General features: G+C 35.7%; 6 protein-coding genes and 1 pseudogene across 19 annotated transcripts; all 7 read right to left on the reverse strand.

Moving 5' to 3' along the window:
• Window positions 1–24,346: 24,346 nt before the first annotated feature.
• LOC127813134 (disease resistance protein RPV1-like) lies at window positions 24,347–234,973 on the reverse strand. Of its 10 annotated transcripts, none has more exons than XM_052353921.1 (8): window positions 234,177–234,973; window positions 232,231–233,332; window positions 231,872–232,140; window positions 155,331–155,448; window positions 155,156–155,226; window positions 104,614–104,665; window positions 25,146–25,937; window positions 24,347–25,044 (listed from the first exon to the last, which is right to left on the reverse strand). In XM_052353921.1, the coding sequence occupies exons 1-8, from the start codon at window positions 234,746–234,748 to the stop codon at window positions 24,370–24,372; spliced, it is 3,651 nt and encodes a 1,216-aa protein (XP_052209881.1). In that variant the 5' UTR covers window positions 234,749–234,973; the 3' UTR covers window positions 24,347–24,369. The 10 variants fall into 10 exon arrangements, with proteins under 10 accessions (XP_052209881.1, XP_052209878.1, XP_052209880.1 ...); XM_052353918.1 differs by lacking the exons at window positions 231,872–232,140; window positions 232,231–233,332 and adding exons at window positions 155,814–156,912; window positions 157,743–157,855 and having other exon boundaries at window positions 155,331–155,723; window positions 234,290–234,969; XM_052353927.1 differs by lacking the exons at window positions 24,347–25,044; window positions 25,146–25,937; window positions 231,872–232,140; window positions 232,231–233,332 and adding exons at window positions 102,843–103,745; window positions 103,822–103,892; window positions 155,814–156,912; window positions 157,743–157,855 and having other exon boundaries at window positions 104,004–104,665; window positions 155,331–155,723; window positions 234,290–234,969.
• Window positions 26,408–29,338, reverse strand: LOC127813138 (disease resistance protein RUN1-like). The gene is made up of 3 exons (XM_052353931.1): window positions 28,514–29,338; window positions 26,645–27,749; window positions 26,408–26,554 (listed from the first exon to the last, which is right to left on the reverse strand). The coding sequence occupies exons 1-2, from the start codon at window positions 29,077–29,079 to the stop codon at window positions 26,651–26,653; spliced, it is 1,665 nt and encodes a 554-aa protein (XP_052209891.1). The 5' UTR covers window positions 29,080–29,338; the 3' UTR covers window positions 26,408–26,554; window positions 26,645–26,650.
• Window positions 104,673–158,687, reverse strand: LOC127813137 (disease resistance protein RUN1-like). The gene is made up of 4 exons (XM_052353929.1): window positions 157,922–158,687; window positions 107,122–107,294; window positions 105,201–106,302; window positions 104,673–105,110 (listed from the first exon to the last, which is right to left on the reverse strand). Exons 1-4 carry the CDS (start codon window positions 158,309–158,311, stop codon window positions 104,793–104,795), a joined length of 1,983 nt encoding a protein of 660 aa, XP_052209889.1. The 5' UTR covers window positions 158,312–158,687; the 3' UTR covers window positions 104,673–104,792.
• Window positions 114,711–119,274, reverse strand: LOC127813142 (vacuolar protein sorting-associated protein 25-like). 5 transcript variants are annotated; one of them, XM_052353937.1, is made up of 6 exons: window positions 118,752–119,274; window positions 117,725–117,822; window positions 116,609–116,748; window positions 115,433–115,486; window positions 115,254–115,342; window positions 114,711–114,916 (listed from the first exon to the last, which is right to left on the reverse strand). In XM_052353937.1, the coding sequence occupies exons 2-6, from the start codon at window positions 117,781–117,783 to the stop codon at window positions 114,881–114,883; spliced, it is 378 nt and encodes a 125-aa protein (XP_052209897.1). In that variant the 5' UTR covers window positions 117,784–117,822; window positions 118,752–119,274; the 3' UTR covers window positions 114,711–114,880. The 5 variants fall into 5 exon arrangements, with proteins under 5 accessions (XP_052209897.1, XP_052209895.1, XP_052209899.1 ...); XM_052353935.1 differs by lacking the exon at window positions 118,752–119,274 and adding an exon at window positions 118,324–118,476; XM_052353939.1 differs by lacking the exon at window positions 118,752–119,274 and adding an exon at window positions 118,289–118,349.
• Window positions 170,469–186,358, reverse strand: LOC127813141 (vacuolar protein sorting-associated protein 25-like; annotated as a pseudogene).
• Window positions 230,022–230,919, reverse strand: LOC127813139 (uncharacterized). Its single transcript, XM_052353932.1, has 2 exons — window positions 230,760–230,919; window positions 230,022–230,685 (listed from the first exon to the last, which is right to left on the reverse strand). The coding sequence occupies exons 1-2, from the start codon at window positions 230,772–230,774 to the stop codon at window positions 230,053–230,055; spliced, it is 648 nt and encodes a 215-aa protein (XP_052209892.1). The 5' UTR covers window positions 230,775–230,919; the 3' UTR covers window positions 230,022–230,052.
• Window positions 234,974–256,869: 21,896 nt separating the features above from the next.
• Window positions 256,870–262,064, reverse strand: LOC127813136 (disease resistance protein RPV1-like). The gene is made up of 6 exons (XM_052353928.1): window positions 261,484–262,064; window positions 260,400–260,658; window positions 259,560–259,664; window positions 259,077–259,469; window positions 258,079–258,972; window positions 256,870–257,990 (listed from the first exon to the last, which is right to left on the reverse strand). The coding sequence occupies exons 1-6, from the start codon at window positions 262,062–262,064 to the stop codon at window positions 257,325–257,327; spliced, it is 2,898 nt and encodes a 965-aa protein (XP_052209888.1). The 3' UTR covers window positions 256,870–257,324.
• Window positions 262,065–268,145: the final 6,081 nt, after the last annotated feature.

A 268,145-nucleotide genomic window follows, 5' to 3' on the forward strand; every position in this document is an offset into this window, starting at 1 on the left:
ATGAGTTTGCATCTGTCTTAAATTTTTGTCACACACTTGCATGTGGTGGTCACTTTGGTCCCCAACGTACAGCTAGGAAAGTCCTAGATTCTGGATTATATTGGCCTTCACTCTTTAACGATTCATATGAGTTCTGTAAGAATTGCACACGTTGCCAACACACAGGCACTATATCACGTAGGAATGAAATGCCTCAACAACCCTTATTGTTTTATGAAATCTTTGATGTTTGGGGCATTGACTTCATGGGTCCATTTCCTGTGTCATTTGGTTATGTGTACATTCTGTTAGCTGTGGATTATGTTTCTAAGTGGGTGGAAGCTAAAGCCACCAGGACTGATGATGCTTCTGTGGTTGCAGATTTTGTTCGTTCTCACATCTTTTGCAGGTTTGGCATGCCCAGGGCCATCATCAGTGACCAAGGATCCCACTTTTGCAATAGAAAGATGGACACCCTACTTCGTAAGTATGGGGTAATACACAAAGTGGCGACTCCTTATCATCCACAGACTAATGGGCAAGCTGAAGTCTCAAATAGGGAGATCAAGCAGATTTTGGAGAAGACTGTCCAGCCCAATAGGAAAGACTGGAGCAAGAGATAAGAAGATGCGCTATGGGCCTACCGCACTGCCTACAAAACCCCCATCGGCATGTCCCCCTACAGGTTGGTTTTTGAAAAAGCGTGTCACTTGCCGGTGGAAGTGGAGCATAAGGCATATTGGGCGGTGAAGCAATGCAATATGGACATCAGTCAAGCGGGGTCCCAAAGAAAGCTCCAACTTCAAGAGCTTGAGGAGATTAGGATGGACGCATATGAGAACTCACGCATCTACAAGGAGAAGACCAAGGCTGTGCATGACAAGATTATTGTGAGGAAGACATCCGAAGTTGGCCAGAAAGTTCTGCTATACAATTCCCGTCTCAAGTTGATGCCCGGTAAGTTACGTTCCCGTTGGACTGGTCCTTTCATAGTTATTCATGTTTTTCCCTTTGGTGCAGTTGCAATCAAGGACGAGTCCAATGCCAAGCAATTCACAGTGAACGGGCAACGACTTAAGCCATTCTACGAGAGCTTTCAGGAGCATATTGTGGAGGAGCTGCATCTCCTCAACGCCACCTCCATTTGATACATCAGGCTGTTTCTCTCTCCCTAACATTTTACATTTACTTGTCCTATTCTTGATTGGAATTGCATGTTTACATTGAGGGCAATGTAAAGTCTAAGTGTGGGGGGGGCAGCATTCTTATTTTAGCAGCATTTTCTTTATCTTTTCATATTTCTTTTTCCTTGGGTCTAGTTGAGTCTGTTTTGCGTGGAAATGCAAGTTAAGCAATTAAGTCTAAAAGAACCCAGCATGATTAGAACTTCAATCTTATCTTCCTTGATTTCAAGTGACTTGGCAATGAGTTTGATTTGATAGATTGATTGGGTAGTCTACAGCCGTGAGGATTTTGAGCCTATTGTCTTTCTTGTGTGTGCATTCACCTATCATGATCTCCACTCTAGAACTTGTTTTGATTCTTGGTTGAGGCTATATTTGTTCATGCATGACTCAAACATGATTAAGGCATTCTTTCTTGTCCGCGTTTGGCCATTTGGTTTAAAAAAAAAAAAAATCAATCAATCCCTTTCGCTTGCCACTTAGAGCCATCATTCTTACCCTTCATTTTCATACACCTTTTTGGACCTTCCAACCTTAGGAAGAGGAATAGTAAGTGCATTCTAGAGAGGGAGATTGAATTCATCAAGCAAGTCATAAGGCCAAAGGCCATTTGCATCCATGAAAAAGAAAAAGAAAAGCAAGCAAAGGATAAAATGGTGAGAAGGAGCGTAAAACGCACTCATCTCTTTCCAAAAAAAAAAAAAAGAAGAAAGCAAAGTTGAGACAGAGCGTAAAACGCACTCAACCGAATAAAGATGCCATGTTTTTCATAATGCTTGGAAATTCTATCTCTTGATCTTGGAGTTGCATGAAGTGTTTTCTTGACCTAAGGCATGTTTTCCTTCATTGTTGTCTTTCCATTTCTTTCTTCCCCACATTACAACCCTGAATAAGCCCTTTTGATTTGTGGCATGCATGTGACATGGATAGTGGAGATTGAGAAGATAAGCAAGCTTATGGTAGTGGAATTGTGATTGGGTGAATTTGAGCGAAACAGTCACCACCACCTCTTGAGAGATTTTTGAGCATACACTTGTCCTGTGAGAGGCTTCTACTTTTGATTTGTCTTATTGAATGAATTGCCATGTCACTTGTTTTCTTGGAAGTAAAGGAAAGATGATCTTTGAATGATGAATTCTCGAAGACTTACCTTGCATCTGATTTGTGTTTTTCCACATTTTTATTCTTGAGTCATAGAGTCTAGTGTTTTGCCCAGGAGTGCAAAAGTCTAAGTATGGGGGAGTTGATAGCATGCATATTTATGCTATATTTTGGCATTTCACCTCAGTCTTATTACGCCATTTGAAGTAATTTTTGCTGATCTTTCATTGTTTCTATTTTATTATACTTCAAATCGTCCTTACACTATTTTCTATCTTACTTCTATGGATCCAAGCTTGTTTAGCTTTAGGGAATATTGGATGGGCTAGAGAAGCAGCTAGAAAAGACTTGAAGTGGCTCATTTCGGACTTCATGAGGGTAGGCCGGCCTTGGGCAATTGTGGGACTCATCTAAAAGAGCTTGGGCTCACTTTCAAGGAGCAGATTTGGGCTGCTCGATTTTGCTGTTTTGGGCTCACTTATCTCTCTTCTGTTTTATTTCTTTTCTGTTGGGCTAGGCCCAACCCTAGCCTTCCTAGCTCTTCCTTTCTTAGCCATGTATTTAAGGCCTCTTAGCATTTATTTCCAGGGGGATTTGGAGAGGAGAAAAGAGAGGAGATTCTGGCCGTTTTTCTTGTTGTTAGCATTTTTCTGTTTTATTCATTTTGTCCCCATTTTGTCTTCCTTGCTGTAATGAAAGGCTAGAGCTATTGTAACTGGTTGTGTATCTTGAACTCGTGTGGAATCTGAGTCCCGGATGAGCTGCAAAAACCTGGTTTGTTTGTTTTAATCTTATTCATTTCCATTTGGTTTAGTTTGAGCAGATTTTCGAATGCATGGAGTTCATGGCAGGTTTGTGTGAATTTGCATGGATTCATTTTCTGCTAAATGCTTAAGAGAACAGAGTGTTGTAGCCGGTTGGTATAACATCTCGGAAATGAATATAATGTGCTTGAATGGTTGTTCTTGCATAGCTCCGGATGGGTTGAATAGAGAGTGAATGGTTGCATTTTGTTTATAAGAGATTTCTATATTCATTTTGTTGTTCCAATCATTCTAATCCTTGGACGGTTGTTGGGGATGCTTTAAGTTTGATATCTGGAGATTAAAAACATCTAACAAGCCAAGATTTATAGGTTGGACGAGAAAGATTTCACAGAGGGGACAAATACACAGCTGGTTGCATTTCATTTACTGATTTTCATCTATCCTTGTCTTTCTGTTTTGTTACTCAGTTTTCTGTCAAAACCCCCCCTAAACAAACTGTTGTTTATATTGATTCTCCTTGTTAGTAGAAGAAAGTGAGGCTCCTTGTGAGAGACGACCTAGGGTGCACTTTGCTGCAAACTAGAGAAGAGATACATAGATATTTAATTCTGGAGTGGTTCGACAGCCGCTAGTCAGTAAGCTTGAAGGTAGTGGAGTAGGCAAGTGCCGAACTACTATAAATCTTGTGTGTACTTGATTTCTCGTTCCTACTTGTTGTTATCCTTATTTATGTTCTTAAAAGAATCCTTTTTTGAAAATCTAAAGAAGTTTTGTTATTTGCAAATCAGAGAGTAATATTTCGAAACATATCTTAGTAGGTTTCGAAACTTACCTGACAGTAAGGTTGATTTCGAAACATACCTTAGTAGGTTTCGAAACATCTCTGTCAGTAAGCTTGATTTCGAAACATACTCATCTATATTTCGAAACATACTTAACAGAAAGGTTAATTTCGAAACATGCATCCTCAATTTTCGAAACATAATATCCTGCTTGCCAAAGTTTTCAAGTTATTTAAAAAATATACCTATATCCCAATTCACCCCCCCTCTTGGTATATACTTGCCATTATATAGAACTAACTATTGGTATCAGAGCGCAAGGTTTCTAAGTGTTTTGTAGGTTTAACCACCAAAGAGTAAAGATCCAAATGGCACTCAACACCGACTTCAAGTTGGAAGGACAAAACACCTCAAGACCACCCTATTTTGACGGTTCAAACTACACCTACTGGAAAACAAGAATGAGGTATTTCTTGATGCAAAATACTGAACTATACACATGCATATCTAGTACGGTTACACTTCTGGAACCTCCTACGGAAACTTGGAATGAACAACAAAAACAAACAAATGAGTTAAATGCTAGAGCTGTAAATATATTACATTGTGCATTAAGTCCAGCTGAGTTTAATAGAATAATTTCATGTACTACGGAAAAAGAAATTTGGGATCACTTAGAAGTTACACATGAAGGAACCAAGAAAGTGAAAAGCACTAAAATTGCAATTCTTACTAGTGAATACCAAAATTTTGTAATGAATACTAGTGAATCCATTAAGGAGATGTTCACAAGATTTAATAACATTGTAACTAACTTGCAAGCTCTAGGAAAAACAATCACCATAGAAGAAAAGGTTCAAAAGATCTTAGGAAGTCTACCATCTATTTGGGAACCTAAAGTCACGGCCATAGAAGAAGCTAGAGACACATCTACACTTACAATGGATGATTTACTAGGCTCACTATTGACTCATGAGATTAAACTAAACAGAAAAGAATCAAATGAGCTCAAAATGAAATCATTAGCATTCAAGACAAAAGAAGAAGATGAAAGTGAAACAAGTGATGAAGATGAAGAACTTACACTTCTCACAAAACGTTTTAATAAGTTTATGAGAAAAGGAAAATTTCCTAAGAGAAAACCATATGAAAACAAGAAATTCTCTAAGGATACTCCCTATGAATTAAAATGTTTTGAGTGTAAGAAACCAGGACATATCAAGGAAGATTGTCCTCAATACAAAAAGCTGAAAAGAAACAAGAAGAAGAAGTCACTAGCTACATTGAATGAAGAAGATTCCCTCTCCTCTGATTCAAGTCAACAAGAAGAAGCTGCAAATTTTTGTCTTATGGCACAAGAAGAAAATGAGGTAACTTCATGCTCATCTAGTAGCAACTCTTTTTCATTCAACTCCTTACAAGATGAATACAACTTACTGTTAGAAACATATAACAAAATGTTGGCTAAAAACAAAGTTCTGAAAAATATCTCAATAATCAAAGAAAGAGAATGTAATGATCTTAAGATTGCATATGATGACTTAGAACAAATATTTGAACAAAAGAATAATGAAAATGCAAACTTAAAGATCAAACTTTCAGAATTAGAAAAGAAGAACAATAATCTATTAGATTCATTTGAAAAATTATTAGAAGGAAAGAAAAAGCTGGAAATAATTTTGGGAAATCAAAAACCATTTGGGGATAAAAGAGGTCTTGGATACATAGATGATATGCCATTTACCTCAACAACTATATTTGTTAAAGAAAAATCTTCTAACAAATCCCATTCATATAGAAAACATGTTGTCCAACAAAATCAAGATCCTTATAAAAGAACAAGTTTAACTTGTCATTATTGTAACAAAAAGGGACACCATATCAAGCAATGTTTTTATAGAAAAAATACTCATAGATTAAATTTGAAATGGATTCCAAAAATTAACAATGATATGTTTACTAACATTGATGGACCCAAAAGGACTTGGGTACCAAAAATACCAATATGATATGTTTTTTGTAGGTAAGCTTGGCATCCAAAGAAGGAAAGAAGAAGTGGTATTTTGATAGTGGATGTACCAAGCACATGACGGGAGACAAGGATCAATTCATCTCTCTCACCTATAAAGAAGGAGGTAATGTTGTCTATGGAGACAACTCTAAAGGTAAAATTCTTGGCTATGGCACTGTTGGTTTATGTAAAACAAAAATTGAAAATGTATGCCTAGTTGAAGGTTTAAAACACAACTTGCTGAGTATAAGCCAATTATGTGATAAAGGACATAGAGTCACTTTTAAATCAAGCAAATGCAAAGTCTATAATTTGAAATCAAATGAACTTATTTTTTCCGAAAATAGACATGGTAATGTATATGTTATTTGGCTTGATGATGTTGTGCTAAAACATGAAAATTGTCTTATTGCATCAAATTCAAACTTAACTTGGTTATGGCATAAGAAATTAGGACATGCAAGTATAAGCTTAATTGACAAATTAGCCAGAAAACAACTAGTTAGAGGTTTACCCAACATCAACTTTAAAAATGATCATGTATGTGATATGTGTATGAAAGGGAAACAAACTAGACCCTCATTTAAACCTATAAATTCAATTAGCACAGCTAGACCTTTAGAATTGCTTCACCTAGATCTGTTTGGTCCTATGAGAACTCAAAGTTTAGGAGGAAAATCCTATACCTTAGTTATAGTTGATGATTTCTCAAGGTTTACATGAGTGTTATTTTTAGGAAATAAAAGTGATGCTTTTAAAACATTCTCTAGATTATGCAAAAGAATTCAAAACGAACAAGAATTAAAGATAAAACAAATAAGGAGTGATCATGGTGGAGAATTTGAAAATCAAGAATTTAAATCCTTTTGTGAAGAAAATGGAATTCATCATAACTTCTCGGTCTCTAGAACTCCTCAACAAAATGGTGTCGTTGAAAGAAAGAATAGATCTCTTATAGAAATGTCTAGAACAATGTTGCTAGAAAGTAGCTTGCCAAAATATTTTTGGGCTGAAGCCGTAAATACAGCCTACTATGTTCTAAATAGAGTATCAATAAGACCTATCATCAAAAGAACCCCATATGAACTTTTCAAACACAATAAACCCAATATTTCATATTTTCATCCTTTTGGATGCAAGTGTTTCATTCTAAACAATGGAAAAGATCAACTAGGGAAGTTTGATGCTAAAAGCGATGAAGGCATATTCATAGGATATTCATCTCAAAGCAAAGCTTATCGAGTTTTTAACAAAAGAACACTAGTCGTAGAAAAATCAATTCATATAGTGTTTGATGAAAATTCAAAACTAGTCAATAATGATGATGATCTAGAAGTCATTTCAAATAAAGTAAATCAGATTCAAAATAATGAAAAAGAAGATCATTCTATTATCCAAGCTTCTAATATTCAAAAAGAAGTTTCATTTCCAAGAGAAAGAAACTATGTTAAAGAAAATGAAATTCTAGGAGATCCTAGTAAAGGAGTATCAACTAGATCTTCCCTTAGATTAAACACATATCTAGTTCTAATCTCTCAAATAGAACCAAAAAATGTTCCAGAAGCTTTAAATGATGATGAATGGGTTAAAGCTATGCAAGATGAGCTAGACCAATTCGAAAAGAATGAAGTTTGGTGTCTTGTACCTGAACCTCCAGATCATCCTATCATTGGAACAAAATGGGTATTTAGAAACAAGCTTGACGAAAGTGGCAACATCATTAGAAATAAAGCTAGATTAGTTGCTCAAGGTTATAGTCAAGAAGAAGGCATAGATTATGATGAAACCTATGCTCCGGTAGCAAGATTGGAAGCTATAAGAATCCTGTTATCTTTCTCATGCTTCAAGAACTTCACTTTATATCAAATGGATGTTAAAAGTGCATTCTTAAATGGTCTCATTTCGGAGCAAGTGTTTGTAAAACAACCACCCGGTTTTGAAGATCCAAAATATCCAAATCATGTATATAAGCTTACTAAAGCCCTATACGGTTTAAAACAAGCTCCTAGAGCTTGGTATGAAAGGCTAAGTAAGTTTCTTACTGAAAATGGATTTCAAAGAGGTAAGGTTGATACAACACTTTTCATTAAAAAGAAAAGAAATGATATGTTGCTTGCCCAAATTTATGTAGATGATATTATTTTTGGATCCTCAAATCTTAAGTTATGTGAAGAGTTTGCCTCGATAATGCAAAATGAATTTGAAATGAGCATGATGGGAGAATTAACATACTTCCTAGGTCTTCAAATTAGGCAAACACCTCAAGGAACTTATTTAAGCCAAGCTAAGTATGTAAAAGAAATTCTAGCAAAGTTTGGTATGAAAGATTGTAAACCCATATCAACCCCTATGAGTGCATCTAGTGTCATTGATAAAGATGAGAAAGGAAAAGCAGTGGATCAAAAGCTATATAGAGGAATCATTGGCTCTTTGCTATATTTAACGGTTTCTAGGCCTGATATTGTATTTAGTGTTGGTATATGTGCTAGATACCAAGCCGATCCAAAGGAATCTCACTTGAAAGCCACTAAAAGAATTTTGAGATATATCAAAGGATCTAAAAACCTAGGTCTATTCTATACAAAATCAAAAGATTTCAAGCTAAATGCTTATACTGATGCCGACTATGGAGGATGTAAGATTGATAGAAAGAGTACAAGTGGAATATGCCACTTTCTAGGAAACTCTTTAGTGTCTTGGGGTAGCAAGAAACAAAATACCGTTGCCATATCCTCAACCGAAGCTGAATATGTAGCAGCTAGCCTATGTTGCACACAAGTCCTTTGGATTAAGCATCAACTAGAAGATTATGACATCTTCTTAGAAAAAATACCAATCAAGTGTGATAACACTAGTACAATAGCTTTATCCGAAAATCTGGTATTCCATGCAAGAACCAAGCATATTGAAATCAAACATCATTTATTAAGGGATCATGTTCAAAAAGAGGATATTACATTGGAATTTGTAGACACAAATAATCAAGTCGCTGATATCTTCACTAAACCATTGGATAACAAAAAGTTTGAACACTTTAGATCGTGCCTTAACTTGCTAGAAATCAAGTTCTAGATTTAGTTTATCAATTTTTTTTAAAAAAAAAAATGTTTCTGCTTAAGGAAGTTTCGAAACATCTCTTCTATGTTTCGAAACATGTGTTGTATCGAGTAAATCGTGTTTTGAAATTCCATGCTATCCCATTTCGAAACATAATTTCCAAAGAGTGTTATTTCGAAACATACTTGATCAATGTTTCGAAACATAATTTCCAGAGAGTGTTATTTCGAAACATACTTGATCCATGTTTCGAAACCTATTTTCCAAAGAGTGTTATTTCGAAACATATTTGATCCATGTTTCGAAACCTGTTTTCCAGAGAGGAATGTTTCAAAACATGTTAGTCATGTTTCGAAACCTAATGTCGGGATTATAAATACCCGAACGATTTCAAATCTTCATTTCATCGGAAATCTTCTCTCTATTTTGAAACCCTAGCCTCCGAAACCTCTTTTCCCTTCACTCTTTCTCTAAATCTCTCTCAATCTCACTCTCCTATCTTGCAAATCAATCATGGTTAGGTCGAAGAGATCCGCCGGAAAGCGTAAATGCACTCATGTCTCACCGTCTCCTCCTTAAGAGTTCAATGACGACTTTCCTACTTCTCAAGCCTACCAATCCTTCAAGTTGCTATTTGAAAAACGTGAGGTAAATCCCGGTCGCCCATTTGATGTTAATGTTTTAGGAAAAGCAAACTTCTCCTACCTACCTTTGTTAAGAGATAGAAACTGGTTGTGACTTTTAAAATTTAGATCCCCAGTTTTTCTAGACTATGTTCGAATCCTCTACTCAAATGCTCAAACACACTTTCATGGGCATGAATATATTGATCGTTTTCGCACTTTTCTTCAAAACACTGAATTCGAAATTAGCCCTAATTCAATAGCTAAATTTTTGAGCATTCCTGCTGAAGGAGACATCTACATTCCCTATACCTTCAAGTCCCTAGATGCTTATCGAAAAATCTCTGGAAACCCTCATCTCAAAAAGGTTTTCACCAATATAAATGCCTTGTCATTTGACTTCCGTATTCTTCACATTATTATCTGTCAAGTCCTACATCCTAGAAAGGGAAACTATGCTAAGCTTTATCCTAAGGACCTATGGTTCATGGAAAAGCTAATGGACAACACACCGATCAATCTTCCCTCAATCATGTGTAATAAGATGGTAAATGCTCACGCTCATCATAAGCAATCACTTCCCTACGGTTGCTTACTATCAGCATTTCTTAAAACCAAGTTCCCATCTATCCAATCTTCATCTATTCTTCCGATATCCAAGCTCTCTATTTTCGATCATACATCCCTAACAAAAATGGGATACAGATATGATGATGTGAACAAAAGGTATACTAAAATTTTCCATCACCATCAAAGATTTAGTTTTGAAATGGACGCACAAGCTGAAGAACAAGCAGCAAAAGAAGCTGAGGAAGAAGAAGACGAAGAAGAGGATGAAGACGCACCAGTCCCCTCCGATGCTGGACCATCGACTCGAGTCACGCCGGATATGCTCGCATCACTTCAGTCCACCATGGCTGAAGGTTTTGCCTCTATGACTCGGAAATTTGATGACGTCTTAGCCATTCAAGCCACTTTTGGGACTCAGTTACAAGCGTTAAATGACAAAGTCAATGACAATCACCGCCAAACGAAAGACTACCTTGACAGTCTTAGGGATCAACTAGGAAACCTAGAAGAGTTGGTCGCGAGTCACCCAAGTCCTAGTGCTCCTACCTCCCCATCTCCCTAATTTATTTTTGTCTGTTGAATTCTATGTTTTTTTTATAACTCGTATTGGATTCTGTTTTTGCAAAGTATTGGATGTTTGTTTTTTAAATGCATTCCTATTCACTTACTCTTATTCCTTTGCTTGTGTTCATGAATGCTTTATTTTGATTACCATATTTTTTGTTTATGATAAAAAGGGGGAGAAAAATGGTATAAATGAAAAATGTAATGTATGTGTGAAATGGTTGCTTACTCAAGTTAATATCAAACACTCGTTTTTAAGCATAAGTTGAAACACTAACTCTTGGTATCAAGGAAATTTCTATGTTATGTAGTTTAAAATCAAAAGCAAAAGAGGATGGGCTACTTAAAGGTTGAATTTCTAACATCAATGTATGTTTATGGGGGAGTTATGTAAATTTTGAATGCATATTGATTTTTCAAAGGGTTTTTCATCATTATCAAAAAATAGGGGGAGAATTGATGTGTCATATTTTTTGGTTTATGAGGAAAAGAGTTTTGATGCAAATTCCCTCTTGAAAAAATCATGTTTCAAAATGGGTTTTCATGTTTCGAAACAATGCATTAGTAGTTGTTAGGCGCGTTAGCTTAAATGTTTGAAAGATTCCAAATGCATAAATAATGTTTCGAAACCCAATGTCTATGTTTCGAAACACTGGTCTTATATGTTTTTATATATGTTTCGAAATGGTCTTGGTCTAGGTCTCATTGTGTGCTAAATCTGCATATCATATTTCGAAACCTATATTGATTTAAGAAGTATGTTTCGAAACCTACCCTATCATGTTTCGAAACTTATGTTTCTGTCTGCAAAAGCATTCAAGCGTTTGTGTTGAGTTGCATATGTTTTGAAAGAAGTTTTCGAAGTATGTTTCGAAACCTCATATCTATGTTTCGAAACCTCTGACTCTGTGTCAGCAAAATATCTTTAAAACAAAGTAGCATGGGAGCTGAATGTTTGTTTAATCAAAAACATTTAAATATATTTTTTTAATCTACCCATACCCTGATGTTCAAATTTTCAGATATGTTTTAGTGGAGAATAAAACCAAATCATTTTGTTTTTAAAGTAAAGTCTTCCACTCATTTTTTTCTCCTGGTGCATATCTAGCTGTAGAGGCTGTATGTTTCGAAACATACTATGTGTGTTTCGAAAGCTCTGTGTAAAAATGAGTTGTTTCGAAACCTGATAAGTATATATCGAAACCTACTTTCTTATTTTGTCTCTAACGGTTATAATTAGCCAAAAGTGTATCCTTTTGATATTTATATCAGCCCTTTGAAGACAATGAGACTCTCTCTCAAGCATATACAATTCTTACACAACTACAAGAGATTTTTTGCCACAAGTACAAGTGAACAAAGCCCTTCTAGTGAACTCTCAAAGAAGTTCCTTTCAATCATTCCTTGACATGTATTGTGGTACTAACAGGAGAAGCAAGTTAAATCCAAAGCTCTCATTCTTTCAAGCTCTCCTCATTCCATACCACTAGGTTTGCTATAACTATTTGGTAAGGTGTTTTAAATTGCTTTCAAATTGTTGAATTGTATAAGATAAGTGTTATTTATCTTGTTGTAAGGTTTGAGTTGAACCCGTAAAAACTCCGTGTGTAAGGTTTTAGGGTGAACCGTGGTAAAACCCTTAGTGTCATTGATCGCTAGTAAAAGTGATTGTGGTTTGCAAATCCTTCAAGTGGGTAAGCTTGAAGGTAGTGGAGTAGGCAAGTGCCGAACCACTATAAATCTTGTGTGTACTTGATTTCTCGTTCCTACTTGTTGTTATCCTTGTTTATGTTCTTAAAAGAATCCTTTTTTGTAAATCTAAAGAAGTTTTGTTATTTGCAAATCAGAGAGTAATATTTCGAAACATATCTTAGTAGGTTTCGAAACTTACCTAACAGTAAGGTTGATTTCGAAACATACCTTAGTAGGTTTCGAAACATCTCTGTCAGTAAACTTGATTTCGAAACATACTCATCTATATTTCGAAACATACTTAACAGAAAGGTTAATTTCGAAACATACATCCTCAAGTTTCGAAACATAATATCCTACTTGCCAAAGTTTTCAAGTTATTTAAAAAATATACCTATATCCCAATTCACCCCCCATCTTGGTATATACTTGCCATTATATAGAACTAACAGCATAGTGACACGCTCGGTCAGAAAAATCGGGGTGTTACAGGAGTTCCTTGAATCGCTCCCATGTGACGTAGGGTGCCCTAGCTCGAGGGGTCATTGCCCTCTTGACTCCTTTCCACCATCTATCTACCTCATCTTGTAGCATGAAGGTGACACAGTTGACTTTCTCTTCCTCTCCGCAATGTAGGTGGTCTAGCAGCTTTTCTGTTTGCTCGATCCAGAATTCCCCTTCACTGGGGTCTGCGCCAAGTTTCCCTTGAAAGGTGGGAGGGTTCTGTCGACGGTAAAGGTCGAGCATGTTGACCGTATGGCTGTCTCGGGAGTGAGTCCCTTGCATGAATCCCACCATGCTCCCGAGTATTCGTTCCATTTGATCCAGTCGACTACTCCAGGTCTCTTAGCTAGAATCGCCTTCCGGGTGCCCACTTATGTTTCCTTCTGTATTGCCAGCTTGTTGGTTGGGCGTCCTAGGTCCTACTGCTAACCTCCTTTGAGTATTCACCATCTGAAAAGAAAGTAGCATTCTGGATTAGATAACAGAGTCTTGCCATCTGATAAGGTAAATCCTTCATTATTTCTATAGATATTATACATTCAGCTGCAAAATGTCATAGGTACTACATAAGTCACATAGATCTTAGACATCACACTACACAAGTCACGTAGATAGTTAGAATATTTCCAGTTAGATCTACTTTGGTCCCGATGACCTCCAAATCCAAACGTTCTTCTCATCCTCAGACTCGTATAGTGGTGCCTCGGGATCGTCCATCACTTCTTCAATCTCTTCCTCATCCTCTGAGTTCGTGTCCTCGAACTCGAGAAGGTCATCTCCGGCCCAGAATATGGGTATGTTGTCTTCTTCTTCTGCTTCAATCGGATCTGCCATCTCTCCTGCTTCTCCTGGCTCGATCGGGTTTTCCATATCTTCTTCCTCTTCCTCCTCGAGCGGGTCTTCCATCTCTTCGTCAGGCTCATCCGCTAGCACCGGCTCGTACAGCTCTACTAGTAGCTCACGAATCCATGCGCAGTAAAGATGGAATTCAGGGAACTGCTCTCCTTGTCGAACCCAATCTGCGAAGTCCTGTAGGTCACCCTCCAAAACACCGACCATCATGTCTATCTGGAGCTGGACTAGATTAGGCCAGAGTCAATAACTCGGGGGTACGTCGTCAAGGATTTCTTCCATTTGAACTATGTGTTCCATGATACCCTCGTTTGGCTCCAGGATCCGATTCTCCAGACAATGGGCCCAATGATCGACCAAGACCTGCTCCGAGAAGTTTCCAGCCATCCTGTCATCACAACTTCCGTTAGTATCCCTAACTGTCTTCAAGTTGGCGCTTCCAACCTGCTAAGATCAGTCTAAGTTTTCTTTCGTAGGTACTCTACTGAGTTGAGCTCTGATACCAACTGTAACAGCCCACCTCTTCAGGGCGTGTTATATCTTAGGAAATTTAGGTCTTATATATATATATATATATATTTTTTTTTTTTTAAGCTCTCGAAATTTCTTAAGACCTATCTAGTGCTAAACAAGATATTTACACTAGAAAATGAATACAAAGCGGAAGCTGAATCGAACCTGCTCATGGCAATACATACATGAATAACTGAACATAGCATTTATTACAAAGTTATTACATAAGCTTCTGAAAATAAAACAAATGTACTTAATTCTTAAACTATTCATATTACAACATAACATGGCACATTTCCTCATTTCTTGACGTCTCGCGTCACTACAAATCTTCAACCTCGGTATCATCACTGCAAGTCCCGACTAGAACGTTAAATGTTCCAGGGGCGAACCCAAGTTAGATGATGAACCATCTAAGTAAGGTACATAATGTTATGTCATGTGTGTATGCAATGTCTTTCATCGTAGGTGTCAACTGCACCCCTCATGCTACCTACCATTTTTGCGGCCACCTCTTTCAAAGCCGGAGTGTATGGGTGCACCCTTAGTAAGGCAGCGGTGCCAGTTCGTACTCCCTACGGCCTCAAATACATGTGATCAATGATATCAACGTGTATTTATGCATTTCATATCATGGATGCAGTCTACGTGTTGGGTACATATCATAGTATGTCAATATGATAAAAGCATTCTCGAAGATAAACATTCATAACCAGACTAAGCTTGAAACGGTACACTTACAGCTAAGTTGCCTCGAAAAACGTGTCAGCCTCGAAAATCGTGCCGAGCGGCTATTTCTTAACCTTCTCGCCCTCAAGGATTCCTAAAACATTAAACTTATTTTTAGAATATCATTTTACTATTTTTTCATAATTTCTATAATTTTTCTTTATTTCTAAGCCTTATTTCTTCAAAAATTGCATAAAAATTATCTAGACTTTCATAAAATCTAATTTCTCCTTACTAATATTCGTTAAATAATATTTCTAACATTCTGGAATTTTCTTGAAATTTTTTGAATTAAATTCCTATTTTTCCTTATTTCCATAATAGAACTACTTAAATAAATGGCTAATTTAACATTTTCCAGAAATATTTTTCACAAAATATGACATAAACAAAATTCCAGATTTAATAAAATTTTTTGCAAAATTTTATTTCTTTTATTTTTATTTTTTCTTTATTTCTTTTATTTTCTTTTCTTTTCTTTTCTTTTCTTTTATTTTCTTATTTTCTTTTTTTTTATTTTCTGTCGGGCGCGTGAAGGCCGCGCCTTCTTCCTACGGGCGGGCGCGTGGCTACACGCGCCCGATTGGGGGCGTCTTCTCCGGCAGTCACTTCGCCGCCGGCGACGCCTCGGCTGTTCCGAGCTTCAAAAAAAACTCCTCTCCCCCTTATTTTCGACCCTCTGATTCCAAAAACAGACTTAAAAACAAGAAAAAAGCATAAAAAATACCTCGATTCGTCAATTGAAGGCGCGGCTCCGATGAGTTGCGCGTTTTCCGGCGAGCTCGATTCCTCCTTATTCACTGCTCCGTTAGCCACCAAAATTACCAGAAATGTTGCCCACGAAGCAAGGACTAAAACCCTTCAAACCTCTCAAACACTTACCCAAACGCTCGATCTAAGCCACGAAATTTTCGGATGAATGGGGCATGCGCGAACTCGGCTATTTATAGTCAAAGCTCCGCCGCGAACGTCCCATCGAGACACCCACGTGGCTGGTAAGCCACTCCGATGGTCACCTCGGCATTAAATGTCCCCCTCTCCTTGATGTCCGATTGTAGGCACGGCCATGCTCTGGCCGCGCGTCTGCTCTGATACAATCCAGATTTTCTGGATTTCTTTTGTTTTTTTTTTTTTTTTGTATACATATATACATATACATATACCTACATATACCTATACATTTATACTTCTTTACATACATATACATATAACAGCAACATGCATACTATATAATAAGCGTATACCATATGATTTAATTACATACAACTAAAAATAAATTTAAACATCACAAACATTTAAAATTCCAATAATTTCTTTAGGGTCACATACCTTATACATACTCACTAAAATTTTAATAATTTTTCTAGGGCCTAAAATCAAGATTTTTACGGTATCTCAGGGTATTACAGTCGCTTATCGCGCAGTGGACTTGCCACCCCTGCATCGCGACCTTCTATTTTCCTCCTACAACGCGTCTGTTTGTCTTCTCTAGTCACCGCCCATGCCTTTATTGTTGCCTATGCCTCAGCTGATGGTCATTGCCTACGTCTTTTCCAGTCACCACCCATGCTTTCACCGTTGCCTATGTTCTCCAAGTCGTCGATGGCCGCCGTTGCAAGTCGCTGCTACTCACTTGTAACGATCCGTTAATGGCTCTAGGGTTTACTAATATTTTATTTATGGGAATTGAAAATTTTTCCCTATTAGAATAAATGTGGAAAATATTTTTTTTTATGTGTCAAAATGTATGTATTTAAATTAATGGATTGGGTTGCCCATTTGGGCCTAAGTCCATGTAATAGTGGGTTATGTTTTAATTAAATGGGAAGAATTTTGATAGGGCCTAAGCCACATGTTTTGTTATGTGTTTAAATTAAATGAAAGTGGGCTTGGGCCAAGTGTTTAAGGCCAATGAAAGTGATGAGTTTAGAGAAATCTCATGGGCCTAAAATGAATTGGGCTTTTGACTGGGTTTGGGCCATTAGTAAAGTGGGCCTTGGCATTATATATATATATATATATATATATGTGCATTATTTTGTGTGTGCAAAATTTATGAATATAGAAAAAGAGATAAGAAAATGAAATAAAGCCAAAAGTCAAAAATGGGCATGCTTTATGAATAAAGGTGAGGGCAAAGATGGGATTTGCATAATTGGGTTGATAAAGAAAAGATAAAAAAAAATGAAAATGTTGCAAAATGCCCAAATGGGCCCTGGATATTTTGTGTAGTATGTGTTGTGTGGAGGGGCAAAATATGAAGATGAGGTGGGGGTAGATGGAGTTGGCGTGAAGGCCACTCCTCCCCCATTCTTCTTCTTCTTCTTCTTCCTCCTCTATTTCCTTGGTTCTCTCAGCAAATTTTTTCATCTTCTTCTTCTTTTTTTTCTTCCATTAAGTGTGGTAGAATCAAGCTCAAGGTGGAGAGATTTAAAGCTTTTGGAATGCTTTTCTTCCCTTGGTTTTTCATAAAAAAGGCAAGCATCCATCTTCTCTTTTTCTATCTTTTAATGCAAGATTATATCCTCATGTGTAACCAAGTTGATATTTTCAAATCTCCAAGTGGTGTTTTTAAAGCTTGAGTTGAGTGGATTGTTTCCAACTTTTTTCTAAAAATGTGAGTTTCCTTCAAGAGGTCATGGAGTCTTATTTTTGGTCTCCATGGGGCTTGTTCTTCCCCATCTTTCAATCATGGAATGGAAACTTGGGGGTTAGGGGATTAGCCATGGGTGGTTTTGAGTGTTTTGTATTCATTTTGTGCATTTCGGGTTGTGCTGAGTCAACTTGTTGGTGGGTTAAGTCGACTCAGCCGAAGCTGCTTTCTTTTGGCCTTTTTTCCCCGTTTTCGGCCAAGTCGACTCGTCAAGGAGATCAAGTCGACTCAGTTTCGGGCGAGTCGACTCGGCTCAAGTCTACTTGGATTTCCCTCAAGTCGACTCGGCCGCAACTTGACTATACTGCGCATGCTTTGTTGTTTCAGCCATAACTTTTGATATAGAACTCAGAATTGTGATCCGTTTGAAGAGTCATAAACTAGACTTCTAGGGCTTCGATTTGATATATAATATCATATATTTTGGTTATGATTTGAGTTGGTTAAGACTTTTCTTAATCCAAATCCAGTAACTTTGTTAAAGTAAATTATTTTTAAATGCTTCCTTTAATATCCCTCAATCTTCTAAAATGATAAGATGTGTTTGAATACATATATATGTAAATTCATGGGATTCATGAGTTAAAAATATAATTGACTTGCATGAAGAAGTATAATAATAATAATTGAGAGGTTGTTAAGAAATATTCTTGGTTGGTATGTCCATAGAGTCTCATGGGTGATGCATGGCTAGCATTATATGGATAATTGCCCTTAAATGATGGGGTTTCCATAAATGGATGTGAATGAAGTCATGTGCATGATCATGATGTAATGTGGTAGGTGATTTTAGGCCTGTTATTGTGAAGTTGTGAGGATGCTTAAATGTGTATGCATATGTATGTGTATATATATATATATATTACCTTAGCGCACCTATTATTTTGCGCGGAAGAAAGTAAGTGGATATCCCCAAGGCATGCCATGGCAAGAAAGGCGATTCGTCCGCAAGGAAAGAAATGTGAAAAAAGGGCAGTTTATCCATAAGAAAGAAAAGGGAATATCCTACCAAGGCAGCTCGCCTGCATTTGTTTTTAGTATGTGCATCATGTACTTTCTTATGCTATGGAGTATGTTGATTAAGTGTGTTGCACTATGGCTTCAAGTGTATGAATGTTACTTGTTGTAATTGTGCTTGCGGTTGTGTTGCATTGCATTGCGTAATCATATTACAAAAGGCTGTGTGTTCGCAAAATGGCGGTGTGTTCGCATTATTTTTGTGCTATAAGCTATGTTGATAAAATGGCTTTGTGCTATGGTCTAAGGGGGTGAATGTTATCTCCCATGGTAAAGTGTGCAAATTTTTGGTAAGAAAAGAAAGCATGGCATATATAAATTGAATCATGGTTAATAAAGAAGGCATGGATTAGTGTGTCATTTATGCTTGATGCTCGGGGTAAGTCTGGTCATATCCAGTTTTCATTGTTTTTATACATTTGTCGAGCCTTATGGCTCACTTTAAAAAATGTGTTTTGATGAAATGTAATGAACTATAATTTCTTGGGAGATGATGTTGTTAAGTGTGGAAAGCATGAACTCAATTAAGGTTTAGTAATCAGGTAGTAAGTTTTCTCTTGGCTCTTTGTTATTTATGCCTTCGCATATTGATCTTGTCATAATTTCCTTTTGATATATGCTTGCTGAGCCTTGTAGCTCACCCTTGCTTCTTTTGTCATTCTAGGGTAAAAGAAAAATAATTATTTTGAGGCGAGTTCTGGATAGATGTGTACAGAGATGTCCCAGCCTCAAAGATCCATTGGTGTAGTTTGAGGGCATGATTAAAGAGTTTCATTTTGTATTTAAAGCCTTGATGCCCTTTTATTTTTAAAAGTAGGGGTTGTAAACCCAAGTTTATGATGTAAAGAATGATATATAATATTTATTATGGCTCCTATTGATAGTAAGAAAATATGAAAATTGTCGACATTCAGAATTAGTCGATCGTGATTCGAAACCCGCAATGAGGATATAAGCCCAAAATGCAAGGAGGAGGAATGGAATAGAATGTACACATGAAGTTTTTACGTGGTTCGGACAGAACGGTGCCTACTCCACGACTGTCCTCTGGTCATTCCAGCAGAGTAACAGTATGTTATTGTGGTTGTCTTTCTCTCTACAAAGGTATTTTTACCCCCTATTTATAGTGAGGGGTGTTTACAATTGCATAAAATACAAAAGGGTAAAGATGATATCATGGGGACAAAATGTCCTTATCAATTCCATAAAATCGGGAGTGGGTTCTGTATTATCAGGGATCTGGTTTGCATCAGATAAAGTAGGTGGGTCCCTACTTCCGGTTATTCAGCAACAATGTTGTTATGCGAGATGAATAGTTTGACCAACGAGCTGAATGGTTGGGCCAGCGAGTTACAGGCATCGCTGGGAGCTCGTTGGGTGTATTGCTGAGAACTCGCTGGCAGCATTACTAAGAGTTCACTTGGTTCCGCAATCTAAGCTCGGGTTTCAGTGATGTGTGACCTTATTCTGACAAGCTTGGGCCTATTAGGCTTCAAGCGATTGGGTTGGCCTGCTGGGTTGAGTCCAACCCATAAGGAGAAGTCTGAAAAATACCCACAACAGAAATGAAAAGAAATTTTTGTAAATTTTGAATGAGTTTCTATCTATATCCATCTTAAATGGATCTTCTCTCAGATTTCCTATGCTAGCAAGTAATCCGAGAGCAGGCCCTGACATCACTGCTCGTCGATGGCCGTTGCAACTGTCAGATTTGGTCGATCCTTCTCTTTTCTTCTCCGTTGATAAGCAGTGGTGGAAAGGGAATGCCAGTTATGTGGTCGATGGGTTTTTCCATTTCCATGGAAAATTGCATCTACCCTTCCCCCCCCCCCCCCAATGAGAAAACCAATTCCAACAAAAAGTAGAAAAATAGCATCACGTGACCACAAGTAAGAAAATATTTTTCATGAAAAATTTGGTCAACCAAACACCTTAAAAGTTGAAATTTGGGTAAAAAATAATCATTTTTCATAAAAAAAAAAAATGGTCAATCAAATAGACTCTTAAGGTGTAGAGCATACATTAACAGAAAGTCGAACTAAGTTATATAATGATAACAAGACAACCATATTTTAGCTAAGAATCTATTTCATCATGAGATATTGAAACATATTGATACTTAGTTCTATTTTATTTGAGAGTTGATCAAGATTAAAGAAATTGAGTTGGTGCATGTAAAGGCAATTCACCAAGTTGGAGATATATTCACTAAGCCATTAAAGATTGAAGCATTCTGGCATCTTTATGATAAGCTTGAAATTGAAAGTGAAAGCTTAGGGGGGAGAATGTTAGATATTAAACTTGCACGTATTTTCAAGAGACAAAGGGGAGAATTTGGTGTACGGAAGAAGTCAAGGAAGTGATAAAAATGGATTTAATGGAAGACAAAAAAACAAGAATGTCTCTTGGAATCTCTATGGGATCTTTGTTGATTTTCAAGGAAAGACTTCTACAATTCCCTATAAAACTTAGGGCCTGTTTGATTGCACTCATTTTCTATGGAAAATGAGTATTTTCCATCTAAGTTCTAACTTTGGCAGTGTTTGATTGCACTTATTTTCTATGGAAATTAAGTTCCCATTTTCGGTCACGTGATGCTCTTTTCTAGCTTTTGCGGGAAATGATTTTCCTAGGGGGGGCTTGTTTTCCATTTCCAGGCAATTCAATCACCGCGCGCACAACACAATCACTTCTGTCCACCTCGATTTCTCTAGTTCCTCTCCCATTCGAGCCGGCTTCGTCCCCTTCCTCTTCGTCGCCATCCATCGCCAAAGTCGAGCCCCGACTCGGGCTTCGTCGCCATCTCCGACTTCCTATGAGTCGCCATCCACCGCCGAAGACGAGCTCCGTATTGGGCTTCGTCGCCATCTCCACAGAAGAGAGAGAGAGACTCACAGTGACGGCGGCAACATTGCAGCTGACCCAGATGGCGACGATGGGGTTGGAGGAGCCGATGGCGAGGATCTGGTTGTTGGCCATGGTCGCGGGAGATTGACGCTGACCTAGAAGATCGACGATGGGGTTGTCGGCCCGATCTTTTGCACCTTCAGAAATGCCTAGCAACGGCGATGGCGGGAGGGAGACACGGGAGGGAGACAGAGAGAGTGAGAGAAGGTGAGATCGTGGGTTTTTTAATTTTTTAGTGTATTTTTATTTTATTTTATTTTATTACTATATTTCATCACAAATTAATAAATGGAGAGTGTTTATTATTATTTTTAATTTTTTGTGATAAATAAAATGTTTAGAAATGAAAAATAAAAATTATCAAATTCTATAGAAAATATTACTAATCAAACAGCAGAAGATGGAAAATAACATCATTTTCTAGGTAAAAAATTATACCAATCAAACAGCTTAAACTTCTAATTTCCAGGAATTCATTTTCCCTGCAATTCAATTCTCTGGAATTCATTTTCTTTCTACCCAAATTCTACCCTTGCAATCAAACGCACCCTTAGATTCATGAGGTAGAATTTAATTTCTATGATCAATAGTGTTTATCTTTTACCTATAAAAGGATTTTGTACTCAATCATTCTATAAGGTGAAGAATTACAAGAAGTTCTTTTTCTATACAATTCTTCTCTCTATATTATACTCATAAGTGAGAGTGAGATGGAGAGAAAAGAATAACGATATACTCCAACAAGTTAAAGCATGGATTCGATTGGCGAACATGGAGTGATTTCCCTGGTGTCCTTAACTTGGTGTCCTAATGCCATCTCCAATGATTTATGTCTAGCTTTAACTTTTTAGGCATTGATTCTATTTTCCCCAAATGAAATTTAAAGAAATGTTATCATGATAATATATTAAGAATAGAAGGATGATGCCCCCACGGACATGGTGCAATGGTAAAACACTTGAAGTTTTATATAAAATATCAGGATTCGAATCAATGCGGCGACTTAGAAGGCAGAATTATTACTAGAAGACAACATTTAGCTGGAAGGTAGCAGTAAGACTAGAAAACAAGTCTCACATGGACTGCGTCGAATGTCCAGCTCTAAGTGTATATAGACTGTGTTCGCATCCAGATTTATCCGGTAGGTGTATCAAGGAGTAAAGTTACTTGCCCATGTGGCTTAGTTGAGCGAAGCTCGAACACCCCAGGTGAATAAAAAAAAAAAAAAAGGACAAGGATGATTAACAATATGAATGTAGCAATTGCAACTATAATACAAATTACCCACTCATAGTATTAGATTAAATTTAGAATTCCCTTAGTTGCCTTTTCGCTGGGTCGCACCACATGTGGGATGAACGTGAAAAATAAAGTGAGATGAATATAATTCTAACGCTGAACTTTTAAAAAAATTAGTTGGGTTTTAATGGAACATGAGAATTAAATTTTACCAATAAATTTGAATTTTTAAAAATAATTTGCTCGATTTGAAATAAAATTGGGCTTGGTCCAAATTAAGTTTGTTTTAATTACTAAATTAAAATAGGAATTGGTTAACCATTGAATTTGGCTAACCAAGAATAATATACATCTATTTAGGAAGTCAATAAAATAGGAATATTATAGGATAATCCAAATAAATTGAGGATTGGACAAAGCGGAATATCATAAGCTAGCCTTAATATTCTTCACATATAAACTTCCTCTAATTTTCAATCTCACAGTCACACCTCTAAGGCCATTCACTTAAATTTATAAATTCTTTTTTTAAGTTATAGGGTTATTTAGTTAAAAAAAACATTTTCCAGTTTTGTATCTCAAGTTTTTCTTTTTCACAAAAAAAAATGGAGAATGCATTTAATTATTGAATATCAAAAAGTGTTTTCTTATATTGGAAAGTTAAAATACATTTTCCAAATAGTTGTGTAGAACATGTTTTCAATTGTTATAAAATACAATATACTAATATTAATAATATTATTATAACATTATGGAGATTGATGCAACGATTATATTAATACCATATCCTATCTAATATATTAGTAAACTAAGATTAAAAATGATAATGAAAATTAATTCAAAAATTTAATCGTTACTTGACACGATCTAATAGTCATTAGGATGACATTTTCAAAATATGTTTTTTAACAATATAAAAAATTATTAAAATTCCATATATAATTCAAAAATATTTACCAAAATATTAAAAAAATTGCCAGATCTATGACATAAGCATTGAGGTTGAAATTTTTGTATTTTGTTCTCTCTTTATTACTGAGTTAATGAATGTGCATGATTTTTTACGCTAAGGAGTGTGAGGGGTACCTTATGCCAACAATTAAGTGATGGAGTGAAGAGATTTATAAGTCGATGGATCTTGGTGACAAGAATAAACCGAGAAGTAACCGTGCCAAAACTGTTCCATAAACATGCATGCTAACAAACTGAATAGGATGGGGGATTCACATAACCAAGGGACTGGTTGAATCGTGAAGCAACCCGTGTCACACTAAAGAAGCAGACACGTGGAATCCCAACATATATAGTTAAATGCAAATGCAACGAATGTAGTGGCAGCATTAACAGAATGCCAACATACAATCCTAATAACTTCCTTTCTGTTACAGGTTTTGCAAAAAGTGGCGGAGTCTTCTCATTATAAAAATATTTGAGTTGTACAGATATCAAGCATCACTACCTTCCAATCTCTCATTATTTGGTTGGTCCCATAGAATAATTCCATCAATGGTAGTTTCATCTTAAACTAAACGGACATGAAATAGCATTTAAAAAAAAAATGCATGATGCCCTAAACATTTTTTTACCGTGATGCCCTCTTCAGATCTCCGGCCCAAAAAAGCCGATCAATGATAGATACACATATATGGCAAAATATAATTTCCACCATCCATGCCGATTTTCCACATGGCCAAGGGGTAATAAAACCGATCAGCAGGAATAATGACTCTAGTGCTTGCTGGATTTGCAAGCACTGAAAACTTCTTGCAGTCCTTGCAATCCTCGTTACAAAAACTAGGAACTACATTCCCATAGGGATGAATTTGTTGGGGAACTTCTAAACTAAGAGATTGTGTGCTCTTCTTTTCTTCTGCCTCCTCCTTATACACAATATGAACCCCAACCTCCTTCACTTCATAACAATCACTTGTAACTGAAATATTCACTTCATCTCCACCTTCCAACTGATCCTCTAACTTCCAATAACTTAACCACATCATGCCCTTATCTCCTGGAATGGCATGAAATTCTGGGCAATAGCTCCATTTCACTTGCTTGGTTGCATTACTGATAATTGTGCGTAAGTACTCTTCTCCAAACCGAACATCATTAGATGAAGCATCGGAAGTCGCGGGGTTGCCAGATGCATGAACAGAACAAACAGACAACCCTTGGGTTCTGAAATTAGCATCGGAAGGCATGGTAAAAGATATTGAGGATCCTACATTCTTAAGATTGAATCTGATAGGCATCTTGCTTCCATGCACATAAATGCAAAATGTACAAGGCTGGTGTAATCCCTATATATAAAAAAACAACATAAGTTAAATAGTAATATACAGCCCCCCCGAGAGAGAGAGAGAGAGAGAGAGGGGGGGGGGGGGGGAGAGAGAGAGCGCACTAGGGGAGGAGACATCCACGTTTTACGTGATGCAGAGATTGATGAAAACTCTATATATGATTTTTCCAAGCCTTCAAAGTCACATAAGCCCAAATTGCTAATTAGCTCCGCATCAGCACTTCCTAAGGGTTTTACCTTGAATAAGCCCGAAATCTCAACTAGCCTCGGGCAACCTTCATGATATAAGGTCTTTCCAGTTAAATCTACTGAGTCAAAGCTTATTTTTTCCAACAATTCACAGCAAACAACAAGCAAGTCAGTTAAACTTTGAGGCAGCCCGTGAAGTGTCAAAAGCCTTGGGCATGACATTAACTCTAGCGTCTTGAGCCCAGAAAGATCCCCAATGCAATTTGGGAGGCTACAAATTGGATTCTCGCTCAAATCCAACTTCCGCAATGAGGATAGGCTGCTAAATTCCATAGGGAAACTGTCATCAGACAGATTGCAATTTCCAAGACTTAAATCTACCAAAGACTGTGGAAAAGAAACCCATGAAAATTCTGGCCGACTTCTTGGATTCAGTGGCCAAGGCCATGCAGACAAAAGCCATGCTTTCACCTTCCGAGTGATAGAGAATAATGGATTTATTGCAGTTCCATCTGGTAGAAGCACTGCCAAAGAATTCATATTACCCAGCTCTGCTGAAAATTTTCCAAGATTAAAGCAACCGCTAAGGTCAAGTGTTGCCAGAGATTTTAGCTTATAAAAGGTTTGTGGAAGCTCCCTCAAGCTTTGACAATTTCTCAAGTTTAAGAAAACAAGTCTTTCTAGGCATCCAATCGATTCATCAACCTTAACCAACTTAGTACAATTTTTAAGTATAAGTCTCTCGAGATTCGGTAACCTTAAGAAATCAGGAGTCTCAAAAAGATAATGGGAATGGCTTAGATTAAGGATTTTTAGTAATACGAGGCACTGCAAAACAATAAGAGAGAACGAATGTTAATAATTTGATTAAAAATCTAATGAAAATACAAATTAATAGAAGAAATAAAAAGAAAAGGAAATAAGAAACAAACCTTGACTCCATTCAAAACCTTTTTCAAGCAACTATAAGGCATTTCAAGAGCAACCAGCTTGTCCAAAGGAAAATCATTGGGTATCCTTTGTAAAGGGAAATGAGACCAATGCAACCACCTCAATCCTTTGGGGAAATCTTCATAGTTTCCAAATAATTGTACATGACTAATCTGCAGAAGTTGTAGATTGGACATCCCTGAAAATGCATCACCTTCCAAAGCTACATTTGAATTTTTTGTAGTAATGCCCATAGGGAAATCAGAGAAGATACTAAAGGGAAACCTCTTCCGCTTTTTAGAGCAGCTGTTGGGCCCAAACCTGTTCCACTCAGACTCATCTTCCTTCAAGAAATGTATGTCAAGAATGAGGCCTCTGATTTTTCTTGTGCCCTGACAAAGAAGGGAAGCAGGGAGCATTGATAAATAAATAGCATCTTTTCACAAATATGTACAAAATAAATAAGTATAGTTAATTCATACATTTTTTCAATTTAAGACACTAAAGGAATCCTTGTGATTCCAGAGCCTGTTGCGTTCTCTTAACTCTTTGGGTGATTCTTGCCGGACAATTTCCCTTCCCATTTCCTGAATCAATTGATGCATCACCAGCTTGTTAGCTTCATCAATGGTTAACATATTTCTGTCAATAAGATTTTGAATCCCAACCAATGCGTAATAATCACATCCCTCTTGGATTGTAATTGTGGTGTCTTTGTCCCCTCCAACAAAGAAGCAAGCAATATCAAGGAATAAATTTTTGTCGTGGTCATCTTGTAAAGAATCATAACTTAGTTTGAGTTTTTCAAGAATTTCATTGTCAGGAATTGCCTTCAACTTTTGTAGTTGACTTTTCCACACATCTAAACTTTTGCCAGATAGGGAAGAACCCAAAATTTTAACAGCTAATGGAAGCCCGCTGCAATAATCTACTGCCCTTTTTGAGTCTATCAAATAACCATCAATAGGATGGGTTTGTCCAAAGGCATACCAACTGAAAAGCTGTAGGGATTCGTAGTGATCCAACTCCTCTACCTTGTGTAGTTTCCAACACTCATGAGCTTTTAGTAATCGCTCATGTCTAGTAGTTATGATCAATTTACTACCTGGAGAAAGCCAATCCTTCATTCCAAGGATTGTGTCTAATTGTTCCCGTTTATCTACATCATCAAGAACTATAAAAACTCTTTTAAAACCAATAACTTCTTTAATCTTAAGAATTCCTTCATCAACATTGCGTATTTCTTCATCTTTCCTTCTCAGAATATCTGAAAGAAGTTGGCTTTGTAAACGAATTAAACCGTTTTGTTGTCCAAAAATTTCTTTTATATTTGCTATGAAGCTGCTACCTTCAAAATTTGAGAAGTTTGAGTTGTACACAAATTTGGCAATGGTTGTCTTGCCAATTCCACCCATCCCACAAATGGCAATAATTCCAACATCAACCCCTCCATCTTGTAACCACAAATTAATGTTTTTGGCTCGGAAATCTAGTCCAATGGGGTAAAGTGCAACATTCAAGACTCTTGGACGCCTTATCTTGTCTTCAACCACCTTGACAATTTTCTGGATAAACTTTGACTCGCGCCTATGGTTTGCAATCCATACAAAAACTAATAACTCATCAATCGCTAAACACTTGACAACTTAAATAAATTAAAATTTTCTCTGCAAAAAACTAAAACTTATTGTGAAAATTATCATGGTCCACGAAAAATTTGCACCCGTTTGAACTTACAATTAATACCATTAGGATGAAGCCAAAAATATGAAAAGAACAATGAAAACATAAAAGATAAATCATAGAAATCGAATGGCAAAAGAACTCTATTTAATGACAAGGAATTTTATTTTTCAAAAATATGATACGTTTTATTATCTTTTAGAAAGTTGATGGACTCTATTTCTAATATAATATGTCTTTTGGAAAGACATTGCATCACAAGCAGTGTCCGCGCAGGGGTGGTATATCATGTAACGATGGAACAAATTAGCTGATGGATTCTATTTCTAATTAATACTCCATTTATGATATTGCTGGTAATATAATTTTATATCGCTAAATTATAATTATGATCTAATTAATTTGGTAATATTATAACATAAAAACTACCAAAATTATATTTAATACTACAATTTTAATGAGATTGATCTTAAATTTTAAAATTTAAAAAAAGAAAGAAATTTTACAATGGCAAATTGTATCTATTAATATTTTTACTATTATGATTAGTCAAATTTACTTCTTTTTAATACATTTTTACTTCTTAGAATATTTAATTAATATTGTAATTAAATTACAGTCCACTCACAGCTATAGCTATGGACAAAGTAGCGGATGAAAAAGATTACCTATCGCCTCCATCGGGTAAAGGCATTCCTGCTAAACCAGCAACTTCCTCCAGCGCTTCCCTCCACCCCTTCAATTTCTCCTTCCACTCTGCTGCTGCTTCACCCTCTCCCACCTCGAACTTGAATCGCTCTTCATGCCTCGCAAGTGCCTCCGCATAATCTCCCTTTTGTTTCCTGACATCCGACGGATCCACGTGGTAGAACACCGGCAGAACCTCATGGCCAGAGTCCCCCCTCCGTCGTCTTCCGAGGATCATCGCAAGCTCATCGAGACACCAGCTCGAAGACGCGTAGTCTCTGGACAAGACAACAATTGAAGCCCTCGACTCTTCGGTTGCCCTCCACAGCTCAACCTTGATGCTTTCTCCTCTTTGGATTTCATCGTCGTCCCTGAAGGTGCGAAATCCGGCGTCTGTAAGAGCCGTGTAGAGGTGGTCGACGAAGGTGCAGCGAGTGTCCTCGCCTCTGAAGCTTAAGAACACGTCATAGCAGCCGCTCCATCGAGAAGCGGAAGGGGAGGAGGAGGAGGAGGAGGCGGGCTCTTTGGCTCTTGTAGTAGTAGTCATTGAACAGAGGTAGCAGAGAAGAACGGATCTGTTGGAGAAAACTGGAGATCAATCAAAGTCTACCTCTTTGATTTATCATCAGAATGATCGGGTAGAGACTATAGATCATCGTGAACTCTGAGGTCAAAAAGCAATGCAAATTATTGAATGGGCACTTTCTAGGAAACCGACCAAAGCAAAGAAAATTAGGGGAGTGCGAGAGAGAGAGGGAGAGAGAGAGCATTGGTCAAAAAGCACGTATTGATGGGCAACTGGTAGGAAACCGAGTCGAAATTTAATGGGGAAAATGTCAGAAAAAGTACAGCAGCATGGGCGAAATTATTTAATGGGAGAAAATGTCAGAAAAAGTAGGGCGAAATTATTGAATGGGCAACTGTTAGGAAAGCGGGGCGAAATTTCGCGCGAATAAAAAAAATCAGAAAAAGTACAGCACCATGGGCGAAATTACGCAACGAATGTTAGAGTAAATGCACTGATTGAGTTAAAATAGAATATTAAATAAACATAAATTGATAGTCAATTCCCTCCATAAAAACTGCTTTAACGTTAAATAAATTCTCAATGCATGCATCAACAAAAATAATAGTAAAATGAGTAAAAGTTAAATTAGTTAATAAATATTAAGTTGGGAATATCTGGCTGAAGTGCCGAGATGGGTCCGGAAGAAAATGGATAGGAATGGTAGGAAACTAAAACAGGGAGACCCTCTCTCGCCAACAGGCTTTTCAAGAAAGTAACTAATTTGGAGGTCTTTAAGGGTGGGTGTTGGTGTGGGTAGCAATTGAATAGAAATTACTCACCTTCAATTTGCTGATGACGCTTTTGTGTTTTGCCTAGGAAATATGCAATTTTTAAGAACCATCGAGAGTATCCTCAAATGCTTTCATTTAATTTTTGGGTTGAAAGTAAATTTTCAAAAAAAGTAAGTTGATCGATTTGAACACGGGCCATGAGTGGATCTTCTCAGTAGCTAACGAGCTAAGATATAATCATGAGCAGTTCCCCCCATTAAGTATCTAGGGTTTCCTCTAGGTGTAACCGTGTAAGCTTGAGACGTCGCTACACTTGGATAGACTTGGTGGCAAAATTTGAGAAGAAACTAGCCCTGTAGAAACAAAAATACAATGCTTTTGTTTAAATGGGTTTGGAGATTTATTAATAAATGAAATCTTTGATACTCCCTGCCAAGAAACTTGGGCAATATATTCCGAAGGATATATTGATTATAGGAAAGGGAAATTCTGAGCTAAGAAGACTGATGAAAGAGGGGTTGGTATTTTGTATTGGGAGAGGCGATACAATTATATTCAATTATATTTTGGGAAAATATTTAGATTAGGAATAAACTATTAAAATTTATGCCATCCTAGGATGTTTGTACCATGTATTTTTGGATACATTTTTTTAACTTGATTTTTACTTGTTTTAAGTTTTGCTTAGTTTATCTTAATTTTTTATTCAAATAATACACTTATTAACTGTCGACGTTCAATTTCAGCCGACCGTGATTCGTTTTGGGTCGCGGTGAATAAATTCAAAATACCAAGAAGAAGAAAAGAACCCAAATTCCAAACGTGAGCCAACACTAGAATTTTTACGTGATTCGGCCAGAACGATGTCTAGTCCACGACCGCACTCTGATTATTCTCTCAGAATGGCGGTATCTGATTATTCTCTATGTCCTCTCCCCTCATGATATCTTTGTCTCTTCTTTATATTGAGGGGTTTTTACAATTCAAATAACATATAAAAATACAGTGATTGTGTAACGGGGGACAAACAGCCCTTATCGCCTTCACAAGACCGGGAGTGGGATCCTCATTACGAGGGGCATGGGCTGTTACAGATAAAGTGAACGGACCCTACCTCTGACTTCTCAGCAGCTTTGCCACTCATGCGAGCTGGAGGTTTTAGGCAAGCGATCTGGAGGATATTTCCGGGAGCTCGTTAGTCGATTGTTGGGAGCTCGTTGGGAGCTTATCGGGAGCTCGCCGGATGCTCGCTTTACGAGTTCCGAATTTTCGGTGGAGGCTGGACTTTCCTTGACGAGGTCGTCTGGGCCTTCTTGCCCTTGGGTGATTGGGCCGGTCCATCTGTAACGCCCGTATATGGTAAATTAAATTAATTTTTGGGGTAATTTAAATTAAAAGAAATAGTAAAATAATTGGTTGTGAGTAAATAAAATTAAATTTTGTGATTTTAAGGAAATAAGAAATTTAGATAATTAATTTTGTAATTTTAGGAATTTCTGGAAAAAGAAAAAAATTAAAATAAATCAGATTGTGTAATTTTTTGGAAGTTCAGGGTGTTAGTGTAATTAAAATAGGGGTGTGTGAGTAATTTAAGGAAGTTCGGGGTGGCTGGTGCGAATTGCGGAAAGGCCAAAAAGTCACCTTAAATATAAGTTAAATCCTATATTGGTTGAGAAAGCCTGCGGGCGCGAGCGGTCGCGCGCGGGCAAGGGCAATCGGCAGGTCGCGGGATCGAATCTGCGGGCAGGCGCGCGAGGCTGGGGAATTTTGGCTGATTTTAATCAGTCACTGGACGTCCGAAACGACGTCGTTTCGGTGAGGCGGTGGCCTCCCCAGTGGCTGGCCGCGCGCTGCCACGTGGCGCCCCTTCCCTTGCTTACTTTTGGCCGAATTTTAAGCCAATTTCGACATCCTTTTTGCGTGCGAACAGTAAGGAAAATTGCAGAAAGAAACAGCAGCTCGCGAGGGAAATCTGAGAATTTTGGGGCTTCAAAAATCGGATTAAACTCCATTTAATCCCTGATTTAATTATCCAGGTGTGTAATTAATTTAGTAATTAATAATCTCTGCGGTTGAAATTTCATTTGGGGCCCAATTTTATTAATTTTGTCAATAATTGGAATATTGCAGTTTGTATAGCTTTGACCGTGTTTGGTCAAATTGAGCTTAAGACTATCTCCGGAAAGGCAAGTTCTTTATACCCTCATTATCGATTCTTTCAATGTCAATTTATTTGACCTCCCTTCGTTAGATTTGGCTGTTAATAAATTATGGAATTTAAACGGTGTGTTTAATAATTTAATTTATTAACCTTGTTTCGAGGGTATTAATCATTGGTTGCCTACGGGGGTTTGTATCACCCCCAAGCCTATCGAAATGATGTCGTACTCACCCGGGGCTAGGTTCTTAGCTGTCGGGTATTATTATTAGATTTTCGGTTATTTATTGGCTAGAGTGGTTGGGCAGTGGGGGCGAGGGTTAGCTGTTCGGTGACGGTGTAACCGTTGTACAGTCTATTTTAGGCTGTCAAATGGTCTCTCCTGGTCACTGACCGCTGACCGGTGTCAGGCACTGCGGACCTACTCTACCGTTATGTGATTATAGCATGCCTGATTATTTTATTTTTGTTGCATGGTTTGGTATGCACATGGGTACGGGCTGCATGATGGGATCATCATGATTTGGTTATGCTTGATCACGGATATTTTAGATTGGTCAGATTGCATCTGGCACGGGCATATGCATCGCGTGTGATTTACTACGTGGGCGGAGCACGGCCTGATGCCTGGATGTATGGGCGCCTTGTATCATGTTGATGCTCATTACGCCTTGCATTTTATATGCATTGCATGGTTACTGATAGTTATTAGTTCTCGGACGGGAGTACCGTTTCGAGGGAGCTTATGGCTCGGCTGTCGGGAGTACCGGCAGGGATACGGGTGACGGGAGTATCGCCTCGGGACAGTGCGCACAGGTTTGCTGGAGGTATTTGTTACCGTCCAGGGCAGCGGCAGGTTGGTATGGGACTTGGGTGCCAGGTGTTTTATGTGGGCCCCGAGGACCGGTATGTGTTTTATATTGTGCACTGTTGCGTTGTGTCACATGGCTTGTGTGTACATATGGGTTTATATTTGGGGTGATATCTTCTTCTATTTCATTTACCGCCTTCCTTTTTATATAAACTTGCTGAGTCTTGCGACTCACCTTGCTTTCCATCATTCCAGGTAAGGGTAAGGCTAAAGTCGAGGGTGAGGACCGTGCCACCTAACAGCCAGCCGTGTCGGTAGGGTGTACAGTTAGCTGCCCCCGTTTTCTCTGATGTTTTGTTAGGAGTTCTGACTCTCATTTTTTACTGTGCCCGGTTGTTCCTTGTATCATTTATCGTTGGCACAGGTGTCTGTATATTTTTATATACTCCTTGACTGCTGTTCCAGCAGGGTACTTGTAGGCGTGCATGTTTATTGTTTTGCTTCCGCTGTTGTATTTTTCATATGTATGCATGCCAAGGTATTTTTGTCTTGTGTTTGTTTCTCTTCTCTTATGTAGGCGTTCTTGTTCGGATTGACCGGGCGATTGGGATATCCGGGCGGGGGTGCTTACAATGTTGGTATCAGAGCATCATTGAGTCAATTTGGGGGACAAGTAACTGTACACCAAGGCTGTTAGGTCGAGTTAGAGTGTTAGGTCGTGTCCTTAATTTCGAAATGCGTTCTAATTGATTTTGGTTATGTAGGACTTATGGACGGACGGCGTGGACGAGGTCGTGGTAGACCACCGATGCGAGGTAGAGGGCACCTTGTTCCTACTCCTGAGGTACAGGCGACAGATACAGGAGATGAGAGACAGCCAGGGCCTCCGAACATGCAGGAGACATTGGCAGGTCTTCTACGGGCTGTAGACGTACTGGCGGCATCTCAGTTACGTTAGGAGCGCAGTCGTGATGGTAGGACCGCTACGGCCCAGGCGTCACATTCAGGTGCACTGGGAGCAGGGGACAGTTCTAGTGCCACATTACTTAAAGACTTTATGGCCCTACGTCCACCAGAGTTTAGTGGAGGCGCCGACACGACAGAGGCCAAGGATTGGCTATTGGCTATAGAGAAGCATCTACGATCTATAGGCTGTGTAGAGGCCCATAGAGTTCGACTGGGGACCTTCCTGTTGCGAGGAGATGCCGAGCGATGGTGGGAGACCACCAGACAGCGATATGGTGATGGAGGCCCGACATGGGCACAGTTTGTCGCGGCGTTCAATGAGACTTATATACCGGCTTGGGTCAGAGAAGAGAAGGTGTTCGAGTTTGTTGACTTACAGCAAGGAAACAAGACAGTCACACAGTACGAGACTGATTTTGTGGCGTTATCTCGTTATGCTCCAGAGTTAGTAACCCCTGAGTCTCGCAGAGTCAGCAAGTTTCAGAGGGGGCTACGACTAGAGATTCGTCACGCCATGGCTGGTATCGAGGCACCCGACTTTCCTACGGCTGTACAGCGGGCCCACGCAGTGGAGCGAGACCGATTGGAGGCTCGATCAGATCAATCAGTCATGAAGAGTGCTGGGAGTAGTAGTAAGAAGAGGAAGTGGGATGCGGGCAGTAAGAGTTTTGGGCTTCCACAGTGCCGGCAGTACGGGCAGAGACACCAGGGTCAGTGCCGGAATGTTCGTCGGGACGTGTGTTATCGCTGTGGTCAGCCGGGACATTTGAAGAGAGACTGTCCACAGGGGCCCAGACCAGTTACATCGGCCCCACCAGCTACACCGGCCACAGGGCAGGATGTCATTTGCTTTCGTTGTGGACAAAGGGGTCATCGTTCGAACGTGTGCACCCAGCCACCACAGATTGGAGGGCCATGGATGGGAGGTGTGGGACCCAGACCAGTTCAGAGACAGTTTACACCTAGGGCACTGGGTCTAGGAGCACCACTACCCCTACCAGCAGCACAGCGCCCAGGGCCCACAGAGAGAGTACAGATGCAGGGGAAAGCGTTTGCAGTGACAGCCGCCGAGGCAACTGAGGGCAGTGATACGGTACAAGGTATACTTTCTCTTCATGGTCACGATGTACGTGCTTTATTTGATACAGGTTCTACCCACTCTTTCATAGCACCCCATTTGTTGCATAAGATCCCGATCTCGTGTACCCCCTTACCTTATGATTTATCTGTTTCGACACCGGGAGGGACGGTATTGTTGGGGAGTGAGATAATCAGGGATTGCGAGATAGGGATTCATGACCAGGTATTTTTAGGGGATCTTATTGTTTTGGCGATCCAGGATTTTGATTTACTGTTGGGTATGGATTGGCTCTCACGGCACTATGCTCGAGTTGATTGTCATCGGAAGGTAATTTCATTTGAGCACCCGGAGAGACCAATTGTTACATACCGGGGTGTAAAGCCTGTGGTGACTACGCCGATGATATCGGTTATGCACGCCGAGAGGCTTATACGACGTGGGTGTGAAGCCTATTTTGCGTTTGTGACTGTGATAGCTGGGGAGAAGAAAGAGTTGGCTGCCTATCCTGTGGTGCGAGACTTTCCAGATGTGTTCCCAGATGAGTTGCCGGGACTACCACTGCACCGGGAGATTGATTTTGCAGTCGATCTGTTGCCAGGTACGCAACCTATTTCCAAGACTCCTTACCGTATGGCTGCTAATGAATTGAAAGAACTTAAGGTGCAGTTGCAAGATCTTTTGGAGAAAGGATTTATTCGACCGAGCACATCGCCATGGGGGGCTCCAGTATTATTTGTGCGTAAGAAAGAAGGGTCTATGCGACTATGTATAGACTACCGGCAGCTTAATCAGGTAACAATTAAGAATAAGTACCCTTTACCTCGTGTGGATGATTTACTGGATCAATTGCGTGGTGCATCGGTGTTTTCCAAAATAGATTTACGGTCAGGTTATCATCAGGTGCGAGTCAGAGATGAGGATATTGCGAAGACCGCATTTCGTACACGTTACGGCCATTACGAGTTTGTGGTCATGCCATTTGGGCTGACCAATGCACCTGCAATATTTATGGATCTGATGAACAGAGTATTCAAGGAATACTTGGACTCTTTTGTCATAGTTTTCATTGACGACATCTTGATTTACTCACCGAGCCCTGAGATACATGAGGCATATCTGAGCGTGGTTTTGCAAAAGCTCAGAGAGGAGCAGTTATATGCCAAGTTTTCGAAATGTGAGTTTTGGCAGACCCGAGTGGTATTTTTGGGTCACGTGGTCTCAGGTGAGGGTATCTCGGTAGACCCAGAAAAGACTAGAGCCGTGATGGATTGGCCGAGACCGATGACAGTGACGGAGACTCGGAGTTTTCTTGGCCTTGCCGGGTACTATCGACGATGTATGGGCGCTTTGTATCATGTTGATGCTCATTACGCCTTGCATTTTATATGCATTGCATGGTTACTGATAGTTATTAGTTCTCGGACGGGAGTACCGTTCCGAGGGAGCTTATGGCTCGGCTGTCGGGAGTACCGGCAGGGATACGGGTGACGGAAGTATCGCCCCGGGACAGTGCGCACAGGTTTGCTGGAGGTATTTGTTACCGTCTAGGGCAGCGGCAGGTTGGTATGGGACTTGGGTGCCAGGTGTTTTATGTGGGCCCCGAGGACCGGTATGTGTTTTATATTGTGCACTGTTGCGTTGTGTCACATGGCTTGTGTGTACATGTGGGTTTATATTTGGGGTGATATCTTCTTCTGTTTCATTTACCGCCTTCCTTTTCATATAAACTTGCTGAGTTTTGCGACTCACCTTGCTTTCCATCATTCCAGGTAAGGGTAAGGCTAAAGTCGAGGGTGAGGACCGTGCCACCTAGCAGCCAGCCGTGTCGGTAGGGTGTACAGTTAGCTACCCCCGTTTTCTCTAATGTTTTGTTAGGAGTTCTGACTCTCATTTTTGACTGTACCCGGTTGTTCCTTGTATCATTTATCGTTGGCACAGGTGTCTGTATATTTTTATATACTCCTTGACTGTTGTTCCAGTAGAGTACTTGTAGGCGTGCATGTCTATTGTTTTGCTTCCGCTGTTGTATTTTTCATATGTATGCATGCTAGGGTATTTTTGTCTTGTATTTGTTTCTCTTCTCTTATGTAGGCGTTCTTGTTCGGTTTGACCAGGCGATTGGGATATCCGGGCGGGGGTGCTTACACCATCGGACCGAGTCTGGCCCATGCGGGGTGATGCGAGAAATACATATAACATTAACAAAGGAGTTGTTTCAGTTATTTTAAAAAAGTATAAAAAATAATTCAATAAAAAATAAAGTATAATAAATGTTTCAATTAAAAAACTAAAATTTAAAAAATACACCATCAATTTATTCTAATATAATTCATACGGGTGTGTGGATCAAGTCAACAAGAAATTATGTCAAGTCTAAAAGGAAATTAGAGGTGAAATTTACAAGAAAGTGATGGGTTTGATTTAATAATTATAGCAACATGGGAAGGGAGTGAGATGTGAGGACTATATAAATACTAGATAATGTTTAATTTGTAAAATTAATAATACTGACAACGTCAATGACAATTGAATTTTAAGAAACAAATAGTCTTTCTAATGGAGTGAGTAAGCATGAAAAGGAAATGGAGCAAAATTTACAGCAATTAGTGCTGCACCTTCATTAATTTAATGTTATGATTATAACTAATACGAGATAATGTTTAATTAGTAAAATAATATTAGAAACGACAATGATAAGTAAATTAAAGAGTGGTTAGGATGTTACCTTATCATTTATAAATCTTTTATATAATATTTTTTATTAGTATAATTCTTACTAAAAATTAGAAAGGATGAAAAGAAGTAATCTCATATTAGCACTCGTTTATAAATTTATGATATATAAACTTAATTTTATCTAATGATTTTGGAATAATGTAAATTTTTTTTAAGAAAAAAGAGTATATATGAATGGACAAAAATGTAAAATCACCCCACAAAACCTAGCAATTTATTTTATAGTAACTCAAGTATGTTATTGGAAACAATAATAACAATAATATTATTACTCCCTCTAATATTTCATTAATGTTAATCGAATTCTATACACAAATCTTATACTAATAATGACTAATTAACCGTATAAGTAACCACAATGATTGGTAACAATTGTTGATTTGTTGTCACCTGTTTCTCATAGTAAATTTTGGTCAATTACTTTTATAATTAAGTAAGATATTAGTCGTTTTATTATCACTTTCACGACCATTTTTTTCCATTATCACAAATGAAGAACAAGATGATTGGATTGATTGACATGTCTTTCCTTCAACCTATTAATTCGCTTCTTAATTAACTTATTTAACAAGTTATCTATTTATATATGGAAGGGAATATAGATCCTTAGCCATTGTCAATTGAATTTATAAAGCAAATGGACTTTATAACATTATTACAAGCACTATACTCTTGGGATTAAGAAGTCTTGTGGTCCTTAGCCATTATCAATTGAATTTATAAAGAAAATATACTTTATAGCAACATTATCAAAACCTAAGTAGAAAACTAATTAATCTCTTGAATAACATCTTGATTATCTTGTGCTATTACTTCTGACTTATCCTGCAAAATGAAATATCTCACCTTAACCCCTTTCATCAAGCACAAGAAAAAACAAAAAATCATTTACATATGATATGTCCCCTTCATTTTCTTAGCAAAAAACCAAGTACAAGCAAACAAAATATTTTTCAACAATATTCACCACATTTTCTTCCCTCTTCCTTTCCTCATTGGCTCCCACTAACGAACAGATTATTGAATTTAAGTAATTGATAAACTAACAGATTATAATTAAGAAATTATCTCCATCTCTAGTCAACTAAGCAGATTCTTTTTAATCACCCCGTAGCTTAAGATATCATTAATTTTTATACTATAGAATACAAAGTTGTTTGCATGACAAGTAGTTCTATATTACCATCCTCCCTTGCTCCTGCTTGGCTTATATGTAGCATTTTTGTGAAAGGTTAGTAAATATATATTTTGGTCACCATAATATTTTAATAAATATTTTTTTATTGTAATAAATTAGTAAAAAAAATTCAGCAAAGAGGATATTGAAGTGAAATTTACTAGTGCAATGAGAAAAAAAATAAAAATATACAAGAATGCACAGGTTCATTGATTATTTGTGTTTATGTTAGAGAATATCTAATTAGGAAAATAAGATAAACTCGAAAATGACAATATAATTAAAAAAATCGTTATGTCGAAACCCACTTGGAATGGTTAGGGTGTCACCTTGTTGTTCATGAATCTTTTATAAAATAATTTTATAAGATAAATTTTGTTAGTGATATGTCTTAATGATAGATTTAGATAAGATCTAAATGGACATTTTGATGTGTTCTTGTATTTAATAAATGTCAATTTATCCTCATTTAGGACTCTCAAGTTTGTATGAGTCTCTATATTTCTTGTTAGAAATCTCATTCTTAAGTTATTAACATATGATGACGAGACTTTTTAAGAAGTCTTAAATTATTCCTACTCCTTATCTTTCTTAAATGGGAATTTTAATCAAACGAGTACAAATTAGCACAAAAGTTTATTACTTTGATTAGTATGAGATACTAACAATAAAGGGTGGTCAGTCACATGTCACAAAGCATGAGATGCTTATAGTAAACACGTGAGTAGTTATTAATTGAAAAATACATCAAACATGATGTTGATATATAACAAATAACATAGCTAAAAGTATTAATGATTTGTTATTGCAATTGTATAACTAATCCTCTAACCTTGAAACAACATAGTTGTTTTATGTATTGGTGTGTGAAATTTGTTGGTGGTGATGCGAACTCATCCAATTGCAAGGTGGCAATGTTCATTGAGTGCTCTCATTTGGCTAATACATGAAGCTAGGTGTTTGCTAGTTAGGATTCATTACCTATGTAACAAGGTAAGTCCTTATGAATAATTGAAAATGAGTTTTTAATGTATTTTCTTTTCACACAGACCAAGATTTGTTGCATAGTACCAAGTTAGTGAGTTTGACTAGTTTATGGCTCTCACTCGGTTAAAACATTAGTAATGGAAGGATCGAATTGTATGGGAATTGTCAACGAAATGGATTCACCATGACTTGACTTCATTGTCATTTAGATTATTTTGATATGTTACTAGATGTCACTTATGATTATCAATAAATTTTGAGAAGATAGAAAAATTCTCATAATAGATCGAAAAGTTCGATTGACATCAAAGGAGTTTGATATTTCCTGATTATTACTTGGCGATGAACATCAGAAGTCACACAACCAAAAGCGAAGAAATCAAAATAAGAATATAATTGTGATGCTTGTATGATGTTCTCGAAGCCATTAAAAGTTAAAGAAGCATCTAATTGTCATTAAGAGTTAATGACAGATTTGTATGCAATTAAGGAAGGATCTTGCAACAACAAACACCAAAATGTAGACCCCTTTCATGAATGGTCAACAGTTTTTCAAAATTAAAAATTGTTAATTGCTCGATGAATACTGTCGACAATTTCTATTCGACAATTGTGTGTAGAAGTTTCAAGAGTCAATAGATTATCTACCAATTTCCATACCACTTGTCAATCCTTGAAGCTCCATGATTTTGTGGAAGATTATATCACAATCCACTAATTAATCATTCACTTATTTTTGTTCATCTGTTTTTCTTTTCTCAATTGCTCAAGGTGTTAAGCTGACAAACCTGTATTTCTCCTGTAACTCTTAGCTAACACAAAGGGGTACTCCAAGAGCTCCAATTATCCTAATATAATTTATAGGGTTGCATTGATAAGTCAAAAGAAAATATGTAAAACCTAGGTCGGGATGCTAAAAGGAAATTAGAGGTGAAATTTACAAAAAAAAAATGATAGGTTTGATTTAGTAATTATAGCAACATGGGAAGGGAGTGTGACGTGAGGATTATATTAATACTAAAAAATGTTTAATTAGTAAAATAAGACTACCAACGTCAATGACAATTGAATTTGAAGAAACAAATAGTCTTTATAATGGAGTGAGTAGGTAGGGTGTCACAATCATCATTTTTGAGTCTTTTTTTGTGATGACAAAATTTTTAAGAAGACAACAAAATGTAAGCATGAAAAGGAAATGGAGCCAAATTTACAGCAATTAATGCCGCACCTTCATTAATTTAATGTTATGATTATAATTAATACAAAATAATGTTTAATTAGTAAAATAATATTAGAAACGACAATGTTAACTAAATTCAAAAAATAAAATTAAAGAGTGGTTAGGATGTTACTCTTATAATTTATCAATCTTTTACATAGTATTTTTTATTAGTGTAGTTTTTACTAGAAATTAAAAGGACGGGAAGAACTAATCTCATATTAGCACTTGTTTATATATAAATTTAATTTTATTTAATGATTTTGGAATAATGTAAATTTTTTTAAGAAAAAATTATATATGAAAGGATTAAAATGTAAAATCACCCCATAAAACCTAGCAATTTATTTTGTAATAACTTGAGTATGTTGTTGGAAACTATAATAGTAATAATAATATTATTACTCCCTCTAATATTTTCTTAATGTTAATCAAATTCTGTACACAAATCTTATACTAATAATGATTAATTAACCGGTAAGCAATGATGATGATTGGTAGCAATTGTTGATTTGTTGTCACCTGTTTCTTATAGTAAACTTTAGTCAATTACTTTATAGTTAATTATTATAGTCTTCGTTTTATTATCACTTTCACATTCACTTTTTATCATTATCTAGGAGCGGATCCAGTCCATAGGCAGGGTATGCTCCATTTTTTTTAAATGAATTTTTTAGCCCAAAAAATAAAATATTATCAATTGACTATATAGTTTTTATCAATAGAATCTTATCAATCTTTTTAGGAGAAGAAATTTTTTTAAAATTAAAATTAATAAAATTTTATTTATGTTTAACTATATCATGAGAAAACTTAAGTAATTTGGTTATATTATTAATTGAAAAATATTTATTTTTTCAATTAAAATATAAAAATTTAATTAGTAATTTTATATTTAAAAAAATAAAAAAATATTTTTTTAATTATTTTTTAGAAGACCCCTAAATTAATAATCGTCTAATCCCTTGAGCCGGCCCTCGCGGTGGGAGAGGTTTGGGAAGGGGGGTTGGAGTCCAAAAGGAGAGGTGAGAGAATTTGGTGGAAAAAGAAGGACATGCTGCAGCGGCAATTCGGATTTTAAAAAGGTTACAGAGGTAGATGGGGGTGGGCTAGCTGGGGCACGGAATTGTCTGGACCGAGACGGAGATGGGTGTGGCGGTGGAGATAGTGGCGGAAAAAAAAAATTATTTTTAAATTAATAAATTAATTTAAAATATGCATATAAAATATATTAAAATTTTATTTTTATCTTTATATTTTTTTATTAGTAAACTCCACGATATGAAAAAAAATTTGAAGCCTCCCAAAATAAAAAATCATAGATCCACCCTTACCATTATTACAAACAAAAAGAAGGATGATTGGATTAATTGACAAATCGTCCTTTTAGTCTATTCATTCGCTTGTTAATTAATTTGTTTAACAAATTATCTATTTATATATGGAGTTTGTAAATTTTTTTATATATTTAAAAATTAATAATACATTTATAAGAAATTAGTGATTTTTTTTTACAAAATAAATAACTAATTTTTGAATATTATATATATTTCTATGGCATAAAAATATTTATAACTTTTTAAATATATATATACATGAACACTTTACATGGTAAAAATAGTTATAATTTCTGAAAATGAATTAATAATTTTATAAAAAAATATTTATAATTAATTATATAATATCACACATCAAACGATAGGAAAGTTCCGGACAATTTACCCTAATGGATTTACGTGAACTTTCCAGGAGTCATTTATTCTTGAGTTTCCCTAGCTCAAGCATATATAATTCGGGAGTTCTTTGTTTGCATTCAGTCCAAAAAGTATCTAATTAGTGTTGTTTTTTTCTTTACTTATTCTCGATATATACTACCCTTCTTCGCGATCTCGAAATATTACATATTAAATATATAAAAGATATATAAATTTTGTGTACAAATAACATGACCGCTGATTCTGTGCTTGGCCATGGCCAATCTTTGATTAATGTGACAATTTTTGTGGTATTTTGATAAATGTTTTGAAATTATAACATTTTAACAATATTTTAAAAATGATAAAATAGTAAAGGTTATAGAGTTTGAGAATATTTTAATATAACAATGGTATCATATTATTGTGTTGATATAGTATCATAATCCAATAATAACATATTCATGATCTCTTTGCATTATCTTGTGTAGCTTTAAAATATTTTAAAATTCAAAATAATCTTACTAACTATCATCAATAAAGAAATCATGAACACATGATTTGTTATTCTTAAATAATTTTAAATAAATAAATTATCCAATGAAAAAATCATTGAAACATTAGAACCACCAATTAGAGAACATCTAATAACAAGATTTGAAGAAAAATATAAAGTATTTGCCTCACCCTATAAACAGACATCAAAAGGCCCAACAATTGTAGCTACTAAAGGAGATATTGATAAAATTATCAAACAATACAATTTTTTCAAATAAATATTTAATTCACTTAAAAAAAAATATTAGGTATAACATATACAAATGAAGAATCTTCTAGCAACACATAAATTTACAATAGAAAATAAGACAATACTATTTGTCAAAGCATTAACAAAAGATCCTTAATATAGAAGTAGACAAAAAATCAGATAATGACTAGATTTTCAAGTAAAATCTTTAATATAGAAAAACAATTTTAGTGAACAATTACAAGTCGAAGACCCATTAGACCCTATTACAATAGGTCATATCTCATAGATATAAACTTAGACCAATCCGTTCCCATACTAATCCACTATGAAGTAGATTCCATTTATGAGTGGAATATAGATTCACTCTCACAATATTATACCCTTCAAATGGTCAACAAAATGGAAAATATAGCCAATCTGTATAAGTCAACAGGACAAACAAAAGCCATCAGGGGACACAATAAACTGTGATTTACGGACATATATATGGAGAATTAGTTAACATAATCACTAACACTAACACTAGATTACAATTATGCAACGACACAAAATTAGCAAATCAACTGAAAAAATAAGCCTCTGCCTCTGCCAGTAAAAAGGAAATAGGAAATTGGGGTGAATAATTTGGTTATCTAAAAATTAGAACCCCTTACAGGAAACACAAATAACATTATCAAGAAAAAAAGATATAACCATGAAAGTCCGAAAAAATAAGAAAATATTACAAAAAGGAATATCACAAAAAGAAAGAAAAATATCCCAAAAAGCAAACCCATAAGAAAATAGTCACATGTTACAAATGTAGAAAAAAGGGACACATAGCCCCATACTACAAATTAATTAATTAAACGAATTTCAAATAGACGAAGAAGAAAAACATAAAATACTTTAGTTGTCTTTATGAATCAGAATCCTCATGCAATACATCTGAAAATGAATTAATAGAACAAATACGAAAGCTGAGAATCAGAAGGAGAAGCAACACCCTCTTGCTGTATCAAACAAGCATATATGTTATTGCGACAAAAAATTATGCCCTCTACAAAATGATCAAAATATAGCTCATGTTAGGAATGATGGACAAAATAGAACACACAAATCTTAACAACAATTCCTAATTCAAATACAAACCTATAAATAAAACAACAAATAAATCAAGAATTACAAGATATTCGAGAAAATATACATAGACTAGATCAACAAATACTTATTACAAATATTAAAGAAAAATTTGAATTTTTTCAACCAGAGCCCAATGCCCAAATAATAAAAGAAGAACCTAACGAAGACAATAAGGAAGAAGATCATTCTCTCTTCCTTAATATCCTCAATAGGGTAACTTATGAAAAATGATATGTCAATATAAATGTAAGAATAAAAACATTTAAATTAGAAAGTATTGCCTTATTAGACTCATCATCAAACATGGATTGTATCCAAGAAGGATTAGTTAGTCCCCACAAAATACTTTGAAAAAATAAAAGGAGGACTAACAACCGCTAATAATGATCAACTCAAAATAAAATATAAAATTCCTATAGCACATATATATGCAATCAGGGAGTTTTTTTTGCCACATCATTCCTTTTAGTTAAAAATGTAACTACTCCCATCATCTTAGGAACACCATTTTTACAACTCCCTATACCCAGTGAAAGTAACAGAAGATGGAATAAAAGCAAAATTTCTCAAGTAATCAATATAATATTCAATTTTGCATATCCCATTAAGACGATGGATATAAACTTATTAAAAGATATTTCCATACATCAAAAAATCCAACTCCGTAGTTGAAAAAGAAATCAAATCAATTTCCTTAAAGAATAAATCAATTTCAAACATATCGAACAACAAATCATGCAACCAAACTTCCAAAAACAAATCCAACCATTTCAAGTACACCTTGAAAAAGAATTTAGTATGGGTTATTCTATTTCTCGTAGAACCTTAGGCTTATTGAATATAATCATAGAGATTGAATTGGAAGACCTGATCATTAAAAGTACTACGTACGAGATATATGTTATATTTTAAAGGAACTTCTTTCACATGGTCTTCAAAAAAGTAGTCTATCATTGTTTTGTCTACTTGTAAAGTTGAATACATTACAACCGTTTCATGTACATGTCATGCAGTTTAACCATAAAGGTTGTTAAAGGACTTGAAATTGGAGCATAAAGTCCAACTAAGTTATATGTTGATAACAAGACAACCATATTTTGACTAAGAATCCAGTTTATTAGGAGATATCGAAACATATTAATACTTAAGGTGTGTTTGATTGTACACTTTTTCCATGAACAATGGTCAAATTTCACCCAAATTCTAGCTTTTGTAGTGTTTGATTAGTCAATTTTTCCAAAAAAAATAGTTTCCCACTTTGGTTCACGTGACTATTTTTTCCCACTTTTGCTTAAAATCATTTTACCATGGGGGGCTGAAATAGATTTTACAGGGAAATGGAAAATCAACTCAAGGAGAGATGCATTGATCTGGCAGAGGAGAAGAAGAGTCGTCGACGAACCTGAGGAAGAGGAGAAATGCGGTTGGCGGTCGCGAGGATGAAAGGAAGCTCGGCTGGAGGTCTGAGCGAGAGAGAGGGCGATCGAACAAGAGGGCGAGTCAGAGGCAATGACCGAGGAGTGAACGACAATGGTGACAGGGGAAGCTCAGCAGCGACAGCCAATGACTGTGGCGATGGATTGAGCGAGTGAGAGTGGCGCCAATTGCAGCCAGTGACGGCGACGGCGGGGGACGACGACGGCGATGACATCCTCAAGTTGTATGTATATTTGTGTATATATATTTGATTTTTTAAATATTTTATGTAGTATATTTGATTTATTTTTAGACAATTATTTGGAATTCAATTAAGCCAATCAAACACCTTCAATTAAGTTGGTATATGTAAAGACAATTGACCAAGTTGGAGAAATATTGCCCCCAGGGCGTAGCACGGTTGGTTGTGGGATGGTAGATTGGTACCCAAGGAGCCAGGTTCGAGTCTGGCCAGCCGCAGTGTGGGATTTCTGCTCCTCAGGGGTGGGGTCCTTGTGGGCAGCCAGCACTGGGCCTCCCATTGACCATGGCCGCCGTGTACCTGATTTACCTCCTCTCTCGTGGCGTGGGGCAGTCAGAGAGGGGCCCCCGGGGTGAGGGATTTCACCTTTTGGTACCCAAGTTGGAGAAATATTTACTAATCCATGCATTGAAGATTGAAGCATTCTGACATCCTCGTGGTAAGCTTGAAATTGAAAGTGAAAGTTTAAGGAGAAGAATGTTGGATGATTTCCAAGAGACAAAGGGAAGAATTGAAAGTGGCAGACCTTGGCAAGTGGCCGGGACCCATGATGCACTTAACATGAAGAATTCAGCTTGCAAGGAAGAGCCCATTAGGAGTGCTGGTTGCATGGAGAGAGGTTAATGGCAGGCATGTGCGGCTGGATGCGAGGGAAGGGAAGGTGAAGCCCGCGTGGTTCCGGGGGAAAATTGGGAAATTTGGTCTTCCCGTAGGAAATTTGAGCCTTCCGGGAGCAGTTAATTTTGTTGTTTTAGCCGCCCGAACAAGATCCTTTACTATCCATAAAAAATTGAAGCTCACTGTTTAAATAAAGTAAGAGATGAAGAACTCAAAATATTCATCCCTGTTCTTGTGGATTGCAATCAGAAGTCCTTCAATTATAATTAATTAGGTAGAGTCCGTCAATGACCGTTTGCCAGTTTTGAAACTAAATCAAAGTTATCTACCAAGTTGGAAGCCTGATCTCAATCTGTTACCCTGTTACAAGTACTCCTTGTTATTCTCAGCATTTATTTTTTGCACATTGGATCCACAATAGATTGTGAAGGATATGGATCAAAAAGGCATTTTTAAAGATCGAAGTTTAGGCTAAGTTCTTTTTATTTTATAATTTTCGTTTTTAAATTTTAAATTTATTTTCAATTTTCTATTTTAATAGTTTATTTTTAGAAAATTAAAAACGCATTTTCTTTATCATTTTGAAAAATTATTTTTTAAAATAGAAAGTTAAAAAATGCGTGCTTTTTGAAATTTTAAAAATATTTTTTAAATAATATTTTATTCAATAAATTTGATTATTCAATAAATTAAAAATATTTAATATTAATATATTATTAAAATATATATATACATTTTAAAGTTCATAAATTTTGTAATATTTTTTCTCATTACAATAATAAAATATGAATAAATAAATAAATAAATATATTTTGAATTTAGAGTTTATTTTAAATGAAAATACTCAAAACAACTTTTTATTGTTTTGTGTTTTCTTTATAATTTTTTTTATTTTTAAAAATAATAAAGAGAATGCGTTTTTATTATTTTTAAAATTAAAAATTAAAAATAACTTGAAAATAACAAGGAGAACGCAACCTTTTCGACTTTCTCAACTGCTAATACAGTATCTCCCAAGCCATTTATCTTTCACCTAATCAAACGTGTAAATAATCATAATCATAATCATAACCAAAGCAAGGACGCATTGGTACTAAATTTCCTCAACGGGGCAAGAATGAGGGAAATACCAAGCAATCTTCTGTAACTGATTTTATGTATATATTGATGACTTCTAGTTGCTCCCTCCAATGTAGTGAAGCAGAGAGCTTATGTCTATGTCCTCTCCCATCAACAAAAAGTAACAAATGTTAATAATTCAATCAAGTTGTGCACTACCAAATTAATTCATGTAAGTATCAAGATCAATTTACGAGTGTTTATAATTCAATTTGCTTCTAAATTTAGCATTGTTTGTACCAGACGAAGAGCAGATATTGATATGTGTTGGATGAAGAAGGAAGGAGATCTAGTTATAACATAGCTGCACAGAGATAAAATTTACAGCACTAATCCCATGAAGTACTATTGGTTTCTCTTGGAAATAAATGAGCATGAAACAAACAAAATATAAAATCCAATCCATCATAAGCAACTAACTGCCTCCAAATGTTTTAACCTATATCACGATCGCCCAGTGCTTTACCAAATAACCGTCGGGACAACCTTGGCAATTCGCAGTATGTGTGCCAACAACAATGACTCTGCTGCTTTCCAGATTTGTAGGCATGGGATAGTTCTTACACCTCTCGCAATCCTCATTGCAGCAACCAGGAATTGCCTTTCCATAAGAGTGATAGAACTGCCGCCAATCCTCATCTGAACTGGTAGCTTGGCTGCTCTTCTCTTCTTTTGCCTCCTCCTTATACACAACACGAACGCCAACCTCCTTTACTTGAAAAGCTTCAGTTGAAGGAACTGAAATGTTCAACACATCGCCGCCTTCTAGCTGATTATCCTCAAACTTCCAATAACTAAACCATAACAAGTCCTCATCAACTCTTGCAATGCTACGGCCATCCGGGTAGTAGCTCCATTTCAAATACTTGGTTTCATTACTAACAATAGTGTGTAAGCCCCAGTTGTCCCGCCCGAAAGATGGAACTATTAGGGCATCAAAAGGATTGGAAAATGCAAAAACGAAACACACCGACAAGCCTTGAATTCTTAAATAACCATCAGAGGGCATAATAGCAAAAGAAATTGAGGATCCTATATTCTTAAGATTGAAACTTGAAGGAATTTTGCTTCCCCGGATCAAAGTGGATAGCATATAAGGTTCGTGCAATACCTACGCCGCAAAAATTTACAATTTTAAATGTTAAAAATGTAAACACACACATGAAGATAGACACGTATATATACATCTATATATAAAGAGAGGGGTGGGGGGAGGAGAAGGGAGCACCTGGTGACGAAACATCTTCGTTTTTCTACCTGCAACATCTGGGAGAAGCTCTACAGGTGATTTCTCCACAGCTTCAGAGACACATAAGCCCAAATTGTTAATTAGCTCTGCATCAGCACTTTCTAAGGGTTCCAACTTGAATAGGCCCTCAACCTCAATTAGACTCCAGCAACTTTGAAAGCCTATATTTGGCCAGGGTGTTTCAAAGGTTATTTTTTCTAGCAACTTACTTCCATCAGTCCGCAAGTGGTTTATATTTTGCGGTAAACAATCAATGTTCTTAAGCCTTGGGCATGATAGCAAAAACAAATCTTTTAGTCTAGAAAGACCCCTGATGCTATTCGGGAGGCTATACATTGCATTATTGCTCAAATTTAATGTGCGCAACGAAGATAGGTTGGCAAATTCAAGAGGGAAACCATCATCAGATAAATTGCAATCTACTAGACTTAAATGTACCAATGACTGGAAAAGAAGCCCAGAAGTTTCTGGACAACTTCTTAGACTTGATTGCCAAGGCCATAGAGACAAAGGCCACGCTTTGACCTCCTGAGTGACACAGAATAATTGACTTATTCTAGTTCCATCTGCATGGAGCACTGTCAAACAATCCATATTGCCCAACATTGCTGAAATATTTTCAAGATTTATGCAACCAGAAATGTCAAGTGTTGCTAGAGATTTTAGCTTATAAATGATTTTAGGAAGCTTCCTCAAGTTCTGACAATCCCTCAAGCTTAAGAAAATAAGTCTTTCTAGGTGTCCAATCGATTCATGAACCTTAACCAACCTTGCACAGTTCTCAAGTATAAGTCTCTCAAGATTGGGCAGCATCAAGAAATTAGGAGTCTCAGAAAGATGGGAATGACTTAGATTAAGAATTTTCAATAATACAAGATGCTGTAAAACAACAAAAGAGAGACAACGTTAATAACTTAATTAAAAATATTAAAATATAGAAAAAAAACAAAAAATAGGGGGATGGAAATAAGAGACAAACCTTCGCTCCGTTCCAAACCTTTTTCAAGCAACTATAAGGCATTTCAAGAGCAACTAGCCTGTCCAAAGGGAAATCATCGGGCATCATTTGTAATGGGAAACCTGACCAATACAACCATCTCAATCCTCTGGGAATTTTTTCATAATTTCCACATGGTTGTACATTGCTAATTTGCAAAAGTTGTAGGTTGGACATCCCTGCAAATGCATCAACTTCTAGTACTATTTCATTTGAAGTTTTTGTAGCAATGCCTACAGAGAGACTAGAGAAGAAGGCAAAGGGATATCTCTTGCGCTTGCTAGAGCAATTTTCTCCATGGGGCCCAAAGTCATTCCATTTAGCTCTATCTTCCTTGAAGAAATGGGTATCAAGAGTGAGGCCTCTGATTTTTCTTGTGCCCTGAAAAAGAAGGGAGGACAGAAAGCATTGATACATAATTAGAAAGTATTCATTCACAAATATGTACAAATATAAATGAGTATCGTTAATTCTTACAATTTTTTCCCTCAAGACATTAAGGGAATCCTCGTGATTCCATAGCCTGCTGCGTTCTCCTAATGCCTTGGGTGATTCTTGCCGAACAATTTCCCTTCCCATTTCTTGAATCATTTGATGCATTACCAACTTGTTATCTGTGTCAACTGCTAACAGATTTCTATCAATGAGGTTGCGAATTCCAATCAATGTGTAATAATCACACCCATCTAGGATTGTAATTGCATAGTCTTTGTCTTTTCCCACGAAGAAGCAAGCAATATCAAGGAATAAATCTTTGTCATGGTCATCTTCTAAAGAGTCATAACTTGGTCTTAGCTTTCCGAAAATTTCACTGTCAGGAATTGCTTTCAATTTTTGAAGTTGACTTTTCCACACTTCTAAACTTTTCCCCGACATTGAAGAACCCAAAGTTTTAAGAGCTAGAGGTAGCCCATTACAATACTCTACTGCCCTCTTTGAGTGCACCAAATAACCATCAATAGGATGGCTTTGTCCAAAGGCATACCAACTGAAAAGCTCTAAGGATTCACGAGGATTCAACTCGTCTACCTTGTGTATTTTGCAATGTTCACGAGTTCTTAGTAAGTGTTCTCGTCTAGTGGTTATGATCATTTTGCTACCTGGAGAAAGCGAATCTTGCATTCCAATAACTGCATCTAATTGTTCCCGTTTATCCACGTTATCAAGAACTATAAGAACTCTTTTAGAACCTACAACTTGTTTAATCTTAACAAGCCCATCATCAACATTGTTTATTTTTTTCTCCTTTCTTCCCCTTAGAATATTTGAAAGAAGCTTCCTTTGTAATTGAATTAAGCCATTTTGTTGTCTTGAAACTTGTCTTATATCTGCTATGAAACTACTACCTTCAAATTTGGAGAAGTTTAAGCTGTACAAAAATTTCGCAATGGTTGTCTTGCCAATTCCACCAATCCCGCATATGACAACAATTCCAACATCACTTCTTTCATCTCCTAACCGCAAATTAATCATTCTGGCACAAGAATGTAGTCCAACGAGGTATGGGGCAACATACAAGATTGTTGGCCTTAGCTTGTCATCAATTGCTTTGACAATTTTTTGAATAAACTTTGACTCATACCTATAATTTGCAATTAAGACAAACTGTAATATTTGTATATTCACTAGGCATGTCATAACTTGAATATGTTAGAAATTTATTTACACATAACAAACAACAAATCAAAGTTATTATTATCATAGTACCCTGAATGCTTGTATCGATCAATTGAAAGTTAAAATTAATAGCATTGAGAATATGTTAGAAAATAAAAAAGTAAAATGAAAAATAACATAAATCTTAGAAAATACGATGGTATAGCAACCATGTCTAATGACACTGAAATCTCATTTCTCAAAAAAATAGGATTCATTCTTCATACTAGAAGTTTCTCTTGTTTCCCATCTACTCGTCCTAATTGAGTTTTACAATCTTCTTGCTAGATAATGAGTTGGCTTGTGAAAATCCAGTCAATTTAGATGTAACACTCTGAGAGCCCAGAGAAGTTAGTATATATCGAGGATAGTGTAAGAAAGGAAACAACACCAGCTGGATACTTTTTGGGCTGAATGTTGGCAAAGAACTCCCAAGTTAAGCGTACTTGACTTGGGGTAATCCAGGGATGGGTGACCCCCCTAGGAAGTTTGTGTAGGCCCATTAGGATAAGTTGTTCCGGATCTTCCTATCGCTCGAACGGGATGTTACAAATGGTATCAGAGCCGACCCCCGAGCCTCTGAGCGCGGTGGTGGGGCAAACCTCAGCGAGGAGGCTGAGTCCCGAGGGGGGCGTGAGGCCCCTATGGGGGGTGCGTGTAGGCACCTTAGGCGAATCCCACATCGGCCATGCAAGGGGGGAGAGATCTGGGACCAGTTGTAAGGTCGCATGACGGGGACGTCATGTGCTTAAGGGGGGGAGAATGTAATACCCTGAGAGCTCAGAGAAGTTAGTATATATCGAGGATAGTGTAAGAAAGGAAACAACACCAGCTGGATACCTTTTGGGCTGAATGTTGGCAAAGAACTCCCAAGTTAAGTGTGCTTGACTTGGGGTAATCCAGGGATGGGTGACCCCCCTGGGAAGTTTGTGTAGGCCCATTAGGATAAGTTATTCCGGATTTTCCTATCGCTCGAACGGGATGTTACATTAGAGGTCTAATATATATAGATAGAAGAATAACCAAATCTGACCAGTTGATTATAATTGAGTTAGATTTAGAACAAGTAAATCGTTTTAGGTATTAAAACATGTTCATTTTATAAATGCCTTACCACAAAAACATTCTCCTAGCCACTAATTATTTGCAAAAGATAAAATAAAATAAAGTCTCAATTGTCTAAATCCTAATCTAATATTCAATTTCACATATTATTTTTAAAATATTTTATTCTCATTAAATATTACACTCACGTTTTTTATTTACCTTTTCTTTTGAAAACAATATTTCTACAGCATGGTTAAATATAAAATTCACAAAAATATTATGAAAATAACATTTTTCAATATAGTTTAATTCAGTGAGTTTTCATTGTGAATGTATGGATATGAATGTCATATAATCTTAAATAAAGATTTTGTCTGTGTAGCACAATTTTTCCCCTGAAACTTTCTAGTAAAATGCTACACTTACATCTCAGTACTTGGATAAACAAAAGAAAGTAAAATATTTTGATTAGTCCAATGTTTTTATTTTTTTTTGTTTATTTTACTTTTTAGACATTTAGAATGAGTTGATGTCAATTATTTATCATTTTGCTGAAGCATGGGTTATTTTTTTTTCAATGCTTAGAAAACTGGGCCAAGACATTGATCTACAAAGAAGAGAAGTTCATAGTTTAGGCCCCATATTGCATTTTAGCTTTTGAGTTTGGATGTTATTTAAGTTTGAGTTCATGGTCGAACATAATAATAAATAAGGTATTTGGTGAACTTCAAATTTAATTAAACTCAACTCACTTTAGGTGACTTAGAGCTTAGAAAACCCAAATTCAACTTGAATATTTTGATGTATTTAATAAATTCAAGTATTTTATCAAATAATCATAACAAGTTAATCAATTTACTAAAATAAATACTTATATTAATTAAAATATAATATAAAAGTAAAATTGAAATTTTATCACATAATCAAAATATAAACAATAAATAAAAAAACCTCATCGTTCTATATATATTTAAAATTTATATATAAAATAATAAAATATTCAAATATGTTTAAAAACTCCATCATTGCACTGTGCATGCTGTTACGTGTTTCTTTATATAAAGTTATAAATTATATGATAGGATAATAATAATGGCTACAAAATGGGATGCCCAATGCATGTTGCCAGACAAGATATTCTCTCTTTTGTCGCATCTTGCTCGTGCATAATACTATTTAATCTTATTTTATAGTTTAGGTAGCAATTTTATTATCTAAAATATTTAAAATATTCTTGTATTAATTAATTTTAATCACTAAAAGAATTTACACATTTCATATCATCAACAAAATTATCATTTAAGTTAGTTATTTATAAGATTTAAAATAAATTTAATTAAAAAAGATAGAGATAAATTTATATGAACACTGGTAAGTATCCTTTTACCATGAAATCTCAAATATATGTCCAAAATCTCTGCATAAAAAATAAACACATTTCAAGATTTGGCCACTTTTTCACCTCTGCCTTCTGTTACTCTCTCTCTCTCTCTCTCTCTCTCTCTTGAAGCTTGTAATTTTTTTATTAAGAGTAAAAATAATAATATATAAATATTAAATTAAATTTTTATTTAATAATTTAGAATTTTGAATGATTTTGTTCTCTTAGACTCCAGCTCTCTAGGTCATTCTAATTCTCTTGCTTTTGATTTATTTTTCTATCAAAATTTTTATTTTATTCTTCTTCAATTAATCGGCAAAGATAAAGATCCTCGAAATTAAGATTCCATGACATCATGGAGTAACCAGCAATCTCAAATTTTGTTCTCTTCGCCTATATTGAATCAAATTATACGGATCCATCTTAAAAATATTTGAAGATAAAGACGCCTTTGTCAATATGATTGGGTTTTTGGGCCAATGAAACTAAAGCCAAATGCTAAGCAAAGACCTAACTCCAAAAGGTTTCTAACCCAACACGAAAGCCGAAACCTCATTGACAATTTGACATGGTGAATTGTTTTAAAAATTAAATTTAAGCTTGTTTTGTGATTTTGATCAAATTTAGATTAATGCTTGTGATATTATGAGATTATTGTTCAGATTAGATGATAGACCCGTTTGATTGAAGGTGGTTTGATCATAAATTGGCATCAATCATAGATTGTGTGATGTAAAACTTACAGACTTACTACTATACATCTCCTAAGAGAGCCCCACAATCCTTTATTAGAAGGTAGTACCTGTCACAGCCCCACTTGAGAATAGATTTCAAAGCAAGTTAAAATTTGATTTCAAAGCTAAAAGCACGTTCATGACTAAAAAGCATGTTAAGAATGGATTTCAAAGCTATGAACTATGAACTATGATAAGAAGTGGAAGAGAGCGTTAATTTACCCATCTGCTTGATTATGTAAAGCCATCCCTGCCAAATTAGCTACTTCCTCCAATGCTTCTCTCCACCTTTTCAATTTCTCCGTCCATTTCCTTGCTTCACACTTTTCTCCTTTGAATTGCGCTTCGTGTCTCACGAATGCCTCAGCATAATCTCCCTCTTGTTTCCTAACCTCTGATGGATCCACGCCATAGAACACAAGCAAAACCATGTGACGAAAATCCCCCCTCTTTCCTCTTTCGAGGATCATCACCAGCTCATCAAGGCACCAACTGGAAGATGCATAATTTTTGGAGAAGACAATTATTGAAACCTTAGACTCATTAATTGCCCTCTCCAACTCAAACTTGATGCTTTCTCCTATCTCTATCCCATCGTTGTCTCTAAAAGTATGAAATTCGGCATTCACCAAAGCTGTGTACAAGTGATCTGCGAATGTCCAACGAGTGTCCTCGTCTCTAAAGCTCAAAAACACATCATAGCTACTTCGAGAAGTAGAAGAATAGGTTTTGTGAACTCTTGTTCTAGTCATTTAGCAGAACTAAAAATCGAAAGACTAACTAAGAATCAATCTTATAACGGATTGTGGAGAAAACTTGAGACCAAGTGTGCCTCTTCTGATTCCACAATGTTGGGTAGAGCACCATCAACTCTAAAAGAAATTTTGAAGGATGGAAGAAAGGATAAATAGGTAGGAAAACTTATTTATCAAGAGAGAGAGAAGCAGAGGACGCGCACCACAAAAGTTATATTTATAGCAGAATGGGAACTGATTGATATTGTCAAGGGAGAGAGAAGCAGAGGACGCGCACCACAAAAGTTATATTTATAGCAGAATGGGAACTAATTGATATTGTCAAGGGAGAGAGAAGCAAAGGACGCGCACCACAAAAGTTATACTTGCAGCAGAATGGGAACTGATTGATATTGTCAAGGGAGAGAGAAGCAGAGGACGCGCACCACAAAAGTTATACTTGCAGCAGAATGGGAACTGATTGATATTGTCAAGGGAGAGAGAAGTAGAGGACGCGCACCACAAAAGTTATATTTATAGCAGAATGGGAACTGATTGATATTGTCAAGGGGGAGAGAAGCAGAGGACGCGCACCACAAAAATTATATTTATAGCAGAATGGGAACTGATTGATATTGTCAAGGGAGAGAGAAGCAGAGGACGCGCACCACAAAAGTTATACTTGCAGCAGAATGGGAACTGATTGATATTGTCAAGGGAGAGAGAAGCAGAGGACGCGCACCACAAAAGTTATATTTATAGCAAAATGGGAACTGATTGATATTGTCAAGGGAGAGAGAAGCAGAGGACGCGCACCACAAAAATTATACTTGCAGCAGAATGGGAACTGATTGATATTGTCAAGGGAGAGAGAAGCAGAGGACGCGCACCACAAAAGTTATACTTGCAGCAAAATGGGAACTGATTGATATTGTCAAGGGAGAGAGAAGCAGAGGACGCGCACCACAAAAGTTATATTATAGCAGAATGGGAACTGATTGATATTGTCAAGGGAGAGAGAAGCAGAGGACGCGCACCACAAAAATTATACTTGCAGCAGAATGGGAACTGATTGATATTGTCAAGGGAGAGAGAAGCAGAGGACGCGCACCACAAAAGTTATATTTATAGCAGAATGGGAACTGATTGATATTGTCAAGGGAGAGAGAAGCAGAGGACGCGCACCACAAAAGTTATACTTGCAGTAGAATGGGAACTGATTGATATTGTCAAGGGAGAGAGAAGCAGAGGACGCGCACCACAAAAGTTATATTTATAGCAGAATAGGAACTGATTGATATTGTCAAGGGAGAGAGAAGCAGAGGACGCGCACCACAAAAGTTATATTTATAGCAGAATGGGAACTGATTGATATTGTCAAGGGAGAGAGAAGCAGAGGACGCGCACCACAAAAGTTATACTTGCAGCAGAATGGGAACTGATTGATATTGTCAAGGGAGAGAGAAGCAGAGGACGCGCACCACAAAAGTTATATTTATAGCAGAATGGGAACTGATTGATATTGTCAAGGGAGAGAGAAGCAGAGGACGCCCACCACAAAAGTTATACTTGCAGCAGAATGGGAACTGATTGATATTGTCAAGGGAGAGAGAAGCAGAGGACGTGCACCACAAAAGTTATATTTATAGCAGAATGGGAACTGATTGATATTGTCAAGGGAGAGAGAAGCAGAGGACGCGCACCACAAAAGTTATATTTATAGCAGAATGGGAACTGATTGATATTGTCAAGGGAGAGAGAAGCAGAGGACGCGCACCACAAAAATTATACTTGTAGCAGAATGGGAACTGATTGATATTGTCAAGGGAGAGAGAAGCAGAGGATGCGCACCACAAAAGTTATATTTATAGCAGAATGGGAACTGATTGATATTGTCAAGGGAGAGAGAAGCAGAGGACGCGCACTACAAAAGTTATACTAGCAGCAGAATGGGAACTGATTGATATTGTCAAGGGAGAGAGAAGCAGAGGACGCGCACCACAAAAATTATACTTGCAGCAGAATGGGAACTGATTGATATTGTCAAGGGAGAGAGAAGCAGAGGATGCGCACCACAAAAGTTATATTTATAGCAGAATGGGAACTGATTGATATTGTCAAGGGAGAGAGAAGCAAAGGACGTGCACCACGCGGTGTTGTTGGGTTGGAATGATCTCAATCAATACCCATGCATAGAGTTATAGACTTGAGATCCTATTCTTGATTGGGTTGGGTTGGGATGGTAATCACATTCCTAATTAGTTTCGGTGTTCTTCTACTGTAAAATCACAATCATGCAGCGAGTAATATTTATGATTATTTTATTTAAAATTACATAAATGCTATGTATTTTTTTAGATAAGATGAATGCTATGTAGCCAAAAAAATTACTAAATAGATATACATTTAGCAAAATGCTTATTTATAACTAAATAAAATTAAACTAATTTAATCTAATTAAATTTAGATTGACTCTTGATTCTAAAGTCTTCAAAATTATAACAAAATAATTTAAAATCTGTAACGTGTTCAAAATATATTAACATAAATTCTAACTACTGTAACTAACAATTAACCACTTACACAAAGTAAACATATTTGACCGACCAAATAGAAGTTAAAAAACAAAGCCAATTTGGGGAGATAAAACCCTTAATTATGTTATAAGTAGGGTCAGGTCAAATTTATAGACCAAATGATCTTATTTGATCTAAAATTGAATTAAATTAAAAAAATTAATAAGAAAAAAAATTCAATTACACTAATTCGATATAATTTTCTAGTTTATTCAAAAAATAAACACCGTGTAACCTCATGGACCATGGCGTATTTATGTTATCCTGACTAATCCATAGCACTAGCACATTCCATTGCATAAGAGACGGACAGGAAGACAAAAGACCAAAACAGAGAGGCTTTGGAAGAGCTTGGAGACTAACAGACCCAACCAGAGATAGGCTTTGATAATGTTATGTTGAAGAATAAGTTTAGAAATAAAAGTTTCAATCACACTTCAACATAAAAGATTTTTATATGAAAATTTTTTTAAAAAAAATCCCAGGAAAAAATATTTTTATGTAATAAAATTTATAACCACAAATCTCAATAGTCTCTCTAAACTCAAATCTTAATTACACCCAATTCCTATCTTTCACTAATCTCTCATAAGTAATTTACACAACTTAATTAGCAAGTCAAACATCATATTTATAGACTAGTTTCTTTGTTCATCAAAACTAATATTTCTTTGCCTAACAACAATTTGCAACTGACTAGTAAATAAAATCATACACTAATCAGGAAACCAATATTAGGAATATGGAATAATCTTCAAGATTAATTAAGATTTCTTGTTAAAAATCCCAACAAACCACCACCTCAACAAGAATTCCTGAAAAACATTTGTCCATTCTTCGACGACGACAACCATGACTATCTATTACCGATAATCACCATGATCATAATCACCATACTCCATAATAAAAGGTACAACCACTTAGGCATATATCACCCTAAGATTTTTATGGCACAATATCAAAAAGTACTTTACTGGAAAACTATGGTGCAACTCCTATGCTTGGCTTCCTTAGGAACTCTTCAGCCATTGACATCTTTTCCACCACACACCTTGTATCATCGTCAAACTAATGCCCATGTGTAAACTTGTGGATTCGTTAGAAGTATCACATTCTCTTTTATGGCAACTTTGGTAGTATAGTGGCATGCCATGAGAATATATCCATCTTTTTAGAGGACATCTTCATCTCCCACAAAATTGAAAGACGAACTTCTAGCATCACAATCTTTTGGAGCCCTTTGCCAGATTTGCTCTATCAACGCGATAATCCATTTTTTCATGACCAAATTATTTGCACTTCCAGTATATCACTTTATCAGATTTTTCAAACCCTTCAGGAGTTGGTTTCCTTCAACACCTTGTGTAAATCCATATTGGATCAAGGTATCCTTGACTTGCCAGAAGCCAAAATTGATTTTCCAATTCAACTTTTCAAAATCAAACTTTATCATGCTTGATATATCTTTTGCGTGCTGGGCGACCGATAACCAAAACTTTGATACTACTTGTTAAAGAATAAGATAAGAAATAAAAGATCCAATCACATTCGAATACAAGAGGATTTTACGCGAAAAATCCTAAAAAGAAAAAATCACGACCGTCATGATGACAAAAGAAAAATATCACTATATAGTAAAGTTTACAACTACAAATCTCAATATTCTCTCTATAAATTCAAATCCCAATTACACCCAATTTTTATCTCTCACTAGTTTCTCATAAATAATTTACACATCTTGAATAGCAAGTGGAGCATCCTATTTATAGACTAGTTTTTTTGTTCACTGGAACTAATGTTTCCTTGCCTAACTCTAATTAATAATTTACTAGTAAATAAGATTATATATTAAATAAGAAATTAATATTAAAAATAAAATATAATTTTTAAAATTAATTAAAAATCTTCGTTGAAAATCCCAACATATTAATTGTTATTTTAAGGTTAATGCCATTTTCCACCTATTGGCTAACACTGGCGCGCCCCGCTTCTGTTGCTCTCTTTCTCTTTGGTTAATTACTTTATAATTAATTATTGCTTTCACGGCCATTTTTTACCATCATCACAATCACAAATGAAGACCAAGCGTTCCTAATCCTAGCTAGCTTCCAAGTCACCAAACTATCGAAGGAGACCACACAGGATGATTGGATTAATTGACTCGTTTTTCTTTTACCCTATTAATTCGCTTCTTAATTAACTTATTTAATAAGTTATTTATTTAAAAATTAATAATACTTTTATAAGAAATTAATAATTTTTCTTTATAAAGTATTCATCTAATTTTTGAAAATTATAAATACTTTTATGGCATAAAAGTTCTTATAATTTAAAAAATATATACGGACACTTTACATAGTAAAAGTAGTTATAATTTCTGAAAATTTTAAAAAAGATATATAAATTATGTGTACAAATAACATCCCGGCTGATACTGTGCTTGGCCATGGCCAATCTTTCACTAATGTGACAATTTTTTTGGTATTTTGATAAATTTGTTGAAATTGTAGCGTTTTAACAACATTTTAAAAATGATAAATTAATAAAAGTTCCAGAGTTTGAGAATAGGTCCCCAACTTGTTGAGAAAATGTTTTAACAGAAAAATGGTATTGTATTATTGTGATAATACAGTATCATAATAGAATAATAATAATAGCATGTTATATATATATATATATATTCATGAGTTTTGACTGCCAAGCTGTTTATGTGTCTGTTGAATGTGAAAAACTGAAAAATGCATGTTGGGCTAGCTGGAAAGAGGGATTTGGTTCGGTACTTCGGTTATTTTCCTTAAAACCGCAATTATGGGCTTTTTTGACAATATGTTGAAGAGAAGATGGGTTCAATAAGTTCCATTGCAATTTTATACATGATGGATATGAATTCAAATGGTCTTTTGGGTACGAGCAGAAAACCAAATAGAGCAGAAAAGAATCCGAGATGTGAGTAGCTTTTCCGGTACGATAGGGACTAGGGAGGAGGAGGAGGGCATGTGATGTGACATTCATTGATGGAAGAAGTGGGTGTCCCACCATGATTGGATTTCTACAAAACGAAATATGATTTTTTTCAATTTACAAATATATTCTCTTAATAATTATTTTTGTTAATTTTTTTAAAAATTAAATTTTAACTAACACTTTTTGAGTAAATTGGGTTATACTATATAATGATTAGGCCAAATTTAAATTTTTACCATTCTATTTTATTTTTTTTCGTACGACGATTCGAATTTTTTTATTATTTGAATTATATTTTTATATTTATATTTTTAAATTAATTTAATCTCAATAAATAACTAAATTTTTTTATTATTTTAATTACAACCCTTTATTTATATTTTTAAATTAATTTAACTTTTATATTTTTAACATGCAAAAAAATAAGCTAAATTTACTCATCTCACTTTTCTTTAATTTTTATACATTAAAGTACAGAGATTAAATTAACTTAAAATTGAAGTATAGGGTGTAATTGAAATAACAAAAAATTTAATTTAATATAAAAATTTAAAATATAAAAATAAATTGATTTAAAAATATAAATTTAAAATAAAATAAAATAAAATGGACGCACAGAAAATGTAAAAGGGGATGAACAAAAATGTGTATCTGATTACGACGTATATAGATGAAAGAAAGAAGAGAAAAAGAAGTGAGGTGGACCAGACTCCCTGCATAATAAATATCTCTCAAACTTGTGGATCCATGGGATCGGCACTTCCAAAATTGGTCCTCCTTATAGCGACAAAACTTGTGCCCCGTTGATTCTTGCCTGGATGCATGGTACGTATATATTATACCACATCTCCACCCCCACCTTCTTAATTTCTCTCTGTCCCTCCATCCAGACAAATATAACATATATACATACATACATACATATATATGAATAAAATTGTAATCATTAGACCACATATATGGATTGGATGATGCCTTGATAGATTGTGTGGTTGGTGCATGCAGTTTGGCCACTCTATGTTGCTGCTGCTTCTTGGATCTGTGTTGTTACCCGTATGCATGCTTTGCCTACTTTTGACTACTCATCATCGGACGATATGTATATGTACAACATCAGACTCCTACCAAAATAGGGGCCAAAAACATCAGTCTCATTTGATCAATGCACATATATATTTACCTTTGATCCAAAAACATCGATCAGACTCCTATCTCTGTGTTTTGGGATGTTGTGAATCGTGAGGTACATAGTCTTCAGGGTTAAAAGGACAATATATTTACCCCCTGGCCTTGTCTTATTTAGCTTCTACTATCAATTAATTAGCAATGTAAAATGGCTTATTTGATTTCTATTTTTGTGTCTGAATGACGAAGAAAAACGAGAAAAAAAAAAAAAAAGCATTCTTCCAACAAAAATATTTACATATAACTGTTGATAGTTATTTACCAAAATAACCTTACCAAATATTGGGCGAGAGTGATGTTTTCAGAATTGGATCGAATTGAACCCATAAAAAATATTGCAGTGAAATAATAAATTAGTTTGTTTAACTGGCTGAATTAATTAACGTGTTCTTTATTTTACATTTTATTTCATTTTGAAATGTTAAAAGTATACCAATTTGAGAATTTTTAAAAGGAGGTGATCTATTATAAAAGTATCATCTATCATTTTGTTAATAAATGTGTATTTGTTTTTTAATTTTTGATCTTTAGTTTTATTATATTTATATCGAAATTTGTGTTAATATTGTCCTATAAATTTTATCTACTTGAAGGATAATGTAATTTAATATAATTTTAAATCTATTAAGTATTATGTGATGAATTTTGTGTGTTAAAATTTTTATATCATAGTTATTGTTAATAAATATTTATTTAATTTATAAAAATATATCTCAATTTGATCTCGAATCATTTATTGAACTACGAACATGCCCCGTTTGTAATTTGATACTTGGGTCTAATTTCTTAAACGAGGACAAAGGCAAGCATATTAAATCAAATTTGGGTATAATTCAGTATCAAACTAATTAAATTAACCAATCCAACCAAAACTTGGGTATGATTGAATTGACTTGGGTCTCTATGTATGACAGCAAAAGCATTAAGAAATATTTGTCATAAACCATAAATTAACATATCTAAAACTTTTGTCAAATCTAATCAAGTATTTCAAATCAAAATTATGTCCTATAACAGCTAAGGGTAAACTGGTCATATAATTTTTAATTAAGATACTTAAACTTTATATTTTATCAAATAGGTCCCCAAACCATTTTAAATTCGCCACAAAACCCTGTAATGATATTAAATAAATTGATTGTACGCCTCCAATATTGTGTGTATTTGGCTTAGTCATTTTTTAAATTTTAGTTTTTGTCAAATTGGTTGAACTTTTCAAAAATAACTAGATCACTTTCTTTGTGAGAAATGAAGTTAATTGGATTAATCTCTATTTAATTTAGTTAAATTAGTGTTGTCTTTTATGGATGGGATGTTTTTGCTATTTAGAAAAGTTTAGGTACCGACTTAACAAAAAATAAAATTTAGGGAGTGTTTAGATCAAAGGCCTAAACTTCAGCAGGAGTATGGTCAACTTAATTAATGTCATTAGTAATAAAAAGATTGTCATGAGTAATTTAAAAAAAAAAATAAGGACTTAGTTGGCTAAATATAAAGTTTAAAGGGTGTTTGGATAAAAGATCTAAGATTTTAAGGGGTGATAGGATCAATTTATCCATTAATAAATAAAATGAGGTTTTAGGGATCACATAAATTGTTGAGTAGTGCTATTCATCTCTAGTAGAGATGAATAACAATCCATGTAGTTGCCACATGACAGTATTTGATTGGTATTACAATAAAATCTATTGATTATTCTTTTATCTTTTCTAATAAAACACTATCATATGAATTATTGTTCATCTTTACTCGAAATTAATAGCGTTACTCTAAATTTTTAGTCTTTTACAGAGGGGTTAACTTTTTTAGTCTTGATTTTTTTGACTGAAGAGTTTAATCTAAACCCTAATCAATAGTTAGTTTCACAGATCTAAATATATATTTTTTTAAATCAAGTTAAATTCACCTAATCAAATTTGATTTGGTTTAATTTTTTATTTTTTTTTATTGAATTGTGTATCCCTAAATTATGTGTGGATTGTAGGGTTCAAATGGAGCATACTTTTGAAGAAAGGACTCTCCACTTTTATGCTCTGCCCGGGAGAGGGATTCTCCTTGGAATTCAGAAACCTTGGAACAAAGAGTCAAAGACTACCTAAATTTATTTAATTATTTATGTTTTTCCTACCATAGCTAATTAAGCGAGGATTATCCAATTTTATTTAATAAATTTTGTCCACGAATATTGAGTGTAAAGACAGTCTATTGCTTTAGATATATTCTTTTAATACAAAATTCTTTCCCAAACATTTACTCAAAAATAAGAAAAGAATATTTTATAATCTAGAATCCATCACATTTCATAGTGGAACGCATCTACCTATGTTATGTCGAGTTTTTTTATTTTTATTTTGAATATTTTATAATTATATATGTTTATATTTATACATTTATAAATATAATAGTTTATATATATAGTTTGATATATATATATATATATACACGCACACACACATATGTATTAATTAAACATAAATTTAATATTTTATTAATTAAATATCAAAATCATTCACTTAATGCATGGCTTAAAACTATTTTAATAGTATCATTAACTTTTCCAGTTAATTTCTAAATTATATATATTAAAATTATCAGATATCAATATTAAATTGTAGTCCACTCAACTCAAATACAAAGAATCACTTAATCACAAAAAGCCACACCCCGCAAAGTCAATCTTGGTTGAGGTAAAAATGTCCTATTTAGTGGGGGACTAATCGTATATTTAGTTGAGAGTGTATAATTTTACAATTGTATCTGATTTATCAAGAAATCGAATTAAGGGGGAAAATCGGTCTTTTCCAAAATTAAGCAGCAAAGGCAAAGACCAGACATGTAGGTCATAAAAAAAAAAAAAAAAAGAATATTGCAAATTGATGAAAATCAGAACCCACAATAAGCTTACACGGAGAAAAGCATTGGGCAAGAGAAAAACTCAATTAGTACTTACAAGAGGGTGGTCTTACAAATAAGTCCCTCAATTCTGAGGAGGGTCTGTCCATGAGAAGCCTGACCTCAATCATATGCATTTTATGGCTGGGTTATTTTTAAGAGGGTCTCTTTAATTTTGAAAATTGTATTTTAATTAATATTTAAAATTAATTTGAAAGACATATGTCATTACTGACGTGACAAGTAATTTATCATTAAAAAAAATATAAAAATGAAACTCACATGTATAATTTTATTTTTTATTTTTTTCAAATGTGTATATGTAAATCCCCCTCGTATATATATATTATACATGACAAGTGAATGTCATATCGATAATGACATATGTCTCTGAAATTGATTTTAAGTGTTAGATAAAATTACACCAAATTGAGTCAATTGAGATAAAATTATAAAAATTGTAACATTCAGATAAATTTATAAATTTACAAAAAGGTTTGAATTTATTTATTTTTACTATTTGCTCTAACATAAACCAAAATTCTGGCATCCTTAGCAACCCGTGCAAGGATTTATAACCACAAGCATAAAATACATGAAAGATGTGAATGTAGGGACTGCTTGATTGCTGAAGCAACTCGTGTCACACTGATAGAGTAGACATTAAATTTCAAAAACTTTTAAATCAGAATAATGCTAATAGTGATGACTAAGGATTGATGACGATTAATGCTAATCAGTTATATAACACATTCTTATTAAATGAGATTAAAGAGATCTTTACCTAACACTGCCTTCAATAAAAATGCAACACTTGGCTAATGAGACTCTTTAAGATTAATCTTACATAAAATAAGAGGACAAGAGGAGAGGAAATGACGAGACAGCTTACTTAATCTTACATAAAATAAGAGGACAAGAGGAGAGGCAATGACGAGACAGCTTACTTCTTGTATTCCTTTCTAAGATTGGATAATTCTCCTCTCTTCCTTTTCCCTCTGCATTAATGACATTGCTTCTGGGGTGTTAGATCTCTAGCAGGCAGCCCTTACCTTATCTAGGATTTTAAAGTAGTATTAGGGCTGATCCCAAAAAGATATTCACCTGTCAGGACTAGATTGTTTTTGAGGGACTGCACTAGTCCACAGTAGGACATTCAATCTAAACAGGGCAGTAAAGAAGAGAAGAACTTTATTATACATAACCGGCAAAAGAAAAGAGAAACAGAGAATTTTATTATACATAACAAGCATCCAAGGCCCCACATTCTGAATGTATCCTATCCCATCCTTCCGGCTAAATATTGTGTTTCTATGATTTGGTTAGAAAGATTAATTCCATTAATGGTAGTCTCATTTTCAAATAAATGGACATGAATCGGCATTAAAAAAAAACCAATCTCGCGATTTATTTAGTGTCCATCACAATCAACTGGCTCTAAAATTTTTCTCTTGACATGTCTTCACTCAAAAATCACGCCTTAAGAACATGGACAAATGGGGTCCTTGTATACCTTTTGCATGCATGGCGGAAATCCAAATAACCCTCAGGACAACCTGCGCAATCTTCAGGATGGGCGCCAAGAACAATGAGTAGTGCTTGTCGGATCCGCAGGCACTGGGAAATCCTTGCACTCCTTGCAATATCCCCATTACAAAAACCAGGAACTAGCTTTCCGTAGGGATGAATCTAAACTAGTAGATTGGGTGCTCTTTTCTTCTGCCTCCTTGTACACAAGGTGAACCCGAACCTCCTTCACTTGATAAACATTACTTGTAACTGAAACATTCAGTTCATCGCCACCTTCCAACTGATCCTCAAATTTCCAATAACTTGACCACTTCATATCCTCACCAGCTCTTGGAATGCCAAGAACATCTGGGTAATAGCTCCATTTCAAATGCTTGGTTGCAACACTGATAATTGGGTGTAAGCGCTAGCTTCTCCGCTCAACTTCGGATGAAGCATTGGATGTAGCAGGGATGGGAAATGCACAAACAGAGCAGACAGACAAGTCTTGAATTCTAAAATTAGCCTAGGAAGGCAAAGTCCTATGGAGTAAGTGGCAACATTCAAGATTGTTCGCCTTAGCTTACCTTCAACCACCTTGACATTTTTGGATGAACTTTGACTCGCGCCTATGATTTGTTATCAATGTAGAAAGTAATCGCTCATCAATCCCTAAGCATCTCACAGCTTAAATAAATTATTATCTTTTTTTTTTTTGAAAAACTAAAATATTAAGAAAATTATCGTGGTCCGCCAATAAACTGCATCAGTTTGAAATTAAAATTAACCATTAGAACGATGCCAAAAATATAAAAAGAACAATGAAAAAATAAGATAAATCATAGAGATCGAATGCAAAAGAACTCTGTTTAATGAAAAGGAATTTAATTTTTCGAAAATAACATCCGTTTTCACACGTGAAGTTGCTTGAATTTATTATTTTTTATAAAGTTAATGAACTCTACTCCTAATAAAATATGTAAAATATGTCTTCTTGCAAATACATTGCATCAAAAGCATTCTCCATATGGGTATCCTGTAACATTGAAATTGTTAGAATTGCGATTATATTGAGATAAATTTTCTAATGATAAAATAAAAATTATAAATTTAAATTTGTTTCAAATTCATTAGCATTTGAATTTTAACAATATAATGGGATAAGTAATTAGAATTTAAATTAGATTCAAATTTCTAAAGAGATATGTCAATTTATATATTTTTTATACCTATAAATAGGCGTAGAGACTAATGAAAAAAATAACAACAATCAGAATCAATTTTTGATAGCTCATATACTATCTCCGGCATCACCATTTGAGTCTCGGGCGAACAAGGGATGGACGTATAAGAAAGCTTTTATAGTTTTCTTCCACGGAGGTCGTTAGACAAATCACATTCGATTATTCCGCTACGATCTAGGTATCTTACATACCATTTGTAATTTGTTTAAAAAATTTTCAATGGTATCAAAGTCAAATTTATTTATTTACACTGTTGTGATTGACCATTCGTAAACACGATTTTAATAACTCGATATTTTCTGTGTGAAATAATTTTTGGTCTTTTTATTTGCTGCGATACAGTCACGTTTTATTTTGCAGCTTGTGATATTTTTACACGAATATTATTTTTGGTCTTTGATTCAGCCATGGCTACGATCCAGTCCGAAGACAGTATTTGTCACAGTCGTTGGGTTTGCTGCTCGTTGGTCTTCTCCATGGGTTTTATGTGAAATTTCCAACGTGTTGGACGGCCGAATATGACGCGGTTCATGGGCGATGTTTTGGTGTCGAAGCCGGAGAGGCATGAAGCGAGGGTTGTCCTCGTGGTGGCTGAAGCTGTCCCCGATAGTCGCGTACGTAGCGATTAGTGGGAGGTTCGTCACCAGAGGCTGAAATCGGCCATCACCGTGGGTGGCCATGGATGATGACGCCATGGCCAATGGTCGGTCGTTTTCGCACGTTGAGGCGACCTCCATGGTCGCGGCCAGTGGGAGGTCCAATCAGAGTGGCTGATTTTTCATGGGTCTCACCATGACTGGTCACCATGGAGTGGCCATGGCCGAAGGTTCGTCGTGGCTAGCCATGGAGTGGTCATGGCCGTGGTCGTGAGCTGCTGTGACCGCCTTTGCCTCGTCAGTTCGCTGTGACTGTAGCTGGTGACGCCATGGCCGATCGGTTGGATTGCTTCTTCTCGGCCATGGCGTTCGTCTCCTCCCCATTTTCTTTCGAACATCAGCCTTTGTGGCTGCTGATTAGGAAGAAAGTCGGCGGCTAGGGTCGGCGCGTTGATGGGTGAGGAAGGAGATGGGGCGATCGGCAGCGGTGAAGGAAGAAGGTAGCGGTGGTGGCAGTGCGTGGATGCCTAGCAAACCCTATGTGTTGGGGAATAAAAAGACCCACTTGAGTGATGGGTTAACCCACTGGGTTAAATCCGAATTGGGTCAGACCCGATCCATTTGAAGATCCATGAACAAATCTGGAGAAGGAGATCTAGGCCAATGTATTGGACTGGGCTTGGGCTTGGACATATACTTGGACTATTGTTTTAAAATAAGACCAATTTTTGATTTAAAATCATTTGGGCTTGATTTTATATTGGGCCATGTTGTTGGGTTTTTTTTTTTTTTAATTTCTTAGATTATACTTTTGGGGCATTAATTAATTAGTTTAATTTTATGCCTAAAATTATAAATTAAATAATAAATCCATTTTGAGATTAAAAAATGGAAATCAGAATTATTTTAGGAATATTTAATTATGGAATATAAATTTTTGTAATTAGTAAAATTATTTTCATGACTTTTATTATGTGTTTTAATATTGTCATGATACTTGTTTGAATTATTCTTTTAGATCATAAATTAATAAGTTTAATTTTTAGTCTAAAATTATAAATAGATTTGATGTGGCATATTTTTGCTCAAAAGAAATTAACTTAATTAATTATCTATTGTCTGCAAATATTTAATTTTATTTGCTTATTGATAATTAATTTTGATTTAGTATCGATCTAAGGCCTTGTGTGGATCCTAATATATTATTAGATATTGTGGATTAGTTCCACATAAACAATTGAGTCATAACATTTTAATTGTGCATTAAGGATGATGACTTTGAAGCCTGACGATTTGTTGATCCCGAAGTGCATAGTTAAATATTTGATTTAATTGTTCGTCTTGAATATGTGCATTGAATATATTTTTGTTGTCCCTGATTCAGTGATCAATGGCCACCAGTTCAGTTGCTGGAGGCATGATTAGGATAGATAAGTTGGATGGGTCCAACTACTCCACATGAGAGAAGCAAATTCAGTATCTATTTCAGATGGAGAAAGTATGAGACATTTTGGAGACTTCACATCTCGTGCCGCAAGGGGAAAATGTTTCCTTGGCGACACAGTGGGCCTATGACAAATGGCTTGAGAGAAATCGTTATGCTCGTCTTGTGATGCTTGTTAGCATGCGGGCTGATCTCATGGGCAAGTTTGAGTCTTACCAGACTGCCATGGAAATGTGGCAAAAGTTGGAGATCACTTTTGGTCAGACATCTGCAATAAAGTTTTGTGCTTTGTAATTAAAATTTTAACAGTATCTCAAAGACCCAAGGCACAGTATGGATGAGCATTTGAGAGTGATGGGTTCACTTATCAGAGATCTTCAAAGTGCGAGAATAGCGCTTACTGATGAGCAGCAACTCTGAGAGGTGATTAGATCCTTGCCTGACCCTAAGTGGTCTCAGATGAAGCTCCTTATGACACATAGTGAAAATATCAAAACTTTTGATGATATTTCACATCACTTAGAGCTTGAGGCGGAGCGCATTGAAGCAAACCGTGTAGTGACTTTTGTAGCCAAGGTCGACAGACGTGAGGGCTTTGGGCCCAAACGCAAGAGACAAGAATCGAAGGTATCGGGGCCTAAACCTAAGATTGGCAAGAGCAAGAAGGCCAAAAGAGGGGCACGTGAAAAAAAAAGACTTGTCCAAACTGAAATGATATAATTGTAAGAAGAATGGTCACTTCGCTCCTCGGGATTGTCTAGAGCCGAAAAAGATATATTTCTCTTCTTATTCCCCTTTGATTCATGTTTGCTCTCATGCATTAGTTGCATTCTCACGTCCTGAGTGGATTGTGGATACATGAGCAACACAACACATAAGTGTTGAGAAAGAAGGGTTTGTGGATTACCACCAGGTGCCAACGGGAACTCAGTATGTCACGCTTGGGAATGGCACACAAGAAGAAGTTCTTGGAGTTGGTTCGTTCCTGCTCAAGTTGAAGAATAGCAAGATTCTACTCTTGAAGGACGTTATGTATGCTCCTGGAGTCTAGTATAATCTATTATCAATATCATGTTTATTAGGACAAGGTTATTCTTTTCTTTTCAGCGATACTGGTGTGAATATCTATTTGGATGATATAATCTTTGGTGGTGGTTTCTTAGTGGATGGGTTTTTCAAACTTAATTTGGATCATGTTTATGATAACCATTCTATTGCTTTAGTTTCTTCTACTTATTATATCGTAAATGTTGATTGTGATTTATGGCACAAAAAATTTGGCCATGTGGGTCAAGAAAGAATGATAAGACTGGCGAGAGAAGGTCTATTAAGATCTCTCAGTAAAGTGAGACTCACCGTATGTGAGCCTTGCTTAGCCAGTAAAGACAGTATATTGCTTTAGATATATTCTTTTAATAAAAAATTCTTTCCCAAACATTTACTCATTTATTGTTTATGATCTGTCTATTCTTCTTTGCCCTCACTCCTTCGATCTTCATTTCAGGTTTTATTAGATTCGATTTCAAAAGTTAATGAAAAGGAGACAGATTAATCAAGCCACAATTGTTGTTAATTGAAGGTAGCAAAGCTGCTGGTCAGTTCTTCTCCTATGAATTTAAATTTATTTCTTGCTTCTTGCTTTAGTCAATTGGTTAGAACCACTCCACTGTACATCGTGAGAAAACCCATTTCAATCACCTCCAAAACACTAATTATATAACCCAATTGCAGTTGCAGACCTGCTTTTGATTGTTTGGGGATGAAAGTCTAAACTAGTTGGAAGCCACCTACAGATTGCTATTTGGCAATTACAATGTGTAAGAAGATAGACTCAATTTGAAGGACCCAATTAGAAGCAACTGTAGAAGAGCGTGGAATGGCTGTGTACACTAAAGGGTATTTTTGAAAAATAATTGTTGCAACTATAGAAGATGACTGTGAAGAGCAAAGGAAGATAAGTGCAAATAGAATTTTTTTAAACTTTGACTTGCGACTATGGTTTGCAATCAAGAAAAAAAGTAATAGGTCAAAATATGGAGAACGTGTCACAATATTTGGTAGGTATGTGACAAATTATAAAAGTTGTCATAGCCCTTTAAAAAACTATAATGATTCAAATTTAAAACTAATACAATTACGATGATGCTAAAAACAGGAAAGAAAAATGGAGAATAACATAAATATTAGGAATTGAATGATAAGTGGACTTTATTTAATGAGAAAAAAAATCTCATTTTTCATAAATACTATATGTTCTTTCACATATGAAATTCCTCTAATTTTCAATCTCACACAATCACACTTCCAATGCCATTCACTTAAATTTATAAAATAAAAAAAATCAGTTATAAGGTTATTTAGTTAAAAAAAAACATTTTCCAGTTTTAAATCTCAAGTTTTTCTTTTCCACAAAAAAAAATGGAAAATGCATTCAATTATTTAGTATCAAAAAGTATTTTCTTATATTGGAAAGTTAAAATAAGTTTTTCAAATGGTTATGTAGAACGTCACTACAAGAATTTTAGGATTTAGTGACGGAATATTTCCGTCGCTAAATCCAAAAATCTATCGCTAAATAAATTTAGCGACGGATTAACGACGGAAAATGTCCATCGCTAAACTCTTCGTTGCAAAAATATTTTTGCGACGGATCCGTCGCCAAATGAGCAACAGAATAGCGACGGAAATTTTTCCGTAGCTAAATGTATTTTTCAAAAAAAATTGCGACGGAATATTTCAATCGCAATTTAGAAAAAAAATTAAAATATTTTTTAAATTTTAAAAAATATTGCGACGGAATTTCGGTCGCTATTATTTTAAAATTTTTTTATTAGATTAATTTTAGCGACGGAAGTTTCCGTCGCTATTAGTTTTAGAATTTTTTATTAAATTAATTATAGCAACGGAATTTTTCGTCGCTATTAGTTTTCAAATTTTTTATTAAATTAATTTTAGCAACGAAATTTTCTGTCGCTATTAGTTTACAATTTTTTTTAAATTAATTATAGCGACGGAATTGTCCGTCGCTAAATTAAATTAAAAAATTTTAAAAAATTAAATTTATTTATTGCGACAGAATTATTCCGTCACATTTCATTAAATTTTTCTCGTCGCTAAAATTAATATATTTTTTAATTTAATTTTAATTTGTAAATTTATTTATAATTAATTATTAAACAAATTATATAAAAATTCTAAAATTTATATTTTATAATATAGCTAAAATTAATATATTTTTAAATTTAAATTTAATTTATTATTTAATTTTTAAATTTATTTATAATTAATTACTAAACAAATTATATAAAAATTCTAAAATTTATATTTATAATATAGAAATTAACATTCAAACAAAATACTAATAATTGTCTGTTACATACTAATCATCTAAATCATCACCAGTATTAGGTGAGTCAAGTTGAGGAGTCGATTGTGGCTGAGAAGAAAAAGAAGAATGAACCATGCCGCGAGTAGATGCAGTAAGTTGTTCAATTAAAAATCGCATCTCGGACATCTGTCGTCGAACGTCGTTCAGCTCATGAGCCTATGAATTTATCTGTTCCGCCTGTGAATTTAATTTCTCTGTCATTTCTTCTATAATCGGGTTTCCATTAACACCAGATGAAACAGAAGATGAGCTGCCAACGTCAAAAAATTTTGATTGGGATAAGGATCCCGTGCCGTAAATCCTTTTCTTTTTGTTTTTCCCCCCGGCAACCTGGATGAATATTTGATCGCAATCTGGCTACTGAGGCTCTTCAGACCCCTCATTTGGTTGAGTTGCTTGCTCTAGCAACTGTCCGTATGTTTCCTACAATAATTTAATGAAGAAAATAGAATAAATCAATTATGAATATTAAACTTTATGTTAATTATAAAAATAATATTATTTACAATTAAAAAACTTACAACGACACTCGAAGAACGTCTGTCGACATACACCATCTGTCATTCCTCAGTTTTTTTAGAATGAGTCCGTTCAAACAGTTCAATCAATGTAGGCTTTCTCCCAAACTCTTGTGTCTAAAAAAAAAGTGATATAAAATTAATCATTTTAATAATAATTTTTTTTAAATATTAACAAATTAAATAAATTAAATCTCTTACAATTTGTCTTTTATGCTCCGTTGAAGATATAGAACCCCCAGTATGGCAGGAAGGACCAGCGCCAGGGTCACCTGTCTCACTCAAACGGTTCAGCGATGCTTGTGCAGACCATTTCTTGAAAGCTTCATCTTGTTCCCATTTCTGCGTCCAACTATCCCAAACATCATCTGGCACAAAGATCGGTTTTCCATTGGCATGCCACTTACGAATGTTGTCGATATATCGCTTAGCTGTTTTTTGTGCCCACTCTCTTCTCACTAATGCATCAATTGCAGGATCCCACTGAAAAATTTTCTGTAAAAAAAATAAGATTAAATAGTTTAAACATTTCTACATTAATAGCTAAAATATATATATTATTAATTTGAATTTAATACCGCAAATTCATCCCAATACAAGCCCTTTATCTCCGAAGGCACTTCTTTCCAAACATAACCTTCCTTATGAAAACGTTTCTTGAAGATCGTCGATATAATATGGGAGATGTTCATTGTACGACAAAAGATGCTCCTGCATACAAATAATAATAATTAGTATAAAAACTAACACGTGTCATAATGTAAAAAAAAATAAATTAAAGTTACCCATCGCCATCTTGCTTTATAATATGCAGTGATTCGGATGTAAAATGACTAGCAGTCGAGTGAGATAATTGATGTACTGGTGACTTTGTAGGAAAGGTTGATGTAGAAGCAACTGTAGGGGCAGCAACAGGAGATGCTAATGGGAGGGAGGCCAGTGAAACATCCCCCAAAATATGCGGTGCTGTAGTAGATAAGGTGGAAGCAGCAGTGGACTCAGAAGAGTTAGGTCTAGAACCACTGCATCCTGCATGATATCGTCCTCTAACACCTGTCATACATATAATAAATAAATCAATTAGCAAAATCAAAATAATTAATAATTAAACATAAGTATTTAAGTCATAAAATTTACCTCTAATCACTATCATATAAGTCTACATCTGTGTCATTAGATTTTAAGTCATCATCAGAATCTAATTGAAGAACTTGTTCATCCTCTGATTCAAAATCATATTCAGAGTCTGATCGCAAGACTTGCTCATCATACGATTCAGACTTATCTTTAGAATCAGATCTCAAAACTTGCTCATCATTCAACTCTGGGGCTTCATCAAATTCTGATTCCATAACTAGCTCATCATTTAAATCAGCGTGGTCACCATCATTCACTGTCTCAGGGATTTAGACATCATCAACTGCAATATCATGTAGTTCCACGTCATCCTCTTGGTAAGGCAGCGCTTCACGTGGAAGGGTCGCCTCTTGATTATTAAAAGATTGTGGAACCTCTACTATGAACCTTGGTTTGACTTTTGTTACAACCAACCAATCGCTTTTGTTATACCTCAAGCTTGGATATTCGCAAAAATATACTTGAATCGCTTGAGAAGCTAATACAAATTGCTCGTTTGTATTCCATTTCTTCTTTTCATTGACCTCGATGATCTTATATGTATGATGAATCTTCACCCCCTCGTTCAAAGTTGGAATAAACCAATCGCCCTTGAACAATACAACTTTCTTGAATGACGATACTGAAGGATACTCGAGCTCGACAATCTCTGTTATCCGACCATAGTAGTCCTTCTCGGGATCATCGTAGTTGGATCTTTTAACGCACATGCCACTATTCATAGTGCCTTTATTCGAACCATGGCTAATCGTGTGAAATTTAAATCCATTAACAAAGCAGCCAGGGTACGTTGTAACAGTGTTAAAAGGTCCTTTTGCGAGATCCCTTATGTATGAATTGGTCACATTGTTCGTAGGATCGCGAGCCTATTAAATAAGACAGATATATAAGAAATAATTATATAAGAAATTGAGTGGAATTAATATTTTAATTAATCAACTCACATAGCTATTGAACCAAGAAGGGAATTCCTTATTTGTTAATTGTTCAATGATGTGGTCGCTAATGCCGAGATTACGTTGCCTTAGCTCAGCATCGTAAATTCTTGAAAAATTAAAAAGAAAAATGAAAATAACTACATTAGACTATTCAATTTAAATATAATTTAGAAATTAACAACAGTTAATTAGCAAAATCTTACTACAGATACGGTTCAACTTCTGGACAATTTATCAAAATATATTTGTGTGCAATATCATATTCTTCACCGAATAACATTCGTGACTTTTTACATCCAAATGGTCGACAAGGATGCTTGAAAATTGATAACTTCCCCTCCTGGTCATCCCCTTCATTTACAACACCAGCATCGTTGCGCGGCACTCGTGTATGCCTTGTAACAACATAGTTCTCAAAGTAATGAGAACACAATAATGACGCTTCTTCCATAATGTATGAATTAGAAATAGAGCCTTCCACTCGAGCTTTATTTCTAATTGTTTTCTTCAACTTTCCAAGGTAGCTATATAAAATGTGTATAGTAATTAGATAAGTGAACTATAAAATGAATATGTTTCTTATAAAATAGAAAAAAAAAATTATCAATCTAATAAATAGTACCTTTCAAACGGATACATCCATCGATATTAAATTGGACCTGCTATCCTTGCTTCATAAGCCAAATGGACTGGAAGATGCTCCATAGAGTAAAAGAAGCTTGGAGGGAATATGAGCTCCAACTTACACAAAGTGATGGGGATGTCGTTCTCTAATTTCATCATGTGCTCACTTTTAACAATGGTCGATGTCAAATCTTTGAAGAAAAGACTCAACTCAGTCAATGCCTCCCATACTTTTTGAGGTAGTAATTCCCGAAATGCAACGGGCACCAACCTTTGCATGAACACATGACAGTCGTGGGTTTTCATCCCAAACAACTTAAGCTTCTTTGTGTCAACACATCTAGCCATGTTCGACACATACCCATCAGGAAATTTCAGATTTTTTACCCACGCACACAAGACAGCTTTTTCTTTCTTGTTCAGAGTAAACGTTGGTTGAGTAATGCGGCGACAATATTGATTCAACTCTTCTCTCGACTTCACCGTGTCCTTAGTTTTTCCCGGTACATTCATCACTGTATTGAACACATTTTCGAACACGTTTTTCTCTATATGCATAACATCCAAGTTGTGTCGAATAAGTTGAGTTTTCCAATAAAGCAAATCCCAAAAAATGCTCTTACTCTTCCAACCACTATCATGATTGTTATCCGCATTAGTCTGTGCAACATTGGGTTCTGTCGCCTTCACTAAACCCAACTCGTCCAAGGAAGCAAGTATCTCAGGTCTAGACAATACAGGAGGTGGTGTTTTTTTTACCAAAGTATTTTTGCCAAATCCATACCTATTCCGTCGATACGGATGATCTCGATGCAAGAATTTTCGATGGTTGTCAAACCATGAAATCTTTCGATTCTTTGACAAGTAAAATGCGTCCGAGTGAATCATGCAATAAGGACATGCCAGCTTTCCTGCCGTGCTATACCCCGAGTGCATTGAATATGCAGGAAAATCACTAATGGTCCACATCAAAGCCGCTCTCAGTTGGAAATTTTGTTTCAATGAGATATCATATGCATGCACACCAACATCCCACAAATGTTTCAACTTTGCAATAAGGGGTTGTAAGAAAACATCAAGTTTTGCCTTAAGATTCTCTGGTCCTGGCACTAGCACCGTTAAGAACATTGTTGTATCCTTCATACACATTCAGGGTGGTAAATTATACACCGTGACAATGATAGGCCAACAAGAATATTGCTTCACAGATTGACCAAACGGCTGAAACCCATCAATACAAAGACCAAGTCTGACATTCCTTTTCTCGGCAGCAAATTCCCTATGAGTCTCGTTAAAATGAATCCACGCAGGGGAATCCGACGGATGACGCATGACGCCATCTTTGACCACATGATCTGCGTGCCACCTCATTTTTGCTGATGTTGAATTGGATGCATACAATCTCAGAAGCCGAGGAGTTAAAGGAAAATAATGCATCTTCTTATGAGGAACACAAGTTTTTTGTCATTTGCTACTGTCAGCTCGATCAACTTGCTTGTACCGATTCTCATGACAAAACTTGCAGACTGTTAAATCACTGTCATCACCCCAAAAAATCATACAGTTGTTTCTACAACAATCAATTTTCTCAACAGGAAGGCCCAACCCTCGAACCAGTTTTTTAGTACGATAAAAATTATCAATCACCGTATTAGGTTCAGGAAGAACCTCCTTAAGTAATTCACAGAGTTGATTAAATCCCCTCTCAGATAGATGATGCTTTGACTTAAAGCTAAGCAATCTAGCAACAAGCGACAACTGCGTATGCTTTCGACAACCAGGATATAACTCTTTTTTTGCAGCACTAAGCATGTCATAGAATGCTTGAGCTTCCAAATTTGGAGGTTCCTTCTCCATATTCAGATTGAAATCAGGCTCGGCAGCATCCATTACCATAGTCTCAAATAAGTTGCTTGGCTCTGCTTCAAGAATTGATGTTGAGTAAGACATATCGACCGAATCTACCGTAGCAATAACTTCCCCATTAAGTGTCCACTCGTAATACCCCGGTACGAAACCTTTGGTAAGCAAGTGACTTGTCACGGTTTCCTGGTCACGAAAAGCCGTGTTCCTACACTTTGGTTGATTACAAGGACATTTAATCTTATTCCCACCCATCCACTCTGGTTGGCTCTTAGCAAAATTAACAAACTTCTCAACACCCTTGATAAATTCCGTAGAAACATAACCATCCTCCTTACGCCTGATATACATCCACTGACAATCTGATCTCATTCTTTTCCTGTGGTAATTAAATAACAAAAAATTACTAAATTATAATTATAATATTTTTTTATTTGAGTTGTTTTAATATTATTCCATTGAACCACTCTTTATAACTCCTCCTTAAAATTTGAAGGTTAGGACCTATCCCATTCGGAAATGAATCGTGATATGACCACTAGCGGACGCATTTACTCACGATACGAAATTTCGGCAGCATTTCAGCACAGTTCTCCAGATGCATGATAAAGATTATGTGTTGATTCATACAAGTTAAACTCAATTTGAGTCAATTACATGAATGAAAACATATTCCTATATGCAACCGGAGAACAACATGAAATGCTACTAAATTTTCGTACCATGCATGAGTAAATTAATGCGTATTCGCTGGGCACACAACACGACACCAAATTTCCAGACTGTCCAACTAGACAATTCAGTGATATCCTCGCTCCATCAAGGAAGTCACCGAACGGGAATCTAAGGTTAAGTTCCAACAAATTTAATTAAATAGCTAAAAAATATTTAATTAATTATATTTTTTATTTAATATAATTTTTGGAGAAAATTCGACAAAATCTCTCTTATAAATAGACTACACCCTATAGGATACACATAATCAAATGCACATAATGAATAATCAAATACTGTAAGGCCCGCTTCCGAATACTCGAAAGAAGGTCCTTACATGGATGATATAAAACAAAACTGGACTCAACTCATTACATTTTTAGCAACGAAAATTTAATAAGATTTAATTACATTCTCAATATCTCATAACTCTAGGCTCGATGGACATACAAAATAATATGAGGCTCAAATGCCATAACATAATAAATTCTCACTATTACAAACCTCACCAAATCACTAACTAGGATCTTTAAAGGTAGGACGCGTCTCCGTACATCACTATCTCTGGGCTGCAGTCCTATTGGACTTGCCCCCAATAACCGTCTTTCCTTTACCTGGAATGGCAAAGAAGATCAAGTGAGCCACAAGGCTCAGCAAGTTCGAGAAATAATGAACAATATATAGGATCCAAGAACACGATGACACCAAGAAGAGTAATCAAGGACTCCACAATTATATACAAGATTCATAATTCGTGAATTATCAATTCAACTCAATATATCATGTCACCATGTATCCCTATGCAAATGTGCATAAAATTTCAATGTCATTATTAATTCTCACAGGCTCGCAAGCCATCAATCAATACATGCAAGAGTGCATCATTTCATTATCAATATCAATTTTCCCGGCTCTCAAGCCATAAATCAATACATGCAAAAGTGCATCATTTCATTATCAATATCAATTTCCCCGGCTCTCAAGTCATAAATCAATGCATGCAAAAGTGCATAAGTTTCATAGAACCTCACAAATAAATATGGAGCCAACCTGTCGGGCTATGGCCACCTTGTCCCGTGCCAAGTGCTCTAGGGTACCCTTTCTCCCTCCGCGCAAAATAATAAGTGCGCAAAACATATATATATGTAACATGTACATGTATGCATCATGTATGCATTTGCCAACCACATGTATTTAAATTCTTATTTCCGCGATATTCATACTCTCAACATTACTTACCCATATCGGGTATTTTTCCATCATCAGATAAATTCAACATATCTTACTTCATAACGTTTACCACATTCAAGGTATAATTTATGCCACAAAAATGCTTGATGTAATTCATATCACAAGAGTACTTCTTTGAGAGATGCTATTTAATATTAAATATCGATTCACTAGCTGAGGAGTATTATAAATTTAATAAATATTCTTCCCATCATATGATTGTTGTGATTTCATTTAACCAGTGATAGTATGCATTTACTTGCATTCGTGCTCATAGCTCAAATTCATTATTCGACCCCATGCAATCAAATGACCACACCACGTGAAATTGCTGACCAAACATAATCCTGAAATTTTTCTAAGGTAATGGACCAAATAGAACATATCTTGAAAATGTCTTTATTTTGAAAAACTAACTCCCGGTAATTTGATAACTAGCATTCATTGTTGTAAAAATGATTTTTAATGAATTTTTCAAGAAACGGAAACAATGTATTTCGATGGTGGTAAAATTGCAAATTCGTGGATTTGTACTAAAACCAAAATTCTAACTTTTTATTTTTATGGATTTTGATTTTTTTGATATTTTTATTGAATCTAAATAGGGGGTACTTTCTTATTTACATTTATGTATTAAAGTAAAGGAAAGTAAAATATAAATTAAGGAAAATGCAAACATTTACTTAAGTAAAATATAAATTAAGGAAAATGCAAAATAAATAGGGTGAGAGCTGATAGCTCCATTCAAAGGCATATGGGACGAGCTCGGGAACAGCTCCAGATCTTGAGGTCGCAGCTTACGGAGAGAGCTCAAGAGAGCCAGCGGAAAGGAAAGCGAACGAGCTCGCGGTCAAGGGGTTGAGCAAGAGCTCGTTGGACAAGCTTGAGATCAGGCGCGCGGCAAGAGCTCGCGGCCAAGAGCTTGAGAGATGGGCTCGCGAGGACGAGCTCGCGATTAAGCTTATGGTCAGGGAGCATATAGGTGTGAGCTCGCAGCAAAGAGCTGGAACGAGCTCGCGGAAAGAACTGGAACGAGCTCGCTAGAACATCAATGAAGCTGAACGTGAATATATATATATATATATATATAACTGGGTTTGCAGAATAGAGCAGGGGCAATCGAACAACTGTTAAGCATAAGTATATGGTGGATTAGCTAGGCAGGGTATGCTCTAATAAGCTTTACAAATCTCTGAGGGGTATCAGCTCGTTACGCATGTTGTAGATATGCATTTACAAGTGGGTCTCATATATGGGTGAACAGTACATATTTATTTCCAGTACAGCTTTTGCTGTTTGATGCGAGACCTCCGAATACCTCAATAAAATCATTCGAATGGACTGAGCATTTTACATTCAAACATAGCACATATACATATAAGAAGCATTTGGATCAGCGAGCTCATTCAGAGGTGATATACACACAGATATATATATATATATATACATTGAACACTGCTTCTTTGGATGCAGAACGAACAGAGGTTCTCATCCTCACCTAGCTATATAAAATGCCATTCATGAAGAAAGCTTGGGGTGAAAACAAACCCCATTTTGAGACCTCAAGAAGACTCCAACAGATACCCAAATTCGAAGACTCAATGAACTCTAGCAGAGAGTGAACCATACGCAGCAACAAGCGTATAAATATATTTTATACATGTCTATATATATATAACCCCTCACAGTGAGTAAAATGAAAAGACTAACAGGGGAACTTGCACGAGAAAATAAATAACATGGGAGCTCGCACTGAAAATTTAGAGAGAGAGTGCAAGAAGAACTTGCCTGATGAAGATGAAATCCAAGAAGAACATCACCAGCCTCTTCCACTTAACTTACTCCGCCACAGTAATGAAGGAACAACAACGTAGCAGAAGTGAATGAACAAGGAAGAAGAAGAAGAATGCTGGTTAAGAAGTAGTTTCAGATGGGAAATGAGAGTACGCACAGGAGAAAGGTCACCAGTGCAGGTGTAGCACGAAGAAGGAAAATGCATAGTCTGCACTTGCCACTTGGTCGAAATGACCTGACTGCCCTTCACCTTTACAATGGTCAAAAGGAAGACCAAGGGCACTATTGACATTTGGTGGCCAATTTATTTTATTATGATTTTCTTTTAAAGATTTCAAGTTTCATTTCTCAATTGGACTCAGCCCATGCTATGGGCCATTCCATGGCCCAACTTGCTAACCCAAAAATAAATTTTCATCATCCAAACCCATTAATAATATAATTAAAATTCCAAACACATCTTAATAGCCTAATCTATTTGGACTTTCCCCACATTTTTGGTTCCCATTTAAATAGGCTACAAAACTCTTATTTCCACTTACTCTTTATTCCAATAAACAAGGAAAAATATTTTCAACCCTCAATTAATTAAAACAAAAATTTTTGAACCCAAAATAAAATATTTGAAAACGTCTAGACCCCCTAACGGGTCGTTACAAATACACAATTAGATACACACATATACATAATCAAATACACTAAACTAACACACATATCTGTATACATAAACTAAACTAAATTAAATTAACACTAAATTAATTTACACTAAACTAAATTAAATTAACACTAAATAAATTTACACTAAACTAAATTAACACACATATCTGTATACATAATCAAATAACACACATAATCAAATATACATTAACACACACGCGCGTGTATATCTATATAATACACTAAATTAATAATTTTATAATATCAAATGTACACAAAACATAAAACACTATAAAAATACACAAAATAATAGGATACACATAATCAAATGTACATAATGAATAATCAAATACACAATTAGATACACACATAAACATAATCAAATACACTAAATTAACACACATATCTGTATACATAAACTAAACTAAATTAAATTAACACTAAATTAATTTACACTAAACTAACACTAAATTAACACACATATCTGTATACATAATCAAATAACACACATAATCAAATAAACATAATCAAATATACATTAACACACGCGCGCGTGTATATCTATATAATACACTAAATTAATAATTTTATAATATCAAATGTACACAAAACATAAAACACTATAAAAATACACAAAATAATAGGATACACATAATCAAATGTACATAATGAATAATCAAATACACAATTAGATACACACATAAACATAATCAAATACACTAAATTAACACACATATCTGTATACATAAACTAAACTAAATTAAATTAACACTAAATTAATTTACACTAAACTAACACTAAACTAAATTAAATTAACACTAAATTAATTTACACTAAACTAAATTAACACACATAATCAAATAAACATAATCAAATATACATTAACACACACGCGCGTGTATATCTATATAATACACTAAATTAATAATTTTAAAATATCAAATGTACACAAAACATAAAACACTATAAAAAATACACAAAATAATAGGATACACATAATCAAATGTACATAATGAATAATCAAATACACAATTAGATACACACATAAACATAATCAAATACACTAAATTAACACACATATCTATATACATAAACTAAACTAAATTAAATTAACACTAAATTAAATTAACACCAAATACAGAAATGAAGCAAATACACGTGTAAATCTATATATATATATATATATAGAGAGAGAGAGAGAGAGAGGACCTTCTAGAAGTGGGTGGTGGCGACGGCGGTGCGCAACAGGGGCGGCGATGCAGGGACGCGGCGGGCGATGTAGAAGTGGCGACGATGGCCTGGGTGGGTTACGCGGCAGCGAGAGAGGGAGAGAGACAGAGAGAAGTGTAATACCCCATGTTCGTATAAGGTTGCCACGTAATTTCGATGAGTTTAGGATATCGAAAAATTGGATTGATAGCAGTTATAAGTACCGATTCAACTGCAGGGAATGCCTCATAGTGAAATTGTCTAAGGAAAATTATATAGACTCGACGAGCGTATCGAGATAGGATTTATGGTATCGAAAGAAATTGAATCAGGAACAATTTTTGGTACAGCTAAAATACAGCTGCCATTTAGGCTGAAAAACCGAATCGTTGTAGGAGGCTTCCGAAAAATCAACGGAGCTCTAGGGGGCTCCGGTTTTGCATAACGAGCAACCTTCAGTGGTTTCAGGAGGAAACAATAGCCCGGTGAGGACACTGGGGTGAAATCGGCATTATCGAGTAACCTTAAAGTTATTAATTTTGTGTTTTTTGTATCGTAATGTCAATTAATTTTGTGTTTGAGGATATTATTATAATTAGAGAATTATTCTAAAGAATTTAAGATAAAATTTGGGGTTAATACATAATTTTTATATTTATTAAATGTAATATATAATATATATAGTATATATATATATATGTGGGTGTGGCTGTGTGTGCGTGAATGGCAGCCTCCGTGAGATTTTGATGGCCAAGATTGGAAGCTAGATTTGAGGAATAATCCTGCAAGAGAAAAGATTTGAATGCATTAAATGTGTAATAAATTAGTATAATATATAATTATATATATATATATTAATATGTATGTACGTAGGCGCCTCTGCAAAAAAAAAAAATAAAATTTGCAAATCTCCTTCATGCCTTGTAACTTTCTCCATGCCCTGCAACCAGCCGCGCCTATGCAAAATCGGCCGAGATTTACACAAGAATAGGAGATTATGCCAGCGGGATTTGAGGAATTAAATGCGAGGCGTATATATATCAGTGTGCGTGGGTGCCATGCCCTGCAACTTGATAGCCAAATTTCTTTGACAAGTGAGTTGCCAGAGGGATGGGCAAGACAGCGGAGATGGCTATAAAAGGAGAGAAATGGGAGCAATTGGAGAATAGAGGAAGAAGCATGAGAGAGTGAAGGAGAAAAGGCCGAATTCGGCCATGGCCGCAAGCTGGCCAAGAGTTCGTGAAGCAGAGGCTGAGTTGAGAGAGAGATCGAGATCGCGAGAGAGCTGGGATCGTGATGGTTGGCCGGAGAGCATCAAGCAGCTGCCATAGCCGCAAGTCCAAGCTTTCAGCAAGTGCGGCCATGGCAGCCCGCTGCAACGCGCAAGGAGGCTGTCGCGATGATGGTGGTTCGTGGCGAGGCTGGGTGACGCTCGACAAGCATTGAAGGCAACCGGCGAGGTGGCCGATGGTGGCGGTAGCCACAAAGGCGGGTGGCGAAGCTGGAACCGCGGCCATGGCAGCCGCAAAGTTGCATTGCAGCAGCTGGGCCGCAACGCAGCCAGCGTCGGGGGCGGTGTGGCAGCCTCCGAGAAGGCCAAGAAAGGCCAACGAGGGCGGCCGCGGCCGGAGAAGGTGGCGGAAGGGCTGGCAACGAGGCGGTGCGGCGGCTGGGCGAAGCTTGCCGTGCGTCCATGGCGGAAGAAGAAGAAGCAGATGAGGGAGCAAAAGAAGAAGAGAAGGAGAAGAGAAAAAGAAAAAAAAAAAAAAAAAAGGAAAAGAAAAGAAAGAAAAAGAAGAAAAAATAGGGAAAAATTTTAGGAAATTTCCAAAAAAAAAATTGGATTTGGATATTTATTAATATTCCGAAGATTTTGGGCTAGAAATCAGTTCGAGCACGCATTTCGAGAATATGGCACGCATATCGAGGAAATCGAAGATGCTAAGTTAAGGTGAGTAAAATTTTCTAGAAAATTCCAGAAATTCAAGAATATTATTTTATAAATTTTCGTAGAAGAATATTTGAGAAAATATTTTAGAAATATTTAATTTGGATTTATTGAGGAAAATTAGGAAGAAATAAAGAGAAAATTATAGAAAATGCCAGAAATTATGCAAAATAAGGTTTTAATGTTTATTTAAATAATTATGGTGATTATGATACTTTGAGGCTGAAGTTGAAGAGACTCGAGCAAATTTTGAGGTTAGCACTCAAATCGAGGCAAGGCACGGATATCGAGGTAGCCCGATAAGCTTGAGAAGGTAAGTGATACTCTCCAATTAAAATTAGTTTTATGGAAAATGTTTGGTTTATGTTTCCTCGAAAATGTTTACATCATATTGACATGCTATGATATGTACCCCACACGTAGACTGCATCCATGACATGATTATGAAATGCATAAATACACGTCGATGTCATTAATCACTCGCATATGAGGCCGTAGGGAGTACGAACTGTCACCGTTGCCTTACCAAGGGTGCACCCATACACCTCGGCTTCGAAAGAAAGGGGCCGCTAAAATGGTAGGTAGCATAAGGGGTGCAGTTGACACCTACGAGGTAAGACATTGCATACACACATGACATAGCATTATGTACCCTTACTTAGATGATTCATCATCTAATTTGGGCTTTGCCCCTGGAATATTTAAATGTTCCAGATGGAGATTGTAGCAAATACTGAGGCATGAAATGGCACTTATCAGAGTGCATGAAGAATGGAATGTATGCTACGTAGCCCCTGTATTTAAGTTCTGCTACTTTAAATTCTGAACGTTTTGAGGAATGTTGATGTATACCCTTGTGGTTAATGAAGATGTAAGAATTGATTTATGATCAATGTTAAGATATCAGGTTTCGATCTTTGCTTCCGCATTTGATGTGTATATGATTCTCTTTCGAGATTAATGTATGGGAATTCTGGGATGGATTCGAGGTATGATGTGATTTAGAATTAAGTTTGAAAGAAAAAAAATTTTGTCCCGGAATTGTCCCAATTTATAACGCGCCCGGAAAAGTGGGGCATTACAGAAGGGGGTGGGCGAGGGGCGGCGACGATGGGGTGGGTGGGTCGGCCGCGAGTGAGAGAAAGAAAGAGAGAGGGAGAGCGAGAGGCAGTGTGGGAAAGAGGGAGAGACAGTGAGCGAGGGCGAGAACGAGTGCGAGAGATCAAGGGTGAGTGCGAGAGATCGAACGAGAGAGAGGGAGAAGGGGTACGCGCGTAGAGATGGCGATGCAGAGAAGGGAGAAGAAGCAAAGAGGGAGAGAGGGGGGCGGGGCAGGGTTTTACGGGGGAAGGGAAAGAGGGGGAGGGAAAGATGGGGGGTTTACGGGGGGGAGTGAAAGAGATGGGGAGATTCCCCGCCTCTTTCATTAAGAATAATAATTATTATTTAATTAATAAAATTTATATTAATGTAAAATTATAATAATGAATAAAATTATTAAAATTATGATAATTATTAAATAATTTTATTAATAATTTATTATAATAATTTAAAATATCATAATAAAATAATTTAAATCATTGCATTTTAAATTAATATTAATTTAAAAAAATACTTATATTATAAATCTAATAATTATAATAAATTAATTTGATATGTTATAAATACTATTTTAATAAAAAATTTATAAAAGATAAAAAAAATTCAAAAATATTGTAACAATATTCTTAATATATTTTGGATGTTGAGTAGTCTTTAATTTTTAAAAAAAAAAATTGATTATTTTCTCTTTTATATATAAAGAGTTTCCCTCATTATTAGGGGTACGTAAACAATCGGTTCAATTATCAAATTAATCAAAAATTAGTAAATTAAATTGAGAAATTAAACTAAATTGACTTGACCGATTAAACCCAATAAACTAAATTAACTAACAATAGAAAAAACTAAATATAAACTACATAAACTAAACAGATTCAATAAACTGAATAAACACATAAAAAATTAATTAAAATTGAATTAGCCGATAAACCAAATAAGCTAAAAAATTGTGTGATAGGCCAAAAACGACGTCATTTTATTACCATAAAAACATCATTGTCTTAAAATCCAATCGATTCGATTATTTTTAACTAAAAAATATAATCGAAAACAAAAAACTCATTTTTTAAAAAACATTAATTGAATAGAAGCAAATTTAAAAAAAAAAATTGATAATTTTTATTAATTTGATTCAATTAATTCGATTATATCGAATTTTAATTAATTTGATTCAATAAAGTAGTAAAAACCAAAAATAAAATTAGAAATTAAAAAAATAATACATTTTAAAAACTAATGATATATTGTCATACAAACAAAGAGGTTATATCGAATTTTAATTAATTTGATTCAATAAAGTAGTAAACAACAAAAATAAAATTAAAAATTTTAAAAATCATAAATATTTAAAACTAATGATATACTGTCATACAAACAAAAAGGTCAAACGATGATCAACAAAACAACGAAGATATAATATTTAATAACATGAGATATAATTTGTTGCGACACCAACTAATGGTGCGAGGAAAAAGATAATGGTGATGACGACAAGTGATCGATAGTTGGTTGTTGACAAATAATAGTTAATGGTTAACAAATACTGCCAAATAAGAGAGAGATATGGATTAGAATTTTTAAATTTATATAAAAATATATTTATTTTTTTCTTGTTCAACATTAATGTTTTATACATAACACTTAAACTTCAAAAATAAAAAATTAACCCCTATAGTTTTTTTATAGTATAACTATTAAGGGAGAAAACCATTATTCAATATCTAAGTCTGAAAACTATTTCGGACTTATCTTCATACTCACTTATCCTGCTCATTTTAACAAGCGCTACATAAATATATTAAATAAATATTTTATTATATATTTTATTTTTTATTATTTATTGTGAATGACTTAATTATACATTTAATTGTTTCATTTTTATATAATACTCCTAATTATAGAGAATAAGACATTGATAAGATAGCTCATAAACTCTTTTCTATATAATGTAATCGTTCGATATTGTTTTATTTTTATTTTTATGCACATGAAATATATTAATTAATGTATTTAGAATTTAGTAATATTATGATTTTTAAATTTAATATATTTATCTAAATTTATAAATTTTTTTAATTAAATATACATTAATATATTAAATTTCTTATAGAATTTAATATTTATATATTTAAATATTTATAAATTAATTAAATAAATAAATAAAAATTAAGTTTAGTGACAGATTGAAAGTTCCGTCTATATATCAGCGATGAACTCGGATAATCCGTCACTAAATTTATTTATTTATTTTTTGTTATTTGATTCCATATTAAATTTTAATTTTTTATTTTTAAATTTTGCCACGAAAAAAACTTTCCGTCTCTATATTTGAAAAGCAAAAAAATTACAATTAAAATTTAATTTTTTAGCAACGAAAATATTTTTGCGTCGCTAAAAGTAGTGACAGAATATTAAATCTGTTGCAAAATTTAATTTATTATTTTTTTAATTTAAACTAATATTTTTTTTTATTTTAAACTTTAGGGACAGAATTTATTTTCGTCTCTAATATTTGCGACGAAAGATAAATTCCATCGCTAAAATTAAAGATAGAAAATAAATTCCGTCTTTATCTAAAAATGTTTTTTTTTATTTTTTTATTATTAAAACTATTATTAAAATAAATTCCCGTCTCTTGAATTTATTTATTTTTAATATTTTAATTATATAAAAAATAATATAACTTATAAAAATAATATTAATAATTATTTAATTGATAAAAATAATGTATTTTAAATAAAAATTTATTATTAAATAATTTAAATAAAATCTTACTATAATTATCTAAAATGTGATAATAAAATAATTTAAATTATTGTATTTTAAATTAATATTTATTTAAAAATTAATTTGATATATTGAATTATTTATTAATAGTTTGTTATATTAAAAAATTAATTTTTCTATAAATAAAAATTATATTAAATGAAATCTACATAACATTTATAAATTTTTAGGGTAATTTTCGAGTTTCATAAAAAAATTAAAAAATTAAAAATTAAAAACATTCACCGAACTTAGGATTCTCAATTATAGAATAGAACAATACTAATGGCAGAACCCATCTGATGAACACAGTAGGTTTCAAATTGTTGAATTTCATCTATAACTCAGAGACAAAATTAGAGAGGACAAATGATAAAGAGATATATTTATTTTTTTCTTGATCAACATTAATGTTTTATATATAACACTTATATTAGATAGTAACATATGATATTGTTATCAAGTATAAGATACAATGTCGTCCATATATTGGCCATGTTTGTTGCAACTTTATTTAAAGAAATTATAATTTATTACTTCTTAGATTATAACTTTTAAAACTTAAAATAAGTTGTGAACTTGTTTGTTGCAACTTCTCAGAAAGATGTAGAAGCTGGGGTACTCCAACTTTGAAAAAACCAGCTTCTACCATTTCTAAAAGCTAGTATAAGGTATAAGTTATAATTCTACAAGTTAAAACAAACAATACATTACCACTTTTTTGAAGCTAAAAGTTAAAAATTATAGCTTTTAAGCTATAAAAAACAGGCCCATTATGGTTTTTAAACTTTTTACCTTAGTAAAAAATTCTCATATTTATAAAGAGAAAGAGATTGACAAGATAACTCCTAGACTCCTTTCTATATAATGTAATCTCTCAATATTTTTTCATTTTTATGATTTCTAAAATTTAAAATAAAGAAAATTTCAATAATATTATGATTTTTAAACTTTTTATTTATTTTTCAAATATAATGTTTGTTTACATTTTGTACATAGTTAATAAATATTACAAATAATTAATTATTATACATTTAATTGATATAGTTAGAATTTAGCAATATTATGATTTTTAATATTAATATATTTATTTAAATTTTATAAATTAATTTTTTAATATTCATCTCATGGTTAAATGTATATTTAAATATTCATTCCAATTTTAAATATTTATAAATTAATTAAATAAAACAAATAAAAATTAAAAATTAATGGTAGCGACGGAATATTCAATCCGTTACTAAATCAACCACGGATTTGGATAATCCATCGCTAATTTTAATTTTTTTTTAATTTAAAATAATTTTAATTTTAATTTTTTATTATTAAAATTTAGGGACAAAAATATATTTTCGTCGCTAAATGTTAATAATAAAAAAATTAAATTTAAAGTTTTATTTTAATTATTTAAACTAATATTAAAATTAATTTTTTATTTTAAAATATTGCGACGGCATTTGTTTCCGTCTAATAATAGCGATAGAAAGAAATTCCGTCACTATATAAAAATTTATTTTTTATTTTTTTATTATTATTAAAATTTAATGATGAAAAATCATGTCCGTCCCTATTTTTAGTGACGGAATGATATTTCCATCACTAAATTTTAATAATAAAAAAATTAAATTTAAAATTTTATTTTAATTATTTAAACTAATATTAAAATTAATTTTTTATTTTAAAATGTTGCGATGGGAAAAATATTCCGTCGCTAAAATAGCGACAAAAATAAATTTCGTCGCTATATAAAAATTTAATTTTTATTTTTTTATTATTATTAAAATTTAATGACTGAAAATTATGTCCGTCGCTATTTTTAGCGAAGGATTATTTTTTCCGTCTCAAAAAAATTAATTTTTTTATTTTTTTTGCAACGAAATTTGTTCTGTAGCTAAAATCCGTTGCTAATTCTCAAAAAAAAAAAATTCGTAATCCGTCGCAATTCCGTCGCTAAATCCCGAATTTCTTGTAGTGCGTGATTTCAATTTTTATATAATACAATATATTGATATCGATAATATTATTATAATATTAAAATAATAAAATTAAAACTATCAAAATGATATTTATGATATTGTTAATAATAAACCTTTAATGAAAATAATTAATTCATAATATTGCAAATTTGAAAGGATGGAAGAAAGGATAAACTGGTGGAAAAATTTAGGAGATGTTCTCTTCGTGTTTCAGTTTTCAATTTTGTGTTTTGATTATCTATTTTGAAATATTGAAAGACCATTCTTTTTGTTTGTAGCGTTTTTCGCATTTTAAAAATTTTGAGCGTGTTTGTAATAAAAGCAGTCAAAATAATTTTTTATTATTTTAAGTTTTCTTTACAAAGGTTTTTATTGTTTTAAAAAATACGTTTTTAAAAATATGAAAGTAAATACGTTTTCACTATTTTTGAAAACTGAAAAATGAAAACGGCTTAAAAACAGCAAAGAGAATAGGACCAAATATTTTTAAGTCAAATTCAAGTGAAATTTATGACAATGGTAGGGTTTCACATATTTATAGAAAAATGGAGATTGATGCAACCATTATATTAATAGCATATCATGTCTAATATTGTCACCATCTAATAGTCATTACTTGACACCATCTAATAGTCATTAGGATGACACTTTCAAAATAAGTTTTTTTAACAATATAAAAAATTATTAAAATTCCATAGTTCAAAAATATTTACCAAAATGTTAAAAAAGTTACCATATCATACTCCACACCAAAAATGTGGCAGCATGGCAGAAGAAACCATCAAATCGCTTGTGAACAAGTGATTGTATTTCTAAAAATATAAAACTGATTACAAGCAAATAAATAAAGTCCATAGAGAATGGGAGATCATTCTTTTAGAATAGTCAAGATTGGGATAGTTTTAAGTTTTTACTGTGCAAAAAGGTACGTTTATTGGGAGGATTTTGTAATTTATCCTTGCAAAATTATTGAGTTAGTCAATTATTTACTTGTAATTGGATCTATGACATAAGTATTGAGGTTGAAATTTTGTATTTTGTTTTCTCTTTATTTATATGTATGAATAATGCACATGATTTTTTATCCTAATTAAGAAAGGGGTTTCAAGGGTACCTTATGCCAACAATTTGGTGAGGAGTGTATTTTTCATAAGTTAGTTAGAGCTTTAGTTAATGATGGTTGGCTTGGTAGTTATCCAAAGAGTAAGGCTCATTTCCTTCAACTAGGGATCTCGAATCATAACCCTGCTATGGTGTTTCTATCGGGAAATATTCGAAATAAGGGGAATCCTTTCAGGTTCCTTAACCATCTTATCGATCATCCCCTATTCTTGGATAGGGTGGCTGCTAGCTGGAGTAGGTGGGTTCCTGGGGCTCCTATGTTTCGAGTAGCTCAGAAGCTTAAAGTTGTTAAAGAGGCTATGAAGACCCACAATAGTGCTAGTGGCCATGTCTCTGAGCTCGTTGCATCTCTTCACGATAGATTGTGTAATATTCAACAAGAGCTGCATGATAACCCTCATAACCCTACTCTTCGTCAGCAGGAGCTTGATTTGAATAAGGATTATTTGGTGGCTATTGCTCAAGAATCTGATTATTATCGCATTCGAGCTCGGATTCGGTGGTCTGCAGAGAGGGATCGGTGTTCTCGTTTTTTCTTCCGACCAATGCTGGCCTGACAAAACAACAATCGTATCATCAACCTCCAGAGAGAGGACGGCACGATTGCGGACTCTAAGGAGGAGGTGACGAGCATCATGGTGTCTTATTTCCAAAATCTTTTAGGTCAAAGTGCTCGTCTTACACCTTTGCGTTTAGAGGACATTGCCTCGTTTATTTTTAGGCGTTTGGAGAGGGATCAGTGGAAAGGGCTCTTTGCTAAGGTTTTGGATGAGGATATTAAGAACGCTCTCTTTAGTATGGATGATGACAAGGCCCCTAGGCGGGATGGGTCCACTGTTAAGTTCTTTAAGAAGGCCTGGGATTTTGTAGGTCCTGATGTTGTGGAGGCAATGCGTAGCTTCTTTTCCTTTGGTTGCCTTATGGGGAAAACTAATGCGGCCATTATCAGTCTCATTCCTAAGATTCTCCACCCTGAGGTGTTGTCCCAATTTAGACTTATTTCTTGTTGTAACGTCTTGTATAAAGTCATAACCAAGATTTTGGCTAATAGGGTCAAACCGTTGCTCTCTAACTTCGTGGATGGTTCTCAAGCTACCTTTGTGCCAAGCCGTTTGATCGGGGATAATGTGTTGTTGGCCCCAAGAGTTGGTTTTCCAATATCATCTCCATAAGGGCCCTCCCCAATGTGCTCTTAAAGTGAATATAGCAAAAGCTTATGACTTAATGGAGTGGGATTTCCTCATGATGGTGCTTCAATTAATGAATTTCCCTCCACAATTTTGTAGCTGAATCCACGAGTGTATTATGACACCTTGTTATTCTATTAATATTAACGGGCAGTTAAATGGCTTCTTCCCTGGGGGTCGAGATTTGAGGCAAGGGGACCCCCTGTCCCCTTATCTCTTTGTTCTAGTGATGCAAATCTTGCATGGTATTGTGAGCTTCTACTCAAGGTCCCCGGATTTTCAGTTCCACTGGAAATGCGAGCAGACTCAGATGGTGATGCTCATGTTCACGGATGATCTTCTCATGTTCTCCTATGGTGACCCTGCTTCAGTTAACATCTTAAAATCCTTCTTGGAGAGATTCGCTTCTTTATCTGTCCTCAAGGCCAATCCTCTTAAGAGTGATTGCTTCGTCTCTTTTAGTGATGAATCCTTGAGAGAGAATATTCTTAATGCTTCTAATTTTCGTAAGGTGATTTGCCTATGAGATATCTAGGGGTGCCTTTTCTATCTACCAAGCTGTCTTACAGGGTTTGCCAGCCCATCATTGATAAAGTCAGGAATAGGATTTATAGTTGGCGTAGTAGGTTGCTCTCCTTTAGGGGGCATCTGCAATTGGCTCAGTCTATTTTATCCACCATTTGATGTGAATTAGGTTGCTAAAGCCTCACAAGATCTGTTGAGCATTCATGGAGGCCCAATAACAAGATTACAAGATTTGGGGTTGATAGATTGAATGATTGATTGATTGAGAAGATTTGCAAGATTGCAAGATTTGGGGTTGATTGATTGATTGGTTGATTGGTTGATTGATTGACAAGATTGCAAGATTTGGGGTTGATTGATTGATAAGATCTAGGCGTATAAAAAGGAATGGTTGAATATTTGACTACTTCCCTTATTTCCTACTTTGTTTTTAAATCTTTTCTATTTTAGATAATTCTTGTTTCTTTATTATCAGACTATGTTATTTCCTTCTTGTAATCAATTCCTACTATGTCTAGGATTTGATTTATTTCCTTCTAGTTTAGGATTGGTGTTCGGCTATACAAGCCAATGTTCTCTTATGGTGTTCGGTTCTTCAACGAACTACTTTGAACTTATCAAGATTTCATCTTGTGGCGTTCATCCTTGACTTATCACTCACAACTCTTCTTTTCTATCTTGAGTGTGGCGTCAACCCTAACCTTCTTATACCTCTGGTTCTTATCTCTTTATAGATAACGGGTCAATGTCATTTGTTTTGTTTATTACGAATCTGTTTTAGAACGATCCTTGGCAAAGGAACCATTTTTTGATCGTCGGGTCTCACCTTCCTTTGTGGGGTACACATCATTTGCTATCAAAGCTTTGGCTCTAAATCAAGTTTGAACTATCCTTATTTTTGCTTTCATTGTTTATTATTTCTCTTTATTCTCTCACTATTATTTGTTCTTCGAGTCTGCAACTTTGCCTATTTCTTCATCTTGGTTTGTTCAAGTTTTGTTACTTATCATTATATATATATATATATATATATATATATATATAAAGTGGGAAGTTAGTAATTCCAAAAAAAAAAACAAAGGAAAGTTGGAAATTCAAAAAAAAAAAAAAAAGTGGAAAGTTGGAAGTTTGAAAAGAAAAAGAAAGTGCAAAATTGAAAATTCAAAAAAAAAAAGTATAGAAAATTCAAAAATCAATTGAATCTGAATTAGTTGAAGTGTTACTTGTCATCCAAGTTTTGATTGCATAAAATGTGTATTCTGTCTATTTAGAGCAGTTCGACCCTTGTTGCATCAAAATTCGTATCTCATTTTCCTGTCTTTCTTATTCATTGTTTCATTATAACTCTGTCTTTTTGACTTCTTAAATTCTACCTATTTTTTTTCGTCCTTTGCGAATTAACCCATTCTCATTCTTGATAATTTGATTGGTTGAGTTTAGATTGTTGCAAGGAAAATTTTGATTGAGTTCATTTGAGTTCAATAAAGAACTAAAAGAGGAGGCTAAAGAGTGGAAAAAGGCAAGAGAGTGTGAGCTCATAAGAGGGTAAAAGCCAAGTTTGAGAATACACAAGTATGAGTGCTATCAATCTTGAGAGGAAACATGTGAGGGAGTGTTTGTGAGGTTTCCTAACTTTGTTTTTGTAGGGTATTAAACATGTCTCGAGAGAATGAAGCACAGGAAAATATAGATTTCAAACTCTTCTTTCAGTCCTTAGAAAAAAAATTTGAACGAATAGAGATGAGGTTTGATGAGATAAATGAGAGAATAGATAAAGTTGAATCTAGTTCACAAAGGGGGCAACCACCTAGAGCTCCTACTGTGCAACAAAGAGAAAGGCATCCACCTAGGTATGATTATGAAGATGGCTATGGGGATGACCTAGATGATGATGATCGTGCCTCTAATATCAGTATAGGCCGATTTAGACATGGGAATAGAGATAGAGGAGTTAGACATGGAGAAAAAATTGATAACAACTTCGACAACATTAAGATACAGATTCCATCTTTCCAAGGCAAAAACGATCCAGAAGTTTATTTGGAGTGGGAGACAAAGGTGGAAATGGTGTTTGATTGTTACAACTACTCTAAATTGAAAAAAGTAAAATTGGCCACCGTAGAATTTACTGATTATGCTATTATTTAGTGGGATCAACTTATTTTGAACAGGAGAAGGAATCGTGAAAGATCCATTGAGACATGGGAAGGAATGAAGGCTATTATGAGGAGGCAATTCATTCCAAGTCACTACTATAGGGACTTATTTCAGAAGTTGCAATGCCTTACTCAAGGTTCCAAAAGTGTTGAGGACTACCACAAGGAGATGGAAATAGCCATGATTTGAGCCAATGTGGAGGAAGACAGAGAAACTACCATGGCCAGGTTCCTAGTTGGACTGAACCGCGATATTGTAGATGTGGTAGAACTACAACATTACGTTGAGTTAGATGACATGGTGCACATGACCATCAAAGTAGAGCGACAATTGAAGAGAAAGGGGTCCACACGAATTGGGTAGAATTCAGGCTCTTCTTCAACATGGGAATCGAATTGGAGTGGAAAGGATGAATGGCCTAATTCCAAGCCTAAGGCTGAAACCTCGAAAAATAACAAAGATGGAGAAGCACCAAATAAGGTAAAATCTAATGCTCCACCTTCTAGAAATAGAGATATCAAATGCTTTAAGTGTTTGGGGAGAGACCATATCGCATCACAATGCCCAAACAAAAGAGTGATGATTTTGAAAGATGATGGTGATATTGAGACAGAAGATGAGTTCGATAATGAGTCCATGCCACATTTGGAGGATGCAAGTGGCATTGTGTACCCGATAGATGGGGAGCTCTTGGTGGCAAGGAGAGCTCTTAATGTGCAAGTCAAAATGGATGTGAAAGAGCAACGTGAGAACATTTTTCATACTAGATGCCATGTCAATGATAAGGTATGTAGTATGATTATTGATGGGGGGAGCAGTACTAATGTGGTTAGTACTAGCTTAATGGAAAAATTGAATTTGATGACTTTGAAGCATCCTCGGCCGTATAAGCTACAATGGCTAAATGATTGTGGAGAATTTAAAGTAACTAAACAAGTGTTTGTTTCATTCTCAATTGAAAAGTATACAGATGAAGTTTTGTGTGATGTGGTGCCAATGCATGCGGGCCATATTCTTTTGGGGCGACCATGACAGTTTGATAGGTGTGCAATTCATAATGGTTATACCAATAGATTCTCTTTTGTACTTAATGAAAAATCAATTACTCTTGTACCCCTATCCCCAAGACAAGTGTATGAAGATCAAGTGAGGTTAAAAAAGAGAGTGATAAGAAAAATGAGAGTGAGAGTTCAAGAGTAAGAGAAACTGAGATGAAAAAGGAGAGTGAGAGTTCAAAAATAAGAGAAATTGAGACCAAACAAAGAGAAAATGAGAGCAAAAAAGGAAAAAGAGTTTTAGTTAGTGAGGAAAGAAAAGACAGAAAACAAGTAAACTACTATGTAAGAGAGAGTGAGTTCAAAAAAACTTTATTTTTAAATCATACTGTGATTGTACCTTTGTACAAAGAGATTTGTTTTAGTACTACTAACCTTAACCCCTCTTTGCCTAGTGTTGTTGCTTCTTTTTTGCAGAAATTTGATGATGTGTTCCCTGAAAAGATACCTAATGGTTTCAAGAAAGTTGTATTTGATCCCAGTGATTGGGTTTGGTGGCATATAAGGAAGGAACGATTTCCTGTTCAAAGGCGTTCAAAACAACTTTCAAGGGGAGATGATCCATTTCAAGTGCTTGAAATGATCTATAAGTTTGACCTTCCAGGTGAGTATACTACAAATGCAACCTTTAATATTGTTGATTTCTCTCCTTTTGATGTAGGTGATGATTTGAGGATAAATCTTTCTTAAGAGAAGAGGAATGATGTGAATTAGGTTACTAAAGCCTCACAAGATTTGTTAAGCATTCATGGAGGCCCAATAACAAGATTACAAGATTTGGGGTTGATAGATTGAATGATTGATTGATTGAGAAGATTTGCGAGATTGTAAGATTTAGGGTTGATTGATTGACAAGATTGCAAGATTTGGGGTTGACTGATTGATTGGTTGATTGATTGACAAGATTGCAAGATTTGGGGTTGATTGATTGATTGACAAGATTTGCAAGATTTGCGGATGATTGATTGATAAGATCCAGGCGCATAAAAAGGAATGGTTGTATATTTAACCACTTCCCTTATTTTCTACTTTGTTTTTAAATCTTTTCTATTTTAGATAATTCTTGTTTCTTTATTATCAGATTATGTTATTTCCTTCTTGTAATCAATTCCTACTATGCCTATGATTTGATTTATTTCCTTCTAGTTTAGGATTGGTTTTCGGTTATATAAGCCAATGTAACCTGAGAGGAATTTAGTTTTTTGGATAATATTAATAGTGAGAGTTTTCTCTTCGATTCTTCAACGAACTGCTTTGAACTTATCAAGATTTCATCTTGTGGCATTCATTCTTGACTTATCACTCACAACTCTTCTCTTCTATCTTGAGTGTGGCGTCAACCCTAACCTTCTTATACCTTTGCTTCTTATCTCTTTATAGATAACAGGTCAAGGTCTTTTGTTTTGTTTATTACGAATCTGTTTTAGAACGATTCTTGGCAAAGGAACCATTTTTTGATCATCGGGTCTCACCTTCCTTCGCAGGGTACATATCACCATCTATGTGTATTGGGCATCTGTGTTCATCCTCCCGAAAAGGGTGATCTATGAGATTGAGAAAATTATTCATAATTTCCTTTGGAACGGCAATGAGGTGAACCCCCATAGAGCCAAGGTTATCTGGCATGAGATTTGTTGCCCTAAGAAGTAGGGGGGCTTGGGTCTTAAGCCTCTTTATGTTTGGAATCAAGCTTTGGTTACCAAGCTTATTTGGAGTTTGCTTGTTAGGGATAGGGAGTCCTTGTGGGTGAAATGGGTGCATAATTATAGGGTAAAAGGGGAGTGTTTTTGGCTTCTTAGAGTTCTTTATGCCTGCCCGTGGTACTAGCGAAAACTACTCTTGTTAAGGGGGGCTTTAAGATCCCATTTTGGGTGGAGGATTGGGGATGGTCGGAGCACGTTCCTTTGGCATGATTAGTGGCACCCTTTGGGTGTGCTCATTGATCGCTTCTCTCACTAGTTGCCTCGACAATTAGGCATTTCTGTAATGGCTAAGGTCTCAGATTTTGTTGAGGATGGTTCTTGGATTTGGCTGAAGGCTTCTCTGTCTTCTGACCTTATTCGGAATCACCTTCCTAGCCTTCGTTGTCTTCAACATTGTGATGAGCGTTATTGGCTTCCAGCCTCGAACGGGGTTTTTTTTTGTTAGGGCTGATTTCCAGGACTTTCAAGGTCAGCGTCCTTAAGTTCCTTGGTATCGGTTAGTTTGGTCGTTTGTGGGTATTACAGCCTATTCGTTCATTCTCTGGTTAGCAATTCAGGAACGTTTATCTACTCTAGATCGTATTAACCTGTTTTTGTCTTTTCTGAATATATGTTTTCTTTGTAGGGCGGATGTAGAAAAAACATAGCCACCTATTTTTTGAGTGCCCTTATTCCCGTGAGGTGTTGTCTTTCTTTCGAAGATCGAAGAAATTTAGCTGGCCTTAGCGTCAATGGAATACTGGTGTGTAATGGACAGCTGCAAGATGGAGTGGCAATAGCCCTTGGTAGATGGCAAATAGGTTGGCGCTTCACGCTTTGGTGTATTTCATCCGAAGGGCGCGTAACAACAGATGCTTTCAAGATCAAGAGAGATCTGCTCTCCAGTTAGCTAGCCAGATTCAGTTTGATGTGTGGGCCCGTTTGACGTCTGTCCATTTCAAGTCATCTCTCCAGAGTCATGCTCTTCGTCATGTCTGTCGGCTTCTAAGAGACTAGACTGTTTCTCCCCATTGAGCGTTCGCTTGTTTGCTTCTGGATGTTGGTTATTGTATTCCTCGAGTCTCATGTTGGTTTATGCTTTTTTGTCTAGATGCTGATTTTGTTTTTTCTGATCACTGATGTATATATCTTCTGTCTTTTTCTTCTTCTTTTGTTGTTATTTTGTCTTGGCCCAGGGGGTGATGGTTGTTCTACCTTAGCCCGAGGCTTGCCTTAGCCTTAATTTGTAGTCTTTCTAGCATTGTTCTTGTTTTATTTATTCTTATTTACATAAAAAAAAATAATTAGGTGACAGAGAGAAAAAGGGGATTTATAAGTCATGGGTTTTGGTAATAAGAATAAACCCACCGATGGATTCCTTCTAGCAGCCAGCAAGTGTTTTTAATTTTGATTTTTCTAATTTTTGTTCAATCAATTTTAGCTGAAATGTTGCTATAACAACTCAGGGTTGAGCCAATGTATCCTTCAACCAAAATCTGTTGACACAGATATGTATAAAGCAAAGAGAAAACTGCAAAATGTGACCTCCACGTTCTCATCCTTAAATTCTAACTCTGTCAATGGTCGGTGAGCTATTGTATATGACCAACTCTTCGCTAGTTTTGGAAGCAAACGGAAGTTGTTTGACCAATTTGGCCATTACACGTTGAATTTTTTATGCAAGGACTCTTTATTTCCAAGAGGATTCTTTCTTTTCTTTTTTTCCTTTTGGTCGAAAAGATACTTGCTGTATCAATATATTGCAAATTACACTTAAATGAAATGTGAAGTACATTGGTTTTCAAGAGGCTTTTTCAGGGGTCAGAGATAGTTTGCCTATCTTCCAAACTATTATCTTCCACCTAATCAAATATGTAAAATATCATAATTAAAGCAAGGACACGTCACTGGTACTAAATGAATATCCTCTGCTGCCATTGCACTATATTCCTAAAGACAAACAATGAAGCAGAGAGCATATGCCCCTCTCCCATCAACAAGAAGTAATTAATGTTGAGGGAAGGTAAATTTGAAAAGAGAGAGTTGAAGAAATTTCTAAAAATTACATTGTATTGACTGCTATAGGAGAAGCCTAAACCAAATAAAGTTAATCCAGACAGTAAAATGTCATTGACCAAATCCATGGAGGTAATGACTTGCAAAGCACATTAAGCAAAGGAGAAAGGAAACCCTTCCACTGCAATATGAAAACCAATGACATGTTCATGAATGGTACCTGGATGAATTTTTAAGTTTAACATGATTATGCAGAAACAAAGACCATAATGCAGTTACCTATATGCGTACGGTCGTTCTACAAGATAAGATTTATTGACTTCTTGTAAGTATTTCCAGAAAAGCTGTTGAGAAGCTGATAAATTGTTCTGTAATCAACGGATTATTTGCAGAAACAAGTAGAGAAATAGAGTTCATAACACATTCTCTAACTAGAAAAAATGAAGATCCTCCAATTGCATTCTTTCGTATAGTTGAAACGCCTGTTGATGAAACAACTGGCTATTTCTGGAAAAAAAAAAAACTGAAAGATACAATTTAAATAAAATCAATTAGGTGCAAAAGTGCAATAATACTAGGAATAGCAGCATGTTGATATAATTGAATACACATCAAGATTTTAAATATAATTAGGTTTGAGCAAAAACACTACCCAATGAAGAACAGATATACATTGATCACAACTCCATAAACCAGAATAGTATTGACAATTTTTCAAAGTAAACAGAGAAGTAACCGTGCCAAAACTGTTCCATAAACATGCTAACAAACTGAATAGGATAGGGATCCACATAACTAAGGGACTCGTTGAATTGTGAAGCAACCCATGTCACACTAAAGGAGCAAACACATTAAGTCCCAACATAGTTAAATGCAATGGATGCAGTGGCAATATTAACAGAATGTCAACATGCAATCCTAATAACTTCCTTTCAATTACAGGTTTTGCAAAAAGTGGCAAGTCTTCTCAATGTTCAAATATAAAAATCTTCGAGTTGTACAAATATCAAGCATCATTACCTTCAAATTTCCAAAGAAAGAAAGAAAGAGGGTAGAGCAGTGAAAAACCACTAGCAAAAGAAAAGAGAAACAGAGAACTTTATATACATAAGCAGCATGCAAGGCCCACATGCTCCCATCCTTTCCTCTCAAAATTCAAGTTCTATTCATGGTTGGATAGAATAATTCCATCAATAGTAGTTTCATCTTAAACTAAATGGACATGAAATAGCATAAAAAAAAAACTCATGATTTATTTAGGGGGCCCATCACAATCAACAAGCTCTAAACATTTTTTACAGTGATGCCTTCATTCCACAACTGGCACCTTAAGAATAGAGAGAAATGGGGCGAAACCGATCTTTACACCACCCATGGTGATATTCCAAATAACCGTCAGGACAACCTGTGCAACCAGCAGGATGGGTGCCAAGAACAATGACTCTAGTGCTTGCTGGATCTGCAGGCACTGGAAAATTCTCGCAGTACTCACAATCCCCATTACAAAAACCAGGAACGACATTTCCATAGGGATGAGTGCTCTTCTTTTCTTCTGCCTCCTTGTACACAAGGTGAATCCCAACCTCCTTCACTTGATAACGATCACTTGCAACTGAAATATTCACTTCATTGCCACCTTCCAACTGATCCTCAAACTTCCAATAACTTAACCACATCAAGTCCTCACCAGCTCTTGGAATGCCATGAACTTCTGGGCAATAGCTCCATTTCAAATGCTTGGTTGCATTACTGATAATTGTGTGTAAGTGCCAGCCTCCCGTCCCATCATAATCAGATGAAGCATTGGAAATCCCAGGGTTGGGAAGTGCATAAACAGAACATATAGACAAACCTTGAGTTCTGAAATTAGCATCAGAAGGCATTGTAAAAGATATTGAGGATCCTACGTTCTTAAGACTGAATTTGTTAGGCATCTTGCTTCCAAGCACATAAGTGCAAAATGTATAAGACTCGTGCAATCCCTATACAAAAAAACAACATAAGTTAAACAGTAATATACAACCCCCTGTGAGGGAGAGAAAGAGAGAGAGAGCGCACCAGGGGAGGAGATATCCGGGTTTTATGTGATGCATTGATTGATAAAAACTTCATAAGTGATTTTTCCATGCCTTCAAAGTCACATAAGCCCAAATTGTTAATTAGCTCCACATCAACACATTCTAAGGGTTCTAATTTGAATAAGCCGAAAATCTCAACTAGACTTGTGCAAGAATAATAACCTAAGGATTTTACAGTTAAATCTACTGAGGCAAAGCTTATTTTTTCCAACAATTCACTGTCTTCAGTCTGCAATTCTTCTAAACTTTCCTGCAGCCCGTCAAGTGTCAAAAGCCTTGGGCATGATTTTAACCATAGCTTCTTGAGCCCAAAAAGATCCTTAATGCAATTTGGGAGGATACAAATTGGATTCCTGCTCAAATCCAATATCTGCAATGAGGATAGGCCGCTAAATTCCCTAGGGAAACTGTCATAAGACAGATTGCAATTTGCAAGACTTAAATGTACCAAAGACTTCGGAAAAGGAACCCATGAAAATTCTGGCTGACTTCTTAGATTTAGTGGACAAGGCAATGCAGATAAATGCCATGCTTTCACCTTCCCATTGATAGAGAATAATCGATTTATTGCAGTTCGATCTGCTAGAAGCACTGCCAAAGAATTCATATTACCCAGCTCAGCTGAAAAATTTTCAAGCTTTAAGCAACCGCTAATGTTGAGTGTTGCCAGAGATTTTAGCCTATAAAAGGTTTGTGGAAGCTCCCTCAAGCTTTGACAATTGCTCAAGTTTAAGAAAACAAGTCTTTCTAGGCATCCAATCGATTCATCAACCTTAACCAACCCAGTACAATTTTCAAGTATAAGTCTCTCAAGATTCGGCAACCTTGAGAAATCAGGAGTCTCAAAAAGATAACAGGAATGACTTAGATTAAGGATTTTTAGTAATTCGAGGCACTGTAAAACAACAAGAGAGAACGAATGTTAATAATTTGGTTAAAAATCTAATGAAATTACAAATTGATAGAAGAAATAAAAAGAAAGGGAAATAGGAAACAAACCTTGGTTCCATTTAAAACCTTTTTCAAGCAACTATAAGGCATTTCAAGAGCAACCAGCATGTCCAAAGGAAAATCCTTGTGTATCCTTTCTAAAGGGAAATGAGACCAATGCAACCACTTCAATCCTTTGGGGAAAATTTCATAGTTTCCAAATAATTCTGCATGACTAATCTGTAGAAGTTGGAGATTGGACATCCCAGAAAATGCATCACCTTCCAATGGTACATTTGAGCACATGTCAAGAACGAGGCCTCTGATTTTTCCTGTGCCCTGACAAAGAAGGGGAAGGGGGAGCAATGATAAATAAATAGCATCTTTTCACAAATATGTACAAAATAAATAAGTATAGTTAATTCATACAATTTTTCCCTTCAAGACACTAAAGGAATCCTTGTGATTCCAGAGCCTGCTACGTCCTCCTAACTCTTTGGGTGATTCTTGCCGGACAATTTCCCTTCCCATTTCCTGAATCAATTGATGCATCACAAGCTTGTTACCTTCAATGGTTAACATATTTCTGTCAATAAGATTTTGAATCCCAACCACTGTGAAATAATTACATCCCTCTAGGATTGTAGTTGTGGTGTCTTTGTCCCCTCCAACAAAGAAGCAAGCAATATCAAGGAATAAATCTTTGTCATGGTCATCTTGTAAAGAGTCGTAACTTAGTTTGAGTTTCTCAAGGATTTTATTGTCTGGAATTGCCTTCAATTTTTGTAGTTGACTTTTCCACACATCTAAACTTCTACCAGATAGGGAAGAACCCAAAATTTTAACAGCTAATGGAAGCCCGCTGCAATAATCTACTGCCCTTTTTGAGTCTATCAAATAACCATCAATAGGATGGCTTTGTCCAAAGGCATGCCAACTGAAAAGCTGTAGGGATTCGTCGTGATTCAACTCCTCTACCCTGTGTACTTTCCAACACTCATGAGCTCTTAGTAAGTCCTCGTGCCTAGTAGTTATGATCAATTTACTACCTGGTGAATGCCAATCCTTCATTCCAAGGACTACATCTAATTGTTCTTGTTTATCCACATCATCAAGAACTATAAGAACTCTTTTAAAACCAATAGCTTCTTTAATCTTAAGAATCCCTTCATCAACATGGCGTATTTCTTCCTCTCTTCCACGCAGAATATCTGAAAGAAGTTGGCTTTGTAAACGAATTAAACCGTTTTGTTGTCCAGAAATTTCTCTTATATTTGCCAGGAAGCTGCTACCTTCAAATTTTGAGAAGTTTGAGTTGTACACAAATTTAGCAATGGTTGTCTTGCCAATTCCACCCATCCCACAAATGGCAATAATTCCAACATCAACCCCCCCATCTTGTAACCACAAATTAATGCTTTTGGCACGGGAATCTAGTCCAATGGGGTAAGTGGCAACATTCAAGACTCTTGGTCGGCTTAGCTTGTCTTCAACCACCTTGACAATTTTTTGGATAAGCTTTGACTCGTACCTATAGTTTGCAATCCATGCAGAAAGTAATAGTTCATCAATCACTAAGCATTTAACAACTTAAATAAATTAAAATTTTCTCTACGAAAAACTAGCATATTATGAAAATTATCATGGTCCACAAAAAAATTGCATCCGTTTGAACTTAAAATTAATACCCATTAGGATGAAGCCAAAAATATGAAAAGAACAATGGTAAAATAAGATAAATCATAGAAATCAATGGCAAAAGAACTCTATTTAATGACAAGGAATTTTGTTTCCCAAAAATAAGATACGTTTTCACACGTGAAGTTCCTCTAGTCTACCAATCTCTCCCCCCGCCCAAGCTACTTGAATCTATTATCTTTTAGAAAGTTAATGGACTCTATTTCCAATAGAATGTCTACTTGCAAAAACATTGCATCACAAGCAGTGTTTTAGGGGTATTTTGTAACTGTGAAACAAATTAGCTATATTATAATTACAATATAATTAATACACCATTATTTATGATATTGCTGGTAATATAATTCTATATTGCTATATTATAATTACGATCTAATTAATTTGATAATATTACAATATAAAAACAACCAAAATTATATTCATGACATTGTAATATTACAATTTTAATGATATTGATCTTAAATTTTAAATTTTTTTTAAAAAAATAGAAATTTTACAATGGCAAATTGTTTCAATTAATATTTTTACTATTATGATTAGTCAAATTTACTTTTTTGATACATTGTTGCTCCTTAGAATATTTAATTAATATTGTAATTAAATTACAGTCCATTCACAACTATGGACAAAGAAGTAGGACGCAAACAGTTACCTATCAACTCCATCTGGCATTCCTGCTAAACCAGCAACTTCCTCCAGCGCTTTTCTCCACCCTTTCAATTTCTCCTTCCACTCCTTTGCTGCTTCACCCTCTCCCACCTCGAACTTGAATCGCTCTTCATGCCTCGCAAATGCCTCCGCATAAACTCCCTTTTGTTTCCTGACCTCCCACGGATCCACGCCGTAGAACACCGGCAGAACCACGTGGCCGGAGTCCCCCCTCCGTAGTCTTCCGAGGATCATCGCAAGCTCATCGAGGCACCAGCTCGAAGACGCGTAGTTTCTGGACAAGAGAACAATTGAAACCCTCGACTCTTGGATTGCCCTTTGCAGCTCAACCTTGATGCTTTCTCCTCTTTGGATTTCATCGTCGTCCCTGAAGGTGCGAAATCCGGCGTTCGTAAGAGCCGTGTAGAGGTGGTCGGCGAAGGTCCAGCGAGTGTCCTCGCCTCTGAAGCTCAAGAACACGTGATAGCTACCGCTGCTCCGAGAAGCGGAAGAGGAGGAAGAGGAGGCGGGCTCTTTGGCTCTTCTAGTAGTAGTCATTGAACAGAGGGAGCAGAGAAGAATGGATGTGTTGGAGAAAACTGGAGATCAATCAAAGTCTACCTCTATAATTTGATTTATCATCAGAATGATCGGGTAAAGAGTAGAGAGCATCGTCAACTATGAAGTCAAAAAACAAATCAAATTATTGAATGGGCACCTTCGAGGAAACCGACCAAAGCAAAGCCAATTCAGGGGGAGAGAGAGAGCGCGCCCAAAGCAAAGCATTGGTCAAAAAGCACATATTGAATGCGCAACAGAATCATGGGCGAAATTATTGAATGGGAAACTGCTAGGAAATAGGGCAAAATTTCGCTGGGAAAAAAAGTCCCAAAAAGTAGCGAAATTATTGCTAATACGATAATTTGATTTGTCTCCAACTAATTATTGCTAATAATGCGAGGAAGTAACGAAATGTTACAGTAAATGCACTGACCGAGTTAAAATAGAATATTAGAAAAACATAAATTGATAGTTAATTCCCTTCTTAAAATCTGCTGTAACATTAAATAAATTCTCAATGCATCGACAAAAATAATAAACAGAGAAGAGAAGAGAATAGATGAATCGGTCAGATAAGAGAAGAATCGGTTAGATTTGACGATTGCAGCGACTATCAACGAGCAGTGAACAGCGACAAGTTACAACATTAGCCATCGATAACTTATAGAACATAGACGATAGTGAAGGCGTGGGTGATGACCGAAGAAAATGTAAGCAATGGCCATCAGCTATGGCATAGGCAACGACGAAGGCGTGGGTGGTGATTGGAGAAGATGCACAGACACATTGTAAGAGGAAGATGAAAGGTCACAATGTAGGGATGGCAATTCCATGGCGCGGTAGGCGGGGACAATGAGTAGTGACTCGATCGGCAGCGACGATGGCAACGGCGGCTATGGCTGGGCGACGATGGCAGTTGTGGCTGAATTTGCTGGGCAACTAGTGACCCACTGTCTCATTATTTAATTATTTTATATATGTATATTTAATTTATTTTTTGAATATGCATATTTGATTATTTTATATAGTTGATTATTGATTATTTGTATGTGTATGTAATTATTTTCATGAAAAATAATTGCAATCAAATATTAAAAGTTGAAAAAATATAACAATTTTTAGGTAAAAAATTAAGCCAATCAAATACCTTTGGGACCAAAAAGGTGAAATCCCTCACCCTAGGGGCTCCCGCAACTCAGCCCCAAAATTAACATTTTCTCCGAAATTTAATTCTAGATAATTTAATTGTCTAAAAAATATTTTCTTTTCATGCAAATTCTATACTTGCAATCAAATACACCCTAACATCTTTGAATCAGGGTTGTTACATCTAGAAAATGGGGTTCTAGGATGGGATGACTTGGGTTTGAAACTTGAAATGAAGAAAACTGCTGACAGAATGAGAATTGCAGTCTTTGGATGAGCTTGCAGAGTTAATTTTTAAATGGGTGCATCAAGAAAGTAATCCCAGACATAATTATTTAGAAGTTTAACATTTTGTACATATATTATGTTAAATCTATATGTCTTCAAATGGAACTATTAGAAGGTTGTGCTTGGAACGTAATGTGTCTCTTTTGTATTGCAAGTGTTTAGTTCCTCATAAAGTTGAAATTTTTACATAATTAGTTTTGATGTCTCATAGAAAAAAGCCCATTAAAAGGAAAAATCCAAATACACTTTTTGATTAAAAATTTAAAATAATAAACGAAATTGTATATGCTCCCATAGTCTCCCAAACATCTCCGAGAGATAGTCTGTCAAAGACCTACACAAAGCAAACAAAAAGGAGACGACAGTACTAGTAGTAGGTGGCAGTGAAGCAAACGTGTGGCATACATGGCCCCCAATAGGCATACGACATGTGTGGCCCCAGTAGATATGCAATAGGCCTTTCACACCTCTTGCAAAATCCACTTTGTCAAAAAGGTGTTTTAACTGTTTAATTAAGGATACAATGAGCCTTCAAGCACATCTCCAGGAGATATGGACTCTTAGATAATTGACAGGTCTTCACGAGACCGTCTCATAGACTATAACAAACTTTGAGGGATTGTAAATTTTCATGTAAATTTTTCCATAATCAGGGGCCCACAATGTACAAAATAGATAACTCTGATATCTGAAAATCCCTTGAAAAGTCCTACAAAAAGAATAAATATTATCTATAAAGAATTATAATTCTACTGGAATATCAGAATAAATGTTATCTATAAGAATCCTAATTCTAGTGAATTTCAAAATGTCAAAATAGACATTATCTGTAAGAATTATAATTCTAGAGATTTTAGTAAAGCTCCATGTTTCTCTATAAATAAACAGGTTCTCATTTTAAAAAATGTACTTCTCTGACACTGGTGTTAATATGGTCTTCAAATTTCATTATTTTTAGTGTCTGATTTGAGTATTGAAGTATTTGAGCAATGACTTCTATGCACCAACATTTATAGTCACTAAATTTATTATTGTGTTCAAGCGATAATAAATTGTGATGGATTGTTTGAATATAAAAGAAAAACTGTGCAAAATAGGTATCCTTCCATATTCTAAAAGTTCTTGGGTTTTCTGCAATGTTCAAATGGAATCAACATAATGCCTTTTCTTATATTGTCGGGTCATTTGGTCTTTGTAGAGTAGAATTTTTAGCTAGTGGGGTTAGTGTTGGGTATGCCTAGGATCTTTGAACCCTTTGATTGATGAATGGTTTCTCTTTGCCCATGGTAAATGCAATCACGGACATAGCTAACAATGTTATTTAGTGGAACGTAGACAATTTGATTGAAAAGAAACATGACTATTTTTGGCTAAGGTTCTTCAACTTAAATTGACATTTTCGTTATATCCATTAAAAAGATGGGTTTTTGGCTTTAAACGTCGGACTTTTCCCTTCCATATGGGACAACTAGCTTGTTTCCAGGGGTGTACAATCAATTATAATCGAGCTCAACTGACAAAAAATTAATAACCGAATCGAATCAAATCGAGGTGAACCAAATCGACTGAATTATCTAAACTAATCGAACTAACTAAATTTTGAGCCGTTATAACCAAATCAAAAATCGAATCGAAATTCTTACCAAAAAAATCGAATCGAACCTAATAAAAGAGGATTGGGTTGTCAGTTCAGTTCAGTTTTTCGGTTAATAATACCAAAAAAATTGAACTAAATAACCGAAATTCTTGAGAGAAATAGCTGAACCGAACTAAATAACCGAAAATCTTGAGGCAAATAATCGAACCGAACCGCTACTGGTGAAAAACCAAGCCAAACCAATCGAACTTATCGATTTAATTCAGTTTACTCAAATTCTTGCTCACCCCTACTTGTTTCATTCCGCTTTTCCACTTAAGCATTGATGAATAACTCCATGTTCAACCTTGTGACTCATTAGGAAACCCTAGTTTGTTTGGGATTGAGGGCGTTCTTAGAAAATTTAGTGGCATTTTTTTGTTGGAGTCAAGAATGAGAAGGAAGTAATTGGAAGAAGATGAGAAGGAGATTGGAAATTTCTGGGTTAAAAATTCCCTTTATTTATCCAACAAACTTGTTAATATAGTCTCTTCTAATAACAGACCATACTGAGAGAGTATCTCTCATACAATGAGGGAGCATCTCCCATACAAATAAGAAAAAACGTGGCTGTCACACCAGCCTTAACAAGAAATAAATTAGGAATAAAATAGGAACCCACTAACTAGAAGCTACTACTCGTGCGCTTCAGTTATTGACCAAGTCATCTTAATACTAATAAAAACAGTGAGAACTGCCATTGCCCTACATTGCATAACATTTTTTCTTACATTTTTCATGTCCTACAAGAATTAAGGAGTCAAATAAGGTGGAGTTGTTAGCTTAAAAGCCCTAGAGTTATCTTTGGAAAAAGATGATTTTCAATCAATTTCGTGGATAATTGAATTAGATTCGAGCAACGCAATCAATTCAGCTTCCAATCTACTCTCTTGTGAGAATCCTTGAAAATTATGAGACCATCTAAAAGGGTTGGATGGGTGGTCTAAAAGTTTTAGCTTAGTCACTTTTGTTCATGTGCTATGAAATGCTAATATACAGTGACAAATTCTCTAGCTAAAGAACCAACCTCTCAACAGAGAGTGTTTGTTTCCTGGATATAGGAGCTTTGTGAAGATGCAAGGGATACAAACTTTTTGATCCTTATTCGATAATGTTAGATGTAACTAATATTTGCAAGTGATCTTTTATACATATGAAGGCTTTGTTTCTTGATTTCTCTTTGTAGCTGATGGGCAAATGTTTATTGTCCTTATTAACTCCTCAACAATGATAGTGTTTTTGTCGATGTTTATCAGGAGTTAATGTTTTATCCAAATGCTCATTTGACGAATAAACAATTGACTTCTTTGTTTTGCTCAAATCCTTGTGTGAATGTGAAGTTTTGTCTTGCAAATAGTCACTTTTTACTGATCATCTACTTCTAAAAAAGGAGCTATACTTTTGTTGAGTTTATCCATGTTGAGGTTTCTAATAAAGTGAGTGTTGTGTTGATGTTTTTGTTGGGCAATTATATTGCAGGAGTAACTCTCTCTCTCTCTTTTATTCAACTTTGGACTGAGTTTTGACTTCTTTGTTTGTATCAAGAAGGTGCATTTATTTAAATTAATAAATTCTCTCATCCTTTATCAAATAGAAAGATTAAAAATATATGAAAAACACATGTACTCTCAACTCAAACTCAATTCAATAAACTCATCTCACTCTAATAATTTAATCATTTACCAAATACCCATTTTAATAATGTATTACCTCCCAACTAACCTCAACTTGCTTTGAACTCAACACATCAAATACTTTTATATAATCAAATTCACATTACTCACCTACATCATGAGCTGATAATGACAACATGAATTGTGCAAGGTGCATGGAGTAACAAATGAGAATTTTTATAGTTAATAGAAAAATTTTCTATACCAAATTTAGGAAAATATCAAATTTAAGATAAATAAATTAAACTAATAACAGTGTTCTAAAACACGCTAGGCGCTAGTCGGGCGCCAGGTTGAGACCTAGCGCCTAGGCGAGACCTAGAAAAATTGCTATTTTTTAAATTAAAATTCATATTATTCTAAATGTACATACAAATTAAAATTCATATTATCCCAAATATACGTATAAATTAGATAAAGATTATGAAATATTAATATAGATTATTAAATTTAGAGTTTAGACTTTGTGAAACACAATTTATAGGCATTAAAAATAATATAATCAAATAAAGACATAATAACAAAATACAACAATAACAAAATACAACACTTGGTGGAGGAAGAACAACTCAACAAAATACAAGCAACAAATTACAACCAGCAGCAACAGCAAGCAGCTGCAACAAAACACTCGGCGGAGGAAGAAGATCAAGAACCAGCAACGCAAGAGATGGTGGCAGCGTGCAAGCACGAGAGAGGTTGCTACTGCTTGCTTATTGCTTACCAGAGGAGGCGCAGGGTGAGTGAGGAAGATGTGTGAGCAAGCACAAGAGAGGCGACGGCGACGGTGTGCGAGCACGAGACGGCGACGACAGCAACTCTGCAACTGCAAGAGACGGTGGCCGCGTGCAAGCACGAGAGAGGCGACGGTGACGAGGACTCGACAACAGATTGACGGTGGCGATGCGCGCAAGAGAGAAGGGGAAATCGACGAGAGAGAAAGGGTAACGAGTAAGGGGAAACAAAACTCTAATAAATTTATACTAATCCATTCATTAGGCCGATTAGGCCATAATCGACCGGGCGGTTCACGAGACTAAGCGTCCGCCTTGGCCGCCTAAGCGCTGCCCGGTACCAATTAGCCGGGCTAGCGCCTAAGGTGGTCGATTTGGCCATAATCGCGACGGCCAACAGCCGCCTAGCGCCTTGCTCCACCTAGGCCGCGTTTTAGTTCACTGACCAATAATACAGTTCCATCTCGTGGGAATAGGCTAATAACATACCAAAAAGACAACAAAAAAGGAAAGCACGATATAGGAAATTTGGCGCCTTCAAAATCATTTGAAGCCCCCTTGAAGATGGTAAGCTTCTCCTTGTGTAGCGAGAGGGGAGTTTGTAGATTTTTTATTAATAGCAGCAACTTCAATTTCATACCCAGGGATGAGGCAATTCCCAATTGCTTAGCGAAGTGGGCAAAGCAACATGCATTTGCAAAAAGGGAATTGAGGAATTTTGCAATTCCCTCTTTTGATGGCTCTTTCTTGAGAGCTTTCCAAACAAAGAGAGATAAAGGTTGGCCACCCCAGAGCAAAAACAAAAGCAAAGTCATCTCCAAGTCAAAAAGCAAAAGCAGAGCTTATGGCCCGCCCCATAGCAAAAGCAAAGGCAAAGTAAGTCAGTGTAAAGCTTGATGCCTCATTTTACAGCTATAGGTCTCTAAAACCCAAAAAGTTTACCAAATGCGTCTCTTCCAAAATTATGATTAGAATACCACTTTTCAATGTCACTGTTGCCACTATTATGACATTTCTTGTGACAAAAAATGCCTCTAAGTTGTACTTGATTGGCTAAGTCGAATTCATAAGTTAAAACACCTTGATCTTCGTCTCAAATTTAAGACAAATAAATTAAAGCAACAACACAACTCGCATATTCATTAGAAAAGACCCGTCATTAACCAAACAAATAAGGCACAAAAGGGAAAAACACTAAATAGAGAATTTGATGCCTTCATCATCAGTTAAAGCTCCTAAATTGTAAGCTTCCCCTTGTGTTCTAGTAGCTTTAGCGCTCGCATTAGGACTGTTCGCTCCACACCATGAAGCTCTATATACGTAGCATCCAACAAACATACAATGAACAATAGTACAATAAAATTAAATAAAGCACAACAAAAAACTATAATTTTTACAAAGATCCTTCACTTCTTCCTCCTACTCCTGCCAACAAACTGGTATCAAGAGGTATTTTTAGGAATCATGGTTTACTTGTTCCCTAAGATTCAGTCCCTGATCGGATCTCCTTTACTGTCATTACACTATCTTCCAAGCCATTATCTTTCACCTAACCAAACATACAACAACAACATGTCCAGCCGTTATCCCACTATGTGGGGTTGGCTACATGAATTCTAGATTTCTATGTGGGTTACATTCCAACAGATAGTTTGTCTAGAATTCATATTTGGATCCGACTAAGTTTTACGCTGGTTGTCGGCTACCTAACGCAACCCTCCTCCTTTATCCGGGCTTGGGACTGGCAGTGAATAATATCCCCTGTCGGAGTAATAATGAGATGAAATGAAGTGAAATTTCAACACCATCTTCATATGGAAAAGTTTCATGAGATGGTGGTGAATGAAGATAATTGATATAGTTGTGTTCCATCATGTTAAAGGAAAAAAATATATTCAAAACTAAAGCAAGGGGACAACATTAGTACTAAATGAATATCCTCAAACTGATTACTATTTCACAAGGGACCATCCTTCACCTAATCAAACATGTTGATGTAACACATAACAAAAGAACAAGATGTTTTGAACATAACAGATCAAGCAAGCTCACATGATCAACAAGTAGGTTCTTATTAAGAGATGAGATAACTACTTACGAATCCAAAAATCGAGTCAGCCCAATCTTGGATGCGGTGCCAGAGGATAAGGCATTTTCTGTGTCCCTTATCCATCCATTCTGCACGGCCTGTTTAGTAGAAAACTAACCCCTAAATTTACATGCAAGTGCTTAAAAAAGGGGGAAAGAATATAAGAAATATTAAGGACCTTGACAAACCTTCAGAAACTAAGGATGACAGGAATACCTCCCTAGCTTCATGACTTAGAGACCCTACATCAAGCGCAACAAGAAAAAATGCAGACATACTAGTTTTTGAAAATAAAAAGGGCATCACCAATGTACAAGGCTTACTTTTCTCAGCTAATGTAGAGAGAGAGAGAGAGAGAGAACAGAATACAAACAGATGCATTCATATTAACATTATCCCAAAAACTCTTGCCATTTATATCACAAAATCCACTAAGTGGATACACTTCTGTTTTAGATTGATATGATTAAAGGACACAAAACAACGGCCAATAAAACTATGCACGACAGCAAGAAAAGATTGATTCATTGAAGAAGAAGAAGAAGAAGAAGAAGAAGAAGAAGAGAAGAAATTGGGGAAGAATCCAAGTGGGAAAGAAGGGGGAGGAAAAAATTTCAGCATAGGAAATCTCATAAAATTGAATTTCAATTCAATAATCACATCCATTCACATAGCAAAATAGAAAAAGGGGAACCATGTAGCTGCTCCACCTCCCTGGATAGAAACTCATAGTTGACTTTATCTAAATCCTACTACTTTTTTTTTTTTTAAAGAAAAAATCACACTCAAGAGGGAATTGCAGGATAAAGTTTGAGAACCAGTCATGAAGACATTATATCTGTTATTTGAACAAATCAACTGAACCCACAATATCCAAAAATTTTAAACTCGGTGTGACAGTTAGGATCCTATCATGGCATAAGGAATTCCACTTAAAAGGCCCTACATGGGTCTCAAAAGATTGGTGACACTTCTGTTGGACAAACATTTTAACAAAGGACTGAAACTCATCAAGGTGTGTTGTTCTGAGTAAAAAATAAATTCAAGTTTTTTGAAAATATTTTTGAATAAATAAAGGGACTGATATATCCCTTAAGCAATCCATTTGACACGTAAAAAACAGACATGTTAAGTCCCAAAAAATCTACAAAGTACATAGTAGATTAAACTATAAAAATACAAGTACAACATCTAAGAAATATCTATTTCCAACTTTGCCAATCCTTTGAAATCCCTTACATAGCAGCCATCCAAGCATTCAATTAGACCCCAGAACTCACATAGTTTCAGAGAGAAAAAAATAAACATGCAGCTGTTACAGAAAATAAGAGAACAAGAAAGAAGGTAATGAAGAGATAGCTTACTTTCAATTACAGGATTTGGGAACAGAGGAAAGTCATTTTCGAGTTCAATTATAAAAATATTTTGAGCTCTACAGAAATCAAGTACTAGTTCCTTCCAAAGTTGTATCTGCTTTTCCCTAGTGTCCTTAACTGGCTGCAAGCTAAACAGAAGAATGCGTTCAAAGTGAGCACCAAAATTTTAATCAGGTAAAGGCTTGGGAGTGAATAGCTTAAATAAGCATGCTTGACATTATAACTATTTGAATATGTGGGAATCTTTGGAGTAAAGATGAAAATAAATATCCAACCATGCATGCAAAGTTTGGAAATAACTATATTGGATATAAATCTGAAAATTAAAGCACTGGTAAAATTGACATGCAGGTTAGTCATTTATTTTTATATCAATACCACACATCTGAAAACCATAGAGGCTGGAATATAGCAGTTCTATACCAAAAAACTTTTTTCATTGTTTAAGATCCTAAGGGAACCTATTTCGTAGGTTAGAAAATTGCAAAAGAAACATATGGCATCACTCATTTTGTATCCAAATCGTAGGTTCAGTTTACTATGTTCTGCAGCATCAATTTGGAAATATCAAAATAGTATGGTATGAACCCAGACAAAAACAAAATAGTGTGGTATTGAAGGAAATGATAGAATCCGAGGAGAAGGGTGAGTGAATCTAATGGCATATACATGACCAGAAAAAAAGGAAACCAGGTAGATGCTACTGATGTTCTGAAAGTTTCATGGAGGGTGGATCACTTTATTATTAAAGGGAATATTGTAGCCCATCCACTCAAACTATACTCATGGAACCGTATAGTTTCTTTGCAAGGCAACAGGAAATGCGAAGAGTTTTTTTTTTTTTCTTTAAAAAAATACATGATTGTTAAGAACAATGATACTGCATAAGAATGGCAATTTCAATTTTTTTATTGATTTGTTAAAATGTGCCAAGTCAAGGCCTACTTCAAAAAGCACGCCATTGAACATATAGGCTCTTAACAAATCTCTCCAGCTTGAGAAGTACTAAAAAAAAAGATATTTTTTAAAACAAAGGAAAGCAAACTTTTTTCATTTTTCTTTTATAGGTAACCAGTCAAAAGCATCAAAAGCACAAGCTATTACGTGAAGTAAGGTGGATAATTGAAGAAGTGGGGCAGCTTGAAATCTCCCAATTTCTGCATCCTTCTACCTTATTACTTTATGATCTGCATGAAGTGAATCTGTTTAACAGAAAACAGTTAGGATAAAGCAGTTAGCAAACAAAGATATAGCGACATCAATCATTGCATGATGCAGTATAAGCAAAAAATTCAAAACTATTTCCATTTTCCCATCGAACTTAACATTTGGTATAAATATCACATCCATAATTGAACATATTTATAGACTTGGATATCCAAAGAAAATGGGATCTGTAAAGGCACACATACATGAATATAATATATATTGATAAATTATTTGCAGATAACATAGATAGATACAAAGAATCATTCAGACAACTTACCAAATAAGTGGAGGTCATCAAACAAAACAATGGGCACTTGCATGGAATCAAAAAACCAACAACAACAACAATAACAAGCCTGAATCCCATTAGGTAGGGTCAGTTACATGAATTCTAGATCTCCAACCATCTCTATCCAGGAAAAAAACAAACCTTAAGATTAATACTAGTTATGAGCAAACCTGCCAACTGAGATTTGTCAGTGTAAATCACCTACCTAGAGAAGAGTCCAAGATGGTGAGAGAGACAGAAAAGGGGGGGGGGGGGGGGGGGGGGGGGCGCTAGAGAGAGAGAGGACCCCTTGTGGGGGGGAGGGAGAGTAGCAAGAAGGTGCAAGGAAATTTCACATAATTATTGTGTATTCAAGTTCAGACGTCAAGAAAAGGATTGGCAGAAAACTGGTGGTTGTGGTTGCTTTAAAGACAGCTGCATCCCAAATTGATATCATAATTAAAAAATGCACAAGCAAGAGACTAAGTGAACTAGTCTACTTGGAAGACATCTGGCAAACAAACAAGCAAAACTAACATAAAACAGAGTTATCAAGGATTAATCAACTCAAATGAAACTAAATTAATGCTGGACCAACCTTGTTACAAAGAGATTGAATTCCTTGGACGGTAAACAAAAATAGAAAACACTCACTTGTCCGGACTTGAATTGAGCTGTTTTACTTGTTGTCTGTCTAAAGCGCCAAAAAATGGATAAAAAAGAATATGGAAAAGAAGATAGAATCCGGCTGGGGTGAAATTGAAATTTACAACCAAAGAAAGGATGCCCTCAGTACTTGACTCCAAGCTCTTTGATTGTGATTTCGACAGGGAGTATGTTAGGCCGGTTACTAGTTTCCCTCATCAGCCAATTCAAGTTTTGGAAACCTTCACAAATTGTTTGAATGGAATGGTGCACTGATTGAACATTAATTCACCACTCTCAAAAACCAAATCTCACATGCTTTCAGGCTTCAGCTCGTTTCCATTTCTCTTCTACAAATTCCAAATGGCATAAGGAAGGAGGCATGAAAACTTCATTGCTAAAACCGACAAATGGACACGTCCAAGTGTGAAAACCCATTAAAGTCGCACGATTGAAGTCAACAGTCAATCTTGTTACAATAATGCAGTGATCAAAGACGAACCTCCTCAGAATGCTTGGTCCCACTGCTACCGCCGTTGGATGTACAATTGTTGACGAGAGGCTTTCACCGAACTTTGTGGCGGGACTCTATTTTGCCGCCACTTTCAATTCTCTCCCCCTAGGGTCAGGGCCATACCTGAGATTTTGTGAAATGTAATGTACATTTAAATTTTATTTTTTTATAATAAAACATCAAATAAATAAATAAATATTCATATCATATCAAAAATAAAATAAAAAATTTAACAATTTTAGCATGGACAACTCAAATATTCAATCACAATTATCACATCTCAGCCACATCAATTCCTAACTAAATGAAGTAGTCAAATAACAATTAGCAAAAAACCTAAAGTCATAATTCCTAAACTCATTATGGGTGTTAAATTAGCCAAAATAAAATAGAAATACACATTAAATAGAACATAATCAAGTAAATTAACTTACCTCTAGTCTCTTGGTCTCTAGAGTATGGAGGGATGCCCACTAGCCACTGGCCACTGCTTGCCTGCCTGCCAAGAACAAGAACACAACACCAAAAATTGAACCAAAAGATTTTTCTGTCACTGGTATTGAATTTGAACCCGAACAGAACACAACACCAAAGATTGAACCAAACCTCAAAAGATTGAACCAAAGTGTCCCAATGGCAATACAGAGAGGCGAGCGACCCAGTCCCCCACGAGAGCAAGAGTTAGAGAGCCAGATCCAGTAGCCACAGATGCGACCTCCCCAGCTACCGACCGAGAGGCGAGGGCGAGCCGCGAGCGAGAGAGCGAGCAAGCGAGAGGTGAGGGCGAGAGGCTAGAGCAAAGGCGAGGGCGAGCCGCAAGCGAGAGCGAGCAAGTGACAGGCGAGAGCGAGGGCGAGGGTGAGGGGGAGCCGCGAGCGAGAGCGAGAAAGCGAGCAAGCGAGAGCGAGCAAGAGAGCCAGAGAGGGATAAGGGTTTGCAGAAGGCACTGATTGGGGGTGGGCTTGGAAAAAATTAATGGGCCCCAAAAATGACAAAATTTATGGGCCTGAGACAACAGCCTCTTGGGGCTCACTATTGGTCCGGCCCTGCATAGGGTGGTTTGGCAATGAAAGGATCACAGGACACCCAGCTTCCACTTTGCACCTCTCCTCCCAGGGAAAATGTATTTGAAGCTTGTCAGCTATCATGTCAGAATTTCTCAAATATATAGTTATCCGTTGAAAATAATGATATAAATATATTTATAAGTTTACCTCATCACAAAAATATTTTATTTTATGATTGATTTTTAATTTATCCTTCTATTTACTAGATATTTAGAAAGAATGAATTATACTATATTCATGTCTCATTCTACAAATTAGATGGACTTTCTTTTTATTCAAATGTTAAAAAATTCATTAAGTATATGTAATCTAGATTTAAGAGCATTGATAATTTTATATAATTTTTAAACATTACATAGAATTAATTAATGTAATTTACAAAGAGTGAAGTGTAGTATTGTATTTTTACTACTCCTCGTGTACAATTTATTTTATCTGGTTAGAACATATAAACTTTCTTATAAACTAAATTTGTTTTCAATAAATTAAAATAGAATGAATTGTAAAAAACATTTATAATGACTTTTGTCCAACGGGCGATGAATTTATCTAGGTTTATTGCACACAAAATTCATTGCCAATATATGATGAACACACAGAAAAAGAAAAAAAATAAAAAAAATAAGAGTTCGACAAGAACGTGCTTAGGTTCCATCAAACCCAAAACATAGAGAAAGAAGAAGAAGAGGAAGAGTTTGATGGAACCCAAGTTTTCATTACATTAAACCCAAAACATAGAGAAAAATAATCCAAAAAAAAAAAGAGGGGTTCTAAGTGGAAGAAGGGTTGTGATTGAATCCAAGAAGAAGAAAATGAAGGAGGAGGAGGAGGGGAGAAGGAAAGAGAGAGAGACTTATCCCCTACAAGTGATTGCTATTGTCTTGGCCATCACATTTTCTTACTATTTGGAGAGATAAACAAATCGATAAGAGATCTGAGAAGGCAGATAAATATAAATAAAAAAAAGATTTGAGGTTAATTAATTATAAGAGAGAAATTACACCATTATATTAAACTGCAAGGATACTTTATATTTTTTTCAAACAGTAAAAATATTTTTTTACAATTATCCTAAACTTCATACATATTAGATAGAAGTTTTCCTTAAAAATAATATAAAAACAAAAAAATACAAAAGAATCTTGGGATGATTGTCCCTTTGTCAGGGCATCCCTAGAGCTTGCCCAACTAAGTTTTGGATTAGGTGGATTAGTCCTACCTTAGTAGCGGAAAACCAAAACACCATGCGGTCTCACCCTTACACCAAATAATGTATTAAAAGAATGATTGCTCATATGCCTTCACGATCGTGGTATAATGATAATATACTTAAAAATTTATATGGAGTATAGGAGTTTAAATTTGTGCGACGACTTGAAAGATTAAGTTATTGTTGGAAGACATCATTTAGGTAGAAGACAGTAGTAACATTGGAAAACAAGTTTTATATATGGATTGCACCGAATGTTCGATTTTAAGTGTGTATAAATTGTGTTTGTATCCAATTTATCTGGGAGATGCATTAGGGGAAAAGGTTACTCAACTTTAAAAATTAATTGGACAAAACTCAAACACCCCAAATAAAAAAAAATTGATTGCTCATCTAACTTTATTGTTCCATGCAATATTCAGGACTTGAGAGGTCTCATATTCAAACAATAGCTATTCTATGTAAGGAGTCATCAAATTGCACAGATATAAGCCGCCAACTCACCTAGAAATTTTTGTATAAATTTAGTTTATTTAATAAATGTAGACTCAACCAATCAAAACTATTCATGATGTTTTCATTTGAGTTAGACAATCTTAAATTTTAACATTTTTTATTGATTCAATCTATCATTAAATTAAGTTTATACAAGAATTTTTCTTTAGTAAATAACATAATTGCCCAATTAAGAGGGAAAGTGTAATGATTTTTAAAAAATTTGCCATGCCATTTTGCCTAACCATACACAAAATATAATCATCTTTTCTATATTATTATGTATGTATTTGACACCATGCTTTTGCCATAGGATCACATGAGATAATTGTTCAACACTCTAATTGTAAGGTCCCGTAAATGGTAAATTAATTTAATTTTGGGATATTTTGATTTTAAAAAAATTAAGATAATTAATTTTGTTATTTAAGAATTTTTGAAATTAAAAAAAAATTGAAATCAATTTAATTATGTGATTTTTAGAAGTTTCGAGCATTACTGTAATTATTATATGGGGGTGAGAGTGTAATTAATGGAAAGTTAGGGGTGCTGGCGTGAATCGCGGAAAAGGGAAAAAAGTCACTTCAAATATAATTTAAGTTACATATAGGTTATGTAACAGCCCGTCTTCTTGGGCATGTTATGCCTTAAGAAATTTGGTCTATTTTTTTTTTTTTTTGTTACATTATTCCCAAAATTCCCTAAGACCTTATCTAGTGCTTGACGAGAAGTTTACACTAGAATTTAAATACAAGCGGAAGCTAAATCGAACCTGCTCATGGTAATGCATAATTTAATAATTGTACATGGCATTTAATACAAATTAATACATAAGGCGTTTGATGATGGAACAATGTACATAAATCTTAAACTAATCATATTATAACATAGTACATTTACTCGCATCTTGATGTCTCGTGTCACTACACATCACCACTCTCTGAATCATCTCTGCAAGTCTCGGCTGGAACGTTGAATGTTCCAGGGGCGAACCCATGTTAGATGATGAATCATCTAAGTAAAAATACCAAATGCAATGTTATGAGTGTATGCAATGTCTTTCATCGTAGGCGTCAACTACACCCCTCATGCTGTCTATCATTTTAGCGGCCACCTCTTCGAAGCCGGGGTGTATGGGTGCACCCTTGATAGGCCAGCGGTGTCAGTTCGTACTCCCTACGGCCTCATATGCATGTGATTAACAGTATCATTGTGCATGTATGCATTTCATAGTATGTCATTGATGCAGTCTACATGATGGTTTCATATCACAGCATGCCAATATGATAAAGCATTACATTTATAACTGCATTAATTTCAGGCAGCATACTTACGGCTAATTTGTCTCGAATTACGTGCCAAGCGGCTATCCCTTAATCTCCTTGCTCACAAGGACCCCTACAGCAGAGATTTATTTTTTTAGAATACCATTTGCTAATTTTTCATAATTTCTTCCATTTTTTTTATTATTATTCCTAAGCTTTATCTCTTCCAAAATTACATAATAATTATCTAGACTTCATAAAAATTTACTTTCTTTTTACCAATATTCTTTAAATAATATTCTTAGTATTCTGGAATTTTCTTGTAATTTTCTAACTTTAATTCCTAGTTTCCCTTATTTCATAATAGCTAAATATGTAATTATTATATAATAACTACCTAATCTTTCAATTTATTAAATTTCTCTTCACTAATATTTCTTAAATAACACTTATAACATTCTGAAATTTTTCTTGAAATTTTCAGAATTAAAATACTATTTTTCTTTATAGAAAAATCTTCTTAAATTACATAATAATTACCTAATATTTCATTTTATTCAATTTATTTTCACTAGTATTTCTTAAATAACACCTATAACATTCTGAAATTTTTCTTGAAATTTTCAGAATTAAAATCCTATTTTTCTTTATTTCTATAATAGAAAAATATACTTAAATTACATAATAATTACCTAATATTTCATTTTATTCAATTTATTTTCACTAGTATTTCTTAAATAACACTTATAACATTCTGAAATTTTTCTTGAAATTTTCAGAATTAAAATCCTATTTTTCTTTATTTCTATAATAGAAAAATCTACTTAAATTACATAATTTTGGCATTTTCAGAAAATTGCTTTACCAATATACCATAAACAACATTTCAAATTTAATAAAAAAAATTTCAAAATTTTACTCTTTTTTTTTTTTTTTTAATTTCCTGACGGCGCGCGTGAGCCGCACGCGCCTTCTTCCCACTCGCGGGCGCGTGTAGCTCACGCGCCCGACTGGTTCTTCTTCTCTAGCGAGAGCTTCGCCGCCGGCCGGCCATTTGATCTCTAAACTCGATTTTTCTACTCCTAATCTCTAGATCTCGACATTACGAACACATTGATACAAAAATTACACAAAAATAGGATCGAACTTATCTCGAATCGACCGAATATCTCTCGGCTCCGGTGAGTCGCGCGTTTTCCGGCGAAGCTTCGATTCGCCTTCTCCTCTGCTCCGTTGGCCTCCAAATTCTCCAGAAACGAAGCCCACGACTTGAAGATCAGAACCCTACTCTCAAATCTCTCAAACCCTCTCCCAATCGACCGATCTAAGCTTTGCAATTTTTGGATGGGTTGGCTTGTGCGAACTGGGCTATTTATAGCCGAAAAAGCACGCCGCTCATGTCAATTCGAAGCCCACGTGGCCGGGAAGGCCATACCACCGATCAATCGCCATTAAAAACCCCCCCAGCCTTATTAGTTCCCGGTTGTAGGCGGCCATGCGCGCTGCCTGCAACTTCCGGATTTTCTGGATTTTTCTTGATTTTTTTTTTTACATACATACATACGAATTTATTACATATTTATATTTATTTCTATTTATATAGCTATACATACATATTTATATTTATATTTATATTTTACATATTCAATTACATGTTTTATATAAAATAAATATACTTAAACTAAATAAGCTAATCATTTAAACCGAATTAATAAACTTAATTTTATAAAATGCAACTTAGGGTATTACATTCTCTCCTCCTTACAAAAATTTCGTCCTCGAAATTTGATCATTCCTCACTCATTCTAACTATAGGGTCTTTAAACAGGTATGGATAGTTGAGTTTCATATCTTCTTCTCGTTCCCAAGTTATTTCTTCGCTTACGGGGTTTCTCCACAAAACTTGTACCAGAGGAATTGATTTGTTCCTTAGGACTTGATTCCTACGATCCAAAATACTGACCGATTTTTCTACATACGAGAGATTTTCTTGAATCTCGATAGCTTCAACTGGCATTATCTGGGAAGAATCTGGCTTATGCTTTCGCAGTTGCGATACGTGAAACACGTCATGAATGTTTGATAGAGCTAAGGGTAGAGCGAGTCGATAAGCGACTGGTCCAATTCTTTCCACTATATCGTATGGCCCTATATATCGAGGGTTTAACTTGCCCTTTTTCTTGTTGCTTCTAGTCACCATCCTTAGTGGAGATATCTTCAGGTATACTTTGTCGCCTACTTGAAACTCTAATTTCCTTCTTCTTGTATTTGCGTAGGACTTCTGGCGATTCTGAGCTTCCTTAATTCTTTCTTGAATGATTTTTATCTTTTCTGTCATTTTCTGAACTATCTCGGGTCCTAAGATTTGTCGTTCGCCTACTTCAATCCAGCATACCGGGGATCTACATTTCCGGCCATACAAGGCTTCATAGGGAGCCATTCCAATGCTGTTGTGGTAGCTGTTATTGTAAGCGAATTCTACTAATGATAAATGCTCTTCCCAGCTACCAGGAAAATCAATCGCGCAAGCTCGCAGCATATCTTCTAAGGTTTGAATGGTCCTTTCTGATTGACCATCTGTCTGGGGATGATAGGCTGTACTTAGCCTAAGCTGAGTACCCAAACTCTCTTGCAGACTTCCCCAAAACCTAGAAGTGAATCTTGGGTCACGGTCTGATACAATGCTTACTGGCACTCCGTGTAATCTGACAATCTCATTTACATACTGTTGAGCTAATTTGCTGATTGGTTGACTTACCCTTATGGCCAAGAAATGAGCAGACTTAGATAGTCTGTCGACTATCACCCAAATAGCATCGTTTCCCTTAGGACTCCTTGGCAGTCCAGTCACGAAATCCATCGTGATGTGCTCCCACTTCCACTCTGGAACTTCCAATGGTTGCAAGTTCCCACCAGGCTTTTGGTGCTCAATCTTAATTATTTGGCAGGTGTCACATTGACTAACGTACCTTGCCACGCTTTTCTTCATTCCTGGCCACCAATACACAGCCTTCAAGTCTTGGTACATCTTGGTGGCTCCGGGGTGGATCGAGTATCTGGATCGATGGGCTTCTCCCAAAATTGTTTGTCGCAATTCCCTCACACGAGGCACATATATTCTTCCTTGAAACCGAAGGATATTTTCTCTTACCTCAAATTCTGGTTTCTTTGCTTGCCTATACTCATCAACCCATTTTTTAATTTGGGAGTCTTCGGGGTAGGCTTGCCGTATTTGATCCATTAACTCTGGCTGTACTGTAAGACTAGCTACGTAGGCTGAGTTTCCTCGGGAAACTACTCCTACTGTCATCAGGCTAAATGCTTCAACTAGCTTTCATTCTGCCACCATCATTTCAGCCACACAAGCAGTTTCTTTCCTGCTTAGGGCATCTGCCACAATGTTAGCTTTACCAGGATGGTATTGAATAGTACAGTCGTAATCTTTTAACGGCTCCATCCATCTCCGTTGCCTCATGTTTAATTCTTTCTGTGAGAAGACGTACTGTAGGCTCTTATGATCAGTAAAAATTTCGAACTTCTCACCATACAAATAATGTCTCCAAATCTTTAGAGCAAATACCACTGCAGCCAATTCCAAATCATGGGTCGGGTAGTTTCTTTCATGGTTCTTTAGCTGTCGAGATCCATAAGCAATGACTCTCCTGTGCTGCATCAGCACACACCCTAAACTGTTTCTCGAGGCGTCAGTGTAGACCATAAAACCTCCTGATCCGTTTGGCATAGCCAGAACTAGAGCGGTTGTCAACTTAGCCTTAAGTTTCTAAAAACTTTCTTCGCACCGTTCGTTCCAGTCGAACTTTACCCCTTTCTGGGTTAACTTGGTGAGGGGTGTTGCAATCTTGTAGAATCCTTCCACGAACTTCCTATAGTATTCGGCTAATCCCAAGAAACTCTTAACCTCAGTAACTGATTGGGGTTGCTTCCAATTCATCACAGCTGCGATCTTGACTGGGTCGACCGATATTCCTTCGGCCGATATCACATGTCCCAAAAATGCCACCTGGTATAACCAAAATTCACATTTTGAGAACTTGGCATACAACTTATGTTCTCGCAACGTTTGCAATATTATCCTTAAATGTGATTCATGTTCTTCTTCCGAGGGAGAATATATCAGTATGTCGTCTATAAACACGATCACGAACTTGTCCAGGAATGGCCTGAAGACTCGATTCATAGTGTCCATAAAAGCTGCTGGGGCATTGGTTAGTCTGAACGGCATCACCAAAAATTCATAGTGCCCATATCGAGAACGAAACGCTGTCTTAGGCACATCTTCTGCCTTGATTCTCAATTGATAGTACCCCGATCTTAGGTTGATCTTTGAGAAGACCTTGGCTCCTTGTAATTGATCAAACAACTCCTCGATTCTGGAGAGTGGGTACTTATTCTTGACCGTTATCTTATTGAGCTGTCGATAATCGATACACATCCTCAGACTCCCGTCCTTTTTCTTGACAAAAAGTACTGGTGCTCCCCATGGCGACATACTTGGTCTGATAAATCCCTTGTCTAGCAATTCTTGAAGTTGGGTTTTTAATTCTCTTAATTCTATAGGAGCCATTTTATACGGGGGTATCGAAATCGGACCTGCTCCTGGTACGATCTCTATCGAGAACTCGATCTCTCGCTGGGGTGGCAGTCCAGGCAATTCTTCGGGAAACACATCCCCGAATTCTTTAACGAGTCGCACTTCTTCGATCTTTAAGGGCTCCTTGCTTTTCTCTTGAACACAAACCGAGTATCCCTGTGCCCCTTGACGTAACAGTCTTTCAGCCTTCGGAGCCGAGATCCACTTTTGTTCACTTATCTTCTTTTGCCCTCGAAATTTGACGTTCAAGCCGCCGCTCTTAACGCAAACTGTCTTAGCTTTACAGTCCAATGTGGCGTTATACTTAGTTAGGAAGTCCATTCCTAGAATCACATCAAAATCTTGAAATTCCAGAAGAATTAGATCCACTGGGAACTCAACTTCTCCTATTTGAATCTTTCTATCTTTGTACCCTGATGAAGTTTCTAGAGATTTCCCCATTGGGGTTGCAACAATCATTCGACAATTCAAATTTTCTGGTTTGTCCCCTACTATTTTAGCAAATGCATGCGAAATGAATGAGTGACTTGCACCTAAATCTATTAATGCATGCATGGGGATACCAGATAGAAACATCGTAACTTCAATTATTGTTGGATCCTCTGCCGCATCCTGCCGTGTTAGATGAAACACTCTTCCTTGATGTGCTCTGGTATTCCCGGACGTCCCCTGGGGTTGACTTATCAGTTGCGGCTTGGGACAGTCCCTTGCGAAATGGCCCGTCTGCTGGCAATTGAAACAAGTAATTCCTTTCTTTGGGCAGTTCTGGTTGAGATGCCCCATTTTTCCACAATTGTAACACCCCTTTGTCCCAAGCCGGCACGGCCTTCCTGGGTGCTGCTTCTGGCATTTTGCGCATGGGGTACCATGCTTGAATTTCGGCTTCTGGGGTTCCAGCTTCTTGCCGGCTCTATGACTGCTCCCCTGCTGAATTTATCCTTGGATGGCGTCAATCCGGCTCAGGTTAGCCTCGGTGGTATAGGCTTGCATTACCGCTTCTGCATAGGTCTGGGTACTTGCACTACTCAATGCCCTCTGAAGCTTCAGACTTAGTCCTCCCAAAAACTTCTGAGCCTTGATCCTTTCGTCTTCTTCGTAAATCGGCATGTACCGGATCAATCGACTGAAAGCGTCCTCGTACTGGGCGATAGACATGTCTCTGGTCTACTTTAGCTCCATGAATTCTCTTTCCTTTTTCATTCTCAGATTCAGGGGAAAATACTTCTCGTTAAAGAGTTCCTTAAATCTCTCCCAAGTGACGAAGGGTGCCCTGGCCCGAAGGGTCATTGTCCTCTTGACTCCCTTCCACCACCTATCTGCCTCATCTTGCAGCATAAAGGTGGCATAATTGACCTTCTCTTCTTCTCTGCAGTGCAGGTGGTCTAGTAGTTTCTCTGTTTGTTCGATCCAAAATTCTCTTTCACTAGGGTCTGCACCAAGCTTCCCGTGAAAGATGGGAGGATTCTGTCGACGATAAAGGTCAAGCATGCTGACCGCATGGCTGTCTCGGGAGTAAGTTTCTTGTATGAAACCCACCACACTTCCCAGAATTCGCTCCATCTGATCCAATCTGCTACTCCCGGTCTCTTGGCTGGAGCCGCCTTCCGGGTGCCTACTGGTGTTTCCTTCGGTGTTGCCTACTTGTGGGTTGGGCGTCCTAGGCCCAACTGCTAATCGTCTTTGAGTGTTTACCATCTGAAAGAAAAGTAGCATTCTGGATTAGACAACAGGATCTTGCCATCCGAGTACCTCTATTGATATTATACATTTAGCTGCAAAATGTTATATGTACATGCTACATAGTCCCATAGATTACAGACAACACTATACGTAAATAGTTAGGGCGTTTCTGAGATAGGTCTATTTTGGTCCTGATGACCTCCAGATCCAAACGTTCCTTTCATCCTCAGATTCGTATGGGGGTGCCTCGGGGTCATTCATCATCACTTCTATCTCTTCCTCGTCTTCAGAATCGGTGTCCTCGAACTCGAGAAGGTCATCTTCTGCCCAGAATATGGGTATGTCGTCTTCTTCTTCTGCTTCAATTAGATCTACCATTTCTTCTACTTCCCCCGGCTCGATTGGGTTTTCCATACCTTCTCCTTCTTCCTCTAACGGGTCCTCCATGTCTTCGTCGAGCTCCTCCACTAGTACTGGTTCGTACATTTAGACGAGTAGCTCGCGAACACGTGCGCAGTAAAGGCAGAATTCGGGGAACTACTCGTCTTGATGCCGGATCCAATCTGCAAATTCCTGCAGCTCATCTTCCAATACACCGACCATCATATTTATCTGAAACGGAGCGAGTTCAGGCCAGAGTCGGTAGCTTGGGGGCACGTCGTCGATAATTTCTTCTATTTGGACGAGGTATTCCATGATACCCTCGTTTGGTAGCGGAACTCGATGTTCCAAACGGTGTGCCCAATGATCGACTAAGATTTGCTCTGAAAAATATCCAGCCATCCTGTCACCATAACTTCCGTTAGTACCCTTAGCTATTCTCATGTTGGTACTCTCGTCCTGTTAGGTTTAATCTAAGTTTTCTTTCCTATGCCCCCTACTTGGTTGAGCTCTGATACCAACTGTAACAGCCCGCCTTCTTGGGCATGTAATCCCTTAGGAAATTTGGTCTATTTTTTTTTTTTTTGTTACATTATTCCCAAAATTCCCTAAGACCTTATCTAGTGCTTGACGAGAAGTTTACACTAGAATTTAAATACAAGCGGAAGCTAAATCGAACCTGCTCATGGTAATGCATAATTTAATAATTGTACATGGCATTTAATACAAGTTAATACATAAGGCGTTTGATGATGGAACAATGTACATAAATCTTAAACTAATCATATTATAACATGGTACATTTACTCGCATCTTGATGTCTCGTGTCACTACATATCACCACTCTCTGAATCATCTCTGCGAGTCCCGGCTGGAACGTTGAATGTTCCAGGGGCGAACCCATGTTAGATGATGAATCATCTAAGTAAGAATACCAAATGCAATGTTATGAGTGTATGCAATGTCTTTCATCGTATGCGTCAACTACACCCCTCATGCTGTCTATCATTTTAGCGGCCACCTCTTCGAAGCCGGGGTGTATGGGTGCATCCTTGATAGGCCAGCGGTGTCAGTTCGTACTCCCTACGGCCTCATATGCATGTGATCAACAGTATCATTGTGCATGTATGCATTTCATAGTATGCCATTGATGCAGTCTACATGATGGTTTCATATCATAGCATGCCAATATGATAAAGCATTACATTTATAATTGTATTAATTTCAGGCAGCATACTTAAGGCTAATTTGTCTCAAACTACGTGCCAAGCGGCTATCCCTTAATCTCCTTGCTCACAAGGACCCCTACAGCAGAGATTTATTTTTTTAGAATACCATTTGCTAATTTTTCATAATTTCTTCCATTTTTTTTATTATTATTCCTAAGCTTTATCTCTTCCAAAATTACATAATAATTATCTAGACTTCATAAAAATTTACTTTCTTTTTACCAATATTCTTTAAATAATATTCTTAGTATTCTGGAATTTTCTTGTAATTTTCTAACTTTAATTCCTAGTTTACCTTATTTCATAATAGCTAAATATGTAATTATTATATAATAACTACCTAATCTTTCAATTTATTAAATTTCTCTTGACTAATATTTCTTAAATAACACTTATAAAATTCTGAAATTTTTCTTGAAATTTTCAGAATTAAAATCCTATTTTTCTTTATAGAAAAATCTTCTTAAATTACATAATAATTACCTAATATTTCATTTTATTCAATTTCTTTTCACTAGTATTTCTTAAATAACACTTATAACATTCTGAAATTTTTCTTGAAATTTTCAGAATTAAAATCCTATTTTTCTTTATTTCTATAATAGAAAAATATACTTAAATTACATAATAATTACCTAATATTTCATCTTATTCAATTTATTTTCACTAGTATTTCTTAAATAACACTTATAACATTCTGAAATTTTTCTTGAAATTTTCAGAATTAAAATCCTATTTTTCTTTATTTCTATAATAGAAAAATCTACTTAAATTACATAATTTTGGCATTTTCAGAAAATTACTTTACCAATATACCATAAACAACATTTCAAATTTAATAAAAAAAAATTCAAAAATTTTACTCTTTTTTTTTTTTTTTTTAATTTCCTGACGGGCGCGTGAGTCGCACGCGCCTTCTTCCCACTCGCGGGCGCATGTAGCTCACGCGGCCGACTGGTTCTTCTTCTCCGGCGAGAGCTTCGCCGCCGGCCGGCCATTTGATCTCTAAATTCGATTTTTCTACTCCTAATCTCTAGATCTCGACATTACGAACACATTGATACAAAAATTACACAAAAATAGGATCGAACTTATCTCGAATCGGCCGAATATCCCTCGGCTCCGGCGAGTCGCGCGTTTTCCGGCGAAGGTTCGATTCGCCTTCTCCTCTACTCCGTTGGCCTCCAAATTCTCCAGAAACGAAGCCCACGACTTGAAGATCAGAATCCTACTCTCAAATCTCTCAAACTCTCTCCCAATCGACCGATCTAAGCTTTGCAATTTTTGGATGGGTTGGCTTGTGCGAACTGGGCTATTTATAGCCAAAAAAGCACGCCGCTCATGTCAAATCGAAGCCCACGTGGCCGGGAAGGCCATACCACCGATCAATCGCCATTAAAAACCCCCCAGCCTTATTAATTCTCGGTTGCAGGCGGCCATGCGCGTTGCCTGCAACTTCCGGATTTTCTGGATTTTTCTTGTTTTTTTTTTACATACATACATACGAATTTATTACATATTTATATTTATTTCTATTTATATAGCTATACATACATATTTATATTTATATTTATATTTTACATATTCAATTACATGTTTTATATAAAATAAATATACTTAAACTAAATAAACTAATCATTTAAACCGAATTAATAAACTTAATTTTATAAAATGCAACTTAGGGTATTACAGGTTAAGAGGCGTGTGCGGGGGCGGGTGGTCACGGGTGGGCGTGCGTGCGTGCGAGGCGGTCTCGGGTTCGAATCTGGGGGGGGGCCTGCGCGCGCGAGGGCTGACTTTTAATCAGCCAAGCGTCCCAAAACGACACCGTTTTGGCTTGAAGGCGGTGGCCGCCCCAGCGCTGCCACGTGGCCGCGTTCTGGCCGCTTCTTTTGGCCAATTTAAGGCCGAATTTTGGCCCGATTTCGGGCGTGAATTTGGTGCTATTGAGCAGTAAAAATTTTACAGAACAGCAGCGTGTGCGCGAGGAAACTTTGAGAGATTTTGGAGCTTAAATTCAAATTAAATCTCGTTTAATTCCTGATTTAATTATCCAGGTATGTACCTAAGCTAGTAATTAATATTCTCTGCGGTTGAAATTTTATTTAGGGTCCAATTTTATTAATTTTGGCGAATAATTGGGTTATTGCAGTCTGTATAACTTTGATTGTGTTTGGTCAAATCGAGCCTAAGGATATTTTCGGAAAAGCAAGTTCTTTATACCCTCATTGTCGATTCTTTCGATGTCAATTTATTTGACCTCCCTTCATTGGATTTGGCTGTTAATAAATTATGGAATTTTAAACGGTGTGTTTAATAATTTAATTTATTAACCTGGTTTCGAGGGTATTATTCGTTGGTTGCCTACGGGGGTTTGTATCACCCCCAAGCCTATGGGAATGATGTCGTACTCACCCGGGGCTAGGTTCTTAGCTGTCGAGTATTATTATTGGATTTTCGGTTATTTATTGGCTAGAGCGGTTGGGCAGTGGGGGCAAGGGTTAGCTGTACGGTGACGGTGTGACTGTTGTACGGTCTATCTTAGGCCGTCAGATGGTCTCTCCTAGTCACGGACCGCTGACCGGTGCCAGGCACTGCTGACTAGCTCTACCGTTATGTGATTATAGCATGCCTGGTTATATTTTATTCTTGTTGCATGGTTTGGTATGCACATGGGTATGGGCTGCATGATGGGATTATCATGATTTGGTTATGCTTGATCACGGACATTCTAGCTTGGTCAAGTTGCATCCAGCACGGGCATATGCATCGCGTGTGGTTTACTACGTGGGCGGAGCATGGCCTGATGCCTGGATGTATAGGCGCCTTGTATCACGTTGATGCTCATTACGCCTTGCATTTTATATGCATTGCATGGTTATTGGTAGTTATTAGTTCTCGGATGGGAGTACCGTTTCGAGAGAGCCTATGGCTCGGCTGTCGGGAGTACCGACAGGGATACGGGTGATGGGAGTACCGACCCGGGACAGTGCGCACAAGTTTGTTGGAGATCTATGTTGCCTTTCAGGGCAGCGTCAGGTTGGTCGGGGACTTGGGTGCCAGGTGTTTTATGTGGGCCCCAAGGACCGGTATATGTTTTATTATGCGGCACTGTTGCGTTGTTGAGTCACATGGCTTGTGTGTACATGTGGGTTTATATTTGGGGTGATCTATTCTTCTGTTTCATTTACAACCTTCCTTTTCATATAAACTTGCTGAGTCTTACGACTCACCTTGCTTTCCATCATTCCAGGTAAGGGTAAAGCAAAAGTTGAGGGCGAGGACCGCGCCACCTAGCAGCCAGCCGTGTCGGTAGGGTGTACAGTTAGCTGCCCCCGTCTTCTCTAATGTTTTGTTAGGAGTTTTGACTCTCATTTTTGGACTGTGCCCGGTTGTTCCTTGTATATTTTATTTGTTGGCACAGGTGTCTGTATATTTTTATATACTCATTGACCGCTATTCCAGCGGGGTACTTGTGGGTGTGCATGTATATTGTTTTGCTTCCGCTGTTGTATTTTTCGTATGTATGCATGGCAGGGTGTTTTTGTCTTATGTTTATTTCTCTTTCCTCTATGTAAGCGCTTTTGTTCGGATAGACCGGGTAGTTGGGATATTCGGGCGGGGGAGCTTACACTAATCTTGAAAAAATATCTATCGTTATTCTTGCCAATCATTAGACTATTAAAATTTGTATTTTTCTTATTTTTTTACTCATTAGATATTAAGATTAATTAAATATAATTCATCTAACTCTATTTAATTCCTAATGGACACATCTTTACTACTCAGGTTTTAGAAATATAGAGAAAGATGAGTTAATGATTAGAATAGCATTACTTGGAGTTAACCTCACAAACATTGAACAAAATTACGGACAATGATAATTTTAACCACATAAGAAATATTCACTTTTAATATTCTTTATTTTGGTTATTTGCATGTTTATATCAGACATATTTTATTACACAATATGTCGTTCCTACTACTCACGTTATAAGAAGCAATACATACATTATTGTTACAAAATATGCATAGTTATTCACTGAACATACAAAACAAGTTATATATGTAAACTCTCATTTTTATTAGTATTTGTAAAACTTAACCCATTGAATGCACGATAAGGAGCATTGCTACTTAATAAGGGTTTTAATGTCATTTTTGTGCATGTTATGCTATGAAATATAACACTTACTTGTTCAAGGAGTGTTATTTCTAACTAAATCAATCGATTATCCTCTTCAATCGATTATCCTTACTTCTCTATATAAAGGGTATCGCTAATTTTAAGTTCTTTAGTTTTTTTTTTTAATATTGATGATCATCTATATATCACTTTTCCAAAAATATAAACAAGAATAGTGGAATGTAAAAGATCAAATCTAATTAAAAGTTTGAACGATCAGGATAGTCATATTAAGGAAATAAATCTATGCAATTAGCAAATTACATATAAAGGAAAACTTGTCTCGAGTTCAGTCAATTCTAGTATTTATTAATATTTTTACAATTTGCAAAAGTAACGTTGTTGTCGATCTTTTTGATAATATAATAATATTTTTATTATTATTAATATTTTTACTGTTTAACATTATTGAGATTTGTAGTTTACAAAATTCTTTCATGTATAAATTATAAAATTTATATTTTTTATTTGAAAACTCAAAAACAATTGAAAACATCCCAAAAATACTGTGTAACATGAACCTCTGAATAAGTTTTCATCAATCGCTACATTAGAACCAACATATTAGCTTCTTCCTAAAAGGAAGTGAAATGAAAGAAGACATGTTGACAAAGGAAGGCCAATGTGCGCTTTGTTTCTGTCAAGTCGTTAGTAGATTGGGATTGGTGTGGTGTGAACTGTGTGAAGTTGTGATCTCCGGCAAGTAAGGATTGCCAAACTAGGTGCATCTGTCGATTGCTGCTTGTGTTCTGTGTTGAATTGTGCCTAATTTGGCTTGTTGATTTGTGCCTAACATTGGGTTGTTTTGTGCCTAACTTTGTCATTTAGGGGGTATATGCTCCATGTATAAATACCCTCTTTCCCCAATGGTTTTGGCATCTCATTCCATCCCATCTCATTCATCACATTCCTCATTTAAAGAGGTGTTTACTCCTATTGTTAGAGAGAGAGAGTGATACTTGTTCTCTCCTTACAATTTGAGAGTAGTTGTAATTTCCTTATTCTTTCTAGTGAGATCCTTCTTTTGCTTGCTCGTGGATGTAACCTATATTGGGTGAACCACGTAAATCCTTGTGTTCATTTTTATCTTCAATTTATCTCATTTCAACTATTAGTTGCAAGCTATCCATCTAGGACCCATCATTTTTCCCAACAAATGGTATCAGAGCTTGTCTTGAGTGTTGATATCTACTTATCGTATGCTCTGTGGTTGCCACTGAAAAGTGGATCTTTCACATCAGAAAATAAGTTAGATTATTATTTACTATTTTCAGGGTATTGGGCACTATTCACGTATACGCATTGTTCACGTATATGGTACTGTTCACAATTCAAGTGAAACGGTTGAAATCAAGGTGAGCAAAATGGCAACAAAGTTCGAGATAGAGAAGTTTAACGGGAATAATTTCTCATTATGGAAAATGAAGATAAAGGCGATCTGAACAAAAGAATATTGCATAGAGGCGATCGGAGAAAGATCGGTGAAAATCACTGACGATAGCAAGTGGAAGAAAATGAACGACACTGCTGTCGCCAATCTACACTTGAGTCTAGCCGATGAAGTCTTGTCAAGTGTGGAAGAGAAAAAGACTGCAAAGGAGATCTGGGATACCCTCATAAAGTTGTACGAGGCCAAGTCATTACACAACAAAATCTTCTTAAAAGAAGACTCTACACTCTTCGGATGTCGGAATCTGTTTCAGTAACGGATCATATCAACGCCATCAATATACTATTTTCTAAACTCTCAAAGTTGGGTTACAAAATAAATGTAAATAAGCGTGCGGAACTTCTACTTCAAAGCATGCCAGACTCATATGACCAACTCATTATCAACCTGACCAATAATATTCTTACTGACTATTTAATCTTTGAGGACGTTGCAGCCGCAGTTTTGGAAGAGGAACAAATGCACATAAATAAAGAGGACAGGTTGACAAATTCGTAACAAGCGGAGGCATTATCGATGACGAGAGGGAGGTCAACGGAACGTGGTCCCAGTGGGAGCCATAATCATGGTAGATCAAAGTCAAGAAGTAAGAAGAATATAAAATGCCACCATTGTGGCAAGAAAGGGCACATTAAGAAAGAGTGTTGGAATCTTCAGAAGAATGGAAAAGGTCCCGAGTCATCAAAAGCTCAGGGAAATGTTGCAAGTACTTCAGATGATGGTGAAATTCTATACAGCGAGGCAACAACGATTGTTGAAGGTAGAAAGAAACTCACTGATGTTTGGATTATGGATTCAGGAGCATCATGGCATATGACCCCTCGGAAAGAATGGTTTCATAAATATGAATCTATCTCAAAAGGATCTGTGTTCATGGGAAACGATCATGTCTTGGAGATCGCTGGAATTGGTACTATCAAAATAAAGATGCATGATGATACGGTTCGTACTATCCAAGAAGTACGACATGGGCCTGAAGAAAAATCTATTGTCTTTAGGACAACTAGATGATGTTGGGTGTAAAACCCGCATTGAGAATGGGATCATGAAGATAGTAAAAGGCGCGTTTGTGGTGATGAAAGCAAAAAAGATAGCTGCAAATCTATACATGCTTAATGGAGAAACACTACAAGAGGGAGAAATGAATGTTGCTTCGACAAGCTCTGTAGAAGAATCAACAATGACATGACACCGTAAACTTGGCCACATGTCAAAACGAGATTTGAAGATTCTCTCAGAACAAAAGCTTCTCCCAGGACTCAACAAGGTATCATTACCCTTTTGTGAGCATTGTGTCATGAGCAAGCAACATAGATCAAAATTCAATAGTTCCACTGTTAGAAGTAAAGTTATCTTGGAATTAGTTCATTCTGATGTTTGGCAAGCACCGATTTTGTCCCAATGAGGTGCAAGATACTTTGTATCTTTTATTGATAATCATTCCAGGAGATGTTGGGTGTACCCAATCAAAAGGAAGGTCGATGTATTCCCAGTTTTCAAAGTGTTCAAAGCGCGGGTAGAACTTGAATCGGGAAAGAAGATCAAGTGTTTGAGGATTGACAGTGGAGGAGAATTTACTAGCGATGAGTTTAATGATTTCTGTCAAGAGAAACGTATCAAGAGACAGTTCACTACAACATACACTCCACAACAAAATGGAGTGGTAGAGCGGATGAACAGAACCTTGTTGGAGAGAACAAGAGCAATATTGAAGACTGCAAAACTAGCGAAGTCATTTTGGGCAGAAGCAATCAAGACTACCTGTTATGTGATCAATTGATCTCCATCAACTGCGATTGATCTGAAAACGCCGATGTAAATGTAGACTGGTAAGCCAGCTAACTATTCTCACCTTTATACGTTTGGAAGTCCTGTGTACGTGATGTACAATGCCCAAGAAACAACGAAGCTGGATTCAAAATCCAGAAAGTGTATCTTCTTGGGATATGCTGATGGAGTCAAGGGGTATCGCTTGTGGGATCCCACTGCCCATAAAGTTGTTATTAGCAGAGATGTGATATTTGTAGAAGATAAACTGCAAGGAAAAGAAAATGATGGCACTACAAAGGAGAAACCAGAGACTACTACAGTTCAAATAGAAAATACACAAGAGAAAGAAGATGTAGATTCTTCTAAAGCAGCACCAGAGCATGAGGAACAAGAACCAATTGTGTCTGAGGCACCGGAAATTCGTCAATCAAGTCGCTTGACAAGACAACCAAGTTGGCACTCAGATTATGTCATGGAAAGCAATGTTGCATATTGTCTTCTAACAGAGGATGGAGAGCCATCAATTCTCCAAGAAGCACTGAATAGTTCAGATGCATCTCAGTGGATGGCAGCAATGCAGGAAGAAATTGAAGCTCTTCATAAGAACAAGACATGAGATCTTGCTCCACTACCACATGGAAGAAAAGCCATTGGAAACAAATGGGTCTACAAGATCAAGCGTGATGGCAATGACCAAGTGGAGAGATATCGTGCAAGACTGGTGGTAAAAGGATATGTTCAGAAAAAAGGTATTGACTTCAATGAAATATTTTCTCCAGTGGTACGACTTACTACAATTCGAGTAGTCCTGGCAATGTGTGCTACATTTGACCTACATCTGGAGCAGCTAGATGTGAAGACGACTTTTCTTCATGGAGATCTTGAAGAAGAAATATATATGCTCCAACCAGAAGGTTTTGAAGAAAAAGAAAAAGGGAACTTGGTTTGCAGGTTGAACAAATCTCTATATGGTCTCAAACAGGCGCCGAGATGTTAGTATAAGAGATTTGATTCCTTCATCATGAGCCTTGGATACAACAGACTTAATGCAGACCCTTGTGCATATTTCAAGAGGTTTGGTGAAAGTGATTACACTATTTTGCTGTTGTATGTGGATGACATGTTGGTGGCAGGTCCCAACAAAAATCGTATTAAAGAATTGAAGGCACAGTTGACTAAGGAATTTGAAATGAAGGACTTGGGACCAGCAAATAAGATTCTAGGGATGCAAATTTACCGAGACAGAAATAACAGGAAGATTTGGCTTTCTCAAAGGAACTACCTAAGGAAGATCTTGCGATGCTTCAGCATGCAAGACTGTAAGTCAATTTCTACCCCACTTCCTGTTAATTTCAAGTTATCCTCCGATATGAGTCATAGTAGTGAAGAAGAGAGGATAGAGATGTCTCGAGTACCGTATGCATCAGCAGTGGGAAGTTTGATATTTGCTATGATCTATACAAGACCAGACATTGCACATGCAGTGGGAGTGGTCAGTCGGTATATGGCGAATTCTGGTAGAGAACATTGGAATGCCGTGAAAATGGTCATGAGATACATCAAGGGGACCACAAATGTTGCATTATGTTATGGGGGATCAGACTTTACTGTTAGAGGATATGTTGACTCAGATTATGCAGGTGATCTTAACAAAAGCAAATCCACCACAGGATATATGTTTGCACTTACTGGCGGAGCTGTAAGCTGGGTTTCAAAACTGCAGTCAGTTGTGGCCACGTCAACAACAGAAGCAGAATATGTTGCAGTTACATAAGCTAGTAAAGAAGCAGTATGGTTGAAGATGGTATTGGAGGAACTCGAGCACAAACAAGAGAAGATTTCTTTGTTCTATGACAGTCAGAGTGCCTTGCATCTTGCAAGGAATCCAGGTTTTCATTCAAAGACAAAGCACATACGAGTTCAGTTTCACTTTGTTCATGAGAAAGTGGAAGAAGGAACAGTGGATATGCAGAAAATTCATACAAAAGACAACCTAGCAGATTTCATGACAAAGGCAGTCAATACTGATAAGTTTGTTTGGTGTAGATCCTCTAGTGGCCTAGTAGACACATAAGCAATGGGAGATGGCAAGTGCAGAATGGATAAGAAAGAATGGTATGAAGATTGATTGATCATCAATCAAATCTTCAAGTGGGAGAATTGTTGAATTGTGCCTAATTTGGCTTGTTGATTTGTGCCTAACATTGGGTTGTTTTGTGCCTAACTTTGTCATTTAGGGGATATGCTCCATGTATAAATACCCCCCTTCCCCAATGGTTTTGGCATCTCATTCCATCCCATCTCATTCATCACATTCCTCATTTAGAGAGGTGTTTACTCCTATTGTTAGAGAGAGAGTGATACTTGTTCTCTCCTTACAATTTGAGAGTAGTTGTAATTTCCTTATTCTTTCTAGTGAGATCCTTCTTTTGCTTGCTCGTGGATGTAGCCTATATTGGGTGAACCACGTAAATCCTTGTGTTCATTTTTATCTTCAATTTATCTCATTTCAACTATTAGTTGCAAGCCATCCATCTAGGACCCATCATTTTTCCCAACATTCTGCCTATCCCACCGATTCGATTTCCCAGTAAGCCCACCCTCAGTTACACTAGTCTTACTCGTTTATATGTTATTGGATATGATTTGCTTTATGTATAAGAAAGTGTTGGCTCAAGAAAGAGAAGAACACTTGTGAGTGAAAATGGTGGTAGAAGTAATTCTCTTTCCAAAGCTTTTAATATGCAAGCTTGTAATGTATTGCATATTAACATTGCTAGAATGTTTTATTCAGCTGGCTTACCCTTTCATTTTATTGCATGCTCACACTACTAATGCAATTCCTAGTTATTTGCCTCCTGGATATATTTTAATCTGCTCCAACAAAAAAAGAAAAAAAAAAGGGCACATGTTTAAAGATTGTTAGAGCCCATGAAAAGAACCTGAAAGGTAAAGGGCCTCAGTATTGTTACTGATGGTTTGAGCTACTCACAAAGGAGACCATTAATTAATTTTATGGCAGTTTCATATGGTCAGCCCATGCAAGTTTCTGAAAATTAAAATTTATTGGTGATCTGTTGCAAGAGGCGATCAATAAGACTGAGGTTGCTAATGTGATTCGGGTTATTATTGATAATGCCAAAAATTATAAAGATGTTGGGCAAATCATTGAAAGATGATTTCCAAATATTTTTTGGACTCCTTGTGTGGTTCATATGTTGAATATGGTATTGAAAAATATTTGTGCAACAAAGAATCATGAAAATATAATGCATGCAGTTGAATTACAGAAATTCACGATGATGCTTGTCAAATTAAAATTTTCATCATGAATCATGATATGAGATAGGGAATTTGTAATGAATTAATTAGTCCCTTTGAAGTTGTTATTTGTTGTAGATACACGATTTACAACAAATAACATGTTAGAGTTGCTACTGAATTTACAGATTAATTAATGGCAAAATTCATATTCACTAGAAAAGAGTGATTAATGGCAAAATTCATGAATTTTTGGTAATTTACCCTTTATTTTCTAAGTTTTCGTTCCTATTTCATTTTATTTCATATTTTTATTTTCTAAAAATGTTTCTAAATGTCAAAATTCAAAATTCTTTCAGTTTAAAAATTAGAAAATATAATAAAAAATTATGTTTTTCTATTACGATGGTGAAATTAATTATCAAATTGAAAGCCTAATAGGGGCGGGAATGGAGAGTGTTTTGGCCATTCTCCTTATTTGATCATTTATTTTGAAATCAATATCATCATTTTAATTTTAGTTAAATTTTCCAATTTTTAAATATAAAAATATTATATTTGGCATCTAAACATCTAACTGGGTTGGTTATTATAAAAAAAAATAAAAAATAAAAAAAAAGTATTCAAGCAATAACTTAATGTTGAGAATTGAAAATCATAATATTAAGTAATATGTCTCTTCATTATTTGGAAGATCAATTCTTATAAAATTTACAAATTTTGGGTTTGAACTTCTACTAATATTTTTAAATAAAATAATAATAGGAGTCATGGTTGAGACGGTGTCATCAACATATGACTCATTCTTACTGGAGAAGCTTCAGGAAATCATGTGTTATTGTATTTTCTACCTAGCACTTCCTCCAATGAGCATGCAATAAATGACTAATGACGATTATTAATAACACCGTTATCAGTCATAAGTCATAACATTACTCTTTCAAATAAGTATTGTTAATGTACTTACTCTTAAATTGCTCAAAATGTACCAAATTTTGTTATTAATCACCCATCATTTCCATATAAAGGAAAGAAAATTCCTTGGAAGTAGGAGAGAGAGAGAGAGAGAGAAGAAACTCAAATACATTTTCAACTATAAGATGTGTATGTGTTGTGGGCATTAGTTGAGGTGTAACAAATGTTGAATATAAATAAAATCACAAGTTTTGGCCAATAAAGCAGAAAAAAAAAAATTGTTCTCAAATGTGCATGCTGGCTACTCGTGCTATTGGTTGTATTTTCTCACTAGTTTACCTATAATTAATAATAATATTTCAATTACTCCTGACTTCTTAGCTAGCTTTTTTTCTAAATTATATAAAACATTCAATTTGATTACAACATAAAGAAAGTCCCATCCTACTCTAAATTGAATGCAACACTTGAAAGTTTTGAAACAAGGGTGAAAAAACAAATTTTGAATTAAAATATTTAATTTTATGCCATTACCACATACTACAAGAAAGATGCCTAAATGATGAAACCAATTAGAATGTACATCAAGATGAAAAAAAGAAAAAGGAAATCTTGTAATGGATTTATTTGGAATGATCCCACAATCAAGATATTTGGTTGAAACCTATAAAACCATTTCATAGAAGTTCATTGAAATTTTTTGTCACGCCCCAATTTCTAATGCCATGATTGGCTCTATCCCCTAAGAACCTTTAGACTCTAATAGAGAATAATAACCCTTACAATAATTATTTATTATCTATTATTTTAAACATTCCAAGTTAACTACAAAAATTACTATATTTTTATTTCAGAATTTAATTGCCCACTGCCCAAAGTCATCATATGATTACATTGTCCAAAATTAATTAGAACATAAAGAATAAAAACATAAATCTTCCCATTCACATGCACCCTTTTCTCTTTCTCATCTTTTGGTTCACTACAAATTGAAGAAGATTCTAGATTTGGGCATAGGAGATCATCAATCAATTTTTCAAGGAAGATCTGTCTATTCTTCTTTGCTCTTGCTCCTTCCATCTTCATTTTGGGTTTTAGATTCGATTTCAAAAGTTAATGAAAGGGAGACAGATTAATCAAAGCACAATTGGTGTTAACTGAAAGTAGCAAAGCTGTTGGTCAGTTCTTTTCCTATGAATTTAAATTTATTTCTTGCTTCTTGCTTCACTCAATTGGTTATAACCACTCCATTATACATCGTGAGAAAACCCATTTCAATCACCTCCATGAAATCAAATCCCGTTGCTTCTAAGTGGAATCCTTGAATGCCATAATTAAATTCTAGAACAAAGAGGTAGGTTTAAGCGAAAAAGGAAAATAGAAAAGCTATTTCTTTTATAATTGAAAGATGGGAGTAACTATCCCAAATAATTAAGTCCCAAAACACTTGCCTTCCTCTTTTCAGTACTCTGCAAAGGGTTGATGTTTTGTAACCTACAAACCAGTGAAAGCTGGAAGCCTTGACTTTTTGTTATATAATTAGGGTTTTGGGTTAATGGGAAATAAGGCTTTAGCTTTTAGAGTGAACTCAATTCCATGCAATTGTATAACCCAGTTGCAGTTGCAGGACCTGCTTTTGATTGCTTGGGGATGAAAGTCTAAACTAGTTGGAAGCCACTTATAGATTGCTATTTGTCAATTAGAATATGTTAGAAGATAGACTCAATATGAAGGATCCAAATAGAATCCAACTGTCAAAACTCCACCCATTCATGCAAAGGTTCACATCCACAATGATAAGACTTAGCGTCTCATTTGGAAGCTTTAGGTTGCGTTTTCTTTATTTTTTTAATTTTTAATTTTGAGTTTTGAATTTATTTTTAATTTTTTGTTTTGATATTTTGTTTTTAAAAAATTAAAAATGAGTTCTTTTTATCATTTTAAAAAACTATTTCTTAAAACAGAAAATTAGAAAAACATTATTTTTTAAATTTTGAAAATAATTTTTTAATGATATTGTATTCAACAAATTTGATTATTTAGTAAATTAGAAATATTTAATATTAATATATTATTAAAAAAATATATACATTTTAAAGTTAATGAATTTTGTTATATTTTTTTCCATTACAATAATAAAATATGAATAAATAAATAAATAAATGTGTTTTGAGTATTTTCTCATAATTGATTAAAAATCAATTAAATTATAAGAAAACCTAAATGTTTTAAAGTTTTGACCGATTACACAAATTTTGATGTCTAATCAAACCCAACTTGATGTCTAACTAAATTATTTCGCAGTTTTAATGTCTAATCTAACCCAACTTCCACCAATCGATTAAAAATCAATTAAATTATAAGAAAACCTAAATGTTTTCTTATAATTGTGATGAGAATTTGAGAAGAATTAAGGGGAAATTTAGAAGAAATGTAGGGAGAATTAGAATGGAGGGAGAGAGAGAGAGGAGAAAGTTATGTGAGAAAAAGAGATGTCAATTATGATATTTGATAATTGAAGAATTCTAATATATATTAGGCTGAAATGAATAAAGAGAATTCTCTCTATCTTCCAACACAATTTCTTGTTGCTTTTTCTTTCGTTCTTTTTATTCTCTAAAAAACATTAAATTCATGAAAACAAATCTACAATCACCATGGAGCAATCTTAGGAAAAGCTCCAACGTTATTCATTATCTTGTTCAATCAATTTTAGGAGATGAGGAAAAAGTGATAATATCCATAATGAAGGTAATCCAAGGGAAGGAAAAAGGCCAAAATAAACTTGAAGTAGAAAAATATATAAAGAGATGGTGCATTTTAGTTAAAGCAAAAGCATAACTTTCACATAGCAGGACGGAAAAAGAGAACCATGTAATTGATCCAACTACCCAAAAGAGAAAACCTCAGTTGAGTTCATCTAAATCCTACTTTTTTATTTATTTAAATCAAACTTGGAAATTTCAGGCCAAAGTTTTACAATCCATCAATAAGAAATTATACATCTTATAAGGACAGATCTAGTAAACTGATAATATCCAAATTTTAAGTTCAATGCGACCTTTATGCTCGTATAATGGCATAAAGAGTTCCACTTGACCTCTATATGGGTTTCAAAAGATTGGTGATTTGGCAAACACTTCGGCTAAGGATTAAAATTTCATCAAGATGTGTTTTCCAAATAGAAAATAAATTGAGCTTTTCGCAAATATTTTTAGAAGATAAGGGGAAAAAATTAGTTTCAGGAGGAGCAAATTAAACCTTATATATCCATCTAATCTATACATATACACACCCACTACCTGACTAATTAAACTGTAAAATTCAATGCTAATTGTATGTGACAAAGGTTCTTAACCAAACACCACCGATGGGTGGCCAAACACTTTTGACTCTTTAGATCCAAGAGCTTGTGAAGTGGCATTTGTCGTGGAACTCCAAAATCATTTTTTTTTTTCAGTTAGGGGACAAAAGATAGGGAACCTATGTATAAATATTTTTTAAAAAGTTTACTATAGGTGTAAATTTGAGAATTGACAGATTAAAAGACTTTGTTTCATTTCCTAGTTAGTCTTCTACTTATTTCTTGAATTTTAAAATTGTTTTCTTTTGTAAATTTGGATTTGTTAGCACCCTATATGAACCCCTCTTCTTAGTATGGATGGAAGCTTTGATAATTGAATTGATAAGCAGATTTAAAAGTTGTTTCTCAGCGTTATTGCTAGTTTTAGTGTGATTTTACTTCGAGTTATACATCAGTACCATTGTTCTTAACACATATTTATCTGAAACAAAGCCAACAAATTGGCATCCCTTTCCATAAGATTTCAACTAGAATTGGAAAAACAGACATCACCAGAATGCAACAAATGGTGCAAAATATCCTACTAAGTGCTAACAAAAGCAATGAGTTTAAACTGCTGCCAAACAGCCTACTACTACAACACTAAGCTGATAGAAAAACAGTTTAAAGAAAGAAAAGAAGGATTTTTAGCAAAAAACAAGAAAGAAATAAAGATATTTATCAAAAAAGAGCATGAAAGAAGGAAAGAAGTTGATTCAAAATAGCAGGCATCAAACAAGAGAAACAGAGAATTTTATATCAACAAGCAGCCTTCCAGGACCATCAGGACAACCTGTGCATATAGAGTAATGGGGTCCAAAAGAAAGTCCATCATCACCTGGTGGTCTACCAAATAACCATCAGGACAACCCGTGCTTTTTTCAGGATGACTACCAAGAAGAATGACTCTAGTGCTTACTGGATTTGCAGGGACAGGATAATTCTTGCGATACTTGCAATCCCCCGTACAACAGATTAGTGGGGCAACTTCTAAACTAGTAGATTGGGTGCTCTCCTTTTTATGTGCCTCCTTGTACACAAGGTGGACGCAACCTCCTTCACTTCAAAAACCTGGCCTGTAAGAATTGAAAAATGCAGCTCATCACCACCTTCTAATTGTTCCTCAAACTTCCATTTCACGTCCTCACCAGCTCCTGGAATTCCAAAGAATCTTGGACTATAGCTCCATTTCAAATGCCGGTTGCATTACTAATAACCATGTGTAAGCCCTAGTGGTCCAATCCAAAATGTGAAGCAATGGAACTAGAAGTGCATAAATAAAACACAAAAACAAACCTTGAATTTTGCAATTAACATGGGAAGGTATAGTAAAAGATATTGAGGACCCAATGTTCTTAAGATTGAACCTGATAAGAATCTTGCTTCCTAGAAGATAAGTGCAAAATGTATGAGGTTTATGCAATCCCTAAACCACATATATATATATATATATATAGAGAGAGAGAGAGAGAGAGAGGGCGGGGGGAGCACCTGGAGAGGAAGCCTCTTTTTGATGGACACAACATTTGAGAAAAGCTCTACATGTGAATTCTTCAAGGTTTCAAAGTCGCACAAGCCCAAATTCAAATTTTAATTAGCTGTACATCAACACTACCTCATACAATCTTCATAACAAAATGTTATTGGATGGAAGTCCAATGATTCAAAGCTTATCTTTTCCAACAATTCACTTCCTCTGATCTACAATTATTTTAACTTTTACTGCAACACATTAAGCCATAAAAGCCTTGCGCGTGATTCAAACCATAGTTTCTTGGGCCCACAAAGATCCCTAATACAATTTGGGAGGCTAAAAATTGGATTATAACTCAAATTTAATATCCGCAATGAAGATAGATTAACAAATTCCCGAGGAAAGTTGTGATAAGATAGATTGCAATTTGCAAGACTTAAATGCACCAGAGATCGTGGAAAGGAAACCTGTGAAATTTCTAGACTTCTTAAATTTAATGGACAAGGCCATATAGACAAATGCCATGCTTTAACCTCTGGAGCTGTAGAGGGTAATTCATTTACTGCAGTTCCATCTGCTAGAAGCATAGTTAGAAAATCCATATTTCCTAGCTCCATTGGAAAATTTTCAAGATTTAAACAACTAAAAAGGGAAATCATTGGGCATCAACTATGAAGGGAAATTAAACCAATACAACCATCGCAATCCTCTTGGGAAATTTTCAAGGTTTCCACATATTTGTATATCACTAATTTGTATAAGTTGTAGGTTAGAAATCCCTCTAATTGTAAAATCTGAATTTTTGGAAAGAAATTTGATAACTGATATATGTATTTAGGAAGATTTATGGATGATTTATTGGGAATTTATGGAATTTCTTGGGTATAAAGGATAAGTTGGAAATTTGATATTTAGTTAGAATAAAAATTAAATGTTGTGTTAGCATGCAACAAGGGTGGTGGCAGTCAGGTGGTTGTCCGTGCAAGTGGTAGGGAAGAGTTCAAGGGGGAGCAGGTGCACGACTAGATTTCCGGAAGAAAGCTGGAATTTTTCCCCCAGCATTTGGGAGCCAAAACGGCGCCATTGCAGGCGCCAATTGAGGAGTCAGATGGCTGCCAGGCAGCAGCCGCGCGTCACTCACTGGAGGCTTGAAAAGCCTTGCCGCCAAGCTTCATCCTTCCTTCCTTCAAGTTTATGCAATTTGAAGCCAAGCCAGCCACGCGTCCAGCCCTGAATTTCTTCTCCAATCTCAATTAATTTCCAGCCAAGTAAGGTCTGACTGAAGTGGGGATGATGGCGTGCTTTGGGGGAAGAAAAATCAGAAGATACGTGGCTTTAACTTAAAAATAGGTTAGTGTAGGTGATGATTATATAATAAATAGAAAGAGGTTTTGGAAGAATCAGGGCTGTAAACGTGAAAGGCTGCAAGAAGAGTAAAAAGCAAGGAAAGCTAAAAGCATCAACGTAGGTAATTAAGGAAGAGGTCGGAGAAGACTTAAATCGTGTGAGTACAAAAATAGTTGAAACTAAGATAAGGGTATTTGTGGGGGCAAGTTCTAAATTCTCTTTTCATGTTTTTTTTAGTTAGTATGTAAGTTTTTGTTATTTTGTGTATTTTATTTCTTTCTTTACCCTGATTCGATTTCAAGTATTAAATTTGTGAGTACTATTTGTGCTTATTGTATAACTTGTGAGTTGATGGTAAGTTTGGTGATAGTGATTTGAGTTTGAGTAAAGGATTTTTTGCGATAATTATTTTTAACTGTCACGAGATTTTATAATATTTGTTTTTTTAGGAATAATGTCGAACTGATGTGGGGCTAAGTTCTTAGAGAGTTGGGAAAGCTTGGTGTGATTGCAGCGGTATCAGTGTGTCCGCATGATTGTCTTATAAGGTAAGGGAGGTTAACTGACCAGTCTCCGTTTAATCTTCAATATTTTAAAATATTTTGGAACATAATGTCATAAGTGTGTCGAAAATGTATAAATATGGATGTGATGACATATAGCATTAACTATGTGTGTCTAAGGGTGCGGGGTACAAAGCTATTGGCTATCAGTCGTTCAGTCGTGGCAGTCAATTGTTGGTTGCACTAGTGCTAACTATCAGCTGTTATGATAAACTATAGATTGTCCAAGAAAGTTGGTATCGCTAGACACCCATAAAAGAATATGTGGGTGGTTATATAAAATATGTGGAAGTATGTGTCCATGCATGACATTGTATATATGTGTATTGAGTGAGTATGTCTCTACATGGTGTTTGCCCCTTCAACCTTCGAGCGAGTGCACTACTATCACTGTGCCAGTGACGTCAGGGCAGGGTAGGTGTGTGCTGTCATACCATCAATGACGAAGTATGATTGATGAAGGTTATGGGTTTTGATGTTGTATGTGAGATTGTTGAACATATTGATATGTGTGAGCCGGAGGGCCATTTGTATTCCATGACCATAAACATGTGTCACACATAAAATAAATCATGACCTCGGGTGTACATGAAAACTAATGTGAACGAGAAACGAGTTTAGTCAAAATAACATGATGCGATCACATATCTGTTGTGTGTGCATGATATATTGATACTTACATTAGCATACTTATTATTTTGCACGGTGGCATGACCGCAAGACAGGGATATCCAACTTTCTATAAACTCAGTGGATGACCGAGGGAGCCACAACTCACCAGACTTGCAAAATGGGGATATCCAAATTTTTGTATACGCGATGGATAACCGAGGGAGTTATAACTCACTAGACTCACCTAGGTTGAAACTAGGATGAGGAATACTTGGTGGATAATCGAAGAAGCTACGGCTCGTCAGACTCACTTGGGTTTAAGGCAAGATGAGGGTGGATCAGGGGCGGATCTACACGGGTGCTGCCCTAGGCTGAAGCCCACCCACAATTAAAATTAAATTTTTAATGTAAACAAATAATTTTAATAATAAATTAGTCAAAAAAAAATTATAAGCCATCCCAAAATCTATGATGTATAATTTTACATCTCAAAAAAAGTTTAAATCTCCCTCTTCATAAATTTCTGGATCTGCCCTTGGGGTGAATGATGATTCACAACACTAAATGGAAAATAAATTTAAATGGAAAAGCTTTGCTCCTCACTGGGAAAGTTGCTTTGAAAATTGCAAGAGATGTCACGTTGGCATCTTCTTTGGTCTTCTTACAAAAAAATCAAGTGAAGTAGTTTTAGAGGTTGATGCAATTAGAGAGATTTCTGACCTACAAATTATACAAATTACTGATGTACAAATATGTGGAAACCATGAAAATTTCCCAAAAGGATTGCGATGGTTGTATTGGTTTAATTTCCCTTTATAGTTGATGCGCAATGATTTCCCTTTTGATAGATTGGTTGCTCTTGAGATACCCATACAATTGCTTGAAAAAGTTCTTGAATGGAATCAATGTTTGTTTTTTATTTCCTTCTCTTTTTTTTTTTTTTTTTATCTATTATCATTTTATAATTTTATTAAATTATTGACATTCCTTCTTTTTGTTTTATACTGACTTATATTACTAAAAGTTCTTAATCTAAGTCATTCCCATGTCCTTTGTCAGACTCTTGGTTTCTCAATGTTGCCCAATCTTGAGAGACTTATACTTGAAAATTATTCTAGATTGGTTAAAATTAATGAATCAATGGGATGATGCCTAGAAAGACTTGTTTTCTTAAGTCATATTAGGTTAGAAGTTGTTACCTTCAAATTTTAAGTTTAAGTTGTACACAAATTTAGCAATGGTTGTCTTGCATCTTCCTAATCACGAATTAATGTTTTTGGCACAAGAATGTAGTCCAATGGGATATGGAGTAACATTCAAGATTCTTCGCCCTAATTGTCTTCAATCACCTTGACAATTTTTTAGATAAACTTTAACTATGGCTATGATTTGCAATCAAGATGAAAAATAAATAAATCAAGATATAATGAGCGTGTTACAACATTTGATAGGTATGTGACAAATTATCAAACTTGTCATAACCCTTTAAAACATTACAATGATTCAAATTTAAAACTAATACCATTAGGATGATGCTAAAAAGGCAAAAAGAAAAAGGAAAAATGACATAAATATTAGAAATTGAATAGTAAGTAGACTCTATTTAATGAGAAGGAAATCTCATATTTCATAAATAAGATATGTTCTTCACATATAATATCCCTCTAATTTCAATCTCACACAGTCACACTTCCAAGGCTATTCACTTAAATTTATAATTTTTTTTAAGTTATAGGGTTATTTAGTTAAAAAAAAAATTCCAGTTTTATATCGCAAGTTTTTCTTTTCCACCAAAAAAAAAAAAAAAAATGGAGAATGCATTTAATTATTGAATATCAAACAGTGTTTTCTTATATTGGAAAGTTAAAATGCGTTTTTCAAATGGTTGTGTAGATTGCGTTTTCAATTGTTATAAAATATAATATATTGATATTAATAATATTATTATAATATTAAAATAATAAAATTAAAACTATCAAAATGATATTTATGATATTGTTAATAAGAAACTTTTAATGAAAATAATTAATTTATAATATTACAAATTTGAAAGGATGGAAGAAAGGATAAACATGTAAAAAAACTTATTTTTTTAAGTCAATTCAAGTAAAATTTGCATAACAATGGTAGGATTTCACATACTTACAGCAAAATGGAGATTGATGCAATTATTATATTACTACCATATCCTGTCTAATATATTAGTAAAATAAAATTAAAAATAATAATAAAAATTAATTCAAAAATTTAGTCGTCACTTGACAGCATCTAACAGTCATTAGGATGAGACTTTCAAAATAAGTTTTTTTTTAACAATATAAAAATTATTAAAATTCCATATATAGTTAAAAAATATTTATTAAAATGTTAAAAAAGTTACCAGATCATACTCCACATAAAAAATGTAGCCAGCGTGGCAGGAGAAATCATCAAATCGCTTGTATTTCTAGAAATATAAAACTGATTAGAAGCAAGTAAATAAAGTTCATAGAGAATGTGTGACCATTCTTTTGAAATAGTCAATATTAGGATAGTTTTAAGTTTTTACTGTATAAAAAACTATGTTTATTGAGAGAATTTTGTAATTTATACTTACAAAATTACATAGTTAGTGAATTATTTATTTATAATTGGATCTATGACATAAGCATTGAGGCTGAAATTTTGTATTTTGTTCTCTCATTATTATTGAGTTAGATTACAAGAGCGAAGGGATTTATAACTTGATTGGTAATAAGAATAAACTCACTGGTCGATGGATTCCTTCTAGCAGCTAGCAAGTGTTTTTAATTTTGATTTTTAAATTTTATTATTGATTAATTTCAATTTAATTAGTTACTTGATTTATTTCATTAATATGATTTACGACGAACAAGTTTCAATGTTGTTCAATTAATTTTAACTAAAATGTTACTATAATAACTCGGATAGGATGGAGATTGAATGGCCCCACATGCTCCCATCATTACCTGTTAAAATTGAATATTGACAATTTTTCAAAGTAAACAAAGAAGTAACCGTGTCAAAACATACTGTTCCATAAACATGCATGCTAACAAACTGAATAGGATGGAGATTCACAGAATGCCAACATAGTTAAATGCAATGGATACAGTGGCAGCACTAATAGAATGCCAACATGCAATCCTAATAACTTCCTTTCTGTTACAGGTTTTGCAAAAAGTGGCAAAGTCTTTGAGTTGTACACATATCAACCCATCATTACCTTCCAATTTTCAAAGAAAGAAAGAAAGAAGAAGAGAGGGTGGAGCAGCAAAAGAAAAGAAGCAGCAGCAGCAGCAGCAGCATGCAAGTGAGGCCCACTTGCTCCCATCCTTTCCTCTCTCTCAAAATTCAGCTTCTCATTATTTGGCAACTTCGATAGAATAATTCCATCAATGGTACTTTCATCTTAAACTAAACGGACATGAAATAGCACTAAAAAAAAAAAACTCATCATTTATTTATTAGATCGAAGCTTGAACCTACTTGATAACCCGAAAATTCCACTCGAGGCCATTGGCCACCCAATCCCGAAATGATCAAACTGATCATCATGAAGAATGAGTCCAGTGCAGTTCTCGCAATCCCCGTTACAAAAGCCACCAGGAACTACATTCCCATAGGGATGAATTTGTTGGGGAACTTCTAAACTAAGAGATTGTGTGCTCTTCTTTTCTTCTGCCTCCTCCTCCTTGTACACAATATAAACCCCAACCTCCTTCACTTGAAAAACATCACTTGTAACTGAAATATTCACTTCATCTCCACCTTCCAATTGATCCTCAAACTTCCAATAACTTAACCACGTTACGTCCCCACGATCATTTGGCGGATTGCCATAAAGTTCTTGTTTATAGCTCCATTTCACTTGCTTGGTTGCATTACTGATAATTGTGCAAAAGTACTGTTTTCCCCACAAAAGATCATTAAACCATGAAGCATCATATAATGAAGTCGTGTGGTTGTGAAATGCATAAACATAACATACAGACAACCCTTGAGTTCTGAAATTAGCATCGGAAGGCATGGTAAAAGATATTGATGATCCTACATTCTTAAGATTGAATCTGTTAGGTATCTTGCTTCCAAGAACATAAGATTCATATGTAGGATGGTGTGATCCCTATACAAACAAACAACATAAGTTAAACAGTAATATACAGCCCCATGAGAGAGAGAGAGAGAGAGAGAGAGAGAGAGAGAGAGAGCGCACTAGGGGAGGAGACATCCACGTTTTATGTGATGTAAAGATTGATAACTCTTTGTATGATTTTATCCGGCCTTCGAAGAAGTCACATAAGCCCAAATTGCTAATTAGCTCTGCATCATCACTTTCTAAGCGTTTTACTTTGAATAAGCCCGAAAACTCAACTAGCCTCGGGCAATCATAATAAGCTACACAACAATCGTCGATAATAAAATCTGTCGAGTCAAAGCTTATTTTTTCCAACAATTTAGATCCATCAACCTCCAAAAGCTGTAAACTTTGAGGCAGCCCGTCAAGTGTCAAAAGCCTTGGGCATGACGTTAAGTCTAGCACCTCGAGCCCAGAAAGATCCCTAATGAAATTTGGGAGGCTACAAATTGGATTCTCGCTCAAATACAACCGCCGCAATGAGGATAGGCTGCTAAAATCCCTAGGGAAACTGTCATCAGACAGATTGCAATTTGCAAGATTTAAATCTACCAAAGACGGTGGAAAAGAAACCGATGAAAATTCTGGCCGACTTCTTGGATTTAGTGGCCAAGGCCATGCAGACAAAAGCCATGCTTTCACCTTCCGAGTGATAGAGAATGATGGATTTATTGCAATTCCGTCTGGTAAAAGCTCTGCTGAAAAATTTCCAAGATTAAAGCAACCGCTAAGGTCAAGTGTTGCCAGAGATTTTAGCTTATAAAAGGTTTGTGGAAGCTCCCTCAAGCTTTGACAATTTCTCAAGTTTAAGAAAACAAGTCTTTCTAGGCATCCAATCGATTCATCAACCTTAACCAACCTAGTACAATTTTCAAGTACAAGTCTCTCCAGATTTGGCAACCTTGAGAAATCAGGAGTCTCAAAAAGATAATGGGAATGACTTAAATTAAGGATTTTCAGTAATCGGAGACACTGTAAAACAACAAAAGAAAACGAATATTAATAATTTGATTAAAAATCTAATAAAAATACATATTGATAGAAGAAATAAAAAGAAAAGGAAATAAGAAACAAACCTTGGTTCCATTCAAAACCTCTTTCAAGCAACTATAAGGCATTTCAAGAGCAACCAGCTTGTCTAAAACAAAATCGTTGGGTATCCTTTGTAAAGGGAAATGAGACCAATGCAACCACCTCAATCCTTTGGGGAAATTTTCATAGTTTCCAAATAATTGAACATGACTAATCTGCAGAAATTGTAGATTGGACATCCCTGAAAACGCATCACCTTCCAAAAGAGCTACATTTGAATTTTTTGTAGTAATGCCCACAGGGAAATCAGAGAAGATACTAAAGGGAAACCTCTTCCGCTTTTTAGAGCAGCTGTTGGGCCCACACCTGTTCCACTCAGACTCATCTTCCTTCAAGAAATGCATGTCAAGAACGAGGCCTCTGATTTTTCTTGTGCCCTGACAAAGAAGGGGAGGGGGGAGCATTGATAAATAAATAGCATCTTTTCACAAACATGTACAAAATAAATAAGTATAGTTAATTCATACAGTTTTTCCGTGCAAGACACGAAAGGAATCCCTGTGCTTCCAGAGCCTGCTACGTTCTCCTAACTCTTTGGGTGATTCTTGCCTGACAATTTCCCTTCCCATTTCCTGAATCAATTGATGCATCACCAGCTTGTTAGCCCAACCAATGGTTAACATATTTCTGTCAATAAGATTTTGAATCCCAACCAATGGGAAAGAATTGCATCCCTCTAGGATTGTAATTGTGGTGGCTTTATCCCGTCCAACAAAGAAGCAAGCAATATCAAGGAATAAATCTTTGTTGTGGTCATCTTCTAAAGAGTCGTAACTTAGTTTGAGTTTTTCAAGAATTTGATTGTCAGGTATTGCCTTCAATTTTTGTAGTCGACTTTTCCACACGTCTAAACTTGCGCCACATAGGGAAGAACCCAAAATTATAACAGCTAATGGAAGCCCATTGCAATAACCTACTACCCTTTCTGAGTCTACCAAATAACCATCAATAGGATGGCTTTGTCTAAAGGCATGCCAACTAAAAAGCTGTAGGGCTTCGTCCTTATCCAACTCCATTACCATGTGTACTTTCCAACAGTCATGAGCTCCTAATAATTGCTTATTTCTAGTAGTTATGATCAATTTACTACCTGGAGAAAGCCAATCCTTCATTCCAAGGATTGCCTCTAATTGTTCCTGTTTATCTACATCATCAAGAACTATAAAAACTTTTTTAAAACCAATAACTTCTTTAATCTTAAGAATCCCTTCATGAACATTGCGTATTTCTTCTTCTTTCCTTCTCAGAATATCTGAAAGAAGTTGGCTTTGTAAACGAATTAATTGTTGTCCAGAAAATTCTCTTACATTTGCTATGAAGCTGCTACCTTCAAATTTTGAGAAGTTTGAGTTGTACACAAATTTGGCAATGGTTGTCTTGCCAATTCCACCCATCCCACAAATGGCAATAAGTCTAACATCAACCCCTCTATCTTGTAGCCACAAATTAATGCGTTCAGCACGAGAATCTACTCCAATGGGGTAAGGTGCAACATGCAAGACTCCTGGCTGCCCTATCTTCAATTCAACCTTCTTGACAATTTCTTGGATAAAGTTTGACTCGTACCTATGGTTTGAAATCCATACAGAAAGTAATAGCTCATCAATCGCTAAGCATTTGGCAACTTAAATAAATTAAAATTTTCTCTGTGAAAAACTAAAACTTATTATGAAAATTATCGTGGTCCACAAAAAAATTGCATCCGTGTGAACTTAAAATTAATACCACTAGGGTGAAGCCAAAAATATGAAGAGAAAATGGAAAAAAAAAGAAGATAAATCATAGAAGTTGAATGGGAAAACAACTCTGTTTAATGACAAAGAATTTTATTTTTCAAAAATAAGATACGTTTTCACACGTGAAGTTCCTCTAGTATAACAATCCCTCCCCCTACCCTACCCAGGCTACTTGAATTTACTATCTTTTAGAAAGTTCAGGCAGTCCATTTCTAATAGAATATGTCTTCTTGCAAAGACATTACATCACAAACAGTGTGTGTAGGGTATCCTGTAACTGTGAAATAAATTAGCTATATTATAATTCTCACCTAATTAATACACCATTTATGATATTGTTGGTAATATAATTCTATATTGCTATATTATAATTATAATCTAATTAATTTGATAATATTATAATATAAAAACTACCAAAATTATATTCATGATATTCTAATATTACAATTTTAATGATATTGATCTTAAAGTTTAAATTTTGTTTTTAAAAATTAGAAATTTTACAATGGTAAATTGTTTCTATTAATATTTTCACTATTAATTATTAGTCAAATATATTTTTTTGATACGTTTTTGCACCTTAGAATATTTAATTAATATTGTAATTAAATTACAATCCATTCACAACTATGGACAAAGAAGTGGGACACAAACAATTACCTATCACCTCCATCTGGTAAATGCATTCCTGATAAACCAGCAACTTCCTCCAGCGCTTCCCTCCACCCCTTCAGTTTCTCCTTCCACTCCTTTGCTGCTTCATCCTCTCCCACCTCGAACTTGAATCGCTCTTCATGCCTCGCAAGTGCCTCCGCATAATCTCCCTTTTTTCTCCTGACATCCGACGGATCCACGCGGTAGAACACCGGCAGAACCACGTGGGCAGGGTCCCCCCTCCGTCGTTTTCCGAGGATCATCGCAAGCTCATCGAGGCACCAGCTTGAAGACGCGTAGTTTTTGGACAAGACAACAATTGAAAGCCTCGACTCTTTGATTGCCCTCCCCAGCTCAACCTTGATGCTTTCTCCACTTTGGATTTCATCGTCGTCCCTGAAGGTGCGAAATCCGGCTTTTGTAAGGGCCGTGTAGAGATGGTCGACGAAGTTAAGGCGAGTGTCCTTGCCTCTGAAGGTCAAGAACACGTGATAGCAGCCGCTGCTCCGAGAAGCGAAAGAGGAGGAGGAGGAGGAGGAGGCGGCGGGCTCTTTGCGTCTTGTAGTAGTAGTCATTGAACAGAGGGAGCAGAGAAGAATGGATGTGTTGGAGAAAACTGGAGATCAATCAAAGTCTACCTCTTTGATTTATAATCAGACTGATCGGGTAGAGACTAGAGAGCGTCGTCTACTCTGAAGTCACAAAGCAAAGCAAATTATTGAATGGGCACCTTCTAGGAAACCGACCAAAGCAAAGCAAATTAGGGGAGTGCGAGAGAAAGAGAAAGAGAAAAAAAAGAGAGAAAGAGAGAGCACATATTGAATGGGCAACTGCTGGGAAACCGGGGCGAAATTTCGCGGAAAAAGTAGAACAGCATGGGCGAAATTATTGAATGATCGTACAGAGCATCGTCAACTCTGAAGTCAAAAAGCAAAGCAAATTATTTAATGGCCATCTGCTAGGAAACCGACCAAAGCAAAGCAAATCAGGAGAGAGAGAGAGAGAGAGAGAGAGAGAGAGAGAGAGAGACCAGTAAATGCACGTATTGACTGGGCAAGCCAGGAAAGCGGGGCGAAACTTTGCGGGAAGAAAAGTCAGAAAAAGTACAGCAGATGGGCGAAATTATTATTAATTAAAACGATAATAATTTAATTTGTCAGTGCCTTACTATTAGATAAAAGTATAAAATAATGTGAATGCACTGATAGAGTTAAAACAGAATATTAAAAAAACAAAAAATTAATAGATTGGATTGGTTAAATAAATTCTCAGTGCAATAGTTTCTTGACGTTGGTTATATCCTAAACAAAAATACAACGCTTTTGTTTAAATGGGTTTGGATATTTATTGACAATGAGGATCATCCCCTTTAGCCTAAACTCCTTAAATAAGAAAAATATGTGAATTAAATGTAAAGGAAATCCGTGCTACTCTCCTCTCCTGTCGAGAAACTTGACAATATTTAAAAAGATATATTGATTGTGAAGAAGATAAATTCTGAGTTAACAAGACTGATGAAAGAGGAGTTGGCATTCTGTATTGGGAGAGGCAATAAAATTATATTTTGGGAGAATATTTGGATTGAAAGTAAATTGTCAAAATTTTTAATATCTTATATTATTTCTAGCATCTTTCAATTAGGGTTATTGCATCAAGAACATGGAGTTCCAAGATGGGATGGCCTGAGTTTGAAACTTGAAATGGAGAAGACTGCTGACAGAATGAAAATTGCAATCTTTGGATGAACTTACGGAGTTAATTTTAAATGAGTGCATCAACAAGACAATCTTGGACATGATTTTTTGATAGTTTAACATTTTGGGCATATATTCTGTTAAATCTTTATGTCTTCAAATGCAACTATTAGAAATTGGTGCTTTGAAAGGTAATATGTCTCTTTTCAATTGCAACTCCTTTTAAAGTTGAAATTTTTACAAAATTAGTCGTGATGTCTCACAAAAAAAAGTCTATTAAAAGGAAAAATTCAAAAAAAAAAGCCCAAATACACTATTTGATTAAAATAATAAATAAAATTATATATGGGAAACATGGTCTCTCAAACGTCTCCAAGAGACAATCTACCAAATACACTAGTAGGTGGCAGTGAAGCAAGCGTGTGGCGTGTGTGGCCCCAAACAGGCGTACGACATGTGCGGCCCCTACAAGTATGAGCCAAGCCTTTCGCACCTCTTGCAAAATCTATTTTGTCAAAAAGATGGAAGGTATTTCACTGTTTAATTAAGGATACTATGAGCCTTCAAGCACACACATGCATACAATTGTTTAATTATTTAATATTTTTTTTCAATATAAACTTAACATAATTCATTCCTCGACAATCCCAGCCTACCTTCTCAGCATACCAAACAATAATCAATAAACTAAGACAGATAATCATCATAATGCGCAAGCAGTAATCGAAACCTGATATGGTACACAACTAAATTCACTTTAATTATATCATAAGAATTTGTACCATTACATCTTCAATACATAAATTATATGAAGACTCATCATCAAGAGATATCAACTAAATATCTCAATTATACATGATCATCAATATAATAAAAATTCTAAACATGACTAAAAACAGCTTCTGAATCCTCATGAAGAAGCAAATACCAGATCTACTGGCCAAAACCATCGGCCACTTCATCACGTGCTGTCTCATCTCATCCATTTCCTTACCACAGCTGCAGGTCCTAACTGGAACGTTTGAATGTTCCAGAGGAATAACCCGATTAGAAGATGAATCTTCTAGTGATGATTTAAAAATAGATACATGAATGCATGGTGCAAGTACATGAATAAACATTTTCTCTATTGCAACTTTCCAGGCCCATCCCGACACGGAACCTTAGGCAGAATCCTGACACCTTCGACAAGATAATCCTAACGTTGTTCCATTAATTGCCCTTAGAAATTACAGCTACACTATCGGGGCGACATCCCATCCCGACACAAGTATCAATATGCCAATAACATCATGTTATGAAAATCACGACTTTTCATGGAATAGTATATGAACAAATATGATAAAATGATCATAACTTTTATGAATATCATGCATAATATAACACATATGAGTTTTTTGGAAAAATCACTCACAAAATCAGGTTTAGGATAAAACTACTCACCTTTGCACAAAGATCAGGATACCTCGAAAAATGCGCATTGCCTCGATTTGCATGTTGACCTCGATTTACGTGCTAAGCATCGAAAATCGCACAAATCACATAACCTCGAGCACAACGATCCTAGGCTTAACTTTCAAAGCCTCCTTGATGCGGTGCATTGACCTCGAAATATCCGCAAATCCTCGATTCCCGTGCACCAATTATCGTGCACCACCTCGATTCTCACGCACTACCTTGATTCTCGTTCACCACCACAATTTTCGTGCACTGTCTCGATTTTCATGCACCATCTCAATTTTTACCCTCGACCCGAAACATGTGCCCGAACCATTTTTTTTGCCAAAATCTCCAAAATATTAATACATCTTCATTTCCTATTTTTCTTAAATTTTTTGAAATTTTTCTCTATTTTTTTCCTTATTTTTCTTACCTTCTTCCTTTTCTTTTCTTTTTTTTTTTTTCTTCTTCTTCTTCTTCTTCTTCTTCTTCCTTCTCTATTTCTTGTTCCCCTGCACGCAAACCAACCATGCCCGCTGCCACCCGCGCGCCTTGCCTCCCTCATTGCCTTGTCACTGACCTTGCCGGCGCCACCACGCGCCTCTGCCACGCACCACCGCGATCACCTACGCACCAGCCTGCTCCGCTGCGCTTACTGTCCGTGGCCATGGTCACACCTTCGGCCTCTTGGGCTGCCGAACTGGCCTCCACCAGCCTCTCTCGAGCTACCTTAGATGTAATACCCGAGAAATTTGGGTTAATTAAGAATAAACAATTTATTAGAAAAATAGGATTTTAGAGAAGATTGGGATCTGAATAGCCCGAAAAATTAACCGAATTGACTGCAGGGAGTGCCCTGAAGCCAAGATGCTAAAGAAAAATTATGTAGCATTAACAAGCGTCTCGAGATAGGATTTATGGTGCTAAAAGAAATCGGATCGGGAACGATTTTCGGTATAGCTATAATGTAGCTGCCAATTAGGCTGCAATACCGAATTGTTATAAACGACTTCTGAGAAGTCAACGGAAGCTTGAGGGGGCTTCGGTTTTTCATGAGAAACAACCCTTCAGAGATTTCAGGAAGAAACGAGAGGGTTTAGGGCTAAAATAAATATTCGAGCCTAAGTGCAGTTTTTCGAAATAGCCAGAGGGAGGCTGAAACGACGTATTCTTGAAATCTTTGAGGGTCAAATGAATGTTTTAGGACTTGAGGGTCTTAATGGCAATTATGAAAAGTTGTGGGGCTTTGTGAAAATGGGTTAAAGTGAGAAAGCCAAAATGTAAGGGGCTAAAATGCAATTTCAAGAAAATCCCAAGCAACCATGGCCGACCAGCCATCCCGTGGCCGAATTCGGCCATGAGAGACGCGAGGAAATGGTTGGGGGACCTCGAGGGCAAGACCAAGACGAGATTCTTGGCCAACAAGTGGCCAAAATCGCATTAAAATCAAGCCAACTTTCGGCCGAAAGTGGCCGAAAGTTTGGCCACTTAGATCGCAAAAATTGAGCATTTCGGTGGGTTTTTGGACCGACTTGGGGTAGGTAGAGACTCTAGGAGATTTGGGTTGGTCGAGATCGAGCTTTTGAATGATCGAAATGACCTATAAATAGACGTCAATGAAGGCCAAATCTGGGAAAGAAATTGGCTTCAAATCGAGGCCATTTTTGAACGAATTGAGCGACCAAAATAAGGGGCTTTTGTTGCCCATGAAGAGTAGATTATTTCTGGAAAATTTGGTGAGTTTTGGTGACCATTTGAGTGGGTTTCGAGCACTGGCCGGAAAAACGCGAAATCGCCGGATACGGTCTGTTTATCGGCCATTTGAGCCGATTCCGGCATGTTTTTCGGCCACCAAATGGTGCCATGGTGATCGAATCAATGAGTTCTTCAAGATGGTGGAGTCAAAACGAGTATCGAGGCTTGTTGCAGGTGGTCGACGGCGAAGGAATCGCCTGAGAAGAAGACACGCGTGAGCTGCACGCGCGGATCTCACGCGCAGCCCACGCGCCTGCGCGTGAGGGTGCGTGAAGGTCTAGAAAATTTCGAAAAAAATGAATAAAAATCTAGAAAAATAAGTTACGGGGGTCTATGCAAAAAGTTTTGAGGTTCGGGTTCCCGATGTCTCGGTTTTCACACCAAAAAATCTCGTTTTGCATGAAAATGCACCATCCAGGTAAGTCCAGTATTTTTCCCTTGAAGTTTATAACCTATAATGAATTGTTGTGAAATTAGATTTGAGAAAATAGTCCCGAGGTATTTATTGAAATTTTTGGAAAGGAAAAATGAGAGAAAATGAAGGAAAAATGAAATAAATAGAATATTGAGGATATTTAGTAATTAAATATCATTTTGATGATTAAGGTGATCGAGATGATGTGATTGGTGCAACTTTTGAGATTTGGCACCAGAATCGAAATCAGGCACGCATATCAAGGCGATGCGCATTTTTCAAGGAAGTTCGAACTTCGTGCTAAATGTGAATTTCCTACCCTACATGATATGATTATTTATTATGCATGATATTTATGAAAGATATGATTGCTTATATATGCATAATAGTTACGAAAGATATAATTTATTTTGCCATATTACATGGAAAGTCGTGATAATTGCATGGCACGATATTATTGTCACATTGTTATTTGTGCATGGGAACGGGATGTCGCCCTAGAGTGTAGCTGTAATTCCCTTAGGGCAATAATAGAATAACGTTAGGCTTGTCTTGCAGAGGTTCGAGATTTGTCTAGAATTTCGTGTCGGGCTGGGCCTGGGAAGTTACACTACGGCAAATGTTTGTTCATGTATTTGCATATTGCATTCACGTATCATGTTTTTAAACCCTCACTAGAAGTTTCATCTTCTAATAGGTGATGCCCCTGGAACATTCCACGTTCCAGTTAGGACTTGCAGATATAGCAGGGAGATGATTGAGACGTAACAGCACGTGATGACGTGGCTGATGAGTTTGGCGAGTTGTTCTTGTATTTATTTCTTCATGAGGAGTCATGATATATTATTGTATTGATGATCATGTATAATTGTTATGGTTTAATGTATTTTTGAGGTATCTTTAGATTGTATCAATTGAGGTACTTAGTTGTTATCTCTTGATTATGAGTCTTCATGTAATTAAGTATTTAAAGATGTAATAATACGAATTCTTATTTTATGATTAAAGTGGATTATGATTCTGTACCATATCAGGTTTCGATTTTAGCTTCCGTAATTATGATGATTACCTATCTTGGCTTATCGGTTCTTGTTTAGTATGCTGGGAAGGCAAAACGGGATTGTCGGGAATGGTTTATATAAAATATATATATATATTTCTAAAATTCCTAAGTTATTTAACGCTCGAAAAAGCGGGGCGTTATATTAGAACCATTGTTGCTGTTGCTTCGCGCCGGCTTGCTTGCGGGACTGCCATGGTTGCAGTTCAACGCGGCCGCTTTCGGCCAACAATAGCCGCACGCCGCTGCTGTTTTAAGTTGCCATCGGCCATCACGAGCCCTCTCTCGCGCAAACTCTCTCTCTCTCTCTCTCTGTTCTCACACTTGCTCGCCCAAGCTCTCACGAGCTCTCTGCCATGGCCAATTCGGCCATTTATCTCCCTTTATCACTCACTCAATCTCTCATTCTCTCTCTCTATATATATAGGCGCGAAGCACCCGACAGCCTTGGCCACCACTCCATCTCCCTCTCGAAAATCCCCTCAATCCCTCTGAAATCTTGTTCCAATTGCTCTCAACAAAGAACCAAGCCAACAGCTGTAAAAATTCCCCCCCACGTCTGCGCGCATGCACATAATATACATATATTATATAATAAACCATAATATAAAGGAATTACACATTGACCCCCTAATTTTTCTCTTAATTCCACTTCAAAAATCTCTAATTACAATTGCATCCTCAAACTTCAAATTAATTTGCATTACAATGCATCAAATCCACAATGAATAACTTTGAATTTACTCGATAAGGACGATTTTGCCCCAGTGTCCTCACCGAGCCGTTGATTCATCTCGAAACCATCACAGGGTTGATCGTTACGGGAAATCGGAGCCCTCTCAAGATTCCATTGACTTCCCGAAAGTCCCATACAATAATTCAACTTTTTACCCTAAATCATAATTGTATTTTAGCTGTACCGAAAATCATCTCAGATCCAATTTCTTTCGATACCATAAATTCTTTCTCGGGATACTCGTTAACGCCATATCATTTTTCTTAAGCATCTCGGCTCTAGGGCACTCCCTACAGTCAATTCGATCAATTTTTTGGGCTATTTAGATGCCAATCTTCCCCGAAATTCTATTTTTCTAATATAACGCTTATTCTCAATTAACCCAAATTTCTCGAGTATTACAATGGGTTTTTGGCTTTAGGCATCAGACTTTTCCCTTCCATATGGGTCAACTAGCTTGTTTCATTTCGATCTTCCACTTAAGCATTAATGAATAACTCCATGTTCAACCCTGGCCCATTAGTGGACATTTCCACCTCTAAATTTTTGGAAATGGAATGTTACAAAGTAGCCAAAGGAAAACCTAGTTTGCTTGGGATTGAGGGGGTGCTTGGAGACTTTAATGGCATTTTGTCTTGCATTTTTCATGTCCTACAAGAATTAAAAAGTCAAACGATGTGGAGTTGTTAGCTAGTGTGAAAGCTCTGGAGTTATCTTTGGAGAAAGATGATTTTCAATCAATTTCGTGGATAATTGAATTAGATTCAAGCAACGCAATCAATTCGGCTTCCAATTTACTCTCTTATGAGAATCCTTGAAAATTATGGGACCATCTGAAAAGATTAGATGGGTTGTCTAAAAGTTTTACCTTAGTCACTTTTGTTTGTGTTATAAAATGCTAATATACAGTGACAGATTCTTTATCTAAAGAAGGTACCTCTCGACAGCGAGTGTTCGTTGCCTAGATATGGGAGTTCTGTGAAGATGCAAGGGATACAAACTTTTTAATCCTTATTAGATAATGTTATTTATAACTAATATCTGAAGGTGATCTTCTATATATATGAAGGCTCTGTTTCTTAATTTTTCTTTGTGGTTGGTGGGAAAACGTTTATTGTCTTTAATAACTCCTCAACAATGATAGTGTTTTTGTCGGTGTTTCTCAAGAGCTAATATTTTATCCAAATGCTCATTTGATGACTTCACAATTAGCTTCCTTGTTTTGATTGGATGATTACGTGGATGTGAAGTTTTGTCTTAAGAATTATCACTTTTTACTGATTTTCTACTTCTAAAAAGGGAGCTACACTTTTGTTGAGTTTATTCATATTGAAGTTTCTAATAAAGTGGGTGTTGTGTTGATATTTTTGTTAGGCAATTATATTACCTAGATAACTCTCTTTCTTTTTCTCAACTTTGAACTAAGTTTTGATTTCTTTGTTTGTATCAAGATAATATATCTATTTAAATTAATAAATTCTCTCATTCTTTATCAAAAAGAAAATTTTAAAATATATGAAAAATACAACACATTCAAATTACTCTCAACTCAACCTCAATTCAATAAACTCATCTCACTCTAATAATTTAATCATTTACCAAATACTCATTTTAGTGTGTTAACATCCCAACTAACCTCAACTTGCTTTGAACTCAATGCCAAACACATCAAATACTTTTATATAATCAAATTCACTTTACTCACCTCACCTAACTTCAATCCCAAGCAAAACCTACGTCATGAGTTGATAATGATAGTATGAACTGGGCAAGGTGCATGGATTAACAAATGAGAATTTTTATAGCTAATAGAATAATTTTCTATACCATATTTAAGAAAATATCAAATTTAAGACAAATAAATTAAACCAATAATTCAGTTCCATCTTGTGGTGATAGGCTAATAACATATCAAAAAAACAAAACAAAACAAAAATAAAGCAAGAAGGGAAAGCACAGCATAGGACATTTGAAACCTTCAACATCAATTGAAGCTCCCTTGAAGATGGTAAGCTTCTTCTCCTTGTGTAACAGTAGCTTTGGGGCTTGCATTAGGATTGTCTAAATCAAGCCCACAAAAGTTTACAACACCCAACAAACATATAAGGATTAGTAAAATAATAAAATACAACAAAATAACAATCTTTTTCCCATAATATATAGTTGATCAATAATATAATGTTGAGGAGAAGTATCACTTATGACAAGTTAAATGCATTGTGTGTGAGAGAGAGAGACTTCAATTTTATTAAAATACTTACTTACAAAGCTATTAATTTAGCGTAGAGATATCATGCAATCGTCAAATATAGATGCTTTATGTGATACTTTCAGTTTGGTTGACATTTTTAAAATTTTAAATCCTTTCTACAATTTTAGAAATTTTATAATACTAAATTATGATTATTAATATTTTAACTATTTACTGTTAGTCAATTCTAGTATTTATTCCTATTTTTACAATTTATAAAAGTAGTAATGTTGTTGTCGACGTTCAATTTCGGCCGACTGTGATTCGTTTTGGGCCGCGGTGAGTAAATCCAAAAATACCGAGAAGAAAGGAAAAAACCCCCAAAATTCCAAGCGTGTACACCAGAATTTTTACGTGGTTCGGCCAGAACGATGCCTAGTCCACGACCGCAGTCTGATTATTCTCTCAGAGTGGCAGTATCTGATTATTCCTTCTGTCCCTCATGGTCTCTTTCACTCTCATTTATATTGAGGGGCTTTTACAATTCAGATAACATATAAAAATACAGTGATTGTGTAATGGGGGACAAACAGCTCTTATCGCCTTCACAAGACCGAGAGTGGGATTCTCATTACGAGGGGCATGGGCTGTTACAGATAAAGTGATCGGACCCTACCTCTGACTTCTCAACAGCTTTACCACTCATGCGAGCTGGAGGTTTTAGGCCGGCGACCTGGATGGTCCAGCGATCTGGAGGATATTTCAGGAGCTCGTTAGTCGATTGCTTGGAGCTCGTTGGGGGCTTATCGGGAACTCGCCATATGCTCGCTTTACGAGTTCCGGATTTTTGGTGGAGGCTGGACTTTCCTTGACGAGGCCATCCGGGCCTTCTTGGCCTTGGGTGATTGGGCCGGTCTATCGGACCGAGTCTGACCCATGAGGGGTGATGTGGGAAATACATATAACAGTTGTTGATCTTTTTGATATTATAATAATATTTTATCGTTATTAATATTTTAATTGTTTACAATACTGACATTATTGAGAAATGTCGTGTAACACGAAACCCTTAACAAATTTTCATTAGTCTCCACATCAAAATAAAATTAGCTACTCTCTAAAAGGAAGTGAAATAAAAGAAGATGCGTTGAAAAATGAATTTTTTACTATTTTATCAATTTCTAATAAAGAAATTAAGCAAAATATAAACTTTTTTAAAAATTAATACTAGAAGACATCTTGTTGGCCACCTAGGACTCCATGCTAGAGCAGGGGTCAATGGTCAATTAGAAATACTATTAAGGAAGATGTAGAGCCACTTTTAGGATTTCAAAGAAGAAAATCTTATCCGTCTATTAATTTAGAAAGCTTTCAAGCAACAACTATCAAAAAAAGGTAACCAAAGCAGTGGATGGAATTAAAAAAAATGCCAACTTATGTTTTGCCCACACGATCGAGCAATTGAGAGATTGATCTAATTATAAAACTTGATTTCTGCACCTGAAATTGAAATTAATTTATAATTTGACTCAAATGTTATTGGTCACCCCTTTTAGTAGAAAAATGCTATTATATTTTATATATACGTATAGAAAATTAATTGATGAACTCGTTGGGTTAATAAATATTTACTTGCAAAGCCATTAATGTAACATGGAGGTATCATTCAATCTCCAAACAAATTAGTTAATATTATGCTTCATTCTTAAAAGGGTACCGAGATGCTTTATGTGATGTTATCAACTTCATTGACAATTTTAAATTTTAAAGTATTAAATTCTTTCTACAATTTTGAAAATCTTTAAATTGGGGTTATTAATATTTTTACTATATACTATTAGTAGCTTTAGGACTTGCATTAGGACTATCTAAATGGAGACCACAAATGTTTATAACACCCAACAAATACATAAAAATCAGTAAAATAATGAAAGACAACAAAACAATAATCTTTTTTCCCTAACATATAGTTCATCAATAGTATAATGTTTGAGGAGAGACAATGATGATGGCAAATTCAATTTTAAAAATTTATGTGATGACAATTTTAAAATTTTAAATCTTTTCTACAATTTTAAAAATTTTATAATACTGTATTGGAGTTATTAATATTTTTACTATTTACTTTTAGTCAATTCTAATATTTATTGCTATTGTTTCAATTTACAAAGGTAGTAATGTTGTTGATCTTTTTTATATTATAATGTTGTGTAGCACGAATCTCTAAATAAGTTTTCATTAGTCTGCACATCAAAACAAACATTAGTTACTCCCTAAAAGGAAGTGAAATAAAAGAAGACGTGTTGAAAAATGAATTTTTCACTATTTTATCACTTTTTAATAAAAAATTGGACAAAATACAATCATTTTTAAAAATTAATACTAGAAGATCACCTTCTCACCACCTAGGACTCCACGTTGGAGCCGGGTTAACAGTCAATTGATAGTATTATTAAAGAAGATGTAGAGCCACTTCTAGGACAAACAATTATGAGTATGAACCAATTGCAAACAACTTGATGATAGAAGAGAACCTTATTCCTCTCGTAATCTTGACAACCATCAAAAAGGTACAAAAGCAATGGGCGGGAGAGAAAAAATTGCCAACTTGGGTTGCTTTTCCAGCACCGCCAAGCAATTGAGAGAATTGATCTAATTATGAAACTTGAATTCTGGGCGTGAAATTGAAATTGGTCCTGAGCTTGACTCAAATATTATAGGCCACCTTTTCAAGGAGAGAAATGTTATTATGCTGCTAGTCATATTTCATCTTTTGATAACGTGTATGACATTACCTTTATCATTTTCAAAAGGACACCCGAGAGAACACGCGTGTCCCCTTAGACAAATGGTTACCCACCTGTTACTCCATTTTTTTTTTCCTACTTTCACCTCTTGATTTTTGCCTTTATTTTTTTCCTGTTTACTCTATTGTTTACTTACTAATGATTTTACAGTAAAAAGTGACTCTAAGAAGATCCAAATCGCCTTGCTCCACCACATAAGGAGGATTTGGATGTAAACAAAGAACGAGAAAAGTGCGTGAAAAGACATTTTTCTAATAACAAGGAACATGTTACTGAATTTATAGGTTTTTCATTAAGAAGAGGGCAGTCTGCAGATTTTTCACTGATAGCAGCAACTTCAATTTCATGCCCAGAGATTAAGCAATTCTCATTGCTTAGTGGCGTGGCAAAGCAACATGCATTTGCAATTTTTAATATGCCACCAACTGCTTTTATTCGCTAATTTTATGGCTCTTTCTTGAGAGCTTTCCAAACAAAGAAAGAAAGGTTCTGTTCTTCTTTGGAGTCAGTTGTTTCTATCAGCATCAGTTATTACTAAGTAGAGCATATGGCCTGCCCCACAGTAAAAGCAAAGGCCAAGGCAAAATCAGTCAATGTAAAGCCAAGCATGATGCCTCATTTACAGCCACCGATCTCTAAAATCAAAAAAATTGACCAAATACACCCCTTCTAAAATTATGATCAGAATACCACTTTTCAATGTCACTGTTGCCGCTATAATGACATCTCTTGTGACAAAAAGTGCCTTCGAGTTGTACTTTAATTGGTCAATGTGAATTCATTAATAAGTTAGAAGCACCATTATCTTTGTCTCAAATTTAAGACATAAATTAAAGCAACAGCACAACTGGCACATTCATTACAAAAGACAAGTCATTAACCAAACCAATAAGGCACAAAAGGGAAAAGCACTAAATAGAGAATTTGACCCCTTCATCATCACAGTTGAAGCTCCCTTGAAAATTGTAAGCTTCCCCTTGTGTTCTAGTAGCTTCAGAGCTCGCATTAGAACAGTCCGCTCCACTCCATGAAGCTCTAAATATATAGCATCCAAAAAATATACATTGAACATTAGTACAATAACATTAAATAAAGCACAACAAAAAACCACAATTTTTACAAGGATCCTTCACTCATTCCTCCTCCTACTCCTGTCAATAAATTGGTATCAGGAGGTATTTTTAGGAATCATAGTTTACCTGTTCCCCGAGATTCAGTCCCTGAATCTCCTCCACTATCATTACATTATCTTCCAAGCCATTATCTTTCACCTAACCAAACATGTCAAAGAAAAAACAAATATATTCAAAACTAAAGCAAGGGCATAGCATTAGTACTAAATGAATATCCTCAAACTGTATTACTATTTCACAAAGGACTATCCTTCACCTAATCAAACATGTTGAGGTAACACATAGCAAAAGAACAAGATGTTTTGAACATATCAGATCAAGCGAGCACACATGATCAACAAGCAGGTTCTTATTAAGAGATGAGATAACCACTCACAAATACTAAAATCAAGTCAGCCCAATCTTGGATGCGGTGCCAGAGGATAAGGCATTTTCTGTGTCCCTTATCCATCCATTCTGCCCGGCCTGTTCAGTAGAAAATTAACCCCTAAATTTATGCAAGTACTTAAAAATGGGAAAAGAACATGAGAAATATTAAGGACATTGGCCAACCTTCAGAAACTAAGGCTGACTGAAATACCTCCCTAGCTTCATGACTTAGAGACCCTACATCACGCGCAACAAGAAATAAGGCAGACATATTAGTTTTTGAAAATAAAAAGGATATCACCAATGTACAAGGCTTAGTTTTCTCAGCTAATGTAGAGAGAGAGAGAGAACAGAATGCAAACAGATGCATTCATATTAACATTATCCCAAAAACTCTTGCCATTTATATCAGAAAATCCACTAAGTGGATACACTTCTGTTTTAGACTGATATGATTAAAGCACACACAACGATGGCCAATAAAAGTATGCAAGACAGCAAGAAAAGATTGATTCATTGAAGAAGAAGAGATGAAATTGGGGAAGATTTCCAACTGGGAAAGAAGGGGGAGGAAAACATTTCAGCATAGGAAAGTATTTCAATTCAATAATCACATCCATTCACATAGAAAAATGGAAAAAGAGGAACCATGTAGCTGCTCCACCTCCCTGGATAGAAACTCTTAGTTGACTTTATCTAAATCCTACCACTATTTTTTTTTTTTTTAAGAAAAAATCAGTCTCAAGAGGGAACTGCAGGATAAAGTTTGAGAACCCTTCATGAAGACATTATATCTGGTTATTTGAACAAATCACGTAAACCCACAATATCCAAAAACTTTAAACTCGGTGTGACATTTAAGCTCCTATCATGGCATAAGGAATTCTACTTAAAAGGCCCTAGATGGGTCTCAAAAGATTGGTGACACTTCTGTTTGACAAACATTTTAGCAAAGTAGTAAAACTCATCAACGTGTGTTGTTCTGAGTAGAAAATAAATTCAATTTTTTTGAAAAAAATTTTGAATAAATAAAGGGACTGATTATCCCTTAAGTAATCCATTTGACACTTAAAAAACAGACATGTTAAGTCCCAAAAACATCTACAAAGTACATAGTAGATTAAACTATAAAAATACAAGTACAACATCCAAGAAACATCTATTTCCAACCTTGCCAATCCTTTGAAATCCCTTACGTAGCACCAATCCAAGCATTCCATTACGCCCCAGAACTCACATAGTTTTAGAGAGAAAATAAACATGCAGCTCTTACAGAAAATAAGAGAACAAGAGAGAAGGTGATGAAGAGATAGCTTACTTTCAATTACAGGATTTGTGAACAGAGGAAAGTCATTTTCCGGTTCAATTATAAAAATATTTTGAGCTCTACAGAAATCAACTACTAGTTCCTTCCAAAGTTGTATCTGCTTTTCCCTCGTGTCCTTAACTGGCTGCAAGCTAGACAGATTCAAAGTGAGCACCAAAATTTTAATTAGGTAAGGTAAAGGCTTGGGAGTGAATAGCTTAAATAAGCATGCTTGACATTATAACAATTTGAATATGTGGGAATGTTCCGAGTACAGATGAAAATAAATATCCAACCATGCATGCAAAGTTTGGAAATAACTATATTGGATATAAATCTGAAAATTAAAGCACCAGTAAAATTGACATGCAGGTTGGTCATTCATTTTTATATCAATATGACACATCTAAAAAGAATAGAGGCTGGATTATAGCAGTTCTGTACCAAAAAACTTTTTTCATTGTTTAAGATCCTAAGGGGACCTATTTTGTAGGTTAGAAATTTGCAGAAGAAACATATGGCATCACTGGTTTTGTATCCAAATCATAGGTTCAGTTTACTATATTTAGCAGCATCAATTTGGAAATATCAAAATAGTATGGTATGGACCCAGACAAAAACAAAATAGTGTGGTATTGAAGGAAATGATAGAATCTGAGGGAGAAGGGTGAGTGAATCTAATGGCATATACATCACCAGAAAAAAGGAAACCAGCTAGATACTAAAGATGTTCTGAAAGTTTCATGGAGGGTGGATCACTTTATTATTAAAGGGAATATTGCAACACTTCCACCCAAACTATACTCATGGAACCATATAGTTTCGTTGCAAGGCAACAGGAAATGCAAAGAGTATTTTTTTTTCTTTAAAAAAATACATGCTTGTTAAGAACAATGATACTGCATAAGAATGGCAATTTCAAATTTTTATTGATTTGTTAAAATGTGCCAAGTCAAGGCCTACTTAAAAAAGCACACCATTGAACAAATGGGCTCTTACAAATCTCTCCAGCTTCAGAAGTACTTAAGAAAAAGATATTTTTTAAAACAAAGGAAAGCAAACTGTTTTTCATTTTTCTTTTATAGGTAACAAGTCAAAAGTGTCAAAAGCACAAGCTATTACGTGAAGTATGGTGGATAATTGAAGAAGTGGGGCAGCTTGAAATCTCCCAATTTCTGCATCCTTCTACCTTATCACTTATTGAGATGCATGAAGTGAATCTGTTTAACAGATAACAATTAGGGTAAAGCAGTTAGCAAGCAAAGATATGGCAACATCAATCATTGCACGATGCAGTATAAGCAAAAAATTCAAAAAAAATTCCATTTTCCCATCAAACTTAACATTTAGTTTAAATATCACATCCATAATTGAACATATTTATAGACTTGGATATCCAAAGAAAATGGGATCTGTAAAAGCACACATACATTTATATATAATATATATTGATAAATTATTTGCAGATAATATAGATAGATACAAAGGATCTTTCAGACAATTTACCAAATAAGTGGAGGTCATCAACCAAAACAATGTGTACTTGCATGGAAACAAAAAACCAATAACAACAACAATCACAAGCCCGAATCCCATTACGTGGGGTCAGTTACATGAATTCTAAATCTCCAACCATCTCTATCCAGGAATAAAGCAAACCATATAAGATTAATACTAGTTATGAGCAAACCCGCCAATTGAGATTTGTCACTGTAAATCACCTATCTAGAGAAGAGTCCAAGATGGTGAGAGAGACAGGGGGGTGGGTGGGTAGAAGGTCTTACCTATTAGCCACATGAAGGAATACATATCCTACATGGCAATAGATAGGCCTGACCAGCTGAGTTCAACTCATCTTTGGGTCAATCATCATTTAACTATGACCCAACTTTTGAACAAATAGATTGCATGCATGAACCAAAATCCACTCATCTAATCACTATTGTCAAAACTATTGTATAGAGGGAAAACAAAAATTTTACATTGCCCCTTAACTCAAAGCTGTGTCACTATTTAAGAATAGTTATTTATTGTTTAAATCAATTTTATCTTAGTTTTTCTTAGGATAAAATATCAAATTATACTTATAATAGTTGAATTTCAAACATTTTGCAAAGAGAAAAGGAAAAGTTCAAAGAAGAATAACCTTGATCCCATAGTACTGATAAAACTATAAGCATAAATTTACAGTTAATTTTGTTGATTAGTACACCAACAAAGTTAATTGTAATGATTGCATTAACAACTAGATGCATTTTAAGATGTGTGGTTTGCAGTTTTGCAGTAGACATGTCTACAAACTAATCTAGGGATCCAAGAGTATCAGAATGCCTTACTTACATCAACAACCCTCAACTGCAACTCAATATCATGATACCCCATGCAACTACTAAAGTAGGAAAAACCTAATCCACAAAATAAACAATTGTTAATGCAATTAAGTTTACAAATGAGATAAATTGAAGTTTAAAACTGAGAGTTAGCTGATAGAATTATCCAAGAAATGAAGTACAACCATGACTATGACTTAGCCAACAACTATAGAAGAAATAAGTCTATACCATAGTTGTTGGGTTTGTAGAATGCAATATGGGGGCGTGGTACATGACATTTCTTGGAACATGGTATGCAGGGCAGGTTTCTATGGTTGGCCAAAGTGGAATGCCTCCAAAACATCACACACACACACACACACATTCAACAACTATTTTTGAAAACATTTTGGGTCTTGTCTTTTTTGGGACAATTGAGACAAGGGTCAGAACATGCAGAGGGGATACTGAACCGTTTAAAATTACAATGGGACTACATTAAGGTTTTGCACTAAGTCCATACTTATTTGCTTTAATAATGGATGAACTCACTAAACACATTCAGATAGAGGTGCTATGGTGTTTGTTATTTGCAAATGACATAGTGTTGGTGGATGAAACAAAAGAGGGAGTGAACAATAAGCTTGAGTTGTGGAGAAATAATTTAGAATCTAAGGGATTTAAATTAAGTAAAAGGAAAACAGAATATATAGAATGTAAATTTAGTAAGAATGTAAGAGTGGAGAATGTTATAATAAAATTGGAAGACCAAATTGTACAAAGAAAAGACCATTTTCGATATTTGGGATCAGTGATTCAAAAATATGGAAAAATTTACGAGGATGTCACACATAGAATTAAGGTCAGTTGGCTAAAATGAAGAAATGCATCAAGAGTGTTATATGATGGTAAAATCCCATTAAAACTGAAAGGAAAATTTTATATGATAGCTATAAGACAAGTTTTGTTATATGGCTCAGAATATTGGGCAATCAAATACCAACATGAGTAAGAGACGAGTGTAGCGGAGATGAAAATGTTAAGATGGATGTGCAGCCATACAAGAAAAGATAAAATTAAAAATGAGGTTATTCGTAATAAGGTAGAAATAGTGCCAATCGAGGAAAAAATAAGAGAGACTAGACTAAGATGGTTTGGTCATGTGAGAAGGAGGCCAAAAGACGCTCATGTGAGGAAAGTTGATGAAATTGAACAATTAGTCAAAAAAAGAAGTAGAGACATACTTAATAAGACTTTAGGAGAGACATTAAAGTTTGATATGAAGTGTATGGACCTAAATGAAGATATGACAAAAGACAGAAATACATGAAATTTTGGAATTCATGTAGCTAACCCCACATAGTGGGATAAAGACCGGATATGTTGTTGTTGAGTTGTCTTTCTTATATTTTATTTCTAATTTGTCTTTCTCTATTTCATAAAATAGCTGAGCATAAAATAATTTTCATAAAAGAATTATCCCCTTTTTCTTATATTTTATTCTCTAATTTGTATTTGTTTTCTCCTTTTGACTTATCCCCTTTTTTTTCTTGAAATAATTTTTCCCATTATAATAACTGAGCATAATAAGTTATATATTTGATGTTGGTCCAGTATATAATATTTATATTTTTCCATTATAAACTAAGTGTAATGCTTGCCAAATATTTAACTAAGGTTATATATTTACATTTTTCCAGTTCTCCAATCTAGGAGAACTGGAACTGGAACATGTACCATGGTGTTCCAAGAGGCCAAAGTACCATGTTTTAGTGCATGGAAACTGGAGCATGGTTCCCCACGCGCGGGGGGAGAGGGGGGGGGGGGGGTAAGGGGAACCTGTAACTATGGTTTATACCAGATTCAAACAATAATACAGTTATACTGAGGTTTATAAAAATAGAAAAAACTTGATGAACTTCAGATAAATGGCATGATTCAGGACAATAAATTTAAAGACAAAAACATCATATGAGATGCTTAATGTGAGCGGATTTTATGGAAGACACTCAAAGGTCATTGGTAAATATACCTAGCATACAAAGGAGCTCAAAGCAAGCCATTGAATTAAAAACACAACAACAAAATAATAAAAGCAAGAGATTCAATATTGTGAAGAACTTAAGAAGGGAGTAGTTACTGAGATGATAAGACAAACAGAAACAAGGAAGATGAGCAGCGAGGGAAGAAAGACGCCAGAAGTAGAAGCACCTTCTCGTTCTAGGTCAGCGACCAGGGCCGAGGGATGCTGGAGATGATGGCCTTAGAGATGACAGACAAGAGATGCTAGGAGGGAGGAGAAGGGAGAGGAGAAACTAATTTTGGGTTAGAGATTTGTGGGGACATGAATGGAATTTTTCGATTTATTTGACAATACAATAGTCTTTTTAATTTAGTTAAAATTAGTTTTTTCCATCCGAAAGCCTCTAAAAATCAAAACTAATTCGCACATGTATTTTGGGTCTAATAGTTTTAAAACTTGTTATTTTAAAAAAAAAAATCTCTTTTTTATTTTTTGATGAAAAATCACGTTGTTAGTTTAAATATAGCAGCATTATATAATTGTTATAATTATAAAATTTTAAATACATATTTAATAAAAATTAAAAGTTACAATATAATTAATATACATAGCAAAATTCATGAATTTGTGGTAATTTATCCTTTATTTTCCAATTATCAAGTTTTTCGTTCATATTTAATTTTATTTGTATTTTACTTTTCAAAAAAATGTTTTTAGATGCCAAAATTTAAAATTCTTTCAATTTAAAAATTAGAAAATATAATAAAAAATGACTCTTTTTTTATTAGGATGATGATATTAATTACTCTTAAATGGTTTAGAATGTATCAAATTCTGTTATTAATCATCCAATCATTTCCATACAAAGGAAGGAGGCATCCTTGGAAGTAGAAGAGAGAGAGAGAGAGATGAACATCTTGATATGTGGCATCATTGATTGAGATTAGACATTAAGGTTCAAATTAATACTATTTTGCCCGAGAGCCTCATAGAAAGACTCATCAAGAGGGGTCAAAAAGACAAAAAAAGTTCCTCACCCAAATCCAAATTTACCCCCTTTCTTCCTATAACCTCCCCTCTCCTTTCTCTCCTTCTCATGGCCGTTGCCTCCAACAAGCTCTTGCACTCGTCGTCGCCTTTCTCTCGTTGCCTCGCTTCACACCGCCTCGCCTTCTGCCAACCACCATTGCATCCACCCCATCTGCTGTAGTGGCAGATGGTGCGAGGCGAGACAGTGCTAGAGCTTGCTGGAGACAGCAGCCATATGAAGGAAAGGGAGGAGAACAAAGATTGCAGCAGAAAATGGGTACATTTACATTTGGGTGAGGGACATTTTTGTCTTTTTCACCTCTCAATAAGCCTCTCTGTGAGGCTTTTCGCAAAGTAGCAAGACTCTAAGAAGGCCTCGTTTCCATTTGGCTTGTGACATTAAGTACAAATCACGTACATTATTAATTGCGAAAAACAAGAGAGGCTGGACCAGAGCCTCTTTATTAAGGTAAAAGTTACACATCTTTTTTGTATTTTTAGGAGGTGCTATTGGCCATTTGAATCTTGTACTTGGTCATGATGGGCGTGGTGTCCTTGTACCAACGCGATTTCGTTCCACAATTGGTCAAAGTAGAAATGTCTGAACTGTTATTGCCATTAGAGGGCGCACCTGGCCTAGTCACAGAAATAGATAGCAAGTAATGGAATGGCTTCGGAGGCGGCATCACCTCCACTCCGCCTTCCAACATTTTCACCACCGCTCATCGCTGGCCTGGCCTCCGGCAAGTCCTGAACGCACCACAAAGCCACCATAGCTGCCTTCTCCACTTGCTCCCTATCCTTCTCCTCATTCCAACACCCCGACAACATTGCAACCAACTCTTCTTTCTCCTACTCTTCCCACACTTGTTTTGGAAACCAATCCAAGATGTCCGTGGAACCTATTCAGGCATTCCTCCACCACCCAATTATCTCGAACAACAGCATCCCGAAGCTGTAGACATCACATTTATGCGTTATGGGGAAGTTCCAGAGCTAAAATTCCAGTGTTGAGTAGCCGGGAGCCTCGATACCTAGACACATATACATGGGTGATGTCTCTGTTACAAAGCTTTGCCAACCCAAAATCAGTGACCTTGGGGGTAAACTTTTCGTCTAGAAGGACATTTTCAGGCTTTATATATCATAATGAATGATGCGTTGTTGGCACTCATCATGCAGGTAGGCGATGCCTTTTGCTGTTCCGATTGCAATTTCACATAGCTTTTCCCACTCAATTGCTTGTGTATCGCTGAACAAGTACTTGTCCAATGATCCATTCTCCATGTACTCGTAGACGAGTGCACTCATGAATTGATCAAAGCAAAAACCATAAAGCATGACTAGATTTCTATGGTAAGTTCTTCCAATAGTGGTCACCACAGCCATGAATTGCTCCTCAACTCTTCCATTTGAGTTCCTGTTGAGGACTTTTACTGCAATCTTAACCCCATTAGGGAACTGTCAATTATAGACAATGCCAAAGCCTCCAGAACCCAACCTTGTGGAGTAATTGGAAGTGAAGGTACATAGTTCTTGGACTGTGAATCTAATCGGTTTCTCCTTTGCCAGGTCTTCGAGGATCCTCTCCATTGTGGGAGCATCAACTTCCCACACCTGAACCACATGACCTGGGGCTTGAACCACATAACCCGGGGTTGGCTGAGCAACAGCTAGTCTCAGGTCTGAAACAATGGCTCTTCTCCCAATCTTGGCACAAAAACACGAAATCACGCCAATGCCAGCAAGTAGTAGCACTGACACTATGATGGTTGTACCACGTCAAAAAACATTAAAAAGAATGGTGAGTTTTCAATGCCTTGTCAATGGATAAACACTTTGATATGTAAGAATATGCAACTATTTATTCATCAACAAACTTACCAGCAGCAGGTGACCCGTTATTACTACCTGGTGGTGAAGACATCTATAGAGGCATCAACCAAAGTTGGAAACTAAGCAAAGCAAAGATTAAAGGGCCGCAAAGACGAGTAATTTTGTGCTAGGAAATAGTTTTCCAACCAAAAACTTTTTCATCTTCAACTCATTCATGGTGTCAAAAACTACAAAAAACTATGTTACAATCAACTTGAATTTAATGTTTACGCATGTTTAACCTGCTTGTGAAGGAAAATCTAGCCCCATGTTAGAAGATGTGTGTGAGAATAAAAAACAAAGTTGTCCAATCTTTCTAACAATTTAAGTTTTTAGATGAGTTGGTAGACAAATCATTAGAGTCATAGTTTTTATGCATCTAAAAACTGATGATGGTTGGGTTATAAAACCCTGTCAGCATGATAAATAATTTTAGACTTACATTAATGAATTTACATTGGAGAAGAAAGTCAGTACATTTTCAATTATAAGATGTATATAAATCTTAAATTTTACTACCAGAGTATCTATATGTTATGTGCAATAGTTAAGGTGCAACAAATGTTGAATATAAAGAAAATCACAAGTTTTGGCCAATAAAGCAGAAAAAAATGGTTCTCAAATGTGCAGAATTGAGACTAGCTACTCATGCTATTGGTTATATTTTATCACTGGTTTACCTATGATTAACACTAATATTTTAATCACTCCTGGCTTCTCAGCCAGCTTTTCTCCTGAATTATATAAAATATTCAATTTGATCACAACATAAAGAAAATCTCATCCTATTCTAAATTGAAAGCAACACTTCAAAGTTTTGAAGCCCGAGTGAACAAATAAATTTTGACTTGAAATATTTAATTTTTTGCCATTACCACAGAGTACAAGAAAGGTACCTAAATGATGAAACCAATTAGAATGTACATCAAGATGAAAAAAAAAAAAAAAAATCTTCTAAAGGACTTATTGGGGATGATCCCACAATCAAGATATTTGGTCGAATCCTATAAAACCATTTCATAGAAGTTCATTGAAATCTTTGTTTTTAGTAAATTCTTTTTTGTGTAAGGCCCAATTCTCTCTCTCTCTCTCTCTCTCTCTCTCTCTCTCTCTCTCTCTTGCTCTCTAGGTTTCACCGTACAATGTGCATGCACTCTTTGCTCTTTTCTGTCTTTTGGTTCACTACAAATTGAAGAAGATTCTAGCTTTGGGCATAGGAGATCGTCAATCAATTTTTCAGATAAGTTAATCATCTATTGTTTATGATCTATCTATTCTTTTTTGTTCTTGCTCCTCCGATCTTCATTTCTGGTTTTAGGGGTTTGATTTCAAAAGTTAATGAAAGGTAGACAGTTTAATCAAAGCAGAATTGTTGTTAATTGAAGGTAGCAAAGCTGCTGGTGAGTTCTTTTCCTATGAATTTAAATTTCTTTCTTGCTTCATTCAATCTGTTAGAACCACTCCACTGTACATCGTGAGAAAACCCATTTCCTCCATGAAATCAAATCCCATTTCTTCTAAGTGGAAGCCTCGGATGCCATATTGGAATTCCATGAACTTAGTTCTAGAACAAAGAGGTAGGATTAAGAGAAAAAAGAAAATACAAAAGCTATTTCGTTTGTAATTGAGCAATTGAAAGATGGCAGTAACTATCCCAAATAATTAAGTCCCAAAACACTTGCCTTCCTCTTTTCAGTACTCTGCAAAGGGTTGATGTTTTGCAACCTACAAACCAAACCAGTGAAAGCTACAAGCCTTGACTATATGTTTAAATAAAATTGTTTAAACAATCCTCAACCCCTACGTAGAAAAGGGAAAAAAGTAAAGTGATATGATGATTTTTTGTCCCTACCATACCAAAAGGATTGATTATATGATTTCTGTTTAGTTTCCAAGCTCACAATTAGCAAGTTATTTACCTTCCCAATCACCAGATCAATGAAAAAGGGGAGATTTAGAGATAATAACAGATTCAGGACCACTAATGGTGAGCAACTACAACTAATAACCAACTATTCGTATTGAATAAATATGTCACATACCAACAGCTAGGTAAGTTTCATCTGGATGAGGAATCCTGCTTTCACAACAAAATACTGTTGTAGGGCCAGCTCGTAAAGTGATATGATGATTTTTTGTCCCTACCATACCAAAAGGATTGATTATATGATTTCTGTTTAGTTTCCAAGCTCACAATTAGCAAGTTATTTACCTTCCCAATCACCAGATCAATGAAAAAGGGGAGATTTAGAGATAATAACAGATTCAGGACCACTAATGGTGAGCAACTACAACTAATAACCAACTATTCGTATTGAATAAATATGTCACATACCAACAGCTAGGTAAGTTTCATCTGGATGAGGAATCCTGCTTTCACAACAAAATACTGTTGTAGGGCCAGCTCGTAAGTGGACAACTGAGCTTTTTCCTCTCCTTCTTCTTCCCTTTATCCCTCTTAATCTGACAAACAAAATATGTGATATAAATAAATATATATATATATATACACAGAGAGGGGGGGGGGGGACCCCTTGTGGGGGGAGGGAGAGTAGCAAGAAGGTGCGAGGAAATTTCACAGAATTATTGTGTATTCAAGTTCAGATGTCAAGAAAAGGATTGGAAAAAAACTGGCGGTTGTGGTTGCTTTTAAGACAACTGCATCCCAAATCGATATCATAATTAAAGAAATGCACAAGCAAGAGACTAAGTGAACTAGTCTACTTGGAAGACATCTGGCAAACAAACAAGACTAACATAAAACAGAGTTATCAAGGATTAATCAACTCAAATGAAACTAAATTAATGCTGGACCACCCTTGTTACAAAGAGATTGAATTCCTTGGATGGTAAACAACAATAGAAAACTCTCACTTGTACGGACTTGAATTGAGCTGTTTTACTACTTTTCTGTCAAAAGTGCCAAAAAATGGATAAAAAAGAATATGGAAAAGAAGATAGAATCCGGCTGAGGTGAAATTGATATTTACAACCAAAGAAAGGATGCCCTCGTAGAACTTGACTCCAAGCTCTTTGATTGTGATTTCGACAGGGAGTATGTTAGGCCGATTACTCGTTTACCTCATCAGCCAATTCAAGTTTTGGAAGCCTTCACAAATTGTTTGAATGGTGCACCGATTGAACATTAATTCACCACTCTCAAAAACCAAATCTCACATGCTTTCAGGCTTCAGCTCATTTCCATTTCTCTTCTACAAATTCCAAATGGCATAAGGACGAAGACATGAAAACTTCATTGCTAAAACCGACAATTGGACACGTCCATTAAAGTCGCACGATTGAAGTCAACAGTCAATCTTGTTACAATAATGCAGTAATCGAAGATGAACCTCCTCAGAATGCTTGGTCCCATTGCTACCGCCGTTGGATGTACGCTTGTTGACGAGAGACTTTCGCCGAACTTTGTCGAAGGACTCTATTTTGCCATCACTTTCAATTCTCTCCCCCTAGGGTGGTTTGACAATGAGAGGATCACAGGACACTCAGCTTGCACTTAGCACCTCTCCTCCCAGAGAAAATGTATTTGATGCTTGTCAGCTATCATGTCAGAATTTCTCAAATATATAGTTATCCGTTGGAAATAATGATATAAATATATTAAATGTATGTATAAGTTTGCCTCATCAGAAAAATGTTTTATTGTATGTTTGATTTTTAATTTATCCTTCCATTTACTAGATATTTAGAAAGAATGAATGATACTATATTCATGTCTCATTCTACAAATTAGATCAACTTTCTCTTCATTCAAATTTAAAAAAATTCACTAAGCATATGTAATCTAGATTTAAGAGCATGGATAATTTGATATATTTTTTAAACATTACAGAGAATTAATTAATGTAATTTACAAAGAGTGAAGTGTAGTCTTGTATTTTTACTACTCCTCATGGATGTACAATTTATGTTATCCCTTTACAACACAAACTTTCTTATAAACTAAAACATTTTTCAATAAATTAAAATAGAATGAATTGTAAAAAAATATTTATAATAGGTTTTGTTCAGCATGTGGTGAACTTATTTGAGTTTATTACACACAGGGTTCATTGCCAGTGTGTGGTGAACACAAAAAAGAGGAAAAAAATAAATAAAGATTTGACAGAACCCAGTATTTGGGCTCCATTAAACCTAAAACATGGAGAAAGAAAAAGAAGAAGAAGAAGAGTTTGATGGAACCCAAGTTTTGTTACGTTAAACCCAAAACATAGAGAAAAATAATCCAAGAAAAAAAGAAGAAGAAGAAAGAGGGTTTGAATGAAATCCAAGTAGAAGGGTTCTGATTGAACCCAAGAAGAAGAAGAAGAAGGGGAGAAGGAAAGAGAAAGAGAGACTTATCCCCTACAAGTGGTTCCTATTGTTGTGGCCATCACCATTTCCTACCATTTGGAGAGACATAGAAATCGATAAAAGATTTGAGAAGACAAATAAATGTAAATAAAAATGAAAAAAAGGGTTTGAGGTTAATTAATTATAAGGGAGAAATTGCACCATTATATTAAACTGCAAGGATACTTTCTATATTTTTTTTCCCTTAAAAATAATATAAATACAAAAGAATCTTGGAATGATTGTTAGGACATCCCTCGAGCTTACCCAACTAAGTTTTGGATTAGGTGGATTAGTCCTACCTTAGTAGCGAAAAACCAGAACACCATGCAGTCTCACCCTTACACCAAATATTGTATTAAAAGAATGATTGCTCATCTGCCCTCAGTTAGTGTTTTATATGCAGTATTACAGTTCAAATTTGTGCGGCAACTTGGAAGGCAAATTTATTACTGAAAGGCAGCATTTAACTGGAAGGTAGCAATAACGCTAGAAAGCAAATTTCGCATGGACTGTACCGAATGTCTAGCTCTAAGCATATATAAACTGTGTCCGCATTCAAATTTACCTGGAGGTACATCAAAGGGGAAGGTCACCCATCCTTGGAGATTAGTAAGGCGAAACTCAAACACCCCAAGTGAATACAACAACAACAACAACATATCCAACCTTTATCCCACTATGTGGAGTCGGCTACTTGAATTCTAGACTTCTATGTGGGTTATGCCCCAACAGATAGTTTGTCTAGAATTCATATTTGAATCCGACTAGGTTTTATGCTGGCTGTCGGCTACCTAACGCAAGCCTTCTCCTTTATCCGGACTTGGAACCAGTAGTGGATAACATCCCCTGGTGGAATAATGATGAAATGAAGTTTCAACACCATCTTCATATAGAAAAAAAAAGAATGATTGCTCAACTAACTTTATAGTTCCATGCAATATTCAAGACTCACTACAAAAAAAAATATATGGAATTTAGCGATGGTTTTTGTTGCATTTTGCGGTGGTTTTCAAAACCGTCACTAAATCAGCCGTTGTGGAGTATTTAGCGGCAATTTTTAGCAACCGCTAGAGTAATCACTGCAAAGTCATATTTTTTGAGACGATTTATAAACTACCGCAAAATGTATAACTTCGCGGCAATTAGTAACATTTAGCAGCAGTTTTAAACCGCCACTAAATGTGTATATTATTAGTATTGGTTTTAGCGGAGGTTTATCGTAAAATGTATAACTTAGCGGCAATTAGTAACATTTAGCGGTGGTTTTTAAACTTCCGCCAAATTTCGCTACCCATCCGTGACTTTAGCGACGGTTTCAAAACCACCGCTACATTTAACCAATAAAATTGAACCCCGCAGTGTATATATGTATGTATATACACAAGCATCACTGCTTGACAGAAGAATAAAACTCCACAAGGCCTCCAACTATAAACATGCCTAGCTTTCTCTATATATATTGTTTTTACTGTGTACGTTCTATTGTTACACAAATTTTTTTGTATTGTTACACTACACCTCTAATGTATCAATGTCTAAAAAATGTCACAAACTAACTAAATATGCTAGAAGCACTGATACTGGATTCAACCAAAAATAAAATACAAAATGATGAAAAAAATAACTAAAACCATTTTATTGCAACTATTCACGTACAAAATATATATGCAGTAGCAAGCAATCCGTGGACTGTTAAGGAAACCTAACCTAAGCTGAAATACACTTATGAATAAGAGGAAGCGAACCTGAAAGTCGGTCGGCGAAGCTGGAGGAAGAGGAACGGAGGCCGATCTGGAGGCGGCGGCGGCGACAGGAGGCGGAGGCGGCGATGACAACTGGAGGCAGAGGCAGCGGCGAAGACAGGAGGCGGAGGCGGCGATGACAACAGGAGGCAGAGGCAGCGGCGAAGACAGGAGGCGGAGGCGGCGATGACAACAGGAGGCAGAGGCAGCGGCGAAGACCGGAGGCGGAGGCAGCGTCGACTACCGGAGGCGGAGGCGGCGATGACAACCGGAGACAGAGGCAGCAGAGAAGACCGGAGGCGGAGGCAGCGTCGACTACCGGAGGCGGAGGCGGATGGGTCGACGGCGAGAGAGAGAGAGGGGGGGGGGGGGGGGGGGCGCGGGGTGTGACTTAGGGTTTTCAGTGGAGGGGAAAACGGGGGGATTTGGGGAAAGCCAGAGGCGGGGATTTGGGTGTGTGAAATTTTTTGGTTTTTTTATTTTTTAAAATATTTATTTGTAAAATAAAAATAAAATCATTTATATAAAATATTTTGATTATTTGATTGAAATCACTAAATAATTTATGATTATGATTATGATAATTAATAAAATAATAATCTAAAATATAATAATAAAATAATTTAAATTATTGCATCAAATTAATATTTTTATTTTAAAATATAATTATATTATAAATCTAATAATTATAATAAATTAGTTTGATTATTGGATTATTTATTATTAATTTCTTACCTCAAATAATTAATTTTTTTCTATAAATAATAATTATATTAAACAAAAACCGCATAACATCTACATATTACCAGTGTAAATCTTGAGTCTTGCAAATAAATAATGAGGTAAAACTTGTAAACAACGAAAGTAAAATTAAATATTGAAAAGAGAATAAATTTCTAAAACTAGCGATATATGACTGTTACACAAAGAAGTAAAGTGATGATCAACAAAAATACAAAGAGGTCGACGCACAAAAATGAGCATCGAGAGAGTTTAGAAATGATTTTGATAATACTTTCATAAAAAATAAGGAGACATTTCATGAATTTATTTTAAAAATAATTTTTTTAATAAAAATTGCATGTTCGAGTTAAGTGTTAATACACCATTATTATATGCTGAATTTACATTATTATTGTCAAGATATAATAATTTTTTTTTTTGCGAGAGAATATCTCGATTGAGATGCAAGAGAGTGTCTCTTGGCATCTCTAAGAAGCTTGCAAAGAGAAAAACAAGTTTAGAACGTGAATGAGATCACCTACAAATCTTTTGTTGCATAAGTCAGTCTTATGTATAAAGTGAAATTATTGTTTTAATAAGATTGTGAGCATATTTTAATTCAACGAAAAATTTTATTATTTATAGAAAGAAAAAAACTGACAAGGAAATTCCTAAACTCTTTTTTATATAATACAATCGCTCGATATTTTTCAAATGTAGTGTTTGTTTACATTTTGTACACATTTAATAAATATTATTAATAGTTAATTATTATATAACATTTGTATTGTTTGTTTATTATCAATTGTGCACATTCAAATGTACTATTTGTTTATATTTCATAATTTAAATATAAAATCATATATACATAGATATCCACACATATATAATATTTTTGGATAAATCACACCAAAAATTACTTAAAAATAATTAATTAATTAATAAAAAAATAAGAGTTAATATATTTTTTAATTTTTTTTACATTTTCAAAATTTTATATATTTTTAATATAAATATTAAATTATTTATAAATTTTTGCAACAATTCTTTAAAATCATCACAAAATATAAATTTTTTAATTATTAAATAAATAAATTTTAACGTTAATTTATTTTTATTTTTTAATTGTTAAATTATTTTATAAATTTTACAATGACTTCTTCAAAATTGTTGCAAAATTTATTTTTTAATTATTAAATTAATAAATTTTGCGATGGTTAATAACCATCGCAAATGTTAATTGAATTTTATTTTTTAACTATTATATTATTTCCTAAATTTATCGATAGTGCTAAATTTAATTTTTAATTTTTAAATTAATAATTTTTGAGATTGTCTTTGATCGTCGAAAATGTTAATTTAAATTATTTTTTAATTATTCAATTATTTCTTCAATTTAGGGATGATTTTTCAAAATTCGAGTCTAAATTTAATTTTTAATTTTTAAATTAATAATTTTAGAGGTAATTTTTTATCGCCGTAAATATTAATTTAAATTATTTTTTAATTTAATTATTTCTTAAATTTAGCTACGATTTTTAAAAATTGTAGCTAAATTTAATTTTTTATTATTTAATTAATAAAATTTACGGTGTTCTTAATCGCTGCAAATTTTAATTTAATTTAATTTTTAAATTATTTAATTATTTTTTAAAGTTTACGACAACCTTTAAAAAAATGTTGCAAAATTTGATTTTTTAATTATTAAATTTTTAAATTTTGCAATAATTTTTAAAATCATCACAAAATACCCCTTTTTTTTTATAGTGACTTGGGAGGTCTCATATTTAAACAATAGCTATACCATGCAAGGAGTCATCAAATTGCACAGATATAAGCTGCAAACTCACCTATAAATTTTTTGTATAAATTTTGGTTATTTAATAAATGTAGACTCAACCAATCAAAACTATTCATGATGTTTTAATTTGAGTTAGACAATCTTAAATTTTAACATTTTTGATTGATTCAATCTATCATTGTTGGGTAAATTAAGTTTATATAAGAATTTTTCTCCAATAAATAACATAATTGCCCAATTAAGAGGGAAAGTGTAATGATTTTTAAAAAAATTTGCCACACACAAAATATAATTATCTTTTTTATATTATTATGTATTTGACGCCATGCTTTTGTTATAAGGTCACCGGAGGTGATTGCTCACATTCTAATTTTAGAAAAATAATCGACGTTATTGTTGTAAATCATTAGACTATTAAAAATTTTATTTTTCTTATTTTTTACCCATTAAATATTAAGATTAATTAAATATAATCCATCTAACTCTATTTAATTCCTAATAGACACATATTTACTACTCAGATTTTAAAAATAAAGAGAAAGATGAGTTGATTACTAAAATAGGATTACTTGGAGTTAACCTCACAAACATTCAATAAGATTATGAACTATGATACTTTTAACCACATAAAAAGTATTCACTTTCAATATCCTTTATTTTCATTATTTGCATGTTTATATCAAACATATTTTATTACATAATATGTTGTTCCTACTAATCATGTTAAAAGAAGCAATACATATATTGTTATTACAAAATATGCATAGTTATTCATTGAACATACAAAACAAGTTATATATTCACTGTAAACTTCTTCACAAAAATAAATAAATAAATAAAATAACACAAGTTTAATTCTCAATTAAACTCTCATTTTTATTAGTATTTGCAAAACTTAACCCATTGAATGCACGATAAGGAGCATTGCTATTTAATAAGGGTTTTAATAACATTTTTGTGCATGTTATATTATGAAATACAACACTTACTTATTTAGAAAGTGTCATTTATAACTAAACCAACTGATTATTCTTCTTTCTCTATATAAAGGGTATCACTAATTTTAAGTTCTTTATTTTTTTTTTAATATTAACTATTATCCGTGTATCACCTTGTCGAAAATAAAAACAAGAATAGTAGAATGTAAAAGATCAAATATAATTAAAAGTTTGGATGGCTAGGATAGTCATATCAAGGAAATAAATCTGTGTAATTAACAAATTACGTATAAAGAAAAAATAGTCTCGAGTTCAGTCAATTATAATATTTATTAGTATTTTTACAATTTACAAAAGTAATGTTGTTGTTGTTGTTCTTTTTGATATTATAATAATATTTTCATCATTATTAATATTTTTACTATTTAACATTATTGAGATTTGTAGTTTAAAATATTCTTTATCATGTATAAATTATAAAATTCATATTTTTTATTTGAAAACTCAAAAACAATTGAAAACATCCTAGAAATGCTATGTGACATGAACCTCTGAATAAGTTTTCATTAGTATCTACATTAGAACAAACATCAGTGTTCAAAAATTCGGCTTAGGCGGCCGCCTAGGCGCTGAGCGGCAACCAGCCGCAGCGAGTTAAGGCTACTCAGTAGCCCTATGCGCCATGGCCGACTAATCGGGCCGCGATGCTGCCTAGGCGGACCAGGCGGCGCCTAATCGCCTGGGCAGCCGCCTAGGTCGTGCGCGTCTTGGTGGGCTGACCTTATTTCCCCCTCCCTTTCTCTATTTCCCGATCCCCTTTCCCTTTCTCTCTCTGGTTGTGTTCATCGCAGCTCCTCTCTCTCTCTCTCTCTCTCGCCTTCGATCTCCTCTTGGTCGTTCGTCGCCGCCGTTGATCTCCTCTTGGTCTTGCTCGCTCGTTGCTACCGACCTTGCTGCTGACCTCACATGTTGGTCGTTCTCTCTCGTCGCCGATTGCGTCTTGCTGCGGTATGTATCCAACTATCCATCTTCCTCAGCCAACGCAAGCTTGCGTTGCTGCAGCAACGCAGCAGCAAGCAACAACTTGCTGCTTGTTGAAGCAGCAAGCTTGCTGCATCAGGTTGCTGCTTCAAGTAGCAGCTGTGAATGGCATTAGATAAGTTTTAAACTTTTAATTAAATTTCAAATTTTCAATGTATATTATTCAATACTCAGGGAAAAACAAGAAAACAGGAAGTGAAACTGAAATGAATGATTCGGATAGGACTGGAAGTACGGGAGCATCGTCCGAGGCCTCCTCAATTCTTAAAAGGAAGTCAAATGATGTCGGATGAGAGTATGGAATGTTAATTGATCCGAAGAATATGGATAAAATTAAATGTAAGTTGTGTGGTAAAATTATGTCTGGAGGCGTTTACAGAGTAAAAGAACACATTGGCCACATTTCTGGAAATGTTTCTGCATGTCCAAAATCTTCTCTAACTGATCAAGCCAAATGTAAGAATGTTATTGTCGAGGCAAAGAATAAGAGGAAAAATAAGAAGAAGGAGGAAGATTTGATGAGATCAACTGTTAATATCTCTGAAAGAGTGGAAGGGGATGATGAAGATGAATTGCAAGAGTTAGGTAGCAGAAAAGCGTCTCGTACTCTTGGCCCTATGGATAAGTTTGCTAGCTCCATTAGCCCTGAAACTTGTTTGAGTGTGAGAATGACCCAAAGGCAACAAACTATTAGTGGAGCATTATTTAAAGAGAGAACACAGTTTGTTCGTGAATATTGTGCTACTTGGGTATATGAAGCTGGTATACCTTTCAATGCGGTTGACAATGATAGCTTCAAATTGTTTGTTGAGGCGGTTGGTCAATTTGGGTCGGGCTTCAAACCTCCCAGTCAATACCAATTGAAGGAACCGCTATTAAAGGGGGAAGTTGACAGAATAAAAGAGTTATTGAAGAAGCATGAAGAAAAGTAGGAATGAACTGGGTGCTCCATTATGACAGATGCTTGGATAGATAGAAAAATGAGGAGCATCATGAACCTATGTGTTAATTCTAATGCAGGTACTGCTTTCCTTTATTTTAGAGAGTCTTCAGATGAAGCACATACAAGTGAACTTATCTTTGAGTATGTGGATAAATGCATTGAGCAAGTTGGGCCACAAAATGTCATCCAAGTAGTAATCGACAATGCTGCCAATAATATGGGAGCGGCAAAATTATTGAAGGTGAAGAGGCCAAATATCTTTTGGACCTCATGTGCTACTCACACCATCAATTTGATGCTTGAAAGTATTGTAAAATTGTCGAAGTATAAGAAAGTCATTGATCAGGCCAAGAGTTTCACAATCTTCATTTATGCACACCATAAGACCTTGTCCTTAATGAGGTCATTTACGAAGAAGAGGGATATAGTGAGACTAGGAGTCACTAGATTAGCTTCTGCTTTCTTGACTTTACAGAATTTGATGGAGAAAAAGGCCCAACTGAGGGCAATGTTTACCAGCTCTGAATGGGAGGAGTGCAAATGGTCGAAGATTGTTAAAGGGAAAGCAGCCTATGCTACTGTGATGAGCATTGCTTTTTGGAATGGTGTGACTATATGCCTTAAAGTTTTTGCACATTTGGTGAAGGTGCTTCGAATTGTTGATGCGGATAGAAAGCCTTCTATGGGCTTTTTATGTGGAGAGATTAAGCAAGCAAAGGAAGATATTAAGGAGGCCTTAAATAATCTTGAAAAGAACTATAAGCCTATTATGGAGATTATTGAAACAAGGGTAAAAGATAGGCTAGATAATCCACTACATTTTGCAGCTTACCTTTTGAATCCCTACTACTTTTTCAAGGATGTGGATATACAACTTGATAATGAAGTGATGAATGGGCTTTTTAACTGTGTGGAGATGTTTTATCATTATGATGGTGAATTGCAAGGCCATATTATAAATGTTGAGTTGTCAAAGTATACTCGTAAAGATGGAGCTTTTGGAAAATCGTGGGCAACTCAAGGGTGTGCGAAAAATGATGACAATTATAATCCAGATATAAAATTCCTTTAATCCTTTCTATTGTGTATTAGTGTATAAATTAAATTTGTTTACTTTATACTTGTTTGACCTATGTAGTTATATGGTAGATGACTTATGAAAACCAAACTCCAAACTTGCAACGAATGGCGAGAAAGATTCTCTCGTTAACCACTAGTTCATCTGATTGTGAAAGAAATTGGAGTACTTTTGAAGAGGTTAGTATATATATGAATTATATTTATTTACTATCAATTAGTTATAATAATTATCATTTATATTGATATTGTTTTTATTTTATTTATGTAGATACATACGAAGAAAAGAAATAGACTAGACGTGAATCGATTGAACAATCTACTCTATGTTCAATTTAATGCGAAATTGATGAACAAGTACAAAAGGGAGAAGGAAAGGAATGTTGATGTGCTACTTGCTAGTGATGCTAGTAATGCACAAGGATGGATCGTTGATGGAGAAGATGATGAAGAAGTTGAGCCTGGTACGGGACTCACTTGGGGAGTGGTTGGTGAAGCATCGGGAGCAGGTGAGATGCTTCAAGCTCGAAGAAGTTCTAGGATGAGAGAGCTTCATGAAGATGATTTTCAATCAGAAGAAGAAGATGAGCAAGAAATCAATGAATTTGATTTTGAGTCCGATGAAGATCGTGTATTGGAAGAATATGGAGAGGAAGAAAACCAATTAGATAGTTAGACTTAGATTCTTCGGATATGGTTTATGTTGTATTATTGCTACTTCTACTTTCTTGAACTTATAACTAATATAATAGTTTATTTTCTGAGTCTTAATTCTATTATTTCACTTGTCTTTTTAACTTTGATTTACCTGAAAATAATATCAAGTTACATCAAAAGGTTTTTAGAAAAAAAAAAAAATCATTTTTTCTAGTCCCCGCCTAGGTGCCCGACTAGCGCCTAGCGTGTTTTTGAACACTGACAAACATATTAGCTACTCCCTAAAAGGAAGTGAAATGAAAGAAGACATGTTGACAAAGAAATTTTTTCCTAATTTATCGCTTCGTTCCCGTCAAGTCGTCAGTGGACTAGGATTGGTGTGGTGTGAACTATGGGAAGCTGTGATCTCCAGCAGTAGGGACTCTCAGACTGGGTGCATCTGCCAGATTGTTGCTTGTGCTGTGCTTATCCCACTGATTCAATTTCCCAGTAAGCCCACTCCCAATCAGACTAGTCTTCCTCATTTATTATGTTATTGGATATGCTTTGCTTTATGTATAAGAAAGTGTTGGCTCAAAAAGGAGAAGAACACTTGTGAGTGAAAATGGTGGTAGAAGTAGTTCTCTTTCCAAAGCTTTTAATTAATATGCAAGCTTGTAATGTATTGCATACTCACACACACTGCTAGAATGTTTTATTTAGCTGGTTTACCCTTTCATTTTATTGCATGCTCACGCTACTAATGCAATTCCTAGTTATTTGCCTCCTGGATATATTTTAATCTGCTCCAACAAAAAAAGAAAAGAAAAAGGGGCACATGTTGAAAGATTGTTAGAGCCCATCAAAAGAACTTGGAAGGTAAAGGGCGTTAGTATTGTTAGTGATGGCTTGAGCGATTCACAAAGGAGGCCATTAATTAATTTTATGGCAGTTTCAGATGGTCAGCCCATAGAAGTTTTTGAAAATTAAAATTTATTGGTGATCTGATGTAAGAGCTGATCAATAAGATTGAAGTTGTTAATGTGATTAGGGTAATTACTGATAATGCCAAAAATTGTAAAGATGTTGGGCAAATCATTGAAAGATGATTTCCAAATATTTTTTGGACTCCTTGTGTGGTTGGTACGATGAAAATAATCAAGTTATAAATGTTGCATGCAGTTGAATTACAGAAATTCATGATGATGCTTGTCAAATTAAAAATTTCATCATGAATCATGACATGAGATTGGGAATTTGTAATAGATCGGTTCCTTTGAAGTTGTTATTTGTTGTAGATACATGATTTACAACAAATAACATATTAAGAGTTGCTACTGAATTTACAAATTTTTCATTAACAGAGGGGAGCTTGCCAATTTTTCATTGATGGCAGCAACTTCAATTTCATGCCTAGAGATGAAGCAATTCTCAATTGCTTAGTGGCGTGGGCAAAGCAACATGCATTTACAATTTTTAATATCCCACCCACTACTTTTGATCTTATTCCCTCTTTTGATGGCTCTTTCTTTAGAGCTTTCCAAACAAAGAAAGAGATAAAGGTTTTGTTCTTCTTTAGATTTAGTTGTTTGTATCAGCATCAGTTATTACTAAAAAAACAGCTCTAGTAGCCCCACCAGGCACCATCTTCATACGATACGAGATGAAAAAGATTTATCATTTACCCATCAGCTTGATTAAGCAAAACCCATCCCCTGCTAAATTACTAGTTTCCTCCAGACACCAGTGCTTCCCTCCGTCTTCCCAATCTTCTCTTCTCATCCCTTGAGCTTGAGCTTGAAAGCCCAACGAGTGTCCTCTCCTCTGAAGCTCAAGAACACGTGATAGATAGATGCCGCTTCGTGAACTGGAAGAGGAGGCTTCTTGGACTCCTGTTGTAGTCACCGAACAGAAAACAAGATGATCACAAAGAAAACAAATCTTAGGTTAGGAGATGAATCACTCGAAGAAATCAAGTAACAGTACCCCTTTGATTTCTCAACTCTGATACTGATAGGATTCAAGTAGAAGCACAAACAATGGGGAAGAAGCATTCATCTCCAAGTCAAAAGCAAATGTAGAGCATATGGCCTGCCCCAGACAGTGCTGGACCTGAGTTTTTGGGGCCCTGAGGCGAGATGTGAAAATGGGCCCCGAATTGTATAATAAAACAAAACGAAATGAAGAAGCAACTAAAGAAATGAAGAAGCAACTAACCGCTGAAAGTTGAAGCAGATATGGAGTTAGAGCATCTGAGAAGCAGATCTATTTTGATGACCCAATTGGCAATCAAGAGGTAGCAAGCCACTGGCCACAACCCACAAGGGCGAGCGACGGAGGGCGATGGCTAGCCAGCGACCGAGCAGAGCAGCGAGAGGCGATGCTTGCTGGGCGAGCGCCCGAGCAGCAAGCCACCGACCACGAGGGCGAGGCAAGTCGTTGAGGACGAGCCATCGCCGATCGAGTAGCGAGAGGCGAGAAAGCGAGGGCGAAGGGCGAGGAGATACAAGAAGAGAGAGAAGGCAGTGAGCTACCGGCGACGGAGCAGCAGCGAGAAGCGAGAGTGAGGGCAAATATGAGGCGCGACGGAACCAAAGAAGTAGGGCTAAGGTAGCAAGTGAAAGAGAGAGAGGGAGAAAGGTCGCGAGAAGGGGGGCAAGGTGCGACGGAGCCAAAGATGAAGGGTTAGGGCAGGGAGCGAAAGAGAGAAAGGGAGAAAGGTCGCGAGAAGGGGGTGGGCGAGCGGAAAAAGCAAGAGGCTGAGTTGTGAAATTTTCATGGGCCCCTAGTTGTGAAATTTACATGGGCCATTTTCAATTTATGGGCCCCTAAATTGTTGAATTTCCATGGGCCCTGAGGCAGCTGCCTCATGGGCCTCATGGAAGGTCCGGCCCTGGCCCCAGAGCAAAAGCAAAAACAAAGGCAAAGTTAGTTACAGTATAAAGCCAGGGTTGATGCCTCATTTTACAACCATAAGTCTCTAAAACCCAAAAAATTGACCAAATAGACCCCTTCCAAAATTATGATCAGAATACTACTTTTCAATGTCACTGTTGCCGCTAATATGACATCTGTTGTGACAAAAAGTGCCTCTGAGTTGTACTTGATTGGCCAATGCGAATTCATTAATAAGTTAAAACACCGTGATCTTCGTCTCAAATTTAAGACAAATAAATTAAAACAACAATACAACTCACATATTCATTAGAAAAGACTAGTCATTAACCAAACAAATAATGCACAAAAGGGAAAAACACTAAATAGAGAATTTGATGCCTTCCTCATCAGTTGAAGCTGTATTGAAAATTGTAAGGTTCCCTTTGTGTTCTAGTAGCTTCAGAGCTCACATTAGGACTGTTCGCTCCACTCCATGAAGCTCTCTATATATGTAACATCCAACAAATATACAATGAAAATTAGTACAATAAAATTAAATAAAGCACAACAAAAATCAACAATTTTTACAAGGACCCTTCACTTATTCCTCCTCCTACTCTTGCCAATAAACTAGTATCAAGAGGTATTTTTAGGAATCATAATTTACCTGTTCCCCGAGATTCAGTCCCTAATTGAATCTCCTCCACTGTCATTACACTATCTTCCAAGCCATTATCTTTCACCTAACCAAATATGTCAAAGAAAAAAAAAATTCAAAACTAAAGCAAGGGCACATCATTAGAAGTACTAAATGAAGTACTAAAGGGAAACCAGGTAGATGCTAAAAATGTTCTGAAAGTTTCATGGAGGGTGGATCACTTTATTATTAAAGATGTTCTCAAACTATACTCATGGAATCGTATAGTTTCTTTGAAAGGCAATAGGAAATGCAAAGAGTATTTTGTTTCTTTAAAAAAATACATGCTTGTTTGATACTTCATAAGAATGGCAATTTCAAACTTTTTATTGATTTGTTAAAATGTGCCAAGTCAAGTCCTACTAAAAAATGCATGCCATTGAACATATGGGGCTCTTACATGCTTGTTTGATACTTCATAAGAATGGCAATTTCAAACTTTTTATTGATTTGTTAAAATGTGCCAAGTCAAGTCCTACTAAAAAATGCATGCCATTGAACATATGGGGCTCTTAACAAATCTCTCCAGCTTCAGAAGTACTTCAAGAAAAAGATATTTTTTTAAAACAAAGGAAATCAAACTGTTTTTCGTTTTTCTTTTACAAGTAACAAGTCCGAAGCACAACCTATTACGTGAAGTAAAATGGATAATTGAAAAAGTGGGGCAGCTTGAAATCTCCCAATTTCTGCGTCCTTTGCCTTATTACTTTATGAGCTGCATGAAGTGGATCTATTTAACAGATAACAATTAGGGTAAAGCAGTTAGCAAGCAAAGATATAGCAACATCAATCATTGCACAATGCAGTATAAGCAAAAAATGTTGAATAGTCAAAAGTTATGGCTATTATTTTATAATGCATTTGGAGGTGAATTGGAAATGAAGCCGCCAGCGCCAGCACTTTGCAATTGAATGGAAGATGGCCAAATTGATTTAATAAATTTGGAAGGTAGGCTGCCTACCTTGGTTAGGCAGCAGCCAAATTTGGCTGCTGCATATGCATTCTGCCAAACACATTTCATGCGTGAGGGAGGCCTATAAATAGGCCTCCCCAACTCATTTCTCTCATCCCATCTCATTCTAAAATCCCATCTTCTCCTCAAGTTTCTCAATTGTAGAGAGAGAGAGAAAAATAGAGAGTTAGAAAAATAGTATTTTCTTCTATTTTTCAAGAAAGATTATTTTATTGTTATCTTATTGTGATCTAGAGGGAAAGTTGTAACTCCTATTATTTCTCATAGTGAATTCTTCTATCCTTGCCCGTGGTTTTTACCCTAATTTATTTGGGGGTTTTCCACGTAAATCCTTGTGTTCATTTTATCTTCAATTTGTCTCATTTCAACTATTAGTTGCAAGCCATCTAGAACCCATCATTTTTCCAACAAGTGGTATCAGAGTTTGACTTGAGTGTTGATATCTACTTATCGTATGCTCTGTGGTTGCCACTGAAAAGTGGATCCTCCACATCAGAAAGTAAGTTAGATTATTATTCACTCTTTTCAAAGTACTGGGCGCGTATACGTATTGTTCACGTATATGGTACTGTTCACAGTTCAAGTGAAACAGTTGAAATCTAGGTGAGCAAAATGGCAACAAAGTTCGAGATAGAGAAGTTTAACGGGAATAATTTCTCGTTATGGAAAATGAAGATAAAGGCGATCTTAACAAAAGAAGATTGCATAGAGGCGATCGGAGAAAGACCGGTGGAGATCACTGACGATAGCAAGTGGAAGAAAATGAACGACACTGCTGTCGCTAATCTACACTTGAGTCTAGCCGATGAAGTCTTGTCAAGTGTGGAAGAGAAGAAGACTGCAAAGGAGATATGGGATACTCTCACAAAGTTATACGAGGCCAAGTCACTACACAACAAAATCTTCTTAAAAAGAAGACTCTACACTCTTCGGATGTCGGAATCTGTTTCAGTAACAGATCATATCAACGCCATCAATACACTATTTTCTAAACTCTCAAAGTTGGGTTATAAAATAGATGTAAATGAGCGTGCGGAACTTCTACTTCAAAGCATGCCAGATTCGTATGACCAGCTCATCATCAACCTGACCAATAATATTCTCACTGACTATTTAGTCTTTGAGGACGTAGCAGCCACAGTTTTGGAAGAGGAACAAAGGCGCAGAAATAAGGAGGACAGGTTGGCAAGTTCGCAACAAGCGGAGGCATTATCGATGACAAGAGGGAGGTCAACGGAACGTGGTTCCAGTGGGAGCCAGAATCATGGTAGATCAAAGTCAAGAAGTAAGAAGAATATAAAATGTCACCATTGTGGCAAGAAAGGGCACCTCAAGAAAGAGTGTTGGCATCTTCAGAAGAATGGAAAAGGTTCCGAGTCATCAAAAGCTCAGGGCAATGTTGCAAGTACTTCAGATAATGGTGAAGTTTTATACAGCGAGGCAACAACGATTGTTGAAGGCAGAATGAAACTCACTGATGTTTGGATAATGGATTCAGGAACTTCATGGCATATGACCCCTCGGAAAGAATGGTTCCACAAATATGAACCTATCTCAGGAGGATCTGTGTTCATAGGTAATGATCATGCCTTGGAGATCGCTGGTATTGGTACTATCAAAATAAGGATGCACGATGGTACGGTTCGCACTATCCAAGAAGTACGACATGTGAAAGGCCTGAAGAAAAATCTATTGTCTTTAGGGCAATTGGATAATGTTGGGTGTAAAACCCGCATTAAGAGTGGGATCATGAAGATAGTCAAAGGCGCGCTTGTGGTGATGAAAGCAGAAAAGATAGCCGCAAATCTATACATGCTTAAAGGAGAGACACTGCAAGAAGGAGAAATGAATATTGCTTCAGCAAGCTCTGTAGAAGAATCAACAATGATGTGGCATCGTAAACTTGGTCACATGTCAGAATGAGGTTTGAAGATTCTCTCAGAACAAAAACTTCTCCCAGGGCTCAATAAGGTATCATTACCCTTTTGTGAGCATTGTGTTATAAGTAAGCAGCATAGATTAAAATTCAGCAGTTCCACCACGAGAAGTAATGTTATCTTGGAACTTGTTCATTCCGATGTTTGGCAAGCACCAGTTTTGTCCCTAGGAGGTGCAAGATACTTCGTATCATTTATTGATGATTACTCCAGGAGATGTTGGGTGTATCCAATCAGAAGGAAGGCAGATGTGTTCCCAGTTTTCAAAGTCTTCAAGACGCGAGTAAAACTTGAATCTGGAAAGAAGATCAAGTGTTTGAGGACTGACAATGGAGGAGAATTTACTAGTGATGAGTTTAATGATTTCTGTCAAGAAGAAGGCATCAAGAGACAGTTCAGTACAACATACACTCCACAAAAAATGGAGTGGTAGAGCGGATGAACAGAACCTTGTTGGAGAAAACAAGAGCAATGTTGAGGACTGCAAAACTAGCTAAATCGTTTTGGGCAGAAGCAGTCAAAACCGCCTGTTATGTGATTAATCGATCTCCATCAACTGCGATTAATCTGAAAATGCCGATGGAAATGTGGACTGGTAAGCCATCTAACGATTCTCGCTTCCATACATTTGGAAGTTCTGTGTACGTGATGTACAATGCCCAAGAAACAACGAAGCTGGATTCAAAATCCAGAAAGTGTATTCTCTTGGGATATGCTGATGGAGTCAAGGGGTATCGCTTGTGGGATCCCATTGCCCACAAAGTTGTCATTAGTAGAGATGTGATATTTGCAGAAGATAAACTGCAAGGAAAAGAAAATTATGGCACTACAAAAGAAAACTCAGAGACTGTTGTGATACAGGTAGAAAAGGAATATGATGAAATTGATTCTTCTGAAGCAGCACCAGAGCATGAGGAACAAGAACCAGTTGTGTCTGAGGTACCAAAAATTCGTCGGTCAAGCCGCTTGACAAGACAACCAGGTTGGCACTCAGATTATGTCATGGAGAGCAATGTTGCATATTGTCTTCTAATAGAGAATGGAGAGCCATCAACTCTCCAAGAAGCACTGAACAGTTCAGATGCATCTCAGTGGATGGCAGCAATGCAGGAAGAAATTGAAGCTCTTCATAAGAACAAGACATGGGATCTTGCTCCACTACCACATGGAAGAAAAGCCATCGGAAACAAATGGTTAGTCGGTATATAGAAAATCCTGGTAGAGAGCATTAGAATGCTGTGAAAAGGGTCCTGAGATACATTAAGGGGACCACAGATGTTGCATTATGTTATGGGGGATCAGACTTTACTGTCAAAGGATATGTTGACTCAGATTATGCAGGTGATCTTGACAAAAGCAAATCCACCACAGGATATGTGTTTGCACTTACTGGCGAAGCTGTAAGCCGGGTTTCAAAACTACAGTCAGTTGTGGCCACGTCAACAACAGAAGCAGAATATGTTGTAGCTACACAAGCTAGTAAAGAGGTAATATGGTTGAAGATGATATTGGAGGAACTCGGGCACAAACAAGAGAAGGTTTCTCTGTTCTGTGACAGTCAGAGTGCCTTGCATCTTGCAAGGAATCCAGCTTTTCATTCAAAGACAAAGCACATAAGAGTTCAGTTTCACTTCGTTCGTGAGAAAGTGGAAGAAGGAACAGTGGATATGCAGAAGATTCATACAAAAGACAACCTAGCAGACTTTATGACAAAGGCAGTCAATACTGACAAGTTTATTTGGTGTCGATCCTCTAGTGGCCTAGCAGAGACGTAAGCAACAAGGAATGGCAGGGAAGAAAGAATGGTGTGAAGATTGATTGAACCTCAATCAAATCTTCAAGTGGAAGATTGTTGAATAGTCAAAAGTTATGGCTATTATTTTATAATGCATTTGGAGGTGAATTGGAAATGAAGCCGCCAGCGCCAGCACTTTGCAATTGAATGGAAGATGGCCAAATTGATTTAATAAATTTGGAAGGTAGGCTGCCTACCTTGGACAGGCAGCAGCCAAATTTGGCTGCTGCATATGCATTCTGCCAAACGCATTTCATGCGTGAGGGAGGCCTATCAACTCATTTCTCTCATCCCATCTCATTCCAAAATCCCATCTTCTCCTCAAGTTTCTCAATTGTAGAGAGAGAGAGAAAAATAGAGAGTTAGAAAAATAGTATTTTCTTCTATTTTTCAAGAAAGATTATTTTGTTGTTATCTTCTTGTGATCTAGAGGGAAAGTTGTAACTCCTATTATTTCTCATAGTGAATTCTTCTATCCTTGCCCGTGGTTTTTACCCTAATTTATTTGGGGGTTTTCCACGTAAATCCTTGTGTTCATTTTATCTTCAATTTGTCTCATTTCAACTATTAGTTGCAAGCCATCTAGAACCCATCATTTTTCCAACAAAAAATTCAAAAACATTTCCATTTTCCAATCGAACTTAACATTTGATTTAAATATCACATCCATAATTGAACATATTTATAGACTTGGTCACTTGGATATCCAAAGAAAATGGGATCTGTAAAGGCACAAATACATGAATATAATAGATATCATATATATTGATAAATTATTTGCAAATAATATAGATAGATATAAAGGATCTTTCAGACAATTTACCAAATAAGTGGAGGTCATCAAACAGAACAATCAGCACTTGCATGGAATAAAAAACCAACAACAACAACAATCACAAGCCTGAATCCCATTAGGTGGGGTTAGGTACATGAATTCTAGATCTCCAACCATCTCTATCTAGGCATAGAGCAAACCATAAGATTAATACTAATTATGAGCAAACCCGCCAATTGAGATTTGTTAGTGCAAATCACCTACCTAGAGAAGAGATCGGCTGAGTTCAACTCATGTTTGGATTAATCTTCATTTAACTATGACCCAACTTTTGAACAAATAGATTGTATGCACGAACCAAAACCAACTAATCTAATCACTATTGTCCAAACTATTGTATAGAGGGAAAACAACTATTTATGAAAACATTTTGGGTCTTGTCTTTTCTTTTCTTTTTTTTTTTTTTTGGGGGGGGGGGGGGGGGGGGAAGGGGGGATTGTGTTGTCTTTCTTATTTTTTATTTCTAATTTGTGTCTCTCTATTTCCTCCTTTAAGCTTATCCCCCATTTTTCATAAAATAATTTTTTCACATTATAATAACTAAGCATAATAAATTATGTATTTGATGTTGGTCCATTAAATAATATTTACATTTTTTCCATTATAAACTAAGTGTAATGCCTAACAAATACATAACTAAGGTTACTATCACAAGCTGCGACTAAGGTGCCCATTTAATTTCTTTTTATCTTGCTCATATTTGTATTTCAATTATTGTTGCTATTTCTTACTATTTGTAATTTTGTATTTCCATTCTTAGCTGTAATTCTGTTATGAGATTGTTAGCCTAGGGGGGCCCACAAGTAAGGGCCAAAATAGGACAAAAGCAGTTGTTATAATTGCCTATAGGGAATGATCTGCTGTGGCAGACCCATGCTAAGAGTGTATATACTCTCCAAGGCATTCTTGGGGAGTATTATCGATTATTTTGAAGAACAACCTGAATTCTCCCTCACTTTCTCTCTTTACTTTTCTCTCCCTCTACTCTTTCTCTCCTTACTCCTCTAAATTCCCTTTAGTCTTTCTCGGTTACTATATTTGATTCTCACCAAATCAGAAAAGTCATTATTGTCACCACCTAACAATGACAGTTACGTATTACATTTTTCCAGTTCTCCAATCTAAGAGAACTGGAACATGTACCGTGGTGTTCCAAGATGCCAAAGCACCACGTTTCAGTGCATGGGAATTGGGGCATGGTTCCCTGGGAGGGGCAAGGGGAACCTATAACTATGGTCTATACCAAATTCAGATAATAATACTATTGAGAATCTCACATCGCCTCCACAAGGGAGACCTGGGCTATATATAAGGAGGAGGATCCTTTCACCTGTTAAGCTAGCTTTTCAGGTTGGAGTTCTACCTCTAACTTCTTACATGATATCAGAGCTAACCCTTGGTTGTTGTGGTCATAGACCAGTACCCTGCCTGATCACCTGGGCATGTATCAGTTATTGGAAAAGCTTCGTCATGGGGAGGAGTGTTGAGAATCTCACATTGTCTCCATAAGGGAGACCTGGGCTATATATAAGGAGGAGGATCCCTTCACTTGTTAATCTAGATTTTCAAGTTGGAGTTCTACCTCTAACTTCTCACAAATACATTTATACTGAGGTTTATAAAAATAGAAAAAACTTGATGAACTTTAGATTAATGGCATGATTTAGGATAATAAATTTAAGGACAAAAACATCATATGAGATGCTTATTGTGAGCGGATTTTATGGAAGACACTCAAAGGTCATTGGTAGATATACCTAGCATACAAAGAAGCTCAAAGCAAGCCAAAATTGTAAACACATCAGCAAAACAATAAAAGCAAGAGATTCAATATTGTGAAGAACTTAAGAATGGAGTAGTTATTGCGATGATTTGTTGATTTGCTAGAGCCATAGGAGTTATTGGCTTGAAATGGGGGTGGAGTGACACCTTCAACTACCACCTAACATTTTTTCCTTCCGACTTAAGGTAAAAAGAGTTTTAAAGGAATTATTTTTTGACCACGCATTGGCAGCCTAAAAAATTGGAGTGACGCAAATCAGAAACCTGAAAAAAAATCTACCCAACCAAAAATCCATCTGAACAACCATAAAAAAATTCATAGAACAAAACCTAAAACCTTCTACGCTTAAGGTAGGGCATACCTCAAGCAATCAAAAGAAAAAAAAAAAAAAACAAGAACAAAACAACATAAAACCAAAATCAACAAAAGAGACTCACCTCACAGCATATTCATGGGGACAAACAAGTTGGAGGCTGCTTGCATCAAGCTGGGTCCTTAATCACTAGGTCTGAGTTTTTTGGATGCCTTATTTTCCTTCTCAATAGTGTGCTTCTTCCTTTACTCTCTCTTCAACTGGGATTTAGATTTCACAAGAATACTCCTAGAACTAGAATTATCTGTCCTTTCAGACTCTGAAGCATCATCCGCTACTGTACCTCTTGTACCAATCTTCTCAAGATCCATCCCTATCCCATCAAGACTTCCTCCTTCTATTGGAATTTGGAAGAATCAATTCCCTAGGAGAGGGAATATTCATATCCTCGTGTTATGTCACCTATTAACTTGTTTAACCCGTTTAATTTAAACGGATGGTGCTGTGTCACCTGTTAAACGTGTTATTTAGTTTTAAACGTATTATTTCGTGTATAATCGTGTTAACATGTTCAGATCAACCCACTAACCCTTTTAATTAAACGTGTCATTTCGTATATAATCGTGTTAACGTGTTTGGCTCAACCCGTTAACACGTTTAATTAAATTCGTCATTACGTGTCTAAACAGGTTAGACGGGTTGACCCGCCTAAGATAAGAAAATAATCGTGTCCCAAACCCGATTAACCCCAACCCTAACCCACTTAACTCCGTGTCATGTCATGTCCAAAATTGCCAGTCCTAATTCCTTTCATTTTCTATTGCTAAATTGCAAAATCACCTTTTCTTTTAAACACACCTAACTCAGCGTGATGTGTAGCCATAAGATGCACAAAGCACACAAGTTGCAACAAAAAACAAATTCAAGTAAGCTTTTCTAGATTGCAAATACACACAGCTTTTAGACCCTTTAGATGCCAACCAAAACTAATTCTTAGGCTAAGGAAGATGACTAATGCAGGTAAGATTTCAAGATGCAATTTTAACAGCAACTAAACAAACATGAAATCAACAAATAAAACTACCACTTAGTCACACAGAGAACAAAAACATAGTTAATGAAGGCAAATAATCACAGTTAACCCTAGTTTTAAGAACATGCAATGGTTACAACCACAGTATAACCCCCAATCCTAATGGCCACTCCCACACGATGGCCCGCTAGTTGCTAGAATTTAAATGAGGTTTAAAGTATTTCTGACCAAGCAGACTGATTTTGCAGTTCGTAAATGAAAGAGAGATGGGGAAATTAGACCACGTAAGAATGACGTGCTCGTTGATCTGAGCATAGTGTTCAAGTCTGCTGGAGTCCCACGTGTCGTCGCTGAAGCCGCTACGCACCGTCCTCAGAACAGCCATGCATCGTTAGCCATCGAAGGTTTAAGCCTTACATGCCACACCCATAAGTGCGTCTCAACGTCGGGAGACCAACGAAGGGTCTTATCCACCATAATATGAATAGAGTAGGGAAATCTCGGCTGATCTTCGAATCTGGGTTAGGGTTTTGCGAAGCCTCCTAGAATTAAAACCGAGCTCTGATACCAGTTTTTTGTGAAATACCTCCCAAAATCCACAAACCCACAAGTTAGATTGAAGAAAGATGCACCAAAATAGTGAGTTAAATCAAAACAACAAACCAAAAAATCAAAGCAAAAGAACTTCCTGTTGTGCTTTGACGAATTGTTGGCAATAGAGGAGATGAAAGTGGGTGTAATACCCAAGAAATTCTAAATGACTCAAGGGTAATTTATCTTGGGGGCAAAAATGGAATTTAAGGGTAAATGAAAGGTATAACGGTAATTCATTACCGTATAGATGATCGAATCGAATGCCGGGAGTGCCCTGGAGCCGAGATGCCAAAATAAAATGATGTACCATTAACGAGCACCCCAAGATAGGATTTATGGTGCCGAAAGAAATTGGATCGGGAACAGTTTTTGGTATAGTTAAAATGCAGCTGCCAATTAGGTTGCAATACCAAATTGTTATAGACGCCTTCTCGGAAGTCAACGGAAGCTTGAGAAGGCTTTGGTTTTTCATAGGGAATAACCTTTCAGAGGTTTCAGGAAGAAACGAGAAGGTTTGAGGCCAAAACGGAGATTCAGGCCTAAGTGCAGTTTTTAAAAATTGCTAAAGGGAGGCCGAAATGATATTTTTCGGAATCCTCAGGGGTCAAAATGACATTTTAGGACTTGAGGGTTTTAAATACAATTATGGAAAGTTAAGGGGTTAAATGGAAAAGGGCCAAAATGAGAATACCAAAAGTTGAGGGGCCAAAACGTAATTTTTCAAAGTTGGCCAATGACCAGCACATGGCCGGTCGGCCATGGCCGAAATGGACCACGGGGCTTCACAAGGCACTGTCGGGAGAGCATCTTTTGTAAAGGAGGATCCGACAATGGCCATTGGGTTGGCCAGAAAAGCAAGAAAAAGCGACCGAAAATGGCCGCGTGATCGAGTGGCTGCAAATCACTTTTTGTGGTCAGGTAAGGCTCGTTCTAGGGCCATATGAGGGAGGTAGATGCTCTAAGGCTAATGGGTTGGCCGATCTAGGGCATTTGAAGCATCGAAGATGCCTATAAATAAGGGTTTCATGAAGGCAGAAAATAGAGAGAAATAAAGCTTCAAATCGAGGGCTTAAACGAACGAATTGAGCCTCCAAATTAAAGGGCTTTTGTTGCCCATGGCTTAAGGATCAATTCTGGAGAGTTTGATGCATTTTGGTCGAGGTTTGAAGGGGTTTTGGGTTTCGCCGGAGTTTGGAGGTGGGCGGCCGATCCGAGACTTCAAACGCTCGTTGGGAGGTCTTCCGGTGCTCATTTGAAGCTCAAACTTGGCCACAAGGATCGACTGGAAGAGGGCTTGAAGATGGCGTAGCTTTCTCCGATCGTTGGCACAACTGTCGCCAGAGAAGACGACCGGAGTGTGCCGGTCACGCGCGGTGCTTCACGTGCGCCCAGTCACCCTAGCAAGTGCCGGCATGTGGGGCTCAGGAAAATTTTGCAAAAATGTTGGAAAAATCAAGAAAAATGTTTTATGAAGGTTCGTGCAAAAAGTTTTGAAGTTGAGATTTCTGATGTCTCGGTTTTAGCATCAAAGAACCTCATTTTGCGTGAAAACGTAACATCCGGGTAAGTCCAGTATTTTTCCTTTGAAGTTCATAGCCTATAATGAATTGTTGTGAAATTAGATTTGAGAAAATAGTCCCGAGTTATTTATTGGAATTTTCGAAAAGGAAAAAAGGAAGAAAATGAAGAAAAAATGAAATAAATGGAATATTGAGGATATTTAGTAATAAAATATCATTTTATGTTTGAGGTGATCGAGATGATGAGATTGGTGCAACTTTTGAAAGTTAGCACGAAAATCAAGGCGGGGCACGCATATCGAGGCGATGCATGCTTTTCGAGAAAATACAAATTTATCTCAAAATGTGAGTTTTCCTATCCTACATGATATGATTGTTTACTATGTATGATATTTATGAAATATATGATGGCTTATATATGCATAATATTTACGAAAGATATGATTCATTTTGTCATATTGCATGGAAAGTCGTGATAATTGCATGGTACGATATTATTATCACATTGATATTTGTGCATGAAAATGGGATGTCGCCCCTAGAGTGTAGCTGTAATTCTCCAAGGGCGTTGAGGGAATAATGTTGGGCTTATTCTGCAGAGGTTCAGGATTTGTCTAGGATTCCTAGTCGAGTTTGCGGGTCAGGAAAGTTACACTAAGGGCAAATGCCACTACAAGAAAAGTAATTTTTAGTGGCCACTTTTAGTGACAGCCAAAAGATATTTGTCAAAAATACAACTATTAGTGGAGGCCATAAATTGTTTGTCACTAAAAAGATATGTTTAGTGGCGGCCAAAAAAATTGGCCACTGAAGAGCTCATTATTTGTGACAGCCACGATTTGTGGCCACTAAAGGTGCACTATTGTGACAGTCGATCATGGTGGCCACTAAAAGTTTTGGGTGTTGATCATGTTTATTTTGTGAGGAACGGCATTGACGGTCACTAAAAGTAGATTATTTGTGACAGCCATGTGTGGTGGCCATTAAAGGTGGATTATTTGTGATTGCTATGGGTGGCGGCCACTAAAAGTGAATTATTTGTGACGACCAAACATGGCGGTCACAAAAACAAGCAAGCTTATTTGTGAGGGTTGATATGGGCGGCCACAAAAAATACATTATTAGTGACGGTTACGAGTGGCGGCCACTGAAGGTGGAGTATTTGTGGCGGCCATTCAAAGTTTTAGGTGTTGATCATGTTTATTTTGTGAGAGGCGGCATTGACAGTCACTAAAAGTAGATTATTTGTGACGGCCATATGTGGCAGTCACTAAAAGTGGATTATTTGTGACGGCCATGTGTGGCGGCCACTAAAAGTGGATTCTTTGTGACGACCGAACATGGCAATCACAAAAAGGTTGGGGGTATGGATAACACTCAAACAAACTTATTTGTGACGATCGCAAATGGCGGCCACTAAAGGTTCATTATTTGTGATGGCCAGAATTGGTGGTCACTAAAGGTGTATTATCTGTGATGACTAGAAATGGCCGCTACTAAAAGCTTGGGAGAGTGGTTTGAGTCATTATGCTTATTTGTGCACCCTACTAAAAGATAACTATTTGTGATGGCCAAATATGACAGCCATTAAAGGTGGATTATTTATGTCAACCGAACATGGCTGCCACTAAAAGCTTTTGCCATAATTTTAATTTCAGTATACTTATTTGTGAGGGCTAGCTTTGACAGTCACTAAAAGTGAATTATTAGTATAGAAAAATACAATAATATAAAATATAATTAATAATTAATAAAAATATTTTTATTTTTAATAACATTCTTCTATTATGTTTTTATTTTTTAATAACATTCTTCTTTTGATATTCTTAAAAAATATATTTTTATATTCTTAAATTATAAAATATAAAATATAATTAATAATTAAAAACAAAGTATGTTTTTATTTCAATATACTTTTATTTCATTCTTCTTTAATATTCTTAAAAAGTATATTTTTTACTACTAAAAAATTTACAAAAAAAGAAAAAGATATTTTGTTTAATTTTCTTTTCCTTTAAAATATAAACAAAAGTTTAAAAAATATCTAAAATTTTCAAAAACAGAAAAAGATATTTTGACTATTTTTTTCTTTCAAAATATAAACAAAAGTTAAAAAATAAAATTTAAAAATAAACAAAAAATATTTTTAAATTACCCCTTCATCTCCCTCCCTCATCTCTCCCGCCTCCTTCATTTCCCTCCATCTCCCTATCTGTCTCCTCTCCCGCCTCATAAAATGGTGGTCGCCTCCGCCGCCTGACTGCCGCCCGCAGCATCTCCTTGTCCGGCTTCGGCTCCTTCTCTGCGGCGCGCAGCATCTTGCCTCCAAACGAAGTGAGTTCATCATTTTAGATCTATATATTTCAGTTTCGGAAATCATATTTTTTATACAGAGTAAAACCTAATTTGTGATCTAATTGTTGGCGAAAATTAATGTGTCAAAGCTCAAGTGATAGGATGGCCGCCAGTGAGATCGTTCAGGAAAACCGCGATGAAAACGAGCAAGTACGTGAAGGTGGCCGTGGACGAAGCTCTGTATCTGAGAAAGCTTGACTTGGAGACATACAACAGCTACCAGCAGCTGATGAGTGCTGTAAACGACGTGTTTGGCGTCTTCACCATCTGTATGTAGACAGTAGTTCACATCTTTTTGTGTTCATTATGATTCGATCTTGATCTGTTTGTCCATTGTTTGTGGTTCTACAGGGGTAATTAATTTGGTCTTTTTACTTTCTGCCTTTGTTCAGGTAACGAGAGGAAGCTTCTGGACTTCGTAAACGGATCAGAGTATGTAACTACATACGAGGACAAGGACGGCGACTGGATGCTTGTAGGAGATGTACCATGGAAGTGAGTTTACCCATTTGCTACAAACAAGGACAATAAAATGGTTAATACATACGAGCACAAGGACGGCGACTATATAATATATAAATGTTCATTAATAATAATAAGGTCAAGAAATTTTGGGTTTCAATTCTTCCTATGGTGGTGATGATATTCATCCTCTTCCTCCAGAGATAAGGAGGTCCAATCCTGGTTCTGGTACTGCCAGGATTTCTGCATTGGGAAATGGTGTCAGAAATCTGCTTGGAGATTCTGCTATTTCCTATGGAAGCATAGGCTTTGGTGAATCGTTTGGATTTTGTAAGGTCTTGCAAGGTCAAGAAACATTTTCAAACCACACGTATGGAAGCAGCCTAGCTGTGAACATGGTGCAGGAAAACAGGGGCCAAGGAAGAACAACAAATCAGTCCTTCTGGTCTTCCAGATGGGTATAACCAACTAGGTATTTCGAATTCTACTCTTGCAACTCGTTCACCATGTAGTAGCAACCAAAATTTAGTGTCCAATTGTAAAAGTAACAGGTTCAAAATCTACCAAATTGCATCCATCTTGTGTTTGCAACAATAGTTGAAATAAATTTAGGTTTTTTAGTGTTTAATCCTTTTGGTTCTATATTCCAACTTTCTTTAAATAATACGGAGCTATGCTTTGCAGGTAATTCAGCAGTACTGTTTTGCAACATCTTGAGGTATTGATGTGTCACAGCAGCAGTTACTTGGAAGATAAGTCCCCGTACTATTTGTGATATCCTTGTTCTTGAAAAAAATGTAACTATTTTCCATGCAAGAAGTTGTTGTGGTTTGTGACTTCTTTGCCAGGAAAAGACAAGAACTCTTTTAGTATTTTCCCCTTTCGAAATGTTTAATGACCGATGTTAATTTGTTCAATCTAGTTAATGAGTTGTTGCTTCTGTGCTAGCCTTTCCTCCAAGTCTTCAAATGTATTTCCTCCTCCTTTCTTCCTTTTTTCTTTTGTTTCCTGTTCTCTTTCCATGATAGTGTGTGCGTTTGTCTACTGGGGGCTAAGCTTGTGCCTGAGCAATGACTAGTGGGGTAAACCCATATCACTCTTGTTTATGCTCCTGTTGTCTTTTTTATGCCATCTCTTACTTAAAAATCTGCGGCCTGACTAGACTGATTTAGCTGGTTTGAATCATAATTTCGTGATTTCATTCATGGAGGCAATTGGGTCTGGTAAACCCTATTATTAATGAACATTTATATATTACATATAAATTAAGAACCATCAAGAATCAAGATTAATATGCAAGAATAACATTTATGTGAATAATATTAATATAATATTATTTTATGTATAATTAGTTATAAATTTAAAATATTGGTTATTGGATATACCGGCGCAAGGATGTCTCCAAATCCAAAATGCTCAAGCGGCAGTTACTGAAAAATGCTTGGGAGAGTTGCATCATCAGTGTATGAATGAATGTACAGACAAACAGGCTAGAGAGGCTGTTGCTTTGTTCTCTTCATAGATGTCTTTTTTTTTATGACAATGTGAATGAAAATTGCTTAGATGTCTTTTTTTAAAGTACTAGTCAATTATGAATTGACTAGAGTTGTTTGCTTAATTGTCATTAAGTTTTAAATTAGTGTTATGAAGTTTTTTGATGATTAGAATGATGTTTATTTTGGATGCAATGTATTAATTTAATAGGGTTTAAAATATAAAAAAACAAGAAAAAAATCACTTTTTGTGGGGGCCAACAAAAAGTGGTCACTAAAAATGTTCATTTTGTAATGGCCAAAATTATCACTAAAATCTTATCATTTGTGACAACCAGTGAAGCCGTTACAAAAAATTCATTATTTGTGACAACGATGGTCCTCACAAAAGAAAATTAACAGTGACAGTCACTAGTGGCCGTCAATGAAGAGTGATTACTTGTGACGACCATGACTATCACAAAAAATGACATTAGTGGTGGAGGATCGTGGTTCTCACTAAAAAAAAATTTGTGACAGTCACACTCGGTCGCCACTAAAGGGGTATTTTTAGTGACGATCAGCCAATAATCATCACTAATATTATTTGTGACAGGCTTTTTAGTGACAGCTTGTGGGGGCCAATTTGACGGCCACTAAAACTTTTAGTGACGAGTTTTTATGCTTTTAGTGACGGTCTTGTCCGCTACTAAAAGTCAAAATTCTTGTAGTGTTGTTCATATTATTGCATCATGCATTCGTATAAATGTTTTGGACCCTCCCTAGAAGTTTCATCTTCTAGTGAGTTATGCCCCTAGAACATTCAACGTTCCAGTTTTAGACTTACAATTAAGGCAATTAGCAGGTTGAGATATGACGACACGTGATGGTGTGGCTGATGGATTCAACGAGCTGACTCGGATATTGAGGATATGATGTTAATTATGGTACCAATTCTTATGTTATAAATAAAATGATTTGATTATGTACCATATCAGGTTTCGATTATCGCTTCCGCATTTTTAATGATTTGTTGGGGGTTTTGTTTGGAATTCGGTACTTAAGGTTAAGTTATGTATCGAGAAAGAATGAAAAAAATAATTTATGTATAATTTGGGCCCCAACATAGTGACACGCTCGGCAAGAGGAAAGCGGGGTGTTACAGTGGGGCTTCAAGGCTCAGATCGATCCGTCCAAAACTCACTAAGGTAAAGCTAAGAATCGATCCCAAGGAAAAACCCAAAACTAGCTCAGATCGAACCCAAATCTGAGGAAAATACCCCAACCAGAGAATGAATACCAATAGCCACTCATTTTCTCCTCTTCGGCTATCTCTTTCTCTCGCCCATTCAAAAAACCACCCTGATAAACACAATATATGTAGATAACCATCGAAGCATCTCACAAAGATGAGGATAAGCTCCCTAGGTATTTGGAAGAGATGAGATGAGGGTGAGGAAAAAGGGGGAGAAACAAACCTAGATTTGAAAGGCAACAACCAAGTCTCCAGCAACTTCAAAAGGCTAGATCAAATGAGTGATGGGTTAATAGGCTAGATAAAGATAAGGAGAATAATTAGCCTTAGACAGGGCAACTAATGGGCTTAGACCAACATGGGTTGGGCTCGGTTCTTGTTTTGAGCAACTAGGTCAAGCCTGCTTTCCTCAGAAAACAAGATAAGCTTACTTGAGTCATCTTCTTATCGGGTTTCCTATAAGTGGGTATGGACCTTTAAATCTATCAATCCCAGGCCAAAGTCTATGATAGTTTTATACTGACCCGATCTTACCATCATCGCCTTGAAAACTTGTTGGGTATCACATCCCAACATTCGTTTAGGAAGGTGCGACATTCGGAGTTCCTAAGAGCCGTGTGGAGATGGTCGAAGAAGGTTCAGCGAGTGTCATCGCCTCTGAAGCTCAAGAACACATGATACCTACTGCTATTTCGAGAAGCAAAAGAGAAGGAGGAGGAGAAGGCGATCTTGTAGTGGTAGTCATTGAAGAGAGGGAGTAGAGAAGAATGTATCTATTGGAGAAAACTAGAGATCAATCAAAGCCAACCTCTTTGATTTATCATAAGAAGGATTGGGTAGAAACTAGAGAGCATCGTCAACTTTGAAGTAGAAGGAACTCGGTTGGGAAGACGAGAGAAAATTAGACGTATAGCACCATGGGCGAAGTGCAGCATTGGTCAAAAAATACATATTGAATGGGGCAACTGTTAGGAAATTGGGGCGAAATTTCGAGGGAAAAAACAGTTAGAAAAAGTATAGCACCGTGGGTAAGATGATTATTAATATAATAATTTGATCTGTCTGTGACTTACTATTAGATGAAAGCATAAAATAACGTGGGGAAGTAATGAATGTTACAGTAAATGTACTGATTGAGTTAAAATAGAATATTAAATTGATAGCTAACTAATAAATGTTAAGTTGGGAATATCAGGCTGAAGTGCTACGCGACGTGGGGTCTGGGAGCAGTGCTGTATGAATGAAAAGATCATAATTCTTTTTAACGGTGTCATATCTGATAGCTAATAGTTCTCTCGCTGTTTTTCTTTATCATTGTTGCTGAAGGCCTAAACAGGCTTTTCAAGAAAGCAACTAATTTGGAGGTTTTTAGGGGTGGGTGTTGGTGTGGGCAACAATTGAATGGAAATTACTCACCTTTAATTCGCTAATGACGCTTTGGTGTTTTGCCCAGCAAATATGAAATTTTTAAGAACCATCAAGAGAATCCTCAAATGCTTTCATTTATTTCTGGGTTGAAAGTAAATTTTTCCAAAAAAGTGTGTTGATCGATTTGAACACGGGCCATGAGTGGATTTTCTCAATAGCTAACGAGCTAAGATGTAATCACGAGGAGTTCCCTGTTAAGTATCTAAGGTTTCCTCTAGGTGTAAGCTCGAGACGTCACTAAACTTGGGCAGACTTGGAGGCAAAATTTGAGAAGAAACTAGCCTTGTAGAAGGCAAGGCATTTGTCCCTACAAGGTAGACAAGTCTTCATCAAAGCGGTGCTAATTAATTTATCAATATACTACTTTTCTATTTTTAAGATCCCAATGGGTGTTGCAAGAAAATTATCGAGGATTTAGAGTTAATTTTTTGGGGCGACGTTAACAGTGGGAAAAAAAGGCCCTTATAAAATGGGAATAGGTGGAGCATGCTAAGAAACTTGGTGGCCTTGGTGTTGGTTCTATCCTAAACAAAAATACAACCCTTTTGTTTCAATGGGTTTGGAGATTTATTGACAATGAGGATCATCCCCTTTGGCCTAAACTCTTTATAAGAAAAAAAAACTCCTTATAAGAAAAATATAGATTAAATGTAAAGAAAATCCCTGATACTCCACTGCCAAGAAATTTGGGCAAAACATTGTTGCATATGTTACCTTCTTGATGGATTAATCTCCGTTTGCAGAAGCACTAACGGAAAAATTAGCAGCGCTTCAAATTAATGTGGGTTTTGCGAGGGTGACGCTTGGCGCCAATTGGTAGCAAAGAAGTATAGAGTGGTTGCAAGGAGCCAATGGCCACGCGGAGAGACTTCGAGGCCGTTTGGATAGGCTTTTTTTTTTTTTTAAAAAAAAAAAGAGCTTTGAAGTATCTCGGGAGAGATGTGAAGCCGAATGGGGAACTCTGTGACGCCAGAGATGATAGGGCGAACACAACGAGAAAGATGAGCGACGAGGGACGAAGGACACCAGAAGCAGCAACAACAGCACCCTCTCGTTCAGGGTCAGCGATTAGGGCCGACAGATGCCGGAGATAGCCTCAAAGAAACTGAATCTCCAGCATGAGAGTGATTTTGGGTTAAGGGATTTGTTGGGATATCACTTGAATTTTTGGATTTATTTAACAATACAATAGTCTTCTTAGTTTAGTTAAAATCTATCTTTTCAATCTGAAAGCTTAAAAAAAATCAAGATTCATTTTAAAACTTGTCATTTTTTAAAAAATTTCTCATTTTTTTAATTTTTTGATGAATTTTTATAAAAAATAAAAATTTAATTTCTTGATGAAAAATCACGTTGTTAGTTTAAATAAAACAGCATCATATAATTGTTATAATTACAAATTTTAAATATATATTTAATAAAAAATAAAATTTACTATATAATTCATACACATGGCAAAATTCATGAATTTTTGATAATTTTTTATATTTTCTAATTTTCAGGTTTTTTGTTCGTATTTAATTTAATTTTATATTTTTCTTTTCAAAAAAATAAAATATTTTTAAACGTCAAAATTCAAAATTCTTTCAATTTAAAAATTAAAAAATATAATAAAAAATATCTTTTTCTATTACGATGGCAATATTAATTCTCAAATAGAGAACCAAAGAGAGGTAATATTGATTTCAATCATGAATTTTGAAATCAATATCATCATTTTAATTGTAGTTATATTTTTTTTAATTTTTAAATATAATAATATTACATCTCTGACATCTAAACATGCTAAGTGTATTGGTTATTACAAAAAAATAAGAAATATTTAAGCAATGACTTATATGATGTTGAGAATTGAAAATCATAATATCATATAATATATTTCTTAATTATTTAAAACGATCAATTGTAATACAACTTACAGATTTTGAGTTTGAAACTCTACCAATATTTTTCAAATAATTATTGCTAATGTATTTACTTTTAAATGGTTCAAAATGTACCAAACTTAATGCCATCATTGATTGAGATTAGGCATTAAGTTTCAATGCCACTGGACAAACAATTCTTTCCTAGAAGCCTCGTTCTCATTTGGCTCATGACATTAGATACAAAGCACGTACATTATTAATTGTAATTGTGAAAAACAAGAGAGGCTGGAGCCTGGAGCCTCTTTGTGGTAAAAATTGCACATCTTTTTTATTTTATTTTTAGGAAGTGGTAGTGCTACTATCCATTTCAATCTTGTACACAGTTCTTGGGCTGTGCCGCCGTGAATCTGATCGGTTTCTCCTTTGCCAGGTCTTCAAGGATCCTTTCCATTGTAGGATCATCAACTTCCCACACATGAACCACGTGACCTGGGGCTACTAGTTGAGCAACAGCTACTCTCAGTTCTGAAGCAATGGCTTTTCTTGCAGTCTTGGCACAAAAACACGAGATCACGCCAATGCCTACAAATACTAGCACTGACTGTGTGATGGCTGTACCACGTCAAAAAATATTAAAAACAATGGTGAGTTTTCAATGCCTTGTCAATTGATAAACACTTTGATATGTAAGAATTTTGCAACTATTTCTTCATCAACCAACTTACCAGCAGTAGGTGGCCCATTATTACTATCTGGTGGTGAAGACATCCATAGAGGCATCAACCAAAGTTGAAAACTTACCAAAGCAAAGATTAGAGGGCCCATTATTGCTACCAAAGTATAAAGAAAATCACAAGTTTTGGCCAATAAAGTAGAAAAAAATGGTTCCCAAATGTGTAGACTAGCTACTCATGCTATTGATTATATTTTGTTACTAGTTTACCTATAATTAACACTAATATTTTAATCATTCCTAGCTTCTGAGGCAACTTTTCTCTTGAATTGTATAATAAAAAACATAAAGAAAATCTCATCCTACTCTAAATTGAATGCAACACTTCAAAAAGGTAGGTTTAAGCGAAAAAAAGAATATAAAAAACTATTTCATTTGTAATTGAGCAATTGAAAGATGGAGTAATTAACTATCCCAAATAATTAAGTCCCAAAGCACTTGCCTTCCTCTTTTCACTACTCTGCAAAGGGTTGATGTTTTGTAACCTATAAACCAGTGAAATCTTGAAGCCTTGACTTCTTATTATATAATTAGTGTTTTGGATTAATGGGAAATAAGGCTTTAGCTTTTAGAATGGACTCAATCCTAAATCCTACCTCTTTGTTATTTATTTATTTATTTAAATGAAACTTGAGAATTTCAGGTCAAAATTTAACAATGCATCAATAAAAAATTATATATCTTATATGGACAGATCTAATAAACCAGCAATATCCAAATTTTAAGCTCAGTGCTTAAAATTTGGATATTTGACAAACACTTCAGCCAAGAATTAGAATTTCATCAAGGTGTGTTGCTCCAAATAGAAAATAAATTGAACTTTTCACAAATATTTTTGGAAAAGAAGTGGAAAAAATGTGTCTAATCTATACATATACACACCCACTACTTGACTAAGTAAAGTGTAAAATTCAATGCTAATTGTATGTGACAAAGGTTCTAAACCGAACCTCACCGATGGGTGGCCAACACTTTCGACTCTTAGATCCAAGAACTTGTGAAGTGGCATTTGTTGTGGAACTCCAAAATCAAATTCTTTTCAGTTAGGGGACAAAAGATAGGGAACCTATGTATAAAGATTTTTTAAAAAGTACTATACTATATGTGTAAATTTGAGAATTGACATATTAGAGTGCCTTGTTTCATTTCCTAGTTAGTCTTCTACTTATTTCTTGAATTTTAAAATTGTTTTCTTTTGTAAATTGGGATTTGTTAGCACTCTATATGAGCCCCTCTTAGTATGGATGAAAGCCTTGATAATTGAATTGATAAGCAGATTTAAAAGTTGTTTCTCAGCATTATTGCCAGTTTTAGTGTGATTTTACTTCGAGTTATGCATCAATACCATTGTTCTTAACACACATTTATCTGAAACAAAGCCAACAAATTGGCATCCTTTTTCAAAAGATTTCAACTAGAATTGGAAAAACGGACATCACCCGAATGCAACAAATGGTGCAAAATATCCTACTAAGTGCTAAGAAAAGCAATGAGTTTAAACTGCTATCAAACAGCCTACTACTACAACACTAAGCTGATAGAAAAGCAGTTTAAAGAAAGAAAAGAAGGATTTTTAGCCAAAAAACAAGAAAGAAATAAATATATTTATCAAAAAAGCGCATGAAAGAAAGAAAGAAGCTGATTCAAAACAGCAGGCATCAAACAAGAGAAACAGAGAATTTTATATCAACAAGCAGCCTTCCAGGACCATCAGGACAACCTATGCATATAAATGAACGGGGTCCAAAAGAAAGTCCATCATCACCTAGTGGTCTACCAAATAACCATCAGGACAACCCGTGCTTTTTTCAGGATGACTACCAAGAAGAATGACTTTAGTGCTTGCTCGATTTGCAGGGACATGATAATTCTTGCGATACTTGCAATCCTTCATACAACAACCAGGAACTACCTTCCCATAGGGATAAACTAGCGGGGCAACTTCTAAACTAGTAGATTGGGTGCTTTCATTTTCCTGTGCCTCCTTGTACACAAGGTGGATGCCAACCTCCTTCATCACTTCAAAAACCTGACTTGTAAGAATTGAAAAATGCGGCTTATCACCACCTTCTAACTGTTCCTCAAACTTCCATATCAGGTCCTCACTAGCTCCTGGAATTCCAAAGAATCTTGGACTATAGCTCCATTTCAAATGCCGGTTGCGTTACTAATAACCATGTGTAAGCCCTAGTGGTCCAATCCAAAATATGAAGCAATGATACTAACAGCACTGGAAAGTGCATAAATAAAACACACAAACAAACCTTGAATTCTATAATGAACACGGGAAGGTATAGTAAAAGATATTGAGGACCCAATGTTCGTAAGATTGAACCTGATAAGAATCTTACTTCCTAGAAGATAAGTGCAAAATGTATGAGGTTTATGCAATCCCTAAACCACATAGAGAGAGAGAGAGAGAGAGAGAGAGAGAGAGAGAGAGAGAGAGAGGAGGGGGGAGGGGGAAAGGAGGGAGGAAGCCTCTTTTTGACAAACACAACATTTGAGAAAAGCTCTACATGTGAATTCTTCAAGGTTTTAAAGTCGCACAAGCCCAAATTTTAATTAGCTGTGCATCAACACTATTTAAGGGTTCTAACTTGAATATGCCCCAAATCTCAACTAGACTTGTACAATCTTCATAACAAAATAAAATGTTATTGGATGGAAGTCCAATGATTCAAAGCTTATCCTTTCCAATAATTCACTTCCTCTCATCCACACTTATTTTTACTTCTGCTGCAACACATTAAGTGATAAAAGCCTTGTGCATGATTCAAACTACAGTTTCTTGAGCCCACTAAGATCCCTGATACAATCTAGGAGGCTAAAAAATGGATTATAACTCAAATTTAATATCCGGAATGAAGATAGATTACCAAATTCCCGAGGAAAGTTGTGATAAGATAGATTGCAATTTTGCAAGGCTTAAATGCACCCACGTGGAAAAAAAACCTTTGAAATTTCTGTATGACTTCTTAAATTTAATGGCCAAGGCCATATAGACAAATGCCATGCTTTAACCTCTGGAGCTATAGAGAGTAATTCATTTACTGTAGTTCCATCTGCTAGAAGTACAGTTAGAAAATCCATATTTCTTAGCGCTACTGGCAAATTTTCAAGATTTAAGCAACTAAAAAGTGTTGCTAGAGATTTTAGCCTACAAATAGTTTCTAGAAGCTTTCTCAAGTTTGACAATCCCTCAAGTTTAAGAAAACAAGTTTTTCTAGGCATCATCCAATTGATTTAACCAATCTAGAATAATTTTCAAGTATAAGTCTCTCAAGATTGGGCAACATTGAGAAATCAAGAGTCGGATAAAGGACATGGGAATGACTTAGATTAAGGACTTTTAGTAATACATGTCACTGTAAAACAAGAAGAAGAAATGTCAATAATTTAATAAAATTACAAAATGATAATAGATAAAAGAAAGAAAAGGAAATAAGAAACAAACCTTGGTTCCATTCAAGAACTTTTTCAAGCAACTATAAGACATCTCAAGAGCAACCAATCTATCAAAAGGGAAATCAGTAGGCATCAACTATAAAGGGAAATTAAACTAATACAACCATTCCAATCCTTTTGGGAAATTTTCATGGTTTCCACATAATTGTACATCACTAATTTGTATAAGTTGTAGGTTAGAAATCCCTCTTATAACACCCCACTTCCACGGGCAAGTTATAACTTAGAAAATTTTGACTATATTTTTTTTTATAATTCATCATGATATAATTTCAAATTTTTCCTACTACCTGCCTATCATTAGCTTACTTACTTGGTATATGCTAGGCTAGGTAATCATCAATAATGGAAGCAAGAATCGAACCTCAACATACCTCAAACATTAATAATATTACATGATCACCTCAACGAAATTAGTAACATAAGATTATTCGACAATAGTACTTAAGTCCTTCAACATAACATGAAACATGACATAAGTTTTTTTTTCCCCTAACATCACTTGAAAACATAACATATCATAACTTAAAGCATAACATAGCACGACTAATACATGATCGGGTCCTTATACAGGAACTAAATGCAAAAATTAACTTTATAATGCCTTGCGTCTTACAATTCATCCGTTTCTTGTCTTCATTGCAAATCTCATCTGGAACGTTTAAATGTTCTAGGGGCAAGGCCCACATTAGATGATGAATCATCTAAGTAAGAGTACATCATAATGCATATGTATGAATGCAATGCACATAACATCATAACTCTCATGTTTGGGTCGACTGCACCTTAAGATTACCCGCCATTGTTACAGTCTCATTGCCAAACCGGGGTGTATGGGTGCACCCTTGGCAAAAGCAACGGCTTCAGTACCTAATCCCAAACCCATGCAACGTATGACCGTGAATCTCATCATGCTCAGATGCATACTTTGTCATCAATACATGTAAAAGCAATCCACATGACATGTTCACATCAAGACATGACAACATGATAAAAATATTTACATAAAATCAGGTTTTAGTGGAATCACTTACAAGCCATTTTCCTAAACTAAATCTAGTTGAATAGTACCACTTACTTTGTAAAAAGACAATTTTGCCCCTAACGTAATTTTCCCTCAAAATTTGCATTGGACTTCCAATTGTACTCAATTATGAATCTTGACATACCCTGGCATCATAATTACTTCAGAAAATCAGATTTCTAATTTTTCTCTAATTTTTCTAATTTCTCCAATTTCCTCATATTATTTTCTTAAGATTATGAAATAAATACTTTCTCATAAAATTTTCTCAATTTATCTTCACAATAATTCCTAAAACAATATTCCTAAGCCCCAAAAAATTTCTCATAATTTTTAAAATCCATGTTCTATTTATTTCTCATTTTCTCTTTGATTTTCAAGCATTTATTACCTCAAAAATCCATAATAAATACTAATCATACATTTCTCTTCCAATTTCACCATAAAAAATTCTAAAATATCATTCTAATATTTTTAGAATTTTTGAAGATAACTTACCTTCTCGCAGAGTGATTCAGTATTCTTCTATACTACGATAAAGTCTCGGTTTGCGTATCCAACAACGCCTTTTGTCACAAATTTTCACCTGAACTACTAAACCCAACCTATAAGATTTTTCTAGAAATTTTTGGTATTTTTCTCTATATTCTTTCTTTTTCTCATGTCTCTCTCTTACTCTCAAATCCTCATTTCTTACAACCTTTCTCTTTCTAATTCAAGTCTTCCAACCTTTCAAGTTTTCTCTATTTATAGAGGTTGAATTAAGTTTAGTATAATTGTAGTGATCCACTATCTTTTATTATTTTACCACATTTTTTAATTATTTTCCACTAAATCTAATTCATAATCTTTAATTATTTGTCCACACCCCACTTTGTTTCCCATATTTTTCAATTAATTCACCCATTATCTTTGATTATTTGTCCATACTCTCCTTTATCTCCCACATTTCTCCATTAATTCACCCATTATCTTTGATTATTTGGCCACACTTTACTTTGTCTCCCATATTTCTCCATTAATTCATTCATTATCTTTGATTATTTGTCCACACCATATTTTGTCTCCCACATTTCTCCATTAATTTACCTATTATCTTTGATTATTTGTTCACACTCTACTTTGTCTCCCACATTTCTCCATTATTTCACCCATTATTTTTAATTATTTGTCACTTTAATTATTTTCAACTAAATCTTATTTTGAATATACTATTCTTTCATTTAGTCCATAAATTTAAGCCCACTTTCTTAGCCTACTAACTCTAAGCCCATTTACTTAGCTTTTCATTTTTCAACTTAGCCCACTAATTATAAACCCTTTTACTTAGCCTTTCCTTTTTCAATTTAGCCCACTAATTCTAAGCCCATTTACTTAATCTTTCTTTTTTCAACTTAGACCACTAATTCTAAGCTCATTTACTTAACATTTCTTTTTTCAACTTAGTCTACTAACTCTAAGCCCATTTACTTAACATTTCATTTTTCAAGTTAGTCCACTAACTCTAAGCCCATTAATTTTCTCAATTCTAATCTCTAATGGATGTTGTTGTTGCAAATATATACCAATCTATTTTTTTTTTTTTTTTTACGTGGGAGAATGTAAGGTGCGTGGTTGACCACGGGAGTTTCTAGAGACTTGTGAGTCTTGAGTGTTCTGAGAGTCAAGTGTCCCGAGAGTCTTATCGCCAAGGTGCGATGAGAGTAGAATCTCGTCTCCCAAGGCGCGCTGAGGGTCTCGTGACCAAGGCGCGCTAAGGGTCTCATGAACAAGGTGAGCTGAGGGTCTCGTGACCAAGGCGAGCTGAGGGTCTCGTCACCAAGGCGTGCTGAGGGTCTCGTCACCAAGGCGTGCTGAGGGTCTGATGATCAGGTGACCTGAGATAACCGAGTGGCCTACAAAAATGAGAGCAATTTTAGGACGTGAGTGGGGGTCCCCACTTAAACCCTCCGATGCTTAATTCAGATCTCGAGAGAAAATGCGAAATTGTACTTGAATAACTCAAGAGTGCGTACCTTGTGATGAATGCATGGTCTCCTATTTATAGCGGATGAGAGAGAGGAGATGTGCAACAATCGGGGCTAGAATCTCGCGACTCGTTTTGATGATTTTGCAGCCCATCCGAGAGGGAAAAGAGGAGAGATTGACCCAAGCCCACTCGACCATGACCGAGTGGGGGGCCACTCGGTCATGCCTTCTTTTGCCCTTTTTCCTTGGTTTGGTTTTGAGTGGTTCCCGTACCTCAACTTCATGACCGATTTACACCTTGATTCAGTTCGAATCTCTCAAAACTCAAAACATAAAAGTTTTAGATAATTCTCTTATCTTTCCATAGGAATTTGAATAAGCTCAATCAGAGCTTGTATAAGAAAGTTATAGCCAAAAAATCAAAGCAGTATTGTACCTACTTGGCATAACCGAATGGGTCATGAAAAGTGAGGGGAAATTGATCTCCCCATGACCGAGTGAGGGGCCACTCGGTCATAACTGAGTGGGGGGCCACTTGGTCATGACCAAGGGGGGGTCATTCGTTCATGCCTTCTTTTTTCCTTTTGTCTTGATTCGGATCTATCTTCCTTCAATATTTGACTCTGAGCCTTAATAGTGCAGGTGCATCAACTTAGAGCCTAATTTCAGCCTTGATAAAGTATGAATCTCTCAAAACTCAAAACATGAAAGTTGTAGATAATTCTTTTATCTTTCCATAGGAATTTGAAGCAGCTCAATCGGAGCTCGTATGAGAGAGGCATGCCTGAAAAACCAAAGTAGTGTCGTACTCACTCGGCATAACAGAGTAGGTCTTCCCCACTTGGTCTCGGCTTGACCTCTTGCTCCTTTGGCTTGTTTCCTTGATCTCCTACAACCCTTTGGGCTTTATTTCCATGTCTCATGACTCTTTTAGGTTGTGTGATTCTCCAATTTTGCAGGGCATATCAATTGCTTCCTACTGTTTTAGCCGGAAGCTCCAGGTGAAAGAGTATCTTGTCTTGTAAACTTTTGAACATTATTTCTCTTTTAGCTGTTTCATCTTCTACACATCCTCTTAAGCTTGTTTGCACACTATGCTTTTAAATTTCTAGGCTTTAGTGATTTTCAATTCCTTTGCAGAAGTATGAGGTATATATACTAGTAAGTTCGCTTTCCATAGATATCGAACTGTGCACCAAATAATGAGTTTGATTCTACTCCCCATTATGATGTTGTGTGTAGGACAATAGGTTGGCACTTTCTTTTCACTTGTTGTCGGGCGGTGAGTAAGACAATGGGCTTGAGTTCATTTTTCCCTTGTTGCTGGGCTATGGGCAGGACAATAGGCTTGAGTTCATTTTTTCCTCCTGTTGTCGGGCCATAAGCAAGATAATGAGGTCGCGTTGGGCTTTTCCCTCATTGTCGAGCTGTAAACAGAATAATGGGTTTGAATGTACTTTTACCTCGTTGCCAGGCTATAAGCGGGACAACGGGCTTGAATATATCTTTACCTCGTTGCTGGGTTATAAGCGGGACAATGGGTTTGAATGTACTTTTACCTCGTTGCAGGGCTATAAGCGGGACAACGGGTTTGAATGTACTTTTACCTCATTGCAGGGTTATAAGCGAGACAACTGGGTTGATGTACTTTTACCTCATTGCTGGGATGTAAGCGGGACAATGGACTTGAGTGTATTTTTACCTCGTTGCCGGGCTATAAGCGGAACAACGGGCTTGAGTGTACTTTTACCTCATTGCCAAGATGTAAGCAGGACAATGGGCTTGAGTGTACTTTTACCTCATTGCATAGTTATAAGTGGGACAACGGGTTTGAATGTACTTTTACCTCATTGTCAGGCCGTGAACAGGGCAATGAGTTTGAATGTAGTTTTACCTCATTGCCGAGCTATAAGCGGGACAATGGGCTTGAATGTATTTTTACCTCATTACAGGACTATAACCAAGGCAATGGGTTTGAATGTACTTTTACCTCGTTACCGGGCTATAAGCAGGACAACGGGTTTGAATGTACTTTTATCTCGTTGCCGGGCTGTAAGCAAGACAACAGGCTTAAGTGTACTTTTACCTCATTACCGGCCTGTAAGCGGGACAATGGGCTTGAGTGTACTTTTACCTCATTGCCGGGCCGTGAGCGGGGCAACGAGCTTAAGTTTATTTTTCCTTCGTTGCTGGGCCGTCAGCGAGGCAACGAGCTTGAGTTTGTTTTTCCCTCATTGTCGGGCCGTGAGCGAGGCAACAAGCTTGAGTTTGTTTTTCCCTCGTTGTTGGGCCATCAGCGGGGCAACGGGCTTGAGTTTATTTTCCCTCGTTGCCATTGTTGTTGCCAAAATACAATAATCTATTTTTTTTTTTTACGTGAGAGAATGTAAGGTGCGTGGTTGATCACGGGAGTTTCTAGAGACTTACGAGTCTTGAAGGTTCTGAGAGTTAAGTGTCTTGAGAGTCTTGTCGCCAAGGTGCGATGAGAGTAGAATCTCGTCTCCAACGTGCACGTGCGCTGAGGGTCTCGTGACCAAGGTAAGCTGAGGGTCTCGTAACCAAGGCGCGCTGAGGGTCTCGTAACCAAGGCGCGCTGAGGGTCTCCTGACCAAGGCGAGCTGGGGGTCTCATGACCAAGGCGCGCTAAGGGTTTCGTGACCAAGGCAAGCTGAGGGTCTCGTGATCAAGGCGAGCTGAAGGTCTCGTGACCAAGGTGAGCTGAGCATCTCGTGACCAATGCGCGCTTAGGGGAATTACAAGGCTAATCATCAATAAAGTATCAACTAAACCATATCTGAGTCAGCTCACCGAATCCATCAGCCACGCCATCACGTGCCGTCATATCTCAACCTGTTTCTTGCCTGAGTTGCAAGTCTAAATTGGAACGTGGAATATTCCAGGGGCATAACCCATTAGAAAATGAAACTTCTAGCGAGAATCCAAAACATATATATACGAATACGTGATGCAATAACATGAACAACATTTACCCTTAATGTAACTTCCTAGGCCCACCAGCCCGACACGGAATTCTAGGCAAATCCCGAACCTCTGCAGGATAAACCTAACGTTATTCCATCATTGCCCTAGGGGAATTACGGCTAAACTCTAGGGGCGACATCCCATTCCCATGCACAAATATCAATGTGACAATAATATCGTGCCATGCAATTATCACCACTTTCCATGCAATATGACAAAATGAATCATATCTTTCGTAAATATTATGCATATATAAGCAATCATATCTTTCATAAATATCATGCATAATAAACAATCATATCATGTAGGATAGGAAAACTCATCTTTGCCCTAAAGACCAAGATACATCGAAAAGCGCGAATCACCTCAGTATGCGTGCCCGATCTCGATTCTCGTGCCAACTCTCAAAAGTTGCACCAATCACATCATCTCGATCACCTTAATCATAAAATAATATTTAATCACTAAATATCCTCGATATTGCATTTATTTCATTTTTCCTTTATTTTCTCTCATTTTTTCTTCCAAAAATCCCAATAAATACATCAGGACTATTTTCTCAAATCAAATTTCACAACAATTCATTATAGGCTATAAACTTCAAAGGAAAACTACTGGACTTACCCGGATATTGCATTTTCACGCAAAACGAGATTCTTTGATGCTAAAATCGAGATATTAGGAATCCCAAATCCAAATCTTTTTGTAAGAACCCCCGTAAAATATTTTTTTAGAATTTTAGGGATTTTTTTTCACATTTTTCTAGGCCCCCACGCGCCCTCACGCGCTAGTGAATAGGCTGCGTGTGTTGACCAGCGCGTGTGGCCCACTCGCCGGTCGTCTTCTCTGGTGTCGGCGATGCTAGTTTTCGATGCCACCTTGTAACCTTCATCTAGTCGATCCTAATGGCACTTATTGAGCCTCGAAAGGACAAATCGAAGGCCGTCAATTGAAGGCTTGAAGCCTCGACCGACCTTCCGCTTCCCTCTTTCTAGTGAGCTTCGAATCGCCTTCAAACCTTCACCAAAATGGCTCAAAATCTCCAGAATGATTCTACCTTTCATGGGCTTCAAAAGCCCCTTATTTTGGGCTGTTAATTTGTTCAATAACATGGCCGATTTGAATCTCAAACCCTTGAAATTTTTTGCCTCCTTTAACGCCTATTTATAGGCAAAATCAAACCCTCAAACGCCCTTGGCTTCCTTACCCAACCTCTTAGGAGTTTCAACCTCCCCTAGATCGACCCTTAAACAACCCTAGCCGACCACAAAACCAAGTTGCAGGCATGCGAATATTCGGCCATTTTCGGCTGCTTTTCTTTTTGCTTTTCTGGCCAATCCATTGGCCGTTGTTGGCCAAGCTTTACAAAAGTTGGTCCCACGACTACCCTCGTGCCATCCCATGCCTCAAATAGCCTGTCGGCGACCATCCGTGCCATGGTCGGATTCTGATTGGCAAATCTTTGAAAAATTTCACTTTGGCCTCTTCAAGTTTTGAGTTTCTCATTTTGCCCTCTTTCACCAAGCCCCTCAACTTTTGATAATTGCTTTCAAGGCTGTCAAGTCCTTAAAACGTCATTTTGACCCCCGATGATTCTGAAAAAATATCGTTTCGGCCTCCCTCTAGCAATTTCGAAAAATTGCACTTAGGCCCGAATCTTCATTTTGGCCCTAAACCTTTTCGTTTCTTCCTGAAACCACTGAAAGGTAGTTCCTTATGAAAAATCAAAGCCCCCTCAAGCTTCCGTTGACTTCTGGGAAGTCGTCTACAACAATTTTGGTATTGCAGCCTAATTGGCAATTGCATTTTAACTGTACCGAAAACTGTTCCCGATTTTATTTCTTTCGATGCTATAAATCATATCTCGGGGTGCTCGTTAATGCCACATCATTTTCCTTTGACATCTCAGCTCCAAGGCACTCCCGGAAGTCAATTTAGTCATTCATAGGGTAATAAATTACCCTTATACCCTCAATTTATCCTTAAATTTCATTTTTGCCCCAAAATAAATTACCCTTGAGTCTTTTAGAATTTCTCGGGTATTACATTCACCCCTCTTTATTATTATTATTATTATTATTATTATTATTATTATTATAAACTTAAAACTATCAAAATGATATTTATGATATTGTTAATAAAAAACCTTTAATGAAAACAATTAATTTATAATATTTCAAATTTGAAAGGATGGAAGAAAGGATAAATATGTAGGAAAACTTAACACTACGTTACTTTTGTTTTTTAATTTTCAGTTTTAAGTTTTAAATTTATTTTTAATTTTCTGTTTTATTAGTTTGTTTTTAGAAAATTAAAAATGCATTCTCTTTGAAATAATTTTTTAATAATATTTTATTTAACAAATTTGATTATTCAGTAAATTAGAAATATTTAATATTAATATATTATTAAAAATATATATACATTTTAAAGTTGATGAATTTTATAATATTTTTTTTATTATAATAATAAAATATGAATAAATAAATAAATGTGTTTTGAGTTTAAAGTTTGTTTTGAATGAAAATACTCGAAATTTTATAATTTATCCTTGCAAAATTATTGAGTTAGTAAATTATTTACTTGTAAGTTGTAATTGGATCTATGACACAAGCATGGAGATTGAAATTTTGTAATTTATTTTTTCTTTATATATATATATATATAAATAATGTGCATAATTTTTTATCCTAAGAAAGGGGTATCAGGGATACCTTATGCCAACAGATTCGTGGATGTGTCTTGGTAACAAGTATTTTCTCGGAGCATTATAATTTTTTGTTCCTATTTAATTTTATTTCGTATTTTTCTTTTCAAAAAACATTTCTAAATGACAAAATTCAAAATTCTTTCAATTTAAAATTAGAAAATATAATAAAAAAAATATATTTTTCTATTATGATATTAATTCCCAAATTGAAAGCCTAATAGGGGCGGTTTTGGCTATTCTCCTTATTTGATCATTTATTTTGAAATTAATATCATCATTTTAATTTCAGTTAGATTTTTTTAATTTTTAAATATAAAAATATTTTATTTGACATCTACAAATTTCGGTTATTATAAAAAAATATCAATATCTTCGTTTTAAATTCGGTTATTATAAAAAAAAAAAAAAAAAGTATTCAACATTACCTTTTTGGCCAACATAGTTAAATGCAACGGATGCAGTGGCAGCATTAACAGAATGCCAATATGCAATCCCAATAACTTCCTTTCTGTTACAGGTTTTTCAAAAAGTGGCAAAGTCTTTTGAGTTATACAGATATCAACCCATCATTACCTTCTAATTTCCAAAGAAATAAAGAAAGAGAGAGGGTGGAGCAGCAAAAGAAAAGAGAAACAAACAAACAAACAAACTTTATTATACACAAGCAGCAGCAGCAGCATGCAAGTGAGGCTCACTTGCTCCCATCCTTTCCTCTCTCTCCAAATTCAATTTCTCATTATTTGGTAGCTTCGAAAGAATAATTCCATCAATGGTACTTTCTTCTTAAACTAAACGGACATGAAATAGCATTAAAAAAAAACTCATCATTTATTTATTAGATCCATAAAAAACTTGAAGAAAATGTGGAAGTTACACCCGGGCTCCTTCGCCACCCAATACTGAAACAATCAAAGAGATCGGCATAAAGAATGAGTCTAGTGCAATTCTCGCAATCCCCGTTACAAAAACCACCAGGAACTACATTCCCATAGGGATGAATTTGTTGGGGAAATTCTAAACTATGAGATTGTGTGCTCTTCTTTTCTTCTGCCTCCTCCTCCTTGTACACAATATGAACCCCAACCTCCTTCACTTCATAATCCCCACCACTTGTAATTGTAACTGAAATATTCACTTCATCGCCACCTTCCAACTGATCCTCCTCTAACTTCCAATAACTTAACCACATCATGTCCTCACCATCCCATGAAATGTCATAAAGTTCTGGGCAATAGCTCCATTTCACTTGCTTGGTTGCATTACTGATAATTGTGCATAAGTACTGTTTTCCAAACCGAACATCATTAGATGGAGCATAAACAGAACAAACAGACAACCCTTGAGTTCTGAAATTAGCATCGGAAGGCATGGTAAAAGATATTGAGGATCCTACATTCTTAAGATTGAATCTGATAGGCATCTTGCTTCCACGAATATAAGTGGAAATTATACAAGGATGGTGTGATCCCTATACAAAAAAGCAACATAAGTTAAACAGTAATATACAGCCCCATGAGAGAGAGAGAGAGAGAGAGAGCGTACTAGGGGAGGAGACATCCGCGTTTTATGTGATGTAAAGATTGATGATAACTCTATGTATGATTGTCTCCAGCCTTTGAAGAAGTCACATAAGCCCAAATTGCTAATTAGCTCTGCATCATCACTTTCTAAGCGTTTTACTTTGAATACGCCCGAAAACTCAACTAGCCTCGGGCAATCATAATAATGTACAAAATTGCTGGTAAAATCTGCGAGTCAAATCTTATTTTTTCCAACAATTTAGATCCATTAACCTGCAAACATTCTATACTTTGAGGCAGCCCGTCAAGTGTCAAAAGCCTTGGGCATGATTTTAACTGTAGCACCTCGAGCCCAGAAAGATCCCTAATGAAATTTGGGAGGCTACAAATTGGATTCTCGTCCAAATTCAACCACCGCAATGAGGATAGGCTGCTAAAATCCCTAGGGAAACTGTCATCAGACAGATTGCAATTTGCAAGAACTAAACGTACCAAAGACGGTGGAAAAGAAACCAATGAAAATTTTGGCCGACTTCTTGGATTTAGTGGCCAAGGCCATGCAGACAAAAGCCATGCTTTCACCATCCGAGTGATGGAGAATAATGGATTTATTGCAGTTCCGTCTGGTAAAAGCTCTGCTGAAAAATTTCCAAGATTAAAGCAACCGTTAAGGTCAAGTGTTGCCAGAGATTTTAGCTTATAAAAGGTTTGTGGAAGCTCCCTCAAGCTTTGACAATTTCTCAAGTTTAAGAAAACAAGTCTTTCTAGGCATCCAATCGATTCATCAACCTTAACCAACCTAGTACAATTTTCAAGTACAAGTCTCTCAAGATTCGGCAACCTTGAGAAATCAGGAGTCTCAAAAAGATAATGGGAATGACTTAAATTAAGGATTTTCAGTAATTGGAGACACTGTAAAACAACAAAAGAAAACGAATATTAATAATTTGATTAAAAATCTAATGAAAATACATATTGGTAGAAGAAATAAAAAGAAAAGGACTTAAGAAACAAACCTTGGTTCCATTCAAAACCTTTTTCAAGCAACTATAAGGCATTTCAAGAGCAACCAGCATGTCCAAACGAAAATTGTTGGGTATCCTTTGTAAAGGGAAACGAGACCAATGCAACCACCTCAATCCTTTGGGGAAATTTTCATAGTTTCCAAATAATTGTACATGACTAATCACCAAAAGTTGTAGATTGGACATCCCTGAAAATGCATCACCTTCCAAAGCTACATCTGAATTTTTTGTAGTAATGCCCATAGGGAAATCAGAGAAGATACTAAAGGGAAACCTCTTCCGCTTTTTAGAGCAGCTGTTGGGCCCAAACTTGTTCCACTCAAACTCATCTTCCTTCAAGAAATGCATGTCAACAAGGCCTTTGATTTTTTTTGTGCCCTGACAAAGAAGGGGAGGGGGGAGCATTGATAAATAAATAGCATCTTTTCACAAACATGTACAAAATAAATAAGTATAGTTAATTCATACAGTTTTTCTGTGCAAGACACTAAAGGAATCCTTGCGATTCCAGAGCCTACTGCGTTCTCCTAACTCTTTCGGTGATTCTTGCCGGACAACTTCCCTTCCCATTTCCTGAATCAATTGATGCATCACCAGCTTGTTACCTTCAATGGTTAACATATTTCTGTCAATAAGATTTTGAATCCCAACCAATGCGAAATAATCGCATCCCTCTAGGATTGTAATTGTGGTGTCTTTGTCCCGTCCAACAAAGAAGCAAGCAATATCAAGGAATAAATCTTTGTCGTGGTCATCTTGTAAAGAGTCGTAACTTAGTTTGAGTTTTTCAAGGATTTCATTGTCAGGAATTGCCTTCAATTTTTGTAGTCGACTTTTCCACACATCTAAACTTTCACCAGATAGGGAAGAACCTAAAATTTTAACAGCTAATGGAAGCCCTCTGCAATAATATACTGCCCTTTCTGAGTCTACCAAATAACCATCAATAGGGTGGCTTTGTCCAAAGGCATACCAACTGAAAAGCTGCAGGGATTCATTGTGATCCAACTCCTCTACCTTGTGTACTTTCCAACACTCATGAGCTCTTAGTAATTGCTCATGTCTAGTAGTTATGATCAATTTGGTACCCGGAGATAGCCAATCCTTCATTCCAAGGATTGCGTCTAATTGTTCCCGTTTATCCACATCATCAAGAACTATAAGAACTCTTTTAAAACCAATAACTTCTTTAATCTTAAGAATCCCTTCATCAACATTGCGTATTTCTTCCTCTTTTCTTCCCACAATATCTGAAAGAAGTTGGCTTTGTAAACGAATTAAACCGTTTTGTTGTCCAGAAATTTCTCTTATATTTGCTATGAAGCTGCTACCTTCAAATTTTGAGAAGTTTGAGTTGTACACAAATTTGGCAATGGTTGTCTTGCCAATTCCACCCATCCCACAAATGGCAATAATTTCAACATCAAGCCCTCCATCTTGTAACCACAAATTAATGCTTTTGGCACGGGAATCTAGTCCAACGGCGTAAGGGGCAACATTCAAGACTCTTGCCCGCCTTAGCTTGTCTTCAACCACCTTGACAATTTTATGGATAAACTTTGACTCGTGCCTATGGTTTGCAATCCATACAGAAAGTAATAGCTCATCAATAGCTAAGCATTTGACAACTTAAATAAATTAAAATTTTCGCTGCAAAAAACTAGCATATTATGGAAATTATCATGGTCCACAAAAAAATTGCATCCGTTTGAACTTAAAATTAATACCATCAAGATGATGCCAAAAATATGAAAAGAACATTAGGGGAAAAAAAAGATAATTCATAGAAATCGAATGGCAAAAGAACTCTATATAATGACAGGAATTTCATTTTTCAAAAATAAGATACGTCTTTACACGTGAAGTTCCTCTAGTCTACGAATCTCTCCCCCGACCCAGGCTACTTGAATTTATTATCTTTTAGAAAGTTAATGGATTCTATTTTAATAGAATATGTTCTTGAAAATACATTGCATAACAACCACTGTCCGTAGGGGTATCCTCTTAACTGTGAAACAAATTAGACGATACCCCTAATTTGTTTATGATCTAATTAATACACCATTTATGATATTGCTGGTAATATAATTCTGTATTGCTATATTATAATTATCATCTAATTAATTTCATAATATTACAATATAAAAACTACAAAAATAATATTCATGATAATGTAATATTACAATTTTAATGATATTGATCTTAAATTTTAATTTTTTTTAAAAAATTATAAATTTTACAATGGCAAATTGTTTCTATTAATATTCTTACTATTATGATTAGTCAAATTTACTATTATAAATTTAATGATATTGTTTCTATTAATATCCTTAGAATATTTAATTAATATTGTAATAATTAAATTACAGTCCACTCACAACTATGGACGCAAAAGTGGGACGCAGAGGAATTACCTATCACCTCCATCTGGTAAAGGCATTCCTGCTAAGCCAGCAACTTCCTCCAGCGCTTCCCTCCACCCCTTTAGTTTCTCCTTCCACTCCTTTGCTGCTTCAGCCTCTCCCACCTCGAACTTGAATCGATCTTCATGCCTCGCAAATGCCTCCGCATAAACTCCCTTTTGTTTCCTGACATCCGACGGATCCACGCCGTAGAACACCGGCAGGACCACGTGGGCACAGTCCCCCCTCCGTCGTCTTCCGAGGATCATCGCAAGCTCATCGAGGCACCAGGTCGAAGACGCGTAGTTTCTGGAGAAGACAACTATTGAAACCCTCGACTCTTCGATTGCCCTCCGCAGCTCAACCTTGATGCTTTCTCCTCTTTGGATTTCATCGTCGTCCCTGAAGGTGCGAAATCCGGCGTTCTTAAGAGCCGTGTAGAGGTGGTCGGCGAAGGTCCAGCGAGTGTCCTGGCCTCTGAAGCTCAAGAACACGTGATAGCTGCCGCTGCTGCATCGAGAAGCGGAAGGGGAGGAGGAGGAGGAGGCGGGCTCATTGACTCTTGTAGTAGTAGTAGTAGTCATTGAACAGAGGGAGCAGAGAAGAATGGATGTGTTGGAGAAAACTGGAGATCAATCAAAGTCTACCTCTTTGATTTATCATGAGAACGATCGGGTAGAGACTACAGAGCATCGTCTACTATGAAGTCAAAAAGCAAAGCAAATAATTGAGTGGGCATCTGCTAGGAAACCGACCAAAGCAAAGCAAATTAGGAGAGAGACCAAAGCAAAGCAAATTAGGAGAGAGAGAGAGAGAGAGCGACCAAAGCAAAGCATTGGTCAAAAAGCACATATTGAATGAGCAAGCTAGGAAAGTGGGGCGAAATTTCGCGGGTAAAAAAAAAAATCAAAAAAAGTACAGTAGAGCGAAATTATTATTAATACGATGTTACAGTAAATGCACAAAATAATGCAAGAAGCGACGAATGTTACAGTAAATGCACTGACTGAGTTAAAATAGAATATTACAAAAACATAAATTAATAGATTGGATAGGTTAAATAAATTCTCAATGCATGCATCAACAAAAATAATAGTAAAATGAGTAAAAGTTAAATTAGTTAATAAATGTTAAGTTGGGAATATCTGGCTGAAGTGCTACGTGAGATGGGATCTGGAAGAAAATGGATAGGTGGGATGGACCAATGCTGTATGAATCAAAGGATCATAATTCTTTTTAATGGTGCAATAGCTGTTAGTTTCTTGATATTGGTTTTATCCTCAATAAAATACAACGTTTTTGTTTAAATGGGTTTGGAGATTTATTGACAATGAGGATCATCCCCTTTGGCCCAAACTCCTTAACAAAAAAATATGTAGATTAAATGTAAAGGAAATCTTGAACACTCTCCTGTTAAGAAACTTGACAATATTCAAAACAGATATGTTAATTGTAGAAAAGGGAATTCTAAGTTAACAACACTGATAAAAGAGCGACTAACATTTTATCTTAGGAGAGGCAATAAAATTATATTTTGGTAGAATATTAGGATTAGAAATAAAGTGTTAAATTTTTTACCATTTTAGATTGTTTTTAATATATTTGAATCAGGGTTATTGCATCGAGAATATGGGGTTCTAGGATAGAATGACCTGGGTTTGAAACTTAAAATGGAGAAGACCGCTGCCAGACTGAGAATTACAGTCCTTGAATGAGCTTTTGGGGTTAATTTTAACTGGGTGCATCAGCAAGGCAATCTTGAACATGATTATTTAAAAGTTTAACATTTTAGGCATATATTATATTAAATCTTTGTCTTCCAATGGAACTATTAGAAATTGGTGCTTTGAAAGGTAATGTGTCTCTTTTTAATTGCAAGTGTTCAACCTCTCCTAGAGTGGTTAGTCTGTTTTTTTTTTGGGGGTGGTGGGGTGATTGAGTTGTCTTTTTCATATTTTATTTTTAATTTATTTTTCTCTATTTCATATAATAACTGAGCATAAAATAATTTTCATAAAAAATTATCCCCTTTTTCTTATATTTTATTCTCTAATTTGTATTTATTTTCTCCTTTTGGCTTATCCTCTTTTTTTCATGAAATAATTTTTTCCATTATAATAACTGAGATATATGCGATTCCAGAGACAAATTCATCCCAAGCTCCCAGCATTTAAATAGAATAGGACAATTCGCAAAATGCCAAGGCCCCGCGTCAAAAACACCCACCATGTGCTCTATATTGTATCAAATCGAAATAGATAAAAGCCCCGATTATTTGAGATTACCTCAAGAAGACCGTCTCTTCCAAAGCAGCATTGCAAGAGACCGAACCATCGAGAAGGGTAAGCTATTCTCAACAAAATAGCCCACAAACGTCCTCTGCCAATAGAAAATATTTTCTTCATGGGTTCCATCATCCCATGAGAGTGCAGTTTTGTGCACCTGCTTTAACGCAGGTGCACATCACCTCCGTTGACTTGGAGGGCAATTTTGTAAATTTGCCCTCCAAATATTTTCTTCATGGGTTCCATCATCCCATGAGAGTGCAGTTTTGTGCACCTGCTTTAACGCAGGTGCACATCACCTCCGTTGTCTTGGAGGGCAGTTTTGTAAATTTGCCCTCCAAAAATCAACGGAGGTGATGTGCACCTGCGTTAAAACAGGTGCACAAAACTGCACTCATCCCATGAAGGGGAGTGTACTCCAACTTTTGTGGAATACGAGGACCGCTAGACTCCAAGTCTCCAACAGTTTTGCCCGTGAAGTCGGCTCAGACCCCTTTCCCTTGGTGCAAAGGTAAAATTCTTACCATAAGGGCCCTCACACACTTCACCACGCACGTGAGAGGGACTCAGACCCCTTTCCCACCAAGGGATCCATCGGCCGAGGCACATGGAAGCCATCAGCAACTCCATGAGGGCCCATCCCACCTTGCTCATAATCCATAGGAAATTGAGAAGGCCCGCTGAAAACATTAGTTGGACGTGACAACCTTGTCAGTTCCACGCCACCATCACGTCTTCATGAGCTGGATGTGATGGATCGACACTTACCAAATCCCATGTAGAAAGCACGGCCAACGTCCGAGATTGCTCCACGGAAGCCAACTCATCCCAAGCAAAATCTCGAGATTCTCGGGACTGCCTAAATCCGCCGGCCTCATGAAGCGCGTAATCAGAATATTCCGACGAGCCAACCGGATCTTCGACACCCATTTTGCCCACCCTGAGCTATCCGGTCACCGGCAAATTTCTTGTAGGCGAGGCACCGACGACCAACCGACCAGCCTCTGAAACCAAAGCCGAGTCTGTCCTCAACCCCAGGTCCGACGAAACCTCCACCTGATACTCGAGTATAACCACGTGATACTCGAGTAGCTTGATTCTGTTCACAGAATGCACTCCGCCGATTATCTTCCTCAATCTCAATTGGCTTTGCCGCAAGAACCTTCTGCACTTTTCCGATGTCTTCAATTGCGATTATGGACTCCGATCTTAGAAAAATATCTTAGACTATTAAATTTTTTATTTTTCTTATTGCTTACCCATTAGATATTAAGATTAATTAAATATAATCCATCTAACTCTATTTAATTATTAAAGGACACATCTTTACTACTCAGGTTTTAAAAATAAAGAGAAAGATGAGTTGACTAATAGAATTGGATGTACCTCACAAACATTCAATAAGATTAAGAATTATGATACTTTTAACCACATAAAAAATATTTACTTTCAATATCTTTTATTTTGGTTATTTGCATGTTTATATCAAACATATTTTATTACATAATATGATGTTCCTACTAATCACCTTATAAGAAGCAATATATATATATATATTGTTATTATAAAATGTAATATCCCAAAAATAATAGGGATAATTATTTAACTAAAATAATAATAATGATATTAATAATATCAATAAAAGATTAAATTAAATTAATTAATTAAATCAATTAATTTGATTAAACGAGTGGCTGTGCGTGTAAGCTTGGAGGCCAAGCTTTGCACAGTACCACTCTCTGAAAAATTAAACAGAGGAGCAGAGAGTGAGAGATAGAGATCAGAGGGAGCTGAGAGTGAGAGGGCTCGGCTGAGGGAGAGATTGAGGGGGAGAGATCGAGACCGAGAGAGTGAGAAAGAGAGATCGATCGAGGGAGGGAGAAGGAGATGGCGGCCATGGGAGGCTGGCCGAGCTTTGCTCGGCCATGGCAGCGACGAGGAGCAGCTGCGACTTGAAGAAACCGCAGCCATGGGCGACGGAGCAGCAACGAGCCGCGGTGGCGCGCGCGGTCGTGGGTGGCGGCGCCAGCAGCGAGGTAGCCAGCGAAGTCGCTGGCAGGGGGCGGCGATGGTTGGTGGGGTTGGGCAGCGACGGTGGCCGCTGGTGCAGGCGAGGAAGAAGGCGAAGGGAAGAGGAAGAAGAAGAAGAAGAAGAAGAAGAAGAAGAAGAAGAAGAAGAAGAAGGAGAGAGAGAGAGAGAAGAAGAAGAAGGCGCGCAGGAGCAGTGCGCGGGAGAAAGAAGAAGAAGAAGAAGAAGAAGAGGAGGAAAAGAAAAGAAGAAATGGAAGAAAAGGAAAATGAGGAAAAATAATAGGATTTTGGGATTTTTCGACAAGGGAAGTGATCAGGTACGTGGGTAAAAATTAATAGAAGCATGTTATATTTTAATTATAAATTTTTCGCGATTAAAATTAATTAATTTGGGTCCCGATTGTGTTATTTGCTAGGAAATGATTTAATTTATCTCGGGAGCTTGAGAGAGGTCGGAATCAGCTAATTTCAGGCAAGATCCTAATCCTTTCCTCGTATTCTTTAATTCCCGGGAGAAACCCTGTGATTTCTCATATTTTATACCCTCCCTTCGTCTGTTTCGGCCTGTTTATTAATTATGGAATTTGGAGTCGTTTGATTTAAATTTAATTTATCAAGTTGGCTTCGAGGATTTTATTAGCGTGATTTAATTTAAAATAAATATGAGATTTATTGGGATTTTATTTACGGTGTGCCTACATGAGATTTTAGACGGTTAGATTTAATTAATGCGAGTTACGGGTTTTATTAATCGCCCTTAAACGTTTTACTTCGCAGCGGGAGTGCAAGGAAGAGAAGAAACGGCCGTGTAAAGGCAAGCTCTTAACCCTCTCCTTGTGCTTTTCAATTCCCGTGAAAGACCCCGTGATTTCTCGTATTTAGTCTTCTCCCTTACTTTGTTTTGGCACTTAACCTTATCTGTTGAATTATTATTCATTTGTTTTAATTAAATTAAATCCGAGACTTCTAGCATTTTATTTGTTGTGAGCCTATGGGGGTTTGTACCACCCTCATTCCTTTCGGGAATGATGCTGAACCGGTTTAGGGACTAGGTTCCTAGACGTGAGGGTTTATTTACGATTTTATTGGATTTACTTACAATTTTTCTCAGATTTATTTATGGTTCGGTTAGAGCTATTGAGCAGTGGGGCAGGGGTCGGTTGTTGGTGACGTTGGGGTCGGTTGTTCGATTAGTAGGAACATCATAATGCTTCTCATCGTGCTTTCAATATCTTTTATTTTGGTTATTTGCATGTTTATATCAAACATATTTTATTACATAATATGATGTTCCTACTAATCACCTTATAAGAAGCAATATATATATATATATATATATATTGTTATTACAAAATATGCATAATTATTTATTGAACATACAAAACTAGTTATATATTCACTGTAAACTTCTTCACAAAAAAAATAAAAATAAATAACACAAGTTTATTTCTCAATTAAACTCTCCTTTTTATTAGTATTTGCAAAACCTAACCCATTGAATGCACGATGAGAAGCATTGCTACTTAATAAGAGTTTTAATATCTTTTTTGTGCATACTATGCTACTAAATACAACACTTACTTATTTGGGGAGTGTAATTTCTAACTAAACCAATCACTTATCCTCACTTCTCTATACAAAGGATATCACTAATTTTAAATTCTTTTTTTTTGAATAGTGACAATCCTCTATATATCACTTTGTCGAAAATATAAATAAGAATAGTAAAATGTAAAAGATCAAATAAAATTAAAAGTTTGAATGGGCAGGGCAATCATATTATAGAAATAAATCTATACAATTAACAAATTACGTATAAAGGAAAAATTATCTCTAAGTTCAGTCAATTTTAGTATTTATTAATATTTTTATAATTTGCAAAAGTAATGTTGTTGTTGATCTTTTTGATATTATAATAATATTTTCATCGTTATTAATATTTTTACTATTTAACATTATTGAGATTTGTAGTCTACAATAATATCCTTTATCGTGTATAAATTATAAAATTTATAATTTTTATTTGAAAACTCAGAAACAATTGAAAACATCCAAAAAATGCTATGTAACATGAACCTCTGAATAAGTTTTTATTAGTATTTATATCAGAACAAACATATTAGCTACTCCCTAAAAGAAAGTGAAATGAAAGAAGACATGTTGACAAAGGAATTTTTTCTTAATTTATCACTTTTTGAAAAATAGAATGTGAATAAGGAAGGCAAGCCCGCACTTTGTTTCTGTCAAGTCCTCAGCGGACTGGGATTGGTGTGGTGTGAATTGTGTGAAGCTATGATCTCCAAGGATTGTCAGAGTGAGTGCATCTATGCATTGCTGCTTGCATTGTGTAACGGACCGCCTCTTGGAGTCTTCGCGCGCATACAAAATTTGTGAGAGGGTCATTACTAAAATGATATCGAACAATAACGCACCTATAACACACATATAATCCTTTTAAAAATTATAATTTTTCTTTATTATAATATCTCATCATGATCTTTACAAAACCATTCATCACTTGGACCCACCTAAGCTTACATAACATACGACAAACTCCGAAAACGTAAACATTAACCTTATCAAAGACACGGTGACACCCAAGATCTAGTTTTGGGAGAGTTCTGCACTTGCTACCATGACTTGACGGTCTTAACCCAAACCTCGATGAACGTACCTAGAATGATGTAGAACAACATGAGTTGCGAGACTCAGCAAGCTCTAAAAAGAAAGGCTGAGGGTTTAGGATAAGACTCTTCCCATGACACCTCATGCAATTCATGCCAATGCAATCACACCATGTCATGATCCATATGTACCTTACTTTTACATACATAACATAAAGTTAACTGCACATAAGGAACCAGGGGCCCACATAAGTCACACACTAGCACCCGGGTCCCACATACAAACCTGTTGTAGCCTAACATAGGCTACCATTTCATTATCCATAAAGACCCGCTTTTTCCTGACATGGTCGGCTTTTCCTGACATTCAACATTTGACTTTTCCTGATACTTGTTACATCCTGACATGAGTCGGTACTCCTGACAACTGGCACGGTACTCCCGTCCAGAATAACAATAACAGTAAAACATGCAATGCAACACATAAAAAATGCAATGGCCGTTGTAGCATAAACGTGATGACAAGGCCCCCATAAACCAACCATTAGGCCCTGCTACACCTCACATAGGAATACACACATGCAGCATGCTCTAAATGTATATGCTCACCTAAGATACTCAAATTGGCTCTTAGACCAACCGGGTCATGTAAATGCTCATACATCCCATCACACACAAAGTATGTCCCCATGTGAATGCAACCCAACCCCTTGCAGCACACACATCATGAAATGCACAAACAAAGACGGGAATTTGGAATACTAGCTCTTCTGGCCGTCTAGCGCTTATAGTAACAACCGATGACTGGCGCCCATACATCCAGCCATCAACTGTCACAACCCATGGTCGATAATCAGTGGCTTTGTACCCATACCCTTAGACACACTTACTGACACCATTAACTTTATAACTTATAAACTTAACATTACACAACATTTTTCCAAAACTCTTCACGTATATAACCACATAACATCATGATACCATTCTCATTCTTCCTCATTCACAGGAAACCATCTCAACATACATAATAGACTCTTTAACACATTCTCCTAATTCTGACCATAACCAATTTCTCTAAGAACCTAACCCCAATGGATTCGGCATCATTCCCAAGGGAAGCAGAGCGATACGAAACTCCGTGACGGTTGAAATGAAAGACACCATGACTCCATTGCTTAATTCATTCCATTAACAATAAACCCATTAATAAAATAAAAGTCATAAAATGGTTACTACGCGGATTATTATTATTTATGCGTAGAATCAAGTCACGGTGAGGGAGGATTTAGAGTACAAGAAACCTCAAAGAATTTCACGGGAAATAAATAACGCGAGGAGAGGGTTAGGAACTTGCCTGAAAATAGCTGCTTTTAGCCTCTCTTGTACTCCCGATGCGAATTAAATCATTTTCTAGCAAATAACACAATCGGGACTTAAATTAATTATTTCTAATCGCGCAAAATTTATAATTTAAACATATCACCCTTCTACTAATTTTTACCCACATACCTTATCACTCCTCATGCCGAAAAATCCCAAAATTCTATTATTTTTCTCTTATTTTATTTTATTTGCTCTCTTTCTTTTCTTTTCTTTCTTTCTTTCTTTCATTTTCTTCTTCTTCTTCTTCCCCGCGCACTGCTCCTCCCTGCTTCAGCCTCGGCCATGGCCACCGCACCCACGCACGCACGCGGCTGCCGCTGCAACCGGCCGCCCCTAGCCGGCCTTCGCGCGCCACTGCGCCTGCTGTCGCCGGTGCTCCGCGTCGCCCTTGGCCGATCGACCTTGCTTCTCTCGGTCACTACAACAGCAGCTCAAGGCTGCCTCTTCCATGGCCGAGCGCAACCACCTCCCTCTCTCGGTCTCTCCATTACTCCCTCGCGAGCTCTCTCCTCTCGGCCATAACTCTCTCTCGATCTTATCTTTCCATCTCCCTCTCTCTCCCTCACGATTTCTCTTCGGCCCATTCTCATGCAAGCTCTCACTCTTTCTTCCTCTATTTTTGTTTGAAGCCATGGCCACTGTTACACACTTGGCCACCAAGCAAGCGCGCACAGCCACACAAATGCACAAATTAACCAATTTAATTTAATTTATCTTTTATTAGTATTATGAATATATATGTATATGCGTATTTATATACTAATTCATTAATTTAAATTAAGTTAACATAATTTATACATTTATTATCATTATCAGTATTATTTTTACTATTATCTAATTACCTTAAATCCTCAAATTTTCATTATGGACCCAAATACTAAAATTTAATAATTATTATGGTCTCCAAAATTTCGGAATATTGCATTATGTATAAGAAAGTGTTGGCTCAAAAAAGAGAACACTTGTGAGAGAAAATGGTGGTAGAAGTAGTTCTCTTTCCAAAGCTTTTAATATGCAAGCTTGTAATGTATTGCATACTCACACTGCTAGAATGTTTTATTCAGCTGGTTTACCCTTTCATTTTATTGCATGCTCACACTACTAATGCAATTCCTAGTTATTTGCCTCCTGGAAATATTTTAATCTGCTCTAACAAAAAAGAAAAAAAAAAAAAAAGGGCACATGTTTAAAGATTGTTAGAGCCCATCAAAAGAACCTGAAAGTAGTGATGGTTTGAGCGACTCACGAAGGAGACCATTAATTAATTTTATGGCAGTTTCATACGGTCAGCCCATGCAAGTTTCTGAAAATTAAAACTTATTGGTGATCTGTTGCAAGAGGTGATCAATAAGACTGAGGTTGCTAATGTGATTCAGGTTATTATTGATAATGCCAAAAATTGTAAAGATGTTGGGCAAATCATTGAAAGATGATTTCCAAATATTTTTTGGACTCCTTGTGTGGTTCATATGTTGAATATGGTATTGAAAAATATTTGTGCAACAAAGAATCATGAAAATATAATGCATGCAGTTGAATTACAGAAATTCACGATGATGCTTGTCAAATTAAAATTTTCATCATGAATCATGATATGAGATAGGGAATTTGTAATGAATTAATTAGTCCCTTTGAAGTCGTTATTTGTTGTAGATACACGGTTTACAACAAATAACATGTTAAGAGTTGCCACTGAATTTACAGATTAATTAATGGCAAAATTCATATTCATTAGAAAAGAGTGATTAATGGCAAAATTCATGAATTTTTGGTAATTTACCCTTTATTTTCTAAGTTTTCGTTCCTATTTAATTTTATTTCATATTTTTATTTTCAAAAAATGTTTCTAAATGTCAAAATTCAAAATTCTTTCAGTTTAAAAATTAGAAAATATAATAAAAAATTATATTTTTCTATTACGGTGGTGATATTAATTCTCAAATTGAAAGCCTAATAGGGGCGGGAATGGAGAGTGTTTTGGCCATTCTCCTTATTTGATCATTTATTTTGAAATCAATATCATCATTTTAATTTTAGTTAGATTTTCTAATTTTTAAATATAAAAATATTTTATTTGGCATCTAAACATCTAACTGGGTTGGTTATTATAAAAAATGAAAAATAAAAAATAAAGTATTCAAGCAATAACTTAGGTTGCGTTCTCTTTACTTTTTAATTTTCAGTTTTGAGTTTTGAATTCATTTTCAGTTTTCTATTTTGATAGTCTATTTTTAAAAAATTAAAAACGCATTCTCTTTGTCATTTTAAAAAATTATTTTTCAAAACAGAAAATTAGAAAAGGCGTTCTCTTTAAAATTTTGAAAATAATTTTTTAATAATATTTTTTTCAATAAATTTGATTATTCAGTAAATTAGAAATATTCAATATTAATATATTATTAAAAAATGTATATCTTTTAAAGTTAATGAATTTTGTAATATTTTTTTCTATTATAATAATAAAATACAAATAAATAAATATGTTTTGAGTTTTGAGTTTGTTTTGAATGAAAACACTCAAAACAACTTTTTGTTGTTTTGAGTTTTCTTTACAATTTTTTTTTTGTTTTCAAAAATACATTTTTAAAAATAATAAAGAGAACGCGTTTTCATTATTTTAGAAAATTAAAAACTAAAAATGACTTGAAAACAACAAAGAGAACGCAACCTTAATGTTTAGAATTGGAAATCATAATATTGTGTAATATGTCTCTTCATTATTTGGAAGATCAATTCGTATAAAATTTACAAATTTTGAATTTGAACCTCTACTAATATTTTCAAGTAAAATAATAATAGGAATCATGATTGAGACGATGTCATCAACATATGGCACATTCTTATTGGAGAGGCTTCAGAAAATTATGTGTCACTGTATCCTCTACCTAGCACTTCCTCCAATGAGTATGCAATACATGACACATAATAGTTACTGATAATATCGTTATCAATCATAACTCATAACATTACTCTTTCAAATAAGTATTGTTAATGTACTTACTCTTATATGGTTCAAAATGTATCAAATTTTATTATTAATCATCATTTCCATATAAAGGAAAGAGATTTCCTTGGAAGTAGGAGTACTATGAGTGGGAGAGAGAGAGAGAAAAGACAGTCAAATACATTTTCAACTATAAGATGTATATATGTGTTATGGGTATTAGTTGAGGTGTAACAAATGTTGAATATAAAGAAAATCACAAGTTTTGGCCAATAAAGAAGAAAAAAAAATTGTTCTCAAATGTGCATACTGGCTACTCATGTTATTGGTTGTATTTTGTCACTAGTTTACCTATAATTAATACTAATATTTCAATTACTTCTGACTTCTCAACCAACTTTTTTCTTGAATTATATAAAACATTCAATTTGATTACAACATAAAGAAAGTCCATCCTACTATAAATTGAATGCAACACTTGAAAGTTCTGAAACAAGGGTGAAAAAATAAATTTTGACTTAAAATATTTAATTTTATGCCATTACCACATACTACAAGAAAGGTACCTAAATGATGAAACCAATTAGAATGTACATCAAGATGAAAAAAAGAAAAAGGAAATCTTGTAATGGACTTATTTGGAATGATCCCACAATCAAGATATTTGGTTGAATCCTATAAAACTATTTCATAGAAGTTCATTAAAATTTTTTGTCATGCCCCAATTTCTGATGCCATAATTGGCACTACCCCCTAAGAACCCGTAGACTCTAATAGAGAATAATAACCCTTACAATAACCATTTATCATCTATTATTTTAAACATTCCAAGTTAACTACAAAAATTACTATACTTTTATTTTAGAATTTAAGTGCCCATTGCACAAAGTCATCATATGATTACATTGTCCAAAATTAATTAAAACACAAAGTAAAAAAAAATATAAATCTTCCCATACACAAGTCTAGTAAAATATGGTGAACGTGCTATAACTCGAAACGTGTCTAGAAAAGGAACATAAATCTTTCCATTCACATGCACCATTTTCTCTTTTTCGTCTTTTGGTTCACTACAAATTGAAGAAGATTCTAGATTTGGGCATAGGAGATCATCAATCAATTTTTCAAGGAAGTTAATCATCTATTGTTTATGATCCGTCTATTCTTCTTTGCTATTGCTCCTTCGATCTTCATTTTGGATTTTAGATTCGATTTCAAAAGTTAATGAAAGGGAGACAGATTAATCAAAGCACAAATATTGCTGTTGATTGAAGGTAGCAAAGTTGCTGGTTAGTTCTTTTCCTATGAATTTAAATTTATTTCTTGCTTCTTGCTTCACTCAATTGGTTATAACCACTCCATTGTACATTGTGAGAAAACCCATTTCAATCACCTCCATGAAATCAAATCCTGTTGCTTCTAAGTGGAATCCTTGAATGCCATAATTAAGTTCTAGAACAAAGAGGTAAGTTTGAAAAAAGAAAATGGAAAAGCTATTTCTTTAATAATTGAGCAATTGAAAGATGGGAGTAACTATCCCAAATAATTAAGTCCCAAAACACTTGCCTTCCTCTTTTCAGTACTCTGCAAAGGGTTGATGTTTTGTAACCTACAAACTAGTGAAAGCTTGAAAGCCTTGACTTCTTGTTATATAATTAGGCCGTGTTTGATAGTCAGCAAAATTTTCATCCAATTTCTAACTTATGCATTGTTTGATGGCCATTTTTTTTCAGGGAAATCATTTTCCTTGCAATGGTCACGTGAGGGCATTTTGCTCTAAATCAAGAAAATCAAATTCCTTAGGGGGGAGGAGATGGAATTTTTCAGAAAATTGAAAAATGCACCCACTGGGATGAGTGAGAGCGCGGGGAAATGATTATTTAATAAATATAAATATATTTATAAATATATGTATAACATATATATAAAAAGTGAATATGTTAAAAATTTAATAATTAATAAATATAAATATATAAATATATGTATAAAAAGTGAATATGTCAAAATTTTAATAATTAATAAATATAAATATATAAAAAGTGAATAAGTCAAAAATTATATATAAATTATTTCTTTAGAAAACAAAAATAATTAATTTTGTAGTTTCATTTTTTGAGAAAATAATTTAATTAATTTAAAATGCGTTATTATTTTAATTTTTCTACACAAGATTTAATATTTTTTAATACATTTTCACCATTGAATTCCATGGAAAATGTGTCATTTTCCATGAAAAATAATGCCTATCAAACACAAAATGTCAGAAAAATTATCCAATTCTATGGAAAATATTATCAATCAAACACCAAAAAATGGAAAATAACATCATTTTCTAGGTAGAAAATTATACCAATCAAACAATTTAAATTTTCAATTTTCAGGAATTCATTTTCCCTATAATTCAATTCCTTGAAATTCATTTTTTTTCCACTCAAATTCCACCATTACAATCAAACGCACCTTTAGTGTTTTGGATTAGTGGAAAATAAGGCTTTAGCTTTTAGAGTGGACTCAATTCCATACAATTGTATAACCCAGTTGCACTTGCAGGACCTGCTTTTGATTGCTTGGGGATGAAAGTCTAAACTAGTTGGAATACCTATAGATTGCTATTTGTCAATTAGAATATGTTAAAAGATAGACTCAATGTTAAAAGATAGACTCAATGTGAAGGACCCAAATAGAATCCAACTGTCAAAACTCCACCCATTCATGCAAAGGTTCACATCCAAAATGATAAGGTTTAGGGTCTTAATTGGAAGCTTTAGGCTGGGCGTTATTTTTGTTTTTTAATTTTTAGTTTTGAATTTTGAATTTATTTTAAATTTTTTATTTTGATAGTCTATTTTTAAAAAATTAAAAATATATTCTTTTTGTCATTTTAAAAAACTATTTCTCAAAATAGAAAATTAGAAAACGTATTCTCTTTGAAATTTTAAAAATAATATTTTATTCAATAAATTTGATTATTCAATAAATTAGAAATATTTAATGTTAATATATTATTAAAAAAATATATACATTTTAAAGTTAATGAATTTTGTTATATTTTTTTCATTATAATAATAAAATATAAATAAATATGTTTTGAGTATTTTCTCATAACTGATTAAAAATCAATTAAATTATAACAAAACCTAAATGTTTTAAAGTTTTGACTGATTACACAAATCTTGATGTCTAATCTAACCCAACTTGATGTCTAATTAAATTATTTCGCAGCCTTACTGTCTAATCTAACCCAACTTCCACCAACTTATTAAAAACTAATTAAATTATAAGAAAACCTAAATGTTTAAAAGTTTTAACTGATTACACAAATCTTGATCCATTTTAAATTAAAAAATAACTCAGGCAAATTTTTAGATTAAATAAACTAAATAATTAAAAACTAAACTAAATTAAAATTTATCTTGACCATTTTCTCAGATCTGGAAATCTGACACGGTCCTCTCACCAATTGTGATGAGAATTTGAGAAGAATTAAGAGGAAATTTGGAAGAAATGTAGGGAGAATTAGAAGGGAGAGGGAGGAGAAAGTTAGGTGAGAAAAAGAGATGTCAATTATGATATTTGATAATTGAAGAATTCTAATATATATTAGACTGAAATGAATAAAAAGAATTCTCTCTCATCTTCCAACACAATTTCTTGTTGCTTTTTCTTTCGCTCTTTTTATTCTCTAAAAAACATTAAATTCATGAAAACAAATCTACAATCACCATGGAGCAATCTTAGCAAAAGCTCCAACGTTATTCATTATCTTGTTCAATCAATTTTAGGAGATGAGGAAAAAGTGATAATATCTATAATGAAGGTAATCCAATGGAAGGAAAAAGGCCAAAATAAACTTGAAGTAGAAAAATATATAAAGAGATGGTGCATTTTGGTTAAACCAAAAGCATAACTTTCACATAGCAGGAAGGAAAAAGAGAACCATGTAACTGATCCAACTACCCAAAAGAGAAAACCTCGGTTGAGTTTACTTAAATCCTACTTTTTTGTTTTATTTATTTATTTATTTAAATCAAACTTGAAAATTTCATGCCAAAGTTTTACAATCCATCAATAAGAAATTATATATCTTATATGGACAGATCTAGTAAACTAACAATATCCAAATTTTAAGTTAAATGCGACCTTTATGCTGGTATCATGGCATAAAGAGTTCCACTTAACCTTTATATGGGTTTCAAAAGATTGGTGATGATGCTATTTGGCAAACACTTCAGCTAAGGATTAAAATTTCATCGAGGTGTGTTGTTTCAAATAGAAAATAAATTGAAATTTTTGCAAATATTTTTGGAAAAGAAGGGGAAAAAATGAGTCTCAGGATGAACAAATTAAACCTTATATATCCATCTAATCTATACATATACACACCCACTGCCTGACTAATTAAAGGGCAAAATTTAATGCTAATTGTATGTGACAAAAGTTCTTAACCAAACACCACCGATGGGTGGCCAACACTTTTGACTCTTTAGATCCAAGAACTTGTGAAGTAGCATTTGTCGTGGAACTCCAAAATCAATTTTTTTTCAGTTAGGGGACAAAAGATATATAGGGAACCTATGTATAAATATTTTTTAAAAAGTTTACTATAGGTGTAAATTTGAGAATTGACAGATTAAAAGACTTTGTTTCATTTCCTAGTTAGTCTTTTTCTTATTTCTTGAATTTTAAAATTGTTTTCTTTTGTAAATTTGGATTTGTTAGCACCCTATATGAACCCCTCTTCTTAGTATGGGTGGAAGCCTTGATTATTGAATTGATAAGTAGATTTAAAAGTTGTTTCTCAGCGTTATTGTCAGTTTTAGTGTGATTTTACTTCGAGTTATACATCAGTACCATTGTTCTTAACACACATTTATCTGAAACAAAGCCAACAAATTGGCATCCCTTTCCATAAGATTTCAACTAGAATTGGAAAAACAGACATCACCAGAATGCAACAAATGGTGCAAAATATCCTACTAAGTGCTAACAAAAGCAATGAGTTTAAACTGCTGCCAAACAGCCTATTACTACAACACTAAGTTGACAGAAAAGCAGTTTAAAGAAAGAAAAGAAGGATTTTTAGCAAAAAACAAGAAAGAAATAAAGATATTTATCAAAAAAGAGCATGAAAGAAGGAAAGAAGTTGATTCAAAATAGCAGGCATCAAACAAGAGAAACAGAGAATTTTATATCAACAAGAAGCCTTCTAGGACCATCAGGACAACCTGTGCATATAGAGTAATGGGGTCCAAAAGAAAGTCCACCATCACCTGGTGGTCTACCAAATAACCATCAGGACAACCCGTGCTTTTTTCAGGATGACTACCAAGAAGAATGACTCTAGTGCTTACTGGATTTGCAGGGACAGGATAATTCTTGCGATACTTGCAATCCCCCGTACAACAGATTAGTGGGGCAACTTCTAAACTAGTAGATTGGGTGCTCTCCTTTTTATGTGCCTCCTTGTACACAAGGTGGACGCAACCTCCTTCACTTCAAAAACCTGGCCTGTAAGAATTGAAAAATGCAGCTCATCACCACCTTCTAATTGTTCCTCAAACTTCCATTTCACGTCCTCACCAGCTCCTGGAATTCCAAAGAATCTTGGACTATAGCTCCATTTCAAATGCCGGTTGCATTACTAATAACCATGTGTAAGCCCTAGTGGTCCAATCCAAAATGTGAAGCAATGGAACTAGAAGTGCATAAATAAAACACAAAAACAAACCTTGAATTTTGCAATTAACATGGGAAGGTATAGTAAAAGATATTGAGGAGCCAATGTTCTTAAGATTGAACCTGATAAGAATCTTGCTTCCTAGAAGATAAGTGCAAAATGTATGAGGTTTATGCAATCCCTAAACCACATATATATATATATATATATATATATATAGAGAGAGAGAGAGAGAGAGAGAGGGCGGGGGGAGCACCTGGAGAGGAAGCCTCTTTTTGATGGACACAACATTTGAGAAAAGCTCTACATGTGAATTCTTCAAGGTTTCAAAGTCGCACAAGCCCAAATTCAAATTTTAATTAGCTGTACATCAACACTACCTCATACAATCTTCATAACAAAATGTTATTGGATGGAAGTCCAATGATTCAAAGCTTATCTTTTCCAACAATTCACTTCCTCTGATCTACAATTATTTTAACTTTTGCTGCAACACATTAAGCCATAAAAGCCTTGCGCATGATTCAAACCATAGTTTCTTGGGCCCACAAAGATCCCTAATACAATTTGGGAGGCTAAAAATTGGATTATAACTCAAATTTAATATCCGCAATGAAGATAGATTAACAAATTCCCGAGGAAAGTTGTGATAAGATAGATTGCAATTTGCAACACTTAAATGCACCAGAGATCATGGAAAAGAAACCTGTGAAATTTCTAGACGACTTCTTAAATTTAATGGCCAAGGCCATATAGACAAATGCCATGCTTTAACCTCTGGAGCTATAGAGGGTAATTCATTTACTGCAGTTCCATCTGCTAGAAGCATAGTTAGAAAATCCATATTTCCTAGCTCCATTGGAAAATTTTCAAGATTTAAACAACTAAAAAGGGAAATCATTGGGCATCAACTATGAAGGGAAATTAAACCAATACAACCATCGCAATCCTCTTGGGAAATTTTCAAGGTTTCCACATATTTGTATATCACTAATTTGTATAAGTTGTAGGTTAGAAATCCCTCTAATTGTAACAATCTGAATTTTTGGAAAGAAATTTGATAACTGATATATGTATTTAGGAAGATTTATGGATGATTTATTGGGAATTTATGGAATTTCTTGGGTATAAAGGATAAGTTGGAAATTTGATATTTAGTTAGAATAAAAATTAAATGTTGTGTTAGCATGCAACAAGGGTGGTGGCAGTCAGGTGGTTGTCCGTGCAAGTGGTAGGGAAGAGTTCAAGGGGGAGCAGGCGCACGACTAGATTTCCGGAAGAAAGCTGGAATTTTTCCCCCAGCATTTGGGAGCCAAAACGGCGCCATTGCAGGCGCCAATTGAGGAGTCAGATGGCTGCCAGGCAGCAGCCGCGCGTCACTCACTGGAGGCTTGAAAAGCCTTGCCGCCAAGCTTCATCCTTCCTTCCTTCAAGTTTATGCAATTTGAAGCCAAGCCAGCCACGCGTCCAGCCCTGAATTTCTTCTCCAATCTCAATTAATTTCCAGCCAAGTAAGGTCTGAAGTGGGGATGATGGCGTGCTTTGGGGGAAGAAAAATCAGAAGATACGTGGCTTTAACTTAAAAATAGGTTAGTGTAGGTGATGATTATATAATAAATAGAAAGAGGTTTTGGAAGAATCAGAGCTGTAAACGTGAAAGGCTGCAAGAAGAGTAAAAAGCAAGGAAAGCTAAAAGCATCAACGTAGGTAATTAAGGAAGAGGTCGGAGAAGACTTAAATCGTGTGAGTACAAAAATAGTTGAAACTAAGATAAGAGTATTTGTGGGGGCAAGTTCTAAATTCTCTTTTCATGTTTTTTTTAGTTAGTATGTAAGTTTTTGTTATTTTGTGTATTTTATTTCTTTCTTTACCCTGATTCGATTTCAAGTATTAAATTTGTGAGTACTATTTGTGCTTATTGTATAACTTGTGAGTTGATGGTAAGTTTGGTGATAGTGATTTGAGTTTGAGTAAAGGACTTTTTGCGATAATTATTTTTAACTGTCACGAGATTTTATAATATTTGTTTTTTTAGGAATAATGTCGAACTGATGTGGGGCTAAGTTCTTAGAGAGTTGGGAAAGCTTGGTGTGATTGCAGCGGTATCAGTGTGTCCACATGATTGTCTTATAAGGTAAGGGAGGTCAACTGACCAGTCTCCGTTTAATCTTCAATATTTTAAAATATTTTGGAACATAATGTCATAAGTGTGTCGAAAATGTATAAATATGGATGTGATGACATATAGCATTAACTATGTGTGTCTAAGGGTGCGGGGTACAAAGCTATTGGCTATCAGTCGTTCAGTCGTGGCAGTTAATTGTTGGTTGCACTAGTGCTAACTATCAGCTGTTATGATAAACTATAGATTGTCCAAGAAAGTTGGTATCGCTAGACACCCATAAAGAATATGTGGGTGGTTATATAAAATATGTGGAAGTATGTGTCCATGCATGACATTGTATATATGTGTATTGAGTGAGTATGTCTCTACATGGTGTTTGCCCCTTCAACCTTCGAGCGAGTGCACTACTATCACTGTGCCAGTGACGTCAGGGCGGGGTAGGTGTGTGCTGTCATACCATCAATGACGAAGTATGATTGATGAAGGTTATGGGTTTTGATGTTGTATGTGAGATTGTTGAACATATTGATATGTGTGAGCCGGAGGGCCATTTGTATTCCATGACCATAAACATGTGTCACACATAAAATAAATCATGACCTCGGGTGTACATGAAAACTAATGTGAACGAGAAACGAGTTTAGTCAAAATAACATGATGCGATCACATATCTGTTGTGTGTGCATGATATATTGATACTTACATTAGCATACTTATTATTTTGCACGGTGGCATGACCGCAAGACAGGGATATCCAACTTTCTATAAACTCAGTGGATGACCGAGGGAGCCACAACTCACCAGACTTGCAAAATGGGGATATCCAAATTTTTGTATACGCGATGGATAACCGAGGGAGTTATAACTCACTAGACTCACCTAGGTTGAAACTAGGATGAGGAATACTTGGTGGATAATCGAAGAAGCTACGGCTCGTCAGACTCACTTGGGTTTAAGGCAAGATGAGGGTGGATCAGGGGCGGATCTACACGGGAGCTGCCCTAGGCTGAAGCCCACCCACAATTAAAATTAAATTTTTAATGTAAACAAATAATTTTAATAATAAATTAGTCAAAAAAAAATTATAAGTCATCCCAAAATCTATGATGTATAATTTTACATCTCAAAAAAAGTTTAAATCTCCCTCTTCATAAATTTCTGGATCTGCCCTTGGGGTGAATGATGATTCACAACACTAAATGGAAAATAAATTTAAATGGAAAAGCTTTGCTCCTCACTGGGAAAGTTGCTTTGAAAATTGCAAGAGATGTCACGTTGGCATCTTCTTTGGTCTTCTTACAAAAAAAAAAATCAAGTGAAGTAGTTTTAGAGGTTGATGCAATTAGAGAGATTTCTGACCTACAACTTATACAAATTACTGATGTACAAATATGTGGAAACCATGAAAATTTCCCAAAAGGATTGCGATGGCTGTATTGGTTTAATTTCCCTTTATAGTTGATGCGCAATGATTTCCCTTTTGATAGATTGGTTGCTCTTGAGATACCCATACAATTGCTTGAAAAAGTTCTTGAATGGAACCAATGTTTGTTTTTTATTTCCTTCTTCTTTTTTTTTTTATCTATTATCATTTTATAATTTTATTAAATTATTGACATTTCTTCTTTTTGTTTTATACTGACTTGTATTACTAAAAGTCCTTAATCTAAGTCATTACCATGTCCTTTGTCAGACTCTTGGTTTCTCAATGTTGCCCAATCTTGAGAGACTTATACTTGAAAATTATTCTAGATTGGTTAAAATTAATGAATCAATGGGATGATGCCTAGAAAGACTTGTTTTCTTAAGTCATATTAGGTTGGAAGTTGTTACCTTCAAATTTTAAGTTTAAGTTGTACACAAATTTAGCAATGGTTGTCTTGCATCTTCCTAATCACGAATTAATGTTTTTGGCACAAGAATGTAGTCCAATGGGATATGGAGTAACATTCAAGATTCTTCGCCCTAATTGTCTTCAATCACCTTGACAATTTTTTAGATAAACTTTAACTATGGCTATGATTTGCAATCAAGATGAAAAATAAATAAATCAAGATATAATGAGCGTGTTACAACATTTGATAGGTATGTGACAAATTATCAAACTTGTCATAACCCTTTAAAACATTACAATGATTCAAATTTAAAACTAATACCATTAGGATGATGCTAAAAAGGCAAAAAGAAAAAGGAAAAATGACATAAATATTAGAAATTGAATAGTAAGTAGACTCTATTTAATGAGAAGGAAATCTCATATTTCATAAATAAGATATGTTCTTCACATATAATATCCCTCTAATTTCAATCTCACACAGTCACACTTCCAAGGCTATTCACTTAAATTTATAATTTTTTTTAAGTTATAGGGTTATTTAGTTAAAAAAAAAATTCCAGTTTTATATCGCAAGTTTTTCTTTTCCACCAAAAAAAAAAAAAAAAATGGAGAATGCATTTAATTATTGAATATCAAACAGTGTTTTCTTATATTGGAAAGTTAAAATGCGTTTTTCAAATGGTTGTGTAGATTGCGTTTTCAATTGTTATAAAATATAATATATTGATATTAATAATATTATTATAATATTAAAATAATAAAATTAAAACTATCAAAATGATATTTATGATATTGTTAATAAGAAACTTTTAATGAAAATAATTAATTTATAATATTACAAATTTGAAAGGATGGAAGAAAGGATAAACATGTAAAAAAACTTATTTTTTTAAGTCAATTCAAGTAAAATTTGCATAACAATGGTAGGATTTCACATACTTACAGCAAAATGGAGATTGATGCAATTATTATATTACTACCATATCCTGTCTAATATATTAGTAAAATAAAATTAAAAATAATAATAAAAATTAATTCAAAAATTTAGTCGTCACTTGACAGCATCTAACAGTCATTAGGATGAGACTTTCAAAATAAGTTTTTTTTTAACAATATAAAAATTATTAAAATTCCATATATAGTTAAAAAATATTTATTAAAATGTTAAAAAAGTTACCAGATCATACTCCACATAAAAAATGTAGCCAGCGTGGCAGGAGAAATCATCAAATCGCTTGTATTTCTAGAAATATAAAACTGATTAGAAGCAAGTAAATAAAGTTCATAGAGAATGTGTGACCATTCTTTTGAAATAGTCAATATTAGGATAGTTTTAAGTTTTTACTGTATAAAAAACTATGTTTATTGAGAGAATTTTGTAATTTATACTTACAAAATTACATAGTTAGTGAATTATTTATTTATAATTGGATCTATGACATAAGCATTGAGGCTGAAATTTTGTATTTTGTTCTCTCATTATTATTGAGTTAGATTACAAGAGCGAAGGGATTTATAACTTGATTGGTAATAAGAATAAACTCACTGGTCGATGGATTCCTTCTAGCAGCTAGCAAGTGTTTTTAATTTTGATTTTTAAATTTTATTATTGATTAATTTCAATTTAATTAGTTACTTGATTTATTTCATTAATATGATTTACGACGAACAAGTTTCAATGTTGTTCAATTAATTTTAACTAAAATGTTACTATAATAACTCGGATAGGATGGAGATTGAATGGCCCCACATGCTCCCATCATTACCTGTTAAAATTGAATATTGACAATTTTTCAAAGTAAACAAAGAAGTAACCGTGTCAAAACATACTGTTCCATAAACATGCATGCTAACAAACTGAATAGGATGGAGATTCACAGAATGCCAACATAGTTAAATGCAATGGATACAGTGGCAGCACTAATAGAATGCCAACATGCAATCCTAATAACTTCCTTTCTGTTACAGGTTTTGCAAAAAGTGGCAAAGTCTTTGAGTTGTACACATATCAACCCATCATTACCTTCCAATTTTCAAAGAAAGAAAGAAAGAAGAAGAGAGGGTGGAGCAGCAAAAGAAAAGAAGCAGCAGCAGCAGCAGCATGCAAGTGAGGCCCACTTGCTCCCATCCTTTCCTCTCTCTCAAAATTCAGCTTCTCATTATTTGGCAACTTCGATAGAATAATTCCATCAATGGTACTTTCATCTTAAACTAAACGGACATGAAATAGCACTAAAAAAAAAAAACTCATCATTTATTTATTAGATCGAAGCTTGAACCTACTTGATAACCCGAAAATTCCACTCGAGGCCATTGGCCACCCAATCCCGAAATGATCAAACTGATCATCATGAAGAATGAGTCCAGTGCAGTTCTCGCAATCCCCGTTACAAAAGCCACCAGGAACTACATTCCCATAGGGATGAATTTGTTGGGGAACTTCTAAACTAAGAGATTGTGTGCTCTTCTTTTCTTCTGCCTCCTCCTCCTTGTACACAATATAAACCCCAACCTCCTTCACTTGAAAAACATCACTTGTAACTGAAATATTCACTTCATCTCCACCTTCCAATTGATCCTCAAACTTCCAATAACTTAACCACGTTACGTCCCCACGATCATTTGGCGGATTGCCATAAAGTTCTTGTTTATAGCTCCATTTCACTTGCTTGGTTGCATTACTGATAATTGTGCAAAAGTACTGTTTTCCCCACAAAAGATCATTAAACCATGAAGCATCATATAATGAAGTCGTGTGGTTGTGAAATGCATAAACATAACATACAGACAACCCTTGAGTTCTGAAATTAGCATCGGAAGGCATGGTAAAAGATATTGATGATCCTACATTCTTAAGATTGAATCTGTTAGGTATCTTGCTTCCAAGAACATAAGATTCATATGTAGGATGGTGTGATCCCTATACAAACAAACAACATAAGTTAAACAGTAATATACAGCCCCATGAGAGAGAGAGAGAGAGAGAGAGAGAGAGAGAGAGAGCGCACTAGGGGAGGAGACATCCACGTTTTATGTGATGTAAAGATTGATAACTCTTTGTATGATTTTATCCGGCCTTCGAAGAAGTCACATAAGCCCAAATTGCTAATTAGCTCTGCATCATCACTTTCTAAGCGTTTTACTTTGAATAAGCCCGAAAACTCAACTAGCCTCGGGCAATCATAATAAGCTACACAACAATCGTCGATAATAAAATCTGTCGAGTCAAAGCTTATTTTTTCCAACAATTTAGATCCATCAACCTCCAAAAGCTGTAAACTTTGAGGCAGCCCGTCAAGTGTCAAAAGCCTTGGGCATGACGTTAAGTCTAGCACCTCGAGCCCAGAAAGATCCCTAATGAAATTTGGGAGGCTACAAATTGGATTCTCGCTCAAATACAACCGCCGCAATGAGGATAGGCTGCTAAAATCCCTAGGGAAACTGTCATCAGACAGATTGCAATTTGCAAGATTTAAATCTACCAAAGACGGTGGAAAAGAAACCGATGAAAATTCTGGCCGACTTCTTGGATTTAGTGGCCAAGGCCATGCAGACAAAAGCCATGCTTTCACCTTCCGAGTGATAGAGAATGATGGATTTATTGCAATTCCGTCTGGTAAAAGCTCTGCTGAAAAATTTCCAAGATTAAAGCAACCGCTAAGGTCAAGTGTTGCCAGAGATTTTAGCTTATAAAAGGTTTGTGGAAGCTCCCTCAAGCTTTGACAATTTCTCAAGTTTAAGAAAACAAGTCTTTCTAGGCATCCAATCGATTCATCAACCTTAACCAACCTAGTACAATTTTCAAGTACAAGTCTCTCCAGATTTGGCAACCTTGAGAAATCAGGAGTCTCAAAAAGATAATGGGAATGACTTAAATTAAGGATTTTCAGTAATCGGAGACACTGTAAAACAACAAAAGAAAACGAATATTAATAATTTGATTAAAAATCTAATAAAAATACATATTGATAGAAGAAATAAAAAGAAAAGGAAATAAGAAACAAACCTTGGTTCCATTCAAAACCTCTTTCAAGCAACTATAAGGCATTTCAAGAGCAACCAGCTTGTCTAAAACAAAATCGTTGGGTATCCTTTGTAAAGGGAAATGAGACCAATGCAACCACCTCAATCCTTTGGGGAAATTTTCATAGTTTCCAAATAATTGAACATGACTAATCTGCAGAAATTGTAGATTGGACATCCTTGAAAACGCATCACCTTCCAAAAGAGCTACATTTGAATTTTTTGTAGTAATGCCCACAGGGAAATCAGAGAAGATACTAAAGGGAAACCTCTTCCGCTTTTTAGAGCAGCTGTTGGGCCCACACCTGTTCCACTCAGACTCATCTTCCTTCAAGAAATGCATGTCAAGAACGAGGCCTCTGATTTTTCTTGTGCCCTGACAAAGAAGGGGAGGGGGGAGCATTGATAAATAAATAGCATCTTTTCACAAACATGTACAAAATAAATAAGTATAGTTAATTCATACAGTTTTTCCGTGCAAGACACGAAAGGAATCCCTGTGCTTCCAGAGCCTGCTACGTTCTCCTAACTCTTTGGGTGATTCTTGCCTGACAATTTCCCTTCCCATTTCCTGAATCAATTGATGCATCACCAGCTTGTTAGCCCAACCAATGGTTAACATATTTCTGTCAATAAGATTTTGAATCCCAACCAATGGGAAAGAATTGCATCCCTCTAGGATTGTAATTGTGGTGGCTTTATCCCGTCCAACAAAGAAGCAAGCAATATCAAGGAATAAATCTTTGTCGTGGTCATCTTCTAAAGAGTCGTAACTTAGTTTGAGTTTTTCAAGAATTTGATTGTCAGGTATTGCCTTCAATTTTTGTAGTCGACTTTTCCACACGTCTAAACTTGCGCCACATAGGGAAGAACCCAAAATTATAACAGCTAATGGAAGCCCATTGCAATAACCTACTACCCTTTCTGAGTCTACCAAATAACCATCAATAGGATGGCTTTGTCTAAAGGCATGCCAACTAAAAAGCTGTAGGGCTTCATCCTCATCCAACCCCATTACCTTGTGTACTTTCCAACAGTCATGAGCCCTTAATAGTTGCTTATTTCTAGTAGTTATGATCAATTTACTACCTGGAGAAAGCCAATCCTTCATTCCAAGGATTGCCTCTAATTGTTCCCGTTTATCTACATCATCAAGAACTATAAGAACTTTTTTAAAACCAATAACTTCTTTAATCTTAAGAATCCCTTCATGAACATTGCATATTTCTTCTTCTTTCCTTCTCAGAATATCTGAAAGAAGTTGGCTTTGTAAACGAATTAATTGTTGTCCAGAAAATTCTCTTACATTTGCTATGAAGCTGCTACCTTCAAATTTTGATAAGTTTGAGTTGTACACAAATTTGGCAATGGTTGTCTTGCCAATTCCACCCATCCCACAAATGGCAATAAGTCTAACATCAACCCCTCCATCTTGTAACCAGAAATTAATGCGTTTGGCACGGGAATCTACTCCAATGGGGTAAAGTGCAACATTCAAGACTCTTGGACGCCTTATCTTGTCTTCAACCACCTTGACAATTTTCTGGATAAACTTTGACTCGTGCCTATGGTTTGCAATCCATACAAAAAGTAATAACTCATCAATCGCTAAACACTTGACAACTTAAATAAATTAAAATTTTCTCTGTGAAAAATAAAAACTTATTATGAAAATTATCATGGTCCACGAAAAAATTGCATCCGTTTGAACTTAAAATTAATACCATTAGGATGAAGCCAAAAATATGAAGAGAAAATGGAAAAAAAAAGAAGATAAATCATAGAAATTGAATGGCAAAACAACTCTGTTTAATGACAAAGAATTTTATTTTTCAAAAATAAGATACGTTTTCACACGTGAAGTTCCTCTAGTATAACAATCCCTCCCCCTACCCAGGCTACTTGAATTTATTATCTTTTAGAAAGTTCAGGCAGTCCATTTCTAATAGAATATGTCTTCTTGCAAAGACATTACATCACAAGCAGTGTGTGTAGGGTATCCTGTAACTGTGAAATAAATTAGCTATATTATAATTCTCACCTAATTAATACACCATTTATGATATTGTTGGTAATATAATTCTATATTGCTATATTATAATTATAATCTAATTAATTTGATAATATTATAATATAAAAACTACCAAAATTATATTCATGATATTCTAATATTACAATTTTAATGATATTGATCTTAAAGTTTAAATTTTGTTTTTAAAAATTAGAAATTTTACAATGGTAAATTGTTTCTATTAATATTTTCACTATTAATTATTAGTCAAATATATTTTTTTGATACGTTTTTGCACCTTAGAATATTTAATTAATATTGTAATTAAATTACAGTCCATTCACAACTATGGACAAAGAAGTGGGACACAAACAATTACCTGTTTTCTCCATTTTTTAATTCCATTCCTGCTAAACCACCAACTTCCTCCAGCGCTTCCCTCCACCCCTTCAGTTTCTCCTTCCACTCCTTTGCTGCTTCACCCTCTCCCACCTCGAACTTGAATCGCTCTTCATGCCTCGCAAAGGCCTCCGCATAAACTCCCTTTTGGTTCCTGACATCCGACGGATCCACGCGGTAGAACACCGGCAGAACCACGTGGCCAGAGTCCCCCCTCCGTCGTCTTCCGAGGATCATCGCAAGCTCATCGAGGCACCAGCTTGAAGACGCGTAGTTTTTGGACAAGACAACAATTGAAAGCCTCGACTCTTCGATTGCCCTCCCCAGCTCAGCCTTGATGCTTTCTCCCCTTCGGATTTCATCGTCGTCCCTGAAGGTGCGAAATCCGGCTTTTGTAAGGGCCGTGTAGAGATGGTCGACGAAGGTATAGCGAGTGTCCTCGCCTGTGAAGCTCAAGAAGACGTGATAGATGCCGCTGCTCCGAGAAGCGGAAGGGGAGGAGGGGGAGGACGGGGAGGAGGAGGAGGAGGCGGGCTCTTTGCCTCTTGTAGTAGTAGTCATTGAACAGAGGGAATAGAGAAGAATGGATGTGTTGGAGAAAACTAGAGATCAATCAAAGTCTACCTCTTTGATTTATAATCAGAATGATCGGGTAGAGACTAGAGAGCGTCGTCAACTCTGAAGTCACAAAGCAAAGCAAATTATTGAATGGGCACCTTCTAGGAAACCGACCAAAGCAAAGCAAATTAGGGGAGTGCGAGAGAAAGAGAAAGAGAAAAAAAAGAGAGAGAGAGAGAGCACATATTGAATGGGCAACTGCTGGGAAACCGGGGCGAAATTTCGCGGAAAAAGTAGAACAGCATGGGCGAAATTATTGAATGATCGTACAGAGCATCGTCAACTCTGAAGTCAAAAAGCAAAGCAAATTATTTAATGGCCATCTGCTAGGAAACCGACCAAAGCAAAGCAAATCAGGAGAGGGAGAGAGAGAGACCAGTAAATGCACGTATTGACTGGGCAAGCCACGCAGGAAAGCGGGGCGAAACTTTGCGGGAAAAAAAGTCAGAAAAAGTACAGCAGATGGGCGAAATTATTATTAATTAAAACGATAATAATTTAATTTGTCAGTGCCTTACTATTAGATAAAAGTATAAAATAATGTGAATGCACTGATAGAGTTAAAACAGAATATTAAAAAAACAAAAATTAATAGATTGGATTGGTTAAATAAATTCTCAGTGCAATAGTTTCTTGACGTTGGTTATATCCTAAACAAGAATACAACGCTTTTGTTTAAATGGGTTTGGATATTTATTGACAATGAGGATCATCCCCTTTAGCCTAAACTCCTTAAATAAGAAAAATATGTGAATTAAATGTAAAGGAAATCCGTGATACTCTCCTGTCGAGAAACTTGACAATATTTAAAAAGATATATTGATTGTGAAGAAGATAAATTCTGAGTTAACAAGACTGACGAAAGAGGAGTTGGCATTCTGTATTGGGAGAGGCAATAAAATTATATTTTAAGAGAATATTTACATTGAAAATAAATTGTCAAAATTTTTACCATCCTAGATTGTTTCTAGTATCTTTGAATTAGGGTTATTGCATCAAGAACATGGAATTCCAAGATAGGATGGCCTGGGTTTGAAACTTGAAATGGAGAAGACTGCTGACAGAATGAGAATTGTAGTCTTTGAATGAACTTACGGAATTAATTTTAAATGAGTGCATCAAGAAGGCAATCTTGTACATGATTATTTGAAAGTTTAACATTTTGGGCATATATTCTGTTAAATCTTTATGTCTTCAAATGGAACTATTAGAAATTGGTGCTTTGCAAGGTAATATGTCTCTTTTCAATTGCAACTCCTTTTAAAGTTGAAATTTTTTTACAAAATTAGTCGTGATGTCTCACAAAAAAAAGTCTATTAAAAGGAAAAATTCAAAAAAAAAAGCCCAAATACACTATTTGATTAAAATAATAAATAAAATTGTATATGGGAAACATGGTCTCTCAAATGTCTCCAGGAGACAATCTCCTATAGACCTCCACGGAGCAAGCAAGAATGAGACGATAATCGCAGCAGTAGGTGGCAGTGAAGCAAGCGTGTGGCGTGTGTGGCCCCAAACAGGCGTACGACATGTGCGGCCCCTGCAAGTATAAGCCAAGCCTTTCGCACCTCTTGCAAAATCTACTTTGTCAAAAAGATGGAAGGTATTTCACTGTTTAATTAAGGATATTATGAGCCTTCAAGCACACACATGCATACAATTGTTTAATTATTTAATATTTTTTTCAATATAAACTTAATATAATTCATTCCTCGACAATCCCAACCTACCTTCTCAGCATACCAAACAATAATCAATAAACTAAGACAGGTAATCATCATAATACGGAAGCAATAATCGAAACTTGATATGGTACACAACTAAATTCACTTTAATTATATCATAAGAATTTATACCATTACATCTTCAATACATAAATTATATGAATACTCATCATCAAGAGATATCAACTAAATATTTCAATTATACATGATCATCAATATAATAAAAATTCTAAACATGACTAAAAACATCTCTTGAATCCTCATGAAGAAGCAAATACCAGATCTACTCGCCAAAACCATCGGCCACTTCATCACGTGCTGTCTCATCTCATCCATTTCCTTACCACAGCTGTAGATCCTAACTGGAACGTTTGAATGTTCCAGAGACATAACCCGATTAGAAGATGAATCTTCTAGTGATGATTTAAAAATAGATACATGAATGCATGGTGCAAGTACATGAATAAACATTTTCCCTATTGCAACTTTCCAGGCCCAGCCCGACACGGAACCTTAGGCAGAATCCTGACACCTTCGGCAAGATAATCCTAACGTTGTTCCATTAATTGCCCTTAGAAATTACAGCTACACTATCGAGGCGACATCCCATCCCGACACAAGTATCAATATGCCAATAATATCATGTTATGAAAATCACGACTTTTCATGGAATAGTATATAAACAAATATGACAAAATGATCATAACTTTTATGAATATCATGCATAATATAACACATATGAGTTTTTGGGAAAAATCACTCACAAAATCAGGTTTAGGATAAAACTACTCACCTTTGCACAAAGATCAGGATACCTCGAAAAATGCGCATTGCCTCGATTTACATGTTGACCTCGATTTACGTGCTAAGCATCGAAAATCGCACAAATCACATAACCTCGAGCACAACGATCCTAGGCTTAACTTTCAAAGCCTCCTTGATGCGCGTGCATTGACCTCGAAATGTCCACAAATCCTCGATTCCCGCGCACCAATTATCGTGCACCACCTCGATTCTCACGCACTACCTTGATTCTCGTTCACCACCACAATTTTCGTGCACTGTCTCGATTTTCGTGCACCATCTCAATTTTTACCCTCGACCTGAAACATGTGCCCGAACCATTTTTTTGCCAAAATCTCTAAAATATTAATACATCTTCATTTCCTATTTTTCATAAATTTTTTGAAATTTTTCTCTATTTTTTTCCTTATTTTTCTTACCTTCTTTCTTTTCTTTTCTTTTTTTTTTCTTCTTCTTTTTCTTCTTCTTCTTCTTCTTCCTCCTCTATTTCTTGTTCCCCTGCGCGCAAACCAACCATGCTCGCTGCCACCCGCGCGCCTTGCCTCCCTCATTGCCTTGTCACTGACCTTGCCGGCTCCACCACGCGCCTCTGCCACGCACCACCGCGATTACCTACGCACCAGCCTGCTCCGCTGCGCTTACTGTCCGTGGCCATGGTCACACCTCCGGCCTCTTGGGCTGCCGAACTGGCCTCCACCGGCCCCTCTCGAGCTACCTTAGATGTAATACCCGAGAAATTTGGGTTAATTAAGAATAATCAATTTATTAGAAAAATGGGATTTTAAAGAAGATTGGGATCTGAATAGCCCAAAAAAAATGACCGAATTGACTGTAGGGAGTGCCCTGGAGCCAAGATGCTAAAGAAAAATTATGTAGCATTAACAAGCGTCTCGAGATAGGATTTATGGTGCTAAAAAAAATCAGATCGGGAACGATTTTCGGTATAGCTATAACGTAGCTGCGAATTAGGCTGCAATACCGAATTGTTATAAACGACTTTCGAGAAGTCAACGGAAGCTTGAGGGGGCTTCGGTTTTTCATGAGAAACAACCCTTTAGAGGTTTCAGGAAGAAACGAGAGAGTTTAGGGACAAAACAAATATTTGAGCCTAAGTACAGTTTTTCGAAATAGCCAGAGGGAGGCCGAAACGACGTATTCTTGAAATCTTCGAGGGTCAAATGAATGTTTTAGGACTTGAGGGTCTTAATGGCAATTATGAAAAGTTGTGGGGCTTTGTGAAAATGGGTTAAAGTGAGAAAGCCAAAATGTAAGGGGCTAAAATGCAATTTCAAGAAAATCCCAAGCAACCATGGCCGACCAGCCATCCCGTCGCCGAATTCGGCCATGAGAGACGCGAGGAAAGGGTTGGGGGACCTCGAGGGCAAGACAAAGACGAGATTCTTGGCCAACAAGTGGCCAAAATCGCATTAAAATCAAGCCAACTTTCGGCCGAAAGTGGCCGAAAGTTTGGCCACTTAGATCGCAAAAATGGAGCATTTTGGTGGGTTTTTGGACCAACTTGGGGTAGGTAGAGACTCTATGAGAGTTGGGTTGGTCGAGATCGAGCTTTTGAATGATCGAAATGACCTATATATATACGTCAATGAAGGCCGAATCTGGGAAAGAAATTGGCTTCAAATCGAGGCCGTTTTTGAACGAATTGAGCGACCAAAATAAGGGGCTTTTGTTTCCCATGAAGAGTAGATTATTTCTGGAAAATTTGGTGAGTTTTGGTGACCATTTGAGTGGGTTTCGAGCATTGGCCGGAAAAACGCGAAATCGCCAGATACGGTCTGTTTATCGGCCATTTGAGCCGATTCCGGCATGTTTTTCGGCCACCAAATGATGCCATGGTGATCGAATCAATGAATTCTTCAAGATGGTGGAGTCAAAACGAGTATCGAGGCTTGTTGCAGGTGGTCAACGGCGAAGGAATCGCCTGAAAAGAAGACGCGCGTGAGCTGCACGCGCGGATCTCACGCGCAGCCCACGCGCCAGCGCGTGAGGGTGCGTGAAGGTCTAGAAAATTTTGAAAAAAATGTATAAAAATCTAGAAAAATAAGTTACGGGGGTCTATGCAAAAAGTTTTGAGGTTCGGGTTCCCGATGTCTCGGTTTTCACACCAAAGAATCTCGTTTTGCATGAAAATGCACTATCCAGGTAAGTCCAGTATTTTTCCCTTGAAGTTTATAACCTATAATGAATTGTTGTGAAATTAGATTTGAGAAAATAGTCCCGAGGTATTTATTGAAATTTTTGGAAAGGAAAAATAAGAGAAAATGAAGGAAAAATGAAATAAATAGAATATTGAGGATATTTAGTAATTAAATATCATTTTGATGATTGAGGTGATCGAGATGATGTGATTGGTGCAACTTTTGAGAGTTGGCACCAAAATAGAGATCAGGCACGCATATCAAGGCGATGCGCATTTTTCGAGGAAGTTCGAACTTCGTGCTAAAGGTGAGTTTCCTATCCTACATGATATGATTATTTATTATACATGATATTTATGAAAGATATGATTGCTTATATATGCATAATAGTTACGAAAGATATGATTTATTTTGCCATATTACATGGAAAGTCGTGATAATTACATAGCACGATATTATTGTCACATTGTTATTTGTGCATGGGAACGGGATGTCGCCCTAGAGTGTAGCTGTAATTCCCTTAGGGCAATGATGGAATAACGTTAGGCTTGTCTTGCAGAGGTTCGAGATTTGCCTAGAATTTCGTGTCGGGCTGGGCCTGGGAAGTTACACTACGGCAAATGTTTGTTCATGTATTTGCATATTGCATTCACGTATAATGTTTTTAAACCCTCACTAAAAGTTTCATCTTCTAATAGGTGATGCCCCTGGAACATTCCACATTCCAGTTAGGACTTGCAGATATAGCAGGGAGATGATTGAGACGTAACAGCACGTGATGACGTGGCTGATGAGTTTGGCGAGTTGTTCTTGTATTTATTTCTTCATGAGGAGTCATGATATATTATTGTATTAATGATCATGTATAATTGTTATGATTTAATGTATTTTTGAGGTATCTTTAGATTGTATCAATTGAGGTACTTAGTTGTTATCTCTTGATTATGAGTTTTCATGTAATTAAGTATTTAAAGATGTAATGATACGAATTCTTATTTTATGATTAAAGTGAATTATGATTCTGTACCATATCAGGTTTCGATTTTAGCTTCTGCAATTATGATGATTACCTGTCTTGGCTTATCGGTTCTTGTTTAGTATGCTGGGAAGGTAAAACAGGATTGTCGGGAATAGTTTATATAAAATATATATATATTTTTAAAATTCCTAAGTTATTTAACGCTCGAAAAAGCGGGGCGTTACATTAGAACCATTGTTGCTGTTGCTTCGCGTCGGCTTGCTTGTGAGACTGCCATGGTCGCAGTTCAACACGGCCGCTTTCGGCCAACAATAGCCGCACGCCGCTACTGTTTTAAGTTGCCATCGGCCATCACGAGCCC

The sequence above is a fragment of the Diospyros lotus genome, chromosome 11, assembly GCF_014633365.1.
Source record: "Diospyros lotus cultivar Yz01 chromosome 11, ASM1463336v1, whole genome shotgun sequence".
NCBI classification, from domain to species: Eukaryota; Viridiplantae; Streptophyta; class Magnoliopsida; order Ericales; family Ebenaceae; genus Diospyros; species Diospyros lotus.

Excerpts from the sequence above, each read along its gene's own strand:
- LOC127813134 (XM_052353919.1), bottom strand. The coding sequence starts at position 234,748 with ATGACTACTACTACTACTACAAGAGTCAATGAGCCCGCCTCCTCCTCC. Across the intron at positions 104,666-155,155 it reads GAGACTCCTGATTTCTCAAG|GTTGCCGAATCTTGAGAGAC; the intron begins GTTGCCAAATCT and ends TGATTTCTCAAG. Across the intron at positions 25,938-104,613 it reads ATTGTACTGGGTTGGTTAAG|GTTGATGAATCGATTGGATG; the intron begins GTTGATGAATCG and ends AAGTTGGTTAAG.
- LOC127813142 (XM_052353937.1), bottom strand. The coding sequence starts at position 117,783 with ATGCAGAAATTGGGAGATTTCAAGCTGCCCCACTTCTTCAATTATCCA. Across the intron at positions 115,487-116,608 it reads CCCAAATCCTGTAATTGAAA|GGTCTCTAAGTCATGAAGCT; the intron begins GTAAGCTATCTC and ends CGCTTGATGTAG. Across the intron at positions 115,343-115,432 it reads GTCATCCTTAGTTTCTGAAG|GCCGTGCAGAATGGATGGAT; the intron begins GTTTGTCAAGGT and ends TCTACTAAACAG.
- LOC127813136 (XM_052353928.1), bottom strand. The coding sequence starts at position 262,064 with ATGACTACTACTACAAGAGGCAAAGAGCCCGCCTCCTCCTCCTCCTCC. Across the intron at positions 258,973-259,076 it reads AGGTTTTGAATGGAACCAAG|TGTCTCCGATTACTGAAAAT; the intron begins GTTTGTTTCTTA and ends GTTGTTTTACAG. Across the intron at positions 257,991-258,078 it reads CGTGGATGTCTCCTCCCCTA|GGATCACACCATCCTACATA; the intron begins GTGCGCTCTCTC and ends TTGTTTGTATAG.
- LOC127813138 (XM_052353931.1), bottom strand. The coding sequence starts at position 29,079 with ATGACTACTACTACAAGAGCCAAAGAGCCCGCCTCCTCCTCCTCCTCC. Across the intron at positions 27,750-28,513 it reads TTACCCGATGGAGGCGATAG|GCGCGAGTCAAAGTTTATCC; the intron begins GTAATCTTTTTC and ends TGCAAACCATAG.
- LOC127813137 (XM_052353929.1), bottom strand. The coding sequence starts at position 158,311 with ATGACTACTACTACAAGACGCAAAGAGCCCGCCGCCTCCTCCTCCTCC. Across the intron at positions 107,295-157,921 it reads ACCGCGTGGATCCGTCGGAT|GTCAGGAAACAAAAGGGAGT; the intron begins GTCAGGAGAAAA and ends GATCCGTGGGAG. Across the intron at positions 106,303-107,121 it reads ATGCCAGATGGAGTTGATAG|GTACGAGTCAAAGCTTATCC; the intron begins GTAACTGTTTGC and ends TGCAAACTATAG.